Source organism: Monomorium pharaonis, chromosome 1, assembly GCF_013373865.1.
Source record: "Monomorium pharaonis isolate MP-MQ-018 chromosome 1, ASM1337386v2, whole genome shotgun sequence".
Lineage (NCBI taxonomy): Eukaryota > Metazoa > Arthropoda > Insecta > Hymenoptera > Formicidae > Monomorium > Monomorium pharaonis.
The window spans coordinates 4,525,741-4,814,098 of record NC_050467.1 but is presented as its reverse complement, the minus strand read 5'-3'; the positions used below and the strand labels follow the sequence as shown (position 1 = coordinate 4,814,098).

The 288,358-nt window shown below is 43.2% G+C and overlaps 1 protein-coding gene and 1 long non-coding RNA gene across 2 annotated transcripts; one reads left to right on the top strand and one right to left on the bottom strand.

Moving 5' to 3' along the window:
* Nucleotides 1-59,036: 59,036 nt before the first annotated feature.
* Nucleotides 59,037-285,524, top strand: LOC118647846. Its single transcript, XR_004964979.1, has 4 exons — nucleotides 59,037-60,761; nucleotides 61,385-61,446; nucleotides 214,790-214,835; nucleotides 284,954-285,524. It is a non-coding gene; the product is annotated as an uncharacterized LOC118647846 (long non-coding RNA).
* On the bottom strand, nucleotides 242,625-263,394 carry LOC105833434 (transcription factor Sox-11-B). Its single transcript, XM_012675170.3, has 2 exons — nucleotides 262,396-263,394; nucleotides 242,625-245,044 (listed from the first exon to the last, which is right to left on the bottom strand). Exons 1-2 carry the CDS (start codon nucleotides 262,489-262,491, stop codon nucleotides 243,779-243,781), a joined length of 1,362 nt encoding a protein of 453 aa, XP_012530624.1. The 5' UTR covers nucleotides 262,492-263,394; the 3' UTR covers nucleotides 242,625-243,778.
* Nucleotides 285,525-288,358: the final 2,834 nt, after the last annotated feature.

Below are 288,358 nucleotides of genomic sequence, written 5' to 3'. Positions count from 1 at the left end.
TATATATGATAACATTCTAAATTTATTAGATTCGGAAACATTTATATTAACTAATTCGCGAGGTGCACACCGTGTCTCATAATGACATTTAAAAAGATAGATTACTTGTAACGAGCTCATTAACATGATATAATTGAATTATTCAGGAACGCAATCGACAGTTTCTTCACGTTCCTTTACGTTCCTGAATAATTAAATTTAAAATCAAACAGGTCCATTTTGAAAAAGTCTGGATTATAATGTTAAATTATTATCTATCGGTATTGCGAACCATTTTATTTCAGCAACATTTATTTCAGCAAACAGAAAACAGAAAATATAAATAGAAATAGGTAGTAAATATAAAATTTCCGCACGAACCAAACAAGTCCAGAAGTTTTTAATTTTTCTCTTCTATATGGATCCTCAACGTATTAATCAAAGTCTACAACTTCGTTTTTATAGTTTATTTTACGTTCGAAGAAAAATTACCATATTTATACGAAGAGAAATATAAAAGAATATTTCCATTAAGAGGTTCTAATTTGTCAAATTTTGTAAATATAAAGTTAAAAAAAAATATTGCTTGCTATTTTAAGTAATATTTTTTCTTTATCTGCATTATTATTAATGTTACAAAAAAGATAAATGTGATGGGATAAATATAAAATTCTCGCAAGAATAAAACAAGGTTAGTGTTTTTTTTTCTTATAAACGGACTCTCAAAATATTAATCCAAGCTTACAACTTCGTTCTTATACCTATTATATGTGTGGAGAAAAATTACCATAAGCATTTACATAATAAATGATTTGAAGTTGAGAAGTTTTTTTACTTTCTAAAAAAATTTAACTTTTTGGACTCTTGTGTGGTTTTCGTAGGAAATCATCCAATTGTAATGCGATTGCATTTATGAAATTGTGACGTACGAATTATATTCCAATAAATTATTTTAACAACTGTTAGCCTTTGAAAAACATTAATAGCGTCAATACTGGAATAATTTTAATACATTACGTTTATTCCAAATTTTTTTATCTTTGGGAAACATTATTGTCGTTCTGAAATAAATATCTTTGTTTTAAGATCACGATTGTCAGTTGAGTTTAGGATAGCTTCAACGAGAGATCTAATTTAGTATAGTGACCGTACATTATTCTTCTCGACGGATATTCTTTAGATACGAATTTCGAGACCACTGACGAGACCACCCTCGAAATCACGTCGACCTTTCGTTTCAGTGCCGATACAATGACGAGGTCACGTGCATTAGAATCCCCTCGAGGGTCGCCACGTGGCGACGTCGGTGAGCACACGTGTCGCGTCAACCGACACCTTTCGTCCTTCATGGGAAACTCCGTTCGTGCCAAAGCGGCATCGTTAAGATCATTAAGTACGTTCTTCATTTTCTTATTATCACGACTTTCGAGGCTCGTTCACGCCCCCGCGATTATTCCCCGCAAAATGAGCCAAGGCTTAGGTGCAAACGACGAATGCAAAACTACTTATTTCTCAATTAGTTGGACGATTAATCAAGCTTCTCGCGGGTTCTCGGTTTGGATGAAGGGACGATCGTGTACAGCTCGTTTTAACGAAGATTAAGGGGTGGCCGAGAGCCTTCTCGAACTTGTCGATCCCTAACGCGGTACTCCTGCTTTTTTCGAACTCGAAGAAATATAATGCACGTGTCAAAGAGCACATGATGTTGTTAATGATCTCGCCTGAAGGCAGAAAAAATATATAATATCTACTAAGAACGAAAATAACGAGAGGGAATTGTTTTTTCCCTACTTCTTTTTTTCCCCTATTGATTTCCCTAAGAAAAAATGGCGAAAAATAATTCACATTTAGTTTGAGTACGAAAAACTTTGAGAAATTAATATTAATTATATTATTTATTAAAATTAATGCGATATTAAAATTGCATAGGCAGGTCACCAAACTGGCGTACTACTCTTATTATTTTACTGTTTTAATATTTTTTAAATAAAAGCTGAAAATAAAACTTTGAGAAAACATAAATGTTAACTAAAAAATATCTTCTATTAGACGGTAGCGCAGTTTTTGTTATACTGTCTTATATTTTGTAATAATTGTTTTCACATAATTGTTTTTTAGTAGTAATGTATAATACAGTATCATCTAATAAAATGATAATGAAACGAATTTGCTAGAATCTTAATGTTGATATTGTAAAGAAAGAATAGAAGTTCGTAAAGTCGTTAATTATTTCGAAGTTATTCCGGTAATGAGTTTTCAACTTACTTTCGACCGAAAATAGAGACTGTTACTTTTGCATTCGGATCGTGGATCTAAATTGTTGAGATAACCCTACTAGTATTTCATTATTCAACCAGCCAACCATCCCTCCCGTACACGGGGAGGAAAAATAACGCAGTCTTACCCGAAACGACACATTGCCACCAGGATTTATCTACCGGAAAAAAAAAAAACTTGTCCCCTAATAGATGTAGTGCGCGCCCGATTCCCCCGGGGTCCGCGGCGTGTTTGCCGATACTCTCTCCGTCTCTGGTGATGATGTTTGCGGATTCGTATGCATTGTACCAGGTTTCCCCCCCCCCCCGTCCCTCCTCCCTCCTCTCCGGAAGCCGACGGGTTCGTGCACAGGTTTATCACGGCGACGAAGACGGAGTGGCACACATAACGCGGCGAGAGAGGAAGACGCGGGCAGGAGTGTATCATCGTAATAAGGGAACAGCTGACAGTGGCACATACTACGCAGCTAAAAGCAATTATGAAGCTGCCATCTCCCGCGTGGAGTTCTACGGTCTCTTTCGTTCTCTCTCTCTCTCCTCTCTCCTCTCTCACTTTTCATCTCCGTCTTCCTTTGCTCCTTGCCCCCTTTCTCCGTTCCACTGGGCGTTCGCCCTCATCTTCGCTGGCTGACTAATATCCGTGCCCGTTTGCGCTCCACATGTGTACCCTGCTCACACGCACGTGCGCCCGCGTGCACACGCGCGCGCGACTCGTAACACGACGGTCAACAAAATGCTAATAATAATATGTTTCTTAGCGCGTGGCGTCCCGCGAAAGGTGCAATACCCGACGTCGAATGCATGAAAAATGATGATGCGCACCGTGTCCCAGAAATCACGCGCTTTCTCCTGAAATGAGAGCTCCCCGATGAAAAGCCCCCGTCGACTTTTCCTCAAGCCTCCTTGAAATTATTCGCGTCCGTTGGTCATCTTCTCGGGACGATTTCTCCCACGCAAGAATATAGGATACAAATTATATGAATAAATACTGCAAAACGATCTCTGGTACGGCCGTCAGAAGAGTACGGAGCGATCGCATGTTAAATGGGTATTTAAAAAAAAAAAAAAAAAAAAAAAAAAAAAACCGCGAGTGGCGTTGCGGCGTTTCTAACGGCGCGGCGTTTGGAAACGGAGGGGAGGAGGGGGAAATGGAAGAAATGTTCGTCTCCCGATGGGGACCATCCGCGCAATCGCTCCTCTCCAAGTGCCCACTTCTTCTCGGCAACACGGAAAAATTCGACTCACGGAACTCTCTGGAGGCCGTGCGTGCGCGGCGGGCGTCGAGTCGAGTCGTGTTCCAAAAACAACTCTCTCGCTTATGACGTACGCGCGGGTCGCCTAGTATGTAAGCTCTTCTAGAGTCTTGCGTCTCGACCACTTGCTGGCCAGATGACAGGGACTCATGTGTTTCCTCACTGACGCATGGCCCTTATCCCCGCGCGCGCGCGCGCGCGCGCGCGCGTGTGTGTGTGTGTGTGTGTGTGCGTGCGTGCGTGCTCCAACTGTGCGCTGGTGCTGGTGCAAGGGAGGCAGGAAAAGAGAAGAGAGACCGAAGGGGCGGATTGGCCACGTGTCTTGCCTTGTGTTGTTTCGAGAGAATTTCCCCTCCATCCCCCTTTCCCCGTCTTCTCTACCTCGTTCTCTCTTTCCCTTCCGCAGAATCCCCGCGCTTTCCGACGTTTTTCTTCTGCCTTTTTGCCTTTTTCTTCTCGCCCGACCTTACGTAGTTTCTCCCATTACCGTGATGAGCCAACGATGAAAATTACGCCCGTCGTCGTATATACACGCCGCCGTAAACCCATAACCGTACGTTCCCTAAGCTCGCTGTAGGACGCGCAAGTGTATGCAAGTGTATGCGTGCGTAAAACGCACGGGGTCGTTTTGCTTCTCTCTTGCGAGGCTAAATGCGCCACTCGAAAACGCGGCTTGCAACGACGTCATGGGTACGCCCCATTAGAAAGGTCTCAACGAATCGTGGAAAACATATTGCAGTTAATTAAACCAGCCTTCGCCGTCATTAACGATACTAATATACGATACGACACATCGATTACCTAACAGAATGTTTCGTGTAATATTTTGTACGTTTATTACTTTCAACATTGGAAAATGTCTCCTATTTAAGATAATATTCTATATCGCACACGTCGACGTTAATCCGAATCTCTTCTCTCGCATGTCACATTTATTCCGACGAGCTTTTCTGAAGTCTAGTTGGCGCCACTTTTAAAATAAACCTAGCTAGAAATAGCAAAGAGAGAGGGAGAGAGAGAGAGAGAGAGAGAGAAATGTCAAGCAGAAAAGTCGAGTGGAATGTGGGTTAGATTTTCCTCCACATGCCGAGCATGTGCTCAACTTTTCGAGATGGCGCGTTGTCGCGCATCGAAATTGGCAAGCGGACGAAATCATATCTCGGTTGACGAATCCTCGACGGGCCTGTCAGTCTCAGGCCTCTTACGCTTGATTTTTTTATTGCTCGCTCCCCCTCCCGCCTTTCGTCGCTCTCCTACTTGTACCCGCTCGTTTCTGCCGCGAGATCGGACGGCGCATTGAAACTCAAGACCCTTGAGATGGGCCATTCAAGGTACCTCTTCCTTTCTCTCTTTCTCTCCCTCTCTCTCTCTCTCTCTCTCTCTCTCTCTCTGCCCTTCTCTCTTCCTCTTTCTTCCTCCTTCTCTCTTCCCCTTTCTTTCCACGCTTAGTTCTCCGTAGGATGCCTCGGTGAAAAGAATCGAGAACCGAAAGAAAGAGCCCAGTCCTTCCGACGTAGGATGCCATTCAAGTTATTCATTCGGATCTCACGTTCGTGGGGGAGGGCCGTGACCGGTCGGTTCGAACGAATGCGGGATAAACCGGCTACGAGAAACGCAGAAAATCACGTCCCGAAACGCGCGAGGAAACCTCATTGTCGTGGCTCAACGAGCAGAGACCGTTCGTTTCCTCGAGAGATCCTCGATGATTTTTGATCTAGATCTCTCCAGAGTGATTCTCTACCTGTCGGCCCCCTTCTACAGTCTGGGAGAAACTACGCAGCTACTTTCGAGAAGTGCTGACAAATTTGTACACGTGACAAATTTGTATACCGCATAAGTAATCACGCAATTAACACACATTGTATCAACTATATCTCGTATTGTAGAAGTGTAAAAAATATTCCATTCCTGTGTGCGATTTAGTTTTGTATGTAGAAATAACTTTATGCTGCATAAAAAGATGAATTTAAACATGTAGTTTAACACGGTTTTGTTGTTACGCGGAAAACTAAATCGCGCTCATAAATGAAGCATATTTCTTACACACTTAAATTTGCAGTGCAGAGCAATATGTAATCGCGTTAAACTGAAATTATTTCACCTTGTAACTATCCGGCCTACGAACTGAGACGTGCGTGACGTAATAAAAACAGTCGTCGTCATTAATAAAAACGACTATGAGCTCGCCGATCATCTCGACGTGTAGATTCTATTTTACGCAATTATGTATTTTCTACGCGCTGCCATAAATTTGCTCCGACTACGCTTCTTATCACGTAATCGTTACGAGTCTTTAGCTCGGCAATTTCGAAACACGCGATGCGAGCCTCGTTAGGCTTTGCACGGCCGCAATGTATTTATTACCGCGTACTCGCCGAAGCCGCGAATTGCGCGTGATCATTCGACAACCGAGAATACGCGCGTGGCGCATAAAACCGGTGAGGTGGGGGGAGGAGGGGGATTTTGTCCAGCTGTTCGGATGACACAGAGATGGCGACGCGCAATTTGCTGCTGGCGAAACCGCGTCGGTTTGCTCTTGTTTTAGAAATTCCGCCTGACGAACCTACCGCGACGTCCTCTTCAAGATTAATGGGTTCGGCAGTTGAGGATAATTATTATGCGCGAGTCATTAAAGCGATTATATTAATGACCCGGCCGCTAATTAGGGACAATTAGGGAACCAGCCGCGCGAGCACTCTCGACAGCTCGGTCAACTGCAGGTCGGTCGATCGCGTTGAAAGAGTTGCTCGAATGATCGTCGGTTAACAGTATTCTTTCAAAACGAGAGAGCCTCGAAGTCGATTCCCGAAGGGTTGAACAACACGGTACGTAGGGGGCCTCCGAGTTGACGGGGGAATGGAGGGGGGGTAGGGGGAGATCGATCGGCAAAGTTTAAACGGGACTAACTTCACCATTCCTTGCACTTAATATACTCCTTCGACTTTTTCTCTTTTAATGTATTCCGACGCCGTTGTCCCATATCGACGGTATTATTTATGACGTCTCCCTCGCAAGCGAGCCTGTCGCCGCCGATTTCCATCTACGGATATCCGCGCCGTACGTTCGAATGGATAGGACTCGCGATCCAACTGGATATTTATTTACTTATTTATTTTTAAGGAAATCTGCGGCGACCTGTACGAGCTTTAAAATAGGAAACTAATTAAATATTTTTGCGACGCGAGTTAAAGACGCGTGTATTCAGGAACATAATACGGCGCCGTGCATTCAGCTGCTCGTATCGGCGAGAGAGTGAATTTTTTTTACCGAGGACGGGGAAAAAAAAGGATGCGCGCTCTCTAGCGCTATTTCATTCTGTTTAACGACCGTATTGTGAGCGGTACAGCGAGGAGAAAGACATTAGATGGACAGGGAAGATAATCGGGACCGATAGTCGAGGGCTTTTTCATTGCGCGCGCCTCTCGAGAACGCAGCGCGCCACGGCCGATTGTGCGCGCACAATGCCGCGTGCCGATTAAACCGTTCGAATGCACGCGCGAGAGATATGCGACCGACCTGCGCGTCTCTCTCTCTCTCTCTCCTATACGAGCGCGCGCGTTTCCCCGCTGTTCGTTTGCGCCGGCACTCGATTTTCGAGTGCCACGAGAAACGAATTTCAGCGAGAGACGGCGATTAAGCACGATCTCCCTACGTGTGTCGACGTCGATCGCGATGCTCGAGTCCCTTAACGAGAATTTCCAAACTGCCTCGTCGCTCTGCGCGTCTGTTTATCGGCGATCGGTCGGATGACAATCGAGGGGTCCCCGGCATTTAAATCAGAGAAACTCGAACAATAATCGTGATTTACGTGACTTCTCGAAATTCGCGCTCCGCGGCCACCGGTGGTCTTCCTACGGGTATAATACGGCAAGCGCCGTTCGTTAAGTTTTCGTAGACGCGCGATAGCTGCTTTGTGTCGATCTGGCTGCGTTCCATGTGACACATTTAGTGAATATTTTCAGTGGAGATATCCATCGGCCGTGTGTCCAGATCTCTCCCCGTGCCCGCATAGAAAACTCTTTGGAATGAAATTAAAATCCAGTCAGATTTCCTTTCAAAAATTGTGGACTCCAATCGAGAGATCTATGACATTATTTCAGATCAGAAATGTTTTGTAAACTCGAGCCTGACTGGGAAATCTGAACAAATCTTATTAGCTCTTCTCAATGTTCTTCTAAAATATTAATTTAAGAAATATAATTATCGAAAGTATTGATTAGATTTTCCTTTCGCATAAGAGATACTTTTTTTTTCTTATAAAAACGTCCGAGCTGTATTCGGAAGATCTCGGAGAATATCCGTGCGGCTAATTGGTACTAAAGAACTTTGTACAGATTGTGACAGTCTCGTCGACACTTGTCAGTCCAAACGTGTTCGAGGAAAACATTGTATATCTTTAAAAGAATAAACAAGAGAGAGAGAAAGAGAGATGAACTTTCCATAAAAAAAGATCTCACAACCGTTCGCGCATTCACTCCTCGTAAGAAAAATTCTGCCACCGCCCACGAGCTCGTATAATACCAATGGCATGGAAGGAAGGGAGCGGTTCGGAGGAACCGGCAGCATGTGTTTCGTGCCGTTTTTCAGCGGCTGAACATACGGCTTCTCTCTTCGCCGCCGCCGCCGCCGTCGTCGTCGTCGTCGTCGTCGTTGTCGCGAGACGACACTAAACCAAAACCGATGACCCGCGCGAGATTCCGGGTTACGAAAACACAGGCGTGATATGGGGCAGGGAAACATCGCCAAGTCTCGTGTCTCGGCGGCTGGCGCCTTCGCGCGTTCCTCGGTGGACGGCTGAAAAGAAATATGCTGGCTGCCGGCCGACGGCTGATTAATTTATCTTATTGCGCGCTCGCGTTTAACGGCAAACGTCTTTAACGTGTCCATGTAGTCGCCTTCCTGCTACCGAAAAGCTGGATTTACGCGCTTGATTATCGTTCGAAACGAGCTCGTTGGCTGAGAATTCTGTTACGTATACATATATGTTTAAGCAGAATTTCGTTCGAACTGTCCCGTGATTATTAAAAGTGAAATATTGTTAATCTTTAATACTATTCATTAAATAAACTAAAAATATAAAATTGCTATTATGTTGCTAAACGCTTAATTTTATGAAATATGTGTATATAATGTATTAACTGTTTTTATGTATTTTAACGATAGAAGTATATGAATTATATATAACTGTATCGTGCACTGTAAAAGATTTTTGTAAAATTACAACTATAATAGTTGTAAATTTATTTTTATCTATAATTTTGCAGTGTACAAGTAAAAAAAATTGAATTTGTCATAAATTTGTTTACAGTGTGTACACAAGTGTAAAAAACAAATTAAGAAATTATTGCAAAATTTATTATACAAAATTACATACACAAGAAAATTTACAACTACTAAAGTTGGTCTCAAAATTACCCACTATTATAGTTATAATTTTACAAAAATTTTTTACAGTGCAGTGTATTTAATACTTTATTTTTTCTACAAAAATCAAAACTTTATCTTAACATTTCAAGCCCCTATCCGTTTGAAAAGAGCATTTGATTCTAATCCGCCGAAATAGTCTGTTTGCGTCTTTTCCCGAGAATCTCTCGTTTACTTCCATTTTTTTACTCTAAAAGAGGATCTCTCTTTTAGCTCGTTGCGCGATATGAAGTGCACGAGATATATTTTCGCGTGAAAAAGTTGCACGAGAAGAAACGAGGTTGATGATGCTCGTGGCAATGGCGTTAGGAGCGAGCGAGCGAGCGAGCGAGCGTGCTTCCGAATTTGCCTCGCGCGTGAAAACCACTCTCTATTTATAACGAGGCGCGAGGGCTATGCGTCAAATCCTCTCTTACCCCCTGCGGAGAAACCACTGGCTCAGTCGCCTCGGTGACAAAGGCGACGCGCTGCTCTGGGGTTCAAAGTACCTAACGTACGCGTATATGCGCGGTAATTCCCCGGAGTGCGCGGAGGCTGCACCTGCACGCCGGCCGACGCGTGGACGCGTATACGTGTGTACCCGCGCGACTAACGATGCGAACCGGCCGCGTTCCAGCAGTCGCGAAACTGCGCAGTGGCCGTCGCTCGTCGTGGTCCTCTTCTCGTTGTCGTCGTCGTCGTCGTCGTCGTTTTGGTCTTGGTCTTCGCGATCTTCGTCGAAGGCGTCGGCGCGCAGAAGGGAACGCGTGACACACTGGGAAACTCTCGATGCCGTCCCTTGCCCCCGCGTACTCCTAAATGTTCTCGAGAAAGAGCGTGCCTTCTTCGAGAGAGGGGTCCGCACTCTCGCGGTATTAGAGAATTAGATAAATATAACTTCGCATGCGTGCGGCGTGCGAGCGAAATACACGTAACTGCACGGGGAATGTTGCGTGAACGCGATGCAATCGCAACAAACAGAGTCGAATCCACACTCTATTTGTGGGGATACTCGTGCACAAAGCGCGGTACTGGAAAAGGGATCTTTCTTCGAAAAGTTATAAATTTTCTAGAATAAGAAGAAAAGGCCTACGCGAAGTACACTGAGAAAAAAACGTTGTTAATTTGTACTGAATTTTCCAACCGAATTAAATTTTGTCTATTCAAGTATTTATATATTTCAATTAACTATATAAATACTTGAATTGAAATTTGTACATTCAAGTTAAATGCATAAATTCTTGAACTGACAAAATTTTAATTTCAATTGGAAAATTTTGTCAAATCAACAATATTTTTTTCTCAGTGTATTGTAACTTTTATACACTGAGGAGGAAGATACGTAAGAATTTATTTGTTAGATATAAATTCATTTTACTGAAAGAAATCTTTTGAATATGATGACATTTAAATACGATAAAATATTTTATTCCTAGTAAATAAACTAATTAATAAATTTCACAGAAATACATATTTCATTATCATAATCAAACTCTTATATAATATTAATTTTTTTAATAGACGTTTACAAAACACGAAATATTAATTACGGTACACAATTGCTATTCATCGGCGCAATTATCGTCTTACAGTAGATTAATTTCCCAATCGATCGTTCGATGTCGAAAGCGATAAAACGGTCACGGATCGGAGCCCCACCTTGATCTCGCGGACGCGTGTACGCGTTAAATTAGAGTGCCGTGCTCGCTGCTCGTGCTAAGTGCATCTACAAGGTACAACGAGGAGCCATTGCAACAGCGCGACATGCTCTTAAATTACTTGCGAGTCGTTGCTTCGGGAAGAGGAGAGGCAACCAGAGCTACGCACATCGAGCGGGTGCGTCCTCGGCCGCGTGGATCGTAACTCTTTCTCTCTCTCTTTCTCTCTCGTTCCTCGCCCCGCGCACCCCTCTCCCGCGCTCTTTCCTCACGCTCTCGCGGCGAGCCCAACAGCTGTTCGCGCTTTGACATGTCACTGGCCTTGCCCGCTCGCGCGGTCTCTCGTTTGCCTACTCGGCCATTTATCCGTGGCTCTTTCTCTCTCCGCACCTCGTTCTTCTCTCTTTCCTTTCCTCTTCTTCTTCTTCTTCTTTCTCTTCTTCCTCCCCTCGGCCATCGTCGAGTGATTCACGTGTGTATTCACGTGCGCTCACCGTCGTTTCTTCGCCGTCCACTGACATGTGTCTTATCTTCCTCGGGGAGCGTTTTAGTTGCGCGTTATATTCCATGGATCGGAGCATGGAAAAGAGTGATGGTCGAATTTCAGAAATATCGTAATTTACTAGAAAAAAAAAAATACTTCTACAAGGGGCTACAGACGCAACATTTCTGCCGCCGCGACGTCTACCTTGTGCGTTTTCTACTTTAGCTAAACCACGATCGAATTTTTTTTCTACTATTATTTCGCGCGTGATATGGCACAGTCGGAAAGAAAATATATATCCTCTTAACTGCTGTTCTTCAAACGAAATACGCAATTTCGCCTTTTTGATATTCGTCTTGCACAAGTATATCGCATCATCGGATTTTAGCCCGTCAGGTTTAGCTTCTCAGATCGGGGGGAGAGACATTAAAAATGGCTCCTCTTCCCCTCTCTCTCTCCCTCTCTCTCTCTCTCTCTCTCTCTCTCTCTCTCTCTCTCTCTCTCTCTCTCTCCTTTGCTCTTGCTCCCTTTTTCGACCCCGCGCTATCTTTCGACAAGACTTCCCTCTCGTTCCTCCGATTCCTCGTTGATTTCTGCGTCTCGCTTCCACAACGGTTCACCCTCGCGCCTATCGCGTACCTTCCTATCGAGAAGTACATAATCCTGAAGGCCTAATAACATATTCCTCTGGGGAGAGGGAGAGCAGGTACGGGGCAACACACAGGCTTATATCTCCCACGCCGCGTACGCCGAGCACGGGGAGGGGGGAGGGTGAGAGCATGTCCACCCTCTTCCACGAGCGGTTCTACCCCTCCGATCCAATTCCATCTATCCGTAGGGGTTGCCGACTACCGTGGCTAGAGGGGGATGGAAACCCGAGGGATGCCATGGCGCAGGCCACCCTCCTTGCCCGCCTACCTTCCTTTTCCCCTCGCTCCTTTCGGCCGCGCCATCTCGACGGGGATGGAAACGTCTATCGAAGGTCACACGAAATTGGGTAGTTCACGGGCTATTACCTTCGCCGATCGCCGCTAACGATAAATTTCGCGATGCGAAAGGAGCCGCGTGGACGAGTTTTGCCGCCGCAGCGGAATTTCTTGCAGCCGCCTGATCTGGAAACGCTCTTCCGGCATTTTATATACATGACGTTCTGCCATATAGAAAAAGAAAGAAGGGATTACGTTGCATGAAAAAAGAATATTAGGAAATAATCACACAAAATGATTTAAATTTATTTTTAACTCAAATCAGTTAACCAGGTAATTCTTTTTAGTGATTTTATTGGACGTATTGATCTTTTGTTTGATATAGTTAAACGCCATTGCTTAATTTAAATTAACAAATTGATCTCTGAAATAGAAAGGATTTTTCTGTTCGAATTTTTAACGCGAATGAGATATTTTAATCTCTTTAAGCCGTGATGCTAATATTTACTTTCTTTAAAACTGAAGCTAACACTCGAGAACTATTTCCAGCATCGATTGACACTGTCCAGGAACTAAGAGGGTCAATCTGTGATGAGTTAGTTATATGTCATACATTTATAATGTGCGGAATAACTCAATATTCGAGGATGCTGGCAACGGAGTGAGATCCGCCCGCCAGAGTTTAGGGACGCCGCTAATAAATCAGAGTATCGGCTAATTTGGTTATCTACCTCTCAGTTCCTACCCCTTCCGTTCCACTCCGCGCGCGACGGTCCTATTCCCTCTTGTCCCTGATACCCCCGGGAAAAGTCCCTTTCGATGGTCGAGGGCTACCGAGCAAAATTCGTTTCTCTCGTTCGCGCATTAGCATTTTAATGAATTTCGACTTCTAAAGTTGAACTTTCTGAAACGGCAACGCGGCGCCGTCGCGAGAGAAACGAGAGACGTTGAATTCGGATGCGAATGTGGGTCACCGTGATCTCTGGAGGACCAGCAACGATGTAAAGAGCGGAGTCCGATAATGTTTCGTCCGTCTTGTATCTGCTTTAAGGCGTTTATACGCGAGATTTAATCCCAAGTAGATTTAACTCTAAACCATAAATCAATTTGCAACATAAATATTCAATATTGTTTACGAATCGTCCTAAGCCCATTAGATGATTTGCAATCCAGATCGAAAATCAAAATATAAATTTAGTCGTCGCGTAACATAAAAAACATGTAAAGAATTAAAATATTTACGTACTTAAAATATATATTAAATTGTATATATGTATATATAAATCTATCGAGTTTCTCCTAAATTACATTACAAATTTTATTACAGTAAATGATATTAAAACTGAGGAATGATAACTATAAAACTAGTAATTGATATTACGAGTATAAATTTGAGCCAGTTTTACTTCGACGTCGTTACTCTTTAGTTATTAAATATTTGATCCTTTCCTCGATTAATTACTATACTAATACAATAAATAGTTAATGATTCCTTGTATTTTTAATTATTTTAATTCATAAATTTGAAGGCAATACGATTTAGGCGATTGTCTAAATCATACATTTTACATCGTATTGCTAAGAGGCTTATAATAAATTAATTTGTTATTATAGGAAAGTTAAACATTGTTGTAATAGGTACCTGAAATATCAAGCTATAATTTCCAACACACATATTATCATATAAAACAAAAAGTATAAAGTATACATATAAAGAATAATTTAAATGATATGCATTTGGCAATTTTCCCCTGTATATCAATATGCACGATGTATAAAATTATAAACAGAATTGTATTCTGAAATTCAACCCGAATTATTGAACATCTAAAGTTCGAAAGGTTAAAATCTAACCGCAAAGTAATTCCTTTCGGAATGTTTTTCTAAAAAAGAGACAAGAGGCACTTTTACACATTGTTGTAATTTACATTACTGAAGAAATGAATTAGATCAGTCAAACCTATATCAGCAAGTTTAAACTATATGCAAACGACATGTTACGAAAGCAGCGGAAATTCCAGTTATACCCATGAATATCGCGGCCGACAGCGGTGGCGCTTAATGTGTTAATCCGGACGAACGCTTTACCCTTATCAATTACCATTATCGTCTGTGCCGCCGCCGGTTAACGAGACAAATATTAGCTCGGCAAATATTAACGACGACTTTGCGTTAGAAACTTGCTAATTTGTACGCGATACGTGAACACGAAGGTGCGCGTGCGCGCTAAGAAAATGAATTTGACTTTAAAAGGTGCAGCGAGGGAGAGCTACAAAATTTAAAGCCAACCAATTTTTTAAGCCGAGCGTAAGTGACACGCAAACGATACGAAAGCTTTAAAGATGAGCCGTAAAAGCGCATTCTTTATGCATCATCGTATATCCATCATCGTAGGTTAAACATTCATGAGCGTTAATGCACCGTGCATTAGGACCGACTATTTCCTCACAGATTTTACAAAACTGAGTTGTTACGTAAAGTGAGAGTTAGAAAGTAACGGCGCACGACACGAGTGCTTTGATAGTCTGACAGAGATGTCGGGCGTCTAATTCCTTGCCGCTACAGTCACAGCCGAAAAACAGTCGTGACTTGTGAAAAAGTGCGACAGCTGGGATCCCGTCGCGTATACGACGGGTAATTCGCGCGGGCACGTAAAAAAAACGACGCGGAGGCACGTGTAAACCGTAATATACAGGGTGAGACGGTCGTAACGTGTCGCATATATACGCGTAGGTCGGGGGAGAAACGAGGTGATATTATGATACATTATTAAAGGCGACCCCTTGCAAACGCACACACGCACGGATCGCAGTCACTCGGCGTGGCGCACCCACCCTCCATCCGTTTCGTCATTTTATCCTTCGCGCTTCCATATTTTTCATCTTGCATATTTAAAAGTTGCCGGGAAAAGATGCGATCAATTTTTCACATAATTATATCTCGCTAGATTCCACTCTGCTGGCTTAAACGTGGAATTAGCAGCGTAATAACATCAGTTATTTATATTAGCACGATTTTCTACGCGACTCTAATTCAAGTTGTAGGCACTGTTGCAAGTTCGCGAATGAAGCGGCCGACGGTATAATTTTGCGGCTTGGGGGCCTGGAGAATGCACGTACGTGTGAAATCTACATACGTCTGGGGCTGATTGCGTGACTATATTTAACTGGTACATTTCTCGGGGTTAATGCGTATAACTGTTTACGAGGAAATTACGAAAATTACAAATGTTGATTTCTCAGCGGATGATGTATTTCGACGCTTCACTCGGGATGGTTGCCGCTCATAATCACTTAAGAAATGTCAGCCGTGCGCGGATTTAGTGTCAGTGATTACTCACTTTCATCGTTGAGTACGTATATGCGCTCGGTGGTTATCGACGGTAACATTAATCAACCCTGCTTGAATATTCATGTGTTTTAAGCGATTTCTTGTTAACTCTTTCGTTACTCGCGTCGCCGATTGTGGACCTACTTTTTCTTTTCGTTGTAATATGCATGCATGTACAGAATGCATAGTTGTATATAGAATTCCTCAACACTGTCCCAGTTATATTCCGAGTTTATAACTAAGTTAGAACTAAATTGTTCCTGCGTTTCATGGAATTAACTGTATTTCCAGACTGTATAATGAATAGAGAACAGAGATATATTTAGGAATACTTTGTTCCGCGCACAAAATATTAACATATTATACACGACATTTTCTTTAGCTCGCTTGTTTGAAATATTTCTGTTGCTTTTAATAATACGAAAAAATATCAAAGAGAAAAGTTGTTCGTTTCGAAGGAGCGAATGTAATGCTAAACAGTTTTTTTTTTTACGTACAATTAGAAACTTTATATCAAAATTAAAACATATTGCATGATTTAATTTTTGTGTTAATTTAACTCGAGAAGAATATATTCACGGAAACATAAATTATTATCTACAAAAAATTAACACAAAAAGTATAACACTTTGATGCAGTTTGAAAACAAAAATTATAAAAGCATATTTCTTTAGTAAAATTTATAATGTTGACTCGTACATTTTATTCATTTCTCTTAGAAAATTAATATTTTAAACTTACATATTTTTATATTTTATTGTTCATGTACTCGTAAATTATTTTGACATTAAGAAATGTTGAATATATATTAATTTAACACAAAATATTTAAATAACGTAATTATATTATATTAAATATTAATATTTGTATAGTTTAAAGATTCAACATTATATGGTTGAATTTGATTTTTCGTTAATTAAAAAAAAAACATTTGATAATCTCTCAATGATCGCATTACAAGAAACGCTCTCAGTAATAACAATATTTTTTTTCCAGTCAAAATACATTTTTCACACATACATATATATCACTATAATCCAGAAAATTGCCCATTTTCTGAGATACTTTATTTTCCTCGCGGCGCACTTTATCTTTATTTTAATACAAGCCGGGTTTCGTGAGATAAACACAATAAATTAAAGGGGATCGCCGTTCTATATTTACACGGGGCATCGTACGCTCCTTTCCTTGAGTATCCCCTTTATGCGAGAGAGGCTAGACTAAAAACCACCAATCCGCGGGCGGCTTTATCGACTAATTGTCCGCGTGCTAGGTATTAGCTCAGGGTGCTATCGATATGGACGTCGTAACACCCTCCTTGGTGATTTTCTCCCGCGATATCCAACGCCGCCGTTATCTGAAATGGTGCGGATTTTATCTCGGCCCGGTCACGCGGAAGCGTTTACTGTTAGGCTCTGATTGCGACGGTCTCCCGAGAGACTAGATAGCACTGCCCGCAAACGGCAGTAAAAAGCTCGTTAATCAACACATTCTAACAGGATCTCCAGTTGATGCACCGTTTTATCGTATCGCACGTACTCGTTAATGCTACGTCAATACGTATCAAAAGGTAAAGAATATAAACCGGCGTGTCCCTTCGCGCGGTCGTAAAACGTAAAATCAAGACGACGAATCCGAGAGAGATATTTTCCCTCGCGATTCCTAAAACAGATTGCCGATTATCGTCGACCGAACGGCCCGCGAACAAGCGCCGCGATTCGCCCGGAGATTCTTCCTCGCCGCGGAAACCGTCGTTCTCCATCTAGCGTGATTTTCCGTCTGAGCGGCGGGTTGCGTTCGCTCTCTCGAACGGAAGGTTGACGCGTTATCGTGCATCGTCTGGCGGGCGCGCCGCACGGCTTTTCACGGTAATGAGAACATTTGCCGGTCCGCTGGAAGATTACGCCGCGCGCGAAGTCACAGGAGGAGAAGAAGAACAGACGAGGTGGCGGCGGCGGCGGTAGAAGATAAATTACGGACGTAGCGGGCGTCACGGAAGGTTCCTTCGCGCGCGGGCTTCTCTGCGGCCCTTTTCCTCGTGCCGCGGTGTTTTCCCCTTACACCTCCCCTCCCCTCCCCCCTCCCCGCTCGTCCGAACACATTTCCCGGGCCGTAAAGTCGAAGGGACCGACGATGCCGACGAACAGCCATGCGTGGCCATTAAAAATGTATGTAATTTCTCGGGCATATAATCTTTCCGAGAAGAAGAGAGAGAGAAAGGGAGAGAGAGAGAGAGCTTCTGCACGCCCGGGGTACGGATGAGGAAGGGTCCGCGTGGGTGGCTGATGCTTATTAGGTGCCGCCGTTGTCGCCGTCGTCGTCGTTGCTCGAGGGTGGATCCCGCCCGGGTCGCAGCCGGATTTCGGTCGGAATGCTCGTGTACATGGAATTTCTCTTCCGCAATTGGCCAAAGTTCCTCTCACGCGCGAATAAGTCGTGTAATTTTAATCACAACTCCGTTTAGCGTTTCAGTTATAACTTTTCCCTTAGTTTATGCCCATAAATGTATATTACCAAAGAATACATAGGCTATTTCTTACGAATTATTCTTTTCTTGGGTTTTATTTCGCTATATATATTTATAACGATTACATTTGTATTTTATTATATTTTACCTACCTATATATTTATATTCAATGTCTATCGGACTCTTTAATAATTGTTTATTAATATTTTATTTACGCTTTCTTCCTCGCTGGCGACTTTAGGAGACTTGTCCTAAGATAGAAATAAACGGTTCTTTCCTCTCTGTGCGTCTTCAACAGTAGCCATACCTGTATCTTTGCGAAAATAATTGCCGGTAATAAAGTCGTCGCCCTGCTCTACGAAACTTTCCCCCTCGAAACGCTACCCACCTTAGTCGTGGAGCTTTGCCGGATTCGAGAATTCCCCGCGTTCCTTAATAGGGCCTGCTTGGCTTCGCGACTCCTTATAATTTCCACCAGGACGATATGACCCGACGAATAATTGAGAGTTGGCCATGTTTCCGTAAGCGTTGGCTGCTTCTATCCCACTTCCGCGGACATAAATATCAACGGGCCCGTAACGATCACTCTCTCTCTCTCTCTATCTCTCTCTCTCTTTTCCTCCTTCACTCGCTGTAATTACCTGTTAGCTCAGAGCCAAGGAGTCTCTTAGCCGAGAGATTAGGGAGAATTCTAAGGGAACCTTTATGGAACGCTCGCCGAGCAGATAGGGCGAGAGGGGAGCGCGGAAGATCGTGAGTAATTAAAGGATTATGCTCGCGTGTAAGGTTCGTCCGTTGTGGATTTGAGCGTTGCTTCGAAAAGGCGGAATCTTGTATCTGCACGTAAAAATCTTTCAGGGACATCGACGAGGTAAAGGAAGCAAATACGTCTCTAAGCATCGTCATCTTTTTAATCGGTCGTTGTCGTTTTAATGGATTTTAACGAGTTTTGCACAAGCTACGCTAATAATGTCAAAATTCTTACAAATTATATATTAATAATGGTCTCTCGAGGGTAGGATTAAAATAGCATTAAGATATGCGTGTGAGCAACCTTTTTGGACGAGCAGAATCTCGAAGCAGATATGTCGCTTTCAGAAAACTGTCACAGCTCGATTTTTCTTGCGTACCCGCATGCTGCACGCAGGTGACAGAAGGACTGCCCCTTTAAAACACTCCCTCGTCTTTTTCCTCGACAGAATAGCGATGTCTCGACGAAAACCGTTTGCTCTGGCTTTTTCCTCGTATCTGTCGTCTATTCCTTTTCCTCTTCTCGCGAAAGAAACAGCGAGGGCCGGAGTTTCATTCGAAGAAGGAACGAAATGCGCTCGTGATTGTGCGCCTCGTTTTTTTTCCCTTTTTTGGTTGGAAGGTTTATTCCTAACCGGGACCCTCGGCGATTATCTAATGGAAGTGGAACACGCCGGGATGTCAGGGATCGGAGAAAGCCACGGTGGGTGGCGCAGGATTGGGAGGACGATTGCGGGGAATGGAGAGGAGGCGGACGGACGGACGGACGGACGGACGGGTCGACGAAGAAGAAGAGGGTCTCGACGTTCCTGAATCGCCGTCGGCCGGGCCTCCTTCGGTAACGTGGCGATTTCTCGAGGGACAATTAAATATTTATCCGTCTTTAGTGGATTTATCGTCCGACCCGGGTCGTACACGGGAATGTAGTTCATAGAAAATCGAACGGTCTTTTAATTGGAAAAAGCAACCGGATATTTCGATGCAGCCATCTCTCATTCTATACGGATTTGACACCGTTATGGGTTCCCGTTTTTTTTAGATACGAAGAAAGTACGATCTTTCGCCATAGGATTGTAAGAGATTATTGGTAACGGTTTCCTACATTAAGCGTGACTAATATTTTCTAAACGCTTTGCATAGAAACAAGTAAAATGGTTCTAAGAAGACGTGAAATAATTTTTCCTTCGAATATTATACAAAAACATAATGGTTTTTATTATTAAAAGTATGTTAGACTCTAAAGTGATACTTGAGTTTTTCCGTTAATATTATTCTGGATAAAAATTTGCTGCTTATACGTAAAATAGACAAAAGCTTATTTTTACACTTCTAAGAATTTTTTATATATATTTTTCACTTTATTGGTTACAAAGAGTGTTAGAACTAACTAAACAACACGATTTTTATAAAAAAAAATCTTATTCAATATTATTTCGAACTATAAAAATTTTAATGAAACGAAAATTGTGCTAAACTTAAATTAGCATGGATTGGATGAAAATTCACCTGCACTCTAGGATTAATGATAAGGTGTCTAATTTACGCATTTACAGTTTTCGTAGATAAATTACCTACGTATTTTTTATTGATTACATTACAGACCCGAACGATTATATTGCGCGTATATTACGTCCCAGCATCCATAAATCACCGCGAAAATTTATTGCAATTGCGAAACCGCGTTATTGGAAGATTACGTGAAGTGAGGTCGTGCATAACGAGGAAGGATACTTAAAATGGGAGAGTCGATTCGACGATTAACGCACGAACGCCGACGTGTATTTCACGGGACACGCACCTGGCGTCATTTATGCCGCGCAGGTAATGCACGATAAAGTAAACAGTAAAGAGTGTTCTTCATCCCGCAGTCGTTCTTTCGCCGTTTATTTCGAGCAGATAGTTTATTTTATTTTACACTCGCTCTCTCAGGTAGAAACGGAAAAACAGACGCGCGCGAACGCAAGAGAGAGAGAGAGAGAGAGAGAGAGAGAGAGAGAGAGAGAGATCGACTGGAATTTTTTAAACGTCAGGGATTCACTTAACGACTCATAATAGTTAACGAACTGCGCAAGAAGCCCGGGAACCGATTAGATCCGCAGAGGTTCTCGCGCGGCGCAATTACGGGCTCCTCCGCACCCGGGGAACGTTTAAAACGTAAAACGCGAGGAACGGATTTATCGTCCGTGACGATTCCGCGATATCCATCGGGGACGGCGGTACGAAAGCGAGGGAGGTGGAGGAGGAGGAGGAGGGAGGGGGAAGGAAAGGCGGAGAGTGCCCCGTGTTTCCTCGCGTTCGCGGAGGTCAAACCTCCGACGGGGAGAGATCCCCCTGGTGCTCGTCGAGGATGCGGAATGGACGAACGCGGGAAAATGCAAAACGAGGATAGGCCGTTGACCGTTCGGCGCTCCTGGCTGAACGCCCTATTAACGAGCGTATGGACTCCGTACGCTCGTCGACGTATTTGTTCTTTTTTCCTTCGCCTAGCCTCGCGCGCTCGGTTCCCGAGGGGACTCCCTTCTTTTTTCTGTTTTTTTTTTTTTTACGCGGGAAGATCGGTCACTCCCGTGGGAGTTGTCGTGGCATGCACTACAAGAGCGGATAGGGTCGAAGAGCGGAACTAAAACGACACGAAGCAGATCTACCGGAAATTATGCGTCACATAAATAATTCACGTGAAGTCATCAGGTTGTTAGAGCGTTTAGTGTAAGAACTAGATTTTGGATCCATGCTGATCAATTTTTTAAGATTTTCCTCTTATTCCTCTTTTCCACCGGAAAAGTCTTCAGGTCAGTTTGAAACTCAATTTTTGATTATATAAATTTACAAATCTTCATTAAATAAGAATCGACCCTTCTTAAAAATGATAATTAGCAAAGAGAGACAAAATTTCAAATAATCGGATTCTGCATTATAAAGCGAGAATTAACTCTTTTTTTTTTTCATTCTGATAATTGCTAATACTTTTAATTCTATTAGGTGTTAAAGCTAAAATAATAATCAGAAGTAGGCAAAATTTCATATAATTGCATTCTGTATTATAACCAAAAGTGATCTTCTATTCCAATAATTGCTAATGCTCAGAGATTATCTGTAGTTTGAATTTTAAGGACTGAAAAGAATTTTGACTATACAATAGCAATAAAAAAATTACTTAAATTTAACTGCAGTCTTTCCAAAATTTATTCTTTTTCTTCTATAATGAATAATAAAAAAAACTGTTTAAAGTGAACGTTCAAAATTTTAGTCCTGAAACCAAAAAATTATCAACGAATAATTGAACTAATAAGCCATATTTTTGTGCAGTTTTAGATAAATAGCTTTTAAACGAGCAAGTGAATCTAGATAAACTTTTACACAATTAGAATTTTATTAGCTTTATTATGTAAAAATTTAACTTGATTTAATGCTACTTCCTCATCAAATTTGCAAATAACTATAAAACGCGATTTTACGTAAAAGTCAAGAACAAACGGAACATTAATTTTTAAAACAATAGAATTGTGTTCAAATTTTACATAGATCAAACGTAACGATAAAACAACGTATGAAATTTTAAAATTTTTGGCAACGCTTTGAGACGTGACGACACGCGTTCTTAATCCCATTTCCGGCGTTTTTTTTGTCTTGCACTCTAAATTTGAGCGTAACATCGGGTCTTCCTCATTAACAAACCCGCAACTGTGCGGACCGCGTTTCATCGGAGCGTCACGCCACCGCCATCCTACGATCATCCCGTTGCCGAGGAAAACGGAGTGCCGGGGTGGGGGGGGGGGGAGATAATGACGGGCGTTTACCCGTTGCTGAAGGGGATTTGCGGAAAAACAAGCCCGCGTGTGCGCGCGTGCCCCCGTCGCGTTATCTCGCGCTGCATAAATCGGCTGAAAATGGAACTTCGGGTTTCCGCGCAATTTAATAACGCTCACTTCCTCTCTTTCCGCCCTCTGTCGTTCCGCCGCTCACCGCGCTTCCTCCCGTCGGTTTTTCTTTCTCCTTCCGTGATCCCCCTTTCCCCCCGTCCGTCGCCGAGCCGGATGGCTTTCTTTTCGCGTCCCGCCCGAATCCCCTTGGGATTCCCCGGCCACGATCAGGATGCGCTACATCATAAAATACTTTTGTGTTCGGGCGGCCGGCGATAATCGCGGTTCGTAAAGCTCGGCTAAATGTTACGTGCAGAAACGACGCGGTACACGACGCACGGGGGAGGAAACGTTACTTTTCGCGAGAGGGGGCGAAGATGGATCGCCCCGCTGCCGCGCACGAGTGATAATGCGGTCGCGCTGCTGGAATCAAATTGAAGACGTCTCACGTCGGCTCGGTATTACGTGAGGAAAAAAGAAACGAAAGAAACGAAAATTGATAAGAACGAAAATTGCCACCACGTGGGTAACAAATAAATATTCAAAATGGCACTTTTGAATGCAGACGAAGCATCCGTGAGTTATGTTGTAAGGATGATAACAAGCGACGTCTAACATTAAAGCGTTTTAAACGTCTCTCGCTGTCGCGAGACGCGACGCGTGTGTATTTGAAAGCAGTTAGCGAATTGAACTGTTAATCATTACCCGGCTTATTATCCAGCCGGATTATCGTTAATCATCTCGAAGTGTTTACTAACCTCGTCGGGGATCACCGAGATCACATTAGTCCCCTGACGAGATAATAGCCAGCGCGTGAGCGCGAGGCTCGTACATTTTCGTCAGCATGACATTCCGATTGTTCGATAAAGCGCATTCCACGGCGGCGATGCGTTTCTACGTGTATACTTTAAGCGCATACAAAGGTCGGTGCCGTAGCCGGAGAATATATACGATACCATCGCCGCCGGTCCGCGCGGCGTGTGTGTGCGTGCGCGCGCGCTAAACGAATTATTTGTGCTCTCGGAATATTAAATCGTGAGAAACTGGTCGATTAGTCGGCCCCGCAACAATCGCCTCTCTTCACTCGGGGCTCGTTTCGTCGTCGTCGTCGCCGTCGTCGTCGTGCGCCGCGCCAACGTTTAAATGTCCCGGCGCAGCTGTCATCCGGGCGTACAATGGGTACCCCTGTTTCGTCACCCCGAAGGTTTTTAACAACCACCGCGCCGCGTCGTCGACACACGTTTCGTCGGGGGGGCGCGTGTGTGGTGGTAGCGCGCGATCGTAAAATGCCACGTGTTCCCCGAAGTAGGTCAGCCAGTTGGAAGAAAAAGAGAGGCGAGAGAGCCGAGAGAGCGCGGCCCGGTCCTCTCGCGCAAGATGAATGCCGCCCGGACTGCGCCGCCGCGCTCCGATGAACCTTCTTAAGGTCTCCCATGTGGTTCCCGCAGTTTCTAGAATTGTCGCTATTTATTCTCGCGGCTCAGGTAAATTCGGCGTCCCGATCCAGGGGTTCTCAATCCGCTGCTCGCAGTTTTTCGGAACGGCCACTGCTGACGGTTAGGACGGGCGCGTGATTTTTCGACGAGCAAAATTGACGAGTTGCGCCAGCAGTGCCAACGGTAAAAGTGACAAAATTCTAACTCGCATCTCCATCGGCTTATTTGCGATGCTTGATATCTTCGTGATATTTTCGTGGTACATTTGAAGCCTCCGGCATATAGACCCGCGATGTCGCGCCTCGATGTCGTGTTCGGCGAATTTTGGACCCCCCGCCGAGGGGTGAATGAGCCAACGCAAGCACCCTTCGGATTTATACCCCTCCCGTCATGCGGCGTCCGGCCGCACCCCCGCTGGTGGCGCCCGACGTGGCCCGAGAAAATTATTAGCAGTTATTACGCGTGGAATGGCAGACGCTGCGCTGAAAGCCTTGTCGAGGGGGAACGAAGAAATGGGAGCGGAAGGATGGAGGGAGGTTGCGAAACTCCGGGCGAGACGAGACGCGGGGGCCACCATCCAAGAGCTCCCTTGGTATCTGCGCGGCATTAAGGACCCACCAATAGTGCCGTTTTTAATGAGCTCGAGCCCCCCGACACTGCCGTTCATTGCTCTAGCTCTAATTACGTCGGATTACGCTTTTTAGGTTCGAGCTTGGAATCACGAAATTAAAAGCGCTTTTGGTATTTGCGTCGCAATATTTATGTTGATGGGAAATGAAATTGCACGCATCGAACGTCAGTTAGTTGGTAACTTAATGACGGAACAAGTAGGATATCAAACTAAGAATCACGAATTTTCAACACAGACGGAGAGAATGAAAAGTGAATAACTCGAATTGAAACTTTCTGTTTCAAATCAAACCAAGTCAAATGTCAAATAAAACTTCCAAGAGGAGTTTCGGAGGAGATTCTAATTTTGAGGTCAACGAGTCTGGTCTTGCGGAAGCAATGCATTCATTGGAATGAGTACTCAGCTAACAACTCTGAACAATCGCGTTCGGTGTAGACGAAAAGACCTTGGAGTTTGTCGTGTAAAAATAAATTTCTATTGCATCGTTGATTCTTCGCACGTTGCGCGCAACAACTTCCGTATTACGAGCTAGATCGGGGAGTATCAATGGATGGCACGTTGCCAGCGAACGAGCGTCTTCATGATCCACGATAAACGGGGGACACGTTGTTTGACAATACATTCTGCACACAACGAACATATTGATCAAATTAATAACAATGATGCGATCCGTGTACTAAATATTCATTGTCTTATTTGCATTAAGAAAAACTAATGGTTGTCTCGCAGGGTATTCGAATTGACATTTTTTTTCCTACTTTAAACCCTAGTTTTAGAATATATCGTAGCTTCTAGAGGATTTTAATAAGTTATGATTGCATTGAGTTCCTGCTTTGTGTCTCGAAATGGTGGTTATTGGAAAAATTTTCACTTCAAGTTAATTAAAAGCGCTCTTCAGCAAAACCTCTTAAAACTCCATAGACCGCATTATAATCAATAAATATTAAATAGTAAGAAAAAACGCAATAGAAGTTGCAGGTAGAAATAAAATTTGGACTCGGGCGTACGGTCAACTTGCGTACCATATTTTTCAAGATCTGAAATCGTTGTTGGCCGACATTTCCGCTTATCTCGAATTTTTCGAGAGCCCACAGATGAGCCCGCGGATAAGGATCGACGGCACGAGCGACATCCTCGAAGAAATGTCGCCGCCACCTTGACCCCATGCGGGCTACCGCTATAAAGCGATGGTTCCTAAGGAACTAGGATCTTACATCGTGATATTCCTGATCCATTGGTACGGTAGGGGCCGAGACCGGCGTTCGCGCTGACAGTTTTAGCACGTGGAATCGATAGATAGTGCTATCGGGAGGATCCCCCGCGATGGTACAACAACCGCAATGTACCGGCCGATATCGTGCAATATCCCAGGAGAATTTACGCGTGTTTATCCGAAGACAGTTTTCTTCCCTACCCAGCAGCAAACATAGTTCCCGGAAACCGATTATGATACACTACACCCCGTTATGAAATTACAGGCGTGCGTCCTGTAGCTTTGATGGACAATGTACGTAGCGCGTTCGACGATACATGCGACTTTTTCACAGAAACCAATTCTGCTTCCTTGTATTAGCTGCCTGTACTTAAGAGCGTTTATTTCTTCGCGACTTGGAATTAATTTCACGAATGTTCGATAAATTATAACTTCACGAGTGGAACAGAGTTGCCAGAGAGAAAGAGGAATATTACTTCTTTTTTTAATTTTAGACGGATAAAAGTTTAATATATGAGGTTTTACTGCCAAGAGATATTTAACGACAGATATTTAATGACCGTTCTTATTTGGCGATCCCATTACTAGAGAGTTCACAGTTGCCCGGCTGGCGATTTTACGTAAACGCTCGCGTAGCATTTCGATCCTTTCGGAATGGCCGGGACCCGCGTTTATCGTTTCGGGCATTCCTACGGGCCACTATATTTTACGAGGACCCGGGGACATACGTCGCGCCCGCCTCCCCTTTTCGTAGAGGTTTAGAGGTTGACCTATGGAGTAGCTTATATTGGTTTTCGCCCTAGCCAACGGGGTTCTTACCGGGCCACTTCCTCCCGAGCTATTCTTCATTCGGACTCTACGTACGGTTCTCTGCGACAGCGTTACGCGACCGGAAAGACGACTTTTATTGGCACAGTGTTTCACTCGACTCGTCGCCGTCCAACCGGTGAGCCGCCTCGATCGCCATACCCAGGAAATCGCGCGTCATCCTTTACGATCGCGCCGCTAATTTATCTGTCCTCATTCGTAATTCTATCGTGCAGGAAATGAATCCTACCCCCATCTCTCTCTCTCTCCCTTCTCACATCGTCCCTCTCCTTTCCAGTCATGTTTAACGTAATCGTGTTTCATTTCTTTTTATTGCGTTTATTTAATACTATCCGTTCTCAGTAGAATTGTGTCCTGGCAAACAGCTTTCTTTCTTTCACTCCCTTCCGCATTTTTATCTTTGAACTTTTTAAACTTGGAGTAGTATTATGTCAATTTTTTTTAACACAAAAACTTTTCTTTTATCATGTTTTTTAAGGATTCTGCATTATAAGTGTATAAATTATATTTCGCAATTTCCGATTTCTCATTCATCAGGGCTTGTTGCATGTATCCGCATTTCCTAATTAATATCGTAATTATTTTTGCCTCGAGTACCCCGCGTAAGAAGAACTCTATCTGGCTTCCATTTTCTTGGCGAGGGTATTAAATTCGGGGGAACTTAATGCTATCGAGTCCGCCGGGAAGGACCGAAACTCTACACGGCGGGGAACGTTCGTAATCACGCGAATCAACTTCGACGCCGGTGAATTCGACGACTTAGGTGCCGCTCGTTAATCACGCCGATTAGAGGCGCGCCCGTAACTTCGATCGACGAGAAACTCTCTTTGATGTCGTATCCGGTGAGCTTGAGAGTCCCGCCATATGGCTGATCGAAGCCGTACAGCATTAACGGGGCTTGGCTTCCACCAAAGAGATCATTCGAGCGGCGGGGTATAGATTCGCCACGGGATAATACTCATTCGCGCAAATCAGTGATAAGTAACGATGGATAGGCAATCTCTCGGTGTTATCGCGAATCGATGATTCTTCTGGTCCATCGATACTCTCCGAGTGTGAGATCTCAGGCGTAGATAAAGGATGTAGCGCGTGTTAAACACAGAAGGCAGGACGCGGTGCGCAGCTTTCAATACGTCGAGTCTGAAATCGAACTTGAAGGTTTTACAATGAGCCGTAATTGCAAGCGAGGCGGCCATTGTACGCGCGAGACATAATAAATTTCATATAAATCATACGTGAAGCCAATCGCCGCGCCGGAGCCTCCTCTCAGTTTCCGTAGGAATCGAGAACGCCGTGTCCGAGGGAAAATCCGCGGAGGGTTTTCTTCCCTTTTGAAGAACTTCCCCGGGACTCTTCTGAAAGTAGAAGATGAGTCCTTCGGATTTGGGGAATGTCCGGCCGCGGGGACGGAAAGGGAGGAGGGGGAGTAATAAGAGGGAAAGGGGACGGGAGCGATGAGATTATTGTCCGCTGTCGGAGCCGCGGAAACGCGAGAGGCGCCAGGCTCGTCACAAGGCGCAAAGGAATAAGGCACGGCCCGGCTGATTAACAGGGTCTTATCGTCTTCCAACTGGCAAAGTTCCAATAATCACCTCGAAGCCCCACCAGTTAATCCTGAACTAATTCTCGGTGTGACAGTACCGCCACTCCTACCATCCCGCAAAGTTCCTAGCAGCCCTTCTCGCCTCCTCCAGGAGAGAGTTTCGCATTCTTCCGCGTTTCTCGCTTTCCCTCCTCGCTCTCCGTTGCTTTTCCTCCCGCCCCTTCCCCCCCTCCCCCCGTCCACCTTCCGACTGAGATATTTAATTCCTCGCCCTCGTTTGCATTTGATTTGAATTTTTTCAATCGCTCGCTAAAAACCGGGACAACATTCCGATTCGCCCCTCGTTTCGGAATCCAAACTGCCGCGGCTGTCTCGCGCGATACACTTGGCAAAAGGGAACATTAATGTATTTGCGTTGCAGATGGCTCCAGGCCCGTAACTCGTCCTTAAGAAGGTGGGACGGGGCGGGAGCGCAGAAGGTGATATTAACTTGAAAATTCGCCGGTGGGACGTGTCCGCGACTTATTTCGGGATCGTTAATTTTTTACAGTTTACAAAAAGTTATAGTCCCGATTACGAGATTAACGATCCGATACTGCGCAATACAGCGGCAAATAAATAATAATGTAATGAAGGAAAAAATAGCATCCTGCATCGTATCGTATCTTAATGATGGCACGTAACCATAACCGTGGGATCATGTAACGACCGTTATTTGTCCTCACATAATACGGCGATATAATCCAGAGAGCAGAGCCCTTCGTGATCGCGATTAGATGGACGTATATATACGCTACGCGAGTAGCGCGTCGCGGGGGAGTAACGCGTCGTGTGCGTCACCGCGTTTGTGGGTGAAGAAGGAGGAGAAGAAGAAGAAGAAGAAGAAGAGGAACGCGACATCTCGGGGTCTCGGGGAATCGGCAGCTTCCACTGGGGTGGTCGGCGTACCCGAGAAACAAATGACAGTTGGGAAAAGTTTCTTCCGTTTCCTCGTTCGCCGCGACGCGGCGTCGGCCGCGTTCCAGTCTCTGATTTCCTCATTAATTTCACGGGGATCAATACTAATGTCTTTATTTTTTGCGTCCCGCGCGTCCCCGAGAAAAACGGTCACGACAACGACGTCGTTTCACTCGGTCGCTTCGTTCCTTCCAGCGCGCGTCGCGGCCGATCCCGGCTTTTTAGACGGGACGAATTAGTTTCTTACTCCGCCGTAATGTTTCACCCGGAGACAAAAAGCTCGCAAGCGTTCTAGCGAGGTTCTAGGATTTATTTCGGATACGGGTTATCGATATCTGATACTTTCGAACAAGTACAGCGGCGTTCAAAAGTATCGCTGCCAAGTAGACTACGGGAAATCACGTTAAGAGTATTTCTACTTTGTTGGATCCGATAAAAGATCTGTTTTCAATTTTTTTTTTTTTATTGAAAAGTTTCGAAGCACTTGAGATAAAATTTTTGTAGAAGTATCTGTTGATTTTTATAGATTATGAAGATAAATTTAATTATCATAAACTATTTAATAGTATATAGATGGTATTAATTTACGACTGTAGATTCCTTCTGATTCATTTAAAAAATAACAACAAAGATTTTTTTTATTTATACGGGGTTTGCCGACTAAACTGGAATCAATGTTAAAAGTTGAAAATTAACAAAGTGGTAACAAAACTTTTTAAAAAGTATTTTTAATCTTTTATTATTATTACAATCTTTGAAAAGCCATTGGTTTTATTAATTTTCAATTTTTAATATGTATTTTAGTGTAATGGTTTTATATAAATAAAGAAGATATTTTGCTCTTATGTTTTATATCAATCGGTGGCTCTTAATTATAAATTAAAATTGTTAGCTGCGTGATTGTCGATTTTTTTTATGGTAAGAGTTTAAGACCATCGAGACTTTTAATTTAAACAGGGCAAGTATCGATACTCGTATTTAAAATATTTCCAAGTTTTTAGGCATTTGATATTTTGAAGTTTCTTAAAATTTGATTAAAACGTGGCAATTTCTGTCGCCCATTGACAATCACAGCTTACTTCCTACATTTTGCACGGGTTTATCATGCACGATAAAACTGTCCCTGTTCCCGTAATAACACGAAGGCTAACATCTCGGTATCTAACTCCATAGTTTTATCATATAAGAGGCAGCACACGATCTTTTTATCTCTACGGTGATCTTCCACGAATGGAATACAAGGGGGGAGCCGCATTGTATCATGAACATTTCAATCTGCCTATCTGCCTTCGATCTATCCCATGAAATCCCTCACGGGTTAGTAAGATTGTTCCCTGCGATACATTCCACGCGATTGGCTGAACGACGAGAGTCGTAGCGTCGCGGCGCCTGGCATCGCGGCAGCGTGTCACGTCACATCGCGTCACACCACGTCACGTCACATCAATCGCGTCGGACTGGTCGCGTGTCGTTGAATGACTTCACGGGTGGCGGCGCGTAACGCCATGCATTGGCGGGTATGAAGACGGATTCGTTTCAATGGATCATCTGCCAGCGGCAGATTCCTACCCCGGAATAAAGTGAGAGGCAGCGGTGGCGGCGGCGGCGGCGGCGGCGGGGAAGCAGGTCGCCTTCCGAACGAGTGCACCGAACCAGCAGCAAGAAATTCTACTTTTGTCGCCGGCAGAATGGCGCTTCTCGTCCCCGGCGACGCTCGTCCTCGTCGCGCGCACCGGAGGGCATCTCGAGGGAAAGAAAGCCGGGAGAGAAAAAAAACTTGGGGACAGACGGGGAGCGAAGAAAAGTGCGCCCTGCGTGGAGAATGCGTCACAAACAGATACAGAAAGTGAGACGAGCAGCCCGTCCCTCCGAGTCCCTCCGTCGACGTTGCACGAGATCTCGCAAAGACAACGGTTTTCCGCGTCCGGGGGTGGGTGACACCTCGTCGATATCTCGTCGGTATCCCGACGACAACAATTCCGCGATTCTAAATATCGTGGACGAGAGAAGAAAGTAAGAAACGTTACCCGCGGGAAGAAAAAAATTTCCCTTTTTCACTGCCGAGTCCTCTGCAAAATAATACCTACGGTATTCAGCGATATTTATCGTCGCATTTAGGTTTCATTCATTTTGGGGCGAGTATAATTTTTTTGCACGCCGCGAAAGGTCGGGCACTAACTAGCAGTCATTTCGCGTTGATATTTCGAAGGGGGGTGGCGAAGCGTAAAAGAACTTTGGCCATTCGTTCGCGGTCGTGAAAATTAAGCGCGCGCCTTTAAACGACGAGCCGTGTGCATCCAGCCTGGGGGATGTCTCGAGGGAGGGGAGGGGGGGGAGAAAGGCAAGGAAGTCGCGCGCGGGAGAGGGAGCGGTCTCGAATAAAGGAACGGAAAAAGCGCGAGTCGCTTGAGTTATGGTTTCTTTATGCCCGTGGCCCGAGTCAGGGGGTGGCTGTGCACGGGGGGGGGGAATGGCGGGGATGTACGACTGGGAGTCCGAGAGGTAACAATTACATTCTGCGGGTGTCAGCGCCGTGATTTAAGCTCTGACGCGAGATCGCGGAGAGGCAAGGTGACGGAGAGGGGGACGAAAACTCTAAAGAGGCAGAGGGGGGGGGGGAGAGGAAGGAGAAGAAAAGGAGGCGATTAATTTCGTTTAGGAATTGTTGGCATAATAAGCGCGCGATGCTCGTCTCTCCGTTGCTCTCTCCTATCCTCTCTCGCACGTTCCGCGCCGGAACTTAATATAATCTCGCGTCTCTCATTGATGAATCTCGCGTGATTTATTCGTTTAATTAAAATGCTCGCGGCCATTGAGCTTGAGCTCGCGCTCCGCGTTAATTCGCCTTGTTTCCGACGGTTGCGCCGCTCGTGGCCAGGAGTTCGGCATTGTTTCGCGCGCGCAACATCCGCCTTCCTTCCAATCCGCCGAATTCTATCGTTCTCCACGAGTTGGATCGCAGAGCGCCGACGAGAGTGGAAGATTTAGTTTTATATCCCCGTGTATTACCTCAATATTTTCGTCGCACGACTTCCAAGAGCTCTCGATTGCGAGCGATTTATTATCAGATTCTGTTAAAACGGGCTTTATTAAGCGTGAAGGGATCTCATAAATTCGAGACAGAGAGACAGGAGCAGACGCCTCGTAGCTGTAAATCAAGCTTTTTGTCAGCTCGCGCGAGGAGGCCGCTTGCCTGCCACTTTTCTCACCCGTGCGTTCTAGTATTCGTTACAGCAGGGGTGAGTTAGGCTAGCGCAAGATTCGCCGAACCGGTAGGCTGGAAGCGCCAAGGGTGGTGTAGTGTACTTGGCAGCATGCCCGACGGAGATCTATGATTCAAGCGCGGAGAAAGTTTCCGCGTCGTCATATAAACTCGTAACTCCGTGGCCTACAAATCGATTTGCCAGAATCGCATGCGCGCCAATTTATCGCAAAAAGTGAAAGCGGCAATTTATCGTATATATATATATATATATATATATATTTTTTTTTACAAATTTACAAACTGCATTGCAACTAATATTTTAATTAGTTATTAAGCGGATGTTCTAGAATGTAAAAAAGTTTATCTTTGAGAATTTTTTAAAAGAAAATTACTTTATATATTTTTCTACATCTTTTATACGTGCATTTGTGTATATTTAGCAAATATCTACAAATTTTGGAATGGCAAAATTGATTACTTTTTAAATTAATTTTTATATTTTATATATATAAACACATTTTGAATCGGTTGACACAACTTCTCCAAAACTATTAAATAGAGTTATTGATTTTATCTATAGCATACATGTAAATAATATAACTTTAAGATAACATTAATTTAAAATATTTAAATATTGCAGAAAATATTTCTGTAATCTAAATCTCAATTATTTCAAAGTGCTAGAGAAATTTTACTTGTAGCATTGTTTTCAGCTTTTAAAACCAATGTAAAAATATTTGTGATATGTTATTTTTAAACTTATGTCAGGTTATTGTACAACAGCTTTAACGTACATCAGTGGGCACTGCAGTCCAATTGAATTTACTATAAGAAACACCTTATCTGGTTCAAAAAAATTTTTAAACAAGTTTTTTTTCGTTAACTAGAGTAATTTACTTTCGATAAAATTTCTCTTTTTTTGGCAACTTTAGCCAGTACAGTTGCAAAATATATTTCTGACCGTTAGTGTTTGCAGCGATATATAATCTCAGCACACACAAATTCGTCACGCTCAGTCAGTCGGTTAACACGACGTTAACTTCATTATGTTTGGTGCAACCCTCACCCACGCCAAAGGGATTTAAAAAGCGTAGACGGTCCTCGGGTAGGTTTGCCTAGGATTTAAATCGTACACGACCCTTCTGCCGCAACCCGGGTCATCCCCCGAGTTGGTCTCTCGTCGTACCATCTGCCTCAACCTAAATCCACTCTCTTCGTCTCCCTCTCTCTCTCTCTCGCCGATACATAATACATATTACGCGGTAAATGGAAGTGAGCGAGTAGCGACGGCCTCGAGTGACGATCGTCAAATGTAATTCTAATGAAATCCGGGAAATGAGAGGACGAGGTATAATTTCGACGGGTTCATTTTTCGATGTTGTTAACACGAGAAAGCGATCTCCCCGCCGATCTGGCTTATTCGCGTAAACAAAATTCACGTAAACACGCCAGGTCTACCTCTCCGGCGCTTTATATGTTCTTTACAATCTTATTTCTCCAAGTCCCGAGAGTCGCCCTCGCAAATCAGCGCTACGGACAATTCGATAAGACGAAGTGGGAAAAGATATACACGTCGGGCTTGAATAGCGCAGCTGCGACACCGTTCGCGGCGTAAATAGCAGTTACCGCGATGCATATCGCGCGCGACGACGTTGCCATAAACGTTCCCGTTCATTATTCGCTTGCGAGAGATCGCAAGCCGTTACCCTAACGCCCGCGTGATACGTCGGCTGCTGCGTCCGTAATATCGCGCCGTCATTATTTGCTAACAAGGCGATGCAGCTTTTTCAACCATCGAAAGTAGTTTACAGCCCATATGGTGTCTCAATGGACCGACTGCGCCGCGCATTTGCCGGACCCGCGTATGCAACGGCGCTTTGGCGCGTGCAATTTTAACGGGTTACACGTTTCTCAACATACTTCCCTTTGCGCGCGCGATGCTTTTTTTTTTTAATAGCCCCGCACACGTAGAGCCGCCCCATCGTAATCCTGTAATTCTCTTTGTGGATACGAGAGATCATAATCACCATCCATGAGTTTATCACAAAGTACTTTCTGCGCTGTTATGTTGCTCACCGAGGTTAAAACATGCGAAAAGAATAGTTCGATTTTGTCGGAAATTTGCACGTTTGTAGGATTAATGGAGGATTTTATTGAATTCCTTTTGTACTGTGAAATGTAATTTTTGGAAATTGGATATTGTATTTTTTATATTGCAGGGTCGTGTTTTCTGTATTCTTATCGAATGTAAGTTTTGTAATTGAAAATGTAATTGAATTTTTTGACCGGTTTTTATTTATTTTATTATCAATATCACTTTATTAATTATTGAATAAAAGCTTTTGCGAAATTCCTCTTAATGCAATAAAGAGAAATAAATAATATTTATACATGCATTTTTAGTTAAAGTAAGATATTTATTTTAATTGTGAACAAATGAGTTTTTCCTATTTTCTTTTGTTTATTTATTATTTCCTTTTTTAAAAGAGAGAGTATAAAATAAAAATAAATTATAGCAAATCTCATGTATATTTCTAGATATCACTTTAGTTTTTATAAACATGTTTTAAAATAAATTCACTTATTATTGATTACTTAATTACTTAGTAAGGAAATTGGATTACAACTGTATGTCTATGAGATATGTGATATTTTTAAATCTTACTATTTTTTAAACATTTTTTTGTAAACAAGATGTATGTGAAGAGTTGTTTGTACTACCAACGAGGTACATTTCTATTCTTTGCTTTTCTTATACAGAATAAACCTTGTTCCAAAACAAGAGAAAATAAATATAAAAACTAATTTTTTGTTCTGCTATACCCTATATATTGCATAAATATTAATATGCGTACATTCTGACCATACTTTTTTGTTTATTTCTCTTGTAAGCTTCAAAATTATAAACTCATTATCTTACATTATTTAAATATGTGAATAAATATTTTTAACTTTCAATATGAATTACATATTTAGAATCACATATTCTATATCACACAAAGTAATAATCTAACCTTAATCTTAGTCGTAACACGAAACTTAATTCAAAAACATCTTTTGATTTTTTATATTTGTGAAGGATTCTTTATTCTGTACAGTGCAATCAAATTCTTCAGGTGTAAGAATCACAGTCAATCTTAGTTAATCAGACGCTTCCATCGATCTAGTGAGTTGCCTAATTGCCTGTTCCAAAAAGGGACTCAATTAATGAACAGCACTATATGAGGAAAGCAAAATGAATAGAAAAGTACGTGTGTGTTCAATTGGTAATACAGACTCTAGATCGCATGGTGAATAAACTATTCGCTTGCGTGCGTATGGAGCCGCTCTCGACAGGATGAAGAAAAAGTTCGGGGATCGCGCGCGGGAATGGCGCGTTTGAAGCGATGCATTATGAAGACGACTCCGGAGCTCGCTCTTTTTCGTCCCTTCTTTACTCGCGAGAGCGAGTCTTTTGTAAGCTCCTCCGCGACACGAGGATTAGTTACTTTGTGCAAGTACCCTTCCCTTATCTCTTATTCACCAAGTTGAAAAAGGAGGGTGACTTTTGCTCATTTCATTACGACGGACGCGCCAGATACGTCCCCTGCCGAATCACCACAATATTTGCGAGGGCCTGATTATTAGGCTTTAATCTTCTACACGTGTGAACTACGCTTCGATCGATGAGACACAAGTTAAACGAGCGAGGTAAATAAAATCTTCAAAATTAATTTTTTTTTTTTTAATTAATTGAGTAACAAGGTGTGTATCCCCGAGATCAAATTTCGCTCGGCTTTTGCATCCAATCGCTTCCTATCGATGACAATTATTTATAAACCAATGAGTCTCGTGCATGTAATTTAATAAAAATTAATTTCTTCCCCATACAGAGAAATGTATGATCCTTTCCTTTTTAATTCCGCGTCAGGCCGGTCAAGGTTAACTCCGGGTCAAGGTTGACTGGTTGGTTAGTTGGTCCATGTTAAATTCAGGTTTGTTCAAATTGGCGCTGCTACCCTCCGCTTTAGCCGTATTTACAATACGGCCGGCGGCGCGCCGGTATTCAAGAATTATCTTCTCTTCGCCCGTGGCGAATATAATCGCTCACGCAATTTCATTTGTCTTCATTACCTTCTTAAGATGCGCGAGTGCTCATTTAAACGCAATGAATACTGATCGCACGTATGCTACTTGAATTCGGGGCACCGTGATTTATGACGCTCGTAGATTAAATACGCGTTTCTGTCTTTCGAGAACTTCTTGATAGATATATCGTATATCCATCCGTCTATCAATCTTTCGCCTTTTCCTCTCCCCTTCACCCCCTTCACCCGCGCGCTCGCGATACTTATACGCCGTCGCGATGCGAGACCTACAGTCGGTCGGGATCGATTCAGCTCTCCTCCCCCCCTCCCGCCCCGACCGTCCTTTTCCACGTCTCTTCTTCATCCCCCTGGCTCGTTTCGTCCTCCCCCGTCGTATTTCCCTTCTCACCCTCGTATCTTTAACCCTCGGCATTCTTCCCCTGCCCCTCTCGCGCATGTACACGCGCGCCCAACTCGCTTCTTCTTCCTCTCGAGGAGACTCAAGCGCGTATAGAATCTCCCCTTGTTTATGGGGTGTTTGCCGCGAGCGCTACCCTCTCCACGAGAGCGGACGAGCCGAGCAATATTGAATCCGGAGATGTAATTGAATTTGCTCTTGTTTCCATGCGCGCTGATCGAAGACCGGCGTTAAAAGGAGGCGCGCCATCCTGCCATCATTCCCTTAGCCGATCGTCGAGCGATCCCCTTTCTGCACTTTTTTCGCATTGATTTTTAGTTTCAACATATACCCGATTTCACGTTCCGATTTCGCCGGCCAGCTGATTTTTCCTCTTCCTCCTCGTGCGACAAATCGGACGAGTCTCCGGATTGGTTTGCACCTAAGTCAATGGCGAGAATATCGAGTTTATTTTCTCTTTGGTGTTCCTGAAAGAGAGATAAGCAAGTACGTCGTTTGCTCGTACCATGTCCCTATTGATTTCCTGTAAATTCGCCATTAACCGCAGAAACTGGGAGTCGGCGTAAAAACTGTTGCAAAGGAATCGTTGCCGCGGCTCGTTGATTTATAAGTAACTGTCATTGGAGGAAAGCACGTGCTGAAAGAAATTTGATCTCGTGGATATCGTCCTTATCTCCTTCACTGCTACGCGGCTCGGCGTGGGTTTATCGGAGAATTGTAACACGGGGAATGTGTATAGCGTCGATGATGTATGGGATTTTGGGGCGAGAGGATTATCATTTATAGCTTCGATAGAATGCGCGTGCAGATATCACAGCGATCGCGCGATGCGAATACTTTCGTTCCAACTGGGATTATAATACAAATTCGGAGGATTATCGGGCGGTCATGCTCCAAACTAATCGTGCGTAAACATCCCATAAATATGCTGCTGCTTCTTTGTTTTTTAGCGCACACACTAAAAAGTTATATTTTTTTTTGATAATTTTCCTTCTATTTTTCTGATAGAAATTCTCTAAAAGGATATAGATTAGTAGGTATTCTTTATTTTTTTTAAAGATTTATAAGTAAGATAAGATTTTATAAGATAGCTCTAGGATTGATTTTCCATAAATGTGAAAGAAAATGTAATTTGAAAATACTGAACCTTGTTAGGACACGCACTGTTTCCCGTTAACTTAATAAGAATTATGAATTCTAATTTTTAAAACATACATATTATCTTGAGCTTTTTATTACTGTTTCATTTGTTATTTATATATCATGTTTAAGACTTTGATCAAACATTTTTGTATTGTGTATAAATTATAATTGTTGTGCAAACACTACATGAAATATTTTGTATAAAACGTCATTCCAGAAATTTGTTAACAATATTCTTAGTTTCAAACGATTTTCTAGGCAAGAGGAACACTAAAAAAGCTTGCAAGTATACAGTATTTTTCTTTCAAGAATACAGTTTTCTTTCGATGTAGAATCATCCTACGTGCATTTTTTACAGTTACATTGTCAGTCGCATTTCAATTACCCAGCTTTTCGCACATACGCTCCTATCTCGTGGCTTCATTCACTTTCTTCGTAAATCTGTCTCTCATTGTTACTTCCGTAATCCATCTCTCGTCTCGTTTTCACCAGGTTTTCGCGTCTCTCTCTCTCTCTCTCTCTCCTCCTTTACATTATAGTGATCGTGGCGCAATGAAGAAGGCTGGTTTCATCTACGGATCGAGTAACGGGTGGTAACAGAAATCCCAGGGGGGGCTCTCCTCGTTCTGTAATTAACGAACATGCTCCCGAGAGTCTCGAATCTCTCCCGGTCTGCTGTCGTCGTTTCGACTTTCATGATGACGGATCTCGCCGGGCGATCCCGAGAATCAGGTTAAAATTTCGCGGAAAAGTATACGGTGCGCCCGGACGGACGGCGCTTGAGGAGCAGCTGGCAAGGGGGCGGTCTCTCGTCCCCGGGATATTACCGCAAATTACATTTTTGCTCGCATTCTAATAACTAACAAATCGTACGCTCGTGTGGCCGTTATGAGTGCCCTAAGTGCCCGTCACGTTGAGTCGTAAATTTACAAATCTCCTCGAACGGCGCGCGGCTCGTTCGAGCGAGAAACTTTTAAAACCTGTGATTTTCATCATCGCCGTGCCGCGCACCGTTTCGCCACTCAAACGCAGATGCCTCTCCCGTTTACGACACGTCAGCCGCCCGCTTGCTTTGTAATTCCCGCGCGAGCGCGTGTAACGAGCCTCGAAAATTCACGAGACATTACGTTCGATTATTGAGCGCGGACGTATCCGGTTGGGTATCGTAAATTTCTAAACGAACGATCGCACCTCCAGTCAAGCCCAGCGGCGTTAATATTACCACGATGAACGAAGCTGAAAGGCAATTAATTATTCGACACGGCACGGTATTATCCACACGCGAGCGCACGGAAAAAGTGCGCCGAGCGCTTTGCGTTTTGCGACAAACATCCTCTGTCGTTCGACGGTTAGAGAGGATGAAGATGCGCGATAAATAAATAATTTAATGAAATGACAAAGCCGCGGGTACAAAGTAATAAGCGGTGGAAAAGAAAAATTAAAAAGAAGATTGCGCTTTGTTAACGGCTCGAAAAAAAATATACGCGTGCAAGGCGCGGAGAGGAAAAAAAGGTTTACCGTTGTCGGTGCCGGGTTGGAAAAAATTAATGTCGAATGCCTCGTTACCGGAGAAATAATCGTTCTTTTCACCGCGTTATTTTTACGCCTGTCACTGTCCCAAAGAAAGCATCTTCCCGACTTATTTTTCATCCGGTTGCATTCACGCGTGTTACATTGGGCGGTCTTAGAGTCACCGCTCTTCGATCATTACGCCGATCACCGTAATTTGCTCGCTCGTTATCCTCACGGCGGATAAAAACTCGTGTGTTTCGCCGCGCGGCTCTATTCGTGATGAGAATCATAAGGAGAGAGAGAGGAGGAGGAGGAGGAGGAGGAGAATGCAGAGAGGAAACGAAAGGAAAAAGGGCGCGTGGCTTGGATGCAGAGGGGCTGGGAGTCCGCCTCCCGCAGGATTAATCGAGAACCGGCAGGATCTCGGGGCCGGTTCTCGATTCCCTGATTGCCGGGCCTGAGGGAGCTGACCAAGAGGTACTACGGTGCTTACGCAATTCCCAAATCGTTCCTCATGTTTATGTCGATGGATTCTCCGATTGTTCACACGTCATTTAGTTCACATTCGGTCGGGATTTCGGGTAAGTTTGGAAAGTTCGTAGGCAACTTTCTTGCCGGCGACCGAGCTGTCGCTGTTAGTTCGATTCTTTTGCTCTATCAAAATTCGATTCACAGACGCATACGTTTTGCAAATTATCTCGATTCGAAAATAATAATGTACGGAAGATGGCGCGGTACAAGATGTGAGAGCGATGAAATAAATTACGGAACGGGAGAAATGCCGATTGGGCATTAAAACGTCGTTACAATCGCCGAGTTTCGTGCGAGTTTTTAATAGAAACTCCCGGACGTCCTTATCCTTTTGATTAACAAACGCGCAAAGGGGAGTCCGGGGCTGCGTTCGCTTTAATAATTACGCCTTCATCTTGCTGAACAAACTCCAAGAACCTGATTTTGTGAGGCGAAGTTTCGAATTTCTTTGCGGACAATACCGTCGAAAACGGGCTCTCTTTACAATCTCGCAACAATAGCCCCGTCTCCCTTTTCAACGACCGGGACTACATTCTTTCGTAAAGAAAAACTGTATCTTACCGGAGACGGAAAACACGGTGGAATTAACAACGGTATCATCACGGAAAATACACACTCGCGCAGATAGTACTGCCAGTTAATGACAATACAACCGGCTACGTTTTCGTTGCCAAATGTGTAATATTACAAGTTATTATCTTCTCATTTGATACCGATTTAGCAGAGTTAGGTAATGGCTAATTGAAAATTTTTAAGTCAAATAATAAAACTAACAAGTTACTAACTTTTAACTTAACTTGATTAATCTTAAATTATTCAACTTTAACTATAACTAGTTATTTTTTCAATACCAACACGCATAAACATAATTGTAAATATGTATGCATGTGAAATATTTTATAATATATTTTTATGTAATTCTTATTTCTTATTTAGTTTATATTTCTGTCGCTAACAATAAGTAAAAATATAAAATATTGATATGAAAAGTACCGATATGCATTTACAATTGATATTAATTTAGATAGATTTGAACAAAAATTGTTAAACGATGAAAATTTATTCAACTTGACGATTCGAGTGGCGTTTCTGAAATACCATTATGAAATCGTCGTGCTGCCTTTCCTATTTGCCCAGAGAAAGTTGGAATATACGATGATGTCGCTGATACATCAAGATTTCTACGAATCACGACAGAAGGAACGTGCAGGCCGATCTATGTTAAAATGAACGACGTGCCTTCAAATCGCGGATAGTACGTTTCGCAATTCGCGATTCCGGAGGGCGAGGGCGCGAATCGGAATGAGGATCGAAAGGGAGATGTTTCGAGCCGTGACAAGACACGCGAGAGCATCCGGCGTAGTACGGCCGCGTATTTCGCGAGGGAATTCCTCGAGAATCTTAACGACGACAACACTTTCGCAACCCGGGGGCTGCTTTGAAGGGCGTTTCAGAAGGGTAGCCGGTGTACGAGGATGGGATAGGCAACCGGGGAAAACCCGACCCCTCTACCCGGATTTCCATCTACTCCCCCACGAACGACGAGGAGCCGCATGGTAATGTAGGTCGTTCTGTCGAGAGGGCTAAAGCAGTATCTCGATATAGTTAACGTTTGATGACTCGCGCGTGGTCCGAATGTGCCAATTACCGCTGGCGAATGACCGAAATCGATTAATTAGAATGTTTCTCCGCGCTGGGGCAATTTGCATTTACATATACTGTTACATTTATAGCGTTGAATTATATATTAAGAAAGGATAAATTTGACTTGAATTTACTTTATTATTTATTATACTAGGTGCATACGTGCCAATATGAACATTGCTTATTTTTTATCTAGGCAATTTAATCACAGAAATAGTTTGATTAGATAAAATTGTTTCTTTAACCACAGGTCTCGTGTTAAAATAATTAATTCTGATATATATTTCAAGTGAAGTTAAAATTAACAAAATGTCACTTATTCAAGTATGATTCCTTATTATTTAACAATGTAATAAAGTTCTACAGTTTCTCGAATTCATGAAGCCAGACGAGACCATTCTATTTTCAGACTTGTTTTGTTATTCTCAAAGTTTTATTTTAGATTTACGTGCGTTAAAACGTAAAACCATTCCATGAATTGTTTAATAAAGAGAGGGCAATATTGATTTCAGATTATAAATTAGAGAATGGAGATATATGCGATTAGTTATAGAGGCGTCTTGAAATATTCATAGCGGGTGAGTTACGAGGTGTAAAAGTATGCAAAATCGTTTCGTGCCAGTCGGAAGACGTGCCCCGAGTTTGTGCGATCGCCGTGATGTCGTGCGCTTTAGCAGTACCGGACGATAATTGCCGGGATAGTACGTCCTCTTTAATTATAACGCGCGCACCCACCTCGAACACGGGCGTTACATCACTATTAAGAGTCTTCAATTTAACGCAGCGTATAAAGAGCAAGTTCCTTGAGGCACTTGGGAGTAATTTACGGCTCTATAATCGTTTCTATGGGAATCACGTTGAACAGAATAGACTCGATCCCGCGCGATCTCTTACTTCACCATTTTTATGACGGGGAGTATGAAAATCCATCTTCATCTTATTCCGTTTACTGCTCGGCGCGCATTGATTATCACTAAATCGCAACGAAGTGGTTCGTCAGGTAAAAAGTTATTCTTAGAAAGAAAGAAGAGCACTAAATTTTCTCAGACATTACTGACAATTTTTGTCAAGTATTGTTGAAAATCAAAATACTGCAGTACGTTTTACAGATAGCAACCAATACTTTTTTTAGCGGGAGAAATCGATAAAGTCTCTGCTGTAGATGGAGCGGAGTGTTTATCCTTCCATTCATACCTTTAAAACGGAGCTTTGCCTTTTCACGAGACAATTGCTGGGAGATTCTCCGCAAAGGACGTTTCCGTAAGAAGACTGCGATCGATCGACGACTTTATCGCGATTCTCGTTTCCTCGATTTACGATTTATAGAAGCGTTTTCCCCGATTCTGAATCCAAACGCCAAACGCGGCGCATCGAACGACTTTCTGGCGAATCGTAAAACGAGATCGTACGATCAGGGGAAAGTAATTGAATTAACGAGGCAAGTCGTACGTGAAGAGGGAATAAAAAAGCTTTCGACCCCGTAAATCTTCGAGGCATAAGATAGAAGGTAAATATTTCTAGAAGTCACGATGCTCTCCGACGTACCAAAGGAAAGACTAAAGAAAACTAGAGTGGGATCGTTATTTCTTGAGTTGGGATAAGTAATGTTACTCTCTATTCTTACATTTTTATCTTAGATCTTTAATTTGTAGACTCTTATCAACGTAAAAATTCAAGCGTTAAAAGTGAACAATAAACTCTGCTTGAAACATCTGATAGAATTAGAATAAAAAATCTTACCATATTCTTGATTTATAAACGTCTGATTCGTTTTTTTTTTTTATTATTATTTAACATATAACTTAGTAATCATCTTTAATCAATGTTTATTTAACCGTGTTTTCCCGAAATTATTCTATGTTTTCAATTTATGTCTGATACATTATGTAATACTTCTATTATGGATTTTTATTTTTCACATATAAACGATTAATATTTTTGAAACATGTCTTTAATGTATACACGAAAGGAACAATTTTTAATAGAAAGCAAATCTTTTTTTTTTCAGATTTGATTAGATAACTCGACAAAGTTGTAGAAAAACATATACATTCCAATTAGTATTTGTCGTTTAAGTTTTATTAAAAAGCGATGAAAATATACTTCTCTAAGTTAAAACATGGGTCCAATTGAAATCATAACTTTATCATAAAATTAGATATATAAACTTTCAATAAAGCTTAAATCTGTTTCTGTCTTGCTCTATCGGTTTAACAAGTGTAGCTTGTTTGCTTTCACGGTTCTTGAATGCCGCTGGAGCTTTTGTACAAATAGCTATTGTAGTAGCGAGTGATGTATAATAAAATTGGAAAACGTTTATCGAAAAGCAGTACTGCTGAATTGAGATACCATATCTAAAATGGTTTCGACCCACGAAATGATCATATTCAGTACTCCAATACCACGTATATATCAATGATCGTTTCGATTCGATGACGATTGGAGAGACTATTCACTCCTGTTACTTCGTCCTTCCATTTCCTACGTCATATTGCGAATCGAAATGCGAATAGGAACGCCAGCGGAATATGTGCACGTGTGCGTGCACGAGTATGCTAGCGGTGAAGTTGATGCGCCAATTAATTGCTCCTTAAACGCTCCCGCGCTCCTTGAACGCAACGTCGCTTGACTTCCGCGCTAATTTATTCGTTGAGGTACGCGCACTATACGGCCTTTGTACAACTTTGGACGAGCTATTCGCCCCACAGCTGCTGTCGCTGGCATTTGCCAATGGATATCGATTAGCTGGTGAAAACCCCTTTAGTCGGTGCCGTTGTTCTGTATTCAGTGTCGATTTTTTTGAAAGGCAGAGATTTTTTTGTGCAGTGCGCTTTGCATATTGAATGTTTATACGTTTCATTTTCATTTGCCACTTAAAACACGAGTCCCTTTTTTCATTATCCTGTAGTGCCAAAACACATATGCTACATGATGCAACGTACAATAATACGATGTAATTAGTTTTGAATTATGTTTTAAAAAGTTGAATAAAAAACTGTACTTTTGAATTGCTACAAAGTTTGATTAAATCTGCAGGTATACGTAAACCAAAATGTTGTATATTTAACCGAATAATCTTCGCTAAACAAAACATTCGAATTTTTAAATACATAATAATAATTTGTAATATAATAATACACGCAATAATAATTTTTTTCTCAAATATTTGACATTTAAATATTTTCAGAGTAATTTAACGTGAAAATTTCATGTTGCGACACCACGACACGAGAACGAGAGTCGCCTTTAAGGTCGAATATTCAGCGAGAGTAGCTTTCGAGACTGCTTTTATGGGGTGTTTAACGTGTATGTATGTGCGTGTGCGTGTTGGAGGGGGTTGCGTCATTTTGCGTGTATTAGACTGACAAGCGCGAACGAGGGGCGCGTGTTCGCGATTCCGCATTCGTCGATCAATACCCCCGAAGCATCGCACGGCATTTCGGAGTTACAATATTAACGTAATATAACGTCGCGACGGTGGCGAGTTTTACGACTGCGCTTCATCTCACGCTCGCTAACCCTTCTCGACCCATGGCTCTCTTTTCTATTGAGTCTAGCGGCGCGTGCACAGTGGCCTGCTAACCCTCTTAACAATCTCCGTGCCAATCAAGGGCACGCCCTTAAATGCTCCCGGGGTTCGCCTGCTCTCATGAAATCTACGGGAAGAGAGAGAGAGAGCGATTGTAATTTCAAACTTCCCTACACACGCCTAACGTTCGCGAAGCCATGGCGTGGATTAGAAGATAGAGACAATCTATGAGAACGTTTAAAGCCATAACGGACCTAACTCGGTTTATGCGTCAGTTGATGGATTAACTTCGAACATGAAGATCTGGTTTCTCTCCTTCTCTCTATCTCTCTCTTGAGAATAACACGAGATAGGTCGCAAGATTTAATTTCACTGCTTATATTAAATAACTCTTGGGCGTAGACTTTTTTTTTTTTAATATCAAGTACTCTTTGACACCTGTGCATGCACAATAAACCAGTATGTATATTAGTTGCGGGGTTTTCCATTTCACGCGAAGTTGAAGCGAAATTATCGATCGTAAAGTTTACATAAATAAATGAAGACGTGACGTATACGTACGTACCATGAGGCACATAGGCGAGTGGCTTGTGTGCGAGCGCCACAGTCCCCATAAATTGCACACACGTTGCATATAGCAAACTATTAAGTACGTACGGTGAAGATCTGTATTATACTTCCGACTTATTTCTGCGTATCATCAACTTAAAACGTCATACTGTGCGATACAGAAGTTATCGATTCGAGCGCAAGAATTTCTGTGAGCACGCGAAGGTCATGGTTCTCTTTTTTACTGCAATGTACGAGTGTGGATAGCTCAATGTGAATGTCTCGATTGAATGTACCCTCCATGTTGTATGCAATCCCGTTAAACGCATACAAGAGATCCCGCGGTGCCACTCTTCGTACTTCTATACTTCGTCGACCTACAACGTCGCTCACAATCAGTGAACTTCACTTGATGTTATTAACGTAATCGAAAAAAAAAACTCTTATGAATGCGTGAAAAGTATGTTAATAATATTTATGAAAAGTGTTTGTTTGATTTTTGTATCTCGTCAATCTATAGTGAATTTATTTGCACCATTCGTTCATTTATTTGACTTCCTTCGAAATTATCGGTACAATTGCCGAAATACAGAAAGAAATCTGTTAGAAAAATTTGTGTTATATTTAACACATAGTGTGTATTTTAAACGATCCATTTAAATTTTGGTTCAATTTAACAGAGATAAATACATTAGAAAGTAATATAAATAATATAAATATTATGTAAAAAATGTAATGCTTCGATACAATTTGAAAGCAGATCGTGAGAACATATTTCTTCAGTAAAATTAATTAACATTATAATATAATTTATAATATAATGACATTTTAATTACTTATCTTACTATTTATATTTTTAAAAAATTACATTGTCCATTGTTATTTTTCATATTTACACAACATACTTAAATAACACAATTACATTATAAATTAGCATTCAAATCTGTTAAAAATTAAATATAAAAAATTTCAACATAACATAAATGTGGACGAATATACCTACCTTATTTTCGCAGCCTGACGATTGTTATAAACGTTCGCTCTAAGAAACGTCAGTCGGAGTTATCGACTCGATCGCGACGGTTCGCGAGTGTGTATGGTCCTCTCTCGTTCTTCTTTCACTCTCGCGGCGCGACGACGCACGTGGACGAGTGGAGTGCCTTCGTTTGTGAGCGTCACGGTTGAACGTACCCTCCGCGCGCGACACGCGTAAAGCGGGGGACCCCCACGTATGTATCATACACTCCGCGCGACATGCATAACCGCGGGTGTACCGCGCGGCGATTCTAGAAATAGCGCTGTGTGTTTTCCGTCCGGAGGGGATCGAACTCGCGACCTTAGAAGTTACACACCGGCAGTGTCCCGTTATATTTTTAGTGCGCGGGCGCACTGAAAAATGCACGACCAAGCGATCATCCCCCTTTCCCCCTCACCGTCGTTCCCCTCGTCTCTGGCCCGGTCTCTTCCAGGCCTGCTCTCGCCTCGTTAGAATTCATCGTGTTGCGCGCTTCGTGGCCGTTCGCAAGGTAAACCGGTGGTTCCACTTGACGCTTTTTATAAGCGGCCGCGCGATGATTTATGCGGGGTTAGTCCCAGAATTATCGCGCCTGATCTCGCCCCGGAGAAACGGCGATTTTCTCGCGAATAGCTCACGAGTTACGGGCGGATAAAAATGGAAAAGCTTCCAGAAATTAATGTTTGCTGGAAATGTTATTATCGGGAGAGGTTAGCCCTCCACGTCCCAACACTTTTTATACCTTTTTATTTATTTAACGATTTAACTGGCGACACGCCAGTTTTATTTTGAAGAACTTTGATAAGTAATAATTCCTCGACAACTTTTCCACTATTGCTGAAAAAAATGTTTATAAAGGATGATTGGTAAAATGGACCAGTTATTGTCTCAGACGGTGATGAGTAAAAATAGTTTTGAGCTACTGAATCTGATTCTCTGATCTCTAATAATTTTAATTTGTTGGGAAAGTATTAAAAAATCTGCGAAAAAGTTATTAAATGTTTAAGCTATTATAAAAAAAATATGTTACTGAAAGTATAAAACTGTAGTAAAATAGACAACATTAAGTAAAAATCGACTGATATATAAATAATACAAATTAATAAGTGAAGAGGGCTTTGTTCTAATTTAAAAAAAACAAACATATTTTTACTTATTTTTACTTCAAGAAGAGATAATTGTGGTCGTTTTATACATCATCCTTTAAAGGAAAATTTATATGCCGAGAGACAAGTTGAAAAAAGTATTATATATAATTTTGAGTTAATCATGGTATGATTTATAATTTTTTCTTAACGTTAATGACATGTATATTCGTTAATTTGACGAGGTCAGCAATTACGAATTCGCGCCTGTTGCTGAGTGAGTTGCAGTCATGGGGGTTACTTAATTCGACCCGTTGGTACGGAAGAGGCAGAAATCGAGAAGGGAAAAAGAAAACGCTCGAGAGATTCGCGAGTCTGCTTTATCTCGCTCAGCGGGATACACGACGTCACTCGAAAGTCTTTCGTTCGCCACCTCTCGCGTCGAGGATTCGGAAAAGGAAGGAGCTCCCGTTGCATTTTAATATGCACTCTCACGGACTCATTTCCGATTCTGATTTATAAACAAATCACGCCTTTATTCAAATTTCTTCACGGGAACCCGCTCCGCCGGAATTTCTGTAGATTTCGCGGCCTATCTCTCATCCCGGGCGTCTCTCCCTGTTAAATTTTTCGTACCTCGCGCCGCCGTGCCTCTCTGCCCTACAAAATCTCCTCTTGTAATCCTCTCTCTTAAAACCATCTCCTCCCTACCGCGTTTCCAACTCCGCCTTCGCTCTCAATGCTCTTTAGTCATCTCCACGATTCCCTCGCGCGGGTTCGCGCGCGCGCACGCCTGTAACCTCTTACTCCGATGGCGTCGGGTACCCTCTATAACCGCCCGGGATCCACCCTCGCCATCCTTGCGCCTTGCTCCCAATCTGGCACGAATTTGCATGGAACCCTTTCCCGGCGGCTGACGCCTGTTAGGGCCGAAAAGCTCCACGGCGACGTCCCTCGCCTTCTCACTCACTCTCTCTCTCTCTCTCTCTCTTTCTCTTTCCCTCTCTCCTCTCATCCCCAAGCCTCCGACGAGCTCGGATGAAATATTCATTTAATTATGACTGATTAAAATATAGATAGCCACGTTACGTGCTGCATTACGCTCGCACTAGCACGAGCATCCGAACGAGCATTTTCCGCGCTCGTTCGTCTCGGTCCTTTCAGGGCACGTCGGGGAATAAAGAGCCCGCGGGGCGCGACGGCTAATTGTCCGTAAGGAGGCACCGCGGGCTTCCGCGCAAATTACCACGTCGGCTTGAGTTTATCGCGAGACGGCCTCGCAGTTGCCATCATAAATATTTCAGGAAGACAACAGGCTTGCACCGGCCGCGGTGCGCGCCTAGTCGCGATACATCACGTCGCGCGGGATCTAAAAGTCGATCCCGAGATAATCTGCGTGGAATGCGTCCCGTCGTGTAGCACCAGCGCTACACAACGCGTACCGGATATCGCTAAAGGAGAAGCGAAGCGAAATGCGGAAGAAAGCAGCGGTCAGCGATGGGATTGAGTGTCTTACGCGCAGGTTCGAATCTGTTTTCAGCTCTTTAGGTTATTGTCTCGAAAAATAAAAGCAGTTGTTTTGAGTCGACTCGAAACTGAAGGAAATGGATTCGAACTCTCGAGAGCTTCGAGGAACAAAGCTGCTATTTAAATTCGAAAGCTTGAATCTACACGGAGAAAATTTTACATAGAAAATTTCGGATCGAGAAAGGCATCACACAAATTTTTTTTATATTTTTCATATAAAATTGTCTTTAATATTAAAGACAATTTTATTAAATTAAAATAATACTTAAACTGTTTATAGTATAATTCTTTGAAATTTCTTCTCCGTGGCTACTATCGCACATTGTAATTTTTTATATAAAATTTTGTTTTCCGTATAGATTAAATAATCTTCATGTGTCACATTAAATTTCCTTTAATTTTTAATATTAAGAGTTCTTATGCCGGCTTTAGGTTCTAATATGTTTAAATTCTTAAATATTTTACTTAATAAAAAGAAATTAATTTATTAATAATTTCTTAAGATTTGCGTTTTTACTATTCTTCTATCTTCTAAACGTATCGAAATTGAACTCATCCCTAGGATTACCGGAATTCTGAATTTAATTGTAATCAAGTATAAAGTTTGAATCTTGAAAAATGTCACATTATGGCTTTACAAACTCATTCTTTCATTTTAATTATTTAATAATTCTTCTTTTTAAAGCTGAAAATATTAATTTTATCAAATCAACGTTAGTGTCGCATCTACACGAAAATCTCAATGTGCCACTTTCTTCCAGTTACATACAAATTAAAGTAATTAATTAACGATTAATATCATAGTCGTTAATGGGAAGATAACAGCGTTGCGTGTCACGGGGGAGTTTTCTTTTTTTACGAGTAATTGAAATTTGTAGAATACGCGCGGCCCGGCCGATTGCGGCGGGCACACGTGTCGGCGCCGACGACGGTGGCGATAATATGCAAATGCAGCTGTTACGGCATGAACGCACTCAATTACCAGGTGCGAACGGCCGAGCCGCGCCGGTGTATCAGGCGGGTACTTAACATCGATTACTTTAACGAGAGACAACTCCCGAATTCCCGTACGACGGTAATAAAGAGCGATCAAATAAGAGCGATCGATCGATCGGCTCGATATGTGCGTCGGGTCCTAAAGGCGCGAGGAGGGGGGGGGGGGCGAGCAGCGTTCAAAATTAACAGCCATACTAATTCTGGCTTCGTTACACGGCCCCCTGATTAATTCCGTGCAAGTATGTTACAGCGACGGGACGCTGATAATTAATGACGTCGACGTGGTGGAAATTTCGAGGTGGATCCAAGTCGGTGGTCGCACTGGAATTAGGTGACAAACGATTTGCCTCTGTACAGAGCTGCGGCGTAAAGAATGCCGAGGGAACTATCGTTCCTTCGTTAACGTCTACGTTAATAACTACCTCGTCTCGTTAAAATACTCCCGCGCTAATTACGAGTTGACGATCGCGTTGTAGCGCCGCGGTGGGGGGGAAAAAACCCAGAAAAAAAACTAACGCGTTGCGTTAACATCGAATTTTACCGTTGTTGACTTCTGGTTGTATAAAACAGTGAACTTTGTTACGCGAGCAGCCTTATTAAACTCCCGCCGGGGATACTAATACCGTTTAGCGCGCTATAGCTTAATACTTAATGCTCACTTATTTTACATAATAATATGTACTATTTATACGCGTTTTGTGTAATGCGAGAGCTTTTTCTTAATTATTTTCCTCCTGAAAAACTTTCAATATGATATAAAGCGTCATAAAGAATACACGTGAAAAAAAGAAAAAAAGAGAAAGGGAGTTTGTCAAGAAGTATTCCGTCTAAACCAATGGATTACTGTACATCAGCTTGCGCTACACATTACTGTCAGCTTGTAGCCAGTGGAAGCCCCGTAATGTAGCGCAGCAAAATATTCTGAACAAACGGCGAAGTTTACTAAAAGAAGAGGCCGTAAAGAGCTCCGGCGGGGCGCGCGAATCCTTATTTATCCTCGATTACGAGGCCGTCCTCGCCGACGAGTTCTTTCGGTTGATTAAAAAAGAGTGGAGAGGCGTGTGGAGAACAACACTCCATAAAGCTGCACTCGTTTCATTTTGCGTCCTTCATCAGGCCGTCGGCCGCCTGATGTACGCGCGTAAAGAGAAGTAGCTCAGCAGCCGGGAAAGATGTACGCGCGGCGGCCCGGCCTCGCCGGCTGATCCCGCGGTCCTCGCGAGAGCGGGCGCGGCGCGGCGCGGCGCGGGGGTTTACTTCCCTAAAATAAGAAACGCGGAGAGAAAATAACCGGGCGAAAACGCACGTAGGCGCCCCGCTAATGCCACCGAGCGAAATTTCACCCTCGGGGCGCGCCGAGGTTTAAAAATGACGGGGCTGCCGCATCATGCGATAGATCCTCGTGTGTTTGCGTACGCTCAAAGGCCCCTGCCCATATTACGTCGAAGTGCGCGCGCTTTAAAATTCACATCTCCGCGATAGAGCAGTGGACCCGCGGAGGCATTCAAAGGAGGACGCGTCAAAGGACCCCCCCCTTTACAGCCGTGAGGCTTCGGAGATCAACCCAAGTTGGCTGACGTTGGAAGAAACTTGGTGTGCAACGTTGAAATAATACATGAAGATTTATTGTATATAAGAGAGAGAGATGCACTTTTTGCGTCAGAGTTTTCAACTTTTACTGTCTCCACTCGGACGTTAGGAGAAGACACTATATACATATAATTTAAGTTTAGCCTCAAGGCTTTCCAGCGCACTTCAGCGGCCGAATGACGTGGGCGTGAAAATGATATTTTAATCATGGTGCCCCGATCTTTTCCTTGTTCCCATGCATCGCGTATAATCTGAGGGACAAGAAGCCACGGCTATTAATTTCCAAGGAGAAGTCTCTATTAATGCCCGCGCTAATATTCGCCGCGAGAGCTTTACTTTCGAGAGCAACCCTTTCGCATAATGGCGTTGAATTAGCGCCAGCGTTTTCCCCCTAGCGACGACCCCCGGGGCATATCAACGTTGGCCTCCCGTTCCCTCCGCCGCCGCCGTCGCCACGGCGTCCCGTCTCCAATTTTTGTCCAGGACCTTTAAATTACTCGGGATTAGGCTGCGTGCATTTTACGAGCGGGCGAACGACAGAACTTTTTTAATAGCACGATAGCGGTAGTACGGTCTTAAAGCCCTTTTTTGCATTTTCAGTGCTCGCAGTTTAAAACGTCACGGTCCGAAATTTATCATTATCCTACCCCTCCCGTGTGGCCTGGTTTATATTTGCGCAGCGATACGCGGACTTATCATGACGTAGCGCTTATTAAATTTCACCGGATTAGGCGAAGAGAGTTCGATGATTCTTCCAATTTTTATTTATTGAATCGTATCTGATTTATTTATATCTACATGTCTAAAGAAGATATTTGGCGAGATGTCTTATTAACGCGCAAAAATCAATACTATATTTGCAATTATGAGTGTATCTTTTTAATTTTTGTTTGATATATTTGTTTAAAGATATAAGATGACGGTCCAATTATGAGCAATTTAAATGGTTAAAATGATTTATATTAATGTAAATTTAATGATTAAACATTTTTTAAAGTTGTTAATGTTAATGTAAACAGTAGATATTGTAATTTCAAAGAAAAACCATGTGTGTGTGTGTGTGTGTGTGTGTGTGTGTGTGTGTGTGTGTGTGTGTGTGTGTGTGTGTGTGTGTGTGCGCGCGCGCGCGCGCGCGCGTGCGTGTGTATGTATATTTAAAAAACCGCGATTGTAAATTTTGGAAAAATATTTAAAAATTTATGTTCAATTTCTAATTATGAAGTTGCATAATTATATATTAATGAGCGTTTTTAGTTTTCTGTTTTTTTTTCTAAATATTGTGATAGAGAAAATAATTTTACTTACATTAAAACAATTACAAAATTTTTCTATATTTATTTAAAATACATGTATGTCTGTAAAACATACTTTTGCAAATTAGACTCATCTCAAGTACTGTATCCCTCAAATCGTAATAAAATTCTAATTCTCATTAATTCGAGGCAAAATCTCGGTGGCACCGATCACGGGGATGAATGAAACGAGTCACGTGAGATTTTCTTCGACCGGGAAATTAATGCGAACGATCGCGAGGATCATGGCCATCTGCACAGAGATAGAGCCAAAGGATTTTCTTTTAACGAACAGCGCCACGTCGCCTTGTTTCTCGGGAATGGATTAAAGGCGGGCGTGTTTAATTTGGGTAATCCGCGCGGTTACAGCCGTAGAATGTAGTTGCTAGAGGGGTTGCTACGTTACGAGTAAGTTCTTGTCCCTTGCAAGGTGATAACTCTGTACGCAGGTGGCCTCCTCTCCTTCGTGCCGTCCTGCGGTAAACCGCTCGACGGTCCCTTTAATTTTTACCGAAGACGGCGCTTTTCCGAATGAATTACTACTTACCGGCCATCCCCCGGCCCTTCCATCCACCTCTCGCGTGCAAGTCGTTCGCTGTTCTGTTAAAATCACCCGGATTTGTCGTCTGTAATTTACGGGCGACGTGCCGGAAAAGGATGAGGAAAAAAAAAGGAAGAAATAGATGGACATAATAACCACGTAACAGCAGCGCCGTTTTTAAATTCCGGGCGAGATCCCTCGCTGGAAATCCCCGCACGATATCAAACCGATTTTAATGGGATTACAAGGATATTTCTCTTTTTTTTTGGCCCATTCTACTACTACTGTTCATTCATTGACGTGTGTGTGTCAGAGGATTTGAAAACGTCGGGCTGATTGGCATTCGGCGAGGGAACACCTGAGATATTAGCTCTCATTTATTTCTGACATCCGTCCGTTCTATGTTTTAGTTCCTGTGACGATTCGCATAAGACATGCATAGACAATTAATGGAATCACGCCGTCGTAATTAGAGAATATTTTCACTGAAAAATTATATTCTTAAAATAAGAGGACTTTATACCTTACGAGCCCACTTAATACATATTTCTAATGGCTAAGAATATTTCTTTTTCTAGAATATTCCTTTGAAAGGATAGATTTTTTTTCTAACAAACTTAACAATAACATTGCATGCAGATTATATTTCATTTGTAACAATTATGTCTCGTTATAATTTAACATAGCCTATCCAAGTGTAACGTTTGATTCAAAAAGCATCTTAAACATCGTGATATTTAAATGATAGATGAGACTGTAATGACAAATGACTCGAAAAATTAACTTAGACAATTGTCTCGGACAGCACATGTTATTTAAAGATCAGTATTTATAACTTATATTAGTTTGTTTTTACATTTAATTCATGATTGACGGAAAACCGTGTGTGCTTCAATAAAGTTCTGAAGTTAAGATTCTCTTGGCCCTATTTTAGAAGAGACTATTACAAAATGAAAGAAAAGTTGGCGTCACAACTAAAAATGAAAAAAATCACCGCTGTCACTGAATTCTTTTCGTCTGCCGCATATGAGCTGTTACATTTCGGGCGGGAGACGCTTCCTCGAATTCCGCATGTGCGAATGCATTAAGCGTAACAAAGAACGCGGTACTCCGAGCATTCGCTCGACCGAGATTTTTCAAAAGTCGCCCGTTAATGGCGGCATAAATATCCGCCTGACCCGAGAAGGAAGGGTTGGCGTCGTCGGCCGATCGTAATTAGCCCCGCGGTACCGTGGAATTCTACGGTGGAAATCGCGCATTACTTGAGAAATTGTATTCGGCCTTTATATTTAGTGGCCGCGCGTGAAGGAAGACGCCGAGAAAGAATGCGCGTGCACACATAACTGACGTTAATATCTCACCGACGTGGAGATAAAACTCGCGCGGGCGACGCGAGTTTTTAAAGAAATCGCGCGCGAACGTCTGCGTGGCCCATTCAAAAGATTCCTTGGCCCGATGTGGCGAGGAGTAAAACGCACCCATAATTTACGATACCGTTTTCACGATCGCGTGAGACAGGAAGCGACGGCGAGAGATAGGGAAGGAAAAAAAAAGGTACGTTTGCTCCCGTTAAGAGCCGGGTGTCGCGCGAATTGCGGATTCAGCTCGCTCTCGTGACGAGCTCTCTCTCTCTCTCTCTTTCTCTCTCTTTCTTTCTCGCGGATTCCATTGATCGTTCCCCGTGTCCGGGGGTGAGCAGGCAGGAATTTTAGCAGTCGGTTTTGCGCACGACCATCGCATTTTAATAATAAACGCGTTCCTGTTGCGTCGCTATGGAGAGGCGTATCGGCAGGGTGAAATTTAAGGGGATATGGTCGTTTGAAAAAGCGAAAATAATATCGCGCACTTTTGGAGCCCCGTAAAATACTCATAAATTTCCTATAAAGCGAAAATTGTATGCGTCTTTTATTTACATACTGAATAATTTACAATAAAATATCAGTTTCGTGCTAAGAAGAAGGATTATTCAATTTTTAGTTTTTCTTCTTTCAAGTAATCGTTACGAATATTTTCTTAATAATAATGTTGAAATACATTTACTCAAGCAAGTAATTTTTATTTGAAATAAACTTCTACATACACGCAGAAAATTACATACTATAAACAATTTTAAATTTTAAATTGTTTTGTATTAAATTACTTGTATTTCATCATAAGCATCATATTTATTCAAAATATATGAATTCCAGTAATTTAATATTTCAATCAAGAGTATTAATTAAAAAATAAAAATTTTGTTTGCTCATATTATTCTGGTTTTTCTTCTGAAAGAGTATAATTTTTTTTTATTACATGATAATAAGTTTTTTTTTAAATTTGTGATAAGAGAGTACATTTTGAGATAGTTATGAAAAAGATACTTTTTGTTACAGATAACTGTTACTTAATTAAAAGAAAAAACTAAATTGAGTATTTCACTTTTCTCAGCAGTAGAATCGTTATTTTTTTGTAAGGATGATTCTCCCTTAACAAAAATCTTATTAAATTTTGATTAAATAATATTAGGCGTTACATCTCGTTATTTTTAATATTAAATATTAAATGTCTTTAAATTTATAATATAAATTTGGAAAAAATTTTAGTTTTGCAACTTCAATTCCGTATCGCTTTTTAATCTCGAAATTCGCGAAGCGAAGCTATAAAGAAGTATCGCGGGTTATGGAGAAGTTTCCGATAACTATGAAGCTCACGTTCTCGGGGGGTTGAGGGAAAAATTTTTCCCGCGGATTCTTAAACTCGCGGGAGACGAGATATTACCGCGCCTCGTAGGCGGAGCTGCCGGAATTGCTGGCAAAAAGGAGCGAAAGCTAGCAGCGAAGCGAAGACTAATTTTAATTAGTTACTCCCTCGGCACGCTTCGAACGCCTATCTCCCGTCCTCCCTTTCTCTTTCCCGTAGCCCTTTCGTCATATTATTTTCTCCTTCTCCGACCCCCCTATCTTCTCTTCTTCGATGTTATCTTTCCATGGTACGTTAAGAAATTGCGGCGAGTCAAAGGGAAGTCCGCTCGCCCGGGCCGTTGCCGCTCGCTTCAGATCCCATCGAGGCCGTTCCTTCCTTTCTTTCCAGCAAATTGAAGAGTATGATACCGAGAAATGCGTTCAGCCCATTTTCGGCAGTTGTTTACGTGGTACTTGTGGATGTATATCGTAGATGATTCGGGTTGGGTATCTATCGATTTGTAACTTTTCAGACCCGCTTCCCTATCTCTCCTCGGGGACTTCACCATTTTTTCCCCGGTAAATTGAAGAATATGGTCCTAACACCTCGTTCGACTTACCCTCGGCAACGTTTTATGTCGATTTTATGTCGATAATGCACGTGAGAGCGCGATTGGATTAAGAAAAATATTCAATATCTTTGATTAGGAAAATGTGATTGAACTGCGATATTTGAAAATTAAATGAAAGTATAAGAACCAGAGTGATCCTGAATTGATGAATTCTCTCGGGGACAAATGATTTTCTTTCGACCAAGGTGATATCGCGTTTCCGAAAATTTACGATCGTTCGATCGCGTCGGACGGTTTACATCCATAACCGCCCTCGTAAACGGTCCCGACTCGTGTAGGGTTTCTAGAATCGGACCCTCGAGGCATATTTAATTAGGGAAAATTTCGCCTTGAGAGGATCGAGGATCTACCGCGCTCCCAAGAGTGCATTTTTTTAAGGAAGCGCGAACGCGACGATCGCGGATGCTTGTAATTAGAATAGGAAATTTTCTTCCTTTATTCAAATTCTCTCACAAGTATACATATGAAAACTTATTTATTTCTGCGGGTAGACAGTTTGTTGAATTTAAAGTTAACTCTCTTTCTCTGACAAAGATTTTTTTAAACAAATATGTGAATTTCTCACAACCGTTCAAATTTTTTCACATGTTCCATCATTAATATACAAATTGGATTTCTGCTGGTCTGACTGCTCGCAATTTATTTCTGTGACAGTCACTATGGTTATGAAAAAATTATAAGCACGAAGGCATTAACAAAAAAGCCTCCTTTTTATGCTATTCACACTCTCTCTGACATTATTCATACAGAGGGAAAGTTACAAGGGCACCCCGTAAAGAGTTAAAAATTCGATATCGTGCGCACACACAGAGAATCCCCTGACATTATCTACCCCTGTTTCCGATGTGAAAGCCACGAGGACGAGATACACCGCACGAACGAAACGAGAATCATGACGGAGGCAGAAAAAGAGAGAGGTGGAGAAAGAGAGAATTTTGAGACCACTGTCGCGGTCCAGGGAGGGTGACGGCGTCTGTGACAGCATCTTCCGACACTGATTAATGACGCGCGGAGTCAACGGCTAATGCCGTGGGGTGCGCGTCTCTCGTTCTCTCCGTCTCTCGTTCTTTTCCCCCCTTGACATTTTTCAATCGGTCTGCACCGTCCACGACAGTGTGGTTTCGCCAGAGCATGCCCTAAAATTCGGGACACAACCCACAGCAGCCGTCAATCCGGGCCGCTTTATTAAAATCCGCATGCGAGAGTTGTTAGGCCGTCATTAGGACGTAATCATCGAACAAGGCATTAATCATCAAGAATTTATGAAAGATTCAATAAACGTTGCATGTGCTACACGATCAAAATTAATAACTCAATGTGAAATATGATATATTTACATCAGGAAATATTCAGAGTAATCAGCTTTCCAGCAAAGAGCAAAAACAGAAAGATCTAAAAGATACTTTATATTATATTTACATTATTTTTTATTATTTATTTAATACTTTTTGTATTAGAAGCTGTACGATGTTTGATAAGTAGATATATATATATATTGTTAAAATTGAATTATAAAGTTAATTATTGAAAATATTAATTTATTCTTCCAGTTCATGATTTATTAATTTTTATTTACTCATTTATTCATTTTGCTTAAGTAATTTTTATTCTGATTTGTTTTGTAAAGATACTAATGGTTTAAAACGATAATAAAAATAATAATTAGTTAATTAATTATTAACGATAAATTATAGCTTTAATGTATAAAATATATTTTTAATTCTCTTTTTTAATAAAAGATTAGTTGTTCATTGTTTCATAAAAGTATCAAATCGAGTTTATTAAGAGATTTTATTTTGATTGAAAAAATTTATGATAAAATTTGTATATCTAATATTACACATTTTTCAATTTTTTATTTCGAAAAACATAAAATTGAGTGATATCAATTAATAATAAAAAAATATTAGATCACGTTCTCTGTTTCTCGATTTAATCTCTTTTTTATTTTTATTACAATCATAAAGCGTAAAATTTGTAAAGAAATAATTATATTTTCGCAAATACTTTTTCAATTAAAAAATTATAACAAATTTTACTCTAAATAAATATCAAATTGAATATGCTCTTCTCTCTAAAAAAAAAAAACAGACTATTTATTTGATCACAAATTTTCATTAAAACAGGATTGAATTAATTTGCATATAACAGTTAAACTTTTAATAGACACATATCAATTATATTAGAATATATTTTTGTTAAATTACGATTCAAATAACGCATATTTTCGTATTCGATATGCATACTCGAGAAATGTACGAAATTAATAAATTATCCTCACACAATGTTTAACAAGTTTCACAAAATAAGTCGCGAGGCCACAACACAACGGGCTCGATAATAATTCATCTAAAGTGATTTGGGATACGTACCTGTTCACAAAATGCCCATCGCACATTTATTTCGATACGTTAAATATTTCATATCGCGCGCGCGCGTGTGTGTGTGTAGGGGGGAAGGGGGCACGCGGTGCCCGGCTCGCCCATTGTTTACGCCAACACAAGAGCGCCCCCTCGTCATTCCGTCGGTGAGACGCGAGCCGCGAGCCAGCGAACGGCAGCCGATCCGCACGTATATCGCAATATCATCCCTTTAAGCACAATCGTTCCCCGCAATCGACGATCTATTATCGGTTTATTGTACCAACGGCGTACCAGCTCTACCGACTTGTTTCGAGGCGACGACGGCGCAGCAGACGCGACGAGTTTATGCGAGCAGGTACATCGCCCGAAATAGGAATCCATCTGATTGAAATAAGAAACTTGGGATAAAGAACGTTGCTACTTCGTACTTGTAAGCAATAATTATTTCGTCAACGGCGTCGTACGCAATGCTCGCGGCGTATAACCTAACCTATATCGCGGGGGGGAGAGGGATCACCTTCTTTACACTCGCGTACGCGTCTCGAGCCGGCACGGCAGGCAGACGTCCGAAATCACGATTACTGAAATGACGATTCGGATTTTCTATCGATCGACAGCCCACTCGTCAACAATGCACACGTGTGTGCTATGTAAGATCACACTCGAAAAACACGGTACGCCACGTGAACTACGTACTCAAACATTAATTCGGTAACTGCGCGATTGTCGCGCGGCACCGGGCTGAAGTTGCCGACAGTACCTTCCGAGTACTTCGTCCAGTAACGGGAATGTCGCGGATCGCGTTTGCGTCGGTTAGTGTCGCGACGCGTTTAATTAGTGAGTACAGCCGCGACCGCTCCGATAATTGAAGTCCTGTTAACACTGGCGTTCGTTTGTAACGTAAATTCGACGCTCCTTGATTCGAGGAAACGTTTAACGTCTACGCCGAGAACCGTTTGATTCGATCCGTCCCAAAGGTCGTATTTCCGATTGTTGCATTCTGCAGTTAATCTTCTTAATTCTGCAGTTCGTCTTCACTCTTGGCACGTTCATCCTTGACTGTTTATCGTAATGCTATTACATATACAATCCAAGATTGCACTTGCCCTAAATAGCGAGCGTTGTGTTATTTATTACTTGCAGCGTGAAAAGTGCGGTTAGGAGCAACAGGTACACGGCGGCGGCGCGGCGAATGACGGAGTGAAATTGGCCGCATGACTTTTGGAATTCTCTCCACCGGTCGAAGGATTCGTCGATTTACGTTAATTCGCGAACGAGTCACTCTCACGCGACGATAAATGCGTATCGCGTACAGTTAATATCGGGAGTGCCGTGTCCAAAGTATGTATCGCGCGACGATGAATTTTGTGCTCGCGAGTGCATTTGTGTGAGTGCAACGTACGGAGGAAGTCTGGGAGGAGGAGGAGGCGGCCTGGGAGGCACCGGGCGACGGCGGAGCAACCAGGAGGTAAACATAACCTAATTCGTTTGTTGTTTGCGATGTTAATCGTTTATTTTCTCGTCTATTTGAATGGGGTCGTGCCGTACATCTCAAGATTACGTCTGCACGAATTATTTACGTGTTGTTTACGTTGTGTTTACACGAATCTCTCTCGCGTAGATAATACAATGTAAATCGTTATAAGTTGGGTTACACAGAAAAGAAGCAACTTAGTCATAAGAATGTTAATATATCTGACTAGTGTGATAATAAAAAATAAAAAACAATATAATTTTTAATACTTCTTGAATCTTCTATGGTTCATGAATTATTGTTTCCATAAATGACATGTAAAATATAGTTAACGTTATATGTATGTAATGTAGAGTATTTATTATACACGTAAACACCCCGATTTGAATATGCTTGTATTCAAATAATTTAAAAATAAGAATTTTTATTTACGAAAATTTTAAAGATGTATTTGAAAATACGATTATTCCTAACAAATGTTTGTTTCATTAAATATCTTTTAAGACAAGTTTAAATAAAATTTAAAGTACGCGGACATATAACAATTATTTTTTAAGAATATTAATAATTTCGAACGATGTAATAATTATTTGGATATACTTATTTGTATGTTACAGTTCAACATGGATTATACAGTTCAACATGGATATAAAGTACTCCGCTGTTGCGCATCTTATTGGTGAGTTGAATAATTTTTAATCTGGAATAATGGATTTATGAAGTATGTATAAGCATTAGAAGTTATTTGAGACAAACGTAATGGTTCCTAGATTTATTGTCTTAAAACGGTTAGACGGGATAATCTTATCTTTTACTTTATTTTCAGATATCAATTTTAGATAACAAGGTGTTTACTTCTAAAAATGGAAAAACACGAAATTCTGAGATTTTATTTGTTTTTATTCTTAAAAATCGTGAATTTTATTGTGGTGCTCAGAAACATTTTTGAGAAACTTTAGTTTTAAATTTAAATTCTATTTTTCTTTTTCTGACAAAATTGTTTCTTTGATTCTCGACGCAATGCAAAGTCGTTAATAATAAATATGGCATACATATATCTACATTCTATTGTGTTTGGCGAGTTTTTATAAAAAAATTAATGGCAATTAAACACTACATTGTTTTAAATTGGTATTGTTTCAGTTTTTAAATTTTTAACTTTAAATGAATCCCCGTGAATTAAATCCATGTATTATAAGCAGATGGTTATGTGCCATATTTTAGAGAGTTTATAATTTTTTTTTCCCAAAATTAATATTCATACTTTAGTAGTTTTTCTTTATGAGAGGGATTAATTAAAAGGTAAGATAAATTTATTTCAAAGCTACATTTAAAAATTATCTAATCCTGAAATTTAAGTAAACACCTTGGCTAAATATTTGGTTGCGAAATAAAAGAAAATCGATGCAAATGAAGCAAATATGATCAATTCTAATTACGTCTTTAGGATCATAGCTTCTATTTGTTAATTAATTTTGCTAATTAATAATTAATTGTTGAAAAGGAATCTATTTACGCGAAATTTAGCAGGATTCAACTAATAATAATAATAATAATAATTAGCAGGCATGAATGTAATCATCTTTCGGTCGTTATCCTAAACTGCTAATTAGACTCTTTTGTCATGTAAGAACGTTGCGAACAATATCGCCTTTCTTATCTTATAATTATAAACTCCAATCGATGCGAGATACTCGTGTCGATTAGTCAATATCATTCGATTTATACATCTTGCGAAAGAGTTTGTCGGATAATCCATCCGTTCTTCGTTACTCCGTAATTCCATCAAGCTCCCCCAATTAATCCGTCCGATGCGTATAGCATGAAATGCAAATTGGCGGGCTTGGGCGCGCTTTCGGACTTAATTGTCGTCGCCGGAAATGCCCGCTTAAGCGAATCTGGTATTTATATTGCCGATAAACGGGGAATGCATATTAAAACATGCAAATCGACTAGATAAAAATTCGGGTCGCTCCCCCACGCTGTTAAACGGCCGGAATGCTGAGCCACGGAGATTTCAGGGATTTCGGACAGAAGGGTGCTCACGGCCGGAGTTTTGAACGATCGCGGGTCCGTGCTTTACCGGCTGTTTCGAAGAAAGGGGATATATGCCGCGTCGCCGCTGCTGATGCAAACGATTCGACATGAAATTCCGACATGGTAACACGCCACGTGCATTCCTGTCACGCGTGTCGGCTTCCCTAACAAAGTGAGGGGTTGCGGCCGAGCATATGGGGGGGTAAATCAAAATTTCGCATCTACGCGATCGGATCTGCGGTTGGTATCGTTTTGCATTACTTGTACTACCATTATTCCCCTTTCGAATCGAGCTGCAACGCTACGCGACGAATAATCAGAAGTCCGGAAAAAGTAAAAATTAGTTATACATTTGAACTTAATTTTATTCCAAAGCTATGCCGACGAGCATCTGATTTATCGTAATGTAACCGGGATGATATTTTACAATACGCTTTTTCGCTTTTCTTCCGCCCTCGTCGTTCTTACGATTCCGAGAAGTCGCGTCTGAAATTCCGAGATACACTCTGTATATCATGAGCAGCATGTTATTAATGCCGCTCGGAGATACAAGGAATACAAATAATACAAGCGCAGCGGGTGCATACCGCGTCGCTCTTCCCCGTCGCGGGAATTTTTCAGGATCTTGATTGAGGCATTAGCGCGCGGCGACGGAGCCGTCGTTTTTCCAATACCGCGTCGCATCAGGAATTATAGCAATTTCGAGATAAACAGCCCTCGCGGCAGAAATTGCCCCGACGACGACGTCGCAAATCGCGCTACGTCTTCATAATTCCACGTCGCGTCGATCATCCGCGCGATCTGTCATCGCTGATATTATCGTCGTTCTTCCCTCCACCCCCCCCCTCTCCTCTCTCTCTCTCTCTCCTTCTCCTGTCGCCGTCATTTTTTTTATCCGCGAATGGATTTCTCCGTCGAATCACGTTCGTATTGTCCCGCGACGGACAACCGCGTTGTCAGAAATTTTCCGATGGTCGAACAATGGAGCTTTCGCAATTTGCTCGCTCGCGCCGAGTATCCAGATGGCCGGAGAATCCGAAGTTTCCAGATGGCCTTCGATCATCGATAGCCAGACGAATAAGCCTATTCATCTCGTTGATCCTCTCGTCGAGCCCGAGTAAACTGCGTTTTTTGATTTCTACCGATGATATTGACTCGACGAGATTGAACAATTAAAACTCTTTTGCAATTGAATGGCGTAAGACACTCTCTAAGCGTCACTGAATATAAAGTCATTAATTATTAGGTATATACCGAGCCGTTATCGAAGACTCGCGAGGACTGTTGCATGAAAGGGCGAGGTTCTGAATAAAGAGAGACCTCTCACCCCTGGGATCTTATGCAAATAATATTTTCTTCTCCGATCCGCGGCAATTCGATCGTTTAGCATATCAAAAGATGGCTCATGTAGATTGCTTTTCGCGAAAACTCGACGCTTTCACTTTTCGTTTTCGCACCACGATCACCTCGTACACGCTTCGAAGCGAAAGTGTTAATTCTTTATGAGTAACCCCCCATACCATTCATAATGCATAATTAATGACCGCGGCACTGTGTATGCGCAGTATCGCATTATATATGTTTTTGCCGTTGCTCAAATAGGACCTGGGGCCCGGAGGATAATGCGTATTGTATTGTTATTATTATCGTTATTATTATGCCGGTGGATTTTTTTTACGCCGCCCGCCGCCAGGGCAATCGCAACCTAGTCGCAATAGAGTAGAACTCCCGGCGAACGCGTAGGTGTTCGAACGCAACGAAATAATGATGATTGATCCCTGGAAAGGTTTCACCGTTATAGTACGGACCGGTTCGTTCGACACGTACAGACTTCCATCGCGGTGTTATTTAGACTAATGCCTCCTCGGTCGCTCGGCGTGCCTATTCGTCCTACTAGATTAGGATTATTAATGGGAAAACGCGTCATCAAAAACTGATCGAGCTACTTTCTCAATACGATTCCTAAAATCCGCCGATATGTTCTGTGATTCTTTTTTTTTTTTCAAGTTAAATTTAGTTTTTAACGTATAACAGGACAGGATTTTTGCGAGGCAGCGAACATCCATTTATTTGCTCGTGCAGCACGTACAACGTATCTGACGCTCAGTTTGATGGATTGACAACCGGGGCGCGTCATTAAGGGAACGAAAGAAGACGTCGAGATGCTGCGTACCCAGCCTGCGTCTGTTCGGAAACGAGCACACTTGTATTCGAACAATGTACTGTTAGCGATATCGTTTGGGCCGTGGGTAAAGGCGTGTAAAATGAACTTGAATTTTGAGGTCTATCTACATATTTAATGTAAGAGCTTACAGCATTTATATGAATATTATTTTATTATTATATAATTACTATATTCAAAGAAACAAGAACTGAGCATTGTTAGCTAAAACTTAGAGAAAGATTTCTCTTTTCTCAGCATCTCATCTTCTTCGGAATAATCTTTGAGAGCTTCGATGATTTTTCGGCCCCCAATTAAAGGATTTAGGCAACGGATAATTATTTTGATAAACAAGTTAGTGTTCAAAGATGTGTTACACTTATTTTTTTAATAATGAAAGAATTATGAAACAATTATTAAAAAGTAATATAAAAAATTTGGTTGCGTTCTATATGAATAAACAATTATTTTATTTAGAAGCGAAATGACAAGAAATAATGACAAAAAACTTATTTTTATATAAGTACTTTAAAAACACAAGAAATAATTAATATAAAATTTCTTTGCAGACATTAGATATTTTAGAAATATAAAATTTACTTATATTTATAATATTTACTTACACAAAACAAATTAATGTAAGAATAGTAATAAAATTTTATTACAACACAAGAAATGATAACAAATGAAGTTAATAATCTATAAGAACATATTGTTTAATAAAAATAGAAAAATTCCAAAGTTTTATATATACATAGTTTATTTAAGTTTTAAATCACGTGTAATACATCTTTTTGGTAATCGAAAGAGGAAAGTATGTTTTATTTTACTCTTCTAGACATTAGCGTCTATACGAGTATATTTCAAGTTATCTAAATTCCATTAGTTCATGGATGTCGCTGGGAAGTCGTCAAGTTAAAAATGGTCGTCGTTTTTCATTTTTTTTTTTTTTTGGTCACAGTCTTTCTCCATTACTCCCATCGAGCCTCTGTGCTCGGGAAATGATGCCTGACGTTCCGCTCGAATCAAAACGCTCGAAACGCCTTTATTTACGATCATCCACGCGCCTCCGCCATTCAGCGGAGTTCAAAGAAGAGCTCAAAGAGACGCGCGAAGTGGCTTCTAATGCCCGGCTTAATGTTCCTCGCGATTATAGGAGCTGCGGCGGCAGCGCCCGTTAGATTCTCATCATCGGCACCACGTCTCGTCCGCCGCGACGAACGAGCCGAGCGTTCCCGCGTCCGTCGTCGTGAGAAGAGCTTAACGGTATTACAAGCAGCGCTGGATTTATATATAAGGTTGTACAAAGGCCCTCATGCTTATGCGAAGTCGAGTTTTCCTGAAACACGCGACAGGTCCGCACAATCGCTAAATGACACTTGATTTACTCGGAAATGAATGAAGAGGATTTTCTAAAATTGTTCACGCTGATATGTTTAATATTGATATACTAATGTGTTATCATTCCCAACACGATTACATAAGACTGTTACTATACCAGAATTATAAGATATTCAATTCTGATAATAGTTAGATAATAAACTACTAAACAATAAGAAACTAAACCCAGCCCATCTCAACCCAATAAAATTCTAATAATATTAGGTCTCATAATTATTAATACTATGGAGAAAACAAATATTACCACCAAATAGGTAAATCGCCTCATAAACTTATCTCCCACCATATAAACCATCATATATAAAATAATAAAAAGAAGAAATTAAAAATCCACGAGATCAAAGTGTTGGTCATTTTTTTTTCTGCACTCGGGCTTCCTAATACGATATAATGTAAACACGTGTATCACTGCCGATTAATCTCGTGCGAGTGTTTCACTTAAATGCGGCCCTGTAACGTGCGCCACGAAGACGCACTCTAATTGGAACGCTGGCGCCACGGCGCTCGGACTTGCGTCTCGACGCGGAAGAACTCCCGACGACGGACGGATCTCTTCGACGAAATCCGCCGGAGCGGCGTTTTTCCGCCCGCCGCGTTTCTCTTCCGCCGACACCGATCTTTCAAGAAGGAGGACCGCGCTCTCCCGTGGATTATTTACAAGGCCCTCGTCGCCACCCTCGCGTGTATATTTTTAATCTCCCCCTCTCCCCCTGCGCCCGCCCGACCGAGTAATATGGCGTAATAGATAACTGTCACGATAGCTCATCTCGGAATTTTTCGTGTTATTAGAACGGCGCCGCTAATCGCCCGTGACTTCTCGTGTTTTATCAGTGCGAGCGGCGACCGCCTCATCTCTTTCATTTTGTAAAACCGTAATATTTCTCCTCTATTTCCGTCGTACATCCAAGCCGCGGGTCTCTCCCTATATTTTGTCCGTGGCGACGCGAACGAGGTATACCGAGCACGCGGTTTAATTTGCGTGGACGGTAATCGTGTCAGCTGACATTAGGAAGACTACGATTCCTTGTTTTTTTTTTTTTTCTAATATTCTAGGTAAATCGAAACAAGTCTCCGAGCGTTCCGCGACGCGATTGATTCGTATCGCGAAGCTGGCTCGGTCGCGAAGGAGTAGCCTCCCCAATTTCTCGAGGGGTCTCCGGTCACTCGTCGAGCGACGGGAGCAACACGACGTACGTGCGCATCGGCGAGGATAAGCGGAACCGGAGAAGATATCTCGGGCGGGAATCGGGAGCACGGTCGTGTATCAGTGGAAACGGTCCTCGTTGGTGGAGCAGCGCGCGGCGGACCGAGCTGCAGCTCGGGGAGCCGCAGCGGATTCGTGCGCGCGGTTCGCGCGCGTTCGGTGAAGAAGTTTGCATTCGGAGTAGGCAGGTATAACTCCCGGGAGCGGAGCCTATTTTGTATAACCAGTTCCGCCGAGGCAGAGATTTACGATCGTAGCCATCTTTCCTGCCGAGACCTCCGCACAAGCCCCGGCTCTCCTCTCCGGTTCATCGGAATCGGCTCGCTCGCTCGCCCGCCCGTCCGTCCGTCCGTCCGTCCGTCTGTCCGTCGCCGATGAAACTAGCCGAGAATCGCGAACGACTTATCGTCGCATGAAACTCGCGCTGAGATTTTTTTTTACCGCACGACTGTTCGAATTGTTAATGTTAAGGAATGTGCAACCGTGCCATAAAACGACTTCGTTGAATTATCTAAAAATTCACTTACAAATCTGAAAGTATTTTTGTTAAACTGTAAAAATGATTATGACGTTTAAGCAAATGGTGAGCAAAAAGTTTTGACATTCTAGTGAGCAGCTTGAGTGTTCGACATAATTATTTTTTATATCCAGTTAAGTTTTTAGATTCTTTAGCAAAACTTTCTTTTCGTGTAAAAGTCTAAGAACATCAATTTTCATCCTGACAGAAAATATGTGATATTTGCGACTATAATTGCGTAATAAAATATAATTACAGCCATATAATTTTTATAGTAACGATTACAATAATATTAATAATAATAATAACCTTATACTTGTCAACTATGAAAAAATTGTACTATAAATTACAGCTTGAAAATATAGAATGTGATTAGTATTACTACTAATATTAGAGTAATAATTAATGTAAAAATGATATTCCTGACTATATAATTATTTTACTACGCAATTATAGTTACAAATATAATGTTTCTCTCAGTGCGCGTTCTAATTTCGAATATACAATCTTCCTATATTTATCATCAGCGTAATTATCTTCATAATTATCGCAAAGGATTTTTGTTAAACGATATATTATACAGTGTGATTAATTTACGAAAAATCATATTCTAAAATTAAATATAACTGGTTGGAGGCTTGGGATACGCGCCCGAGGGCTGCATTCTGCAGCGGCGCGTCGGGCGTTGGAGCTACGCATCACGCGGAACAGATGCACAGATGCGCGGTATGCAATTTATTATCTCGCGCTAAGTTATTTCGAAAATTGCCATTGCTGTCGGGGGCAACAACTATTTCGCCAACGCAACGTGATTTATCACCATCTGACGTACTCGATAAAAGCGTATTCTATATGTATCGTTTCACTGTGTATCTCCCTCAGCGTGGCGGAGGAGAAATATTATAAAACTACAACAAAGTCCGAACGGAGAACGACCCGTCGACGAATAAACGATCGCTTTAATTTACGAGTGTAAAACGATTAAAACTGATCGCTCATTATATTTGCATTTCTGAATAAAAAAAAACGTATAGTATTGCTTCGCGTAATCGCAGAGATAAACGTAGATTCCACGGTCATTCACTGATGAGTCTCTATTCGAGTGATGCACCTTGCGCTGCGGTAAAATCGCTATACGGCAATCGAGCCGTTTCCTTCGAGAAGATGAAGAGGAGAACGCACCAGTCGGGATCGGTCGGCGCGCGGAAATAATTACTAGCCTAATCGGTAATCGGTGATCATCGGGAATGAAGCAGGGACGGGGCGGTGGAGGAACGGCAGGACAGTGAAGGAGGAGGGGGAGGAGGAGGAGGAGACCGCCATTGCGATAGACTTTGTCGTTAAAGTTTAACCGCAATAATTGCCAATATTATTTATCGATCGAATAAACGCCGGCCCCTTTGACGAAGGAAGTCGAGCGCGTTATGAATCATTTACCCGCGCGCCGTCTTTTTTTTTTACGACTCTCCTTTCCCCGATACTTTCTAAAACCGGGTCGGCCACGAGAGCGGGAGAAATTACCTAAGGGAATTCGTTGTAATGACTAGTTACAAGGCGCTGCCTCCCAGGTTTACGAATGTCGGATGTCGTTTGATCGCCGCGCGAGCGATTCCACACCTCGCTGTATCGCAGAAATCGAGATCGGAGCAATTCTTCGCTTAGGACGGATCTTGCAATGTTTCACCTTTTCCTTTAGACCCCTTCCCCCTCTTCCGTTCAGCTGGGGAAAATTCATAAGACGGCTTGATTGACGTAATTAATTTTTTTAATAACTCCGACGAAGCCGTAAACGGAGGTTTAATGAAGTATATAATGCAGCGTGTTAAATTGTTTTTCGAACAATACTTCAATGGAAATAGTGAGTGGCAATACCTCGCGCAGAGACATGAAACGGAGAGTTTTATACATACACTATAACATTTTTGCTACAGTGTATGTCATTTTGCCTTCTGCGCGTTATTTCTCCGGCAATAATCCACTCGGCGATAAATTGCGGCTCTCCCCTTATCTTTCGTACATTTGACGTCGAATTTGCGACGGGATCCTGCGGACTCTGGGGATTCCGACCGTTGGATACAGTCTCGGATTACTATTGCTAAACGGCATCGCGTGTCCGTCTCCTTTTGTAATTCCGTTCAATTGAACTACCTTCCGACAGTTAACACAACGAGTCCGAATGCGTTTCGCGTACTTTAAGGTCAGGAGTGACGCGGGGGGGTTGCGTGGCTCGCAAACGGCAAACGGCCATGTGCATGGTCACATCCACGGTAGACGTCGTAACGTAATACACTTCGCAAGGGTCCTCTGCTCAGTGTCTCCCAATTTCGTTTTCATTGCCCGAGTACGGCAGTTCGCGTGCCGCTATAAAGAAACTAATCTTGCGAACAGCTCTCCGTTATTCCGAAATTTAGCACGTTTGTCTTGAAATTTTGTCAAATATTTGGGATACGAGAATCCTTGTTTTTCTGTGAAAAGAAAAAAGTTCGGCGAATAGAGAGATGAAACATCATTTTTTTTTTCCAAATATTTCGTACGAACAGTCGGGATGCACGTGTAGATGCAAATTTTTGAAGACAGTCGGTGAGCCCGGCGATTTAATAGGCGGCTGTTCGCCTTTACAGCATCCGAAATTTGCCTCTCTCCCGACGTAGACCGCAGAAGGAACCACAAAGCCGTAAAGTGTCGCGCGTCCAGGACTCTCGCGCGCCGCATCCTGTCCAATTTCGTAACTCACCTTACTCCCCGCAAAACGTTCCGAGGACAGAGCGACGCGCGGCTTTCGTGCGGCTCGTTCTTCGTAATTTCGCCCAGCTTGAGAACCACCGCTGGTATGCCGCGGGCAGTAGCTACGGGTCCAGCGCGGGGCAGTAAAGGGCAGTAAAGCATAAATCCCCCTCCCCCCTCCCTCCTTTTTTACCGCGACCGCCACCGAAAGCAGGGGAGAGGTGGGGAGGAGGCTTTAATTTTACTCCGGCGTTTTAGTGTGCGCGCGCGAGTCGTTCGATCGGTGAACCGTCGTTCCCCTCTGATCCCCGTTGATTGTCTAATTATCGTAGACCGTAGATACCCACGCGCGCGCGCGCGAGACCATGCGGACGATTAACATGAAGAGCCGGCGAAACGAAACTGGACGTGAGGCCGAGTGGTGAACGAGTGGAATCATGGGTCCAAGATTCTATAGGGCGGGTTAAAGGCGACGGCTCATGTTAGATTTTGCATTTGCTTTGCGCCCGAAAGCGGAACGTGCCCGGGCACGAAGCGGATCGGACAGTGTACGCGTGTATTTCCCACGCTCAAAACTAGCAGGAAGTTCTTGATCAGCTTAATCGCAGGCTCGGGACTGTCTGCTCTCTTCGTATTATGTTATTTCTTAAGAATCTCTGAGTCTGTATGAGCAGAAGGCACTGCAGAAGGAAAGAGACTTTGCTGAAGGATCTAAATGTATATTCAGCTACAGCTACGCAGATCTGAAAATAGTTTTGTTGAACCGTCGAAATAAATTGCGAAGGGTGCTCAGGCATGATGAGCAAAAAGTTTTGACACTTTAGCAACGAACTTGAGCATAATTATTTTGATGGCTTAACGAAATTGTTTCCATAGATCTTCCAGCTTAATTCTTAAATAATTTGGTAAAATCGTTCTTTCCCTGTACATTTTTAGCAAAGATAATTTTACAAAAATTGACAAGTCTACAAAATTAAATTATCATCTTCGTGAGACCGAACATGATGATATTGATTCGGCACATTAGAAATGTTTTCCATGCTGACGCGCTTGTCTTTGCGAAAAATGTCGATTCCCTTAAATAATATCTCATTATCTGAAAGTAGAAAGAATTATGGCTTCGCGAATAATAATAGTTAGCGAAGCCCCGCGTTGCTACCTCACTTGGGAGACGCGCGGTAATTCCATACCGTTCGCGAAGAAGACGATCGATGTTTGAATTTAAACGATATTACGGCAAGTCGACCGAGAGCCGTTCGCCATAATTGCCGCGCCGATGTTATGCACGGCTAATGGCCGCGATAGACGCGCAGCGGCACGCCATTTCGCGAAATTAAGTTACATTATTATTCCTAATAATGTTTTATCAAGACGGCGCGCAAGGATAAACATAGCCCGGGTGGACACGCACGCTTATCCGGGCCTCGATCGTCCCCGATCATTATCGGCGATCTTAAGTGCAAGAGCCGCAATTAACCGACCGATGCCGGGCACGTTCCAAAATAATGTTTACCGTCCAGTCCAAGATAGGAACTAGGAGAAAATTCTCGCTAGTGTCGTTATTACCCGACAAATTACCAGGTTTCTTTGCCTATTTTGTCGGCGACATTTGCAGACAATTGTGGAGACAAAAAGAAATGTCCGATAAAAATTGCAAGGGTTTATTTGAAAAAAAATAGCGGAATATTAATTAGAAAATAAGCGAAAACGTTTGATAATTCTTCTACGAGAGATAGCCAGGTAGAGAAAGGCGGCAGATAGGTATTATTAATTTCCAAGCGAGGCCAGAGGAGGGAGGGGGGGAAAGCACGGGATGTATTCCTAGTTTCGTCGTTTCTTGGTAAAGCATTGCTCGACAGCCGTTCTTAATTACCGCCGGTATCCCGAGGGACAGGAGGTAGCCGGGCAGTAAATAACAGGGATGCTGCCGTTGCTCCGCTTGTACGATCCCACGGTCGCACGTGCGACAAACCGGCCTATCTCACGACCGGGGGTCTACCCACTTGCTACACGCGTACGTAGATGAGCGGCCTGCATGCTCGCCCAGTTAGGTTATCCGCGATACATCGTAGTTAACACTCCGGTTCTCTCTATCCGGGATATAACTCCGGCCGCCGGAGCCAATAAAATCGTCGTTTATTTAATCGCGCGTCGATCCTCCGCACGGCCGTGCTCGCTCCGCCACCCATGTAACCCTTCTAAGTCCTTTTTGAATTGTTTCGGCCAAAATTGTCTTTTACTCGATATCGTTCGGGAGGAGAAAAATTAACGCTGCAGAGATATTCCGTAGCTAATTTAATAATTCATTTATTAATTTTAAGAAATTTTCCCGTAAAACTTAGAAAGAGGGTAATCGGGATATGAATCCCGCGAATTTTGGAAAGTTTCACGTTAAGATATAAAATTTGTTATCGTAAAGGTAATATGTAACAGTCAGATGGATCAAAGGATTGGAGTTGCAAGGTTTTTTCTTTTTGCTTTACGAACTGATGATATTTCTTTTTTCCTCAATATTAATTTTTTCTTGTTATTTTGTTTTATGCATAAAAAACATTTAAAAAAATTTAATTAAAGAAATAAAAGTAAAATAAAATAAATTATTCGACAAGATCAAAATGTTAAATTATGTCTTAAATGTATACTGTTTAATGAAAACTGCGATCTCGAGGAAGTTAGCATTTTCAAAGTTAGCATTTGTTTTTCATTAACACCCGAAACGTTTACATATTACTTTTATGACGTCAAACTTTATTATTGAAATTCTCAAAATTCGCGAGAGATACATACTACCTGGATCTTGTTGGTCGCTCAATCAAATTAATAATCGAGTTGATATTTCGAACTCGCGTGCTTAATTTCGCGATAATTGGGGAGTGCCGTGCTTATCCGTCGCTCGCAAGGAAAACAGCGGGATGAGCGGGTACATATTCTCGTTACCCTACGTACGTGTCAGAAGCATAACTTTTCTCCGGTCGGCGCGAGTCCCAGCGTGAAAGTTAGTCGAGATACGATGTAGGATGCGTTCATATGTGAGGAGCGTGCAGAATGCTCGTGCAATGTCGACCCGGTCTGACCCAGCGAGAGAAAGAGGAAAGGAGAGAGAGAAAGAGAGAGAGAGAGAGAAGCCTCCGTGTTGGGTTTTCAACATCCTGCTCGGCCCGACGCAATGCATCTGCCGCAATGCCGTCGGATGCCGTTTCGCGGATCGGTCACTGCCGCGAGCGAAGATCCTATGCATTTTTCTGCTAAGCCTTTCGAGTTAACGAAGACAAAGTGAGGCATATCCCGTACACTTTTGCCGGACTACAGCGGAAACGGCGGAATTACTGCGGACCATATTAAGCGAGGATCCTCGTGATTCTTCTCTTACTCCCGTGACCAGCGTCCCTGAACGCGCGGCACTTACAGATTTATCAAATTACGAGATATTTATGAAAATAGACAATTCTCAGCATTTTTTTTTTAAACATGAAAATTACATGGAAAATCGACGCGTTAGCTGTTCCGCCGTACCTGATAGATTCTAGGCATCCACGATGTCAAACCTAGACGTACGTACGTGCAGAGAATTGCGCGTGATTTTAACGAGAGATGCTCGATCGCGCGCCGGATCGCCTCGTAGGAAAAGCGTTGATCATCGGTGTCAAGGTGGTGGGCGTCTTATGAAGGTATACATAAAATCGGTGTACCGTCGACCGGCGCTAATCGACAATCGTTTGAAAGGATGTATCGCGCAGTCGCCGCCGAGGAGTAGAATCTTTCACTTTCACCGCGGCTGCTCCGAACTCGAGAGCGCCTCGCCCATCAAACAGTTGTGCAACTATCCCCCGCGACCTGGTTCCCATAACTGTTCCAAGTACAACCTGGAGGAGCATCCAGAAGCGAGGGTTGCGCGCGGAATACGTGTGGAATACGTGGCCTATTAAAATCCATCGCACGCGACTCCTCGGCGCGGAGGGGGAAAAGTCACAGCCGCCCTGCGGCCTGAAGATACTTTGATCACGAATAAATTGGCCAAGTTTTAAAGGAGAGTTACCACTGCGCTACGCGCGCGCTCCCGAAAGTTTTTTTTTCTTCCCTTCCACACTCGGGACGGAAACATCTGGTTGCGAGGGAAAACGGCCGGAGTGAACACGATACTCCGGATGCTGCGCGCGTTAATTCGTATGCATAGTGTGCGCTAATCGCGAACGGACAACTTGCATAACGGGTCCTTCTTACGTGCCGGGTACTTAAACCGCTAACCAGCGTGAAGTGTGCACCGCGCGGGTCTCTGGGAACTTTATTGCATCTTTCCGCGAACGACGATTCGAATGTCTATCTCGGCCGACGTCGGTCGGAGGGGCTATCCCGCGCTCCTCGCTGTAAAATTATACTAATGTCGAGTAAGGAAACCGCTCGTGGAAACCCTCCGCGTTTGTTGTACAATACGTGACTTCATTATCTTTCCGCGCTCGCGCGCTTTCACTGGTGCGAAAGCAAGGTGTTGCGCAACTTTACTTTAGGCCCGTTTCAAGATCATAACATAAGCCCGATGCGGCGATTGAAAAGTGAATTACCTCGCTACTAGGCTCCGCTACTGCCTCAAATAAAAGCCGAATGTCCCGTAATAACGCGCGGAGGCGAATGTGGCATGCCGTTTGATAATTTTGGTTCTTATTGCACTCCTAATCGCCTTGGAAATACGCGCGGCACGCCGGCGGGCTTTATGTTCGCGTGAGTACTCAATTAGAATTATAGAGCCACGGGCAACCGTATGTGTGTGGTAGCGTGCTTTCGACATTTCAAAATTTCTCCCATTTGCCCATTACAGAAATTTCCCATGAATTACGAGAGACGCGCTGCATTAAGGATGTGTATAATTTCAAAGAAAGCAACTTATTATTGAGAGCATGATTTTTGAAATTCTAGCATGTATTTGTGAATTCTACGAGATTGATTTTAATTGCGTGAAATTAAATTAATGAAATGTTTCTGATAATCATTAATAAGATTTTATATACTGCTTACACATATTCTTAGTTTTGTCGTTAAAAATTATGGATTTTTATGGAATTTTATTAGAACCGAGGGATATTTTTGGAATTTTATTTTTAAATTGAAATTCTATCTCTCTCTTTCTCTGACAAAATCATTTTCTTTCTTTGCCATTTTAAACAATTTTTGACAATACAAAATGTTGATGATTGATTAGCGATAAATAAGACATGTATATTTATAATATGTCCATTCACATACATTTTTTGTGGGACTAGCAAGTGTTTATAAAAAAAGTTAAAAAAATAAATTACATTATTCTAAATTTGTATGTTTAATCATATTTCTGTACTTTTAGAGAGTTATATTATTAGAGAAGTTATATGCTGTGTTTAGTTCACATTATTTCTTTTAGTACTTCTGAATTTATTCAAAACTCGAGTAACTTTTCTTTGCATAAGGAGAAAGACAACATCAAGGAATATAACAAAATAATTTATTTTAAAGAGCTGCGTAAAAAATTCTCTAAATTGATTTGGAATAAAATTCTTGGAAAAATCTCAGAGAATTCTCAGAATTTTATATACATTCTGTTATAAGCATTCTTTTATTAGAATTTTACTTTTATAAAAAATACACGGCGAATACACTGAGAAAAAGAAACTTAAAATCTATTTGTGGAATATAAATTTATTTTGCTGAAACAAATCTTTATTTAAGTATGAGATGAAATAACATTTTATTCATAGTAAATAAATTAATAAAGGAATGAAATAGATTTCACACAAATACAGATTTCGTTATCACAAAGTTTTTATTAATATCGAAGAAAACGTCACAAATATTTGCTTGCCAATATTTTTATTTTTTCGTTCAATCTGGAGTGAAATTTTTGCAAGGACATACGAGAAGTTTGCTGTAACTGTTCATATAATTTTTATGTATGTCAAACAATTTTAAAAAGTAACGTAACGTGATATATCAATTGTTCGACGCATTTGTCATGAGATGCCATGTATTATAAAACTCGAACTCTTAAACTTTTATTTTCTTAGAAACTACACCGTCAATCAGTTTGAAACTTTAATACGAGTATATAGTATTAGTTTCGCTATAAGCAATATGCTATTCAATTTTTGAACAGGTTAAAGCATTTTAATTTCTCGCGATCGTATCTTTTTAAGCAAACCCCCGGCCTTTACGTTTTTTCTTCATTAGCCGGCCGCGACTTTTATTCTCTTTTACTGCGACGGTCGCAGCATAACCGTCGAGGGCACACAAGAAACTCAATGCCGCTGATAGCTACTTGTTGCAGAACAGTCGTGATTTGCACCTACCACGCGAGGGTGAAATTGCAATTATTCGAACGGCCGCATTCGGTCCGATCGACCGAGCAAAATCGACGGCCGGCGTGTAGTTTTGTGCGTTTTGCATCGGGCGAGTGCCCGCGCTGTGGATGGGGGCGAGAGGGGACATGCACCGTGTAATTCCGGCGGCATAAAACGCGAAACTCTGCTCTCATTAAAACAGGGCGCGGAAATTTCAACCGCCGCCGCGCCACGACGACAACGACAACGACGGATCGATCGGTATCGGTGCCGCCGCCCGCGCACCCCTCCCCGTCCCATCGAGAGAGAACATTCGCTCGCTGGTAATTGGGCCGTAAGTCTTGCGCAAGTATCAGCCGGGATATTGTAGTTACGACGACGGCGGAGGGGAACCTCCGGACACCTTAAACCGATCTGTCGCAAACGCGGGAGATAAGGTCGGCAAAAAGCAGAGTTGCAGTTTTGCGCTACGATACTTTACGATCCGACGCACGCAGAGTTTCTCAACCCGTTTTCTCGCGGCGGGGAAGGATCGCAATGGGAAGTGGATTTTTTTTCTCCGGGTGAAACGCGGGGTAATTCCGTTGAAAAGCGGAGCAACTCCGGGCGGTGTACGGTGTTGTAAAAACATCGCCGCATCGCAACGCAATCCGCGGGGAGAGCAACGCAATTTTGCCGCGCGTAGCATCGCGCCCGTTGGCTACCGCCAAACATTGTTCCGCATGAAAACAACATTTACATCTCAAATTAATCGAATGTAACCGCGTTAGAGGAATCGCCGGAGTGTGTAACGAGTTTTTTCAGTACCCTGTTAAAATCGTCGCGATCCCCCCTCCCCCTCCCCCTCCCCTTCCCCTCGTCGTGACGTGCACGCACGCGTGCGACGAGATGTTATTACGAAAATAACGAGCCCTTTTAACCGCCGTCGTCCCGTCCAATTTCAGCTACAAGACCGCGTGGGTCGTTTGGCACAATACCGACATTTCGACTCGTAATAACGTACGTAATTCCCGCTGCACCTCTCTTCCGGAGAGGAAAGTTTCACTTTGCCTTGCCTCACCACTCTTTTTTTCAGCGGATCCTTATCCCCGTGCTCTCCCACGCGCAATAAATAACCGTCCGCAAAATCGTTTTGTCGAGAGCGTGCGTTATTCCGCGCAATTATGCTAGCGTTATCGCTACCATTACTGTTGCGGGAGTTTGCCCATACACGATGGAATCGGGATAAAAAATTCGGCAACGAGTCACTTTTGTTTATCGCTGACTGCGGGTTTTCGAATTTTAGCCTCGCTGCGATACAACGGTGCAACCTTTACTTAATTTCTATTTCTATCTTAATAACGCTCACCCTTTATTTAAGTATTATAATAAAAAAGTAATCATAGTTTTTAAAACAAAAAAAGGTTGCGTTATTTAATAACAATGTTGTACGGCGTTACACCCGTAGAGAATTTAAATCTATGTAGATGAAGATCAGGTAAATATGATTTAATTAGATGATTTGAAAAAGGTAACTTTTTATTTAATAAAAATAGAATAAATACAATGCAGTTTAATAATCTAGATAAAGATGAGTTACAGCTATAAATAAATTAATAACATTTATAACAGTGCCACATTGTTGCCTTTTCGCCGATCTATTCGATCACTTAGTTCTTACCCTTTCCATTATTTTTACAAAAATAACTCCCGCTAAGAAACTAAAGCGACATTTTCCTATTAGAGATGCGACGTGGGCTAACGATTTTCCGAAGTTTGCGAAGGAGACGACATTGAACGGTCTCCCACCTCGTAGCTCATCCGCTCGCGTAGGGTCAGAGGGTCGCACTCGGGGCGCGTCCAAAACTCCGGCAGTTACCGAGACCGCTGTCGACATAAATTGCGCCGGCCTTCGCCGCGAACGGCGAGAGAATTTTAGGCTATGGCATCGGGTATACTCGATGCGCGCGGTATACTTGGTTAATCGTCATACGCGGCAGTTACATTATCCAATATACGCTTAATTGACCGCTTATTAACACTGAGGCACGATGTATACCGCTGTTAAATTATCTCGGCTCTCATATCTAGAACCCAGTTGTGCCTTTACGAGAAACGTGGTACGAAAGTAACGAAGGGAAACAGGGATGAATAGCAACAAAGGACAACTGTAACTTTCGAGATAACCCGAGCACTTAATTGCCGTGTTACGGGATAAGATTAAAGTTACGTGTTATATACGGTAACATGACGGACAGTTAAAGTACACGGTACACGTCGATGTTGAAAAGAGAAACGTCTGGGTTGGAAGCTTTTTTACTTCTTTATCCTAGAGATAAGTATTTCAACTTTGATGGTGGTTTCGATCGCTGGGCGAGTTGCTCTCGTTGAAGCGACCTCGGCGGTTCGATCGTTAAGATCGGGAAAGCAACAATGTTGCTTCGAGAACGCGAAGACCGATTAGATTTATGGTTTGGCAGTGGCAATTCGCCAAGACGTTTTCACAGCGCGTGTCGGCCGATGGTTGTAGGGTAAAAGGAAGATACCGAGAGAAAGACCGGTCTTTCGTGGGGAATACCTCCGATGAATCCTGAGAAAATGGAAGATACCGAGCTCTCGTCTGACGAACAATTAAAGTTAGAACGATGTTAATTGTTTGATTTGAAGTCATTGAGATTGAATTTATAAGAGCTTAAGCTCTGAAATGCTACATTTTCTTAAAGAGAATTGGAGGACCAGCTTGCCTGGAAATCGTATTTCCCTTTGGACAATTTTCTATGACGATTTGAATAAATGAATGAAAGTAAAATATCTTGAAGGATGTAAAAAAACGTAAACTAGAAATTAATTTTTTTAATTATAATAGCTGCCATTTTGTTAATTTTTAATGCCAGTTGAGTCGGTCTTTAACTATCTATTTTTCGTTAATTTTTAATCGATGTAGTTTGTAGCGGGTTATTATCTGATAACGGTAAGGCTTCTGAAGATTTCTTACTGTAATAGAAAAAAAATATTTTTCTATTTTTAATATTTTGTTGTATAATTATCCCTTGAAATTTTAATTTATTTAATTTATCATAAAAAATTGGCCCAACATTTTCAGCAATTTGACCTTCCAGTCCTCTCAAGTGTTCAAATACATTCGTAGATAATTTATTAAAAAATTAATAAAATAATGTAAACAAATATTATCTATAAAAAATGTTCAGATGTATTCGTAACTTTAGGTTTATACACGTACACTAGACAACAAATGTATTGTACGAACGACGAAAGAATCGTTGAGCTGTTTGTGCGCAGCAGTTCAAACGATTTCAAAACTCTTGCTCGAGCTATAATTTTCGCCGTCGTGCAGCAGTTTCTGGATATTCTTCGAAAGTTGCGCAGCGTATATCATCACAGGTAGAAATAACGTCACTACCGCGGTGGAAAACCATGGGCGATGTTTGACTCGTTATTCGGGCGCCGGTATTTTCCGTGCTACCGCAAACATTTATTTACGCGCTCGAGGCAACTGCGTAAATTAGAGGCTGTTGCTGCTGTTGCTGGCTGTGCGACCATATTTGAAGTTGGTAATCATAATTATGTTTAGCGCGGGGAAAGTTTACCACGGCGAATAATTTTGCGTGCTTCGGCCACACGTAAAATATTCCGCGCTAAACTCCCCTCGCGGTACATCCTGCCCGCATAACCGAGACCAGCGCGCCAATTATTCCGCTCGTACCAAATTTTCGGGCAAATTGAAAAATAACGACAGAACACCAGAGAGAAGGGGGCGGGGGAGGGATGCCGAATTATTAAAATAAACATGTCTGCGGAAATAAGCGGCGAATGTGAACGCAGAGAGAATAAATACTTTTATTATACTCCCGCATACATTGCGCACGTAACAAAAATTAGCCGGAGTGCCTTTTATTGACTTATCTTAAACAAGAATCTTGACGATGTGCATTATTATCCGTCTATCGCGGCGTTTTATAGATACCGGATTTTTGCGTCGTTACCCTGAAATCAAATATCCGCGGAAGGTAAAGCGAAAGGAGAGCTCGCGAAGGCCGCGGCAAAATGAACAAGACGTCGCGGTACCTCCTACTTCGCCGTTGAGAAGAAGAAGAAGTCTTCGTGGCGAGCCCGGAGATCCGAGTCGCCGGGCCGAAACTTCACGGCCGATCGTTAAATCTGAAGGATCCTCGACCGCGTTCCGTTAAGCCGTGAAAGGTCAGCGAGATCAGCGACGGCGGCGGCAACAGCAGTAGCAGCAGCAGCAACAGCAGCATCGAAAAGAAATTCTCCTCTGAGATAAATCCTGCGGGCGTGGATAACGATCCTCACATTCCGAGAAAGAAACTGTGACCGATTGTCGAGACTTTCGCGCGCGTGATTTTCGAGCGCGTCGTAAAAGCGCGCGGCTGATTCACTGCGGACGTCCGATTCCGCGAACGTGCGCATAATTCCCTGCGTGCGATCTTCCTCTCTCGCCCTGTCTCTTCACGCGCGGCGCGATCCCGAACACGGTGTGTGTACCGTGCATCCGTGACCGGCGAGCCGGGGGGATTTGCGAGGGCCAAATCTGAAGAAATGCGACGCGAACGGACTTTATTGCCCGGCGATGTCGCGCGCGAGACTTTAGGGGACCTTAAGATACGCGTATTTCACGCCCACGAGATTTCCACCGGCCGCGCGCGCGCGAGAGTTGGGGGATAGTAAAAGAGGAGGCCGCGTCTTTGGAGTCCTCGTTAACGCGGGGAGAATCCGAGTCGTTAATTCCTTCCCGATGACGCGATCGATGAGCGACATTCCCCGCGCACGAAAATACGACATAAATCGTTGGCGGAATACTTAGGGGAGATTAATAATTAATGTTTAAGAAATTCAAAATTATTAAACTAATTAAATGTAATTTAAACATACGTACTGATGAATTATAAATATGTATATATATACGACACATGTAAAATATTCTGTGATATAAATCTTCTTTTATGAAAATACAAGAATGCAGTATATAAAATTGCACGATTACCGGGTAAATAAATTTATTAAAAAAATTAACATTATACTTAATATCTTAAATTGTTATTGGCACGCACAAAATGAGATAAAATCTGTCAAATTTTTGTCTCTATATTACTACATTTCTTATTTACTTAATATTTTTCTCGCTAAATGTGGTTTATCTTGAAATTAAAATGCAAAATGTTGATCAGATACGATTTAAGAGACCGCTACATATTCAACAACTTTTCCGTATGTACCAATTCTACGTTTACCTGGGAATCAATAATTTCCACTGATGTAAACACACTCGTATTATTACTCGCGGCAATTTTTTTAACGTTAATATATTAAAATATTCTTGCACTATGTATACGAAAGCGTATACAGCGCCGTGTGTTTATTAAAATCTTTAACAAACTAGCGCTTAACTCGTTGCACCGTCAGTGTGGTATGCAAGTCCACCGTGCGACTATCCGCGCATCGTAGTTGGTAAGAAAAAAAAAAAGAAAAAAAAATTAGCGAACGATCCCGTTGCGAGCTACCATGTTGCAAGCTCGTATGTCGTACGCGTAGCTAATGACGATTCTAGGAGTACGCTGCTCTCTGAAAATTTGCATTGCACTTTGCATAATTTCCCGAGGCGAGGGAATAAACAGCCCAGCGTTAAGACGGCCGCTGGGATCCCCCGGGCGACGTGCGAGAAAGAAACGAGCGATCTAAGAGCGTGGCTCGTCTTCTCTGAATACGAGGCGTCTCTCGCTCCCGGATCCGGTCGCGATCTATCGGCGATCGATACATTCGATCTGATGCCTCCTCTTTCCAATTCATTGCACCTTGAGAATGATACGCGCAGGCTCCGTCCTCAATTTAATCTACCTGAACTTGGAATATCCGCGTGTAACACACTATTTCTTTAAATATGTTTCCTTTCAATGTCGTTATTCCTTCGCACGCATTTTGTTTAATTATTTCCGTGGAGATAAGTGCCTCCAATAACTGTTGTTATATTGTATTTAATCTTTATTTTACTAACGAGATCGAAACGCAACACTAAGGAGGGCTGTGCTCCTCGAGAGGTGCCATCACGATTGCTCGCACTGAACTCGACTGAGTCCAAGTATAACTTTTAACGGGCAGAGCGCGAGAAGCAATAAAGAGAACGTGGCTGAGGCCTTTTTTTCCAAGAGAAATAAAAGGGCGTAATGTATCGGCGCATATCGGAAAGCCGCAGGCTACCGCCAGCCCGCGAACGTAAAGCTCGAAGACACGTGTGCGACGAGTAAAAAGTAGATTATACGCGCCTCGTGGTGATAAAAGTTCAAAGCGAGGCAACAGAACTCGTATGGGCAACTGGCCGTTCTTTTGCCGAATCTATCGATTTCTTGTCTATTTATGAAGCATACTCGATTTCAAGAGAAAAACAAGTTTGAGTTTGAAATATTGTCAATTATATTTACGTCGTAGTTATTTCTTTAAATTAAATAGGTTTTATTTTATTTATTTGCCTTTTATTACATCGAAGGAACAAGTGTTACAGTACTCATACATAATAGTATGGATAGATTTAATATACACGTTAATTAATAATTCATAAATAAATTCTACATATAGCGTTTCTTCAAACTGATCATTTAGAATATTATTTTTAGCATAAAAGTATAAAGAAATATTAAAGGGAAAAGTTTTGAAGAAGCAAATATTATGACAACCAGCATTTTTTCTCGTGCCTATTATCTTACGAAATTGTGAGATTATTTAAATATTTTACGTTTAAGGCTTCGTAAAAGCAATACATCCTATGTGGTTGAATTTGTTTGTGTTTATGAATTACTATACAAATAATTCATTAACAAAATCTTGATCTCTAGTTAATCGAGTTATAGTTTTCGATGCGAATTTAGAGGAATTCGTAAGAGAGAGGAATCTTCGGAGTTGGATAGAAGGCAGAACGGAATCGAATAAAGAACCGAAGATTCTTTGATCGGGCGGTCTTCAAAGAGCAGCGAGATAAAAGACGTCCTCGTAACTGTCGCGTCTGTGTCGTATCAACGGCGATGGCACCGTAGCTCGCGAGTCGTCTTCTGTAACGTGCTCCCTCGTCGCCATCCACCGCCGTTCTGCTTCCAACCGTGGCCTGAAATATTTTGAAGCGTCTCCAGCATATAAACTCCAGCGCGAGGTGTCAGTCCGCGTGAAAAATTAACGCCGCTCGCGACTGCGCGTAAAAGTTAACGAGATTACGTTTCCTGCGCGGAAGCGGCTAAAACGATTTATTCGCGTACGCCAGCGGTTTGCGAGCGGTCCTTTACTTTTACGACGATGACGCGTGAGGGAGCTAAAACGTGGCGACACGCACGGATATTACATTACGCGCGGTATTACCCGAAAAATTTTAATATTTTACTCGCGCGCGCGCGCGAGAATAAAAGCGCGAGCTTTCGCGTTCGTGTAGAGACAGGACAGGTAAAAGGATGAGGAATGATAGATGAATAATTTTGACATATTTCCGAATATTCTTCGTTGAGTTTAAAGGTTACTTAAAAAAATTCAAGCAGGTATTCTGAAATGAGGAATTTGTATTAATATAATATTAATAATGTACACGGAGAGAATTTTTTCTTGAAATTTACCCTCAAAATCTGGTAATTGTGGGATAATATGTGATCTCGAGAAATTTTATTATGCTATTTAGGAAAATTTACTATAAATATAGTAAAATTTCTCGAGCTCATACATTATCTCACATTTATAAAATTTGGAAGATAAATTTTAAGAGAAAATTCTCTCCGTGTATTACAGACGTATGAAATTTACACGAAACGTGATTTGAGAATGTGTTTCTCAGCGGAAGCTTTCGCGACTGTTGGACTGACAATTTTTGTCCTTCGAACATGGCAGAAAGGAGGGTTTTTTTTTATCGCCGGAGTATTTTTCCGTGACGAACCTTCCTGAAAACTACGCGGCAGCGTTCCCGGGAAAACTCGCTCTCCCTTTCTTTTGTAGAATCGCGAGCTCATAACCGACCGATCCCATTGCAACGCCCTTAAACAGGGTCGCCCTTTATCTGTATTTTATAGCTGAAACGAAGGGCGGGGGCGTCAGAATACTAACTCTAGGGTAAAGTTTTCCCCTGGACCACCTCGCCCTTCCGCCTTTTAGCCCCCTTTCTCTCAAGGCGTCGCGCTTGCACAGCTTTAGTCCTTTACCCAGTTTTCAATGTGCCGAATCTTGCACGTGCTCGACCCACGGGCTCGATGATGTATTTTTTAACTGCCGACGACACGAATAGTCTAATCTACAACGCTATTACCGCGGCTTTTATAGCGCATAAATCAGATCGACCAAAGTGACGTCGCGGCCTGTGTCTAATCTGCTCCCTCAGTCTCCGTTTCGTCTCTTGCCCTTCGATTCGTCGTTACTTTACGCGGCCATTCAACAAAATTCGTGCACGGACGGCACGAAGATGAAGACCCCCGGAGCTACAATAAAAAATGCGTTAAGATTCACTGTATTCTCAAAACGAAATTAAGATATAGATTTTACTTTACAAATTTAATAATTCGTTATTTAGTTTGAGAGTAATGTTTAATATTTTTTTCGAAATTATTATATCAAACGGGAAATTAATAATGGAATATTTTATTTGAACGTAATGTAAATGCGGCAAACAGCACTGTTCGTCTTAAATTGTTTGCTCAAAAGTACATCCTCTTCACGTCCTACGTGAAATGAGCGTAGACTGCGGGACGTTGCCCTTTCCCTTCTCGCGAGTGGGTTTCGCAGACTCGAGGACCTTCTTGCTCGTCGTGCTCGAGATCCTCGGGACCACGTTTCTACGTTGATTGATCGCGTTTGCTCATCGCGCCGCTTTTCTGCCCGAGTCTAATGCTCTTTTTAATACCTGTTTACAACTAGCTGCGTGCTCTTCTCGTGTTTTCTGCTTGGCACCATATTTGGAATTGAAACGATATGAACAATGCGGAAGATGTATGCATAATATGTGAGAATCATTAGGTTAAAAGTGTAAGACATTAAGAAACTCCATATTCTTTGAAAGGTAAAGGAGAAAATTTATGAATATGCTTAATTCGACATTTTTTTACAATTCTAGACTCCGTGAGAAAAATTATAGCGATTAAAGTCTTAATTTAAATTTATTTATGGACTGGGTCCGGGTGATAAAAGTCTTATATTTTTTTGAAAATCTGCCGTGTTACACGTGCGAAAGACTTTAACTGTGACCGTTTATTTCAGTGTGAATCTGTTAGTCCGATTATATTATTTTGCACTACTCGTTCGATAATTTACAAGAGTGAATCTCAAGATACTAAACCACCCACTTTGATACGTCTTCTTAATTATCCTATCCTCTTTATATCTTGTCGTTCACGGATTTATTGCAAAGACCTTAGACTGCCTCGCGAGTTTCAAATTAAATTTCGCTATTGGAACAGCAGACATCGTATCGCGAAGGGTGAACGTATATAACATATACCACTAAACCAACAGGCTCTTCCAGTTCTTTGCCGAACCATAATAAAACACCTATCTATCCGTTTAACGTTTTACGAGCGTGTCCCTCGCGCGTCACGCAATTCCAGACGACGGAGAGTCCTTAAAATCGCAGTTCGAAACTGGTAGACCGCGTGCACATTGGCAAACGAGAAACTCTGAGCTACGAAACACCGCGGTAACAAGGAAATCGCTTTTTAAATGAAGCTAAAATATACCAATGTAATAAAATGCTGTTTATACAATTTAAATCATACTGAAATAATTAATGTCTCAAAAAGATATGTTTATCTTCTATTTCTAAATCAATCGCTCGTAAAATCAATTATACGCGCCATTACACGGATAAAACTTTAGCTTCGCTAAAGTATTTAAAAAGTTAGTTGTACGCACACAGATTTGATTATATAGATACAGATTTGAAAATAATTGTTGTTATATTTAAAATAATTATCTCGAACTAGTTTGTTAGAATGTCAAAATTTTTGCAACATTGCTCATTACGCTTATGTGGTCCGCATCATTATTTTGATGGTCTAAACTCTAACAAAATTATTTTCCGATGTATATCATAAATTTTTAGATGTTTTATAAATTTATTTTTTCGTTAATATTTGAATAGATTCTAAAAAATGCTGAAATTAATAGCACTATAACAAAGTGTATAAAATTATGTAAATATTATATATGTAAAAAGTATATGTATCTTATAGATAAAAAATTATATTTGCACAATTAGAGATAAAAGTATTAAAAAATTTTATATGTTTCTTCTATATAAAATGTATATAAATTAACATAATTTTTTAACATCAGTAATATTTTATATCCCAAGTGAGTTTCGGGATAGCAGATTCACACCGAAATAACGGTCACAGTTAAAGTCTTCCGCACGTGTAACACGGCAGATTTCCAAAAAGATATAAGGCTTTTATCACCCGGACCGTAGTTAAATCTATAAATAAATTTAAATCGAGACTTTAACCGCTATAATTTTTCTCACAAAGTTTAGAATTGTAAAAAAAAAAACGTCGAATTAAGTATGTTCACAGCGCGCTTTACTGGGCAAAGCTGGTCGCTCGCCGATGTGCACGTGGCCTGCGCCTTCCGGCGTTAGAACGCCGCGACGCGACGCGACGGTCCATGCGCCGGTGTCGGTAAATCTTTTCTGGCCGCGCGGGCCGCGACACGAAACGGCGTGTCAAATGCGGGAAAAGAGCTCGCCGGGGCCATAAATGCGAGGAAAGAGATCCTTTTTGTGCGGTCGAGATACACGCACGCATATATACCGCGCCGCAGTCCCGACGACGAGGCCGCTCGCTCGCGCCCGGTCGTTGCGGCCTATCCGGGACGACCGCAAGCGGAACACCGCAGAGTTCCTGGTACCCCGGGCGAATGCACCGCGCCGTCGTCGGCGCGCCGTTGTTCGAAGGGGACTTCGAGACAGGCGTCACTGACCGAAAAAACTCATTCTTTCTCGCAGCAAAGGAGCAGAAAGCAGAAAGCCGTGGCGGCGCGGCGCGGCGCGGTGTACCGCGGTCCGCTCGTAAAAATATTATTTACGTCCGTCACGATGGCCGCCCGATCACGCGCGCTGCTTTGCGCCACGGCCCCGCTCTCCTCGTCCTGATTCTTTTTCGCGCTCCGATATAATGCACGCCGCCGACCGACGACGGTGCTCTTAATTCGCCACGATAGCTGAGGAGAGCGTCTGCGTCTGCGCTCTTCGTTCCGAGCGAATCGTAAAGGAGAAAAAAAGAAAATAAATTGCGCACTTTATGCCCCTTTGCAAATACATTAAAATTTACGCGAGACATGTGATTTTAGATTTTAGGTTGATATTGTTTTGAGATGATTTAAATTATATAAATATACCGTTGGACTACATAAAACATTCATCATATAAAATGTACAATTTAAAAAAAAAAACGAATAATCAGCCTATTTTTGTGATTGAATTGCTCAATTTTAAAGGGAGTAGCATCCATGTGTATGTGTACATCTAGTAAATAATAAGGAGAAGAACGAAATTGTTTTAGTTCGATTAACATATCGAGTGGACTTATCAAAACAATTAAAAAGGAATCAATTGAAACGGGATAATTCGACACTGACAGCGCGTTCTTGCGGTCTCTGACTATATTCCCAAGGCCGTGAGAGTCTCGGTGCATTCGTGAATTCATCTCGAAACATCGAACCGAAAACCTGGGACATCCCCACCTTGTCGGGGTATTTCTAAACCGCCGAATAGCGGCCGCGCATTCAAAGGGCGTTCACTTCGAGTTCCCGTTCGTGAAGATAAGCGAAGGAAGGAGAAGCGATAGTAGCCCGGGGAGGCAGGCACAGAAGTGAGAGACCGACAGTGAACGACCGAACGAGGAGAAAGAGTGCAACGACACGGTACGGTAGTAGCGAGGAAAGCAGGCAACGACGACAACGACGACAACGTGGATGGCGAGGAGAACGAGAAGAGGTGGAGGAACCGCCGACGGAGCCGAGGAACGAGCTCGGCCGCGCCCGGGGGAGATTATGATAATGCCGGCAGACGTTTCGGGGCCGTAAAAATAATATGATGGTGTCTCGGCACGGCTACCGGGTACTTTGGCCGCTCGCGTGCACGATGATTCATTCCGGCGCGATAAAAAGCGACGTGACTCAAACTTCAACCGAAGAGAGGTACGTGGGCATACACGCGCACCTCTCTCTTCCGCTTTCTCTCTTTCGTCTTCCATCTCGCCCACCCTCCCTGCCCTCCCCTCCTCCGCCTTTATGTTTTTCTCTTTCTTCTTCTTCTTCTTCTTTTTCTCCTTCCCTTTTGCGCGAAGCCCCCTTTTCGCGGATGCGCGTCCGCGTTCGGGCCGAAACTGCCCGCAAGAAGAAACTACCGTCCGACCTTCTCGAGAGAGTTTTCGACGGTCGCGAAATTGCGGCTTATTTCGAGCCCGGGATTAAAGCCGGCACCAATTTCGATAAGCCCGCAATCGATGAGATTTTCAATTTCCGCGAGCATTAGTCGAAAACGTAAGAAGGAACACTTTGGATTTGCATCTCGTACCCCAATAAGCGGTGCTCCCTGAAACGATTAGGAAAAATTTTGTTTATCGTCCAAGTGAAAGACGTAAATGCGGTTTTGATTTCCAACTTTGTCGGGATTAAGTTTTAGAATGTTAAGTCGAAACGGAAAGATATATTTTATTGTGACATCGACGTATTTTATGTAAATACATAATCCAATAATGTCGTACTTTGCGTCAGTATACCAGTCGGATTATGTCAACGTAATGCACTCGTAAACATAAAGAATCAAAATACTGCGAGATGGAGGGAGAGGTAAGCGAGGGGAAACTCGGTGAGGGAGGAAAGGGGGAAAATCATTAAATCATCTGTGACTCGTATTTTAATCCCGCGGACGTTTTATTTTTATATATTTACATACAGATCGCAGATTGGCCAGCGGTTATATCCCTCGCGTCGGATATTTTTGCGCGGATAAAACGCTTTTTCTCTCCCGCGAGAGAGGAGCACTCCGCGGGAAAGGGACGGATCTCCATTATGCTAAGGACACCACTCGATAATCGTATACGGCCGTAAATGTCGTTTATTTTCAATAACCGACTCCGTCGATAAAGGTCGGGCGCAGTCGCCGTCGTCGTTACGGCATTCTGCGGGGCCCGTTCCGTGTATTTACTCACTCCGCGCCGTGACAATTCCACGGTCTTAGCGTCTTTCCGAACGAGCGGCGGATTTTTATGACGCGTATTCTCGCCTCTCTCTCCTCTCCTCACCCCGCCGCGAGGCAGGAACGATCGCGCCGACGTTGATTGCTCGATAAAAGTGACGTCGGTCGTACACGGCGCGCGGTAGTAAGTGTCTCGCGCGATCGCGATACGGCGCGAAAATACGAGGCAAGGCGATCCCCCGATCACCGAAGAAGGCGCGAAAAAGTTGATGCGCGAAAAGGCGCGCGATCGGGGAATAATGGCGGTCGAATCGGATTTCACTTATAAGGGAAACGCGGAGAAAATCGCGCGTGTCCGTGCCGCAGCGGAATGATCCTTGTTAACCTCCTCGGCCACGCTGTTGCACGGCCGCGAGTATCGAGAAATGCATACATAAATTAAGAAATTACGATTACGGAAATCCTTACGACGTTGCCTCGCGCCGAGAAGGTTGCCTTCTCCACGAAAGTGCTGCGCGGATTGAATCGCTTATGTACGAGAAGTGGATCGACAAGACGATCTGAAAACTTGATACAATTGATAGAATTTGATCGCCGAGTACAGACAGAAAACATATCAACGTTCTTTTTAAATTTTGAACAGTTTTATCTGAAATACTTTACGGCATGAGGGAAAAGGGGTCTGATAATTTTCAAAGCGTTCTGTGTTTCTCGAGGTTGCAGAGAGGTAGATCGCGGTGAACGGCGCCAGGTTTGACAGATTAAACTCGCAGTGGACGCGCTGTTCTCGTACGTACATCGATTACCAGTACGAGCCGCAAGGCGCTGTTACACGGACGAAACTGGACCCGTAATTACGGGTTGGTTCACTTACACGTGGTACCGCTATTTTTGCCGTACGTCGGATAAGTGCTCCCACCGCGACCTGCCCCAAACTAGCCCCGATGGACATCTCGGGCTTTAATCTTGTACAGAAAAAGAATTCGTATCGACATATTGCGTCGTATACATAAGCAAAAATATTTAAAAATTTAATAATGGACAAACATTTTTTTTATTACAATAGTCATGTAGGAGCATAATTGTTTTAATAATAACAGTATTAAACGATTTTTATTTTTTGTTTGAAGATAATCGTTGTTTTTTTATTTAATATTTTTCCCTCTCAATTCAATAAAGAATTGTTAATTCAATAATGAGAATACATTTTTGTTGAACTATACAAAATTCTTTATGCAAGTTATGTTTTTAAGATTAACAAATATTTTAAAGATGTTATATTTTTGTTTATATATGAAACGTGCTTGTGAATTGTAAATTTGAAACTAATTTTTTTTCTACGTAAGGTGCTTCTCATATTTTTTTGACGTTAATGCTACTTTGCGAAAATTCACATACATAATTAATTTGTTCTGTTTTACATATAAAATCGTAAAATGTTAGAATAACTACTCCGAAAAACCCATGCTTTTAAAATTTATTTGCAACACTTCTGTATAAAAAAATTGTAATGGGAATTTAATATCCTTTACCAGCTACTCCCTCGAATAAGATTATTTCTTTAAATCTTCATCAATTGACACATGTTATTAGAACAATTATTACTAGAATTATATACGGAACGTGTAAATTAAACGTGTATAAAAAATCTCGTAGGGCGATATAAAGTTCAATCACACCCAGATTGATTTTTGCCAGCTTTATTTCGAGCATATACGTTCTCGGGCGATGCGGCGAACAATTTTAAAACGTCGAATTCGCAAGGGGGGTAACGGTAGATACTTCTCGCAGCACGCCCAGTGAGTTTACGAGAGGAAACACGGCCGCGGTTATTTGTCGACGACTTCGGCATTTATTTTTCTTGCGCCCGGCGGGTATTTCCTCCGTTGTGCCAACCGTCCCCCGGTTGTATTTCTGCCGTTGCTTTTCCGCGGTGCGTCTGCGCGGTGCGATGAAAATTCACGGATGCACTCGGCTGCCGGATGCAGTTTGCATAATGCGGTAGTAACTTATCGCGCCTGCATATCGTTGCCGGGACGCGACTTGACCGCGAACGCTGCGGGACATCGTCCGATTTTTTCGCGCGATAGTTCCATAAATGGTAACATGGTGATTAGCTGCTTACGACCCGCCGGCTATACAGGGCGTTCTAAAATTACATGCAAAAATACCACGGCAAATATTGGCCCTTATATTCCTCAATTAATCTCAAGTCTTACTTAAAAAATAATCTAAAAATAATCTATTAAAAGGCCTGCGCATCTAATGTCGAGAATTATGAAAGATGTAAAAAAAGAAATGAGAAATATATATTTCATGAGATCCTCATTAAAATTACCCACCCTCTCTCTTTCGCATATTAGACCCGCAAGAATTTATCAACTAAATTCATCAATGTTATTCGGAATATATCTCTCCGATCGGAGGGATATGCATCGTTTATGCATGCTAGGAGTCCTACATCTTCGCGTGCACCATGGCGCGCGCGACGTCACGAATAACCTCGTTCATTCCCGGCGATGGAGATCGATTTTAATGGCATTATATACGTTACCCTTGACGATCTGCCACACGGAATTTCAAGTACGAGAGAGCCGCGCGCGCGAGAATGTCGCGAATTATCCTTCTCCACGTGTACGTCCTTAACAATCGCGCGCTACGTACGTATGTACAATCTCGCTCTCCCGTGAGAAGAGCCATATTACTCGGTAACGGCCTCGAGACACATCGTGCGAATACCGTGACTGCGATACGGGACGGAACTAAATCGTTTCCCGTAATGGCGGTAATTATGCGAGGCATTCTTCCATTAGAAGTTTTTCAATTACGGCATTCCGCGGGGGCTTCCGTTTATAAAGAGGGACCTCCGCGTCTCGCGCGCGCGCGACGGGCGAATTTTTCTGACGGACAATCATCTCCAGCGGGAGATTGCGTTTGACTAATCGTCAGCGATATACACGCGCGCGACGTTCCCGCGTATAAACATTGATACGTTATTACGGCTGATTTTACGACCGCGTAAAGCGCATGTATACGACGTATCTTGCGCGGCTTAGCCACGGGAAGACACGCGAATCGCTTGTAAATTCTACGACCGCGCCGCGCTATTATAGTAGCTCGTTGTTTAATTAATCCGACCACCGGAATAAACATGGATTCGGCTAATTGTCTACCGCATAAATGGATAATGCCCCATGGGGAATGCAATTTAATAACGTGACATTTCGGCTTCTTTAAAATTCACGAGCTTGGTTTTAACATGCTCGTCAATTTTAAAGAATCCGAAATGTCACGTTACTCAAATTGCCTTCCCGTGTCTTCAAAAACATTTGGACATATTTTAAAATACATTCGGAAATTAAGTTTGTATAAAGATGCAACGGTACGTTTAGTACAGGTATGCACGCTATTAATACTATTGTTAATTAATTATTAAAATTGTGAGGTAGACAATAATTGTAACAGCAGAACCTTGTGTGATTATACGTTTACTACGTTGTTTCGAAACGCAGTTTTTAAATTGAATCGAAAAAAAAAAAATATTACACTAATAAATTGATAAATAATTCTGATGTGCGCGCGCTAACAAGCATCTATAAACTTTCTTCTCCGAAATGCTGTGAAAAATTTGTTGCGAAAAATATTACCTCAGCCAGGATTTAAAAAAACTAGAATATGTATATAAAATCACACAAGAAATTAAGATCCCGCGATAACCGTCATTAATCTTTTAATTATTATTAATTATGTATTATTTAGCGGATGTAGTCAGATGTACAATTCAATTTTATATTTTATTAATTTCCAGAAATGGTGTGACACAGACTCTCACGTATTAATTTTTTTACTCACACACATATTACGTTACTTTCAACACTGCAATAATTAATTCTCGACGAACACGATGGCTCTATTTATTTTATTTATTAACAATCCTCGTACGAATTCTCCGATTCGATCGTTTACTTTTAGCCGCGAGCTTTATTTCAGCGGCACAAGAAGATTAACTTTTTCTCCCCTAATACGCAATCTCCCAGTTCTCGCGAGTATCCCTCGCGTCGCGGCTTTCCGATGTTCGTGCACCCTCTCCGCGTCTGCTGCACCCACTTTCGTTTTCGCTGTCGATTGTGGATTTGGCAAGCCCAAGTGGTGTCGCTCCCACGCGACAGGACACCAGAGGGACACCCGGGGATTCGATGGATGAATTATTTACTCGATTATGTTGCAGCGCAAAGGTCCCCCACCCTGTACGACTCCAAGGCCGTGCTGCATTATTAACGCGCATTACGACGAGACGAAAGCGTCGCCTTACCTGAAACCGGCAAAGCGGGTGCTTTTTACAGGGGGCTCCTTTGATGGATTATTGCCCGACGGTATCCGAAAGCGGATAATTCCTCGGCGACTATCTAGCATCCATTTTACAGTCCCATTTACCGTGTTTGTGCGACGGTATTACGGTAGTGCCGTCATAAATCCCGACACTCTCGAATGCGCAAGGTCCTTTTGGATTTTTTTTTTGTTTCAAACAACCTTTCTTGTAAAAATCTTAAAAGTACTTTATTGCAGCAATAGTCAGAGAGGTATACGCGCCAAGGTATTTTCCAAATATTTACTTTCTACATTTTTCTTCCCTGTGAATTTGTCATGTGTTTAAAAAAAAAGAACGCGGCCGATAGCCTGACCGAAGGTTAGTAGATAATTCCTCCTGAGGATTATCTATTATCTCTGCTTTCTCTCGGTAGTTTCTATCGGGATTACATATAAACCTCTTTGCTACCGCTTGTCCCTTCTCGCCCCTCCACATCTTCAGCCACCCCTCGCAGGGGGACGTTCTCGCGGGATTTTCGATAAGGTCTTAACCTTTCTTCTTTCCTTCCTTCCGTACCTTTCGACGAATAAGCCGTTCTTCTTCATTCCGTTTATCGGACAAGCCTCTCGCTCGTAATTCGTACCATCGATTCCAATAGCGTAACTCGCAAAGTGCGGTTTCCGTTTTACATCCCCGGCAATACCGCTCAATTATTTTGCAATCGATCGCGTCGCAGTGGAAAAGAAAGGGTCTCTCCGTTTTTTCAAATCAAGTTAGAGTAATTTCGCGTTTATATCCGGTAAAGCGACACGCTGATAAGGGAGGTTTATTCAAAATCTCGTCTCTTCGACCGTGGTCTCCTTTCTCGCTATAAATTGTATGACGCATGGCACGACAGGGCAGGCTTGGAAAATGGCGCGCCTTATTACCATCATTCGTTTTCGTTAACGCAAACGCGACGGTGGAGGAGATTTTCACGCTTGACTTTCGGGGTTTTCGTTACGGGTGATTTGTTTTCGCACGAGGTACAATCTTGCATTTCGCATCATGCTGAATAAACATAGAGCCCCGGGAAGGTTTTTTGGATGATCCATGATCGCGATGTCAAAGCATTTAAATCCGCAAATAAATAAATTAGCAATATCAGAAACTTGTCTTTTATCACGTAACAAATATTTTACGTGGAGCTTTTCTATCCAAGAGATAAGAGTAAGATCTATTACATTCAGTATTGCGCTTAAATAACTTAGAATTTCGCTTTGTATATTCGTTAATTAAAAATTAAAAATATTGAAGGAATGTAAAAATCATATTATATGTATAATGACTAACAAAGTTTTATGTGAAAGTTTTTAAATCATTTGTAGTTTTTCCCATTTTATTACACTGTTTTCTGATTATGTAACTCCGTTGCTATTACTTAAAAATTTTTTCTGGATTTTAATGATAAATAGGTATTACCAAGAAAATTAAAGTTAAAAATTTAGTACACATTAACTTACATAATTTTAAACAGATGACAATATTTTAATACTACTAATTACCAAAAAATCTAGATGAAGATAAGAAGAATAAAAATAACTAGAAAATTATTTAGATAACTTTATGTAGACAACGCAAACACTCATCACTCTTTAAATTACAATCTATGAAAAATCCGTGAAATAAATACGCTGATCTTTCAGAGATTATATATTAATTCTGCAGTGAAAAATCACTAGAAGACAGCGAATACTCACCAATTATCACAGCAATAAGTATACCCCTGCAAATCAGTGATAATACACTGATTGCAATTTAAAGGGTTCGATGTACCTGGCTGAATAAAGAGATCGTTTCCCGCGACGAAGACGAGAGGCAAATTAACGCGCGCGCAGTGACTGTGCGGAATATACACGCGCGCGCGCGCGCGCGCGCGAGTTTAGGCGAGACTTTAGCCGAATCGTTTCCGGTAAATTTCCCTCCGACCGATAGGCCGCCGGTATGCTCCGGCAGATCGTAGCCGGCCCGATATCGGAACTCGCGCTTCGGAGCACACGCGACTTAACCGTCCGGAAAATTTTTAAAATATCGAGCATCGTCGAGCGGCGCGCGTCCACTCGGCGAACGATCCCGAATTCGCGCGCGCACGCGAGCGAGTGAATATGAATTTACACGGTTCACACCGGGCGATGACGCCGGATGAGTCATGCAAAGAGAGACAGAGATAGAGAAAAGGAGAGAGGGAGGGAGGGGGGGGGGAGAAAAGGGTAGAGAAAGAGTCCATTTTGAATCGACCATCTTTTTTATTCAGATGTATACAAAACGTGCACAAATCATCTTTGGTCAAACGCGGCAAATCATCCACGGCAAATTGGATAACGACCTCTTCTTCTGTCATCGTTCAATGCGAATAATCGCTCTCTATTATTCACCCTATCCGCTGTTTCTTTTTTTTTTTTCTCCTTGCTCCTGTGCGATTCGTAAAAGCGACGCGTTCGTCAAAAGCGAGCTGCGAGAGCAAATTTGCCTTAAACGGCGAAAGCGAGAGCCGCGCACTATTCATACGACGAGAATGTCGCATAGTTGCCCGATTACCAGTCATCATCCCGAGTTTGAGAGAAGAGAGACGCGGCAAGTTTGCTCGTAAAACTCCTTCGACCGACTACTTTTATGCGCCCTGTGTCGTTTCCCTCCCCGCGCCTCCCGCTCCGTTCCCTCCTTTCACAAACGCCATCGACTTGCACGGAGAGAGAAGGCTTACGTGGAGTTGCAGTTCCGTAATTACCGGCTGCAGTTTCGCAAAATCAAAAGTAACGAGCAGCAATTCCCTCCTCTCCCTTTGCCCCTGCCACTTTAGGGCAGCAATTAAACTCTTTTCGGTAGCCGGGCGTCTATAGGCGCGATTCCGCGCGAATGTATATACGTCGCGCTTGCACGAGGGTCCGTTTCTAAAAATACTCTGCCCGTCAAAGGTTGCGCATGCGTTATCCTTTGATTCTCTCTCGTTTACCTTCGTCCCTTTGCTTTTTTTTTTTCGCGAAATTTCGGTGTGCGACTGTTACCGGCTGCACAAGTCGCTCGCCCCCTCCATATTTTTTTTTTTTTAACGCGGCTCTCAAAAGCCGTCTGGTAATTATTAACCGCCTGCAACGAGCACGGCTTAATATGTAAGCGCTGCCTCCCGCGTACTAATTAATCCCTTCGTTCTTAACATAGCCATACGGCTACGTATTAAAAAGTATTTCGACGGAATGACTGACGCCGTGCGTGCAGAAACGGGCGAATTCGGTTTCGAGTAATGAGCACATTATTAATTCTCAAGTAGCACCTAATTAAAGACGTTTTCATGTACTTGTTTTCAACTTGCGCTCTGTTAATTTTATCTGATAATGAAATAAAGTTAAAATGCGTTATGCACTGAGTTGTATTAAAGAGAAGTATTGCCATTCGTGTTACGAAAATTAACTTTGTGAAATTAAAGAAAGAGAACATTTAATTATTGTATATATTCCATGGTTATTTCAATAATGAACATAGTAGTTATGCAGGAGAGAGTTGCCACATGTGAACTAGTTACGTTGTTTTTTAAATTATATTTCCCATTTAGTTCTGATTTGTATACGGATGAAGGTTGCAAATTGCTTGATATTTCATGTACCTATATTACTGCAAGGTTTAATATTTTATTAATAACAAATTAATTTATTGTAAGTCTTTTAGTAGCATGCTGCAGAAGTACGATTTTGACAACCTAAATTGCTTGGGTCTTTTAGTTGATATTGCCTTCGAAAGTGAATTTATGAAATAAAATGGAATTTATCAATTTAAAAAATTAAAAAACATAAGGAATTATTAATTAATATTTATTTTACTAATAATTTATTGAAAAAGAATCAAATATTTAATAATTAATGAATAAAAATAACAGAAAGATAAGGACATTAAAATAAAACTGTCTTGAATTTATTTTTACGTTTCAGTCTTACATTTAGTATAAAATTTGTGATGGTACAATTTAAGGAAACTGATAGATTTTATAATATCGATTTAATTTTTATAATAATTTCAAATCTGTATGTATAATGAATGTAAAATATTATATTATACTACATAAACATTTTTTTGTGAAAATATAACATTTAGTATGAAATAGATGGTTTTCTTATCAATTATATAAATTGATGAAAAATTAGTTGTATATATCTAATTTCTTAAAATATTGTTGGTACACACAAAACAAAATCTGTTAAATTTTTATCTACTCATTTCTCATTTATTTCATACTTTTGTCATTGAGTGCTGCTTATATATTAATTAAAAGTATAAAATATTGACAATATGAGTCGTATTATTATATTGGTAATATGACTCTTTTAATTTAAGAAAAAAATAAATTACAAATTCTCTCACAAAATTCAAGTAACTCCATATTTTTACATAATATTAAATGCTACACACGATCAAAAATATTGCTCTAGGAAATATTTTCTTTCGCTTAATCATTTTATTTTAAATAATCTCAAAGTTCTTTTCAAAGTTTAGCTGAAATCCCGATATAGAAGCAAGCGAATAACTTGGCCGACAATGATTAAACTCTAAAAGGTGACTAGTCAAGCGGGAGATTAAAATCGTCCGAGTGTGTGCTCGATTATACTCCCTTGTCCCCTATGAATGCACGCGAGTGATGCACCGGATGCTACCCCTCGCGCCAGAACCAACCAGAAATACCCAACACGGCGGGCCGCGTATGTGAGCATATGCGCGTATCTGGGTCTAAGAAATCGGCTATATTCGTCCGTTTCTCTCGTACTACTCGTCGCACGCGTACGTGACCTTACCACGGGGACGGTAATATTAGAAACTCCGGCTGTGTCCGCAGATATACTGACGCTCGAACGAGCACCGGCGACAACTTGCGGTCGCTCAGATGTCCACCGTGCATACCGATGGTTAGCAAACAAGCTCTTTATCCAAAATTAATTGCCCTCGCGTTGACCGATCAGTTGGAGCTAAATTGTCATTTTGCTTTATTTTCCATTTGTGACAAATTGCTTTTAGATTCTTCTGCTTTCTCTCTCGGAGGAGTTCCGAAGGAGCAATAAGAATTAATGTGCAAAATGAAAGATGTAGTTGTTTCTTTTTCGGGTGGCACGAAGTGGTACGAATTGTATATTTTCAAGTGTAATCGATTACGGATCAGATTTATTGGATTGAAATTACAGGAGCTCGGCAGCGAGCGATAAAAAAAAGTTCTCATTTGCATTCTTTCAATTTAGCGTAACTTATTGCGAACTCAAAAAATCGAGTTCCACCGAGTGTTTCCTTTCCCCCCCTGTGCGATTATAATTTCATATCAATTTCGACTTTATTAAGTTTGCTCACGCCAACCTTACACGGCCGATCAGATCGACGCACACATTTAATAGTTAATAATGGTGGATAAAAACCATAAGTTTTACGCCAGACATTACGCATCCCAGCTTTTAATTATTACGCATATTTACGTGCCCGTTCCCGTGAATGTTAATTGCAACTCGCGCTCGTATCAAGAACAACATTTCCTTCTGACCGACTGTATACACGGCCGCGCTTTTTAATTATCACGTACACGACGCTATGGGATACACATGCAACGCCGGAATAATTAACGAACTCGCGAAAACGTCCCGTTCGTCTCGCCCGATAGTCGCCTGCGTTGCGATCTCGCGGAATATTCAGGATAATTAGCGGGAGCCAAATTATTGGCGCACCGGGTTTACACGACAATCAGAAACGCCTCGTTTCGTGCTCGACGGCAGTCGTCAATAATTCACAGACTAATAAGTTCGAGACAAAACACACCGGCGCGGCGTCTAGGAATGAAGTCGTTCCTGCGGGCGGTCATAATTAAGTACAAATTGTCCCCGGGCGGTTGAGTAATCGTCGAATTGGCGGGGATGGGGAGGGGATTAATTTCAGGTTAATGCTCGCTCGTTAATTTTAATAGCCAAGCGCGAGCTACGATCGTACGGGCGCGTTCTACATGCGCGATAACGAACAAGACGGAACTGAGACGGCGAGAAAAGAGACCATAAGAGGGAAAGTTTAAACGTAAAATAACAGCGTACTAGTTAAAACCCGATATGCGCGGGATCGCATGTCCGATAAGGAAACTCGCTGTCGTGCACGGGGACCGTACGTATTAAGCGCCAAAGTATTCCCTAAAATGCCGTCGGCGCGATCTGATAGGGGCTGAGACACGTGCTGGAGGAACACCGATTTCCTCTAGCCACGGCGGCGATAAGCCACGTGAATCGCTTTACCTCGTACTGCAATCTTCGAGATCGCTATTCCCGAAGAATCGTTGTCCATTGGCAGGTAACTGGATTCAGCACGGTATCGTCTTTGGACGACGTCTACAAACGTTGCAGCTCCTAACAGGATATCCGGGGAGCGCAATTAATGAAAGTCGAATTATCGGCACGAGAGACAGACACAGAGAAAGAGAGAGAGAGAGAGAGGGAGAGAGAGAGCCACGCGGCAGCTCGAATTATCGTCCCGCAGCATTCAACTCGGACTATTAACAATTTGCCCGTTAATGAGACGCGGAGCCGAGCTATAGGTGTGCACCGGAGGCTACGGAGTCGCTCTAAACTACCGGATTTACGGTCAGCCGTCTGCTAAACGCTCCGCGTAAACACGCCGTTAGCAGTGGCGTGGCGAGATCCCCGTTTCCGTTTTTTCACCTCCCAAATCTTCCCCTTTCGTTCTCAGCTGTCAACCTTTACCCAATTGTATCTTTGAGAGAATTTTATTAATCTTTAAAAAGCAATAAGTAGACGATTTCGTTGCAATATAGACATGTGTATTACACATAGAGAAAGAATCAGACAACGAAGCTAAAACATAACAATGGCAACTAACAGTAAGATGTGATAAGATGTCCTTAAGGTAGAGATAATTAATGTTGGTCTTAAATTTAGTTAATTATTAAAATGCAGCGGATAAGCGTGTACGTAAAAAATATCTGCTGCTAAAACCAAATATACACGACAGCGTTCTAAAAATAATTGCACTAGCTATTGTTTAGCTGTTGAAATACGCTTTTGATTTTAGGTAATAAAATTATTTCTTGCAACAAATGTATTTTATCTTTAATAGCTAACTTCGAGCGATGACGAAAAAGTTCAAACTAGTTACTGGAATTTAGCTGATATGATAAAATGAAATTTATCACAGAGAAAAGCGAGTACAAGAACTGCAATATGTTTATCATTGATTAAGGGTTTTTATTTTAAATAGTTTTTAAGTTATTTCTTATAAATTATCCTTAATAATTATTGTTTAATTCACTCAAAATGGAGAGTATTTCTTCAACTCTTCTAACTTTACTTTCGCTTCTTTCATATCTACGCCACTGCATTCGGCAGACATATGCGGAACTTCACACACGGCAAGCAGCCTTAACGTTCTCCTCGCAAACAGTTGTATGATCAGCGGCTGATCAACTAATTGCCGGCAATATCGTATGACGGAATCACGAGTCGCATATTTCGCCAACGTGCACCGTGTTTACTCGCACGGGCGAAAGGATGGGGCGGCCAGGGGAGGAGATGGGCACCGGGGACGGTGGGTGGTTCTCCCGAATCGAGATTACGAAATTATGACCATGCATATATCACTCGCCGTTTGCACGCTCGTTTTCCTCGCGCCCGAAAGTTCGGGGAGTCACGCGAAACGCGTATTTGAGCGCACGATTTATGCGCCGACATCTCGCGGATGCGATTCTTTTCGACACTCGAGATTTTTCAGGCGATCCCCCTAATCTGGCTCGTTTTTTGCCGGCGCTTTAATGCCTTAGCGAGCGGGTGCACCGACTTCGATCAATCCTCATTACAATCGGCACACGGTTTTCTTTCTCCGCTTGGAACGTGCTTTAATAAATCTTTACACAGAAAGAACGATTTTTTGCTGAACTATCTACAAAATTTAACTAGAAACAGATCTGAAAATAATTTTGCTGCAATAATTTTTGTTTAAACATTCTGACTTGAGCATTCTACATAATTATTATGATGAATTTTAACGAAACTAATTTTTTAGATCTCTGTTTATTATACATAGCTAAATTTTTAGATAGTTCAACAAAACCATTCTTTCTGTGTGTTAAATGACAAACCAGACATCAATAATGTAATTTAAAAATTTCAAAAATAATTTACAACTATTTTTGCGACAACTGATGTGATAATATAATTCCCCATGTTCGTCCCGTACAAGTGGTATACTCGGGTGAGGCTGAGAGAAACAAAATATAGAAAACGCAATTCGGACCTATCATCGAAAATTGAGCTCACGATTATATACCGGTTCCGCGATCCCTGGCATAAACGTGCCACTGATGATTGGCATAAACGCGGCTCCCGGTCGAAAATTCGGCGCGCCGCGCCGTCCCGAAAGTTCCGCCGACACGCTCGATCGCGCCGGGACACACTCGCGCCGCTCGAGACAACCGGTTCCCGGTCGGGATTACGGCCGACCGGCAATTCCCGTTTAAATCAGACTCGCCGATTACAGTCGATTGGTAACTGCGATTAGACGGAAATCGCGAAATATCGGATTACGGATACGTAACCGGGCGTCCCTCGTGCCGCCAATAAGCGTCACGAGGAGACGCACATCGCGGCGCCGCCGTCGTTTCGAGCGCCCTGTTCTCGTACGACGTCGGCCGAGCGAGCAATTATTAGCGCGACCGATCCCGAATCGTTGTCGTTTATCGAGAGAATTTATGAAATAAATTTTTCTTCGAGACCGATCGGATGCAAATTAACCGGCGCCTTACGCGCCTTCCTGTGGGTGAATAATACGCTTTGGACACCGCGGTATATTTTACAGCGCGTTGCGTGCCCTCGTCACATTCGTTTTGCAAGTGCTATTAGAATATAGGATTGGGCGTGCCGATCGAATGAATCTCGATTCGAATCGGTGCCACTCCGCTCTCGCCCGACGCCCTGCAGTATGATTTAACCATATCATTTTCGTCGCGATGATCGATTGCGATACGTTCGGCTTATCGATCGCGATATGATTAACTCCCTCGTTCCCGATGGAGACGTATGGGAGCTAAGTGCTAGGAGTATTTACGGCATCACTTTTCCTGAAGGAAATATGAATAACAGAATTGCGTGTGCGTGTGTAGAGCGCATATAGATGTATCATATTTATTCTTTTATATAGTTCTTTAATTAATCAAATCGTTAAAGTGACAGTTCCAATTATGGGTTATTTAAAGTAAAATAATTTTTATTGATTCGTCCAAATTTAATTGAGTCAAATAATGTTTAATCTCTAAGATGTTTGTTAAATTAAACGTTTTTAAAAAATTGTTAATGTTAATTATTATTTCAAAGAAAAGTGATTTTAATAAAGAAAAACTTAAATTAACTTTGGAAACTATTTCAAACTGTTTGTGTACAATTCCTAATTAATCATGGCTCGTGGTGTAATTAAACGTGTATTAACGTACATTTTTAATGTGTAGTGTATGTTTAATGCTGCACTAAATATGTACAGCGGCTAACAGCACTAACAGCCAGGAATTATTAAAGAGATGTTTAAAGAGCTGATTAGAGAGGTTACTAAAAATAACTTTTCGCTTTTTTTTCCTAAATATCAACTAAATGCCAACAAAATGATTCAGAAAGTGATTTCATTTACAATATTACAATATAACAAAAAAGTTGAAGGATGTAAAGAAAAATCTTTAATTTTTGTTAATACATGATTGTAAAACATTTCAGTTAAGATTTGACCAGCAATTAGGACTCGATCCATAACTGGGACCGTCATATAAAATCCGAAAATTAAACGTTTTATGTTGCCATTTTAAAAGAACTTGTACCAACGCTTAAACGCGCAACACGATGATAAAATCAAAATGTTCGCTTTTATCGAGCAATTAAGCTACTCTTCGATAACGAATTTGAAAGTTTCCCGCACCATTGGATTTCGCTCGATCCCATTATTCCGTTATCTTTCCGACGGTGTACGGAGGAGAAGAGGGAGGGGGGGGGGCAGGTTTAGTGTTTTCCGCGCGCAAAGCTAACAAATTGTCAGCAGCACTTAACGTGTCAAGCCGAGGGATATCCAGCCGAGATGTAACCGCGTTGTCGCCGTTCGTAATGTAAAGTAGCCTAAGGTCGAAGTAATCGAGAAACCGGTCCGCGGCTAAATTTCCGTAGCTGTTTCACGGGGATCAGGCAACCAGCGGCAGAGCAGCAACACCCCCCCGTCGCTCCGCTCGCCGCCGCTCCTCGTCCACCCTCGAAAGCGAGCAAAACTTATCGATCGCGTGTGTCGCCGCGCGTAACCCTTCTTCCGCCCTCCCTCTCAGCGGCCTGCCGCTGATATCCTCTCGTTCGTCATATACGATCCTCTTGACTCTCACTGCTTGCCGTACACACCATTTTACACCCGATAAAGCCTCTTTACGTGTTCTCGAGACGAACGATAGAAGAAAGAGAGGAAAGGTAACGACAAAAGGAAGAGAGGGACAGGCGTCAACTCTCCCTATCGCGCGACGCATTAATAAGCCGCGCGAGAACCTCGAGATCTCTCCCTTAGGAGGTGGCGGCCGAGATGGCCCGTACAACGTCGTGAAAGCACTCCTCTCTCGGCACAATCGGTCGAAATATTTTCGAGAGAAGCCTCGTAAAAATTCGAGATATCACTTATGAGTGTCTTCGGCCGCTCTTGCGGCTCCTCCGTCCGTCCGACCATCCGGGAGCATCGCAACGCTCGAGTGCCCTCGTTGGACCCCACAAAAGGTCCATTCCGGGCGTTCCGGGCTTTACGACTGGTTGAAAACGAGGGGAACCGGAGAGTCGGCTCTCCTCTCCTACCTCGATCGCTCATGCCGGCGAGACGAAAGTATAGCCGGGAGTCGCTGATGCCGGCACTCATCGGTCGCGGTCGTATTAAAACATATTCTGAATAACGCCGCGTCGTAGAGATTACGCCCTTGCGCGGACGGACGGGAGTACGGTAAGCGAGTATACTAATGGAGAGCGGCGAAAGTCATACTCGCCGCGCGAATGGACCATTTCTGGCCGCGGGACGACCGCAATAATTACGCCGCGACGCATACATACTACTTTATGTACAGCTTTACATAGTGCGATTCGTCGCAATCGTAAAACGGTATGTACATTGTAGCAAAGTTACAAGCTTATATACGTATATATGAGATATCCTCGAAATATCACACCATTAAATGCTCACGAAGTTAGGCACTGTTTTTCGAAAAAGTTTGAATCTCGAATCCTTCAAGATTAAACTCGCTTAAAAAGCTGTCCCATAATTTCGAGTTTTAAGGTGAGGACATATACTTAGAGAAGTAAAAAAAGGGTATCTATTTTTACGAATTTCTCTTGCGAAAAGTATACATTTTACTCGAACAGGATTTTAACCAATATCTTACGTGTATATTAGTGCGTGTTAAAATAAAATAAAATGTTCAACAAGAAATATTAAAAGGTAACTCCGGCACAAACTGTTGGCACCAAGCTTTTTCTTTAGGTAACCATCGTAGCTTTCATACGGTTTATCTCTGATGTAAAAAAAACCCAACAAAATTCTTGAATTATATCAACGTGTCTAGTCGTAGGAATTTTTTCAGCGCCATTTAGGTAAATTATTTTTAAAAATATTTTTAGTTAAACATCTTTCTAAACGTACGTTCCCTCTGAACGCTTGGGTACTTTTGACGAAGTACGCGTATTATAGATTAAGACATCATTCTTATTAAATCATACGTCAGCCCCTTTCGAAGAAACAGCAAACGCACCTCGTAATTCTCTCTCGTGATCCTCCCATTAAATTTCCATTAGCATAAAACACCCTTTTCCGCGATTCATTGCTCATACAGCTGATCTCATAACTCTCGATGCTGTCATTGTCGACGCACACGTGTCGCCTCGGAAATGACTGGCGGTCATCCGCCGATGACAGCCTCCGGTCGCCGAATCGACGTCGATCCGAGATGCGCGAGCTCGGTAATTCTTACTAATCGGAGAGCAGAAGATAAAGAAACACGCCAATGATGATGATAATGATGATGACGATGATGCACCGACGATGGGTGCGCGATCGCTCGCGCGAGCTCGTACAGAGACGGCGGGATTCCGCGAAGAGCCGCTCTGCCTCACCCGTGCATGTCGAGGCCTACGATTCCGTGACGGCACCCGATCGTCGTCGTTGCTCGCGATCGCACGATGCCGCGCGCCACGAACAATAAAGGATTCGACTCATAAACGCTCAGGGTCGGCGGCATCTCTCACTCTTACGCGGCGCGGAGGGTGTGCAAGGTCGCGCGCGCATATGTACGCCGCGCATAGTATACGCGCCGCAGCCGCAATCCCGGCCGATATATTTCTCGCAAGGTGATCACTCGATTACCGGCGATCCCTCGGAATTGCGAATTACGCGCGTACGTGTGCGTACGTACACGCGCGCGCGCGCTACGGCTTCTGCGTACGTAATGACGGCCATTACGTGTACCGCATCCGCATTATGGAACGCACCGCGGTTCGAAACGCATTCGATTACGTTTCGCCAAGGACGCCTGTGTACGGCGCACACGGTGGCCGATCGATGTGTTACACCTTGGTCGAGCGCGAGGTGCAAAATAGAGGCTTGCTCTTTTTCGTAGAAATTAATGTGAGACTCGAGACGCGCCGTGACGGATCTTTATTAGTAATTGTATCGACGTTTATTACACTTCGACCGATAGACGAGAGATAGACGGCCGTCGACCATGTTTCCCTCAGCTCGGGTATCCTTGCATGCGACTCCCCGAGACTCCTCCCCCGCACCGGGGATATCGGGCTGCCTACATACGCGCGCGATGCAATGACGCTGGCTCGCCTTTAAAAGGATTGCGTGCCGGTAAATGGTACGTCGGCCGGTCCGCTATGATCTATATTACGATGAGGATATTAGATATCCTAGAAGGAGTCAGTAACCTGGCGGCTCTTCGCACCGCGCGAAGTATCGACGGGCCGATAGTGAGAGAGGAGGACGAGATCTTTCAGCGGGAACACCGTTCGGCGAAATATTAAAGCCGCCGCTAACCCCCGCCGTGATCTTCGCCCGAAGGATCGCTTCATATAGAGAGATATTGGACATCTCCGGTGGTCCAGAAGAAATGTGACCCGATGCAATGTACCACGATGATGGCAACGAGCGCTTGAGTGAGATACTCGTATCGATAAAACCCTCTGTGCCTTTTCGCTTCCTCTCCCTTCTGTCGCTACCCTTATCTTCTCCCCCTCCCCCCTCCCCGCCCCGTGTACGGCGTACAGCACCCCTCGTTCGAGAAAGATAAAATTATCGGTCAGACGGATAATTGAAGTGTCATTATGGTTTTCAAAGCCACCGTAAATAGAGATAAATAAGCAGGCGGAGAGAAATAAGAGTTTTAATTTTCTTCTGCGGATCCGCATCAGAAGTCAAGGGATAAAAGCGCGTTATGGTGAAGCGTTAATAATTACGCGGTTGTGTGACGGTAGTAATAAAAAGGTATGTTGGATATAACAAAAAAAATGTCTTTCATCAAATCTATATTGAGAAAACGGTGGTAAAGAATATTGAATCAAGAGAAAGCCGCACACTTTTGCAATATCTTATATAACTTCTTCGGGGGAACTTGTTCAAGTTTGAAATGGCCGTACAATATTAATATATCTTTCTCGACAATATATGTACTGGAAAAAAAGTTTGATAATAGCTATGAAATAATACCAATTAAACATTCGGCAATATTTAGAAGAGTACATTATATTTTGCTACATTATCCGTATATTTAATTGACATTCTTTCTTTCGACTTTGATAACTATTCTTTTTTTTTCAATGTGCTCTTTGTTCTTCGATGTTGGTCTATATTCCGTTTAATCCCGGTCATCATATTATCCCGGCCAATTTTGTGACGCTGTTAGTGTGAAAGTAGGCTCCGTAAGATTAATCAAAGGGTAAACACGTGTACACTGTACATACGAATTACGCTTGCAGCACTGGACGTGTACGCTTTTGCGGTGAGAAGAGGGTAAGATAGATTCGCCCGTACAAATATCGCGTTGGAATACTCGGGGACAACCGGCGGCAAGAGGGTGCAAATATTGAGCGGACATCGGCGCGCTCGCTCGCTTGCTCGCTCGCTTCTCCGTTCGCTTCCAGTGATGCATGACGCGATGTTACTGACCCTATACGCCCACCGAAACAACCCTATTTTCCCCGATTCCGCCTCCGCCACCTCCGCCTCGTCGTTCCTCCGTACCACCCTCGAGAACTTCGCCCCGCGCTCTCTCGCTCTCGCCGACCCGCCCTCGGTTATTTATTTCCATTTATTTCGACCATCGGATCCCGCACTTATATCCTTCGGCCTCGTCGCGCCCTGTTACGGCGAACGGACCTCGCAGTATATTTTATTACCGCTCGAAATGATTTCGCGTCGCCGCCGAGTGAGTGCGAGCTCCTCGGCTTTGTCGTTGTATAACGGCGACTCGATACACACAATCGTATAATCGAAAAATAATTCGAGCCTCAAGTGATTAGTGTCGCGTCATTTGGATTCACGAGCCGTAATGTCAAATGATGTAAGTCATACTTTTTCTTTTTGATAAGAGGAAATTTATTAGCGTTATCACAACAATATGAAGAATTGAATATACATGTAGGCGAGAGTTGCTGAATGCTGATTATCCAAACATATTTTTACTTAATACTTATACATAATTTTTAACGAGCAAAATGTTTTTATTACAAATTTTATTATAAGAAATAACATTAATGTAACACTGATAATAATGAAACTAATAATAATCGATATCAATAAAAACATGTCAATTGTAAAAATAAGTTCAAGTCAGCTAATTTATGAATTTTCAAAAGCGATACAATATAGTTAATTTGAAACGTCAAACATACAATTTTGAACGTTTGTTGCGTACAAATCAGTGAGAAATATAATAAAGAATAAGTTAAAGTGACGTGCATTTGACAACTTTACTATATTTGCAATATTTTAAACGTAATATAAGCTACATTTACAAAACTGGTTCTCATTTAAAAAAATTCATAAATTACACCAAAATGATTAAAAGCGTGTTAATACTTAGCATTTTTGTTTCAGTACGGATATAAAAAATTGATTATCTGCATTAATTTTTAATGGAAATGAGGATTAACCGATACGTTAGGTGTCAAGATAAATTGTCGCTCTCACCGTTATTATCCCCAACATAATTTATGATTAATAGATCGTTTCAGCTAAACAGCAAGCTCGCGCTTCTGACGCGGAATTTTCGCTAACGAAATAATCCAGCGTCGGCGGAAGGCGGAGAAAGCCCTCATACATCTTAATTGGCGTTCACGTTCAATGATGTTTTCGCAGTTACCGAACCCTTCCGCGCCGCGGATCTAATTAACGAATTGCATTAGTGCATCTGATGGGGAAACGGAAGCAAGTCAAACATTATATTCCGTATGGAGCCGGGGTACGCGCGCGTCCGCGCGAATGGAAAGTGTAAGCAGCTAGCCTCCCGAAGGGTGGAAAAGCGACGGAGATGCGTGCGGAGGCTCCGCGCTCGGTCGAGGTTCAGGTTAAGGCTCGACATTATTTATTTAGGCTCGCAATCCGCCCCGGCTTCGCTCGTAATTTCCTCGCTCGTCCGGTTGTGTGTGCCGAGCGCGAAGACGAGAACCGCGCGCCCCGTTGTGCGTTGCCCGAAAAGAAGAAAAAAAAAATCCCTCCCGGCTGTGTTTTTTCAGCTCCCGTGTTGCAGTCGCGCGCAACACCGCCTGGGAAACCGCGGCATTCCTACCGTGCGTGTGGCTGATCGGAGAAAATAATCTCTCCATTGGCCGCTGTTTGCAAAAGAACGCGGCACAGATGTACGTACACGCGGCCGAGTACGAAAGTTTCCGAAACACTCGGTTCAAGAGAAGTCCGACGAACCGGGACGTTTCAACGTTTGTGTCCACACGTCTACACCTATGCCTGCACGTTCCGTCGGCGGTTATCTCAAAGAGCAGGCTCGATTCGTGAGCGAGCGTAAGTGCCTCGGCGCAATGCCGGAGCCAAATGGCATCAGAAGTACTCCGGTGGCTGCGTAGATCGATCGGGATAGGGTCGGCGGAGAGTGTGCCCTAGATTTTCCCTTGTTTTGAACGCGCGCGCGCGCGCGGTGCCGCTGGGATAGCGATCGTAACTTAGGGGCGCCTTGTATAACTACCCGCTATACGCCTCCGTCGTTACGCATAAAATATTTCGACGCTTTAATGGCTAATAGCTTTTAATGGAACCTCTCCCGAGCATGTATTTCGTGACTGCGGAAGCCCCGATAGGGACCCCGAGAGAAGACGTGCGCGACCAAGGGAACCGTATCATCCTGGTTCTTTACGGCTCATGAAAGTTCCTTCGTCGATTGAGGGATCGTGAAGTTGTAACACTGTTCGACAAGCTGATAGTGAAATTTTAAGCTTTTTCAGCTTTGATTTGTTTAACTGAGGATATCAACAAGAATCAATTGAAGAGTATTCCCAAAAATCACAAAACCAAATAATTTTATTTCTTTAATATATAGGTCAACATATTAATTAGAGTCTACTTTTATTGTTGTACCTAGTATATATCGAGAGAAAAATTATATATGCTTATACAACGGATTAAAGATGAGATTTTTTGTTTTTTGAAAATATAATTTTTTGGACTTGTTTGATTCTTGATGGAGTTTTTTATTTATTATCTCACGATATTTTATAATTCACCTTTTTAACGCATTAATGACAAAAATTAAAAAAGAAATATTATTTAAAATATATAAAATAACTTTTTTATTTATAGAATTTTAAAAGTTTTAATAAAAACATTTTTACATATATATGGTATAATATGGTATATTCTGCATAATATGGTAATTTTTCTTTAGATATAATAAATATACGAATAAAGATTTAGATTTTGAGGGCTTAATATTTTGAGGAATTAATTTTAAAAAATTAAAGTGTCTTCTGGACTTGTTTGGTTCTTGACCAAAGGTTTATATTTTCTGTATATATTTATATTTCCGGATTTTTGTTTGATTTTTTTTTTTGAAAAAAGTTGTTCGCGATGTGATTCTACGATGTGATCTATAGGAAATAATTTTGTGCCTAAATTTTGAGAAAAAAATACTTTGTTTTTTTATAAAAGATCTTCAATTGATCATAATTTTATAATTAACAAATTTCATTATTAACAACCGCGTTCTGGTAAATTTAATGTATTAACATAAAACATTTGTTTTAGTAACTTTGAATTAGAATGAATTTAAAAAGTTGTTTTCCTTTAGAGAGATGATAATCTTTTTTCATTTCATCATATCATCATATCATCACGTTATCATCATATATGTATGTAAATAAAATTCAGGAAACTGTTAATTTAGTTTAAATTTAAGTCACAAGGATGCAACTGTAGTTCTTGATGTTACGTTCAAGAATTACTCAAATAGCTGCTAACCAAAGTAAACCACGCACAGAACTACCGTTGCAACTGCACCTAAATGTTAACGCAGGAGGAAGGAACGCCTCGTGGGAAACGCACGAGATCGCAGGTTTCGTTCGACTTGTGGCGGCTAACCGCAGAGGCTTTTCAGGCCATAACACGCGAGATATCTATAAAGCCGATTTATCTCCGTCTTGCGTTACGCGACCTGCCGATCACCGACGATGAGTAATTGAATATGCAGGCGAATCCGACGTTTAATGCATTCCTCAGTTTTGCGAGCGCGCCGGTCGCCGATGGGGGGAAAAAAATTGAAAGTGGGTCTTCCGTATCGAATCGCCGGATTAAATCGCTGAATTAGCATTTCTTAATTAAGACCGACGGTTTACGGCTCGGTCGTAACGAGCGGCACCTAACGAGGGTCGCTCCTCCACTCACCGATGCGATGCATTCACGAATCTGCAAGCGCCTGCTTCGTAAAAACGCAGCCGTGAGGTCACGTATCGCCGAATACGATTTCCGGAAAGAAACGAAATAATCCTCTCGTGTGGACGATCATCGGCGAATTAATTCTTTGCCAATTATATAACGACGACATAATGATGGGGTTACTGTTGTCGTGTCGCGACGATTCGTAATGTATGTCGCAATTTCGTGTTTGCTTCCTCGGGTCTCTGCCCCGCTGAAAGAAAAAAACGCCCACACGGAGAGAATTTTCTCTTAAAAATTACCCTGAAATTCGTGGTAATTGTGAGACAACGTAAACCTTAAAGAATTTTACCATACTTTTGACAAAATTTTGTCAAAAGTATAGTAAAATTCTTCAAATGTTTACGTTGTCCCACAATTACCACGATTTTCAGGGTAATTTTTAAGAGAAAATTCTTTCCGTGCACGCGAAGAATTTTTCAACAATAATGTTAATAATATACGTCGGTCGATAACTACTACGTTTTGATTCTACCGACGCGCGGTAGATTATTTTGTAAATAATGAGAAAATGTTGCCAATAAACGAAATAAGCGGAATAAGCGAAAATACGCGTAGCATCCCCGTAATTTCTAACGTGCTGGATTTTTCGAGATGATCTGAGTCAGACAATCATGAAATATTGTTACGACAGGAATTTGTCTTGGCGCTGAGCTCGGGCGAGCCGGCGGAGTCGGGGACAAATCACCGGCAATAACTGTCGATGGCCACCAACCGCATTATTTTAGTATTTTCTGATTCGGGCCGTGGAAGAAGGGTGTTGTCAGTCCCCCTTTGCCGACGGCAGCAAAATCATATAACAATCAATATGAAATTCCGGCCGAATACGCGTCACTTCTTCGCGATTCGCCCTCTCTATATCTTTCTTCATCTAATAAATTAATTCGCTCGATCGGTCATTCGGCCCCATCACGTCACTTCCCGTATTGAGGAATATCAAACGGAACCCGAAGCCGAAACCGATGTTAATCCACATTGCATTTAGATATAAATTTAAGATACTTGATAAACTTAGATACTAGAAACATGTGTGAAAATTATTTACAAATTATAATGCAGTTTGTTATATCAATATCGAAGGTTGAGATATTAAGTTATGCCAGTTTCAATTTATAAAAGGAATTCTCCTTCTAGGCTCGCAACCGTCAAATTATGAGAAATACGGAAGGGTCTGAAAGAGCTGTAACTGTCGGAGATTTTCTGGGAAATTCCGTTGGCATACCGGAGGTGCCGGGTTTTTGGTATCCGGGAATATTTGGCGCATCCTGAGGATTAGAAGCGAGCAAGTATGTTTACTTATGTTGCCCCCCTTGGGTCTCGCGTGAACACATGTGTGTCATTCCGACGTACACATTGTATGTACAAAGAGGTTGGCACGTAATGTCAATATTAAACTAGGACCTCGATCTTACCCGCGATACGGTCAGTACCTTTAATCTTTCGTCGAATCCCTCGGCACATGTGCGACGCAGCGTAAATCTTGAAATCTTTTGCACCGCCATAAATTAATTTTAACAACCTGTAATAATCGGTTTAAACTTGTTTATTTGTAATCCGTGTATTATTTGCCGAGAATGCTGCGAAAAATCCTTTTGATCAGAGGATTTCCAAAGTGTAACTTTGGTGTAACAAAGTACACTTTTAGAAAGAGAGAATATAATTTATAAAATTATATTCAATAAAAAAATAAAAGATAGAAGAAGCCTTCCTTCACAGAGAGAATGATTTTTTTAGATTTAATAAACAGTTTTGTTCGACTATTCGAAAGCATATTTCTTTGGTTTTAATAAACTTTATAAATAAAATTTATTAGAAACAAAGAAATATATGCTTCGGAATGGTCGAACAAAACGGTTTATTAAATTTAAAGAAATCTTTCTCTTTGTATTTCTTTCCTTTTTTATTACGGAGGGAGGGAGGGGTTAAATTAATTGTTTATTTACATCAATAAATAGATAAATCGTGGATGTTTGCCGTTAAAGAAAAAAGATTCACAAGCTTAGGAAATTCTGCTTTGGGTATTTTCCTCCTGATGAATCACGCGCATTTAACAAATCGACTTATTTGGGTAACCGCAGAACCGATATCTTCGTAATCGTTATCCCTAATCGTAATCGATGACCCGAACGGCCGTTTGCGATAGGCGATCGCGGATTGACTGGGACGCGAAACCGAACGCATGATCGGCCCTTAACTCACGCGGATCAGACAGTTTTCGCCGAGCTTATCGCGAAATCGCGGCACGTGCCGGCGCGATAATTTCGGCGGCACGCCGCAGCTTTGGCGAACGGAACAGAACAGCGATTTCGTCGAGGCGCTTTCGCCCATCGGCGACGGCGGCGGGACGGGAGACCCCGTGCTCGATCGAAGCCGCGCGCGGAGAGCAGTCGCTACGTGAACGGCGTGCGAAAACGGGGCTTACCGGAGCGGTATTTGCGGACGACGAGATTATTGAATTTATGGGAAAGACGGCGGAAGAAGAGAGAGAGAGAGAGAGAGAGAGCAGAAAATTTCGAGGCGCGCGCGTATCCACTACGTAGAACGAATCACGCGCGGCGAGGAAGCGCGCGACTTATGCGTTATACGCCCCGCGGCCGCATTGTGTGTATATATCCGGCCGTATCTCTCAGCCGTGGTGTTTGCCGGAGATTTACCGTAAGCATCTGCAATCCCATAAATCCTGCCCTCCTACGACACCATTGTCGCGACCGCGACTCGCCGCGATCATCGCGATTTACCGTGACGATTGCGGGGCGCAGCGATACGTCGATCGGCGAGGGTCGCGCGGCGAATTTCGAAGGACCGATAGCGCGGGGATGATGATTGGTTACCCGGATTTACTCTCTTGCGTTCCGTCCCCTCGAAATGACGGGCGACTTAGAGGCAATTGTGTACCGGGCGCTGTTATCGCTGTTCCTTGCGACTGGATGTAAGACCGAATTAAAAGATCAAGATTACTGTGATTAATAACTGCATGTAACGTTGAAGAACGAAGAGAATTCCCTCCCTTTTTTTTTTTATTTAACTGAAACATGGAAGAATATAATTACGGTTATCTTTATTCCCCACGACTAGATGCAATTGAAAAGATCTTATATTATTTCAGCTAATAATTTTATATGATATATATTATATATAAAAGCGCAACACTTCTTTTTGTATAAAACTGAAAAATATCTGTTCAAAGAGATATTTTGTATAAAAATTCCTTTCGTTACATTTTTCAGTATTTCAGTGTCTAATAAAGCAGTAATTTGTACAACTTTTAATGATAGAATAATAATAACAATAATATATTTACGGAAGGATATATAATTTAAATATTAGAAACGTAACGTGAATGTCCGCGCAGTCAAGTCAATTAGCATGATAGATCTTTTAAGCGCTCTCTCCCAAGGGAAGCAGTAATGACGGAGAGGCATTCTCCGTGCAATATACTTCGATAAAAATAATTTCTATTTCGCTAAACTTGATCGCACGGCTTCCTAACGACAGGAAGGCGATACACGCCGCGGCCCGAAGTACACACGTGTGTCACGTACGCTATTACAGCGACGTATCTCGAACAGGGAAGGAGGGTCGGTTACCGACCTTGCCTTATCGCGCAGCTTTGTGACTCGAGACTATCGAGAAAGCAGTAAAACTTTATCGCAACGTCAATTTCAACCCGCGGACGTGGACGTATGTACATTGTGCGTCGCGCTTACCAATCGCCGTGGAATGCACCCGCACTTACGCGCGACACGAGTCCCCTTTAGGCCCCAACGACCTCAATTTCCATCGGTTTGACTAAGAATCTTTTAGAGTAGAGTTTCTCAGGATTTATTGGTAACCGCTGGAAGAATAATTGTCATTGCTTTATTAACTCCAAGATAATCGCGCCTGTAAAACGCGAAATACGAGCTTAATTTTCGGTCTAAAATTAATTTCATTTGATGCGAATTAAAAATTTAAAAAAGATAAAGATAAAGAATTTTGTTCCATCTGTTTTTCTCTTCAATCAGTAGATTTTATAATTCTAAAATAATGTCTAAATAATTTAATGTCTAAATATTTTTAATAGGCGTACTTTAGATTATCTACTCCTTCTACTAGCGTATGCAAATAATCGAAAATAAAGTGCCGACAGCTTCACGGTCTTCACTTACAATTAGTATGAAAAATACTTACAACAATTTCAGTAATTTTAAATAACTGTGACAATGAAGCTCTGCCAGAATATAACTTTAAATAAAATAATTCAATAAATAATTATTATACGTTATTTAAATAATAATTACATTGATTTATTCTGATAAAATGAAAGAAATTATTTATAAGTTGAATATTTGATAGTAAAGAAGACAGAAGTTGCTTACTTTTTTCACATTGACTCTCAACATGTATATTTTTTCTCAGACATCGATTACATTTTTGGAAAGAACAACTTTTTTTACTTTTAAATACCAATTGCAAATTTAACAATTTTAATTAGGGTTCGAGTTATAGGGCAAGCCTACCCTTCTATAATAAAATGAGCATAAAGAAGTGAACATTAAAAAATTGTTAATTATGTAAGTGAATTTTTATTCAGAATAGTACATTAACGTCGGAAAAATATAGAAAATTATAGCATTAAGAAATTAATGTTTAAAAATACTATATTGAAAAATAAATTTATTTATTCAAAAATTAATTTTACACAGGTACAGTGTTAAAATTTGAGTGATTTACGCCAGGAGGTTTGCATTTATTAAAAAAACATATTTGCTCTCATTCGTAACATTTTATTTAAGATGGAGAGAGGAAGAAAGAGAGAAAGAGAGAGGGGGGGGGGGAGAGGGAGAGATTTGAAGATTTATTCGTTTTGGAATCGAGTTGGTTGTTCTGAACACGGCTATGTATAAGTGTGAACGCGATTATCGGCCATAAGATTTGATTTACGTAACAACGAAGGTGTCGAATGTACTTTCAGCGTCTATTGTTGAGGCACCGTAGGACGTATCGCCGTCGATCGTATCTTGTAAGTGCGGTTAAGCAATGACCTATCACGATAAAGGTATTCTCAAAGATCACGCGAAACTAAAGGAAAAAAAAATTGAGAAAATCGTACGCACGGTTCTTCCTCGTAAATGGAATGGCTGTGCGATCCATTTCTAGTCGCACTTATGAATGTAGCTTATAAATCGCTGAATTTTCCATCGTAAGGAATCTGTGTTAAAAAATTTAAGAAAAAATTAGCGAGTTTAATGTTATTGTATTATTCTCGATTTTTCGAATAACGCAAGAAGTTAGATTTTTAAAAATATGCAAGTAGTTTTTAGAAACTGCTTATATTCAGATATTTAGGAATTTCGTCACTTCAGACGGCCATTAGATTTCTTTTTGTTACAAAGTGATATCTTAATAATAGCGCCTTTTAGTTTCGTCGAGCTCCCCGAGGCGCGGTTGATACGCATGACGGTACAATTTAAATAACAGCGGGAAACAGGCGTTGCTGCTTATAGTTTTACGCTAATCTTAACACGAACTTGGTACCGCTACGGGGCCGTTTCTTCGCGGTAAGCAACGCGTTAACCTTCGCAATAAACGTCTCTATCTGACCGCGGTTTCTCGCGGCGCATCGTCCACGCGCGTCTCCTATGCGTCAAAACGCGATCGAGCGTGTATACATACGCGCGCGAGGAGGCTGCAAAACCCGTCTTTAAGGACCGTATCGGCGCGTGAAACGCGCTAGAGGTTCTAACCGCATTTACGACTATCGGTAGTATATCGGGTGAGTAACGTTGCATAAAATATGATTTAGAGACCTTTGAACCCTCCCACCTGCCCTCACGTAATATAGCGACGGCTCGGGGAATCGGCTTCGCGAGAGCGCGAAGGTGCGTGTACGCACGCGTGTCGATTCGCGTATTCGCACCTGCGATAAAGCACCGGAGCGACCTGAGAAGCGTGTACGCGCGTGCGCGCGTGTAGGTTACGTGCGTGTGGACGACGTGTGTACACGCGGGGCCGACCGGGCCTGCCTATCGATCTTCCTACGCGTTTCCTCGACGGCTGTTCCACGTACACAACTCTTCTCCTCCACGTCCTTTTCCCCTCCCGACTCGGAACCGCCGGCGCTGTGTAATGCATTCGAAGATACATTGATGTTCCCTTGCATCGATACATGAAACTTCTGACATTCCCTCGATAAAATCTATAGTCCTAAATACATATCGTGTGCTACGCCACCTCTCATTGCTCTTTTCCGCATGACTTCTTCCCTATAAATTTATAAACTCAGATAGCTCTCGATGATTTTGAATGGACATTAGTGTGTGGTTAACTTTAGTGAAATTTTTTTCATTTATTTTAAGAGTGTCTAAAATTTTTTAATAAACTCCTTGTACACGTGAAAATAATTTGCTTCGAGACGACATCAAAAATATTATTAATAGAAATAAAAAATAAGCATATTTTTCAAACTTTTACCTTTTATATTTTGAAAAAATCTGTTAATTCTTATGAGTCGCCATTGCGTCCACTCAATATTTAATTAATTTGACTAAAACGATGACATATAATTAATGACATATTGAATAAGAGCTACAAATATGGAGTATGTATCTAACTCAATATATTATATCATTGGTTTATCTAATGTAAGCTCCATGTTTTTTAGTTATGGTTAAGAGCAGTGACGATCTATGGAGTAAGTAAAAATGATTCATATTGAGTGTGATTTGACACTACGAGTTTTTAATAATAAAATCTAGATTTATAAAATTAAATTTAACATTTAAAAAATAAGAGGAATATAGTGGGATAAATAAATAATCAATTCCTTTGCATATGAGATGTTTGCTGTTTTAAAAAGTGATCCCGATTTATATATCCTCCCCTCCCAAGTTTAGGAAACTTTGCCTTACAGTGCTAATCGAGATGAATTTTTACCTAATTCAAATTTAATACAGTTTTTGTTATTAAAATATATTTTTTAATAGTTGAAAATAATATTTAATAAGATTTTGAAATTCAAATAATAGATCAATTAATTATGTGATCAAATTTTCACTCGGAGTAGTATTGACGGTAGAAATATATGCGTAGCATTACATAAGGTGAAAACTCGTGGAGCGACGATTGGAAGAAATGTATATAGCGGATAGAGAATAGGCTTTGCTCCTATTAGTCAACTAACTACGTCGACCATTCGTAACAACGGGTGCGTGCGTAAAAAATCACCGTGAATTGCGGCACGGGTGCCGCACATCAAGTTTAATCGCTGACCTAGTTTCTTAGCGTTAACAAGATAGGCGCGGCTCGATATCTCGCGAAGATTTCGCATTGCGAGACGCCCAAGCCATTCACACGTCCAGAATTGAATTCTTATTCATATTTTTGTGAGAATCGACATACGATACCAATTAATTAGAGGATAAATGGACTTCGCAACACTACTATGTTTAATTCAATTCAATCTTTCGATGTTCTCAATTTAATATCCCTGGACGGAAATTTCCAGGCGGATTTTTCAGGTCTGGAGAGAAGGACTGCCAGAGTGACAGGCACTTGACAAGCAGACGCGAAGGAAAGGTGGCAGGGGGTTTTGGCTTTCGGGGTCTCTCGTTAAGATTCCACGATTTGCTTGCAGTCGAGAGTGAAAACGACGGCATTAACATACAATCCCCGAGGTTTTCCCATTAGCAATAATTGTTAGTCATACGTACGCTTTCTTTCTTTTTCGAGCTTCTTTCACGGCTTTCAGTATCGCTCAAGGACCTTGCTTTACGGCCACCGTAATACTCATCCCGCCGTACCGAGAGAGTCGCCGGCCTTGGTCGGTCGTTTGTACTTCGCATCCTCGAATGCACCTTCGTGCGCCGCATCCGCACGACGAATCGATGGGAGAAAGAGGCACTTTAAAGCGTGACCGACACCCACGGTTTCGCGATAGCGCCGCGAGTAACGAACGCCAACAATCCGTTTGCAAATTCCGCCCGGCCGTTTCTCGGTAATGAAGATTGGGTTTACTTTAGACTAAGTATTGAACAGATAACGCTTTCTCTCTCTCGGCTATGCGGACGTGTAGGGTACTTTGTCGATCGGCGCACAAACGCGAGACAAGTAACATCAAGGTAAACGCGGCGCGCGATAAGTCGCGGTTGATCTCGAGAAGGCAGGGTATCTCAGATCAATAAAGCTTCATCCCGCTGATGAAACGGTTCGAGTTAATAGAGCGTGAATACTTAAACGGGCGACGTCGATTTAAATTGTGCGTGCCTTCGAGTAAGAGAACCCGCGAGGTATACGGGGAACGTAACATCCAATATTTAATATCAATGTGAAGTTATGTAAAGCGGGAAAAAAAGAAGGTGCGCGTTGTATCGTCAAGAAACACGCCTTATCTTTTATTCAGAGAAAATGTAAAACAAGTCGCCAGTATCTCTCTCTATTTTAGATTTACATGATGACGATCGCTACATATAATTTAACGATATTTTAATAAAATATACCTATACAAAATTATCTCCCGGAGAAAAACCACGTAATAATACGACAGTTCATATATTAATAATCCTTGCGTCGATTCGATAGTCCACAGGCAGTTTATAGTTGACGTTATAATTTTTATTCCGAGGAGAGAGTCTCGGATATTGACTCCCCCGCGAGGGAGAGCCTTCTAAGCCTATAAAGGGTTTCTTACGCTGAAATTGTCTAAGATTTAGCAGCGGGATTAACAGGCACAACGAAGCCATTCGTGGGCAGCGCGGAAGGTGCAACGTAAGACCTCGCACGTTGATCGCAGCATCGATTACACGGATCGTAAAACCTTACGAACCGTGGGCATGCGCCCCGTGGAGGAGGCTACCGGCGTCGCCGTGCCCGTTCCTTTCTTGATGGACTTCTCTATTTTCCCCCCCTCTAAAATCTCTTGAGACCTAATAAACGCGGTTCGCGACCGACCGATGATTAGCGGAGTTGCCGGTTACGCTGCGAAGCCTTCCCCGTGACCCTCGAGCTTATCTCTTAACACGCGTGTTAGCGGTCACGCGAAACCGCGCAATCATAAGTTTCAATCGGATTTTCCGATTAAGTTTTTTTTTTTTTTTATTATTATTATTAACGCGACGCTCACGACGAACCTCACCGCGTTCGTTCTCGTTTCAATCGCGATCCGCTTCCCCCCCCGCGGAGATTTCGCGTGATTATGAAAACAAGCGCGAGGGCACTCCCTGAAGCAAATATCAATTTGTCAGTGCGATTATGACGCGCGAGTATGCGAGGTATTGAGGGTCTGCAAACCATTTGTCAAAATGAGAATTTTGCAATCCCTCGTCCCTCCTCCGGTACGGCGTAGACTCTCCGCTGGCACAGAATGTGAAAGCGGCCGGGACGCTCTCGGTGACGCAACCGACCCGGCGTACGAAAGTCGAAATCGAAAATCTCCGCGGATGATTCGCAGTGGCGATTCGCACGGGCACCGGTGCGTTCGCATGCATAGATGCACACGCGGCCGCGTGGTATTGTTTAGAGGAACGACCGGGGTCGGTACACATGGTCTGCCAACCAGATCGCGGGTCTCTGACCTTACCAGGCGTGTAATCGATGCTGCGATCTCTCTCGCCGCGGAGGTCTTTATGCCGCCGCTGCATCTCGCGTCTCCCCCCCCCCCCTCCGAAATGGCCGACCTCGTTGCGTGTCCGATGACGCCGTCGTCGGGATTAATCCCGTGAGTTCCGCGGATGCGCCTTTAGTAGCAGGTTTGCTTCGAAAAAGGAAAACGAGGGGACAAAAGCGCGTATCGTGAAACTGTTTGGTTTTCAGATCGGAATTGTTGTTCCTCTTATTACATTTGATATACGCTGAAAATACGAGTAGACCAACACATTGCGATCCTTCCCTGCGCCCCCAAATCCTTGAGTTTAATTCTCGTTCACCGGAAACCTAAATTGTGTGAATTTTCAGCGCTTCATTTCTATTGTGTTTTCCAGGGAAAACGAATTAATTTCGATTAGAATCTATTTCCGAGCGGCCACTCATAAATACGTCCAGATCTCGATCGGACAGAAACACGGCCGAGTCGCGTAGCGTTCGTCGCAACGCGGAAAGATGTTATTAATCATTAACCAGATTTTAGAAAAAAATAAAAACCAACGTGTTGAGAACATCGACTATTCCTCGAAGTGCGTCCGGGATCTCGTCTTTCTCTTTCTCAGGCAACGCGCTTATAGAACATTAAACCTTCTTTTTCTTAATTAACTGAATCATCGTAGCCGCAAGAGAAATCGGCAATAACCTCGAACTATTAATGCAAATGAAGGATTCAGTTTATATTTCCATCATCGTTATAATCCTTTTTATTATCTTTTACCATATCTGAATAATTTAAAACGTGATTTAATATTGAAACTACCTTTGTACAGCCTGTAGAAATGATGAATCTTCAACAATTTATTGATATGAATCGATTGTCTATTCACGTTTGATAATGGCGATTATCCGCTGACGAAATAAAAGCTTCACAACATGTAGGCAACATTATATTGTATTTAAATCCGCGATTTGAATTCAAAGCTTCCTGACATCGAGTTTCATCGCGAGGTGCGGCGAGGTTTCTCCGCGGGATTCGATCAAAGCGGAAGCTATCTTTAGCGTATCATTCAACGTGTTTCCGACTCACGCGGGGTCATTACGCCGCACGATCGAACTGGCATTATGAATTCCGTCGTGGAAATCGTAGATTCACAAATAGCCTTACGCGATACCGCCGGGGGATCGGCCGTCGTTCTGTTCCCACGGACCCGGCGTGCAATTACGGTGTCGTTAAGCAGGGTAATTTTAAACGTCCAAGTTCAACAAGCGATACAGTACCAAGTAAATCGAGCTTTTCCTCTGCCCTTCGACTCCGCCCTGCGGAACTCCGTTGGCCACGTACGCACCCAGTTACGACGCGACGGTCCCGAAACCCTCGAATTACACACTCCTAAATTAAGCCTTTTACACTTTACTCTTTATTACAGCCGGTTAAGTCTACCGACGACGCGTTGTGCTTACTACCTCGGCTGGCTGCTCTTCATGCGCGTTTATTCTCTCGTGAGGTCCCGCTAAAATACATTTTAAGATTTTCTTATTGGGCAACGCGCGCGCCACGAGATTGCAACTTCCAATTTAAGTACAAAATTTATTTATTCGACATGATTTCGCGAAAGGACGAAAGTACAATTATTTTTAATGATTAAGGGAATCATTAAAAGTAAAATTAAATCGGTTCTATATAACTTACAAAAAATGTAATTTTTTTCCTTGCCTCTCCGCCCCGCCCCTCGATCTTTCAGAGTATACTTCGAATCGGCGATATCGGCGTTCAAGCAAATACCGCGTGTGGTGACTGATGTCGCTCATAAAGTCATTACCGCGATCGAGACCCCAGGCCCTTGACACGAGTCAAGAGCCGGCTCTCTCCGTCCGTGCATGTTGTTAAATACCGGAGTTGACATCGTTTAACCCGTCTTTCCGCTGCCCCCACTCGCTACTGCTGCGGTCGACGAGATGAACGATGGACCGACGCATTCAGATCCGTTCGTGTTTCTCGATCGATAGGATTTTTTTTTTTTTTATAATAAGATCTTACGCAAGCCGGTATTGCATTATATAACGTTCACCCACCAACTACAGACGCTAAAAAAATGAAGTAAAAAGAATCTACAGCCGCTTTAATGTCGAAAGACTGGAGTTATATAATAGTTAAATCTGAAAAATGTTTACAAGCCGAATTGTAGTAATGAAATTTAGCGGCGCCGTGGTATCGAGAAGTACAGGACAGTGTCTCGTGAAGGCAAAAGCTTAAAATTAATTTGAAAACATGAACCTTCATTTTATTGCGATTTAAAAAAAAGTTACGATATACAATTACATTATATCGCGTTAACTTTTCGCAACGGTTCTGAGATCATCCGAGAATCGAGACGATCGAAAGTGCACCTACCAGGTAGAACATCTTACGCAGAAACGAAGACAGGTTTAACCTTTCATAAATTTTATCAGCTTTAATTCCCTTACGCCTACTCCCGGTCCTACTCCGATCCCGGAATAATTTTTGTTACTTTGAATCTTCGAACTTAATTATCGGATCGTCAGATCTTCACGCCCACGGATTCTCGGTTTCGAGTCGAGTCAAGCCATTCTCAAGTGCTTTTACACCGGGCAAAGGCGTTTAGTCCAATTACTGTCTTTCGGTGCTCGCGCGCCGTCCGTCTCTCACGCGCTTCGCTTCGCGTTAACTCGACCGCTTCTCCTCCACGGGTCAACGAACACACCCAAGGGAGACGAGCGACGGCATAAATGCATGGTATTCGAGTAATAAACTCGAGGACGAAAACCATCTTTAAGAGGCCTTGACGGCGGGAAACCACGGTCCGAGGTAACTTCGTCCGCACAGTCCAGCGACGAAGGTCTGACCGGAGGCCAATGTTGGCGGACCGCACCTGTCGCGACCGGCGATCAACAATTTTCCCTATTAGCCGAGCAACCTCTACAAGACCGAGACGGCCAAACACGGCGGCTTTCAAAAATTATAAACAACAGCTGCGTACACGCGCTTCCCGTTCTTCTTCTATCTTCGTCGATGAACGAACGTGAAAGTAGAGTCACGTTTGTAGATTACTGAAACACCTTTTGCGAGATGTTATCGTTTACTTTAGTTTTAATAAGTGCACCGTTTATACTTGCACGAAAGCAGAAGTTAATCTTGCAAAGTAAAATTTGACCACTGAAAAAAATTGCATTATTGAAATGAAAGGACGGTATGCTTAAGTTTTTTTTTAAAATATATTTAATAAATGAGAATATGTTCTTCATTTCTAATTTAAAGTATAATTGGAAATCAATATTATCTTTCTGATAACTTTCTGGATAATGACGTTCTGTGCAAATCAGGTTTTATTTGATATTTACAATAATATCGTTATGTAATTTAACATTGCCAGTGCGATGTTTGCTCAAAGCTTAAATATCATGATATTTAAATTATGGATGAGAAGAAGGTGCTCGAAGAGTTAACCTAATAATATCAGACAACGTGCATGTTTTAAAGATCGGTCTTGTAATTTTTATTAGCTCACTTTTATTTAATTTTCATGATTAATATTACATTTTCTTCCATATTTATGGAAATAAATGTGGTCTTAGGGTAAATTTTATTTTAAAAATCTCATGTTATTATAAATCCTTATAAAAGTAAAGAATATTTATTAATCTATTCTTTCAAAGAATTTGTTTCTGAAATTAAGCAAATTATTTTGATGTTAATTATTTTTTAAAAGAAAACGCTACAAAAGTACCAAAAAAGAAAATTCTCAAATAGGAAATACAATTTTCTCGATGTCGTAAGATAGAAATTAGTGATCCTGGTTCTCATTTTCCATGAATTCACTCATTTAACCTGTGCATATTATTTCTGGCTCCACTTTTTTACACCTTTCATATTTGAAGCGACACGAGTACGTCGATTAGCGGACAAGGCGGAGGCACAGATCCCAAAACGCAGTAACGGAGTCGCAGTCGGTCGGTCGGTCGACAGACGAGTAAGCAGGCAAGCAGGAAGGTCTTGTTTTCAGACGGGCACACCGAAGCTGCCCCCTGAACCGGATCGCGGCATTAACCTCCAGCGGCGTTGTGTATCGCTCCTCGTCTCCACCTCCCCGTCTCCAATGCTACCATCACGCCGCCGCCACCTCCACCGCCGACGACCGTGCTCCCTCGCTTCGGCCTGCGAGAACAACATCGTCTGCTGCCGTCTTCGCCATGGTGCCGTCTACTCACGGCAGAACGCTCCCAACCATACCCGGCGTTTTCCCACAGATTTATTAGACCCGCGGCAGCAACGAGGCGGTTATGTTCAATGCTCGTGACATCACGAAATTTGGGACGCGCATCGGTGCCGCGCTCTTTCAAGACAATAGAAGCAAGTTGACGTAGAGTCGTTTGTCACTTTCAGTTGGTTCGGGCTATTTAGTAGAAACATTGTTATATGGTCGCGTTCATTAGGAGGCAAATGCGAGGACTTGAAATAACAGGGTTCCATAAAATTACCACAGAACGCCACGCTGTCCTTTGAATTGCAGAAAGTTAAAGCACGATAATGCCAACTCGCAAAATTGAATTGTAAAAAGCAAATTAAAAAATCAAAGGAATTATTTCTTATTTTGCTACGTCAAATCTAAATTGATAATGAATGTAGGACGACGGTTTCTTTGAATTATTGAAATAACACGTTAAGACCTTTCTCTTGGATTCTTAACCATCTCGAAGAGATTCGAACAGTTTCAGTCATTTTTGCAGCGTTTCCTTCTCAACTATCAGACAACGTCTCGCAATTGCCGAGTTCAGCTTAACTTTAAGCATAGCGAATATAACCAGTCAATTTTCCCAGGATAATTTATGTTAAGTGAGTACTCTCTCGTAGAGTGCTTCTAGTCTTACGCGATTTCGCTCGAGGGCCGGAACGGGAGCATCGCGATTTGAATTCGATGATCGGGGGACGATCGAGGGGAGGAAAAAGGGGGGGGGGGGACAGAGCGATCTCCCATCCGTGTTTCGCGAAAAGCGTATCGCTGCTGGCCGACCGTGTAGCATGTCGCTTGCTCGCACGCGGGCAAATTACTGCCGGCCGGCTACTAACAAGATTGTACGAGGTGGGACGATACGCTTAAAACGTTATTACGCTCGCGACACGAAAGTACGCTATAGATTACGAGATTTCGTGGAAATAGCCTCGCGCCACTAGACCGTATTAATTAAACGCTCCTACGACGAGAGATACGGGCAAGAATTATAGTTTAGTTAGGAGCGTGCGTGCGAGAGAGAGAGAGAGAGAGAGAGAGAGAGAGAGAGAGAGAGAGAGAGAGAGAGAGAGAGAGAGAGAGAGCGGTCGCGGGCAAGTTACATACAAGAGCGGAGCAGCGAGCGGAAGGCGGGGGCCGACCAGTTAACCATGCATTAATCTGGAAAACAAATCTAACCTGCCGCGCGCGGCTGTTTACTTAGGAGAGATTTGGCAAGGACCCACCTACCCCCCTCGTGTGTGTGTGTGTGTGTGTGAGTGTTACGCAAGTACGTGTGTGCGTCTCGCCCCGACTCTGTGTGGAAGTTTGAACGCCATGCGGTCTCGACCCCTCGCTCGGTCTTTCATGTTTCGGGACACCCGCAAATCATTCGGATCTTGGAGTTCGGGCGGCATCGACCCGGACGGCGGCGGCGTCGAGTTTCTCCCCTTTCGTTTTCTCTCGATGCCGCTCTCACAATTATCGATATTTGCACGTAATCAACGGGAGTGGCGAGGAACGATCCGTCTTACTTACCAATGAGAACGAGCTTCCTTCTCCCGCTCGTAAGAGAGAGAGAGAGAGAGAGAGAGAGCATTAACACCTTGTCGTAGTGTGCATTGATACGAAAATTATGCGATCATCAGCATTAATGAACCATCGGGAAATCTACAGTAATGAACTTTCCATTACAACTTACGTTAGCTGTCAAAGATGGATGTATCTGCTGTTACAGATGTAAGTCTACCTTGAATATATTATTTGCTCCCGTTTCTTTTTTTAATCGTTTGATTGCAAGTTGCAATGAACGTTGCGTAGTCTTAGGAGTAAATATTTTTTAAAGACGTCTGTAAGATCTATCTAGACTCTATTAAATCAAACATGTTCACTTTATCGCACTTCTCGTTCTTCGTAATCTGACAATAATCAATAATACTTCAGTACCAACAAATACTGACAATAGTATTGATCGTGTAATTAATATTTATAATGAATTCATATTGAATGTAGACGATTTTCTTGATTCTCTAATATCAGTATTGCGTGTACTGTGTGGGAGGCATATTAACGCATCAGTATTACTAATTCAGTATTTACCGATCAGCTACTGGTGCTTGTCCCTATTGGAAATTAGAGCACGCGCGACAGAAACGTGAAACACGCGAGGGGCTCTAACGGTCGCTCCGGAAGTATTTCCGCGTTATCTTTTCACTTCTGTTAATCGCGAAACTGTTAATTGCGTTAGTTGACAGTATGCGCGACGCCGGTTTATCGACACGTGCGTAAAGTCACGCGTGAACGTGTGTGCCCACATACATGCCGTGCGGGTTATTAGTCACCCTTCTGCCCAAGCAATTACGGCACTTGGTCATAATCCCGTAACGCTCCGGACTAGGACTGGGTCGGCCATTAATTAGACGTTTTCTTTCTCTGCTTGTCCCCCTCTTCGAGAGCAAGCGAGAGAGAGAGAGAGAGAGAGAGAGAGAGAGAGAGAGAGAGAGAGAGAGGGAGTACACATAGCACGCACTCACGAGAATTCGACGCGAACAAACATTAGAGACGCGCGCGTTAAACTACTGCCACGCCGACGGGTCTGCTAATCGAATCCCTGCTAATTACCGAACGCGCTTGTAAAGGTGCCGCTTCAAATCCCCCCTCCGCCTCCCCCACGACATTGAAACCCGCTCTACGACGGACAAAACGCGCCGCGGAGTTTGTCCGTCCCGCCGGTCCGACAGAATGGCTTGTGATTCGTGATAATTCTTTCACGAGGGTGGGGGGGGGGGGAGCCGCGACCGAATTTACGACATCCTAGACTCGTTTTATTGTAGTTTCCGTGTACCGTTACCTGGCACGCCGGCACCTGAGGCTGAGACGTCCACCAAACGCGCAAACACGAAGCTCGGGAAAACTAGCTCGTTCTCGTCTTTCATGCCCATTCGGCGTCAGACTACTCGACGTTTGTTGATAAAACGTGACGCCCGCGGAACGACGTGCCTCATTTCACCGGGCGGCCTCGCAGCTTTTCACTTTGGCGTTTTACAGTCCGCTTTTTACGGCTTCGCCGCTTGCACTCGCTTGCAAATGGAAAGCGTAGAATGCAAATTGGAAGAGTACACACGGAAGGGAACCAACTGATTGTGAGACTCGTATACGAAGAAATACCTTGATCTCGGATATTTAGGTGTACACTTGGGTATTTTCTAATTTCGCCAAATTATCCGATGTCAGAAGTAAACACTCAAACAAAATTAATTAAAATCTACTCATTAGGAATTCTAATCGATAAAGACCGTGTAAGAAGAAAGATACGGCGCTCTAATTAAATGTTTTTTTTTATTATTATTATTAATAATAATCGCGCGTATAAATCCGAAAGCATGGTATCAATCAAGGTGAAGCAGACACGCGGGACGTGCTCCTCCGACATCGTAATTAAATTAATTGGCGACGGGGTAAACCGCGTGCGATGTTTTCGCGATCGCGGCGAACGCGTTCGAAGACCGTTTGCCGAAGACGCTTATCTCGTGGAAGACGCGTCCTTACGATCTCGATTCCCGTCGGGAGAAAGACGCTGCTGCAAAGAGAGAATCGTGAGAGAAACGCACCGTGTGGCGGCTACTGCACGCGGCCGTAATAGCCATTACGGAATGGATGGTAGGGCGCAAGAAGTAGAAATAAGGAAACGAGTAAATTGAGCAATTCCAGGGGGTACTCCGCCGGGCGCGCGTATGCGCGGCGCGCGTGATTGGTCAATATTCATATTTTTATCCCTTTTTTTACTACTTATTTCCTCCTGTCCCGTAATAGAGCGTAACAGCTTAATGCGCTATAAACGAAAGCGGCCAGCCGCGCGTCGATCGTCGATCACCGGCGCGGCGCGGCGCGGCGCTTGACCGGCTTAAGTCCGCGCTCGTCGCTCGCACGCAGGCCCGCGGGCTCGCTCGCTCGCTCGCTCTCGCCCGCTCGCTTGACGAGTCACGCCGCGGCCGATAAGCCGATTTTAGCGGGACGCACGTGTACACGCGTGCGTGCGACCGGATACGCAACCCGTGGCGCGGCCGTGCCGGACCCCGGAGCCTGACTTTACGTACCGCGTTGCGTTGCGTTGCGTAAGAGTCCCGCGCACAACAGTTTTCTAGGATGACGAATGCACAATGCGGACGATACACATTCGTGGAGGCCCTCGTTTGCTTTCATTGTGTACGTTAAATTAGGTTAAATTAAAAATAAGATAAACGGCCTAGTAAATTGATTCAAAGCCAAGATTAAGTTTGCATGTGATGTAAGAATTTATGATGCAAATAATTTAATAATATAATTAACTGAAATATAAAATATAAGAACGTTATTATTAACATGTAAAAATACGATAAATCTTTTAATTATTCCGTACATAATTACCTAAAACTTGTAAAGCGCAGTTGAATAAACTTGTATCCAAAAATGTTTTCACTTTTTTTGAGATTTAAGATTTTTGTCTCTAATATTTGTAATGTTTATACGTATTGTTTGTAAAATAAATGCAAGAAGTATCGTATAGTAATAAATACAATAATGTTTTTGAAAAAATTTTACGTGTATGGTTAAAATACTATCTTTAACTTTTACTTTAATAACAAATTATTTTCTTATGTCAATTTTTATATTCAAACTAACCGTCTCTATAAATATCTTAAGATATTTTATAGATTCCAAAATTAAATTTTAATATTATAAGTAAAACACGTTTAATATTAATGATAACAAGTTTCCGTAAGTGTAAAGTTAAGGATATTTTCAGTCACTAGAACTTATTTTACTGAATTTCTAAACAGCGACAAGATTAACCCTTTCGAATGTATACGTAATATAATACGATTGAGGAATGGAATATGCACGAGCAGAGTCTAATTGAAAATTCACGATTCTCAAGCGGCTGGTGAATGTATATTCCCTCGCCCTTGTCCACCGCAAATTGATCGGCGAAACCTGCGTCTGCGGGAGATTTACGCGAGTTGTCGCTCTCAATCGCGTCAGGATGTATACGATGGATAATGCGATGCAGACGGAAGGTATAGACACTTACCGAGAATTACGAACTCCTATGGAGACAGCGCGGGACAGCGCGAGGGGTAATTAAATGGATACGCCGATCGGGGCTCCATTAACGGGAGAGCGTTAATTAACCGCCGCTAGTGGCCGAAGTTTCTTGCCGTCAACGGAGCGGAGCGGAGTTACGCGCGGTCGTCATGATATTCGTAACTGGAGTTAAACGGTCTGGCGCAAGACGGGAATAAGCCCGAAGTTCGTTAAACTTTTTGACGCGAGTAACATACACGAGATTGCTCGAGAAGAAATTTCTCGAAGGCAGAGCCTTTCACGGACGCACGGGGGAAACAGTTTATTTTTTATTTCCCTTTTTATATATTATAACAGAAGTGATTATCCCTCAAGGTTATGTTCGAAGACAAGTTTAGAACATTTCTGATGTATTTTTTAAGAAGTAAGAAGAAAGAAACCTCATTCCTCGAAATGAGTTTTCGCAAGGTTCGTTTTCCATTTTATGCACCAATCGCTCACCACGCTCAGGTGCACGTGATGTATTCCTCCTTACGGATACGGGAGATCCCTTTCCGTGTCATTTTCGATTTATCCCTTATTGCGCCGGGGCCCCCGCCGCCAGACTTCAGACCTCTCCTCCGGTTTGGGTTCATCGTTCAGCTCGGCATTGCTGTAGCTCGACGTGAGCGAACCGGAGGTCGATCGAGGGGACGGACTCGCGTCGTCGTCGTCGTCGTCCGTCGTCGGAGGCGTGGGAGAGAAGGGGGCAGCGATCGGATGCTCGTGATCGTTCGTTGAGAAAAGGACGGCGATACTACCGTCCGCAGGATGGAAAGAGAGAGGTGGATCTCGCAGGATAAATTCGCACCTCGCGTCACCGTCTGACCTCGTGCCGCGGGGCAAACGTCTGCGCGTTCGGTGCAATGCCACGTCGTCGCCGCCGTCGACCAGCCAGGAGCGCAAATAATACGCAATTGTATCGGGAACGCAGCAGACGTTGACGTCGCTTTTGCGTCAGGGACGAGAGGTCTCGGGCGGCGCAACATTCGAAAAATTCGCACGCGTTGCGTAACTCCCTGTCGTCGCCGCGTTTGGGAAGAGACACTAAATTTTTTTCATAGGAATTTTAACAGGAAAATTTAATCCAAGATCCAACGGCAAGCATAACTTTTCGAGGAAATGTAAATAATAGATCGTGGAAATTGAAATTAGAAGGAGCGTATTTTTTTTTTTTAATTATATCTTATTATATTTAGTAAATATAAATAATTCTGAGAAATGTAAAATGCCACCGAGAGCGCAGTCTATGCGTCAGCTGGCTCATTAAGCACACATTTGGAATTTTTCTCTTGAAAAGTAAAAGACTCAATGCTGAAAGGGTTAAAGACACTTCTTTGTATATTCAGAAGGAAACTGGCGTCGCGCGAGATAAGAAACTTCCAAAGAAAACATACAGTTTTAACTTTCGCACGAGATCGTGACAACGCCTTCCCCGCCAAGTTCACCGACCGCATTGAACGTTATTTATCCGATTAATCACGCGCAACGGTGTCACCCGTTTTTCCTCTTTGTTCCCAAACCGCGGATTCGCGTCACTGATTAAACAAGAAAATCGTCGGAGGCACCGACGATTACTCACGGGTGGTCGCGACACCTCGGCCGGCGAAGGAGGACGCGTAGTAGTAATCCGCGCACAGTTTAAATCGGGGTCGAGATGAGACGAATCGTAAAGCAAGATACCGAAGATAACGAATAAAGAAATAAAGAATAAAGCGTCACACGAGATGCAATAAAAGTTAATAACCAACTTTAACGAATTGTCCAACTATATTAAGATACAACGCCAGTCTGTAATAAATTAACGACTACCAGAAGCCTCGTGTTTCACGGTTAACGAGATTTTAATAATATGAATAAGGAAATAAATTATATGGTAAATGATACAATATATAAAGGTGAGCTGAACCGCGCGCAAGTGTCACCAATATCAAACATTTCTATATTTTTTTGACCTCAGGATCGAAAGCATTTAAGATCTCTTAAAATTTTTATCCTTTTATATTTTATTCGATACATTTCCGCCTTGTCCTCTATATTTTATTATGTCTCGTCTGCAGCCGACATTTTTAACGCGGCGTAGCGATTCACGTAGCCTGGAGGTGCGCTTGCCGGTCACCTCGGCCAGCTGATCCGATCTGAAATTGAGGATCGGAGCGCCTGGCGCGTTGTCATTAACGTCGAGATAGCGACGTTTGTAATCAGCTCTCGCGCTGGTAGATGATAAACCCTACTTTGAAGACGCTAGGAAGCGTTCGTTCCCGCAGGGATGACTGTTCCGCACAGTCATTTAAGCTTAGCAAACTCACGGTCCCGAGTTCAACACATCGAGGACGTACACGTGTAACTCACACATCGTACACTCTCGTACGATAGAAAGAACAGTTTTTTTTTCTCAGGTGTTTAAAAATTTTAGTCAGATATAGATCTGCGAACAATTTCCTGAAATCATGAAGATAATTATGTGGAACGTTAAAGTAGGTTTTATCAATTTTTTTTTTTTCCAAGTCGTGGAATAATTAACTTTTGAGGAAAATTGGAAACCAGATACAAATCTAATTTTAGGAATAAAAATAGAGGAGCTAGACTTCGCAGTGATGGAGCAGGACGGAGAAAGCCAAAGATGATTCCTCGCTCCTTTATTTTGCGAGTGGTAACGCTTGTACATCAGCGTAACGTGTTCCAGAATGCAAATTTCTCGGGTCTATAATAACATCTTACGATCAAACGGGCGCATCGAGTGCATTTAGCGGTGACGCGATACCACTCGCAACGAGATCGCAAACAGTTCCACCTTGCGCATCGCGACGCAGGGTAAATAATATGGCCGTGGGCACCGGACAGTTATGGGCACACTTGAAGAAATATTGCAGGAAAAAAACTCGACTTCACTTCAGTGAAGATCAAATTTGCATCGCGCCACATCTCAAACGGCCAAGGCTAAATTAGCCGGCTATTGGTATAATTTTGCGTGCGTTCTCGGGTGATTTTTAGGAATTTATTAGTTGGGCTAATTAAATTTTATTTTGGCTCTTGGCGGATTGATCACGCGATAGTCTCGGGACGGCATGTATATATATATATATGTATATATATACGAACGAAACTCGAGATATTAATATTAATCGGCGAGAATCTCCTCTGTCGGCGCGTTTGTGCAAATATTTTCCAAATATCGGCGTAGTTATTCTTGAGAGAGGCAGAAATTAGCAGTCGACTGCGCGTCGCGCGTGCGCGCACATAATAAAATTACTCGATTATCGCACCGATAATCGTGTCGCGATTTCTTCGGCGACGCATTCGCGCCGTCGTCGCCGTCGCGGCCGACTTATGCTGATTTTATGCGGGCGACCTCGCGTACGATCCTTCCGTACCAATTTGAATGAAAGTAAGCGACGAGGTGAGGAGGAGAATATTCAACGACGGGACGATAATAGCGCGGGCGAGAGAGAGAGAGAGAGACAGAGAGAGAGAGTGTCGCGGCGTAAATGCGCCGCGTATGTTCGGTCGTGGAACTCGGCCGTGCCTTCGCTCGTCGTGACTCATATTCCCGGTCGAACGCGCGTTCGGCCGACGACCGCTGCGCGAGCGGCTGCGAATTTGTCAACAAGGCCGGAGCTGTTTTACGGCGCCCGATGCGCGACGTCTCGCGTAAGAGAGCCCGCGTTCCTCGCCGAGGGACAATCGTGTATCGCCGGAGAGGGCAAGGTTTTTTTTTCCCCATCCCATCGAGACCGTTTCATTAGCGCAATTGAGGATTATTACCTAAATTACAATTGTTTCCACGGAGTCGTAACTTCTTTGATAATTCGATAAAAGCTTGTGTAAATTATATCTCTGTCTTATCAATTAATGACGAGTGCGACCGTACTCGTGTTTGCCTTTATTACTCGATAACCGCCAGAAAATTAGTATGTTATTAATTACCGAGACGGTTTAATTTATTATAAATTGTGTTTAATAATTGGTTGCGACTTGATGCCGTTAGAGATTCCTCTTGCTCTAATTATTTATTTTAACGGGGGAATCCCGCTGGATAATTTACTCGCGCGATACGTCGCGTGTGCGTCGGACTGCACCTTTAAATTGCGGGTGAACGAATTACGAGCGAACGATAACAAAGTTTATCGACCCGCGGGCGCGGGGCCACGGCGACGGCGACGACGACGGCGACGAACGGAGGCGTCGCGGCCGCCGGAGGCGCACCGACGCCGATCGAAAGTACAGAGAGGCAGCAGCCTGCGGCAGGCAGAGATGACTCACACGGAGCCAGCGTCGAGGCTGTTTGTACAAACGGCAGACCTGCTAACTATCGATGCGACGACGACCTCCGTTTTCACCGCCGTCGCCGTCGTCGATGCGACGAGACTGATGCGCGGAACTCTCGCAGACGGGGGATATCAGGACCCGACGCGGCCTGTAACGAGTACGACCACCGCGTCGACCGCGCCGACACGAAGAAATCGCGCTGGAAGGATCTCGAAGTTCGAGCGGGATCGAGCGTGTATACCCGGCGCGCGAGCCGATAGGCGAAGCGGGTTTCGGACGCCGCGATCTTCGCGAAGTAGAGACCCGGGCTTTGGGATCTTCAGATCCCCTGCAAGTTCCCCGAGTCCTTGAGACTCCGGAACGCTTTGATCCGCGAGGAGGGGTTGATCTGCTGAGCCGCGGATTCTGAAACTTCCTTAAAAACGTCAGGAAACTGTGTGATGCAGGGACACGGGTGTATCTTGAATTTATTTGTTCGACGGGCGTCCGATATTTAAAGTCCGCTCGTAAATCTTTGGAAATGTAAAATATCTACATTCTTTCGGAGCTCATGATACTTAAAAACCTTGTAGATTCGAGAATGCTCATAATCCCTGGGACTACGGAAATTAAAAAAAAAAAATATCGAATCGCTCGATCCAACGAATTTTTAATACGTCAGCCCTTTAAACTGCAAGATTATAAAATTTTCCGAGACTTCGGATATAAATGAGCTGTTCATCTGGAAACTCTATAATCATCCAGGATACCGTTATTATACCTACATAAGCCCCAAGGCAGGTTAGTTAACGCTCAAGCGCTAGAGAATCCCTGGACTTAATAATTTCCAGGCGCTGGAATCCTAAAGATGTTCAACGCCAGAGCTTCCAGAGCCACGAATTTCCGGATTCCCCTCGGGCCGCCTCAGTGCAATAATCGAGAATGGCCTCTTATCTGCCGAGGAACCCATGCACGGCATGGAAGTTAATGCGTATCGGGTGTATCGCTCGATGCGCACCATGCGCGGAGTTAGACCGCTCATGAACTCTAGCCTTGTGTCCGAAGGGCAAGGCCACCTCCTCCCCAGGCTCCTCTCTCGAGAGCGCCTTCGCTCCATCTCGCTCCATCCGCGATCCCTGCTGCGGTGCCGACCTACTGCAGTTGGTTCGTTACCGCCCAGAAAAACCTGCACCGACCAGTTCTTGTCGATTTGTGGGCAAACACTGAAACGCTAAGGTCGTGCGAACCTACCTCGCCGGCCAGCCGGCGATCCGCTCCTCGTGCCTCGCGTCGACCGGTCGGCGCTCCGTTCTTCTCCTCCTCGTGTGCCCGCGCGCGTCTGCCACCATCGGCCGGGATCCCTCTTGAAACCCGGGCATCTGTCGGCGACTCTTTAAAATCCGCGGTACGAGGAAAAAAGGGAACGAGAAACTGGGAAGAAACCAGCGTGCGGCCAATGTTCCGTAACTTTGCCGGTCGGTCGCTATTAATATATCGCACATATGTAGCCGTTTCTAATAAAATATTTGTCGAAATGGAAGGAAGCAGCGCTACTTACATCAAGACACTTTGGTCTCCGTATAAGTAACTTTTCTTACGTAATAATATCCGCGTCTTCGACAAACGTCTTTGTTTGTAATAGCAACAGCTAACTACGACAATAACTTTCGCGCAACTCTGGTTTATACATTTACTACACTTTACCAGTAGAGAATGTCAACAGCGAGCGTCAGGTACTCCCGTGGAAAAAAAGTCGAGTACCACACGCCACCGATTGTATTAACATTTACCGAGGCGACGAAACTGCAGCTCGTCGCGACTCGGACCCGCCGGCGCAACATTAATTAGCGCTAAATCGTTTTGTCGTCCGTCTACTTAATGGGACGGTGTCAATGGACCTTCCGAGAAACGCGACATCAGTCACCCCGTGCCGTTAAAGTCACTCGCGCTCGCGCTTAACATGAAAAGCTTATTTTACTATTAAGACAGGCCCGTCGTAACAAGCGTCACGACATGTACAATAACGCGAGGTCCCGCACGAAATATACGCGTTATTTGTCGCCCTGTCGCAAACCGGGCAATTAAAAGAACAACAACAAACCTAAAACTTCTCGGAAAGCAGCGAGGAATCCGAGAATCCGACAGAGAGAGAGAGAGAGAAATATAAAAATTTCGCGGAGTCTGTCACGTATGATTGATAACGTTCTATAATATTCGTTTGCTTTCATCACGCTATTTTAATTTACATTTCTCTCCGTAAATTTGCATATAAATAGGTTTTCGAAAGAAACCGGAGAGGAGAGGCGAGAATACGTATTGCGAGTTTGATCTCCGAGAGATCATTGTCCGTATTCGTATGATATAGGTGAGAGCGGGACCCATGGATCTATGAATCAATTGATTTATAGACCTGGGCAATCCGCTGTAAACGCTGTAGATCTGACAATCTACGGATCTAACGATCCGCAAATATATGGATCTGTAGATCCAGCGAGATACGAGGCTCGTACAGGACGAGCTATTAATACACAATCGCACGAAGCAATCTGCGTCCTCGTTCTTACCTTTCTGAACGATGGAATCGCGAACGCCGAGGAAGAAATCTCCCGGTGTACGATACACGTCGTACGCGGGCAGTGTCTCAGAAATCTATTATGTACTCTCTTCCCCCGTACGTCGGACACGAGTGAGTTTCGTCGGCGAGGTGGCCGGATGAACCGATCAAGCTAAAGCGCCTATTACACGCCGGTGATTTCTCTATCGTCGAACGCGTATTCTCTCGCCGTATAAATTTACATGTGCCACGGTGCGCGCGTCTAAGCGGCGAGGAAGGCGTCTCCTTCCTCACGCCGCCGTTGTCGGCCCCCGGCGACGGCGACGGCCCGAAAATTCCCGGTACGAGCTCGACCATAAATCCGGCCTGTATCGCCCCGGAGTTCTCCGGGGAATTAGTAGCGGCGCGTTTCCGCGGCGCGCTCGTTTCGAGTAGACGTTCCAAGTTGGCTGCCGCGTACAATCGCGGCGAGAGAGAGAGAGCGAGCGAGCGAACGCGCGATGACATACGGTGCGCACACGATCCCCGCTCGTATGAGCGCGCGCGATACGCCGTTGATTAATCGTAGGTACGATCATTAGCGGCCCATTGGGGGATACCTGGGACGATGGCCTTACACGATGGTCGCAACGGTTCTACGGTTCTCCTCGTCCTCCTTCACCTCCCCCCTCCTCTTCCTTCTCCTTCCCGTCCTTCCCTCCCTTTTCAACCTCCCACTAGTGACCGACCCGGATTAATTACGGGATATCATAAATCAGGTTCACTTCGTGTGGCACCGATCGGATTCCGGTACCGATCGAAATTATTCGATTAGCCAAACCTACGCGATAGACGCGTCGTCATAGTCGCGTTAACGATATCCAATCTCCTCCTCCCCCCCCCCCTCCCCCGCCCCACGCGTGGTCGTCGACGTGTTGGTTTGACCGCTTACACACTCGACGTTGATTAACGTTAAGCGTTATAAATCATGCTATCGCGGAGAGCGTAATCTAAAAGACGATTTAGAATTCGGAATTAGGTGACTCTACATAAGTAACAGAAATATCTGGATGACATTAAATCGCCATCGTTAATCTTTCACGGCTTATCGCGAAGCAGGAGCGGCCGTACGCGAAATATATTTCTGTGTATAAAGCGACGTACTTCTCCGACGCGCTTTTCGAAATGCGATATTTATACGACGAGTGACGTAAAATCAATTTTATTTTGAAACGGGCGTTAAAGTTTAGGGAAGAGTTGCTAAATGCGGTCGCCTGATCATATTTTATATTTTTATCTAATATAAGCAATATTTCGTAACGAAAATATAAAATAAATGAGTAATTTAAAAAGATAAAACAGATTACAGCTTTGTGTCTACTAACAATATTTAAAAATTTAGGTTTAACTGTTATTAATTTTTGATCAATTATGTAGCTAACGATAATGTAGTTATGTAATTTTATACTTTACATTTTTTTATAAAACAATATTTAATTATTGTAAACTATTTTTCATTTATTGTATACACATATTTGCAATTATTATAAAGATTAAATCGATATTTTATAAAATCTATCAAGTTAGAAACTTGATTGATTTTAATGATGAGGAGAGGATATTAATGTATGATTGATGATAGAAAACTAATAATGGATGTGAATAAAAATATTTTAATTACAAAAAATAAATTTAAGTTTTGTTTTATTATATTATCTTTTTTTATTATTACTTATTGATTATTAAATATTTAACTCTTTTTGTCGAATTATTATTAATAAAATAAAAATTGATAATTCCTTACATTTTTAATTATTTTAAGATGATACAATAAATTAATTTGTTACTAGTTGGCAGGCTGGTTAAAAATTGTAACAAAAGGTATCTAAAATATAAATTTTTTATTTCTATCGTTTATTCGCATACAAATCAAATGAAAATATCAATATAATAGGAAAATATTAAAAAAAAATCTAAAGTGGTACGCATTTGGCAATTTTTCTCTTTATAAGTATTATTCGCCGCAATTGTAGTTCCGTAGCTTTCAATCGCACCGTCGCGAGCTGTTTCGAATACAAAACAACGACTCCGGAACAGCGTCCTCACGGTGTTCTCGTGGAAGGATGACTCGAACGCCATTAGAGAGCTCTTAAGAGACTCGCCCGGTCTTATCTCGTTTCGAAGACATCGTTGTTGCAGCTCCCGTTGTGGAAGAGGGACGCGTGTTACATACGCGTATGAAGTATGTAAGATGCACACAATACATACATGCACGTTCGCTTATCGACGCGAATGCGTGGTCCAAGTCGGCCCCCGCGGCTGACGACAGACACACGTACAAAAAGCACGGACGCACTTTACGCTTATCGACGAAAATCAATGACGTGACACCGCTTATGTCCGCGTGCGAGCGTACGTCGCCGGGGGTCTCGCGTTCTTGCGTCAGCGGCGATCGAGTTCCTGAACTGGGTCGCGTAAAAGTAAAGCGTTGGCGGACACCTAGAGCGGTCGCTTCCTCTTTCGCTGGATTTTCATAATTTATCGGTTCGGTACCATTCGGCGCGCACGCGGGGGGTGCGACTCGCCTATCGATTTTGCGTGTCGTAATTCATTAAGAAAATTTGTTCGCTCGCATGTACAAATATATATATATATATCTTGGTTGACGTGTCGCGACGGAGCGCGCGTTTTAGAAATCGTTTCTCCGATCGTAATTTATCCGAATGGCAACATTAAAGTCTCGGTCGATGGACCGAGAGTCAGTTTTTTGATTCCCCCCGATTTTATCAATTTTATAATGAGTGCTTTTTGATGGAGTTAACTCAACGGCTTCGGTTCTCTCGTAAAAATCAATATATCTTTCGAGGCGCTTCCGCGAGCCGGAGTCAGAACCGGCGAGTGGGAAAGAATGAGAGAGAGAGAGAGAGAGGCCATAAATTCGTCCGTATAGAGCGGCTGCCGCGCACGCGAGCGGGCGCCGCGAGTACGGGAGGAAAGCGAGCGCGTAGACGGAAACTCCTCACGCTGGATCGGACGACGCGGCCGGCGCGTCGTCGTGACGGCAGCGCTCGGCACCCCGTTGAAACGGGGCACTTAAATCGTCATAACTCGCCGGGTTCCCAGAAGGAGCGTTTATTTTCTTGGCCCGGAGGTCTATAAATATTTTCCGGATATCTCCTTCTCGAGTAGGTTACCCTCGGTGTGGTTTTACGCCGAAGGCCCAGCCAATAAATATACATTTGCCCAAATGCAAAGGCATCCATCAGCGCGTCCACGTGCGCCGCTCTTATCTCGCCTCTTATCGAGAGCGCGCGTCCCGTCGTTTACAGTGAGGTTACTCCTTCGCGTTGCTATCGGACCTTGGAAATGTGCTCCACGAAATCGCTAATCTTAATTTTGAAAAGCTCTCGTTTCATCCGGCTGTAACCGAGGCACGTTTCAAACGAGCCCCGGTTTAACTCGTCGTTAACTCTGCAGCGGGGCGGAAAAGGTGCACGCGAATGAAATCGCTATATACGGAATGCCATTTAATAGATGTAACGTCCGGTTCGAACGTCGGCGGGGGATGCTGCACGTTTAAATTTCAGAAATAGAGCGTTATTTGCGAAACGCGCTGTCAGACGCTCGGATGTGACTATGAATGCAATCCAGGCTGTTGAAATAGGTTGAAATAGGTGCCGCGTAGTATGTGGATGGAGTACGTCAGTTCTTATCCGGCCGTCATACAAAATAGAGAGCCGGCGCATATGGCATCTCTCTCTCTCTCTCTCTCTCTCTCTTCCTCTCGCGATTTTTCGACTCGGCTCGAAGCTCGAAGCGTCACGCGATTCCCCGACAACAATGTGTCCCTTATATTCGAGCGGCTCGTATCTCGGTTTACCGGAGACTCGTGTATCCACCGGGGTCACTGGCATAGGCCAATATTTGAAGGATTTTACGCGAGTGTGAGAACCCCGTTCTAAATGGGAACAGAGAACGCCTCTGTTTTCACGTGCGGCCGTCCTGATCCGGCCGGCATCGATCTCGCGTTCGACGAAAATTACGAAATACGGTCGGCGGTGCCGTGAGATAGATGTATAAAAGGACAAACGGTTGGGGGGGAGAGGAGGGAAACAGTCCGGCGATTCTTCCGAGTGGAAAAAAATTCGAGAGACAAGAACAAATCGCGCGATCTCGGAAGAATAACCTGCGCCACTTGTTGATGACGTCTGCGAATTCGTCGTTAAGATATTTTTAATATCTGCCTCTTCCGAGAATTGTGTCACTTCTTGATAGGAAGATTATGTAGTTAAAGAGACACCTTAGACGTCTTTAAAGCATTTGAATAATTTACAATCTGGACCATCTCCCTGGTTATTGGTGTAATTTATTCATATTTCCCGAATCGAAAATTACTCGAAGACCACGAGCTTTCATCAGAAATAGCCGTGGACCGTCAGACGGGGATACACATTCGCGAAACTATAATTATCCGTCGAACAATAATCAACCAACGTCAATCAGTGGCGGCCTTGTTTCCCAATCGATACTCGCGCCAAATGAAGAAAGAGATCCGCACGCGCATCCTACACGCATCCTACACGCTTTGCGGTGCAATAAAAGCCGGGAACGAGTTTATTTTCAAAACGCGATCGATCGCGCACCCGCGCGCCCCCGACGAGCGAGCGGGATGATTCCCTTTGAAGTGCCGGGAGTGTGAGAGAGCGGCCCCGTTCTAATTATCTAAACACGGACGATCCGGCGCGGTAGAGGCCTGCGTTTAATCAGAGATTACACGTCGTAAACCGCGTTCCATCGTGCTCATTCCGTCCGTCATATTCGCCTCGCATGGTTATTCTTCCTCGAACAGGAGCGAATCAGTGATACGATCGTTCTATGCCCCGTCGACTTGATCGGCCGATTTCCAAAGTGCAAAGTTCAAAGCGCAACTTTGCTCTACGTCGAAGTAACGATTGCTCTACTTTTAAGGAAGTGCGATCGAAATATTAAAACGTTTTGTTGGGTTTAAAAATTATATATAGCATGTTATTAAAGAATGTATATATTTCTTTCACATTTCAAAACATTACCAAAAATATAAAAATTTCAGAAATTGCTCTATTATATTTGAATGTAGAATTTGAACACAATTTTCTTACTAATTTAAAAGTTATATTATTTTTTTATTTACTCTTGATTGTTATATATGTAAAATTGTGTTTCGTAGTTTTATTTAAAAAATGTTTCTTCAATTTTTTTTCATTTTTTTCAAAATTTGTTCTTTGTAATTAATTTCAGAGCTAAAATATGGATATTTATGACTAAAATGTTTTATCATTGATTAGAAAAAAACTTACAAAGCCTGTAGCTTTTAAAATTCAACAGTTTTTAGCTAGATTATATAGTCAAAACGTGAAACTATAAACTTAAAACTATATTATAATAAAATTACGAACCGATTGACCAAGGAGTTTCGAAGAAAATAAAAGTTAGAGTTTTATACGTGACATACATTTTGCGATAAATGCATCGAATGACTAATCACACTATGTTAATTTTTAAAACACTTTGATGGACATAAAGATTACATGAATAGTTAGAGCAAATTTTGTATGTCCTTGCAAAAATTCATTTACCATGCTTACATAGCTTTTTTCTATACAAGTAAAAAGATAAAAGTATGCTAATAAACTGAAGATAATCTTTGATAAACCTAAATAATATAATGGAAAATTTGGCAACATTGTTAAAAATTAATTTGTAAAAATTTACAAAAAAGTATTAATTAAAAACTGAGTTGTTGTAAAATTCCACGTGTGCAGATAAGCATTGCCGATTAGCTGTCTAATTATATAGTCACATTCGACGTTTTTAACTTAAGAGAATATGCATAAATGTAAAATCATGTTAAATTAACGGTTATCAGAAACACTTTATTAATTTAATTTTATGCAGTTAAAATTAGTCATAATTTCATGAAATTCAAATACATGTTAAAATTTCAAACATCATGCTCTCAATAATTACATAAGTCACTGTTTGTTGAGATTAATATCAATCATGCAGCCTTTAAAAAATCCATGACGGAAAAGATTTATACGGTTCACGATACGCACGCCAACGAATCGAGAGAAATGAGATTAAACAAATACTCCTTTTCATCCGCGCTTTCGTAAGACCGGGGTTTCCTTGTGAAAGTCAGTGCTTTAACTTTGACGACGGTAATTGCGGTGTACACCGCGAGTGTAGCTGTTTTTCTGTTTATTCTACAAAATATCAAGATTGCACGTAAGTAAAGAGTCAACTTAAATAAGAGCAAAGAGCATTTACTCCGCATTATTCACACAGACCTGTCTCTTGTTTTTTTTTTTTTTTTTTCTTTCCCCCACGTCTCGCAACCCCACGTCTAGCACCTCGACGGTTACGGAAATAGTTGCGAAGTCGATATATCAGCTTTTAGCTCTTCCCGTCTATAGACCGGTCTATATATATAATATTATAAAACGGCGTTACGGCGACGTGGCAACTAAATCGAGCGTTATCGCTCGCACAAAAGCGCTCGCAATTTTCGACAAACTGACCGGCCGGTCCACCATCGCGGCGTCTGGGGGCTTTTTGTTTGTGTGCCTCATCTCTCGAATAATGCCTATTATTAATTATCTGCCAGCGAGTGCCCTTCCGCCGAGTGGTACGCCCGCGTCACGGCGGCTCTCCTCGTATTTACCTTAGTCCTCGCGTCCGTCGCTGGTATAGTCACGTTGGATTTCTCGACGCGACTAGCGTCCCGCTCATACTCGTTAATTAATTCCTGGATCGCAATCAAAGCGCCCCCGAGCTCTCGTCATCTCCCACGGTCTCCCAGCAGCCATCCCGACTTCCGCCAGTCAACCCTTATCCATCAGTGACGTGCGACAACGGACCGGGGAGGGACCACGGGATCTGTCGTTTTCCTTCCCTTTCAAATGGCGCGGCAACAACAAGCGAAACGCGTGTCGAAATTATTTGCCAAATATTTGCTATTGAAACATCGATTCAGCCGCCGCGCCGTGTAGGCCACTTTGCGCGTGGTATATGCCCTGTATTATATGTTTATTATAACTTGCGTATCTCGTAGCACACACGCGTACACACAATCTTAATACATATTTCATGATTTGACAAATCGCCGCGCGCCGCTTTGAATACGAATAAGTTCCTGTCCGCTTTCGCTGGCATTGTACATTCGTCCTTACCACGGGTAAACAATATTTTACCATAATCTGCGATAATGACTGTCCTCTGCGCGACTGTCTGGTCCCTTTATCCGCACTCGGATCACGCGATGCGCACAAAATTACGCCGCTACTCAATGCATGGAATGACGACTTAATGACTCCAGAGAGGATAATAGCTCTGTTATTTTTCTCGCTAGCGCGACACCGCAATGAAAATACGTATCATATGCCCACGCGAAACACGTGTCGGAATCAATTCGCTTCGCGCGATTCGTTATATACCGCGGACAGACAACACGGGGGGGAGGAAAAGAGAAAAAAAAAGAAGTATCGGAGAGGGGTGCGTTTGATTACGGCCCTGGCGCAGAACCGCCCTCACTCGAGGCGATGTACCGTGGGTCGAGTCGAACCCTTTTACATCATCCTCATCATAGACCATGCATTCGCCCCGACTCATGCGTGCGCCATTCACTTAGGGTAGAATTCACCGACGCACGGCGTCCTGTTTCCCTCCCTCCCCGCCCACCCTTCCCCGTTTCCTACCGCCTGCCAAGAATGCGATGTGTATCAGAGAGGACGCGCTTCTTCCCTCTCACGCGTGAAGGTATTCAACATCTCGAGTGCCACTGCTGGTACGGCGTATCCGTATTTGTCCGTAAAATTAAGCCGTCGACGAAATTTCAGTTATAGAGATTTCCAGCTGTCGATTTATGACATCGGTCAGAGGGCACCCGAGGGATTTCTCGGGTGTCGCTCGTGTTTTTCATCCGCGCGAGATCCCCCTTCGGACAATTTAAGGTAGATCTTTCCCTAATAAATATATACGAGGGACGCGTCACTTTTTTTTTTTGTAGGTTTCAAGTTGAAAGTCGTATGCGATTGAAAGTCGAGACGTCGCGTCGTCACGGAATCGAGACAAACGATTCGGACGTAATTCCTCGGCGAATGACGATTCCTATCCAGACCTATTCGGACACAAAGTACACACTGGCTCGCGAGAGTGGACTCAAAGAGGAAGTCCCTCCTTGGAGTTCTCTTCCGAACCGAAACGCATTAAAGTTTCGCAACGGGCGATAAATCAGGCCGCGATGGACGCGTTCCATTTTGGGACGAACAAATAAACAACTGACCTCGTTCACCATAGTAACACCCCTGCGCCGCCGGTGTCCCCCGCGGCCAGCGGGAACAAGGTAGGGAGAAAGGGATGAAAGGAAGGAGAACGAAGATGGAATTAAAATGGGGCTTAAATCAATCGATCGGTCGACGCTGTGAGTGCAGGACGGCGTGTATTTTGTAATAACATTTTTGTAACCTACGAAATCGTGGGAGCGTCGGAGTGATTTTGACGAGGAGCTTGGAGAAAGATTCAACTGCAGAATTAGATTTGTAGATTAGATTTTGTTACATTTCTGACTTTCAAACACGTCATCTTTGATTGACGTGTTTAACGTGTAGAAACGCCACCTTTTTTTGTGCGCTGCGTACATTCGATATTAGAGAATTAACATTTGAATCGCAAAATCGCACAATAGAAATTCAATGGCGCGCTCGCAGAAGCCAGTGCGTAGAATGGAGAGCTTTAATTCTGACCCTTTCATCTCGCGTCCTTTAGAGGGGGTCACTGGGCTATTTTCGCGACCCTCGCTCGCCCAATCTCGCCTATTCATAATCAAAAGGGTCGCGAATCCTTGGGGCTTTTAGCTTAGGTTAGAGAAACAATCGCGACAAATTATCCCTTCCGACGATTTGCCTTAACCTTCTCGAAACCCTTTAAAGGAGGATCGCAAGTAGACCTTCCTTTATCTATATAATAGAATCGCTTACTCTTCGAAAAGGTCACGGGAGAGCCTCGAGAAGTTAATTTCACGGCAGACGCGAAAAAAACCGCCACAACATGTTTTTATTCTCAGTCCGAAAACTTCAACAAGATTATCCATCAAGGCTCTTATAATTCATAACGCGATATATATCGTTGAATCAATTAGCATAAATTTCCCCTTCGCTCGAAAATTGCTCAATTTCTCTTAAAAAAGACAACTACATTTCGTTAAAAAAATGAATCTCCTTCTCAAATAAATCGTTTCGCGACTTAACTTATTTATCCACGGCATTTTTTTCTTAAGGGGAAATTCAATTATATTATAATCTCTCTACATTCCTAAATCTTGCAAATGACTCAGTGACGCACGAACTACGAAAATCGTTGCATATCGGATCGAGGAAATGCGTTTTCTCGGAGACGGGACTCGAGATCACGTGGGTGTAAGGTGCTTGCGTGCAACAAAGTCTTGAATTTCTGCGAAAGGCATTACGATTGACCGACTAACAGTATCCACATCCTCTTCTCCTCCGTCTCGCATTATGCCCGATGTGTCGGAGTTAAGAGCTCGCTCATTGTCGGTAGTACCTGGTAACATCATCGGCTGTCCGATCAGTAACATCGCGCATAAATATCAAGAGCCATCGACATGAACAACCTCGCCTGTTTCTCTGCCGGCGCGTAACTGATAACGTCTAGATTCATTGCCGATCGTCACGGATTCGCGACCGCGTTCAAGTTACGATTTATTGCGATCGCCGGCGCGCGGAATTCATTTTTTACATATCCCCCTCCCTCCTCTTTAAAATATATTAGTCCCCCGCAAATAAGAATTTGAATTTTTATTCCGGCGAGCGTACCTCTGCGAAGTTAATTTCCGTGATTCGCGGCCGAATGAACAATTTCCCGCGTGGCCGCCTTTACACGAAAAATTAATTACCGAGCGTTACGTATACATATTTCAAAGTGACGCGCGATCGTACCGTCGTTTTCGCCTGATTAACGATCGGCGGCACGACGGTAAATGAAATTGGTCAGAGAAATCCATAGCCACGGGAAGCTCCTTAATATATTTAATAACGCCGCCACCCAATCTCGCGTCTCAGCGGCGGCAGCGATTTAGGGGCAAACCCTTCGTAAATTTACTACGCGTATACAGCAAGCGGGGCGTATACACGAAAACGTGGAATGTACTTCGGCGGAAGGAAGAGAGAGGGATAGGGAAGGCGAAGCAGCGGGGAAGAGTGAGAGAGGGAGAGAGAGAGAGAGAGAGAGAGAGAGAAAGAGAGAGATTGCGTCCCGACGATACGCACACGAGATCGGCCAATAATAGACGTGCCTTATCGTTGTATGGCGCCCGGTATTACAAGCACCAAAACGGTCCCCAGCCGTATATCAGCCGGCACTTCCCCTCGACGTCCTCCTTCTCCCTTCCTGTCGAACCTCCTCCCCGCCCTCCCTTCCCTTGCGCGCCCGCGTTTTCCCTACCGATCGCCAGCAATAACCCCTTTGGTCAGCTCCGGACTTTTCTCGCCTTTTCATTGCGGGGAAAGCCGTTTCGCGGCAAAACATCCATAAAACCTGGTCCCTTTAGAGCGATACGAGGCCCCCGTCGTTTTCGAGGTTGCTTTGGTCGCAACCTCCCGTTTCCATTCCCCTCGTTCATCTCGTTTTTTTCCCCCCCATAGTAAACCGAGAGCGCCAGTTGGTCCGCGCGTTTGCGCGCGATTTTAAAATACAAAGAAAAAAATTATATGTACAGGTCGCCGCCTTGGGAGCGATCGAGCTGGCCCTGTTCGCATCCCGGCTTGTATTCCGGGTACATTCGGTATGCTATGTGCAACGAGCCTCTGCGTGAAATCCAAGCTGTAACTGGCGACGAAACTCATCTGGCGGGATAGTTTCGTTAACTTTTAATTGAAGAAATTAATCTTTAAAACGCGAACGCACGTGCTGTTCGTTTGGAGATTAAAATGTTATTATATTGTAATTATTTATATATATATAAATTTCCTGTATTTGTGCATACAGGTGAAGAACGATTTTGCTGAAAATAATTTTATTGGATCATCAAAATAATTATGAAGGCCATTCATCCACGACGATCAGAAAGTGACGTTCAATTACGAACAACTTGTGCGCCCTACATGATTACTTTGATGATCCAAACAAGATTATTCTCAGATCTGCGTCCGCGCATGCAGAGCTAAACTTTTAGATACTTAAACTTACGTTCTTTCCTTGTACGTAATCATTTATATCTCACATCTTTCTTTTCCATAAAAATAAAGAAGGGCCGTATAAAGGAAAAGCGCTCGTATAGTTTAATCCTCATTGTCAACATATATAGAAGTAGTTCCCTTCACATAAAAATCATGTAAACGTCGGGCGGTAAAATCCAACCTGCCAGCCACGCAGACCACCGTCGATCGCGTCAATGGCCGGCGGAATCCTCGGCTCCTGGATGGATCTCACCACGGTTTTACGGACAGCTTTTACGCGCTGAGAGTTTTTCCGGCAACCCCAGGTGTGTCTGGTCTGGCCCAGTGGAGCGTGTTCCCGCTGTGGCGTAACCCACAGAGAGAACATTCGACGAGTAATTATTGTCCGTCGCAGCCGACGGCTTCGGTCACCGCGCGATCGAGCCGGCGGATCGGCCGGCTCGCCGAGGGCTCGCGGCGACCTGATAACGTAACGCGAAATCGCTCGGTGCGCTTCCACGGTCGATAGCCCGACGTCTGGGCTCACGTTGTTCTCGAGGTCGCGCGGCCTCCTCGCTCGGCGCGCGGCGACAAAAATTTACCCGGGGCTGACCTCCATTTCCCCGCGCACGGTGATATCACACTTCACGATCGGCTTGGCAATATGGTGTAAGCCGTTGCCATCGCGCGCGCTCCGCGCTCGTCCACCCGCGCTGTATCACGGCGCAACTATTTTGCGGTCGCACGATCACCGTGACGACCGTGACTACCAATGTGACCCGCGCGGACACGGACGCCTGTCGCGAGGTGTTCGTCGGAGAAGCGTCGGAAGTGACGGCTTGTTGCCCGACATTCTATTTTTCGCGCGTTGCTGAAAGGAGAAGAAAAACACGAGGGAACGAGGAGTAATAAACAGGGGTCTTGATAATTCTGTCAGACTTTTCGTATACTTTTATTTTAACCGTTATAAAAAGCTCATGTAAATAAAAATTTCTCTTTATACTTTTTTTTTATGCTTACTTCGTGGGATTGCAAGGTGTTAAAGCAATTGAACTGATCCTATTTTAATGTTAAATAAAGGAATTTTAATGTTTAACAATTTAAATGTTAGTGTAATTCTAAGAGATTTCTATTTTTTATCTTTGTAACTCAGATCCTAATCAAAATTATTAGATTACAATTGTTATCTAACAATAAAAAGAATTGCTTTTTCAGAAAATCAACAATGTATAAAAAAAGATACAAACGTTACAAGTGGAGGTAAAAGAAATAGGCGACCTCTGTTTTTTTATCATCAAGTATATTCAACTTATAAATGATTTTATTTATTTGTTTATTAGAATAAATCGATACAATTTATTATTTAAATAATGTATAATAGATCCTTATTTTTACTGTCATAGTCAGAAAAATTATTGCAAAGTTTACTTGAAATTGCTTAGACAACTTTCTGTAAATATTTTTCCATATTAAATATCGTTTATTAATTTGTAAGACAAACTCGCAAACAAAATATAACGTACATTATAAGTAGATATACTAAAAGGGAGAATAAGTGAAACCACAAGCCGTTATTTAATACACACACACACACACACACACACACACACACACAAATTAGCCCCTGGATGGAAATTTTTCACACAGTAGCAGTCAGTAAAATTAAAATCATTTGTTACAATTGCCATTTATTTGTTTCAGAATTATTATATTATTTCATGGTTAACAGTTTATTTTATCTCAGCTGTTTCCGTGAAATAAAACACCCATTCAATAAAAATACGTACTCGATCATATTTATCGCGCGTTTTCATTGCATTCCTCATTGCTTACCGATACATATCAATGATGACGCCGCGAACGCGCATGGTAATAATAAGCTAACAAATATTGACACTCTCTTCGTTATCGTGGAATTTGCGCGCGGAAGAATCGAGTCCTTCTGCGACACACAAACCGAGATATTACGGTTAATAATATACCGAGAGCGATACGGTGCGTGTTGCGACACGCGCGTCGAGATAATCGACGGAGGGAGAAACAAATTGGAGAGGACGGAATTAAAATGTGCGCGATAACGGCGACGTCGCAGAGCATTGAGGATGACCGATGACTTTAATATCGCTCGCATGACTAAGAAGCCAAACCGCTAAGCAGAGAGAAAGAGACGGAGATGAAAAGAGAGAGGGCACGCGGAATTGTGTGACCGCAGAATAATTAAATTTCTAAACTTTTACGACAATTGAAGCGCATTCCGGCGGACTAACCGTCCTACCCGCTGCGGTCTGTCGTTCCAATTTGCCCCGAGAATTTCAGCAATTAAAGGGCCCTTTCTCTAAGCTCACTATCCGTTTTTCGCCGTACGGCACCGTTTTGTCCGCAAGCAAGCGGTCCGCGTCCCTCGTCGCGGTAATTCTGCGCAATCCCGCATTTATTGCGCGGCCACGCGGTACCTTTCCGCAGTAGTTTCGGCCCTTCCGTATATTTCGCTCCGATCCCGTCCCGCTTCTGCCCTTTCTCTCTCTCCCTCCCTCCTTACCTCCCTGCCCCTCTGGCCGACCGGCCGAAATTACATGCGCTCTCACATATGATCGGGCCATAAGAATCACTGACCGAAGTTCCTTCTTGTAAATTAAAGTAAATTATTTCCGACCTCTTGGAGTCCATCGACGGGAGTGCACATGTTGCACTCGCTCGAAATGTATACACGAGAGGGGGAGGGGGGAATTAATTGTCCTACGTTATAATTGAAATTTTCCCGAAGACATTGCGTGTCTTAGAATTTCGAAAACCCCTTGGAAGAGGTATCCGAATCTCAACCGCGGTAGAAACGAGCGTTCCACGCGGCTTAGCGTGTTATTAGCCCTTAAACACACACTATATAATCTTCGCGCGTTCATTTCCAAAACACACTATGTAATTTTCGCGCGCCCCCGAACATTTCCTGCCGGACGAAATATACACATCAGGCCCGTATAATAGTTGCGTGTGTCCCGAAACAAAAAGATTTCGGCGCTATCGCCTCTAAGATCGGCGGCGCGTATTAATCCGGAGCGCACCGTTACCGTCCGAAATGCAATTGTACCGAGGCTCCCGGAGATGTCTTATCGGCTTCCGGCACTCTGAGTCAGAGCCACGTCCACGACTGTGTAAATGGAAATGAGAACAGGCGCGACTTCCGCGATAAAACATGCGAGCTGCCGAACCGCTGACCGTGCATTCCGGCGACTAAACTCGAGTAAGCTCGCGGCGCGTCCATGCGGGCGGCTGTGTTTCGCATGCCTGATTTTCTTCCGAAGTCCTCGCGTGCGACTTACGTTTTCTGCGAAATGTTTAAATACGACCGGACAAACATCACCTAGAAGCAAGAAGTAGCGACCGCAAGAATGCGTGTTTTCACTTGACTGTGCGTCCAGCTACGAATGCGTGTCCTACATGTTTCTGTTAAAAAAAAAATCAAACTTAGAGTGCTTTTGTATATTTTCCTATTTTTCTGATATTAGTGCTATTCTGATTAAAAATTTATCCATATAATTAACATTCTGTATCCATGATTCAATTTTGTCTTGCAAACATTTTTCTTTGAAAAATTAAAAGCATTGTATTAGTTATTACTTTTCAAATGAATAACCATATAAACTATATTTTTTAGAGATGTTAAAGTATGTAAGACTTAATTACTGAATAATTTTTTTACTTGGAAAGGTAATGAAAATTAATTAATTCAGAAATATTGTTTCTCAATATATATAAAGAAATTGTAAAAAAAACGTGTGTAAAAAGTGTTAAAAATTCTTTAGATTTCTGTTTTATTGATTGCGAGATATTAGAATAGCTGGCACTATTTTAATGTAAAAACTCTAGCGTTATTTTAAATCATTAAACTTTAGCAATAAAAAATGTACTAAACATGAATTAGCACTTGGTTGAAGATTCATCCACGCTGGGATTCAATTAAAGAAAATAATTCACTAAACTTTCATTGGGCCGAATATTACTTACGAGAGAAAGTCAGAAAACAAGGTTTCCATTATCTACTTGCAATCTCGACGTTTAATTTGATAAAATCCATTTCATTTTCGACGTTGAATAGCTCCATAACTATCGAGAGTTATCTCGCTGTTAAAGCGAGGCCGCTATTTCTCTCGGTTTCTCCTCTAATATCTGTGGCTCTGGGTCAGTCCCTTGCACAGGATTCTCGGAAGCAGTTCCAACGCTTACTACGAACCATTCGACGAGGGAGGAAGGGAAAGAGAGAGAGGGAGAGAGAGAACCGAAAACCGCGCGCGCGGCCATAGAACGCCGCCCCAAAATGCCCGGAATAGCGAGGGGCTGATTCGGCATGCCTCCCATAATGCCTCGGTCGCTCGGTCGGAGCCTCCGTATATATCGTATAATTACAGCGGCGACATAATTTATTAAAGACTCGGAGTTATAACGCGCTTTCGACGCCGGCGCGACGTCTCCCTCGTTACCGCGTACCTCACTTTCTTCCCGCGGAAGCGGCGAACGAAGTTTGCGCCGCCACGGCGCACTGTGCAGCCGCCGACACCAAACGATGATCGAGTTCGCCTGCCATTTAATCGAGGCGTTGTTGCAGCGAGGTCGCGGCGACCGGTGTAAACGCGCGGATGCGCTTCGCCGATGCGTAAAACGCAAACAAAAATACTCCGGATCCATCGAGGCGCGCGTGCAATCGAGTTTGAGTGCGGATCCGAAGCGCTGTATCACAAATGGAGATATTTACGATACTTTAATGGCATTGATAATATATCGATAACTTCGTTATTGTCGATAATGTTGTTTTATCAGTATTTCAGAGCGAGTAAAATATCGGGCGAAAATACTATTAGGCAGAATATGCAATAAAAATAATATTTTTTATAACACATGCGAGTGCACTAAAATAATGAATAATAAAAATGCATGGAAAATAAATAAATATATATATATATATACATATATAATAAAACTACGCGAAACTGCATTATTATTGCTTTGAACTTTCGTATTTATAAATAAGTTTTGTGCACACGTGTACTTTGTCCGTATGCAAACATATTTATCGTTATTTATTATTCATGAATACAACATTGGGCGACGATATTAAAATTTGAAAAAGATGTGAGTAGTCAGATGTGAATGTTCTGGGAACAAAAATCCTAAATTTTTTAACTATTTTAAATTTATATTTTCTTACTTACTGTCTCATTTATATAATATCGCTACCTTCAATCAATATTATATTGATATCTCAATGCTCTATGATATTGAGATAGGATGATTCCAGTACGATAACAGTTAATTATCGAACATTACAGTTTTAACATTTCAGCAGAATCGACATTCTTTCCCCCTTGAGGATATAAATTAACTGCGGTATCTCAGTACACTTTTTTTTAAATTAATATAAACGCAAGGTATCGACATTTTGGTCGATATAGAAATTCTACTAGCGAGTTGAGAGGAGAGGGTCGACTTGCTCGAGCAAGAGTGACCGAGGTTCCGATCGGTCGACGAGGATGAAAGAGGGGTTGGGGGGGGGGCAGGAAGGGGGCGCGTAAAACAATAAGAGAGGTTTCGGTGGGACGGAGAGAGAGGCTGATGCACACGATGATCGTAACCACGAGCGAGAAAGGGAGGGAGAGAGAAAAGGAGAGAGAACATGGCTACAATAGCCGCAGAGAGGACGTAAATGAGAGACAGAGGAGAGTGGAAAAGTAAGAGCGAGAGTGACGAACGGATGGACGGAGAAACATCGACGGGAGATCCAAGAGGAGCGAGAGAGAAAGAGAAAGAGAGAGAACGAACGGGAGGTTCGGCAAGTTGAACGTAGGGAGGGAAAGAGAGAGAGAGAGAGAGAGAGAGAGAAAGAAGGAGAGTGATGAGAAGGGGGAGTGAGACGAAAGGACTCGTAGAGTCCTGACCAAACTCACCGGAGCAGATCTCCGCCGCAACCTGACTAACTCCGGGTTGAATCCACCCACCCGTGCAGTCGACCTGTCCTGTTTGCCGGTTAACTTGGCCGCCGTATTAGCTGCATGAGCTCGAAGTTATCTTTTTTCTTTTTCTCTCCTCTCTCTCTCTCTCTCTCTCTCTCTCGTTCTCTTTCTATTTCCCTTTGCACAGTGCGCCGCGTTCTCGCTTCTGGTTCATCCGATTGCGTTTAACTCGGCGCGGATGCGAAACATCGTCGACGTGCAGCGATGACGTTCCGTTTCCCACCACTCGCGTTGGAATTTCATGAGCGGCTGTTTGTGAGGCACCCAGTTTCTTTCGTATCTTAATTTGCGGTCGGGTTAGAGATAATTTATGAAATACACACATACACACGCAACACGCATACAGCGTTGAAGCGATTCTATAATTAATTCTACGGTTTACTAAATAAGAGTGGGGCATGAATCATTTTTGCATCACTAAACAAATGTCTGTGTTTAGCATGAATATTAAAACGGTACTAACTCCTACTTTTTGTAGCCCAAGTTGTCCTAATCTAAAAATATAAATTCACATTGGGATCACTTGAGACATGGCTGATATTCTGTTTGAAGGGAAGAACGACTATTAAATTGGTCACCAGAGCAATACGTTCTTTTGTGCAATCGAACATAAGAACGTTCTATCCTACGGTTGATCGGGCAAAAATCAATCCCCCGCCTGATCAATCCCGCCGTATGTCTCCGAAATGCCCGACTTTTGTGGACTTTCGCCACATATCGCGGGATATAAAAACGGACTTAATGGTTACTTCTTGTCGACCCAGTTCAATAAGCACGCTATAAGGTACGCCGCGAAAGGGACATTTCCGTCCGTTTGGTCCGGGAATAACGAAGCGGTTCATGAAAACCCGAAGGGCCGGGAGGGAGAGAGAAAGAGAGCGGTATCGGCGCCGCGGCACCGATTTCCCCTCCGCTTGATCCGTCGCAAACACGATTATCAACGGCGCGCAAACATTTGTCAACCAAGCAAACACTCCCGGGGACAAATATTTATCCCGTAGATCGTCCCCGTAGATGAAGCAAAACGATAGAGATAGACGGCGCGGCGTGGCGACCGATCGTACGCGAGCCGTGTCCACCAGGCGACATCGGGATCACGCGGATGGCTGGACACAACCGCCGCCGTCACCGTCGCCGTCGCCGTCGCCGGCATTGATTCTCGCAGCATGATTCCGGTTACCGCGTTACCTAGTCGTGCACTCGTGAAGATCGGTGGTTTAAGGGTTATCTCTCTGTGGCGCGCGGGCCAGTTTTACGAGCCTGGAGTTGCACTTCGTTATGGAACTCCCGGGGTAGCAATCTCCCATCCATGAGACTCGGTTTCTCTCCTTCTTCGTTGCGTTAGGTCCACACTCGAGCAACTCGCGTTCTTTACTTCTCCCTTGCCCTCCTTCTACTCTTTCTCTCTCTCTCTCTTTTTCTCTCTTTCTGCTAGCCTTCTTTAAGAATTTTCTACGTCTTCGAGGTCCTTCGTATGCATCGTGTTTCTACTCTCGTTGTTCCCCCGGCCTTCGTCCTCTCTTACTCGAGCTCCTTCTCTTTCTTTCTCTATCTTCCTTTCTTTCTCCTTCGCTCTCTCACGTTCGACTCGCATTTACCTCGGTCTTTCCCTCCCACTCTCGGAGATCTCGGAGATCCGATCTGTCGGTCGTTCTGACCGCCGATCGTGATCGCCAGGCTTGTAATTACATCGTAATTTATGCGTGTTACGGTGCGCAGCCAGCCTGGCCAGTGGGCCTCCAACGGGCCCCGCCGCACCCCGCGCCGCCCCGACGTGTCTCTCCCTCTCTCGCTCTCTCGAGGATGTGGATTTAAATGCCGCGCTGCGTTTCGTCGACGATTGATTCTCTGACCGTGCCGACAATTGTAGATAGGTGCGTTTCACCATGCGGAACCACCTTTTTTTCTCCCCTTCTTCCTCTCGCACGAGAGATGTTGTATCTCACCTCACCCAGATTGAACTCTCGGTGCAACTCGAAATACTTTAGATTCGAGAAATCCATATATTACCGCGGTACCGCTCAATACATCGCTCAAATAAGTTGGCTTTAGCTTTATTTGAAGCTTGACCTAAATCGAGAAGAGAAAAGTTATGATATGTGTGATGATATTCTAAATACTATTTTATATATATACATGTACATAGAGAAAGATTTCTTTAAATTTAATAAACCGTTTTATTCGACTATTCCAAAGCATATATTTCTTTGTTTCTAATAAATTTTATTAATTCTAAAGAAATTTATTTGAAATTTATTAAAACCAAAGAAATATATGCTTTCGAATAGTCGAACAAAACTGTCTATTGAATCTAAAGAAATCTTTCCCTCTGTGTATTAAAGTTTTTATTTGAATTAATGATGAAACTATGATGATAATATTACATAAACATTCTATTTGGAAAGCTGCAAAATTGCCACTGTGTGGTTAAAGCGGCGGTGATTGGCGGCATAGTTAGCCTATTGGCAAACTCAAATGCGTCGAAATATCGTTAACGGTAGCCTCGATATACACCCAGTATATCCTCGAAGCCATTTACGTGCTGACGTGCCGACAACCGAGACGTCCACTTCAGGCGGAAAGTTTTATGCAAATTTAAGCGAAGGAATGCCGCAAAAAAAGGGCGGCCCCCCCAGTATCCCAAAGCGGCGGTGGCGGCGGCTTCTGCCCATCTACTCGCCCACGCGGTTTACTTGTCCGCCTTTCTACGAGAAAAGTTCCTTTCGATATCGCGCTTTCGAAAAAACATCGTTACCGCGAGCAGCGGACCGAGTGGATTTCGCTTGGGGAGTAATTCTGGCCCTCTTTGAGTTTTATTCCAGACCCTATCCGCGCGCTCTGCAGGTAAATCGACTGGTTTTACGCAACAAGAATCCGCCGCGAAATCGCTTAACTAATGTCCATCGGGACACCGCGACTGTACGAGAAAAAAATTCAGAGAGTTAAAACGAGTCCGCCAGAAACCAGTAACGATATTCCGCGAGGACAAATAAAGTTGTCAACTTTGTTGCGCATTGTTCCTCGTTTTAGAAAGCATCAGATGATAATCATCTTCGTAGGTGAAAATAGATATTTTTATTACACAATGCGTAGTTGAAAAATGAAATAATCTAATACGTTAATATCTTTCTCTACCACCTATCCTTACAATTTATATCTGTTTGAAAAGCCAACATAATATACGATCTCTCGCGTCGTCATCCCGCGTCATCCTTTTCGTTTTCCGCGAAGCTTCGTCGAAGGGCGTACCCGTGAGTTTATTCTGTGATTAAAAAGCCGACTCCGGGTTGTTTTCGCGAAGCGACCGTAGGGTAAAGAGGACAAGAACGTCGATGAAGGAAAAGCCGTCGAGGGATGAGAGAGCGAGGGAGGAGCGGGGGGAGAGAGATGAAGGTAGACGTGATGCGAGGGAGAAAGAAGGTAAGAAGGGGGTGGTACACACGGTGAGAGAGAGGAAGGCGGAGGAGGGTTGGGACCGGGTTGATGGGAAGCGGAGCGAAAGAGGGAGAGAGAGAGAGAGAGAGAGAGAGACAGAGAGAGAGAGGCGGCAAGCTGGGATTATTGTGTATTCGGTGGGTATTACAATGGCGGGCCCCAGGCACCAAATATATTAGTTAAAGGGGATGCACGACTGAAAAACAGATCCTAGGATAGACCGAGAGACCGCCGCTGCGAGTTGTTTGCAGTGTTAAGCGGCGCGTAAGACGGGAAGAGAGAGAGAGACGCCTCGGTGTTTCGGCGACTAGAAAATACACAACGCGCGATTCTAATGATTTCACTCGGGAGGTCCGAGGCAACAAAGGTCTTTGGGATTTACCTTGAGGAACTAGTCGAGCGTTTCTCAAATAAACCGACAAGTTTATAAAATTCCTCGCGCACAGGAGGGATTTCTTAATCCGCGAATAATAGCATTTTCTAAAGATAAACGATCGGCCGCAGTGATTTTTACAAATTATTGTTATTAACTATATTGATTGTTCTATAATTTATTAATGTCGAAGAACGTAAGATACATTTAATCAATATTTCCTGAAAATGCTAAGGAGAGAGCAAGGAAATATTAAACAAACGCAAGAAGCATATTAAATACTTTATTAAGATATTTCTATAAAAATGAAGAAGTTTGTCAATAAAATATTTTCATTTGCTTTATTCAAGTTTCTATTATTATTTTATGAATTCATAATATAAACTCTTACTGTATCTGATTGATTTTATAACGTAAAGTCGTAAATAATCCATCTGGGGTGTGATTTCTACATCCCAACAAATTAGTACTACGATTATACAAGTAACAACTTATTACGATTTGGGTCTCGAGTGAAAGGTAGATGTAGATTTATCCGAGTAGGCGTAAAAATCCGAGGTAATAAAAAAAACACTTGAGGTGGCTATACTAGAGTTAAAAAAACTACGACGTATATAACTTTCCCACCTCTTTTTTTTCTTCTTAATAGATATACGTCTAATGCGAAACGCATACGTGATAAATTAATCAGCGTACGCCCGTCGAATCGGGCATAAATTATTCATTTCTCGCGGTCCGCACTTATCTGTAATTTGCTTTAAATGGCTAAAGCGAATCCGCTGCCTGGTAAATTGACACAAGCAGAGATTACTCTTGTTAGGAGGCACCAGGAGTAATCAGGCAAGATACTACGGTTGCGCACTACGGGAGTAGCCGCAAACCGTATCGCAGCCGCGCCGCAAGGTGGATGGGATAGAACGCGCGCCGGCGAGACGCACATTCTCACGGAGCGAGATTATTCCGGAAGAGATGGCTCGAGCGGCAGTCTCTTCTCCTCGAGGAGATCCATTTAACATCGAGCGGCGCTCTATGCATAGCGCGAACGACGTTGATCGTCCCCGTGAAGCGGTGATTAGAGAGGCTCTCGTCGCCGCGCTGCGCCGCTCACTCCGTGGGGCCCCCGTGGGCCGCGTCTTGTGTGCCCAGCGGCTCAGCTCCCAGCGGCCTGACTTCATGCAAATGAGCGGCGTGCGATCTCCAGCGCGAATTGGAATATCGAGGGAACCCAGGGGGAGAAATGGCCTCCTCTACTGCGTCACGGCGGTTATTACTCGCGTAAACTTGTGCGCGATTAATGGACATCGCGTAGCAGCGCACCGTTATGCATCAGCCGGTAACATTTTCATAAGACAAGAGCTTGACGGGCAAACGCGTACGCGGTCTTCGCCTAAAAGGACTACGGCAGTATTCCCGCGCTGGGTTTGCAGCTAACTGATTATTGTACGAGCGTTGGTTTTTTTTATTTTTTATTTTCCATCAGCGGCAATAAACGTTAGTCAGTACGTTTAATTGGATTCCGTCTGTTAGTCCTGTCTCCTCGTAATCGTAATGATAATCGCCGGTACAATCCCGGGCTCACGACCGAGGCAATATCTCGTTGCAACAAAGTGTTACCCTTCGCTACAACTGCAGCGTTAAAAGAAACGACCTCCATTCGAGCGTAAACCCGAGTCGGTCCACGGTCGCGATTCGAATTCGCCTCTGCCTTCCTCACTCGCCGCGACGGGTCTCATCCCCTAGCTGCTGCTTATTTTTCCTTCGTCAATGTGTCTCGTCTAGATCGACTCTCCCGACAGACCGCGCGCAGCTCGTATTTCTGATTCCTTTGATTTCCCGAATCCTCGGGGGGAATTCGGGCGGCGCGAGCGTGTTCGCGCGCGCGCGCGCGCGCGCGTGCGAGAGAGACGGGGGTGCCACTGAGATTGAAACTTTTCTCGGAATTGGATGTCAGATCGAGAGCGGAGGCACGTCAACTCCTTATCGTTCTACTCGCAGGCGCGTGTGTCGAATGTTTAACGACGGTCGAGGACGGTTTCGAGTTTCCGAAACTGGTCCGCCGAATCCTCGCCGGCTCACGGCCTCGCCGCTCGCCGTCCCGAAACTATACGCCCGTCGCGTATAGTTTTCTCTCGCTCGTGCAATCACCACCCTTGCGCATTAAGACGCGGAGCTCCGTGATTTATATTCGTACGCCCGCGGAGACGCGGCACGCGAGAATTGGTACAGTTCGATCGTTCGTTTCACTCGGATGTCGGAAATGAAGATTTGTCACGTTAGGAAACGCGTCTTGATATTTCGTGAAATTCTTATTTAGCTGAAACCGACATGAAATATGGATACGCAGGGAGTCTAGTGTTTTCTTTCTCCCTCTCCTGAGAGAAAGAGGGAAAAGTTTTTCAGCGCAACCTCTCTAGATCTCTTCATTATTTTATAGCCCGGCACGCAGCACCGTTATACATCCTCTTTCACTTCCGCGAATATTTAAGATTATTTCGCTGCATTATGTTGTCGAAACGCATCATTGCCGGCAATTTGTTGCCGTGGACGACGCACAATTATCCGCCTTCGCTGAGGTTCGATGGGAGAAAAAAAATGGCCGAATGGTTTCTCGGTAGTCTCGCCCGATCTCCAATCGAGCGTGTTGGACAAATTCTGATACTCCTACCTGGCCGTCGACTACCAATAGGCCATTGCATCTCGATGATGCCGCGAGATAAAATCGATCCCGACGACGCCGAGGAGCCGGACGGAATGATCATCGTTCGGTATTTACGACATTTACGATCGTGTCAATCGCGGGCGCGACTACGAAATCCACGTCACGTACATTCCCGTCGTTTATCGTACAATCTAACGACGGTGTTTCACCGCTATTACGATCCCTTTTCGTGCTGTTGAAAGTACGCTGCAAACGAAACTATTGTTCTCATTCAGAACTTGACTTACTTAAAAGTTTTGTAAGTAACAAGCTTCTAGTATTAATTTACATTTATATACAACGTATGTTTCTTTTTCTTCTCTTTTTTTCATGCAAATTCTTTACGTAATTAATATGCGAACTATTCCAACACTCATAATCATATATATATATATTAACAATCTTGTAAAACTACATTTTATTTCAACGATTGGATTCGATAAAATGATCGATTCGGTTTGATTCAATTTCGGTGTCAAAAAAATTTAATTTTCTAATATCTATATATATTGCATGTTACAGACTGAGAAGTCAAATTAATTATAATATTTCCATAGATGTTCTTGATTAAAATACCTCTGTGTCATTAGTTATTCTACGAAATTCTCGCGCTTAGAATGATGATCTAGGCTCGTCCGGGGGTCCTGTTAGCCCTGCTCGACCCTGTCATCGGAACTTTATCGTTCCTCGCCCCGTGTAATTACGTAAATCACGTAGACGGCGGCGTTAATCGTCGCAGCATTTCGCGGGAGATCCCAGACGGGCGTACGGCGCGACAGACTTGCGCGATTTCAGCTGTCTTTAATGACAGGTCTTCTCTTCCATCTCGATAATTGTATTACACACAGAGATGGAGAGGAGCAGCGGGCCCCGTCGTCGTCGTCGTCGCAGGAGTATCCGAACGGTATCCGCACGGCGACGGTGAGTTTTTGCCGCGACAGCATAATCGGGTTCTAGCTCCTCTCGAAGGCAGCTCCTTCACGGCTCGGTGTCGCCCGCGGGACGGCGAAGAAATATAAAAATGAGATATAAGGAGCGAGGAATAAATATAAAACCCGATCAGGTAGTTGCCGGTAGAGCGAGGAAGAATAGAAGTCACGCATATAAAATCTAGTTCTTTTTTTTTTTTTCCTCGTGAAACAGAAAGAAAGAGCAAGGAGGCATAAGTGCCAGGAAGAATTTTTAATTAAAAGAGGAATTTTTTAATTAGAAAACATAATTTTTTTTCTTGTTTGAATATTAATTTAATTTTAAGAAACTTAATATAAACAAATATGGTAGAGGTGCCATAGAGGTGTAATTGTGCTTCCTTTAATGTACGTTGCCGTTTGTAAAAATTCTTGCGGCTCTAATTTTATTTGGCGTAGCGCAAAATGTATGTTGCAAACGTTAACGCATATTCACAGGGATATTAGTATAATGATATACGTTTGTAAAAATACAGATAATATTGGCGCACACCACGCACCGCTCCGATGACTAATGGCAACGTGAAGGTTTCGATAGGAAATAAAATGAAATTACACGAGAGAGGGAGAGAGAGAAAAAAAGATACTCTCAGGAGCGGTGAATTGCACGCTCACCCAGTTGTGAACGCGAATGCGCCTATCGCCGATAATGATATCGACCTGAAAGTTTGCACCGGCAAAAAGTTTAACGCAGCAGCGGCGAACGACGATTGCGACGATTTCACGGCGGTGTTTCGACATTCGGCGAAAGCCCCGGCGAAGGCTCCTCGCCTCGGCGGGCGTCGTCGTCGTCGTCGCGAACGAGGGCGAGCGACACAATCGCCGGGCGAAGGTGGGGCCCCCGGGCGTCGTTTTCGACCGAAAATCGTTGAATTTACGATACGGGAGAAAAAAGGCTACGGTCCCCCCAAAGGGGAACTACGAACGGGAAATTTACGAGCTTCCCGGAATATTTGCGAACGCGCGTCTACCTGAGAACTTCCGCGTTCGCGAGCGCGATTCCCGACGTCGTCGCGCGGCCACACGCTGTATACGCTCTGCGCTATACGCTACGTTCGTTCGCATAAACGGCCGCGGGCAAGCCCCTCGAGGGCGAGCAAACGCCCGTCGAGTGATCGCCAAGTGATCGTCGGCGTCAAGTACACACACACAAGCTCCTCTTCCCCGCTCCCAATGACAAGACGTGGTCTCGGCAGGGCAACCTGCCCGCGACCGTGAAACCGACAATTTCTTTTTTGTTTTTCTTCTTTCCCGAGGGCGAAGAGAGCCCAGAAAAACTCGTACCCTTCCTTTGCAGAATTGATTTCTGTGCGCAGGAACCTTCTCGATTCATCTATCTTTCTCAAGGACACCGGCATGCCTAAATCGGCCATCGCACCTCGCACGTGCGATGACCGGCGGCGGCGGCGGCGCGACGAATCCCGGGGTGGATGCGCCAGACGGGACACGCAAGCCGCGCGCGCATAGGACGGGTGGGAGGGAGGGAGGGATACCTGGCCTCTCGTCTCGTTGCTCCCAGCTCGCCTCGGATCCGCCACCTACACGCTCCGCCGTGGTACACGATCCTGCACTTGGCAGCAATCGAGATAAACGTTTCGCACGCACTCGATTCGATATGCCCGCCCCTCGTTTCCTAGACACGGCCGAGAAAACAGGATACAAAGTTAATCTCCGCGCCGCGCGCCGTTCCGTTGCGTAAGGGACTTGCGCGATATTTAGGAGAGGTCTTCCCACGCTCGCGAGGTACCGGTTACATCGCGAGGTTTATAGCGGGGCATCGGGAACGTCGATCTCGCGAGATTACACCGGACGCGGACGAACGCCCAGATTATCTCGACCGCCGCGCCGGTTGGTCGCCGTCCTCGGGGAGAAAGAGAGAAGTGGCTTATTCTTACCGAAAAATTTCGCTTTTTACTTTTATTTTTAGCAATCGGTCGTTACACTCTCGAACAGGTTTATGTCATTCTCACGTTATTGATGTCGAAACACCGAAAAAATCTTAATCTCAAACCTACAATCGTGATTTCATATATAAGTTAAGAATATAAAATCATTTTCTTTTTATTTGAACAGACATAAATTGCTCTCTCACATAAAGAAATGTTGTGTAGTCGAGAATGATATATTTAAAAATAATTCTTATAAGTGGACAGAAAAACATATCGGACGAAGAATAACAAGATTTTTAAACCAAGAAATAAAATTTCAATCATGCATATGTATAGCACTTTTTAAATGGCTGTAATAATAATAAAATAAAAATGTAATATTTTGTTAAAATTTGAGATTGGGAATTTGTTAATGTTTCTGGCTTTGATTTGACAAAATTTTAAAAAAATAAAAGAGGCGCCGAGTGTAAATGCCCTTCAACAAAAAAATTATTGTATCGAGAGGACTCAAGTAATAATATCTTTAATTCTTTCCCCCAAAACGATATTAATATCACGAAGTTGTGTTATTCAACTTAACCAAAAAATCTATTTTAGTTATATACCCCGTCCGTATCTAATCAAGTTCTAAAGAGAGATTAGACCACTAAAAATTAACTGCCGTTCGCGATAACGAGCGAAAATAAGACAAATAAAATCTTGATTAAACCATGAATCACTATCTATTTACGACGCTTCAAAATTCGAAGTCGATAAACGGAAGATGTTTTCTCGGGCTGCTGCCCGAACATCGATTCAGGTTGTAGGTACATCTCGCTATCGTCAGGGTCCAGAAACACGACGACGGGCTGTTTGTTCCTCGCTCCGCGAGACGAAGCGGGCAGACGAGCGATGTCGTCGTCGGCGGAGGTAGAAAGATATAGAAAATTTCGTGAGGGAGCCTCATCGGGACCAACGCTCGCGGCTATCGTCGGGAGAATCGAGCGGACGCGGTCGACGTTTACGATAAGGACCGACGTTTATGCGCGCGGGGAGTTCCCCTGTCAAGCGGGGGCGGAGAGCACCCGGGTTCCCAAGCGAGGACTCCAGCCGACCGACGCAACGGAGCCAGAAATACGTTGAATTTTTTGCTCCGACCGGCGGGAAAAAAAAGCGGTATCTATACACCACGGCCGATTCCACGGAATATATCTCGATAGGCCGGGGCCTTCCGAGAAGACCTCGGGGCGACCGGAGTTAATTATTACAGACGCGTGCACACACGCCGCGACTCGTGTATTTGTCACTGGGGGCCACGCGGGGACGCGCGGCCGGCCACGTTCGGGGATATCGGCAGCCTTTTTTTCGGGGATCCGGGGGACCTAGCGATGATTAAAGGGACCCGCCCGGGCGAAACTAATAGTACAAATTTATTCATTTGCCGCGCGTATCGGCTGTCGCGGTTAATTGCCCGGCCATTAAGCCCGACGGTCCCCGTCGTCCGTCGACGCGGGCGTCGCGCGGTTTGTCGGTCGAGCGACCGGCCCGATTGCGCCATCGATTTAATGACGATCGATCCGATACTTTTTTAATGCGCGGCTAATAAACGGTCGTTAAAGAATCACTCGCCGGGACGGGCGGCGCGGAAGGGGGAGGAGGGAAATAGGATCGCGTAACCGCGCGCGAGCGGGCTCGTCGATTATGCAAATCGCGCGCGCGGCAATTGTGATTCAATGAACTACTGCGTTTCGTTGCGCGGGGGTTACGTTACGCGAAGGAGAGGGAATAATGTCCCGTGTACACCCACCATCACCGATATTTACCGTCGGCGTTCATTACGCGCGTATGCACGCGCGCACGCACGCCGCGCTTTAAATGATCGAAATTACGAGGTGCGCGCGGCCACGGCGGTATTAGCCGTAAGTATTAATTTCGATTATAACGAGTCACGCGTTACAAAACGCGCGCGCTTTCGGCGGTACGTAAAACGGGCATTAAAGGAGAGAGAATAGCCTGGAAGGGGGAGGGAGAGGAGAGGGCCGGACGTGTGTGCTATTTTGAGGAAACCGCGCGTTCCCTCGCCGCGCGCTCTTATCCGAGCGTGCATCGCCTTCACCGCGCGCGCGCGCGCTCGCGCTGCAGCAGCTGCTGCTGCGGCTTGGAGAAGAAGCGGTGCTCGAGAGGCGCATTTAACGGGGGCATTGGGCCACGGTCGCTTTGACGCTGGGGCAAAAATGACTGATAAACGTCGCCGAGCGGCTGTAGATCGTATGCAGCTGGGAAATTATGCCGTGCGCGGTGCGAGAACCGTTCGCAAATCCCGCGCGCAGAACGCGCGGGGCTTGCGAAATGTCAAGGATCCCCGAGCGGTTCTTGGAAGACGCAATGAATAATCGTTTGGAGCGCGACGTTTCCCACCGTAGGCACAACGACATTTTACAGATTAAACCGGGGACAGGTGGGGGGGGGAAGGGAGAAAGAGAGAGGGAGAGATGCCGCTCCAATATTAATTAAACGCGGCGAAACGCTAATTTATGTCGGTATCGCGTAACACGGTGTAATTACACCTCAGGCCAATTTGAAAAGCGACGAGGGTTCGCCCGCGTGTTCCGCGACGTTTCCGCGCTCTCTTTCGAGATCTCTTCTTCTTATTCCACCGCCGTGCGCGCGGAGCGACGCGACGGTGCGTTCGGAATATGGAAGCAGGGCGTTGCTTCCCGTTGGCGAACGAGAAATCCCGCAAAGTTCTCTGCTCGCGGAAGAATCCGTTGGGGACCCCGGCGAGAGAGACAGAGAGAGAGAGAGAGAGAGAGACGTGAACTGTACCTGAACAATTTTGGCAGGTCTCCCTTCCCACACGACGGGGCCCACCGTGCGCGAGAAACTCGAAACCGCGGGCCTGTTTCTCTTTTTTTTTTTTCCATCGATGGTCCCCTACCGTTCCTCCCCCACCCCTCTCTCTTTCTTTCTCGATCGACCATTCTACCAGACTGCTGCCTGCTCCCCATGAATTCCCCGTACACGTCGTCGGTCTCAGGCTCCGGTAGGTCTATTGTCGTCTCATAATCGATGTTAAATACACTTGGAGAACAGCGGAGGACGGAAGGTACGAGAGATGAGAAAAGGAGACAGAGACGCGTTGGGAAGAAGCGGACGGAAAAAAGCGGAGGACAGAGCGAAGATGAGGAGGACACGAAATCGGGGTCCCGTGTAAATCGAGCCCCGGCAAGGAGGTGGCGAGAGGGTGGCCAGGTGAACCGAGACGTATCGACGGAAGAACGAAGCGAGAGGAAAATGGAGTGAGCACAAAGAAAGGACGGAGAGACAGAAGGGAAGGCGGGAGAGAACGAGGGGAGAGGGGGGGGGACACCCTATAGACATCCGATACCGTTCGGGCTGTATTGCTTTCTCGTGTGGCCGGACGGACCGCGTCAATCTGCACACAGACACACGTACACACGCGCACCGTATGGTTTTATTTGTGGTTACCGAAATTACAGGTTTGCGGCCCGGAGGGTCCGCGACGATGTAACACACCGCGCGCGCGGGAGAATAACAGCTCGGATCGATACCGACGACAGTCCGAGGTACGGACTGTGATGAGAGACACGACGATTTTCTTGTTCGCCTCTCTCGCTCGCTCCAGGGGAGAAGACTAGAACCACCGGGGAAACGATTCGGTGCGCTACTGACGAGGCGTCTCGGTGCAGGATGAGTAGTTCGGGGATGATAGGCGAGATTTGCTCGGTGAGCTTCTCGTGAGGCTTCCGCGTTGCACTCGATGCGAACAAAATCGCGAAGCCGTTGGCTATCTGCCGTGATTAGCGTTCACGTGTGGCCTCGGTGGGATTAAATTTTAATGCCGCGTGTCGAGCACACAGGTCGATCAGCCGCATCGAAAATAATTCCGTACCGCTTTCCTTATGAATTTCTAACGCAAATTCGGACAGTGACGCGTTATCTGGGCGCGCTATATTTAAAATGACTTTTTCTTCTTCATTGCGAAAACATTAATTATTACAAGTTATGAAATAGTTACAAAAACTACATCCGATAGAAGACTTTTTACATTTACATTGGTAATCTTCCTTTATTTAAAAACTACAAAGTTAGCAACTCTCAACTGCCCCTTTCTGTTTAAAGCGACTGTGTTAAACTGGCCCCGTTTATAATATTTAAAATGTTTCAAGGTTTATTTTTTAAAACCTTAACTTTTTATAGATTCTAATATTTTGGCTTGAAAAAAAAGACTTGTAGAAAATAAAATAACTGAAGAAAAGGAAAACGGATCTTAATGTACGAGTGCAGAAAGAATCCATCAGTACGGTACCGTGCTCATCGTGAACGCGAGAATCATACATGGCATTTTAAAGGCGGTTGCGGCGAGTCGCGCGAGAACATCTCCTTATGCAGCACGGCGGAAGGTGCGAAGGAATACCTCTTCGCTCGATTCGACGCCCGAAGAACCGCCGGTAACTTATACTTCGGCCGATCGTTGCAAATTGAGCGATTACGAGAACCAGATAAATCTAGACGAAGGCTCGCGGTTTCCGCATCGTGGCGGATCGATACCGTTCCCCGCGAAATTGTGATCCTATCCCGACGAGAGATCTTGTTAGAATATGTTTGTTGTGTTTTTCATATATTCTAAATCCCTCTTGACGGGTTTCAGTATTTTTAGTATTCGTAGAAAGCTAAAAATACCGAACGCGCGCGTGTAATGGACGCGTAAATATAAACGTTCTGAGAATTATCCTCAGTTTATAAGTCATCCTCTTTCGCTCTAGATCGTAACCTATCGTATCTGCGGAAAAATATAATCAATCAAGCGACGTCAAGTGAAAAAGACGCGCGAGCGAGAGACCGATCTGCTGATCTGACGTTCGGGGCTTTATTAATAAAGATAATTATGATATACTCCGCTCTCTGAGTAGAGCGGAACGGGCAGCAACCACGATAGTAACCTACGTTGCGAAAAAAAAAAATGGATACAAGCAAAAATATATCGTGTAGCGATAAGAGCCGCGGGCAGGCAGAGAAAGGCGCGCGGGGGTAATCGAAACCTCCGGCTCCGATCTGCGATAACCGCGTTCCTTTGTATTCGCCACTGTCACGAGTGCGTAATCACTTTTTCGCGCGATAAACTACTTGAACTGCGTAGAGACGAAACCGCGACAAATTGGCACGCGGCCATGCCGCGTCGAACGGCGACGATAACGCGATTACCGGGGGAAAAAAATTTCCATCCCACCCTACGGTGCGATTTTCATCGTCATCGTAGGCGGGGAAACCGGATCGCGGTCCGTCATCGTAAAAATCACTTTTACGTTACGCAATATTGCGCCGCCCGGTCGTCCGGTCACCGTCGTCGTCGTCGTCGTCGTCGACAAGAGTATTAACGCGGCACAAAGAAAACCGCTATCTGCATAAAACGCAACACGCATAAGACGAGCGATAATGCCCCGTTCCTACGCTAATCGCCTGGTGCGCAGCTTTGTGCGGGCCTCCATCCTATTATCGGTCACGACCGAATCGATAAATCAATTAATTCCGCTTCGCTGGTCGATGCTCGAGACACGCAAATTGATACGCGTCGGCTGCTTATTATCACATACTACACGCTGATATACCGAAGAACTGATGCGCGTATATGCGGCGCGTTATCGTCGAGTGTAAATTCGTTCACAAAAATACAAAGATTAATCGCCTGGGGATTTGCAATAAAGTTTTAATCTGCCGCATTGCGAAATAACTCCTTAGAAAATGTGCGACGATATTAAAATATCTATATATAAATCCCCGCGTCACGTCAACGTTTCCACGTCAACGTAAGACGACCCGGTCTCGCCCGATATTATATTCTTGCGTCTCTCGTCGCGTGAACGCGTTTCCCTCTTAAAGATATGCATTTTTCAAAAATGTTGCCGCAAAATATCCCCGGCGTCAGATATGACGCGCCCGCGGACGGATATCCTCGCAGCGTCTTTGTTTTCGGAGAGAATATCCTCCCGCGCGGCGATCTCGTTCCCGACGAATCCTCCCCCGGGGATATTTTCACGGTGCACATAAGGAAGCACACGTACGTATCGAGATATACGTTTGCGGCGCGGCAAAATCGATTCGGCTCGCAGCCGGATATGCGCGATACATACCTATACGTTTTTCGATCGTGCCGAGAGCGTGATACGCGAACGGGGATAACGCGCGGCGCGCGAACTGCCGACGTCGTCGTCTACGAGGAGGAGGACATGGACCTCGGGGAGCCTCGTTAAATCGCTGTCCCCGCGATCGGAAGCTCGATTCCTTTTTTACGCGTCTCGTAAAACACCGAGAGACGCGGAGAGTCAGCGCGGCCTGCTCCCGTCTTGATGTGAGAGAGAGAGAGAGAGAGAAAGAGAGAGAAAAGAGAGAAAACCGCACGGAGGCGGCGCGTTATCGGCTTCTCGGCAAGATAACCGCAAACGATTTCCCCGTAGCGATCGGTGTCTATCGTTCCACGAAGGTTCCCCGCGCCTCGCGCATCCCCTGTGCCGTATTTCCACCGGCAGCGCGCAAACCGCCGCGGTTCCCGCGGCCTCCTTTAATCACCCCGTTCGTCTTTCTCCGGCGGTAAACGACGCCAGATGCTCGAACGTTATCTTCCACCGCGTCCGAAGAGCTTTCCAGGCGTTGATGACGCGTCACCTTCGCAGGGGGAAAAATAAATAACGCCTGCGCGTGGAATGGATGCCTCTGTGTACCTTTAATCATATTTGCATGTTTCGAGAAAAATCTCGATTGGAAGCGATACGTCATCGTCGTTATAATTGAAAATTTGACGCGCACGTTACTAAAGACATTCTTCATGCTATTAAGATCTAATAGTATCACAGAATGGAAGCATAGATCACCAAAGATATAAGATGCTGGTCGTAATTGTGGATTATTTAAGAGTTTTATTATTTTGTATAATGATTAAACTTTTAAAAAAGTTATTAATGTCAATGTAAGCAGTAAATATCATAATTAAAAAGTATTGTTGTATATTTAATGTACTGATTGTTAATTTTTAACAAATATTTAAAAATGTTCATTAATAAATTACAATTGGCGATGGACATAATTAATTATACATTAATGTAAGTTGATATACATTAATATATGGTTTTAACGTATATTATTGTACGTTTAGTGTACTAAATGCAATTTACAAAGATATATAATCATAATTTCAATATATATCAATTTCAAGAAATAATTAAAACATGTACTTTAAAATATTATTAGATCAGAAGTTATTGAAGATAATATTTCGTTTTTTTTTATATCAACAATGATTAAGAAAATCATATAGAATTTCATAGTCACAATAATTACAAAAAAAGTTAAAAGATACAAAAATGCTTGATCATAATTTAGACCTTATGTTTTTCAATCGATTCGCAGATTTTTAAAGATCGAAATTTTAGTAGCAAAAGTTAAAGTATTTTCAAAATTGAAAATTGTAAACCACAATGATAAGATTAACGATACTTTATTTATCGGTCAAGTCGGAGTAGACTTTAATTTAAGGCTGTCGATTACCAAGATTATCGTATCGGGGATTAAAAATTGATGAGCTAAAAATGGATGTATCTTATCATGAGAGATCAATTTTCATGATTTGCTTTAGTCCATTTAGGGGATAAATTGCCCATTCTAGCGGGTGATACAAATTAGAATCGAGTATCGGAATAAATCAGGGATGAATCCCGGACGACAGCGGTCTTCCGACATAGTCTGGATTCCGTGATCGTTCGATCGATCGGGCAGATAATCTCCGGGAAGAATATTTTAATGGAGAGGTTCCCACACAAGAATAAGAAAGGAGAAATCTCGCTGGTATTTACGATGGCACAAAGAGAAGGAAAAACGTTCGGAAACGTGACGCCCGTCTTTCATTACGTCTGGTATTCGTCTGCCGAGCATAATGTCAAATGCTCAAATCTGTGTCATTTTCGTGTTCGGGAACCGGTGACGAAACGCGCGGTGAAATCGAAGGTGCAGCTACGATCGAGCTTTTTGATCATTTCTTTTGGCATTTATTCGTATATCCTATTCGATCTCTTTCGAATGGCCTCTATCCCGTTTATGTGAGACATTCGGTGCATGGATTCCAGACGAATGATTCAATGCCCGGCTCCGGAAATACGTGTGGTGCTCACCGCGATGTGATTAATGTTAACGAAAAGACGCGCCTTGGCTAGTCATCTGACGTAAGGCCCGAGGCGATTCGTCCACGAGCAAAATTAAAAACGGAGCAACCGCCGAGGCACGTGTTTTATTACATTTAATATTAGGATGATTCGCGGAAACGTCACACGCGCCGGCGGGATTTCAGTTCGGCTGGTTAATATTACCCGGACTTCTCATTATGCCGAGTAATTTTTGTAATTTATTCACGATCGAAATGACCGCAGCCGCTTAGAAGGATTATCGCTTCAGAGGAATACACGTGGAGCTGACAGGTTTTACGTCTGTCGGAGTTCACGCATAATTCACAAAGGACATAAATTCACACCTGACATCCGCGGAATTAACTCACGTTAAAATAATAATTATAAAGATCTTGAAAAACGCTCTTAAACCGCACATGCTCGTGCTGTCGCGTCCTCTCTAACGTCTCTCAACTAAATCCTTCAATATTGCGCAGTAAAGTTTAATCCCGAAAGCTTTTTTGCGCGCGAACAGTCACACGCGTTTGTAATTCTTACACCCCGGTTTAAATATCATTGTCATTATAAACCACGTCTTGTATTTTATTGTTTTTACAATTTATTAATATCTAAAGACTTGTACATGTGTATGTCTCCACTTGGAGATTCGTTGCGATCAAACCTGGAGACTATTGCGGGGGGGGAAAAAGGATGTCCGGCCCTTAAGGGGTGAACATCCTCTCGACGCGCGATGCGCGTGTTTCTCACGATCGCGTTACGTTCCGCGTCTGGATGAAAGATTTATGTCGGTCCCGCGAGGGGAGAGCAGCTTTCGCCTCTCGCACAAGGCGCAAGGCTGTGCACACGCGGACGAGAGCAGAGCCGCGTTCTCTCCGCCGCGCGCGTTTTCGTGCGAGGCGGGAGCGCGTTGGAGATGGGTCTGGTCTCCTGTAACACGAGGCTGCTCGGGGGCCGCGCCGCTCGCTCCCGGCGGCGATTCGAGTTTATCACACTCACCTTGACTCCGAGGACGGTGTGGATGGCCTCTTCGACGCGCGCGAAGTTTCCCTTGCCGAGGGGCCCCAGCATCTGATACTTGCCGACGCGGATCAAGGTCTTCTTCGCGGGCCCAACGACGACGATGCCGCCGCCGCCTCCGCTGTTCACCGCCGTCGCGTTCGTACGCGTCATGCTGTCACAACACGGGAGAATCGTCGTCGTAACGATTCCGTCACCTCGTTAAAGGCTCACCTACGGGACTCTCTCGATTTCGCGTGCGAGCAAAACAGACGGGGGGGGGGGGTACACACGCGCGGCCTTATTGCCGCGAGAATCCGGCGAAACGATACGAAACGATGCGGACGATACACGGCTCGCGTGACTCGGACATTTTCACGGCTGTATACAATTGCGAGATCTCGATTGCTGCGAGGGGAAAGCTGTCCTTTTCGTTCTCCTACTCTTTCTCTCTCTCTCTCTCTCTCTCTCTCTCTCTCTCTTTCTCTTTATCGATCCCCGCCGACTCGTGAAACACTCGAATGTGCGGTCCCAGTACGTTGATTGGATCTTGTAACTAACAAATCGAAAGTTTTTAATGTCAGAGCCAAAAAATCGCAGATATTTGTCTGTGATGTCACAAAGTGAGAAATGTTTGTTAAAATTGGAAGAAAAACCATGTAACGTAAATGATAATTAAGAAATTAGCTGTGTAATCACGTGCATTCGGTATTCAATTCAATTTCCGGAGGTAAAGTTAGGTATTTATTTCCTTTTGCCTTCTGTATCGCGAAACGCATGATGACGCGCAGCGAAATTAATCGTACGCTTCTGATGCTAACGCGCGATTTAAATTCTGCCCTCATTAGCGAACGCGAATTGACAGGCGCTTTGCATTTACATGCGCCATAAACATATTCGGGCGTACATCGTGCGGAAGCGCTGTCCCACTAATATTTGTACTTTCGTCGGTCACAATTTGCGTCGGGCAATTAATTTCGTGCATTTCAATGCGGTTAATATTCCCGCATAATGACGAGCGGCGGCAATGAAACCTTGTGCCATCTCGAAATAATTACCGGCTCGGCGCGAGCCGCGCGTTTAAACTTCACCAGGCCGTTTCCCCGCTATTCAGGCCAATCCGCTATTTTACTGAACTTGAAATGCCCGACGTGATTTTCCATTAATTCCAATCGAATCTCTCCTACCCGTCCGCAAGACGAGCCCGATGATGATGCAGTCCGGGGGATCATGTAGTTCACGTATTTCCGCCGCGGTATATACGCTCCGCATACGGATGCCTTCGGCGGCGGAGATATGATAATTATACGCAAAATCGAAATCGCTCGCGTCGCGGTCGCCTAGCTATCGCCGGGAGACGCTAATTGCACATGCTGGTGCAGCGAGGTCAGCAGGAAGTCGCTATCTAAGGCAGGACTCGGATATCTCCCGCGCTCTTTATGACAAACAGCTGTTCTGGCTGAGTCAGAACCGCGGCCTTGGCGGGAACCGTACTGAAAGATTAGCCGTTCGCGAGTTCCGCCATTAGCGCGCGAAACGTACCTACGCGGTTAAGAGATTCCGAATATCTCGAAATCTACCGCGTTTTCCCACACGCAATTCCCCCTCCCCTTTCCTCCCAACGCTCGACGTCTGCGACGTGTCCGCGCGGCCTGTTTACGTGACGCCTAATCGCCTTAATCATCGCGAGCCAAGCGCATTCGACATCCGCTCGGATTTTGCAATCGGATGCACCAATTGATAAAGTTAATTGCGCTGTAAGCGAAATTCCGATAGGAGAGAGGGACGTGGAGGCGCGCGGAAGAAAAGGGGAGAGAGAAAGACTTAAATAAATTTTTTTTTTTTTAGGCCACCTTTTTGATTACACCTTCCTATATATTTTTTTTTTGTACGTGAAATTGGAACACAGCCAAATTTTACACAAAGGATCATTTCATATAATGGAATTTATTAATTAACAATAAATAATAGAATTTTAAAATAAAAAGGCAATTGAAGAACTCTATTTGCAAGATACATTATATAAATAGTATATCCAGTAAAAAATATAAAAATTGTACAAATAATTGACAGCAGATTATATCTGGTATTATTTCACGTATACCAGAATACCCAAGAATAAGCTGGCTCTAACAAAATATTATAGAATCTTGAAGGAGAAAGAGCAAGATAAATAAAACGAGAGCCTTCCGAGCGAAATAATCTCGATCGTTATTTGATCGACGTTTATGCGACTCGATGCAACACGATCCGAGTCTGGCCCGCCCGCATATATTCGCAGTGTCACACGACCACGGCTGACCCACTCACCCGTCTTGGAAAGCGATCGATAATACACGAACCGAGATATGTTTTGACAGGTTGCGATAATAATTTCCGATACAGACCGGACAATGCTAGGTTAGTGCTGACGACGTGAACGCTATCGCAAATGTTAAACTATATATACATATATATATATGTGTGTGTGTGTGTGTGTGTGTGTGTGTGTGTATGTGTGTGTGTGTGTGTGTGTGTGTATGTATAAGAGCGCGGAGAGCTTTATCGATTCGAAAACAAATTGTTTTCTTAATCCGCGAACTTTCCGATAAGTATCAATTATGGAATGGTATATACTGGTAATAGAATGTGATAGAACTCGTTTCGCTCTCGGTGCTTCTTCGGCGCGAGCGATCTTGTTAAAAGTTCGGTGAAAAGTTTCCTTAGATATAGCGTAACTTCAGTTTATATGCCGCACCTATCAAAAACTTAATTTATCAAGCTATTTGCTACTTTAAATAAACTATACTAATAGAAACTTTATATTATCTACTATTATAAAGAAAATTTTTTAATAAAATATTTATTTTCTTAAATTTTGAAAAAAACTTTTTGAAACCTTTACATTTTGGTTTATATTAAAAGTCATAAATGGGACGATAAAGCTGAACAAAGAACAGCTAAGCTGACTTGTATTTTAGTATACTCCATCCTTTATTGTTATATTCTACGCTTAAATATCATAATCACTAATTATAAGTTTTTTACGCTTTCTGCAGGAAAAGTAATCATTTTACGTAAATTGAGATACATTTCTACGCTATTTACATTGACAGTTTAATTCAGCTTACGATGATTTTGTTAGTAATAAAAAATGAATATAACATACATTGAGAGAAAAATATCGAAGTATTGAGAACCAAATATTTCTTACGATGTTTTTTGTTATAATTAGAAAAATAATGTATTTGTGAAAACAAAATATATACTTCTGTTAAATACATTTCATTTTTCTTATTAGTTTATTTCTTAGAAATAAAATATTTGGAGTAAAATATACGCTATTTCCCATTAAAAAATTTTAAGTATCTTTCTCTAATAAATGGTTATTTAAATACGGCGAATTAAATGTTTTATTTCTAGCGAATAAATTATTTATTTTTTCGCATACTGAATGTTATCTCTTTAAATAAGGTATATTTTACAGAAATATATTTTAGAAGTATATTTCATAGAATATTTTACAGAAATATATATTTCGTTTTCACAATAAATTTTTTTATAACAAATAACTATCGAAGAAAACGTCACAAGAAACATTTGGTTCTAAGTATTTCTCAGTATTTTTCTCTCAGTGTACTAATACAATATAAAGGCTTATAAATTGGTGGTTGCGAGTAAAAATTACCTTTACTCTTTCTATTTTTTGTTACTTTTGCAGCGTAAATACTGGAGTTGTTCTAAATGTTATTTCAAACCGTAAGTTTTTGAGATGTAACTACGCTCAAAGCCAATTAGTCAGAGATTACATTTAGACGGTCACCTGTTATGCGATAATATTACCGCACGCGCGGCTTACGAACATGCGACTTTCTAAACATGATTTGATCAACTTTAAAATTTTATTTAATTTCTTAAGAACTTTTTTGTTATAGTATTTTAGCTCACAAATTTCAGTATATAAACATAGTATATAAAAGAAAATTTATGTATTGTATTATATATTTAAAAATATTACATGTTACATATTATTTATGTAATAGAGAAATATCAAATATAAATTAAAATTTGCACTTAAATATGTGAAATTATAAGAAATGTATCTCTATGACAGAATGACAGTTACACTGTTGCAATGATAAATATTAAATATTTAAAACAACACTAAAAGTAATACACATACTTTGAACGAGGTATTAATAATTTTAATAAGCGTTACAATACCAACAAGTTAATATTTTAGCACTGAATTAAATTTAACTCGAGCTTGAATCTATTCTTACTTTTTTCACTGCTTTATCAAAACGCTATTTCTTCAAACGCAACATCCAAGTACAAGTGCAACCACTCGAGAGTTTCTTATCGATATCAAGTAGCATGTGCACGCGTCGTATATCGCAAAGAAAATATAGCGGTAAGAAACGTAGAATCGGCAGGAAAAGACGCTGAGAGTGGGACCTGAAAACCTCGATAGCGTGCGTAACGTCGTAAGACAATAACGATCGAGATGATTCACGGAGCGCGATAAAGACAACGTTGCGTACCGTAATTGCGTCTTGCACTTTGGCCCTGCTCGCTACTCAGCACGTGCATGACGCGTTGCAATTTTCTCCGTTTTCGTTAAACATGCTCTCAATATAATTTTGACGAATTTACGTATTGTAGAAATATGAAAAAGGTATATCGAGAGATCTGTCTCTTATTCTCAAAGCTTAAAAGTAAGAAACAATAAACAGTATTAATTTAAAAAGTGAAATGATTGTAAATTAATTAAAAGTAATAAATAACTTAAGCAAATTTATATGAATAATGTTTTATGCGATTATTCCGAAAACACATTTCTATAAAAGAATCAATTACTTTTACGTAAAAAGTCGAATGATTAATATAATTCGTATTCATACATTCTTTTTTTCCGCTGCATCATTTATATTCCTTCTTTTTTTGTCGAAACCGCAAAAACCGCCTACGAAGAAGGGATTCGCCGCTCGCTATGATTGCGATGAGGCAGCCAGCAAGCCGTCGGAGACGCGAAAAAAAATACGTGCACCAGTGGATAGATATCTCGGCGGTCTTATGCTAATGCATCTTATTGCGTAACGACAAGCGGCGATCGATAAGTGGCGATTTATTAGCCGCGGGACATGCCCGGCGACACGCAGATGTTCGCCACGCTGATTCCGCTCTATCTCTTGTTTTTCGTCGCTCCTTCTCTCTCGTTCTCCTTTCTCCCTCTTCCTCTTTCTCCCCGGTCTTCTCTATCCTTATCTGTGCACTATCCTTGTCCGTTCCCGGATCTTTTCCCTGCAGCTTCCCTCGCGTGTCCATCGCGCACGAAAGATTAGGCGTAGTGCGTGCCACTTGCGCACGCATATCCCAAGACGTATACCATGTGCACCGCGCAACACTATCGTGGCACGTGCTCGCGCGATTATCTATTACCAACGTTGATATTCCCGCTGATAAGGCGGCTGAATTTTCGCTGAGAAATCGTCGCGGGGTTCGAGGAAAACGTTTTACCTTGGCAGCCGCTGCGGCAGACGTGACTCACCTGCGCGATAATGCTCGGAATAGTCAAATACGCGTAATCGGATACGTCTGATAGCGACACACAATGCCACGGGAACCGAAATCCTGCCGCGAGGAGTTACGAAGTGGTACGATGAGCGAGAAACTTAATTCTGGCATTGGGAGACTCTCGGTGAATCTTGCAGATTAGGACGTTAATCCGTTTGTTCGTTATCGGATTAAAATTAGAATAATATAATATTTATACTGCCGATTATACCAGTAATATAATACTTATATTATGCTTATTATTATTATCTATGCGATATGCCAATAAAGATACGAACATATGGAATTGTGAAGTCGAACGAGGCTTATAATATATATTATACCACAAATTACTTTTGCGATAAAAAATATTTTGTTGCATATATTCACTACTCAGCGAGAACATTTTTCTACTTCTTGATTTTGGCGCTTGATTGGGACGTTTGTCGTTATACACGTAGAAAAGTATCGTTCCCGTGTGCTAAAAAAAGCGATTCGCCAATTTTTATTTTCTTCGTTTAAATAACGGCTGTCTTTACAAAGAATGCTTTCTTGATGATGGTCTTAAAATACACTCGTCCTTCTCTTGGAAAACAAATAATATTGACTTAAAATAAACTTCTGTGTGACGCACAGAAAACACATACTTGAATTAAGTAAATATTTATTTAATTATTAAATATCTTATAAGTTTATTATAAGCGTGTCAATTTATTTTGAATATATTTCGAATCCCATTAATTTAATACTTCGATCAAGAACATAAAATTCTCACGAAAATCCGATTTACTTATTCTGACTTCAATAATTTTATAATATCCTTCGAAAGAGTATAAATTTTTCTTTCGCGTGCATGATGATGAGTTTTTTCTAAAATGTACGGTGAACCATATTTTAAGACAATTATTACATGGAAAAAAAATTACTCTCAAATTGAAACTTATGTATTCAAATTAACGCGATTCTTGTTTCATATAAGCAACAATATATAATCTTCTTAGAAGAATTTGAAATCTTGAATGTCAAGATATAGTGTTATTTCAATACTATAAGTATTATTTAAAAATATAATACAATTGTTTTGATAATTTTATTCTAAGAAAATTATAATCTTTAATTTAAACGTGTAGTATTTTCTATCCAATATTTTTTCTTTTCCATACAAGAAAATTATTCTTAAATCACAAGAATATTATTTTCTTGGTTAAAGTATATAAAATGTTGAAATAAATCTTCATTTGAGTAAATTTTTTTTATTTAACGCGATATAATCTCATTTCAAGATTTCCGTTTTGAAACTGTAGATATTGTCAAAACAAGAACATTCTTTTATTCTGTGTAAGATAAAGATTCTTTGTTAAAGATAACCGTTATTCACCAGAAGTGAAAAAAAAAAGCAAATTGAGTAATCGCTTTTCTTAGCGCGAGGATGATATATTTTTCTGTGTGCCAGAGTCCCCGAGTGAGGCGCACTAAACGTGTAATATTAAATCGCCAAGTGGCGAGCAGAGAGAGAGAGAGAAATTGATGCCGGGGCCGTTCTACGTATTGTAATGCACCGCGATGGATAAGGCGAGCGCGCGATTAGGTTGCAACCACCGTATACTGTACGCCAGGCCACGTGAAAAAGATAAAGGCCGGCTGAGATGTGACGGCGCAACGCCGCGACGGTTGCGCGTTATCGACGATGCGTCTTCGCCGCGGGATACGCGCGTCACGTAAAAATTTTCCGTCCCGCTACTATCGCCTGGAAGGAAAAAAAAAGAGAGGGGGAGGGAAGGGGGGAAACGAGAGAAAGCTACGCGACAGCGAAACGATCGCCGGTGCGAAGGTTTTAACGAACGCGGTTTTTTTTCTTTCGCGCGCTCGCGCATACGCGAAATTAATTTATCGCGGCGCGCGCTGATCCCCGAGAGCGTCGCATTATCGGCGTATCAGACGGCCGGCCGCGCAATCGATGGTAACAGCTTTTAATTGACCCCCCTCGCCGCGCCGCCCTGCAAAATGCAGGCACAACACGACGCGACGACGACGACGACGACGACGGTGGGCGCATCATATCGATTCGCATCGCCGTCATTAACTCCGCGGTTCTGTTTCCATCGAGGGTCTCTATAGCTACGCCACTACGTATCAACAATAACCTTCTTGTTTACGTCAAACTGATTATTTCGCGCGGGGATGCAGGGGATGAAGACGCAAGATCCACTCTCTAAAGTGAGACATTACTCTGAAAGAGTGAAAATCGAACGTATCTAAGTTCGAGTGATTTGTCACTCTAATTAGAGTAAAAATGCACTCTAATTAGAGTGACAAATCACTCGAACTTAGATATGTTCGATTTTCACTTTTTTAGAGTAATGTTTCACTTTAGGAAATTTAGAGAGCACCAACGGGTTTGAGACTCGACTCCCCAAAATCGTAAAAGTTAGACAACACTTTTTCCGTACATTTAATCTTTAAATCTTTTTAGAATAAAAAGCCTGAAAATTGAATCTGTGCAATTCTCGAGTGATTTTCCACTCTACGAGATTCAGAGTGTACAATCGAATCGGAGATCCATCTCCTTCGATCGCGATAAAGTGATACGTCGATTGCCGTTAAATTCGTAAATTTGCGAGAGATAGTAAATTCGCAAATTTATATATAGATTTATCTGCGTTTGCACGTGCCGCGTTCGCGCACGTCTTGTCGAGATTATTAATTATCAGCGTGCCGCGTTATATTTATCGTGCGTGCAACGTCCACTTAAATACTGATTAACTAATTTCGCGACGTTGCGCGACACGACGACGCGCGAGTGCTAAAGGTAAACGAACGGCCGTAAAAACGTTCGCTCGCTCGCTCGCTCGCTCGCTCGCTCGCGATTTGCCAATCGCGCTCCGCGCGCAGAATTATCAGCCAGTTCCCGTTTTAATTGAACCTAGTCCAGGTATTATCGTAGTCCTCTGCTCTCGGTAATTGCTTCATTCCCTGTCGAAATTACAACAGTTGTGCATTTAACCTATTTGCGATGTCATTAGTCTATCAATTACGGAGAGAATATTGTTGGGCAACTACCCGTGTACATCGCCGTCTGCTGTGTATCGAGAGCTTTATGCGAGAGAACGTGTAACTCTTCTCGCGCGTTGGGTACCATCTTTTCCATTGCGCCGCGCCCGTTACCATCATCTCGACGCGTCCCATCGATTTCATGATAAATTGTACGTCGGACGATATTAATTTCCGTATTATTCTGAATTATTTGAGAATGGGATGTTTTTTTTTTTTTTACATTTCAGTGTCGAAAAGATGAAGCTCACAGCAAATATTTTTACTGATCCGAAATCCATATCTGCCATTCATTCGGAGATTCTGAGACTCAATTTGTGCAATAGAAAGTTATGACGCATAATACTGATCTGTTGAAATTAATCAGAATATAAAAATTATTCTAGATGTATATTTATGTCGATCGATCAAGTACGGTAAGAGTTTATATTACAAGTTCGAAATAATTATATGAATTTGAATAAGGGTTGAGTTAAAAAGTACAAGAAACTATTAACTTTTTACACTTTATACAACATAAAAAGTTTTATCCCATTTCTATAAATTTTTATTCTTATTTTTAATAAAAAATACTCTAAATAATGATATATATTGTATTTATATAATATAATAAACGTATACAATATAAATAATTTTACATAATTAGTCTTATTTTAAATTGCTGTAAAATGAATATTATATAATATATGTCGTTTTTCTTTAATAATTGTTCTTTACGAATTTTTAAATATTTAACGAAAACTTACAATATAAAAGCGTGTTGTTAATTAATTCCTTCACTTATTGTAAATAATGTCAGCTGCTTAAGCGAGTTCCGCTGCTAAATCAAAATAAACAGATTTTCATTAAACTTTGTAGAGAAGTTCAAATTAGTGATACAAATTGACTGTCAAAATTTCAGAAAGCTGAACTAGCTAATTATTTAGATATTAAATATTTTATTAACATGGGCTCTTACGGGAATCGATGAATTTTTAGGATTTTTCAGTTTTTATTGTTGTATTAAACATAGAAGTAATGAACAGATGTTAGTGAAACTTTACAATAATACATCTTAGCTGTCCAGAAAAGTACTGTTAAATTTTTGAAACGATGCACTTACTCGTTTGAGTGAAATAATTGATAAGATAAAAAATGTTTACAATAATCGAAGTAATACAGCACGTAAGTGTGGTAAATGTGTGCTAGTGATATAACATGAATTTCAAAAAAGAAGGCAACAAAATAGTCATTTGAATACTTTTTTTTACTTGAACCCCTGTGTTACTTGTTGTGCCGGGCCTGAGCAGAGGAACTCCCTTAATATGCTTCTTACTTTTGTTTCATATTTTCTTGCTTTTTCCTTACTTTTTTAAAGAAAATATAGATTAATGATTATCATATTGATTACATACATAATATCCTTAGATATTAATATAATAAGTTATGGAACAATCAATAACATACAATATACAATCAATAACAATGATTTTAACTGAGATATAAAAATTATCTCAGTATACTTAAATACAATTAAAAAAAAATAAAATTTAGAGTTGAAGAATTATATTTTTTTAATTGAACTTATAGTGGAGTTCTAATGAATTTGATTTTTATTAAACGTTCAAAAAAATTACGAAGAATAACAGGTTTGTTTACACACAAATAGAAAATTTAATTTTTAATTTCCGCACGTACCATTACAATCATATCGCATTAATTCTTATCTAAACAAAATAGTAACACACGATGCATCTCCGCACAGGAGAGAAGTAGACGTGCCTTATCGTTCTATCGAATGCGCATTATCGATATTCCCTTATCCGCAAATCGGGTTATGACGATTACCCAATCGGCGTATCATCTTAATAAGGCTGACAGCTTAGAGAATCGTGATTCACTACTGACTCACTGTGACACACGCGAGTCGGTGCAAAGTGCCAAGTGTACTTTGTCAAGTGCTAAAATCGACAGCGCCGCCGCACGTGCCGTCGGTCGCATGTCGCACGCGGCACCCGCCGTTGATCAATTAAATCGCTGGGATAATTAATCCGCACGCGGTCTCACGTGGGAAAATAGCGTCGCATCTCTGAGCGCATCGGATCGCAGCGCGTCGCTGATGATTAATTTGGATTATTCCATTCAAAATCGCACCGCATCAAAAACAGTTTCCGACAGAAAAGTGGAATTAATCAACGCTCGGGTATCTCGAACACGACTACAAATCCCGACCGCTTGAAAACATTAATCATGTTATTTTTGAATCAGAACACCACATGTTGACGAAGAGTTTTTATGGACCCTAGAATGCTATTAACTTTTTTTTTTTACTTTTAATACTACTTTGAATGAAAATTCTCTGACATTAAGAATTTCTTTTAGATTTTTTTCTGTCTTATAAATTATAAAATATTAGAATAAGTGAAATGATGTTATTTTAGTGTAAATATCAAATATTAATTTAAACTATCGAAGTTTAACGATAAAAAGTTCAGGTATCAAACTTGAATTAGTATCTGGATGAAAATTTACTCACAATCGCCCTTTCGGATTAATGATCATCGTCTATACACTGTATGTTTAATGATCGTCGCAAAGATGTATAATAGTTTCAACGCGAACTGAAATAATCTCGTTACATGCAATTTTGATTTTTGTTCATTCGAACGCTTACATTTCTTACGTCGGAGCGTTTTATTTTGATATTTCCGAGACGATATTGATTCTCGATTGTGCAGCAGGTCACAAGTCATTTCGAGGAAAAAAGACAGTGTACAATGTAATTTGAGCGCCACGCGAACAACTGCACGAGAGAGAGAGAGAGAGAGAGAGAGAGAGAGAGAGAGAGAGAGAGAGAGAGAGAGAGAGCGACAGCCTACTACCTTCCCCGGGGAACTAATGCGCGCGCGGCCGATGATGTACTCGACAATCATAATTTACTGCACGGCCCGCAGCATGGATAATGGGTAACATACGTCCGTTTCTTGCGGCTAACAAAACGAAGGCTGGCGCTTCCGTTCTCCACGTCGCGGCCGAGCCCCGCGCGCGAGCTCCTCGACATCTCCCGGCGCACTCTCCTTCAGCTTCTGCGAAGAGCGAACAGCGGTACTCCAGCGCCGTCCTGTTCCTCATAAAATCGCCGATACAACTAGCGGAATGAAGAGACAGAGAGGCGCAAGTAAGAGGAAGAGAATGACGAAGGGAGGGAAAAGGAAGGAGTCGATTGAAACGGAAATAACGATCGCCGAATCTCCGCCTCTTTGTCGTTAAGACTTCCTCCGATCGTCTGTTTAACCCTTAACGGTAAAGGCCTGTTTTTCGTATAAAATTGCGTTTCTCGCGACCGATCGAACCACTCCATTCTCTCCTCTCTCTCTCTTTCTCTCTCTCTCTCTCTGTCGCGGATGCGCAATTGAATTACGTTGACTCGCGCGACACGTTTGCCCCGCGTCACAGCTTAATGCTTTGCAAGCGAAAAAATTGACAGCGAATTGCAACTGTTCCATAGTCTCGCTCTTCACACTTATCTTGTCCGACGTTCGTGACTAATGCTGATAATCTTCTTTTTTTTTTTTGCAATTCAATAGTCCTCGCAAACAACGGGACGAAGCGTACGTGTTACGTGTCTTAAGCTGTAGCGATAAACGCGCGCAATTAAAAAAAATATCGGCTCGGTATTGAAATTGTCTATATTTACTTTTGCTAATCTCTTAAAACGATACTAATAACACGTTTCGCTACTACGCATCGCACACGTGCAGTATTCAGGTTCGGACTCGCATGAGAAATTCACGTGATGCACGCGTGACGGGGCGATAAGTTTTCCGCAATTAAGTTTTCAGCGTGGAAAATGTACGTTGCGCCCGGGAAAAAAGAAAACTGTTTAATAATTGCGCCACGTGACGTACGATTCGTGCCGGGCGATCATCATTAAGACCTATCCTAATATTATTAATCGGCGAACGATTGTTTTCCGAAAGAGTGTTCAGAAAGCCCGTCTCGGCGGCGGGATAATACGCGTCGTTCATATAATTCCGAGGCATAGATGCGTCGAAAGAAAAACTCGATCGAAAATTACAAGTGTCGCGCCGCCGTCTCCGGGAAGTAGAGCCCCGAGGCTAAAGTTATACAGAACTTCAATCAGAGCGAATAATAACCGTCTTCCCGGGAACCCACGGTGCAATTTGAATTAAACATCGCAAATGCACAAATAAGTGTGTCGTAGTTTCGCCGAGTTACATCGCCGTATTGTCGCGATGGTCGCCCGCTCTATACCTGGTATGAATCTTTTAAAAGATGCATCAGTCGTCATTGTGAAAAGAAGCTCGCATGATCACGCCACGTGGCTGCACCGCCTGCACTCTTTGGCAACGCGTCCGAAAAAGGAAAAAAAGAAACACGAAAGGTAACGAGAGCGTAATCGATTGCGACGCGTCAATTGGAATACGTCGACGTGTCGTCACCGAAGTCAACTGTGGCAGCGAACATTGTCACGCGGTTTTTTTTCCCTTACGGTGTGCCGCGTCTATTAATACTTCGGAAGTACCGATTTCTCGTTAATCTCTTTTTAGACGAAAATAATTTGGTTTTCTGTACTGAAACTCAGCTTGACTCTAATTAGTTAATTTTTGTATTATTTTTAGATAATTTAAAATAACTTTTGGTGAGAGAAGAATATGTTTAAAACTTAATTTTTAGGTATATAAGTATCTGTACGTAATTATTCAGTTTATTAATATTTATATTAAGCCCATAGGGTATCGGATTACGTGGTCATTTAATATTTTCTGTCGTGTTCTTTTTCTCCTGCAGTATATTAATACCTCAAAGAACCGTATTCTTTTTAATCTTTTCAATAAAAATAATCATCTTTTTTATACAAACTCTCCGTCGGACAAGAAACAATATTAACAATAGTTAATTTAGTTTTATAATTAGACAGTTTGAAATTACTTGATAAAATGTTTATAAATTTATTTATTTTTAACACTGATATTATATAAAATTTTATTTATTAATATTTTTATTAAGACGTTAAATTATCAGATTATTTTACGCAATAATTTTATTTGGAAATTGTTTCTACTGCTCGGATGCTCATCCATCCATTTACTCAATGAACATCTTGTGCACTTTATTTCCTATTGCCGTTCCCTATTTTCTCAGACGTTCCCTGAGGAAAAATCCATGAGAAGCTTCGCCGCATCCAGTATGTACTACAAATCTGGCTGTGCACAGTCTCCTCAAGAAACGATACCGTTCGTCTCACTCAATTTAACGCGCATTCATTCATATTTCCTGTCGCAACTTTTGCCAGCATTGCACCAGCACGCCGATTCCTTATCATGCAACCTGTATTTACGCAGCGGATCTGCGAGAAACATTATTTTCAGCTCTTTAAAAATCGCTTAGCAAGAAAATATTTTCGTATATATAATCGATTTAGCTACTGAACATGCGTATTTTAATCGCAATAATTCCACTTTATTCAAAATTGACATTAGATTACGGGCGAACTTATCATTAACCAAACAATCAAACCGAACATTTTGTCAGCGGCGAAACGTATGGTCTTATCGCAAAAAAAATGAAACTCCCCTATTTACCGTATATCAAGATAGTACTTGATCGATAAGCGATTGGCAAGAAATTATCCGGGTGTCAAGGTATCAAGCGAGAAGCGTGCCGAGGTGCGGGGGCTATCCGTGCGAAAGTATTGGTACTTCGATAGCATCATAATATCGTCAGCATCTCTAGGCGCGTGAGATTGAAAGAGGTTTACACCGGTAGACGTACGCGCACAATAAGGAAAAGGGGAAGGGAAGGGGGGGAAACTTCGGTCGAGCAGAGTAGCCCGGCACCGAGTGGAAGTCGAGTGGAGGCGAGGCGAGATGGACGGACGAGAGGGAGAAGAAGAGAGAAAGATAGAGAGAAGATCACGAGAGAAGCGAGTAGTATCGTAAGCGAGAGAGCGCGACGCGGGTGTACGAGCGAGAGAGGGGGGAGGGGGGGGGAGAACGAAGGAGAGAGACGGACAGACAGACGGATAGAGGAGAGGAGCGAGAGAGAGCGGGAATGACACGGTGAGAGACCGCGAGAGGACATCGTGAGAGGAAGAGAGAAGCCGCGGGGGGAGGGGAGGGAGAGGGAGAGGGGTAATTACTCTGGCGACATTGACCCGGCGGCGACCCGACAGCCGCTCTCGCTCGACTCGCTCGGCTCGGCTCCGACTCACCTACACGCCTACACTCGGTTTACCTCTTCACCCCTCTCTCTCTCTCTCTCTCTCTCACCCCCCGTTCCCTCTACTCCTTACCGCCTCTCTCTCTCTCCTCCCCTCCCCTCCCTTCCGTCGCACCACCCCGGCGAGCTCCTCTTCGACCTCCTGCCTCTCTTCCTTTTCTTCGTCTTCCTTTCCTGCTCGTGGTACCCGTCTCTTCCTCCGCGCGTCTTCCACGCCGTGCGCGGCGCGGTTCATCCGAGTTCACTCCTCGATCGCCGAACCCGAAAGAACCAACACCGAAGAGAGACCGAACGTTGTAAGCCTCCGCGAGAGCCTTACCTACACCTACGTCGTCGGAGGGAGATTTCCGACGCGATGCGGCTCCGCCGATTTAAGTCGCTGCGGCCCCTCAATGAACCCTCTCCCCCGCGTACGTCGACCGCAAAGTTCACAGTTCGCGCTCGTCTATGCACTTGTCGACGGAGGAGGCTCGGTTTCCTGACGCGTGCGATCCTCCGGGTGCGCGCGTTTACTTTGCACCGGCGCGGCTTTTCGAGACACCGGACAGAGTGTAATTGTCACGGTCACCGCCAATATTGTCTCTCTATTCACCGTTCACGTGTTCGCTTATGATATTATTAATTAGTTTAAGAGCGAAAGGTCTTTAATACGCAACGCTCTCATGCTTCTTATTTCAGTGCGACGATGAAAGCGGCAGTAGTTGGGACAATTACTCCAGATAGAACTGTTAATAAGTCAGTCTAAACCAGTCTTGGACCAGGGGGGGATTAAAGCCATAATTTTAAATCCAAATACTTTAAATAATTTAATGGGGACTTCCGCGATTGGGAATTACAATTTAAACGTAACGGCCCGAGGCTTCGAATTACTTTACATTGTTAAAGAAACGGTAATCTTTCTTTCGTCCTACGTGTATGCGTTCCGCGTACGTGTCGACGTACTAGCGAAACGTACGATCGTGAATCAAACGGCTAGAGGCTATTTTTTCAACCATTCAACGACCTCCCGCGCGGCACGATGAACCGGAGGGGTCTCGTTTGCGAGGTCAATCGGTGCGTGGCCGTCGGTTTAACCGCCGGGACAGGCTGTACAGGAAAATATAATTGACCACACGGTAGCAGCGTATTCATTTTGCATATACAGCGGGTACGGGCCTCTCGTGCTCGCGTCCAAAAAATTGTAAAACGCTACCTAGAGGCCACCGATGGCGGGCTTGAACACTCGAGCGAAACGAACGCGAGTTTCTATGGTGGCTCTCCTCAAAAGAATGCCAGACAATTCGCAAGTGCTCGAGGAATAGCAAAAGCGCCTGCTGGCCGACGCGTTGCGAAAAGCAACCTGCCTCTCCGGAGAACTCGTATTTTTTTCGGAAACACAGCGCGAAACACGGTGAGCGAGATTTCGAGCGTGGAGAGCCCGGGATTAGAGGGTTCGCTGCGAGAGATCGAGAGGCTGCGTCAGAGAGAGAGAGAGAGAGAGAGAGAGAGAGAGAGAGAGAGAGGCTGGACCGGGTTAACGGAGCAGGTACGCCAATACAACGCTAAACGAGCAACACGAGAAGGTTAGAAGACGAGGGTTACACTCGGCCGCGCAGCATCCGAGTCCGTGGTATCCTGGCGTATCCTTATGGACGTGTGTAAGTGTTTGCGCGCGACGTATGTGTGCGTCCAAGAGGCAGATGCGACGTGGCACACACAGCCACGAAGAACCCTCGGCACGGCCGGAGTGAGCGAGATCGCTGTGCAGCCTCCCGCGGCGCTGGCAACCTGTTTTCTCTCTCCCAGAGCCGAGTTTATTTTGATTTATTGTGTCGCCGCTAAAGAGATGTATTGTTATGACGTATCCCCGCCGATCCCGCACGTCTTCGTGAACGAAGGCTCCTCCAGGTGGATGAGACGGTGATAGAGAAGAACGAGAGAAAATCGAAAACATTTTCGACGGCTCTGCGATGAAATCAGGTAAAGACAGAATAATATGAGTATTATCCAAAAATTTGAAGTTATAGAAATACGTATATGTCAACAGTTATTATTACTCTCTGAATCTCGAAATATATACCAACAATTATTATTATTCTAATTCAAAGAAAAGTAAAAAAGTAATGATACTCATAATTTTTTATGTATTTAGATATTTATTCTGTAAATTATTGTGTACTGCTTTATTTTATTTTATTATTATATAATTATTTTAGCAATTAAAGTTTTATATAAGATAATGGTCTCATTTATGAGTCAAGTCTACAAAATAAAATGTTTTACAGATTTATATTTATATTAATAAAATTATAAACAGTTTTTCTTGAATTGTTTAATTTTATTGTAATTGTTGTGATATTAAATCACTTCAATCAATCTCAATCACTGTTGTTATTGATAAAAAAAAGACAAAACGTTATACATGCGTATATCTTTAATAACAACATATAAATCTTTAATAACTTCTAAAAAATTATGAAATTACACTCTTACAAATTATATTTAGTACACTAAACATACAACATATATTAACGTATATTAACATATATGTAATTATACCAACTTGTATAATTAGGATCTTATCATTTTACTCTAAATGTCGTTTTGCGTTCTGAAAATTAGTTAGTTTCTTTAAAATTTTTACATTAGCGACGGTTCTACTCACCTCCGGTGACTTCGTGGTTGTGTTTCCTCGCCGTTGTGTTTCCTCCCGGAGTACTGTATTCCATTAAGAATAACTGCCATATTAATTATACTCTTTCCCCACGGTCCGGAGGCAAAACGCGCGCGAATCGATACAAACGCCGACTACCCACCGCGATCCTCCTCGCGGGGTCGCCGGTACAACGCGGAGGATCTTAAAATAGGTGATTTCTATGCGAGGCGAAGTAAGTACGTAAGCAGGTAGTCGAAGGTAACGCGATAACGTTCGAGATCAGTTAACCCCGAAGACGCATGGTCCCGCTGAGGCGAGAAACCGTTTTCTCAGGAGAGGGTCTCGAGTCTCCTCGTGCTATTCGTCGGATGCGGAAGAATAACATTTTACTGGTTTGCTAGCCCGACCTCCTTGTAGGGATGACAGCTTTATCGCGGTGAAGGAGAGAGGCGTTTTAGGTAAATGAAAAGAATCCACGATCGATCGCACTCTCTTTACGTACTAAATATGTATGTCGCTCGTTCGAGACGCAAAATAGATGCAAAAAAATGATGAAAAAAAAAACACTGCAATATATTAAACAGATTGAATATGATATGATATCTATATGTGTTTTATCAATAAATTATTCGGTATTATTCGATACGTCGAACGTTTATTCGCAGATATAACGATAAGTTCTTAATAAGATCACTTACATAGTAATTTCGACAAGGTTCTGTACAAATTAGACAACTATAATTAGACAACTGCCAGATATCAATATTTTTTCATTGTAAATTTTTTATTATTTACATTATTACAAGTTAATTTTTTCTCATTGATTTTGTGTTAACACTGTCAGAATCTTTTATTGTCATACATGTTTATTATAGAACATATTTACATTTATTTGCGTAATCATGTAATTTGACGATTTCGTTCAAATAACATACTTTACTATATACTGAGAAATTATTAACTGATTTTTCTTAACAATGGAGAGTTGTTTTTTTTTTTTCAATATGCGTTTTTATTTTTTCGATAATGTTATGTGATACTTAATATATCTCTTAGAAATTTTGCTTTTAATTTGTTTATTCCACATTTGCAGTCTTTTACACCACTCTTACTTATAAAAAAGACTGTTTTGACACTATTCAATTTATTTTTCTAAAATTGATAAGGACCGTATAATCGAATTACGTTTGAACGTATGTATTCAATGTTTCAATTCAGAACAAATTGAATTTATTTGGATAAATTTTTATGTTCGTCGTTTGGCCGATTACTCCTTCCTTAAGCTCATTTAATTTTCTGAGAATTCTTTGCTTATCCGTTCTTTTATCAGAGACGTAATGAAACCTTCGCTGATGAAACCTTCCTGTTACGCCGAAACATAAACATATAGCTTAATCGGTTATCGTGCCACTTTATCCACGGAAAAAATTTCTCCCACGGTTCGGCAGAATTTCGATTTGATATCGTGCAAATCTGTGCCATGGATCTGAGGAGCGCCTCGGCGATGCGTGTATTATGCAAAACGCCTCGAGGGGGATGAAGCAAGGCCGCGTGGGCCACCCTCGTCACGTACCGGCCATTACTGGCGTGAGGGGGGAGGAGGGAGAGGGAGACCTACGCCAGAATCGGTGGTTCGGCCCGGATGAAGCCGGGATCGTTTGGATATTGACTTTCCCCGATGCGTCACGGATGACAAAAGATCTGGTGGGTCTATATTCGTTTACGACACTGGCAGATGCCGATAGGAACCGGAGCCAGACGAATCGGCTCGTTTACGCCGGTAATGCCGATCACGGAAAGGCGCGACGGAGATTGAATGTTAGCGCCCGAGCTCGTTAAGGGCACACGCCTCTCTATCTCTGTCCGTACGATTCAGCTCCAATTTTCTAAAGCTCTCTTCAAATTTTGATGATATATGTACGAGGGTGAGTCAACGCGTAAAGAGCCAAAAGTTATCGAGATCGATGACGGATATTAGTTGGAACGCGCTTCTAAGCATGTTATTAAAATAAAGAAAGGAATGCGCGTGCCTTCCTGTTGGATGATGGAGTATGCTAGAACACCTCCGTTTGAGTGAAAAAATACAAGATGAATAGCGCGATATTGAACATGAAGATTAGTGACATGTAAACATAATTGCAGAGTTCAAGATTCAAGAGTAACAAAAAGTTTTTCATTTTTATTAATTTTGTATAATAACAGACGAAATAAAGTCAGATGTTTATTAGTACATTTTATTATCTTATACTTGTATTAGATGAATACTATTCTGCTAATTACATCACTTATTCAAAGTTTCACGAATAACTAGCTACGTTTTATGATCCCAATAGCATGTTTGCCAAGAGATGGACTTTTTGAAACAATAGTGCAATTAGGAAAACAGAATAAAATTTGCTTGCTAATAAATGTTTGACATTTTTCAAAGTGTAGATTGGAATGTAGCAAAACTTATTCGATAAGAGCGATAAAAGGACGACCGATAAGGTTTACAAACGGTTCATATTCTAAGCTGTAGACGATCGCAATCTGTAAAAAGAAGTCAAATTACTGGTAATGCGTAAATTAATCTTCGTCGGGCGAGAGATTTTGGGGAAACCGCTTGTTGCAACAAACGACGCAATCGTTACTTCCTTACCGCGCACGATTTCGTCATTCTCTCGGGAGATAACGGAGGCGCGACGTTGCAACGATGCCGATTAAAACAGAAATCCGATTAATCCGGCAAGAGATTAGAATTATCCCGATCGCGCGCAATTTCCGGTATATTTTTCGTATCTTTCGTCAGAACGGAATTTTCAGGAAAGTCCAGTTGCGAAAGTCGCACACAACCGTCATTCCCTTTCCCCGGGATATTATCCGGCGTTATCTCGCAAGATAGTGCGAAGGTGCGCGGTGTTCCTCGTTGGTGATATTAGCGCGCTTCTAGGGAAGCGTTATCGGAACCCCGGCACCAGCACCTTCTTCGCCACTACACGTGACGATCGGCGAAGGACACCGGTTGCGAGACGCAGTGCCCCTAGTGGCCCCTCGGGCTACCTCGAAACCTCCGTACCTCGAAACACAGCAGCGACGAAAGCGATATCGCTGCGATATCACCTCGCGCCGTACGCGCTCGTGGTTGATACCACGGCGGATCAAAATATCGCGCTCTGGCCAGCGGCGCGGCCAGCGAGGAGCAACGTGCCGCGAACGAAGTTACCCGAGTGTCCCCTTACACATGGAATATTCTCGCATCCCGGAGATAAGGCGGCGCGCGGTGTTGGAGGCCTTAGATTCGAAAGTAAACAGACGCAAGACGAAAAACTCGGCTTTTCGAGATTTTAACAAACGTGATGTGTCTTATATTTCCTACGCGAAGAAATAACAAGCATTACAACCAGTTTGAAATGTAAAATCTTTATTATGTCCGCTAATTGACTTATTTTATTCGAGACGAGCGCGGAATGAAAAGTTAATTATATCGAGGACGAGACCGTGGCAACTTAGCGCGCAACGATGTAGATGCGCGCTAAGAGGCACGCAGGCAAAAAAGTCTCTCCGTACAGGAAATGCGCTCTTTCATTCGCCCACACGCGGCCGGCGTATACCACACTACGATGTATATAGCTCGCTCGCTCGAATGTTAAATCTAAGAAAGACGTCAAATAAAGCTCTCCGTCTTCGCGCCCCAGTCTAACGGGTTCTGAAAAATTACCTGACACGTCATGAGGCCATTTGTTTGCGGCGGGCGTGATACGGAGGCACGTGTTCAAGAAGCTAGAAAGCCGGCCATCCTGGATCCCTTTTTCTTCTCTTCTCCTCTTCTCTTCCCCCTCCTCCCGCCTCTTCTCTACGCCGAGCGGATAACTCGCTCCATTTTGTCGCGGGATACTTTTCGGGGTAGGAAGCGCTTTTCGTCGCGGCGCGGCGAACGTGACCCGAGTAAGAGCCCGCGAGATAAGCCGAGCGGGTAATAGCTTTCGGTCGTGACACTTGCGTCATGTTCGGGGTCCCGGATGAGATTCCGGAAGCTGGACCGCAGCCACGTTACTGGTGCGACACCGCGTCCCGTCTGGTACCGTTTCCCTTTTTCTCCGGTTTTTTTTTTTTTTTTTTCCGCGCTTTCGATGAGAGAAGTCGTTTCGGGCCAATGACATACATGCAGTATCGACGATCGCGGTCTACACATCAGAATTTACCGCCAGTACGATATTTCAAAAGCCAACCCACCCTCGTGCGTTTCGCGTCAACTAATACGATTACGCTCTTTTTCACTTGTTAACTATTAAAGAGAGAAATTTAAATCCATTCCTCGAGTTGGACATAAATTTTGTTATTTTTAGTTATGCAGCAGTTAAAATCTATAAGATGATTAATTTGGATATAATTCGACGCTTGATATACAATCTTTCCCAAATTTAAATTCATTAAGTATTTAGCTATCGCGAATGAAATTGTTCCGTATTATTTTTTAGTTTTAGCTTAAAGGATTTTTGATTATGCGTTTTCATGTATTATTTAGAAGTTGTAACAATTAAATTTATTAAATTGAAAAATTGATATTTACATGTTTTGAAAATAATATACATAGATGAGTGAAACTCATCTTTGGCACTGTATATAATTACATAGAACGATTTTGTGAAGAGAAAAAGAGTGAGAAATACAGATCTGAAAATAATTATATTGGATGGTTAAGTTGAATTGCTAGAATGTCGAAACATTTTACAGCATTATCGTCATGCTTGAGCTCCTTTATGATTCCAACGTCACGTTTTCTGATCTGTACGTCGTTAAATTTCCAGATCCTGCAGTTGTTCTTCCCACGTGTGAGAAGAGATTCCTATTTTCCAATTTCTACTGCACTCTTTTTTGCATATCGATTAGCTAATTATCCGGCATAATGCACGATACAGTTATATTAATGACCGTTCGACGCTTACGAATGGCTTTATCGACCACGTCCAGTCGCCCACGCATTAATCCCGAACGGGGGGGGACTCATCCGTTAGGAAAATCTCGCGAAGATTGGACGTCAGCTGGTGCTCTCGGAGTGCGCTTTACTCGCTCTCTTCCCAAGCCTCGCGCGAGCTGACGGCTAATGCGACCTTATCATGCGTATGTAATGAAACCATTAGGAGGCTTACGTCAGTCCACGCGTTCCTCTACGTTGAATTAGGAATTCACCGCTTCTTGCGCGCCGTTGTACGCCTACCACGCTCGCCCCCTCGGGGGAGGGAGGGGGGGGGACTGACTGAGGGAGGACGGGTAGACCAGGGGGCGAGAGGATACGTCGTGCCTACGTCGATAATGCACTTATAAGCGCTGGCTCTCCCGGCAATCTTTCGCACATAAGCTCATTACACTCCGGCTTCGGCTTTTTTTTTAACGTCACCTGCCTGATATCCTCAGAATTTCTAACAAATGTTACTGCGCCTATCTGCGCTCGCCGAGAGAGGGAGAGGAAGGGGCGATAGCTTTCCCATAATCGCGGTTGTACGCGGTTCGCTCGAGCGAAGTACCGTAAACGCGCGGGCTTCTAGAAATTCCGTGATTCTCGTAAGATCTATTTGTAAGGAGCCTCGTCGACAGGCGGCGGCGAGTGAAAGTCGAATCTTTCCGACGTAAGGACGTTAAATCCCCGACGAAAAAGAAATTGGCGCGTCCGAGACGATTAATCGGCCGAGCGCGAGCGCGCGTTAATCGATCGTACGTGGCATGCGCGATCGATCGGTCGTGCCACGTACGATCGATTAACGCGCTCGCGCGCGGAGTCTGTTTAGAAACAGCGGTGACGACGACGACGGCTCGGCCCGTATTCGCGTGCGAGATTACAGCCGGTTTTCGCCGGGGATCGTGACGCAAAAACTCGTTGATTGGAATCTCGGTGGACGTCGTCTCCTTGCAGGACACACGGCCGCGCGACTACCTGGAGAGAACCCGTCGTGGAAGCGGTTTTCTTTGAGGTTTCCTGCGCGCCGCCCCGCCGCGCTGACAACACCCGAAACGCTTTGATTCCGCCCGAACGGAGGAGAGCCGCGTCGCGCGGCCTTGCCAATAAATTATGGAATATTTATTGGCCGGCGATTCCCCTATATGATCGGGATCGCCGCGCCGGTCGTCTCGTCGCGGCCGCATTGCGCCACCGGCCGTGATTTCCGATCGCCGCTTGCCCCCCCGATAACGTCAACAGAAAGTCCTCGAATTCTTTACCGAGGGAGAAACCGGGAAATCAAAAATCCAATGATAAAATTGCGCAAATCGAATCCTCTGAAACTGAATCTCTTCTCAGTAACTGTTTCCCGTTTCTCTCTCTATCTATCTCTCTATCTTCTGTCTAAATTCCATCTCTCCCCGTCTCTCCCGGTCTCTCCCGTCTCTCTCGGTCTCTCCCCGTCTCTCCCGGTCTCTCCCCGTCTCTCCCCATCTCTTCCCGTCTCTCCCCGTCTCTCCCCGTCTCTCCCCGTCTCTCCCCGTCTCTCCTGGTCTCTCTTCGTCTCTCCCCGTCTCTCCCCGTCTCTCCCCGTCTCTCCCCGTCTCTCTCCGTCTCTCCCGGTCTCTCCCCGTCTCTCCTCGTCTCTCCCGGTCTCTCCTCGTCTCTCCGGTCTCTCCTCGTCTCTCCTCGTCTCTCCGGTCTCTCCCCGTCTCTCCCCGTCTCTCCCGGTCTCTCCTCGTCTCTCCCGGTCTCTCCCGGTCTCTCCCCGTCTCTCCTCGTCTCTCCCGGTCTCTCCTCGTCTCTCCGGTCTCTCCTCGTCTCTCCTCGTCTCTCCGGTCTCTCCCCGTCTTTCCCGGTCTCTCCCCGTCTTTCCCGGTCTCTTCCCGTCTCTCCCGATCTCTCCTGGTCTCTGCTGGTAGATATGGGAGAAACGCAATTGAATAAATTGCAAATATCACAGAATCGGGCTATGCGAGTAATATTACCATGTAATAGATACACCAAAATAGAACATATGTTACAAGCGTTGCAATTTATGTCTATAAAACAGAGACTACACTATAATGTATCTATATTTATATTTAAGATTTTACATAACTTGGCGCCAAATTACTTAAGGGATAGACTAGAAGTTATTAGTGATGAAAATGGAAGAAAAACAAGACAGGAAGGGACCATTGCAATAAAATTCGTTAGAACTAAAAGTGCGCAAAAAAGCGTGTGTTACGAGGGCGTAAAATTATACAATACCTTGCCAGCAGAAATTAGAAGTTGTGAAAGAATTGATGTATTTAAGCGGATGTTAAAGAAGCATGTATGTAAATCTATGTAAAACATAATAGCTGAGACAGCTAAATAAACTTCAATCAATCAATATCTCTTTTGATTCGATCGCGATTGGAATATTTTCTCTGCTCTCAGCGATGTTGCTCTTCAATATCGCTATTCTCTGTATGAATTGTAAACGTTAATGATCAAACACCGTCCTCGCCTTAATAATCGAAATTTCAAGTGGTTTCCTTTAGCCATTAATTTTTCACGCTCGAGGCTCCGCATATATCAAATCCATCATGCCACCGCGCTTTCCTTCTTCTGCTGGGAAACGGAGGAATGAACTTGTAGGGCCCCTCGCGCTTCCCATAATCCTGGCTACATAATAGCTACGCCCGTGACATAAACGCAGCAGCAGCGGTTGAGGCGTACAACAGGCACGCGTTTCGCACTTTATACTCGTACTTTCCGTCTCTTCCATATCATTTAAGAATCTGCGCTGGCGGCGCATAAAATTACGAGCGGGGATATGCTTATATTCGAGGCACGACCGCGTACCTACGAGATGGTGAACGGGAGAGGAAGAGAGGGTGAGAGAGAGAGAGAGAGAGAGAGAGAGAGAGAGAGAGAGAGAGAGAGAAGGAGAGAGGAAATCGTTGAATTGAAAGGCGCGGAAAGGCGGGGGGAGGGAGGGGGAGGCAAACGCGGAGGGCGGAAGCGGCGGTACTTCGAACGAGGCGGAATGAAGAGGCTCGGGGTAGGGAGAGAGAAGAAAAAATGTGATTTAAAATAATTATAAACGCATTACTCGGCCGGTCGGTCTGCCGAACGCGGCCGGGTAGACGAGATTGTAATCTCCATGATTTGTTATGCCATTGTTGACGCCTAATGAGGCAGGTAGGGTGCGTATATGTATATATATATATATATATATATATATATATATATATATATATATATATATATATACGTATCCGCGGACATCTTCCATTGCTCCAAGTCGGCCGTGCGCTTTGGAGCAAGGTTTATCGGACCGTGCAGTCCAGTGGCGGATTTACAGTCTCGGAGAAACGAAAGAATGTTCAGGGGGCCCCCTGTGTAATAGCGGAGCATAATAATTTTACAGCAGTCAGACTTGTCACGTAATAAAACTAATAGATAGAAACGTTAAGAAGGAAGGACGATACGTATGGATCGCCGTTTTCAATCTGATGGACTGATTTTAATAATAATTACTATGTGAAAATTGTGCACGTTACACAGACCTCCTACATATCCTTACTTTGAAATGCAAGTTGCACTGTGATGCAAAAACATTTTTGCTTTTTATTTTTTTATCTCGTTATAAGGTAATAGATATCTTGTTATTCTTTTTTATATTTGCTCTTGCAGATTATTAAAAAAGTGTATTTTTATTATATTTGTTTATTGTATTACATTGAAAAAAAAAACTAGATTGAAATAAATATTTTATTATTTATTTTTTACCAAACTTCTGCTTGGTACTATTTAAAAAAATATTTATTTCAATCTAGTAATTTTTTTCAGTGTCTAATAATATATAAGCATATAAATATTATATTATTGTTTAAAGTATTTTACAATAAAAATAAACGGAGATATTTATAGGAACGATATAAACTTTCATATTATATAAACATAAAAGTATTAACAGCTTTCTAACTTAAAACTTATTCAAAAAAAGAACTCACGTTATATTATTTCGAATTAATATAAACTCTTGCCACGCTTGGTTGATTTTATAAACATAAACGATTACCTCGAGTACGGTTATCTCAAGTATTTTCTACATCTCAGCTAATTTCAACAGATTCTATGGTCGGTACTATGAATATATGAGTCATAACTTGTTCCTATATAAATTGGGTCTCGGAATTTTTTAGTAAGAAAGATAGACATGGACTTTGGATTGGTAAAAGAATTTGTTGTGACGTGCGCTTTATTTCTCCAATACTGAGACGCGTTCTGACTACTCTCAGATTTAAAAAATATATTCATAGAAAAACATCAGTCTTTAATCATTGCCTCATAAGCAAGAATAAAAAATCTTCTTTAAACAATTGATCTTGGACAGACATAACTAGCTTGCATAATCCATTTTGTACAGTTTTTATCAAGAAAAATATATATATCATTATTTAATAATTTTTATTGAATTGAAAGGAAAAACTATAGGAGAAAAAATAACATTATCTTCAGAGAATTAGAATCTTCTAATATTATTAAAACAATTATATGATATATTGTGTTTTTTAAACTATTGTAATATTGGAATACAAATATAACGCTGAAATTATCAAAATCTTTAAAGAAGATTTTATATATTCTTACTTATACGTAAGATAATAATTGTGGAATTGGTACCAATTTTTTCTGTATGTACAACAGAGTAATAATGAATAATGAAGACCGCGGCAACGATCTTGAGAGTTGGAAAACACAATTGAGGTTTAAATAGGAGCTCGTTGGTACCGCGGCATTGGGGCTAAACGTCGCTACGTCGGGCGAACGACGACGACGACGACGACGACGACGACGACGCGCTTATCGAAAGAAAGGAGCGACGCTCGCTCTTGGACTAAATACGTCCGCGCAAAACGAGATATTCGATTTTCCGCGGGAGTGCCCGCGGCGCAGGCAGATGCGAGCGAGTCGCGTGCCAAAAATGTGCCACCGCGCGCGCGAGAGAGATACGTAAGTACCGTTTTAAACTCGCGCTTCGAGAGAACGAGCTTTCCCCGGTTAATCCGTCCGGCGCGGCGCACCGAATATCCGTCGTCGGGTCGGTGCGAGGAGGACTCGTCGAGAATAACGACGCGGTTACTAATACGCGAATGCACACGCTCAGATGCTGTTCGAAGCGGAATCACGAAGACGCACGACATATTCCACGAGTCCGATCAATCCTCGAAGAGATCCCCGTTAAGCGCAGCCCTCAAAACATCAATCGGTCATTCCCAGTCTCTTCCAGAATTCTTTCTTCGTCCCCGCGCAAACAGAGAGAGAGAGAGAGAGAGAGAGAGAGAGAGAGAGCAGTTTAAAACGGTAGACTAACGTTTAGATCGTTTATCTGATTGGAAGGTTGATTGCTGGATGCCGTTTGCCGCAATCCTGTATAATTCCAAGATAAATAAATAATACTTTCGTTGCGTCTCTTTCCCATCGGCGGAGGTGCGATACGGTCACCATAAAGTGGTACATCGTCTCGTTTCCACGTTCTCGTTGCGAGTTGCGCATTTGTGGATACGTACGCTCACTGACCCAACGCAATCTTACGAGCGGCCGTAATTATCAACCGTGTTCCGAAGTGTGGGATACCTTCCGAGAAATATTATTGCTCTCCGGTCTTGCGGGAGAGTTTTCGTAATCGCCATTTGAGACACGCGTATGCAACCGATCGGGGCCTCGCTACCATTGCGGAATTAATGTCCGCGGCGGTGTTTCCCAATTTCGCTTTTTGATTTATGGAATTTCTCGGAAATCCGTCAAAAAATACTCGCAAAGTCGCTAATTACAGGGCGGAGATGAAAAGGTAGATCAGAAACGAAACGGAGAAAAGTATAGTAATAATAAATATAATGGAATAATTAACGCCTTAATCGTATAATTAAGTAAGCTACTAGATAAACTCGCGCGCGCACACACGCACACAGAAGATAAATCATATCTAAGAAAACACTGCAGCTGTTTCGTGCATTATTATTATTATTATTATCGGCATCGCGAACTTTACGGTTAATTTTCCATTTCGCGTCGGGTTCGAGTTTCAAGATTAAATTAATCCGCGAGCCAAGACGCGCGACGACGCAATCGACCCTTATCGGCGTTTGCGATCTGCGCAAAAGTGTCCGCGAAAAGGAAAATGCCCAGCGAGCGCGCAAATCAGATGCGAGATTGAGCGGCGAGGAGGGATACGCACGTCTCGGTCCGAATTGAAGCGGATCGCCGGGGAGATTTATGCGCGCCCCCGATAGAATTCAAGCGGGCAAGGAGGTTTTCGGTGCAGCCACGTTTACGAGCACCGAAACCAGTTCTCAGAAGAGGCAGGCAAAGGCGGACGTCGTCGTCGTCGTCGTCGCGTAGTTATACCTATGGTTCTGGATCCCGGGAGCGGAACAAGGGCCCGTGGATCTAAGAGAAGTAATCCCGCCGCGGGCACTTTCTAGAAGAGAGAGAGAGAGAGAGAGAGAGAGAGAGAGAGAGAGCCCACAGAATCCCCATCTACGATCCGATGAAATGATAAGCTGCCGCTTGCATCGTAAAACCATCGATGCGCCGTTTTCCCTCCACGCAGGTCTTGTGTATCGCCACCTTAACTCTAAATTGCGCCTCCGTGTCGTCTTGAAACTCGTTAATTGCTGATAGTTTGTAGATTAAGTGATTTAAGAGAGGGAGAGAGAGTTTATCTTAAATTCCCCCTCGGTGTCTTGCGGTTAATATTATTTCTCGCAGCGTTCCGGTTAATTATTAGATGGAATATATAAACCGATTAGATTGAATTAGACGGCGTGGGCAATATAATTCGAAAAAAATTGGAATTAATTGCCGCTGACTCTTCTTTTACGACTGGCTTCAAAAAATCAATTAACCGTCGAGTAATTAATTTTACTGAGTTGTATATTGAAGTTAGATTACTAGTTAGAATGTTGTTTCTAAAGAGAGAGAGAGAGAAAGAGAAGAGTTACCAAAGTCCATTAAAAAATTCTTATCTGCAATGTGTTTGGCGTGAGAGAGACTTGTACTTGTCTATCTAAAAGTGCGTACGCCGCAGGCGGCACGTTCTGGAATTGCAATGGAGCATCGTGATTCAGAGCTTTCGAAAGAATATTAGAAACGGCACGAAACGCGAAGCCTTCCTTCCTCGGTGCGTATGTGTGTGTGTGTGCGTGTGTGTCCGTCCGCGTGTCCTTCTCTTCGTACGGCTCGATCCGGAATTTATCGCGCGGATGTACATACGCGAAAACTATTACGCTCCGTGTCGGCGGAACGAGCGAGTCTTCGTCGATTTTATTGGCCACGATCGCCTCCTTATCGAGACGATAGTCGACTCTCTTTGTAGGTCTGTCTCTCTCTCTTTCTCTCTCTTTCTCTCTCGCTTGCGCGCGCGCGCGTATGGCGACATACACACACACGCACATCGCGCGGCCGCGCATAAATGCGCCGTTGCATAAATTATCCTCGATCGGCAGCGAACGGCCGCGGTTACTATAAATTAACGTTATCGGGGTGTTTACATTACTTTCTTGTTGCACGATTAGTAATCGCGCAATAAGAGCACGGCGAACAAATCAGCCGTGCGAGGGGCGAGGCGGTGTCCCGCGATACCAGAGCGGCAAATGCGTATTTATTGCCCGAGGAGAGCACGATAGAAACGTAGGGAGTTGACGGAGAAAGAGGTCGGAACAATGAACTTGCCTTTTACAATAATCTCGCCCGCGCGCCGAGAGAGCCGCGCGCTGATCCGTGCGCGCGTTAGTGGGAAAAGTGCATCCACTTAACCAGATACCAGCGAGCTGTCGTACGGATTCCTTTTTGTTTACTCCTCCGTCTGTCTCTTATTACATTCGATTCCTTTCTTTTATTGAGTATCAGCGGTACATAGTGACAGGCGCGATGGGTATACATAATTAAAGAAGATTTATAGTCGGTGAAGTAACTGGCAAACAGAAAACGATAAGATTACGTTAAAATATAAGTAACGATAGAGGAAAAAGTGGGATAGATCATGGGTGAAGTAATGGACTTGGCTCGGGTACTTAAAAAACTGCGCAGTTTTCGTTGAATGATTACGCGAGACATTTTCCTTGGCGTTTCTAGGAACGCCCCTCTCTCTCTCTCTCTCTCTCTCTATGGAAGCTCTTTTCACAGGAAGAGAGTAGAATCTATGCTAATGAGCGCGTGCGTGTCCATATCAAGATTAATTTCGGTCTAGTTTATGATGAAATTATAAATTAAACACTCAGATAATTTTCTGTGCTGTGGACAGCGATGAGAGCCTCGAGAAATAAAACAAAAGAACAAAAAACAGAGATTTTGAAACTTCGTGGAAATTTCTACTATCTTGATCCAAATGAATAATGCGTCTTGGTTGGTGTCCAAAAACGGTTTTAGTAAATGAAACTGCTCCAAGAGATGTGTATAAATCATTTTTCTTGTTTCCTCCAGTGCTCTGTCAAAGATTTTGAACAGGATGTAGTGTCTTATAATTTAACGAACGTGCAATTTTTCTAAATCCCTCCTACACGAGAAATCCCTGACATTTTAACGACCGTGTACGATTTTAGAAATTTAATTAAATCTGAAAATAATTTTGTTACAACCATCAAAATAATTATGTTTAAACGTTCAGACTGATTGTTAGAACGTTAAAGTTTTTTGCAGCATTGTTTACACAATTATTTTAATGATCCAATAAAATTATTTTCAAATCTGTATTCACACACACACACACACACACACACACACACACACACACACACACAGAGAGCTAAATCTTCGGATATTTTAACAAAACCAGTTTTTCCGTATAATAATCGTCGGCGAGGATTCTAAAAAAAAAAATAAAAACAGAATTACATGTATTTATTTATTTATATACGTGCAGATACGCAAATACATGTATATGCCTGTCGAAGGTACTTCAGTCTGCGGGTAAGTGGGTCGCACACGCAAAGCCCCGGACTTGGGCTCGCTCATGCAGGACGCCGCACGAGCCGGTGTCGCAAGCTGTGACTAAGAGACGCAATTTTTCCCCGCGAAACTAGTTGGGCCAGCATAGACATAACTATGGAGGCAATACCGTTGCGACACCCTACACCCACACTCCCGATCGGATATAGCGCGGAGTTCCAGCGCGAGCGCGAACGCACCGTCTCGTCCTGCTCGCCAGTCTCTTCCCGTTTCTCTTCCTTCGCCGTCCTTATCTTCTAAATCTACTCGCGAGAGACCTCGCGAGAAAAACCGATTGTACATCAACGGATTTTACGCCACGGCGCATTTTTCGCCCACAGTAACAAATTTTGCCGCTGTCCCGTTTACGATCTTCCCTCCGCGCGGTGCGACTTCTTTCGCAATATTCCCCTCTTGCAATATGTAATTTTAAAAGGAAAGCTCGTAAGTTTCGAAATATATATATATCCACCAAGGTTAAAACACTTACTAAAGCGCGCAATATATTCAATAAGGCTGAACGCGGCAATAACTTCAATTGATTACCGCGATATTTCACTGCTCAATCATATCGCTTATAGCTGAAGAAATCATAACTGATAATCATCTCTCCCCGTGATTACCTGTCTGGAATCGCTCTAATCTTCTGTGCTGCAGTTATATTTTGCGAGTATTTTTTTCTTACGGGGAAACAGAGATAAATATCATTGATTGTGGAAGTGCTGCTTCAAAACGCGCGCTTGGTTATTTATAACGGTATCTAAGACCGGTGTCTATGTAATATTGAAACGATCGACTCGAGGCGAACCGCTCAAGGATAAAACGGCGTAACGACTTTGGCAGCCGGCGACGCCGGCATTTCCATGGAGAGGCACCCGGATTGATCGAGGGGGAGATCGCGAACCTTCTGCCAGGCGGACGCTATTTCAGCGTGTTCCTTCGATGTGGAGTAGCGTCGTGCCCGACGGCCGAACGACACAATGAGCGGCACGATTCGACCTATTGCGCCAACTAATTAATAACGAACGATCCGCTCTTCTTCGCGTTCGCGTTCACCTTGCGCGGTTTCTCCGGTGTCTCTCCTCCCTCCACCCCTTCGAAATCCTCGTCACCTTTAGGCGGCCGTTCGACGGCGAAGTTGAGCGTCGGCTCAATATTAATCCTCGACCCACGATTCACTCGATCCGGCGCTCTCGATGCTCCGGTTATCTGCTTATGAAATCGCGCGCGCGCGCGCGCGCGCGATATGCAGCCGCGAAACGCATCGCGGGAGAAACAACGACCCGGCTCATGCTGCCTCCCACGCGCGGCTTCGCATTTCGCTATCGCCGCCTTTACGGGCCTCTGACAGAAGTGACTGTTCGAAAACGTGATGCCTGTTGGGACTTGGGGAGCCTTTGGAGCCAACAATTGTTAGCGATTCGTTCGAGGAAAGTTCCGAGTCCGTTCGTTGAATTGTTGCTGCAGCTTATGCAGTCGCGAAACTAATTGTATACGGACACGTAAGATATTGAGAGTTTATTTTATGCTGAATGTACAAAAAAAAATCACAAGTACACTTTTAATGGAAATGCAGGGATTTTTACTTCTGTAATAATGTGTGTGTTTTCTCTTAAAAATGATTATTAACATTTGAATTGGTATAATGAACTTTTCTGTGTCCGAACAATTAGTTTTATAACTGATCTTCATTTGCATAGACAATCATGATGTTTTGTTCTTTTATCTAATGCTTTGTTATCTCACGACTGTTCCATTCATAGACGATGAGAAAAATTTGATATTTCACAAATTTTATTTGCACTTCAATGATCTACACCGAGGAAAAAAGTTGTTCATTTGGCAAAATGTTTTCAAATATTTTATGTATTTGTATGAGTTAAATGTTTAAACGCTTGAACTTTTTTCTCAGCGTATAAACAAAATTTTAGATAAGTATTTTATCGCGATGTCTGACTGATTTTTTATGAAAATCAAAACTTGACCAAAGTTGCATCGTTCTTTCCGGACAGAGATACAAAGGCCGGAGCGGCCATTTTTCCACGCCATTAAGGAACCACCTCGCGTTTCTTTGCTGGCTAACGTCCACCGCGTCTGCCACGTGCAAGGCGAATCGTTCACCGGAAGTGGAATTTCATTCCCCGCGAGAAAGTCGACGGAAATGGCGCGACGGACCCGCGGACAGCAACCGAGAGGAGGATGCATCCCCGCGTATTTTTAGGGGGCTTCGGGACATTCACTTTTGGTTTTTGGCGCAACGACAAAGTTTCGTCGCGGCGCGCGACCTCGCGTGCACGGACGCGACGTCGTGTGTGTACAAGGGAATCTTAAAAATATACTGCGAGGTGCGCGAGAGATGCGCGCTTTGATAAATCTCCCTCGACTCTCTCTCTCTCTCTCTCTCTGTCTCGCGCGCCGGAACAACCTCGCCCGAGGAGGATGGCGCGAGAGGAAGGAGCGCGCCCGTACGTCGTCGCTAATTTCCAACGACGGCGAAAATAAATTAGCCGCGTCCCGTGTACACCGGCGGCGAGCGACTCCGCGGTGTGTGCCACGGTGTAATTACTCGAAAAAAAACCGACCCTGTCAAATATATACAGAGCGTAACCACTTGGAGAGAGAGAAAGAGAGAGAGAGAGAGAATGTCCCTCCAGTCGTATACCCCCCTCCCCCCCGTGATAAATTCGGGCCCGATTTCTCTTCGGCGGGACTCCTCCGCGAGGGAGGCCTCATCCCTCATCTCTCCTGACTGCGCTTAACCTTCGGCATTTAAGTATCGTGACAAATGAAGGGATAAATAAAAAGTTTCGGTTCGGGTAAATGGCAGGTTTTAAAATTAATTGAAAAGTAAGCGAATATTTATTCGTACATCGTCACCGGTTTTGGCTCGAGGGCCCGAGACCTTTTGTAATTGCAAATGCTAAATAGCCGTGTAATTATTGCAATCCCGACTCGGGAAGCGGCTACCATCCCTCCCCGGTTGGAGATCCTCAATATCAGCCGGTTAAAAGGGCGCCGGTTCCCGTAGAGGCCTCGCCGTATATTCTAACGGACGATCGAATAATCAATATCGACGGCTCTTCACGGCGCGGCGGTCGCCGCGATGACGTCGAGATCATAGATTATCAATGATAAAATCGCTCGTCCTGAAACGTCAAGAGAGCTCCGACAGCTCACGATGCATTCAGCCAATATACCCGCACGTCCGGCCATCGTGGAATTTCGTCATCTTGACGTCGATCGTGACGTCAGGATCGTGTATTATCGATGATGCGGCTTTTCGCGCGGACATATCACGGGATTCCGGCGATTTTGACATATTTCGTAACGTGCGTCAAAAAAAAAAAAAAAAAAGAAGAAGCGAAATATATATATATCCGTGCCGTCTCGCGTCTCGATTTCTCGCGGTGACGTCAGCACGGGCGCGGGCTATCTATCGGTCGGGACGAGCGTCTCGATGAGCGAGCACGTCGATGACTTGCGATCCGAGCGTGCATCGACGTTAATTCGCCGTCGGCGATTTAACGTCGTGCAGCATTTGGCACGTTCTCAAAAGATTGGAAATTTCCATCGTTGCGACGCGCGCGCGCGCGCGCGCGCGCTAAGGTTGTAGATTAACCGCGCGAGTATAACATCGCTACGTGATCGTCGCGAAGTTAATGTAAATTACACTGTGACTTCCGCGTCTCGCGGGCTCAAATCGATATGATTGTAGCCTACATAATAAGCATTAATGACACACGACCGCCGTGTGTATCCTAGAAGCTACGGCTAGGAAGCGAGATGAAGTCGCCGCCGTAAAGCAGCTTCTCCGCCGCATAAAAGGCCCGGAGGAAAAATAGTCCTTTGCCAACGACGCGAATGAACGCGGCTCCATAGAGAGATGATTCATCGCGAATGACTAGATAATCGTCCGGACGGATGCATGCAGTCGGGTTTGCACCCCGATCCGGAGATCTTTAAGATTCACCTCGTCGCTGGCATTAACAAGAGAAGAAACAGAATAATAATTAAGATCGAAAGAGAGAAAGCTCCAAGATTCTCAGGTAGTCTACAGGCCTATACGACGTACCAAACGCGGGTCATGATCGGTCCCTCGAACAATGGTGCAATTAGGCGACTTTGTACTCGGCATCATACTGCCATCCATCTGCATGCATTGTAGAATTAACAAAAAATTAATTAATATTGATTAAACTTAATAGGTAAGTTTTCAAAAGGTCACATAGATATATGAGGAGAGAATGCGTACCACTTGAATTATTTTTTGTTTTATTTCCTACTGATTTAATATGCAAATGAATATTGGAAATTGTAACTTAATGATTCAGATACCTATTACTACGGTGTTAACATTTCGCCGATAACAAATTATTTTCATTATAAGCCATTTGCAAGCACGCCGCAAAAGATACGATTTGGGTGACTAATCGCCTTTGTGAATTGAAATAATTAAAAGTATAAAATATTTTTAACTGTATAATATAAATGTTACTTATATTAAACACAGACATAAAATAAGGTACAACTTAGAGTACACGTTTAGCAACTTTTCTCCATGCACTCAAAAAAATGATCTTGCTACTTCAACAAAAATTATATGTGTGTAAAAATTAGCTGAAATAGATAAATAATTACATAGAAAAAAAGCAAGTATAAAATTAACTCTTATATATTCATATGAATGTTTCATATATACGCAACAATATATAATCTTCTTATAGAAGAATTTGAAAATCTTGAATTTCGAGATATTATAGTCTTATTTCAATACTATAAATATTATTTTAAAAATATAATATAATTGTTTGGATAATTTTATTCTAAGAAAATTATAATCTTCGATTTAAACATATAGTATTTTCTATCCAATATTTTTTCTTTTCCATTCAAGAAAATTATTCTTAAATGACAAGAATATTATTTTCTTGGTTAAACTACATAAAATTTTGAAATAAATCTTTATATTCAAGTAAATCTTTTTGATTTAACGCGATATAATCTCATTTCAAGATTTCCGTTTTGAAACTAGAGATATTGGCAAAACAAGAATATTCTTTTTTTCTGTGTACGCGACAGCCAGAATTTTAGCAGATACAAAAATTAGCGATACATTTTGATTGTGATATCAAGAAATCTGTCTATATCAGCAAAACATTTTTTTGAGTGATATACAACTTAACTCTTTCTTCCGTTTACAAAATTTGATACGAGCATATTGCCACTAATATTACGCTGTTTCGATTAAGTGAAAAAAATAGATAACTGACAATTGACTTGTACTGCCTCTCTGAAAATGTATCCCTCGAAAGATCTGTGCCGTTACGACGCGGCAAGAAGATACCACGCGTCCAGGAAGATATCACGAGCAGGTGAGCCGAAGATGAGCCGAGACAAATGCGAGAGCTTCCGCGTGACACTAGAAACGGATCTCGCGTGGCGTGTAATGAGGAAATGTATGAAATATTAACAGGTTCGCGTGCCGATGCATTACGCGCGCCGATTTGCGGGCACGCGTGCTATCGTGCACGCACACCGTTCCACACGCTCCTCCGTCATTCCTCATCCAGCGGCGGCGGCGGCGGCGGCGGCGGCGCAGGAGCATCCGCCGCAGTATCAGGGGCCCGCGGGACGCGTCGACCGCGCGACGATCGTTAAACGCGGCGCGGTCCCAACGTCATTAGGCAAATTGTACCTCGTAAAGCGCGCGGAGTAAGAGTTTCTACTTTTCGGTCACGCGATCGTCCCGCGCGTCGAATTCGGCGCGGTCCGTACGGGGAGAATAATATCAGCCGCATAATAACGGAGCTGTCTCTCTCCCTGTCCCTCTCTCGTCCGAGAGGGCCCGTGCGCGGACGGGCCCGGAGTCTGCTCAGGGAGCGGCCCCACGAGTTGACCCTTTCTCTTCATCCCTCTTCTTCCATCGGTTCTATCTGTCTCACTGCGTTAGGAGAAGGAAAGGGAAAGAGAGAGAGAGAGAGAAGAAGAGGAGGGTGGGAGGAAAGGGAGAAGTCGGAGGGACCGTAGGGAGAGCATAGGGCTCGCCGACCGTATGGTGGGCGGACGCCAGCCTGCAGCAAAGCAGAAGAGATCGCTGCCTCCCGTCAAGGACAATCGCGCTCTTCCTCCCTCCTCACCTCTACGCTGCAACATCGAAGATGTTGCTCCAGCCGGATGATTGTAATTTCGGGCAGTGTGTTTCTGCAGTTAATTGTACCCGGCGAGAGGGGGATTACTCTGTCATTGAGAAAAATTAATTTCAACTCGTGTAATTGATTGATTTTTGCAACTCAATTGGTGGCTAACTGATATTTTTACTGTTCTGCTCGTTTCTTCGACACTGAAAAAAGGTTTGATAATAGATATTAAATATTGAGCAGAATATACCAATTAAATTCTTGGTTAATATAACTAGGAACGATTTTACTCTTGTAAATATTTGATAACTATCACCAAGCTCTTTTTCTTTTTCATTTGGATTTTAATTTCTTACACATTACATATTACATCATTCCAAAATTAAACAATATTGACTACTAAATTAAGAAAATCTTAATTGTGTTGATTATCTGATTCTTTAATAAAAATTTGAATAATTAAAATTTTATTCAAAGTAGTTCATTTAATTGAAGTAAAATTTGCTTTTTGGTCGAAAAATAGGAAGCGACTCATTATACCTAATATCCTTTTCAAAATGTTTTGCGCACGCCATGCATATGAAAGAAATACAATTATATAATTTCAAAGAAGCAAAGGAAACAAGTAGCTTAACTTTTTGCAAAATTTTCCATCTAATAGAATCATACATTTGGAATCCTCTTGGAAAAATTTAATTAAAAAATAGTTAATTCATATTCTAATTATTTTCACCGCAACGAAACTGCTTCTCCTTTTAAAAATAAATGTTAGATTTAGCATACAACAATATCCCTTTCATCAAAATTAATTAGCAAGTCAAGCAACAGAATATTCAGCATATAATTATTTTATTTCGCACGTTAAACATTTTCTGGACGAAAATTGGTTAGCGGGAATATTTTATTAGAGGCACGTACAATACTTATTGTTATACGCACGGCGATATTCAAGCGAATAAACGTTCCGTGGGAACATTACATCTCGAAACACACCATCGTTCCATGCAATTATTACCGTTAACGTTTAACGGTGGAGAATTCCAACAATTAATTAATGTCAATTATATTGTTAGATTTGAAAGTGCTGAGTGTGACGCAAATCGCCAGAATAATGAATCAATAAATAGTTGAATTTGCATAACGAAGAGCCGTACGATATGGCGAGCGCGCTCGTCGATGACTAACTTGAGAGGAACGGGAGTATTTTGTGTACATGTGTTTTATAGTACGTTAGACATTTCGCAGTGGCGACGAACTGTTTGGTACGCGACGCTCGCGGCGTTTGTTTATTTTAACGGCGTGCACCGTTCTGCGTGTTGTTGCGTACGTCGACGCCGCCGCGCGGAGCCGGTCATTCGCGCAAAACGAGCAGCGCAGCGACACGAGACGCTCGGTGTGTCGTCTCCCCACTTTATTATTATTATTAAACGAAACGCGATTAATACCCCATAAACAATTAGCTGACGATCGGATTACTCGATTCATTAGCTCTCGCGATTAATGGCTTCTCATATTATATTATATTATCTTATTTCCATTTCCATCGGTGTATTATAGATTAGCTTTGATATCAGTTTGACTTACACTTTATCTTTTTTCTTAGAACTAGAAAAAGATAAAGAGTAAGTTATAAACCGAAGTCAAGGTTAGTCTACATCGGTGGAAATGGATATTGGTAATTTAAGCTCGAAGCGATATTAAATAAGAGTCTATAAATGTCTTATCATATTGATATTTATGAAAAATAATCATCTCTGCAATGACGCCTGCATTCGGATATATTTCCGTGACTTTGTATTTTTCACATACCAATTTTAATACTGACACATCGATTGGCGTTCCATCCGTTTTAAAACGATAACGATGAAGTAATACGCCGAATCGAGTCAATTAAGCGATGAGAAGCCATGACGTATCAATCGTGTACCGATAATTAATATTAATATATAAAATCAAACAGAAATTGAATATTCGACATAAATGGACTCTGAAATACATTGAAAATATTTAATATTACAATACTAGCTAAAAATTATGGAAATTTTAAAACTGCAGACGTTTTATTATTTTTTTTTTATTTCAAATCAACGACAAAAAATTGTGATTATGAATATCCGAATTTTGGTTCTAAAATTAACTGTAAAAAAAATAATAAAAAATATTTTTTATAAATATAATGAAATGCACTGAAAATGATCCCATTTTGTTTTACTGAACTTTTGTAGGAAAATGATTATTAGAGTTTTATTATTTAATACACAAAATTTGATATAATAATTCGCAATGTTGCTTTCTCATCATTTTATATTTAAATAAGTATGACTATAACACGCGATTTTACATAGAATCAAGCGTGAATAAAAACGATTAAATAACTTTTAAATTTATTATAAGACTTATGTTTAATTTTAGACAGAGATTTAAACGTAATAAAAGAGTCTATAAAAATTTTTTACATTTTTGCTAATACTTTGAAATGTAACACATGCATTCTTAAATTCGTAGACTTGGCACATGGCGCTTGTTTCTTGTTTATAACACGCAGTCACGAGTCACGGCGTCTCATCTCGTTGTTATTCGCACGGCGATACCGGCGCAGACTGGCAGCGACGTAAGATACGCAGTCTATTAAATTCTTTGCATTAGTTTTCGCAACAGCATCATTTCAGATGATTACACGATTATTTTCTGAATGATAGACAACTTTAGCGATAGATAAGCCACGCGATTAATTAACCTTCGTAATGAACGATCGTATAAGCTTATCGAGACGACATTTACGTAAGACGCTGTTTGCTGAGGCAAATATATCGCGCGAAGCAGTCGGCGTAACAGAACGTTTGATCTTCGATCGTAGAATTAGTGTAAATGCGACGGATCGTAATCGGTTTGAAGTTTGAGAATTTACCGCTCAAAGTGTCGCGCGTGTCTGATAATTAGTTTGCCTGCGCGGTTATAATTAGCAGCATTTTCGCGAATATTACATCGAAATATGGGGAACATAATGACGATTCTAATCTGATAATTCTAGAGGAGTAACTTAGACAATTAATTTACAACGGAGCAATTTTAGCGTATGATATGTATATAATTTTCACCTATATTAATTATCTTTGGTCGGGTGTTTATTTAAATCATTAATTTGAAATATTTAGAAAAGAATTAGAGAAAGAGTTTTATAGTAAAGTTATATAAAAGCTTCTATTTGAGAAGAAGAAAATTCTTTTCAAACGAATACAGAATTCCACGCTGTACATATAATTATTTCTTGAAACATGATTATTTAAGGCGCTAATAGTATTAATTTTTTATTTTTATGAATTACAGATGAATAGTCAACGTAATCTACAAGTTCGCTATTGTGCATCGACTGGTGAGTAAAAGAAACTTTTATTTTATGTTAAGACAATAGATCTTAGACAATAGATTTAAAAAAATAATATTGATCATAAATTTGTCTCAATATACAAATGCATCCAGTTAATAACTATATAATAATAGATATGTGGAAATTCACTTCATAGGTTCGTTGTCTTTAAATGAATGAATTAGAATGAATGAGAATGAATATATATTTAATCCTGAATGTAGCATCATTTACTAATTTATTAGGTAGAAAAATAAAGAAAACGTTAAAGAAGTAAAAGCTATAAAAAATAAATTGCTGATGCATTTTTATGTAAAACTTACATTGAAATTTTCTCATGCTCATGCTTTCATGAATGCTGAAGATTATTATACATATATTCAGTACAAGCTATTTATATTCCAATTTTATTCGAAATAAAGATAAATGCATAAAGTAAAAATAATTGAATCGAATAAATAAATGATTAAAATATGAAAAATTAATTAAACTCACATTTGTAAAACAGGAAGAAGTTGTTGAAGTATGTTGTTTTACTTTTCCATACGTCTATCCTCTTTCCACACAAATGTTTCCAGTATTAAATATCACACAGATACTTCCATCGATATAAAAATTTATAAAGGCATACATTATTGCCGGCGCGAATATGAAAAATGTATATTGACCACAGTAATGATTGTACAAAAAGTTCATCGCTTCTTTTGGCTCTTACATCATTTTCATATCTCTATTATCTAATATGATACGCTTTCGAGATAAGATTCAAGTCTTATAAACACGGGATTTGAATTCTCAGCAGCATGCATTGCATTTCCATTTCTTCTGAATGATTATTTCTCTAACAATCGCGTATAATCAAAGCTCTTTTGAGAACAGGATTGACAGGATAGAGAGAAGAAAATTCTTTTTTCAAGCTTGTGTATATATCTATATAAGTTTGGGTCATGGGGGTTAATCGCGCGAATCACAAAGAGACTCGATTATTTGATTAATACGTTAATGAACACCGTGCGTCTTTCGTGCGACATAATTGACGCGCGGCAAGAGTGATGTTATCTGCCGGACGTGTTAATTAACGCATCTCCTTCCTATCGATCTCCAACTGAGGATGCGTTTAGAGCACGTAGAGAATCCACGCGAGGTAGATGTGCCTATTGTTAGAGTGCAACTTCGCGTATCCGCGCCGATCGCACGTGATCGGAGACGAATCGGACACGGACGTTGGCGATGCGCTCGAAAATTTAATCACGACTTACGTACACCTCTCGGGTACTCCGGGTGATCGCGGGTCAGCGATTCTGAATTAAACTTTACGCGGAGCCCACGTCACAGGTATCACTGCCTGTCCGCGTGGATGCGCGTCGTAACTATGTTACCCCGTGTACTTGGCAGCAACCCTGTACGATTGACGTAAGTGCGTTTGCGTAAGTGGATTATTTTAAAGCGCCAGATATAAAAATTTGCACGAAGGAACGTGCAAGGTGGAACCACGTGCGACCGACGTACAAACGCGCGCGTGAGGACGAGCGATATACGACTTTCCCCGCGCGGGAAGTTTTGCACGGGGCGAAAATACGGCGAGTAGCTGTAAGGCTATTTCGTTATCGTAATCTCGCGACGATATCGCCGTATTGCTCGGCACAACTCGTCGCAAACGCGCGCTTTGCGCCGACATTGCTTTAAGTTACGTCGTTTGCGAGTCGGACACGTTTGCGCCCTTATCGGCAATAACGTTATCGATTTATCGTGGCTTCGTCGCCCTCGGGACGCGAGCCCAAAAGGGTTTATAAAGACTTCTGTGATAGGCGCGCACGTAGGACCGCAGCTGCAGCATCCCGATCGTTCCATTCCGATTGCATCTCGCGTTTATTTATCTTCTTCGGTATGTATAAGAGTTTACTGCGAGAGCAGTAAAATATTTTGATAATGCGAAAATATCATGATCGTGAAAACTGTTTTGTTATTGAATAGTTTAATACGTAAAAAAGTACAAGAACTACTTTTGCAGAAATTTAAACATAAAAAAGATGCGCATATAAAATGATCGTATAAGAAAATTTATAGCGCTTTAATGAAAATGCCTTCAAAAGAGGTTTTAATGTTTAAGAGTTATATAACCTTAGTGAATTTAAAAATAAACTTTTGAGTATCATAAAACGTTTATTTAAAGAGATGCAAAATTATATGAAATATGAAGTACATAAATAAATGCACGTATCTCCATGATTTAGCCTTAAGTTATGTAAATTAAAAAATAAGCACTTTTTTCTGTATTCTTGTTATTTTCGGATTACAAAGAAAATTTTTTCGCGAACTGCACATGTGTGAATTTAAAAACTGCATTTTTTCGAAAAATACTTTTCTTCTGTAGAACTTCGGTTATAACTTCAGAAAAAAAAAAATAAAAATCAGAAAGAGCTTCCATGATCCAATACCGAATTAATGTTATTAAAAATTAAAAATTTCCAAGTTAATCGGATGCAATTTGGATGTTTAAGTTGTTGTAAAAACCACTTTGAGAAATAATGTTTTAAGGAAATACGTTCAAAGTTTAATAATACTATTTCTCAACGTAATTTTAAATCTCTTATTTTTTTAACAAATATATTTTAAAAATAGAAACACATTATATATCTGTCTCTTTAAATAAAAGTTTCACGTGATGAAAAATACTCTATTTTTTTGATTCACTGAGAGATTCTATAAATATCTTTTATATGTATTTAATATTACGATTGCCATTATATTATTTAGATTAAAAATAAAATAAAAAATGCATTTACTATTTACTCGAAGTAGCAATGATTTATCGATTTTTTAAAATAAATAACATTATAATTTCTACGTGGATGCAACACGAATCGGTCTCTACGCTGATAGCTATGCAGTGTCTTACTCACGGGTCAGAACGGAACAACTTTACCGTGTCTGATTTAAAACCGCTCGCGTGATTCACGACTCTCTTTCTCTCTCCCTCTCCCTCTTCCCCCTCTATCCTCCCGCATCGCATCGCGTCGTATCACATCGGCCGGACCGGTTTTGGCAGCGGCACCCTGAAACACGTGTTTCCAATAAGCTTTTATTGGTAGATAAATCAGGCGCGATCTTATTGTGGGATTATGATGTTTGCACGCACCGAGTCGTTTCATCGGACACGCGTGCATCACGATGTTCGTAATTCGTGCGTTACGACGTCTCCCGTCTCTCGCTCCTCCCTCCCTGCCTCATTCCAATGCCCTGTCGTTTTTTTTATCCCGCGCGAATCTCGTCGGTTTTTGCAACGTGCACAGATTTATGCGCTCGCGCGAGCCTACAGTTCGCAATTGCACAGACAGGTTGCGAAATATCGCGAAACGACGCCGGAGATGGTTGATTAACGATCAGAGCAGATATCCACAATAAAAAAAAATTCTCGTCGCAGATGAGTGATTCACGCAATCTTAGCGAAACTCAAGCTCAACACAATGCCGACTATTGCTCACGTACGCACTTTCGTGAGCAATAGCGCAATGAACATTCGTGGAAAAGTGGAAACGAAATACAACCTTGGGAATCAGCTGCACGCGTGTCCGATAGAACAAAACGGAGTAGAGGAAACTTAAAGTTTATTTTTTATTTATATCCTCCGCAAAAAAAAAGTAGTATTTTCCGTTGTTGATCTTAAAATTGTTTTTCCTGAAAAGCATCTTGCTTAAATTTATGGACTGCAATTAACGCGAATGACATCATTTAGCTATAAATTATTCACGTAGCGTAATTGTATTTTTTAACGTGAAGAGGGAGAAGAGACATTTTTTACTCTCCCGCATGAAATTTAAATCCCCACAGATTATCAAGCAGCCGAGTCACAAAAGATGCGACTCGGTCCCGCATATCCGGTCGCGCGATGTCCAAGGCGATGGGCGGGAAACGTTTCCCGGATTTTCGCGGCGAAGGACCGAAATCCGCGGGAGCGGTGCCCGACTATTCCAGGAACGGGAGGCTGCCTACGTCGGCACAGGAAACGACGACGACGACGACGACGACGATGACGGCAACGACGACGCTGCGGCGCTGCCGCGTCGAACTTGAGTTCGAACCGGAGGCCTTGGACCAACCATTGACCTCGATCGCCACGTCCACCTCCACGTTCCGCCGAGTGCAGCCGCGCGGCCGTCGTTCTATCCGATCCGCCTGACTCGGCTGACGTTTTTCTTTGCGCCTTTTTTTTTTCTCCTTTAAATCCCACGACATTGTCGCCGCTCGTGGCACGACGATCGCGATAATTACGGCAGCTTTGTAAGCCGTAAAATGGTAATGAACGTTAATTGGCTTCATAACGCACGGATAAACGCGAGTTCTATGAAACTGAGAGGAGCGCAGGAGGAGGAGGAATTGATAGAGCGATTTATCTCGTGAAATTTTTAATCTCTCCTTCAGTTTTCGATTGTCGTTGTCCGCTTTTGACGTTCCGCCGCGTCTCTCTTCTTTGCGTCCCTCCGTGTTGGCCGTCATTGTGAAATCACTGTCGAAAGTGGAAGGGAAAAAAAAGTTGCGCTAAAAAATCTGATTAATAAGGATTATGATTTTTCTTTTCTTACAGCCGAACGCTTTCGTCGAACTTAACGACGCGGTCCGTAACGACGCTTGACGGTTCACTGTACCAGTAATACTTTAATGTAATTTAGCGAGATCGGGGAGGGGGGGAGGGGATTCGCTCTCTCGGTCGCCGGTCACTTTGCACCTCCGGTCCGTGTCGATTTCGCGACCGAGGCGAAGGCCGAGCGAGATGTCAAGCGCGCTCGGGAGAGCTGCCAACTATTCTAAGAACGGAGGCTGCGCTTTGTGGGAGGAAGCGCGCGCGCGCGCGCGGCAGCGCTTCTCGCGCTGAACCCGAGTGCTCGAACCCCGAGACCTTGGAACAACCGTTGCCCCCGATCGCGCTATATGTAAGTATCCTCCGGTAAGAGGAATCGCGAGTCCCACACCTCCGATCTCTCCCCGCGTCTCTTCCTCGCGTCTCTACTCAATTTTCGCACGCCGCGACAAATTTACGCCTGCGCCGCATGTGCGAAAACGCGCATTTTCCGTGCTCGGTGCATCCAAAAACTGCGCGGATAGCTCTTCCGAAGAGAGCCCAGTTTTTTTTATATTAAACTGAATTAAATGACAAATATATAATTATATTTTGTGGTACTTCTTTGAATTAATTGTTCGCTTGTATTTAAATAATTTTATTGGATCAAAGTAATTATGTAAAACGTTTAAGCATGTTGAGCAATGCTGCAAAAGAATTTTGACATTCTGGCTATCAGTCCGAGCGTTTGACATGATTATTTTGATGATCCAAAGTTATTTTCTGTTTAAATTGGTCGGCAAAAGCGTTCTTTCCGTACTACACTGAAAAAAAAATTTACTACGTTGACATAAATATTTTTTCAAATAGTATCAAGCAGAAGTTTTGTAAAAAATAAATAATAATTATTTCAAATAAGGTAATATTTTTTATAATTTAAAAAATGTATATTTTCTAGATTGATAGAAAATGTATAATGCATCTAAATTATAGAAAATATTATCTTATTTGAAATATTATTTATTTTTTACAAAACTTCTGCTTGGTACTATTTAAAAAAATATTTATTTCAATCTAGTACATTTTTTTTCAGTGTATTTCATAATGGATAAGTTTTATTTTAAACATAAGGAATTGATCTTTGATTCTTATAGCAATTTCTCGTACATAATACGTTTTCTCTATATAGATGTAGCAAGTCTACCTCTATTTTTCTTCTCAAAAAGATTTTTCTTCTCATCGAGATAGGATCTTTTGAGATACTCCGAGCCCGCTGTGGCGATTTAACGTGAAATCGTTTAACATATTGAAAAGTTCGAAAAGCATCAAAGACGCCAGCGTGAAAGGAAAAACCTTCGGCGCGGACTTCCTCCCCTTTCGGTGATGCATTGTCGAACCAAACAGAAAGATGGACGAACGCTCGCTGACCTTGCGAAAAGATCTATTACCGTAAAAGTTCTCCACGCCGTTTCCTAGTGCGAAACGGTAAATTCGCTCAGGGTCGAGTCGAACGAGCGCTCTGGGAACCGAACAAACGACTCGAATTACAAGCGAAATCGCCTCTCGCCGATCCTGACGCGCGATCCGCCAAAACGGATTATAATCTCGCGAAAGCGTGCGAATCGCTCGTATAATTTTGAAACAATAATGAAAATCCTTCCCCACGATGTTAATTTACAATTACCATTATTTAACGTTAAAATCGTTCGCGAGACATTTAAATATGTAATTACATCATATAATTTTCTGCTCTGTATTATCCGATTGCGAATACTTAAAAATTTGTTCCAAGGACTTCTGCACGTTATTTCATTTTTTCTTCTTTTTTGTAGAGGAGAAATTATTTCTTCCACAGGCACAAAAAATTTATTCTGCAATACCATTGATGTGTATTTTTATTTCCTTTAATAATTATATCTAAATATTAATATTAAATATTAATGTTATAGAGGTACAAATAAATGATCCATTATTTTTTATAAAACAAGTAATTATTCCACCTTACTGGCCAGATTTATTAATTAGTTAGATATCACTACGTATTTTTTATAAAATTCAATATTTATTAGCAAAATACTGTATGTTCGATATAGTTTATAATCATGACATCTCCATTAGCTACCTTTCAGCCGAGTTATGGATTCCGACTCTCGATAGAAAGATAGAAATATTGTGTCTGCAACTGGCGATGACAGGAAAAGATTGTCGCCCAATGAAATTGCTGACAATATTCGATTTCGTGTGACGAGATTGGTCGAAGATACACCAGTGCAACTTGCCGGGATGTTTTGCCAGCATACTCGCCAGATAGACCTTCAAATTTTTATTTGTTCCGTTCGATGCAACATAATTTGCTCGATAAAATATTTAGAAACATCAAAGAAATAAAAAAAAAGAATTTAACGCGAACCTAATAAATTTATCGCAAGAAAGACTAATTTTTCTATCTATAAAAAAACTGGAGATTACACTCGATATGTTTCGATGAATAAATTGAATTTTAATTAAAAAAAAAAATAGCTAGTGGATGATTTATTTGTACACTTGATATATGAAGAACACTATGAAGAATAATTGCAGCATAAAAATTGGAGAATGCGGTATCTCAGCAAATGTAATTATACCCATCACGGTAGATGACGATGATGGACCGTTCATCACAGGTACGTCGTACATATCAGCCGTTTCATAATGAGGAGTATCGCGATTACCGCGATCGCTATTCGGCTGCGCACGAATCGCGATGTTAACGAAGCCACGTCATCCGATGTCAATCGGCTCCTCCGCCGCGACGGAGGTCTCCGACATTTATCTCACGCTTTGGATCTCTCTCTCTCTCTCTCTCTCTCTCTCTCTTTCTCTCTCTCTCTCTCTCTCTCTCTCTCTCTCTCTCTCTCTCTCTCTCTCTCTCTCTCTTCTTTCACTCTATGCACGCTGTGCGCCTCTGACGTTATCGTTCGCCATTCAGGGACGACGGTTTGATGAGAGAGCAAGAAAGAGAGAGAGATAGAGAGGAGAGAAAGAGATCGAACGGCCTTCATTGGTGTACGATTCCGGTAACGACGAATCATCGCCGGCCTCGAAATCCGTACCGATCGTTTCGACCCGCGTGGTGCTCGCTAAAGGAAAATGCCATTACCATATGTTCAGCACTGCCTTGCGGTAGGTAGACTCGCGCCAAGGATACTCTACGAAATACCTCTCTCGCCTTCTTCACTCACTCTCTCTCTCTCTCTCTCTCTCTCTCTTCCTCCCCCCCTCCCTGATTCATCTCGCTCCCTTCGATCCATGCATTCTCGGTGTCGGAACAAAGCGAAAGAATGCGTCGGGAAAAGCGCGAATTAAAGGTACGGCTTTCGAAACACGAGTAATTGCGCGGATTAAAATCGCGAGCGACTTTTACGCCTAGGGGGTGATTCATTATTATCTCGATAGTAGTTGATTTTCTAACCCAACGCGCGAATTATACTTCTGGATACGTTCGACAATTTGATAAACAAATTTAATTTGCGATTAAATAATTTAACAGCGAGGAGCCTGTCGAACGCGCGTGAGCGCGCGATGTTTATTGGATGACATTTACGTGCCGTTATCTCTATCTCAGGAAAGGGAACGAACGGGTATATGTTTGAACCGGTCGCTCTTATCCAGATTCCATTGTCGGCTGAAACGGAACGTTTGCCGAAACGCTTTGCACCTGCATCGCGGCTTAAACGCGCGGCGGCGGCGGCGTCGCAGACGCGAGCGAGCGAGCGAGCGAGCGGACGGGCGCCGCATCCATTACCGCCGTGTCGCCGCCGCGCATTCGCCTTACCCTCAAGTGTAAGCAAACACTAAATATTTATTCGGGCATGCCGCCGAACATGTGTCCGCATACGACACGTACGACCGTGGTTTCGTGAAGGACCGCCGAAGATCGCGAACCGCCCGCGCCGCCGCCGCCCCACGTGTTCGAGTGCGCGCTTTCCAGGAACGGCACCGGCGAGGACCATACCTTTCGCGATTGTCCCATCCATTCAAGGAAGAGAGAGAGAGAGAGAGAGAGAGAGAGAGAGAGAGAGAGAGAGGATGAGATCGAAGGGAATCCGTTGCGAATTGTAATCACTGCGCCGCTCGGCGGATCGGAGCGCGCGAAGGAGATAACGAGATTTCCAGAAGTCGTTCCATCTATCTCCCCTTGAAAAATAGCGGTTATACGCTGGTTCACGCTCCCCGTGGCTCGCACGTACGCGATCGCCCACGGGCGACGTCCCGTAAAAACCAAGTCGAAGACACGAAGAAAGCGCGCGGCTGTAAAAAAAAAAAGAAGCCATGGAGGAAGAGAGGTCGGCGGCATCTTCTTCTCTTCGTTTCCTCCTCTTCGTCGCGGTCGACGTGGGCGATGGAGAACCGGCGGGAGGGAGGGAGGGAGGGAGGGAGATCGACCTCGCAATAACGCGGCCGGTGAGAAAAGTGGAAACGTCGATAAAAATAAAATTATCGTCGGACGGGATGGTTTTTGCTCGACCATCCTTTTGGTCGTTGCCTCTTTTTCCCCCCTCGGCTCGCGCGAGATATCCGTAGAAGTAACTGAAAATCACTCCCCGGGAGGAAAACGCGGACGTAACGAGTTCGCATTAGCGAAATGGGACCTATCCCGCATTTCTGATCCTCTATGACGGTGTATTATGATACAAACTTCTTGAACTTCGGCAGCAATCGTCGCATCTCTCTTTTATTTCTCGCGGGGAAATATTTACCAAGACGAATCTTCGGGTCGGGATACCTCTGATATTTTTATTAAAATCTTAGAACATTTATTTTGTTCACGGACATTAAAAAGTTTGATAGCGATCTTTCATGATGAAAATTTTTATCATGTGAAGCAGCGATTGTTGCAATTTTTTTTTCTTTTCTTTCGTATCAAGAAAATATTTGCAAAGGCAAGTTAAAATCTTGAGATTTTTTAACTACATATGCGTTAAACATTTTTACTAACGACATATCCAATTATACATATAAAGTAAAGCACTAAATATTGCTCCCTTTATTTCGTATTAAAAAAATATTGGATTGGTTAAATTTTTATAAAAGTTTAGAATACTTCCGAGATCTTTATTAAAATCTTCAACTCTTCATCTATCAGATATATATATGTGTGTGTGTGTGTGTGTGTGTGTTAAAATTTTTAATATCAAATATACATCACTGAACATTCGTAATCGCGAGAGAAGTAACATTGAGCGAAATTTTGACGATGGCGATGCTGGAAAAAGCCGAGGACACCCTATAGATAGATGCAAATGCAGACGGTAAGTAAAGTACGTGGAAGAGCGAACGGGAGAGTTCGAGCAGTAAATACGGAAGAGAAAAGGAAAAGTACGATCGCGGTAGTAGCCGTGGATGCCCGGGATCTCGCGGATTTCCATGATGCGCGTCGCAAACTCATCCCGAACCGCGACGACGGCGGCGGAGCGTGGGAGTATACAGCAGAATGTACGAGAGAGAGAGAGAGAGAGAAAAAGAGAGAGGAATATCGGCGAGGCGCCCCTATAAAAAGCTATCGTTCCTGACCTCTCGCAACGAGAGACTTTTCGCGGCCGAGCGTAACGCGCGCGATTCCCGTGCTCTATTCGCGCGAATTCATCGCGCTCGGGCTCGGATCGAATGGGATATGCCCGGGGAAAGACGGTTAACGGACGACCGTGTCTTTCACGAGAGCGAATCACGCGTGGTAGTATCCGCTGCTACTTATCCACGTCAGTGTCAGTCTCAATTTCGCTAACAGGAAATAATCGTAGAATATCAAATCGAGAAAGGAGCGGATGCATCTTGAGTTTGCGCGCGCGCGCGCGTGCGCGTACTCGTTTGCAGGCTGCGAATTGGAATTGTCGCCGGAAGGAAGGCTTCGAAGTCGCTGGGAGGGACGTGCGGGGAAGTCGTAACGAATTTGAAACGGTACGTCGAATCTCGAGATTTTCGCGAGCAGCCACGATGATGCGCGCGGATGCAACGATCCTCGCTCGCTCTCTCTCTCTCTCTCTTCGAGATGCAGCGCGAGGCTGGCTGCACGGGACGGGTGGGAAGAGAGAAACGAAGATGAATTGACAGACGGACGATGAGAAGGAGAAAGAGAGAGAAGGAGAGAATGAGGATTCACGGCAACGGGCGGCGAGGGAGAAGGAGAACAGGGAGAGAAAGCACATGAGAGCACGCGAGAGCGGAACGAGAGAGAAGGAGAGCGAGAGCCTTGAACCTCGATGCGGGACGAAGGACGAAACACTAAAAATATCCGCGCAAAAATCACCTCGACACGGTGCAACGGGTTTAATGGCGGGTTCGGCGTGCAAAATCTTTCGGTGGCGGACTCTCCGTTCCCCGTCGACTCGTGTTCAACGGCGCTTAGAGCCGGAAGTTGGGCCGCATCTATCGTAAACTTGTTTTCCTCGTATTATTTCTCGTATCGTTTCAGAAAAAAAATATCCCTGCTCGTTCTACGTTTTTTTCTTCGTCTTAATTAATTAATTTTTTAATTACATATTTCTTTAATGAATTTTATTTTAGTAATAATGCAATGAGATTATGGGATTTTCAGACAATAAATTTTTGTAAATATTACGGATTTAACTGTGATTTTCAAGAATTTGAGACGCGATGCGTTTCGTGAATTTCGTGACATGGTGCATCCAGTGGTGCATCACAACGTCAACCTTTAAATGCAACGCGCGCGCTGCGTGACCGCTACCGAAGTGTGTAAATCGCGCCGGTTATATTTAGTGATACCAATGCGACTATCTCGCGTAGTTTCACCCCACGCGAGCATTGGCGAGCATCAACCGCGTCTAACGCGACGTTGGTTAGCATCCAGAAATTCAAGCGACATCCAAATCTCTGAACGCAATCTTGTTAGAACATTTTATTGCAGCGTTACTTGTATAAAATAATTTTCTGAATATTTCAAAATCTTTTTATTAAAGTGAATGTCACAGGACCGGTTTTTCCAACTTCTTGATAAACTTACCTATCAAGTGAATATGTGTTCGTTTTCATTTATTAAAAAAAAAAATGAATATAGATACATGCTTACCTGATAAGTACAATAAATTTAACAAGAAGTTGGAACAACAGTCTCTAGTGACGATGCTTTTTGTTTTATATTTTATCACATTAAAGTTTATTATAATCTTTAAATAATTGAGAGATCACAATTGTCTGTTATGAAATTTAGATAGTTGTGAAATTTTTTAACTAAATAGTATCTACTAATACTACTATGTTAGGCTCTCAACGCCGAGTGCATACCAATCAAGCTGCCATTCCTATCGTTCTCTAACGCCGTTTACACATGTCATGTATCTGCATCTTAGAGCAATGCAAAATAATGTTTACGCGCCTGTCTTCGGAATCTTGCCAATAGAAAGCTTTCCATATCCATAACTTGGAAAAGGCATGTCATTTCCAAGTCATATATCTTCTTAATTTTTTGTGCGGATTCTATTCAGTTGGAATTATGGCAGTTTCCAGAGTAGTAGTTTCCACCTTTAACCTGTATGAGTCATGTATATTTAATCCTAAAACAACACATTAGGTATGGTATACTCAGATTTTTTTTTCGAAGGTTGACATTTCTATAATTTTTAAAAGTCAGTTAACCTACCTGGCAAATTTGAACATCAGGACGTCTTTCTTTCTTAGTGTTATGGTAGTGTCACTCAAGTTTATTTTTACCAACGTAAATTAACTTTAATCTTGATTAGCTTTAGTCAGTGAATAATTAAACAATAATTAAAACAAAAGTTCGTAGATATGTCATATCTAAATGTATCGTTTATTTTTGAAAATTTTGATGCTAAATGTATTGGTAATACTATGGCATACTCTTTTTATTGAAATTTAAATTTTCTAGTTTTTGATGTACTATTGAACTATAAAAAATCTTTTATTTTAATTTTGAACAAAAATTTCTGTTCCTCTTTTTATTATAATTTTATTGATTAAATTATATACATACATACATTTGTTATAACGTTGTATCCCTTAACATTTGGCGTTTTGATTAAACATTTTTTTTAACATATATACATTTTTACGGCATGTTCCGGCAAAACGGATAGTATGTCAATCTATACGGCATATTTTACTACTGGATTTAAAATTTTAGTTAAATATAGATCATAAAATAATTCTTTATCAAATCCATCAAAATAAACGTATAGGACTATCAGGCATGATAACATTTCCGCAAAAAAATCTTGGCCTAGCAACAGCTTAAACATTCAAATAATTTTGTTTAAACAGACCATTATTTTTAGATCTATATTTCAACAAAATCGTTCTTTCTACACACAGAATAATATTCATCGCTACGAATAAATAGTATTGAAAAGTGAAATTTTAATTACAGAGTATAAATAAATAGAGAAAAATCTTCGAGAAACTCATTAAAGATATCATCTCAGAGATCGGCCAAAAAAATCAATTTTGTAATCGTACTTTCTTTGTATTTATTTCGTATTGCACGATACTTTGCCGTGTTTCTAGTCGCCCGGACGCGCGTCTGATCGACCAAAAACTCAGCCGAAATATTTCGCCATTTCGTCGCGTCAACGGTGGCAGCTGCGCGGCAGTGATTTCCTCTATCGAACTACCGGATAGACGTCGATATATACACGCGCTCGACCATCTGTCTGCTCCGCTCGGCTCGCTCCTGATCTGGTACCTGCCTGACTGCGCCCGTACCTGCAATCCCGTACGTCTGCCGGACTACCTACCTGCCTGCCCTCCTTGTCCGCTTGCTTGTCTGCCTATCTATTTGTCTTTCCGTCTACCTACCTACGCGTACAGTCAGGCGTATCAGTGATGCCCGGTGAGTCTTTATTCCGCGCCAATCTTCTTGTAACTCTCTGCAAGAGCATCTTTTCACTTAAATCATTTCATAGTCCGACTGACTCATACTCGTACCGAGCAGAGGAGATCGGTAAAGGATTCCTGAGAGGTGTGGATAAACACAGTGACATTAATGCATCCGATTGTACACCTACCTGCTGGCCGTTTCTTCGCTTGCTCACGAAGCCTACCTAACCGACGACGGCGTACCTGCTCGGTTAGAATAACGCAGATACGCATCTTCGTATCGCCCCGCGGTGCCTGCGAAGAATCGTTTTCGTGAGTTTCGCCCATAAATCCAAAGCCGAGCGAGTGAGCTGTGTGAAATTGCCTCTCTCCTTCCGCAACTATTGAAATATATCGAGTTACAATCATTCGTTTGATGTTTCGTAATCCATTCCCGGCAGCTGCGGTCGGAAAAATTGGACTTTTGAAATACAATTTTGTAAAGCAGATACTAACTTTGACATGCATTTTTTTTTCATATTTGAATCGGTTACCTGATACACGAGTGAAAAAATTTGATTTTTGGAAAATTGAAAAAACTTTCTGATTTAAATACAACAAAAATAATTCGTGATATGCGTCTTATATATATTAGGTAAAACATATCACTTTTTTACAAAAATTAAATTTTTTAAAGAGTTAATAAAAATTTTTTTTTTTAGTTTTTCAATGAAATTTTATACATATAAAATATAGTTTTCCAATTACAAAATTCTGTAAATGTGATGACAGATTCTACTACGGATATTATAAAATAGCAACTTATATCCTGAGCAAGATAGTTTATTGTTGCAAAATACACAATTTTTTAAATGCAAACCCGTAACATACGGTATGCTAAAGCAAACCTGTGACTTCCAGTTGTGCTAAAGTCGATTCATCATTGAGTGTATTTTTACAGAATATAAGGTAAGGAAAACACAGTTATATTGACTTATGATATTTCTCATGTAAATGACAGTTTCGTAGACTTTGGTATCTGGGAAACGAATGCTGAACTAACATGATTAGTGAAGGAAATTGTATATCTATCTCCCCGGTGATTCTGAATCCCTTAATGTCTCAATTTCGGAATTGACTTATGGAGTTTCTCAAATAACCGATTCCATCACAGTTTTGACTATCAATCGTCGGGAATGGATTACCAAACACCGCCGAACGGATGGTAAAGGTTGTAACTGAGTTTTCAGAATTAAAGATCAAATTCACGTAGCAGAGCGCGCTTAGGGACGCGCTCCGCCAATAAAATTGTTCGACGCACCGGGAATCCCCCCTCGCGGTCTTGCGAAATTCTGATAATAACGCGCGCGGAGATTGACTTTTTCGAGCGACAAAAAGAATAAAATCGATAAGGCTGCAGGAAGCAGCTAAATCCGACCTTGTGCGTGCCTCGGAGTAGCGTTAAGACGCAGTAACGATTATCTCATAGGCCGATCGCTAATCCTCTTTATAATACGATCATATTGAAAAATCCCAGCCGTTGTTTGTTTCACGTAGCCGCGCGGCTACACCTGCGCAGCTAGATTGCCATAATTTTATTACGAAAAAGAAGAAAAATTACCGAGGACGGGGCATTTCGTAAATCACGCCGGGTATTGCGGACGTTAAAAATAACGCGAGTTAAAATTAAAAATTATTAGATTCGCGGAGAGTGCCACGGAGGTAAGTGGGAGCGTAAAAAGTTTTTCCACGCGCGGCTCTCCATGAGAATTACACTACCGACGGCGGGAGGGAGGGAGTGACGTCACGTTGCGATAATGATCGTTAGTAGTTGACATAAATCATGAAAACTGCGTTCGCTCCGCGAGGTACACGCGCCGGGCGAGGTAAGCACTGCTCCGCCGCGACGGTTAAGCAACACGCACGAGCGTAAATTACCGCAGCGTGTCTGTTTTAGCGAGATTTTCAAAACTGTCGAGGTTGCGTCACCCTTGCGCGCAGTAAAAACGGATTACACACGATCGCGATATAGATAAACGGAAGGTTACACCGCGTGCTTCTCTCTCTCGCCGAGTAACACCCGCCCGTATACGTTTCTTCTAATGTTGCACATCGGCCCGCGAATAACCTAGGCCCTGTAGGCACCTCAACCGTGAAGAGTCCTTGATACGCGAGCGTGCACACCGACGACATATATATATGTAGGCCAAGCATTCGTGTGTTTCGTCAACGCATGTATGTATGCACATAGACCGAGTGTATGCGCACGTACTTCACGTCGACTCGACATTCAGGCTAAACATTCCGTTGATAGAGAAAGACATATTTATTTTATCTTGGAATACATAATTCTTTCTTTTGATTTACGGTAATTAATTGCAGATTTTTCATGCGCTGTCTACGTGGGAAACTTCACCGAGTGTTACATGATGAATTTCACAAAATTAATATTGATATTTTTGGTCGGATGAAATCTTGTAATAATTTTTGTGATCTTTTTATGCATTTCGCCTTTGCGCTTTTAAACCATATTTCAATTACTCTTCCGTCTTGAAATGCAATTTCATATAAAAATTGAAAAGATAATATTACGTTATTAAATTCATCAATTTAATATTATTGACGCTAAAGATTTTATAAACTTACAAGAAATTATATCGTAGCAATCGATTGATGATTTTCTATTTTACACACGTTCACTATTTGTTTTAAAATAATTACTTGGATAAAAAACGATGTGACCGAATATTTTATCGAAGTCTAATTATGTGTAATTAACATGAAGATAAGAAAATTAGAAATATAAAAAAACATTCTGTAGGAGTTGAGGCATCCGGAAGAAAACTAAATTCAGTTATTTCTTGCCTTTATTATTAACTTTTTTGAGAAAACCAATTTTTGTCCGTATTATTATTTAGGGAATTTTGCAAAATTACGAGGGAAATCCCCGATGCATCGAATAGTTACAGCGATTCCGTGCATCTCTTCGCACCTAACTTGGAAGTTGGTTTCACCTTTTCTACCTCTACTGAAAATCCCTGCGCTTTTGTGTTTTTTCTATACGCCGGAACTGTGCAAACATAAGGCCTTTTTTCTTTTTACATTGGAGAGAAGAAGAAAAAAGATAAACCGTGCAAGAAGTTTTGGGATATGAAAAAATAACAAATGGCACGTGAAACAGTCGGAACGGAAAGAAAACTAAAGAAAGAGTTTGGATATCAAGATCATCACGTTTTTAGGTCGACGAAAACCGTTTCGCTGAGGTTTATTCCAAATATAAATGCTCCAATTTATTTTAAATAAAAGAACACCGGCTGTATTGTGTTCCGACGGGTCGGAGAAGGAGAAACGGGAAACTTCTATTGGACGAGAGCGGCCAATAGTATTGCCGTGTAAACAATTAACAATCATGGTCGGAACGGTTGAGATTTTCTTGGAAAAATTTCTCATGTTTGAAAATCCCGTCTCAACCAAGCTGTCCCTCATTCGTTAGTCTCAAAGGACACGTAAGTGAAAAGATCTCTGAACCTCCTCTTCTTCAATCGCACCCTGGCTCGTAACGCGACACAGTTGAGTGAACAAAGTTAGTGCATTAGGAAACAGATTAATGCGAAGTGAAACTGATAGTGATAGGCATGTGGTAGCGAGGGGATAAGAATGATGATTCTTGTTTATCATCAGGTAAGCCTCATTTAATTTCGAGATGTTTGCATGTGGGAGAGTTTAATCTTGATCGATTGCGATTTAAGCTGGGGACGCTGCGCGATATACATCCAGTATTATACGAGTCCGCATAAATCCAGTCGAAAAAAAAAAAAACATATCGTGTTCCAAGCTTACGACGGCCTCACTTCGATTCCGCTTTGAGCGAGACGCGATCTGAGGATGTTCACAGTTCGACCTTCTTCCGTTGATAGATTGCAAAAGGGGAGTAGGAAGTAGTTGCGAAAGCGACTACTATTTCTGAGTTTAATCGTCATTAAAATAGATGATCAAACGCCGTTACACGTGCCGAGATGATTGCTCGATGCCCGTCGCAACACGTGCCTCTCATCTGCGCCAACATAGTAGAACGTTGAATTAGGCCCGCGTGGGTATGCACGTACGTGTGTGTCTCTACGCGTGTCGCAACCGTCTATATCGTCTATTCGACACCCGGATGAATCTCCACCCGCTGTACGCGTTGTCGCGGAAGCGCTCGATTTACGATCCCGAAGTCGAGGCCTTTAATGAGCCGCGCCGAAAGATTTAGTGTTCCCGGGTTTACAATTCTTTGGCTCGCGGCGAGCAAGTCGCCGTTGTCCGCATTCTCTCCTAAGCTACTACGCGCGCGTTTTCCCCCCTTGTTTTTCGCCGAAACCCTGCCCCATCCCCCCTCGATCATCTGCATCGTCGTCGTAACACGTGTCCATCGTCAGCTAAGAAACGCGCCACCTCGAATCGGCGCGCGTGTCGTATAAATGCGCGGCGTTATACTTCGTCGCGGCGACCGCGACGCAACCGAGTTGCATACGCATATAAATGCAGTCGGTCGCGCGTGCGTTTCGTTCGGGAGGAATGGAGAGCGGACGGAATATACCGGGGGGGGAGGCGGGTGGGATGAGGGAGAGAAAGAGAGAGGGACCGAGTGCTCTCTCAACGATGCAGCCGGCGCGTGTATACGCGATGTAAACAGTGCGGTTGCTGCCAGCAGCCCTGACCGGCCGGCCGGGTGCAACGCCACCGCGGACCTTGAGCGATTATTTTACTGTGAACTCCCGGCTCGCGCGAACGCGGGCTGCCGCACCGGCAGCCTCGGCTTTCGCGCGCCGCATTTTTGGGTCCCGGCTTTTTTCAAGGGAGACAACAAAATAATCCATGGGCGGCGGGATGTCTCTCGCGCGGAAGACGGGATAAGACCGCGAGGGTATAAGGAAGATAAACAAAGTAATGTAAACAACCGCGAAACGTACTAATTTGTTCTAATAAAAGATCGTTTCTACACGGAGAGAATTTTCTCTTAAAATTTACCCTCAAAATCTGATAATTGTGAGATAATATGTAACCTCGAGGAATTTTACTATACTTTTTAGTATTGTAAAATTTATTAAAAGTATAGTGAAATTTACTATGTTTTTAGTACAATTTACTGAAAGTATAGTAAAATTCCTCGAACTCGCACAGCTACCAGATTTTGAGGGTAAATTTTAAGAGAGAAATTCTCTCCGTGTACCGTTTGTATTTTTAACGTTGATTTTATGCTTGATTAATGTTGATTCAATGCTCGTATAGCCATCGGTGCCAATAATGTTGCATTTGTCTTCTAGCAGAATCTTTCAAGAGGTATTAAAGGAGAAAATATCTGCTTCTCACTTCATAATTACTCAATTTAAAGCAGGCAGTTACGTTGCGTGAACATAAGTTCTGGAGAAGTTCTGAGGGGACAATTTTGGAAGATAAAAAAAGTTTTTCCTCCTTCAAAATCGCTTTGAGAAATCAACAGCGATAATATTATAATTTGGACAGTTACTCGAACCGCCTGTAACATGGCTCGACGTTCGTTCATTTCCTGTCGATAGATCGCGTCTGTGGAATGGGAGACGCGACGCGAGAATATCATTGCGCTTCGAGATCGCGTCGGTGCATCTCTCGCACGCGAGGGGGAAGAAAATAGAAAAAAAAAAGCGGGGAAAGCCCGCAGTCGCATAGGCCACTTACACGTCAGGCCCCGCGTATGCTCGATCAATATTTTCGTAGCGCACGCTATGGAACGTGCACGAGCGAAAAATACATTCCGGCTCGCGCGCGTCGCGCGCGCACAAGTTCAAGGCACGATCAGCGACGACGGCAATCTTGGCGTTAATCCTGGCTGATTCCACGCGTCATCGGCACCACTTGGCGCGACGTTTTTACGCTCGCCCGTCGTCCCGTCCCGCCTCGTGTGTTTTTACGCGCTCTTTGAAAAAACATTCGCGGACCGTTTAGAGCGACACGCGCTGCCCCCGGCCGTGGAATTTTTATTAGCGCGAAACGACGATAATTATTAATAACAATCGTCGCTAATGGTCAATTCGGATTACGAGTCGACCTCTCCGTCCGCGGGCGAGAGTTTTCGGCTTGCATCTCGTGCCGCTTGCCGGCAGCGGATACCAAAAATACGCGGCGGCGGTGACGTATCGGCTAAACGAAGGAAAACACAGCCGCGGGAGTGTTATTTCAATCATCGCGCCACGAGAAAGAAATCGCACTCGGAAAATATTTATCTTGTGTACGCGCGGTAAACGACGAGCCCAATCGTGGAAACCCGGTGTATCGTCCGTAGTCCGTTTGATCTGACGGCAACCGCCGCCGCCGCCGCCGCCGCCGCGTGGTACCCATCAATCGGTCAATGCTCGATCTCCAATCGCCGATTCCAACGCTTCCTACTTGCGGGAAAGAAAAACGGAAGGAATACGAGAGGAACGCAAATCGCGCGGTTTCGCAACGTAATTCGCGCGATCGAGGGATCGCGCGAGGCGGAGGTGATCCCCGACGCTGGCCTTAAGATTAAGAGCAACCTGCGAAATAGCCCCGGCCCGGCCGGCTATCGCGCGCTTCGTGCCCGAGCCGCGCTTCGGCAATCGGCGATCGCACGATGGCCGGGCCTCGGCGGAGGAAAGGGCGAGACACACGACTTGCGCATACTGCACGGGCCGCGATAGGATGAAATCGAAAGCGAAGCGGCACGTTTCCACGCGCGATCGCGAGGCATCGCGCGCTATTAATAGCGTTTACTGCGCGTTATTATCAACGTCGATGAGCCGAGAAGAGCGAGGGACAATTCCAGAGTGGAAACCCCAAGGAGAGAGAACGAACGCGCGCGCGAAGAACGTCCAATCGTTCTTCTTTCTTTTTTTTTTTTCCCCTCTTGTTTGCCCCCCTCCACCCCGTTTCCTCCCCCTGGAGAATCTCCCTCCCTTTCCTCCGCGCTGTTATCGATTACTTACCTCGCGGAGAATGTGTCGTCGAAACCGCGATGGGACGTGCCTTCGGCAAATTGAATTTTCGATTGCTCCGCGAATTCAACGAACGGCCGGAGAAACGAACGCAATCTACAATCGAGCTACTTTGTAAGTCACGGGCAAGTTTGTCTTGATAAAAAAAAAAAAGGAATGCCACGCTAACACAAGCGAACCACAAGTCCGTGATGACACGGCCATTCTTCTCTTGCATCAATCTCCTCAATCCTTTCTAGGAGACGTCTCTACGCATCTTTCTCGCCGGCTGTTTATGCGATAGGCAAAGTCGCGCGCAATAGACTAACAATAAACTGCCTGAGAAGAAAAAAAAAACAAAAGAATTACAACAGCTGTTACATTTAGATCGCCTGTTTTCTTCCACGGAGCGAGATGCCAAGTAATTGGGTGCGTTCCACGTCTCGGCGCCGCCGCCGCCGCCGCCGCTCGAAGGTTAATTAATGCTGAAAACGGTGACGGAACGGTGATGATGTGAAAGGATCGGTCGGATGGAATGCGATTGTTTCGCAGATTAACAAGACCACACTCGGCTATTTTTAAGTTATTTTTTAATAATTTCGATAAAAAATGATACAAATCGGATACTTAATAACAATATAATAATGTTATAATGTATTATAAACAAGATTACTAAATACAAATGTACAGTTGGTATTTAAAGTTAGTTCATTATCGTCTGCTTCCTTCTTATTATATATATATTTATATATATATATATATATGCTGCAACTTAAAAGCTATGATATATAACTTAGAAGCGCATGAATATAAATTCTTTTTGCCGTACAAAAACGACGGAGCTGCACAGTGCTCCGGCAAAGAAACGCGTACAGAGACAATGTATAAACAAGAAGGTAAGCGAAAATCGACAAACTTTGACGGTAAATGAATTTTCTTTTCTTTTTTCTTCTCACCTCGCATAACTTATCCTGAGGGTAAAAAGAAACGACCAAGCGACGCAACAAAATGGCGGCAATTTAAAAAAAAAAAGAAGAGACGAGAGAAACGAAAGAGTTTCCTTCTCTCTTTCGATCGTGAGAAAGTTGAGAATCGATCGGTTATCGGCGAGATACAGATTCGTGTAAAAATATCGTGTGAAAAATTTACGGCATCTTTTTCATCGAAAAAGTGTTGCTTCTTTCTTTTCCTCGCTTTCACAATATATCTCTACGGCCATGAAAAATAGACGTGTCGGCTGAGATCAGGTTTTTTTCAGCGCTTTACGTATCTCGATAAAGGTGATTTCTATTTCAGAGCTAAACCGTTTGCCTTTGCGGATTATTGCACTTTTGTGTACTTCCTTTCCTTTCTCTCTCTCTCTCTCTTTCTCTCGCGCGAAAGGCTGCACTTTTGCATTCATTCCTTTTTTTTCCGTTCCTCCCTTTTTTTTTCCTTGTCGGAACAACGATAACGTAGGCATCGAGGAAGTGATCTGTACCGGTCTTTACGGAAGAAAGAGAACCTGCGAAAAACCCCGCCCGCATCCTCGATACATATCGATACAAGCGATTACACGTCACGCGACAAACGCCTAAGGTACACGAATGCATTATCCGATCAATATAGATATTACACGTTAACCGTAAACAATAAACCTTATCACGTACACCAAATGTAACTTGTAGCCCATCGAAGCGCAATCTCGAAATATATCAAAAAACCTCTTCTCGTCTCGCGACGCTCTCAATTGGACATATATACACGCTAAGAATTTGTTAGAAACTACTACACATCTATTTGTCGAGTCGTTCCATACACATATTATTTATATGTATAATATATATACGAGTACATTCGTGCGCACTGGCCGGCATCCGAATCGTCAGTGTCAATAATCGCTGCGTCAATAAAAGATTATCCTTACATGACTGCCTTCAGCCTTACTTCAACTTTCCTGGTAGCTTTGAAATTAAGGCTGAAGTCAATATTTGTACAAGTTGAGCCTTAAACAGATTGAACGGAGCCGCCGCGCCGGTTCGCGTTAAATCGAGACGATGGAAATGTAATGCGTTTAACAACGATCGGATTATGAAAATCGATCGAGATTGCGGAATTCGACAAGACGATTCGAGTGGCCGCGAGTGCGCGCGCGCACCTAAGTTTACGTGTGTGTTACTCGATGAAGTTTTGTAAAAATTGAAAAACCCTAATCGCAATATATGTGTATGTGTATTTGTGTGTGTGTGTGTGTGTGTGTGTGTATAGAGATGGTGTGTCGTCGGTGCGACTACGAATCCGCCGAGGTGTCCGCGCACGTGTGTGTCTCTCTCGCGGCTTATTACGATTTACTTGAGCAGCAATTTGTAATCGGTCGGAACGGTCCGTTTCTCGCGGCGTTCCTCTAACATCTACACGCGGAACGCGATATTTGGTACATATTACAATTATGATTATTACAGAGATCAGACGGTAAGAAAGCCCGCGGCCTCCCCGAGTCGTACCGACGACACTTCTCGTCACGGTATAGAAGGCGGTTGCGACGCGAAGAAAGCAAGTAAATCCGAACGCAACTCGTTGCAGTTTCGCGTGCTCCCGTAGAAAAAGAAGTGTTTTAAGATGCGTCTCGTTTCCATTTGTAAGAAGAAGGTTTTAGTTTCAAAGTGGGGCGTTTAAGAAACGTTTGAAGCGATGCTTTTATTAGCGATTTCAGTTTCAAACGTTTCTAATCTAAACTTTGAATCTAAACACCGTTTTAAAACCGAAACGTTTTGGAGTTTCGAAAAATTGGGAACGGAAGAAAACAAAAAGACCCTTAACATCTTGAAATTAAACCCTTCTTCCTCGAGTGAACACGCGCCACTTGCGATCGCTGCTTCTCTTTTCCTCTTTTCCCTTCAACTTTAACGTGTAACAAAATAATCCTGTACAACTACCTTGGAATTGGAAATAAACGATAGGAATAACATCTCGCGAGAGAAGTCGATTATCCTTTACAAAAGCACCACTGCGTAGCGAAGCGAACGTGTGTGTGTGTGTGTGTGTGTGTAACGCAACCTGCGTTCGAAGAGGGAAATTAAGAGAAACCTCAGAGCGATTGAGTGTTCGGTGGAAGCACTGTGAATCCGAGAGTTTTCCCACGTTCTCCCTGGCTCTCGCGCCGCGTGCGCCTTCGGCGCGAGACGGGAATACGCGAGAAAGAGAGACCCTCCGATAACATTCCGATAAATCTACGTGAAAGCAAAACGCAAGTCGGCATCGTCTCGCTTTCTTCGCCGGCGCCGCGAACTCTTTTTCTCCTTTACAACACACACACACGCACGCACGCACACACACACATACACACACGACTATACCCCCCCCCCCCCAATCCCGTCCCATATACTTTGTAACTCGTCCGTTAACTTCCTCTCTTTTTTTTTCCTTTTTTTTTTGTTTTGTTTGGTCGCTTCTGCAATATATGTATATACCCATCGACTCTGGGTATCTCTCTGGCTGGTTGTACCCGCTCGCATACGAAATTCCCGCTCCAGCGTCCGCGTCCGAGCGGATCGCGCTTCCCCTGCCTCCTCAACCGAGCGCGCGCGAGATGCACAAAATTACGATCGTGAACGAATGCGTGTTTGGACGAGAGAGGAGTTTTATCGGCGGCGAATAATCTAAATAGCGCCGGCCGTTAATTCGCGAGCGGCCGTAAAAGCTTGACAAAACTTCGGACACGGGCAGAAACGATCGAGCACGCGAGCCGGTTCTTCATACGTGCCAGGCAATTTTTTTTTCTGCAGAAACGCGCGCGGGGAATATCAATGTAATATCGATTCGCGTCCGGAGGAAAAATCCTCGCGACGAACGCGATGCGCCGCGCGCGCCCGCGTCGCTTTTTTCCCCTCCCTTCCTCCCTCCCTCCCGAACCGTGCCTCTGTAAATCGGTCGATAATTCGCTTTTCATTTCCAAGCGCGATAATGAACCGCGGTTTATTTATGCGAATCATTATCGGGTTATTTATGCGAAATCATTATCGGGTTTTTCTATCAAGGTCGCGCTCGGAACTCCCGCTCGCGCGCGTCACGCTCCGATGTGAGCTCGCGAGAAGCGGCTCTCCGTCCGAACGCGCACCCGTTGCACCCGAAAGAGAAAGAGAGGTCGGGCCTCTCACGCGTGCGAACTGTGACCCAGCTGACGTACGTGGCGATGCGCGTTGCGTACTTATCGCGCGTCGATCTCGATATCCGCGCGAACAATGGCTTTCACGAAGCTGCCAGAGCGAGAGCCGCGCGAGGGCGGAGGATTAAAAGCGCGCTCCGAATCCCGAAGCTCGTTCCCGTGCTCTTTCGCTCATCATCGCCCTCTGTTTGCACGAGTGCCCTTCGTCGTCGTCGTCGTCGTCGTCGTCGTCGTGCGCACTCGGCGGCTGAAAATTGCTCGAGTAATTTATGTGATATCCGAACTCATATTCCCCTCCCCGCCTGCCCGCCAGCCCTAATCATCCGGCGCCGCTTTCGGACGCGAGTCTAATAAAGCCCTAAAAGCGCCTAAAGAAGGTCGAGGGTCCGTTGCTACTTTTGGAACAGCCTCGCGTAATAGTTTCAACAATTGAGAATTGAGAGATGATCTGCGCGGTATTGCGATTCATCGTTGCCGCGGCATCGATTAAAAATCCCACCCCCCTCCCCCCCCCCAAGCGCTACGATTCGATGTGCGGTACGATGGAACAAAATTCATTTATCTATTTATCCCTTTAATTACCGAGACGCGGGTATATTACTGGCAGTTCCCTTTTGCTATGTGTGTCTGGCTACGAGCGGTGAACGAGCGTGGCGTTTTTTTCTTTTTCTCTCTTTTTTTTTTGTTTTTATTACGCGGCTTGATATGTAGTGCTGTCCGCGAAGAAGCGTTTAACAACTTTAGAATCGACACAGCCTGTTTTACTCGTGAAATAGATTATTCGCTCCTAGAGCTACGACGGCTCCACCCTTTCGTTTCCTTCACCGTGATCTCCTGCCCGATTTCGATATTATCTCCGTCTTCCGTTTCGCGAGGACCGTGTCCCCCCCGATCGCCCGAGGCTTTCCTGAGACGTGCCTTAGTAAAGGAGACGAGAATTTCGGAGCAATTGTAATAATTCTTATTGCGCTTTTCGTGTAAATAAGCTATCAACACTAACATTATACTTTGTTCCTCTTGGCCCTGTATATGATTTTTGTACGAGAGTTTCCAAACCGGAGTGATAGGCACTGTGTTTCCTTTGTATTTTGTTTCTCCTTTTCTCGGTTTTACATCTGGTTCTTTTTAGTTCCCTCCCCCCTTCCCTTCCTTTCCTTTTCCGAGCACACTGTTCGCACCCTTCGCCGAAAACGCGTCGAGTCTTTCGCCCTCGATCGTTTCTCGACAGAGAAAAAAAAAAGAACTCGAAAAGAAGGAAAAAAAATGGAAAAGCGCTGTTTGCGACGCGTATTAATTGGCGCGGCGTCGCGACGCTCGCCCTCGCGTTGATGAGTGAAAAAAAAAAGAAAGGAAAAAGAAGGAAGCAGATAAACAGAATTTGCGATCGCGATAATTCACACGGAGCAGCTCGTTTGCTCGTCGATCAAAAATCAACTCCCCCCCTCCTCCTCCCCCATTCTTTTTTTCCCCATAAGTTTCAAGTTTATCGATCGTACTCCGCACGCGTCGCGTCGGAGCCGCTCGCTCATCCTTTTCGTACTGATCAACAAAGCTGTACGCCGAATCTTTTCCCTCTTTTGCAATTGGCGGTAGCAAGTATAAAACAATGTCGTCAGCGATAATAGCGATAATAGTTATCAATAATGATAATAATAATAAAAATAATAATTACGACGATAATTACAATAAAAGTAATAAAAATATTAATAATAAGAATTATAGATATCTATATAACAATGTTAATACGAATAGTAATAATAATAATTGTAAGATCTCCCACGTGTCGCAAAGCGCAGCTTACGTGAATCTTATGGAGAGAAATGAAAAAAAAAAAAAAAAAAAAGAAAGGGCTGGTAGTGAATTCGCTGGTACATCGATACGACTATCGATAATAATCACCGTTTACGAACAATCGTCGAAAATTAACCGCTACGCAAACGCAAATGTAATACGGAGAGACTATGAGATCAAGTGTTTGATATATCGATATAGCCGCGCGGGCAGCTCGCTCCGATCCTCCCCCTTCTACCCCTACGCCCGCCCCGATGCCGACGCTGGATCTTAACCGCTGGATCTAGCGTCGGTCGTGCGCGGCACGATCGAACGGAGAAAAGCGCTCGCGCTGTGTTATCATCCTCCCCCTGTGGTGTGCTCGTTCCCGTTCCCGATCGAAGCGACGCGCCCTGCCTCTACACCCGACCACAATTTTTCCACCCCAAACTTGCGAACGTAACCCTTCGCGAATGCCAATTTCTCTTCTCTACACCATTTTTCCCCCTCCCCCCCTCCCTCATCCCCGAGAACACATACTTCGGGGGAAAGCAATGAAACCTTCGAGGATATCTCGGCGATAATCCTGACAATAATTATCTGAGCAAATTCGCTAAAAGTACAATCTCGTCGCTTCGCGTGTCACGTCGATCTACGCAACATCCATTCAACGTTCAGCTCGGCGAAACGGCAAAGTCGATTGGGCGTTACAAATCGTCGTACTTTCGCATTTTTGTTTATCTCAAAACCGACCACGTGGGCTCATTATTTTGTACGAGGGAGTACTCGATGACCGATTCTTGCCGATCGCTTCGCCGTTCCTCGCGGGAGGACGCAACGACTATCGTCGACGTAGCGATTTCTCACGCATTGTTCACTCTGCAACATCCACATCATTTTGTCTATACATACATATATATATGTATATATATATATATATATATATCCATTGAAGCAATGGACGCACGTCATAGAAATCGGTGTTCTTCTCACGTTCGTTTTATATCACGGTTGAAACACGGTTTCTTAGATCCTTAGATATCCCAGGATCGTTTAAAGTAATCGACTAGCACGCCGTGTTTGTTTCCATTCCTGATCTATCAGCGGAAACAACTTTAAGTTCTCTTTAAACTAACGTAGAATCCTTTCTGCACTTCCTCCTGCATCTTCCTTTGATCGTTTCCGTTCTCTGCATAAATATTAGAACACGTACAAATAAAAAGGATAAAGTGGAACTTTCGATTTCTGTTTTAATATCGTCTTAATTTAATAAAATGTCAAGAAACATTTGCGTTGAGCATAATAATAAAAAAGAAACACGAATAAGCACAAATCTCCCAAAAGATGAAATAGACTCTATCTTGATCTAAATTCAATGCGATATATTTTTCACATATAAATTAAAAACTTTAATTAAATTTATTAAATTAACTTAAATATTTTACATATTATGAAAACTATACATTTTAATTTAACTTTAGTATATTAAATATTATTCGTATTTTTTCAAAAATTTTTACAATATCGAAGAAAGACTTTTAATTTTAATTTTTAAATTCTTGAGATAATTTTACGAATGTAATTTTATAACAGAGATAAAGGAAAGAGCACCGATGTCATACAAAAATACGTGCGTTGTTTGATCCACTGCTGAAGATTTCGGGCTTACTCATAGCTTGAGTGTACATTACATTCTACTAAATACAACTTCACTATATGTATACAACAAAAAGCGGACGGCTAGGTCGCGTAGGGATAAGAAAATCTATTTGTTCCTCGTATTATCATCGAATCATATGGATTTACCTTCAAACCACGCGGACCCAACCGCCCGCCTACGCTTACCTAACTTCATACAAAAGTATACAGTACATATACAAAAAAGAAAAATCTCCTGAAACCGTCGCGCATCGTGGCTATCGATCGTTTTTTTTTCTCATTGATCGATGTTGATTAATTAATTATCTCCGCCGCGCGGAGATAATTCGCCAGATGTTCGTTAAGTTAAGATTTTGCTAATCTTTTATCATGATATTCGAATAAAGAACATCTGATTACGCTTGAAATCTTAAAAATTTTGAAACTGACTAACTAGCTCTCATAAGGAAAAAGACTGGCAAAGGTATTAAGTTTGTATCGCGCCAATTGTATTCGGGTTCTATTAAATTAAAATAGATAGGCGCTGATTGAATCTCTTGAATCTATCTTAATAGCTTAGATATTCTAATTATTGAAAATTCTCTCTGATTTGATGATTAATCGGTCGCAGATTCGGTTTGCATGAAACCCAAAACGCAATACGGAAAGCCACGACGCGCGCTGGTCGAAGAAAACGCTTTGTACATTCGAAGAGCTGCATTTACTCTAGCGACAAGTACAAAAGACGAAGACGCGCGATAGCGGACGATGATTCGTTCAGTCGAACTCGAGCATGCGATCCGTGTGAAAGAGAATCGATAGCGCGATAACATATTATATATCTTCGCGCATCACGTCGGCACGTTCGGCCGAGATGTTCAAATCAACCGGTTCACCCGCGGTCCAAACGATAGATGAATTCTTCCCTGCCGATGTCCTCGCGCGACGAGGACGATTATTTGTAATGCGATTAACGATATCTTTCTCTGCGTAAAAAGAAAACGCTGTATACAAACCGACGCACATTCTGTTTATCCTTCCTTCCTTCCTCCTCTTCATCTTCTTGTTGGACTTTTCAATAGCCTTCGTCAGATGGATTATAATTTGAACATAATTTGAATATGGCCATGATTTCTTCGGGACTGCGAGAAAACGAGAATTCCTCCGTGAAATCCTCTTCCTTCCATAAATCCAGGTCGTTTAAAGGTTGGTTAGGGTCTTCATAAATCGTGAGGTCCTTGAAGGTCTCCTCATCATTGTCAAGGAAGTTCTCGTCGAAAAGCGTGCCTATCGGCGTCGTTGTAGGAACGGTCGACACGACGGACGATTGCAGTTGCATCATCTGAGCGACGGAGTTCATAGATTCCAACGGCTCCCGCTTCACGTTGAAATTCGTCTGCCGGACAGCGGAAGTCAAATTCGTTTGACAGTAACCGCGATTGTCCGTTCGCATCATCGCTGGCAAGTCTATATCCAGACATATGTCCTTCGAGGCGAAATTGGTCTGGTCCAATTCCATCGACTCCAACGGCTCCAACTTCGGTTCCAACTTTGGTTCCTGCTTCATCGTGATAGGAGCCATGTTGCAGAGCGACGTATTGTTGGGCGTGACATTCTCGGGATTGTAGCTCTCACCGAGGTGGGCAGACTCGGGCGAGTTAGGGGTACCGCAGGGGCTGGTGGGCACCTTGGCAGCGACTGTTGCCGGGGTTGAGGTGTAATCCGCATCAGTGGGCAGCATATACTGTGGCGTCTCCATCTCCATTTTTACAGTATTCAAAGTTAACTTGGAGATCAACTTAGACTGTTTAACATTCGATTGAGTCTGGAGCCTTTTCGTTGGTTTCTTCGACATTTGCTGTTGGACGTTGTTATTATTATCGTTTCTGGTCCTGGCAACGTGACTAGCAGCAGGCGCCGCGGAGATCGGCGACAGCGGTGACAAGGACGAACTGGCCAGCATCGAAGTCGGGCTGTTCGAGGGCGTCGATATCGATGCCGACGGCGATGTGGACGGTGACGACGGGCACTCCGTTTTTCGCGATCTCTTCCTCTCCTTTGCCTTCGAAACGAGCCCGTCGGATTTCGAGGTCTTCTTCCTGGGCCGGTACTTGTAAGTTGGATACTCTTTCTGATGCAACAGCCTAAGTGTCTCGGCCTCCCGTACGAACGGAGACTTTTCTTCATCCGTCAACTCCTTCCATCTCTTCCCTAATGTTTTACTGATTTCGGCGTTATGCATATCAGGCTGCACCTCGCAGATCTTCCTACGCTCCATTTGCGACCAGACCATGAACGCATTCATGGGTCTCTTGATGCGATTAGGACTGTTCTTCTTCGTCTGCAACAGAGAAAACAGAAACGGACATTCGTTTATTTTCTATCCATCAATCTTACTCAATCGATTATTTTACAAAATCCTTATATTTAATTCTTATTAATTCCTTGAAGAAAATTGCACGGTGACGTATATGTTACATTTTAGCCAGTCGAATAATTATAAGGGACGGATGTGGTTGAAGTAAAGTATAAATTCAATTATTTTGTATTCTATACGTTTTCTCTCTTTACAATAATCGATAATCTCGTAAGATAACTTTTACAGCATTCGACTTGCCGCGCTAAATGTCGATGTAAAAATTGTATATCTTACTAGATCACATTTGTCAGAGCTCTTCCGAAAATATTACTACGTCGAGAAAGAGAGAATCCCAATGAGTCATATATCGATACCCTTATATTTAACACGACATCTGACCATGCGTGATTCTCAGCCTATGATACATCGAATTAACCGCGATCTTCGCATTAGACAAACACGACCCGGAATCGAACGTTCGATCACGTTGTGAATGTGGGATGCGACGAATGCGGGTCGGTGTATCTTCTTTCTTCCTCTCCCCCCCCCCCTCTCTCACTCTCTTTTTGCTCCATCGGTTCACCATCGATCGCGAACGCCGAGGAGAGCGCTCATGTACGCGGGGGAAAAAAGATGAATGTGCAGAACGAAGGTAAAACGAACCGGGGGACACGATACCCGTAATAAAGCGAACGGCTGCTCCCGTTTCGGCATAATTTCCGACATTACGCTACAAAGAAACGGGCGCGACACGGAAAGGCTCCTCGCCGCTCCTTGTCACGGAATCGAGGCCCCGACGTTCGGTGCGTGCGTGCGTGCGTGCGTGCACATGCACATGCGTGCGTGCCTGCGTATATCGACACGTTATTCACAATTAGCCCGCAGCTGACGGAAGCGGGTGACCAAGGCCGAGAGACACACTCGCATCTCAACTCGCTACACGGTGTGGTGGCCTTCGCGAGAACTTGACGGAGAGCCGAGCGAGCGAACCGAGATCGCGTGCGTGTGCACCGCTTCGGGCTATATGCGCGTTGCCGTAAGTACGCACACGCACACGCACAAACACACACACACACACACGTATGCGTAAGCAAGCAAGACACGCATACGAGCTCGACACTACTGCGTGACAAACCGCGTAAAGACCGTATCACGCTAATCGCTCGCCGAATGTTCTCCGCGAATGTGCGCCACGTGCACAGATTGGAGCTTTCGCGAAGCTGCGTTGACGTCCCCTACAATGGGAGACCCAAGACGGGAAAGTGGCTATGTTAATATTGGTCTACTCGTTAAAATTGGTTGGATTCACAGGTAAAAACCAATCACCAAGTTCAGCTTGAACTCACCCACTGACTTCATCTATGTACACAGAATAGCGTAAGTTTCCGACACATAGCTGCGATAGGATCTTAAGGTGGACGTTCTCTCGTTGAGATTCTCTCGTTCATAAAAATATATTGCGAGAGAGAAGCATCGAGCCAATGTAGTTCTTATTCTCGACACTATCAGCGCGTAATAATAACAATAAACGTAATGTTAGTTTATGGACAGTGCGGTTAAATGTCCAGAAATAGGATGGCATTAAATGTTAATTTCATTTCATTAACTAGAATAAAATAGAGCAGGAAGGCGGAGACAAGAAGCAATTATGTTAATATTTTTCAACTGTTTAAACCTCCATTCTTAGATATAATTAGATAATTCCATACCCATCACCGCTAGATTAGTTGAACTAGCAATTAGATTAATTGGAATGTTGAGGTAATTAGAATAACGGGAACGCGTTTCATCTTTTTCTGTCTCTCCTCTCCTTTGCGAGACGCTCGAGAGGATCGACTTGCGCGCGCGACGCCGTCGTTACAGGTCGATTGAAAAACACCGACAGGGAACGCGATCAACATACGAAATGACATACGGCGTCCCTCTTCCGCGATCGTGATCGCCGCCGCCAACGACGGCGGAGATAAGGATCCATAGATCAAGCGCGCGGCTCGCCGCGTTATCGCTGGGAAAGGAAGAGGAAGAGGAAAAGCCGCGCCGTATTGTCCTTTTCGGTCGCGCGCCTCGCGAATCGCAATTCGCGGGAAAGGAAAGGAGCAGCGAGCTCTCGTCGCCAAGGGGGGGGGGGGGGACCCCCGGTCGTGTGCGTAATGGGACACAGAGGCTCGGCGACCAGAGCGGAGGGCCTCGAACTCAAGGATCGCTCGGCGCTGACGCGCAAACAACGAACAATCGCCGCGCTCTTGTAAATCACCTCGTTGCTTCCTAGTCGCGTGGCCGTGAAACACGGAATCGTCATTTGTGCCGCGAAACGTGAGAAAGTTTTCAAATGGATATCGGGCCGCGAATATATACGCCGCCGGTTGGTTTCACGGCCGACCCCACCGGGGACAAGTTCCCCGTTCCCGGCGCGGCGCTTCCCCGGATATGCAGGCTTCGCTCGCTAACGATAATAGGCGCGTCAGGTACGCACGACGACACTTTCCGGCGGAGATTCGTCGGTAGGACTTTCTAGAAAGGCCGGGGAATGAATGTAAGTCTCGAGATATGCAAAAGAATGAATTGCAGATAGTTACGACATCTAAAAACTTTATTGCTCACTTAAAGATTTTATATGGGTATTGGAGGCTGCTCGTTGTAAGATATCCAATATGTAATATTTTTAATTTACTGTGTAGGCGTATCTGAGAAGTTTATAAATAAAGTCATATAACTGTGAAGGTTTATAAATAATTATTGAAAAAAAAAAAAAACATATGGATCGATATGTGAAAGCACAGCTAATTAACTCGAGAATAGTCATCTAGTTCTTTCGCGTAAAACGACTACCTGTTCTATAATTTATTTGAGACTTGTCGTCGATTAAGATTCATTACGCACGTAAACTATTCAATATTTTTTTTTTTAAGCAAAGAGAAATAAAAAAAAACTAGATTATGGATTCTCAATCAATAACAAAGTCTGCTTAGTTAATATTGCAATATTGCTGGTATTAATAATACTAATTTATCGTGGTAATATTATTGTAATTAATGTAAATTTCATTCAACTTAGAATTGTGTATCAAGATCGGAAATTTATTCGGCGGGCAATTTGATAAACTTGAAATTTATATAAAATCACACGAGAAAACATCAGCACTATCAAAAGATCCGGCTAAGACCGTACGAGGAGGCTCATCTTTAATTAGTTACGAAGTTGCACGATACTCCTCGATCAGTACGGTGATGTAACGCGGCTATATCCGAACGATAAAAATAATATTCATCGCGATGCTTCGTTTACCTCGCTATCGCAATTATCCCAATTGAGCGTATAAATATCTAGATGGTAATCTCTAATTGGTTAAATGGCCGATAACTATACGGCTGAACGGGCCCGATCGTCCCGATCGTCAAGGCTGATTATTTCGGCCCCGATGAATTACACGTCGTCATTCGCCGAAATTCGGCCGCGCGCTTCTCGCGCGCTCGCGCGGATCCGATTTATGTAACGTCCCTGGCAGGCGGACGGAACCTGCGGCACGTCTCGCGGGGTATCTGGCACACAACACGTCGTATATACATCGGGGCTGCCCGATCGTTTTGACGAGCTACACGCTGCAAAAATGAGAGAGAGATATCGCCGACCCGGGCGGCGCGCGCGATCGGCGTAATGGATTCTCTACTCTCCTCTCTCGATCCCGGCCCGAAGGCCCGGGCCTTAATAAAACAAAAAAAGGAGAGCCCCCGGTGCCGCCGAGTTGGAGGTGAAGTCGTTGCGCTGCCCCCCCGGGGGCTCTCACACCATCACCGTTATCACCACCACCACCACCACCACCACCACCATCGGCGCGGAGCCCCGATAAATCATTATCCTCGCCGACCGGCTTTTACCTGCGACCCGTGAAAATCGCACGAACACGAAACCGCCAAATCGAGCGTGACCGCCGCTCGCGAGAGGAGATCAGTGTCGAAAGTATGGTTACGAGGGATGCGATGAGGTGGGTGGGGCTCCCCCTGTGTATATTCGGACATGGAGACGCTTATATGCAGCCCCGCCATATGTTCCGCTTGCGCGCTACAAAAGCGGTGCCATTAGAGCACGGATATCTGGCCGCCTAGCCGGTATATCTCGGATAGATCGGAGAAAATAGTTTATGGACGGTTTTTTACTAGCCCGGGCTTATTGGCCCGTTGCCTGCGCGCCTCGTAGCCTAAAGGGCCCGGCGGCGACCCTTGGAAATACAATAAAGGCATTATATGATCGTTTATAAAGCGTTGAAAAATAATTTCCGCGCCCGACACGAACCTTTTTCTCCGAGTGACATGTGTAATACGTGCGATTACGTCTTGAAAAGTGGTAAACGAAACGAACATAGGGACCCAGAACGTATTCTTACGATTTATTTTCTTTTTTTTTTTTTAAAGACTGACCGATCGTAAGGCTGCACACGTGTGTTGTATTCTCGAAGCGAAACTCCGAGGCGTCGTCTTGCGAAATTCTAGCGAGGGTCCCGCGCGGGCGATTTAACGCGATATCATAACGATATCGGAGGATAAATATATACCGGTTCTCTTGCGAAAGAGAAGCGTGTGTTGCTCGCTCGCTCGCTCGCTCCCTCCACCTCGCATCAGCTAATTTCCCAGGCCGTCTCGCTCCGCGGCTTTCCACGAAAGAGTAGACCTTGACGCGTCGGTTGATGCGCGCAGGGGGGTGGGGGGAGAGGAGAGCGCCGTTACAGAACGCGTAATTATCGAAACGCGAGCGAGAGAGGAGGAGGGGGTCCATCCGAGGGGGAGGGGGGTCTCTCGCGTCCGAAGAAATCGCGCGCGCGCGCAAGGGCAACGCATTTCGATCTGTTCGCGCGATTTGCTTTGCTTATTAGTATCGGCGGTGTATGTTAATGCCGGCTAATGCCGTTGCGTGTATTATACTTTCAGATGTCGACGGTCGACGTACCGTCGGGATTTGCGCGGCGGAGATCGCGAGGCGAGAGAATGTAGGTTACGAAGTTGGAGAGCCACGCGTCACCTTGCGCGCCTCGGAGAGCTCTCTCGCGATCTGATTCGCGATTTATATATTCAGCAGATTAGATCTATACCGTTAGACCGTGTAAATTGGGAGAATCGGTCGGACGACTTTTTTAGCGTGCAAAAGAATTCGAGACCCGTTGCGACCCGGGGACTCTCTCTCTCTCTCGTCGAGAGCTTTTTGGAAATTCCTTTCGCAGGCGTCTCTTGATTATCATCGTCTTGATTACCGTCTAGTCGCGTGAAAGCAACGTTTTTCTTACGTCTAATGGTGCAACGTGGTATAATTATAGTGTAGCCGCATAGACATTAGATGTGGGCGAGGGGAAAAAACACCGGTTCGCGCTAGAACAGTTAAAGCGTGTAATAAACGATCGCATGCAAAAGGCTTCGGAGTTCCGTTTCCGACTGAATCAACAAAGCAAGGTGTAAGATATTTAGGAAGAAGGTATCAGAAAGGACCTGTGGCTCAGTGGTAAACGTGCTAAGATGAGATCACCTGAAAAGGGAAAGGTCTAGGCGGTTCGAATCCTGGCAATGCCGTAAGACTTTTTTTCGTATATGTAAAAATAGGTGATGAATACAGTAGAAAGCATATGTAGATATAAAAGTAGGGCTTTATTACAATATAATTATAATATAACAGCATATATTTTTATAACATGTTTATACTTTTAATACATCTTTTCAATTGGAGATATAAAGCGTGTCATTATTACCAAGCAATCGAAGAATTTCCGTAAGCTTCTCGTCAAGGTTTGCAATTTTTTAAAAGCAACACGTTTTCCCACAATTTTCTCAAAAGTTTAAGCGCACGTCGGACAAACACGCCACGATGTTTTCGTTTGGCCAGAGAAAAAAAAAAAGGCAAGCTTCATTTCGTAATAATCCCTTAACCGATCACGGCACGAACAGTTCCACGGCTGCATCCACACAACGTTTACATAACATTTCAAATTAATGTCTGAGGCAGCCAATTAACAGAAACCATAGACGCGAGAAATTTCCGACGACGTAAGATTTCAGCGGCGGGAAAGACCGATTGCCGGTGTACACGAAACCGGTGTGTGCATGTACGTCGGATACGTACGTACGTCGGATGGAAAGATCGAGAATCAAACGCGGTAATGCGAGGGAAGGAGAGGAGGCGACGGCGTGTGCCCCGAAAGTAATTTCGTGACGCCCGGTCGTTATTTACGAGCGCTTCTCGCGCGCGCGCGCGCTCGCTCGCTCGCCTCTCGGCGGTGCATAATTTCGTGGCGTGCAACAAAGTGGCCGGCTGCTGTTTCTGCGGTAAAACAACCGGCTCGCTTCCGTTGCTGCTGGAGCCCACACTCCTCCCGTGTGCCCTCTCTCAGCTTGTTGCTGCCCGAGAACCGATTCGATCGGCGCGCTCGATGCACGATGGCCGCGTTTTCTCGGCGCAGCTGGCCTTGGCCAACCCGCTCTGTTCCAGCCGCCGATCTCGTAACCCTCCTCGCGCTTATATATCGATTCCCGCCTGCATTTGGAGCCCCTGGAAAAATCGCTCTCCCTCCACCCCATCTCTCCCCCCCCATTTCCATCCTTTCCGCGCGGTGTAGCTCCGCACCTGCGTGCACACGCACTCTTGTTTGAAAACCGCCGTTGTACCGTTGTATACAAACAGCGCTCTCTCGTAAATCGTGAGCTTCCAGCGGGAGGATGCTGCGGGAGGATCTCTCGTCGATATATCGCCGAGGTCGATTTCTCGCCAGGTTGGCTCCTAGCCGCGGCAGGTTGCTCTCTAAAATCTCGTAGAGTGAAAAGTCACGCGGAAATCGCTAGTGCCGTGTGAATCCTGACGACTATTATTAGAGCAGCAAATCATTCAAAAAATTTCACCGGCTCGATTTTCACTCTCTCAGAATGAGTCACTCGGAATGTTTCTACAGTGGTTTCACTTAGCGAGATTTGAAGAGAGTACTTTCAGGCATTTTTTTCGTGTCCAGTTCTAACAGGATAGATTGGAACTTTAATCTCGGTTCCACGTAAGCTGAACATTTTTTTTCTAGCTTTAAGAATTAGAAAAACAACTACAACGATAATTTTTAAGAGCATGTTCTATACATAGACGTATAAGATAAATATATCGCATGCTATTTATTTCCTAGCACTATTAATGGGTTTGATGGAAGCGTAACACGAAATAAAAAAGAAGTAACAGAATTAAATTAAACCGAAATTAAAGTGAATCTACATTGAAAAAAATGGGCATTAGTCATCATTTCAGCGGCACGTGTACGTTAATGTTCGACGTAGCTAAACGAAAAAAGCTCATGGAAAAGAAGTTATACCAAGAATAATTCTCTTGTAAAATTATAATTTGCAACACGTCGATATTTATCCTTACAAGTTCGTAAGGAAACAATCTGTAAAAAAAAAATATATACAGCGCGAATTTACAATTGAAATTGATGCCACGTAACGCCGAAACGTTCAACGACCTAGTGTTCCGCGATCAGATGCGTCACATCCGCATACGGAACGGATCGGATGTTAACCGGCTGGTAATGTCCGCGGAAAGAATCACGGCGGCGGCGAGTGATTCGGTAAAACCTGATAACGGAATTCCGAGTCTCTTTCCGTTTTATCTGTCTCTCCTTTCCTTCTGCTCCGTCGCCGCGACGTGTCGTGTCCCCGTAACAGTGATTCATCCAGCTCGATCGGTGGCACTTATATAAAATACACGACGTTGTCCGTGCCCGCCGCCAGATCCCTTTTAAGCACCTTTTTTTTCGGCACGTCGGGCTCTCTAAACGCAATCACCGTAGCGGAAACCACCGCGCTAATTTCCACAAGAAGTCGAAATTCTTTTACATTATATGCATCAAAACAGTACAAGATTATATTTGAATAAGTAATAAGCTGACCTAGCTTCTGAAGCGAGGCAAAATTGGCAAAATGCAAAACAGCGTTAGTCCATTAGCGCCGTACTTTCGAGATGATAAAAGGTTCTTCCGCATAAATTTGATTTTATTAATGGCGTTACACGGTGGATTCCCCTCTACACGTAGATAATGTAATATCTTTGATATACGTGGGCCGGAGACACGCGTGCGATTTCGAGCTCCCGTTTCTATTAATACCCCCGCGACCTCGTCAATGGAAATTCACTAGGCGGGTTCACTCGTCCTCTCTCGCGCGAAATACACGCGATTTCGACGCGCGGACGGGAGGGAAAGAAAAAAAAAAGAGAGAACTACTGACCTCCAGGGAGTTAAAATCAATTCTCCTCCACCGGACACATTTGATCCGAGCAAACCGTTCGTCTCGGGCGAAGGCGAGCGATCGTACTTTCGTTTGACCTTCGCCAGCACAATTTACCGCTATGAATCTGTCAACGCGACCTTGCAATAGACATTAATCTCGCCCGATCGACCGTAGAGAGGCCCGGAGAAACGTTAAAAGCATATATTTTTTATTCCTTCCTCGTTCCCCCGGCGACAACGCGAATCGCTTTTTTTTTTTTCTTTCACGCCGCAGAATATATCCCTCCGTCGTAGCTTAAGAGGCTCACGTGGAACGTGATTTCCGGGTCGGGGAATCAATCGCGCGGTTGTTTTGCCCCGTTCGCTTTTTACACCGATACCGATAGAGACGACATTGTGCACCCGATACGGCAATGTCATTGAGATTAGATCGATAGATAAAAAGAATAACGATAGGCAAATAACCGATAACGCCGAAGACGTCACTTTATCACGTGCGCCACGGACTTATTCCGCTCGCTATTATCATATAAGCCCTCGTAAACAAATATATATATTATAGGGAAAAAAAAAAAAAACTTTGAGGAAAATATCTTATCGTGCGAGCGTATCGTTACTTCGTAGCGATATACAGCGAAAATTTATCTAAAGTTATATTCTTTAAAAATAAGTGAAATTCAACGCTCTCCTAAATTTACATCACCCGGCAATGCCTTTCGCAGGAGATTCGACAAGTATGGAGCGGTTGTTATCGACGATTTTTATTTTTTAAATTATTATTCCATGTCTTTAAAAAGAATTTTACAATTTTTTTTTCATTAAACCTCTCCTTTACCCCGACGAAAATACTCAATTTTTCGTCACTTTCCTTATTTTTCAGTGATTTATTCGCCCAGTCTTAGTGAGTAAGAAATATCGGTACCTCTGGTGTTAATAAACCCATTGCATCTAGTACGCGCCGTTGAGCTAAAGAAGATCGCAAGGTGATCCCCCGTACAATGTACGGCTCTGTCCAGCGTCGCGCGAGGCAGAAAAAAAATGCGCGATTATATTTATAGCCGGTCTCTCTCTCTTAAGCGGGCCGATCTCGTTGCGAGATAGTCCCGCTTTATATTCTCATAACCGTAACAATAACTCGCACCACCCAAGTAGAGAAATCCCAGTTTCTTATCGGGATCTCTTACGGGCCTCCGCCCGTAACTCCAATCTTTACGGCCGATTTTATGCATACCCGACAAAAGACAAACTATTTCTCCCGTTCGCCGACCGGCGCGGCGACGACTACTTTTTCCACTTTCTTCCGTACACGCCTCTCCTTCCGCGGAATCCGAGCGAACTTACGCGATCCCCGGGGACGGTGAGGGAGGGCAGGGAGGAGGGGCCGACAGGGGGGACTATCGTTCTATTCGTAATTCGCATAAGTGAGCGCGAAGTAATTACAACGTGACGTGCTGCTCGCGGTTCGTACGCGCTCGCGTAACTTTCAAGGAGCGAAACCGGCGTTCTCATCCCGCCATTTCACTGTCGCTTTTGTAATACCGTTACACCGGTTAGCACGGCATTACGGCATCGCCGATGGTTTCACCGTCGCGGCTAATAACGCCTAGGTAATCCGACGATTAGCGTAATTAACCCTGGCATTCGTGATCTTTCCCTTTTCTTTTTCATTTATGTAGATCTGGAAATCTGTGTGTGTGTGTGTGTGTGTGTGTGTGTGGTGGAGAAGAATTTTGAAAAATAATTTCCCTTTGAGTTTCTCTCTCTAGAAAATACAATTTTTTTATTTATAACCGTATTATAAGAAACAGGAATACATAAACTTTATCCGTAAGTAACTTATACTATGAAGTTTGTAGTTGAAGTTTTCTTCCAGTTGAATTTAGATTTCTACAATGCCAACCAGGAAATCAGATTTTTTCTACGTATAAGTTAAATACACATAATAGTAGGTCCTTATGTTCCTTTCGAGAATAAATCTTTTACGTGTATTGATTTTTCTATCTTTAATTAATTTAACATATACCTATATCAAATTAACTTGGACTCTTAATACACACCACGGATATTTGTGCCCGTTATTAACTTTCATCACTTTTACAGTCATATAAAAATTATAAGGATTCTTATATATACACGAAGAAAAATTTATATCAAAGGTTATTATGTATGATAGTAGCCACGAATCATAAAAAAATTTCAGAGAATTATATTATAAGTAACGTATAAATATATGCTGTGGCAGTTCAATGAAAAGCATAATAAAAATGTCTGCAATTCCTCTCTTGGTCCGCGCTTACCGCTTACCATACTAATTTTTGCTATAAAATTTTCTCCGTGTACTTTAACATATTCATGCGCAGGATGAAATGTACCAAGATAAGTGTTAATAAGCGATAAGTGTTAATAAGCGTTAAGTGTTAGTAAGCGAACATAAAATTTGCTACACAAATACAAGCTTAAGAACGTATGGCCCCGAAAAGTAACTTTTTTATTCACGTCTCCTCAGAATATTGCAATCTCTCCTCATCAGTTTCTCTTCATCAAACTGTTTCTAAAAAATAAAAAATAAAAATAAAAATAATTGAATCCTCCGAAGCTGACGCCAGAATCTGTGACACGGTTACTGAGGCTGAATCTACAAGATGTATTTATTTAACAGTTTTTATATTAACTAAAAGGCACAAACTAATTTTAAAGGAATAACGTAACTTGTATTAAACAAAATAAACACTAAGTTTAATTACAACATTCGGCATTTACAATTGGCAATATGTCTAATAAACCGTTAGCTTCGGAGGACAATAAAGATTCTAAAAAATTAAAATATAAAATAAATAAAAATAATAGATTTGCATGCAAAATATATTAAAGGGACAAAATTTTTACGCTGCTGATACATGAATATTTCGTGTGCAAGACAATAACCAACAGAATATTTTGTGTCTATAGGATAGCATCTCAATTTTGTCTAGCATGCAATCGCCCAGATTCAAACGATGCATTTTAACTGCCGCTTCGCACGGTTTTACAACGTAATTTAGCACCTAATAAAACGTATGTATATATATTTTTGGCTTTTAATTGCAAGAAAATCGCGTCCAATATTCCGACGTGACGCGAGGATCGGTGAGACACGATTGACGCTAAACGTGACACGGGCGCTCCGTTCCCAATAATCATTTTCGTAAATAGAATAATCGTGCGAGCGCGAAATGTCACGTTCACGCGTACGCGTGCGGGGAAAGTGGTCGGCGATTACGCTTACGCACCAATGCGCGCGAGTATAATGCGCCCGACAGTCGCGCTCGCCTGCCTGCCTGCTTGCCTGCTGTCCATCGTACGTTACTGTATAAACGTAATTGTGCATCGTTCACGATGAAAACGCGGGGACCTTTTTTTCCAGCCGCGCTACCGGATGCGCTTCCCAGAAACATCCGACTTACGTTCCCCCCGCGTCGCGCGAGGAGGCGCGTTATCACGCGAGCTTTCCGCGAATCCGCTCGCTCGCTGCTTTTTGCTCTTTGATAGCGCGGGGGCATCCCCTCCCTCCCGCGTGAGAGATCGATGGAGTCTACCGTGTCCCCTCGATTAAAATTCTGCGCTACGCCTGTTCGTTCGCAGCGTCGTCGGAGCGTCGGAGAGCGCGGCCCTAAAGAAACGCGTTATCTTCGCGCGCGCCCCGTTCCCCGTGTGATTACTTTCAATCGCTCGCAGGCTCTGCAATATCTTTTTAGATGAGCCAGTAGAGATACGGATGTAGCGCAAAATAAGCGCACAAGTACCAAAGTTCAATGTAACTCGTCGTCGATGCACAAGATCGATATTTTTCGAGAACCACCGAGACTATCCGCCGCCGGGAATTACACGTTCAATGTTGTCGCTGGAAAAAAAAAGAGAGGGAGAGAGGGAGAGGCTGGCCATGTATTTAATGGTAATAAACGCGCGGCGTGAATCTAACGAAACTCACGTTACGCGAATGCCGGCAGCGCACGCGTTTGACTTCGAAATCGTCGTTAACGTCGGTGCGCGCGCTTGCCTCTATTAGAAAGGCTCGCGTATACCGTCAAGGCTACAGGTAATCGGGATAATTTGATGGGATTGTACCTATCAGGAAAGGAGGAGGCGGACGGGGCGACGACGGGGCGCAGGGAAGGAGGGGGGAGGGGGGGGGACGAGTGAGAGAAGGTGGGAGACGGAGGAGGCCAGAGCAGAGGCCGAGAGCAGTCAAAGAGAAGTTCAGAGGGCCAATTTACCGGACGAGATTAAGCCCGCGAGAAAAAGAAATTGGAATCGAGACGAAAATTACGGATCCCACGTTCCCCGACGTGAGTCCCTTTTTTCGTCCCTCCCGCGCGCGCCGCCGCGCCTTCCCCAACGCACGCACGCACGCACACGCACGCACGCGAGCGGTTTATTTCCGAAGCGACGTAAATCAAACGTCGAAAAATGCGTACCGTAATATTGCGGTCCGTCGAACGTGTGTTAGGCGAATGAAATTCATAGAACGGAGGGGGGACCGATGCTCCATACTGGAATAATCTTGCAAACGAAAACGAGTTAATTTCACTTAACTCGCGTGACGTGTTGCTTAGTGTCCCAATTTTAATTTTTAATCGTCAACGTTTCGGAACATCGTACGATGCTCCCCCCCCTCCCTCCCATTTCAACTCCCATTCCCTCTTGTTCCAGACGAGTACGTTCATGACGCACTTGTTGCGGTTTCACGCTAGTATCGCAAGGCGGATGCAATGAAGATTTGATAACGCGCAGTGCGACGTTACGGCATTGTCGGGGGAGATTAAAAATGGCTAACGCAATTACGTGCAATACGACCGAATACGCGGAAAGAAGTTTTGCCAATCTAAAATTTTCGGGCAAAAATAATTTTCGTTGGACTATCAGAAGAATTATGTAGAGCGCTGGAGCGTGACGAGCAATGCTGCAAAAAGTTTTGACATTCTGGCGACCAGCTTTGAGCGCCTTACGTAATTATTTTAATGTTCCAACAAAACATTATTTTCAGATCTCTATCCAGCTAAACTTCAGAGACTTTGGTCGAGTTTTTTTTTGTCCTGTAAAGTTATCAGATGGAAAAGAGGAAATCCTACGCGTATTTTTTTTTCGCAGACAAAACAGCGATTATGTATCTCGAATCGTATTCTCGTATCTTTTTATATTATTAAAAGCCCAAACGTTACAATCTCTCCACTTATGTTAAACGGAAATTAGGCAACGATACGAATCTTCCAAATCCACAACACTTCAATATCGCCTTCAAAATGCGTGCAACGTTAATGATAATTACACGTGGGGAGGGGAGATGCGATTTAAATCCGCATCTTTCAGCGTACAGAGGAGAGGAGGGGAAGGGGGAGAAAGGTTAAGTAACAGGGCCTTCAACGATCCGCGAAGCTACGGATGCCGAGCGGAACGCACGTATTCCCGATTCGTGTCTACAGAGTTCGTTCGATCGATCGATCGATCGGTCGGTCGGCCGGCCGGCCGATCGAAATGGACGACCGTGGTGCAACCGTCGAATTACAGCCTCTCGAACGATCGCGGCGCGGCGCGGCGCGGCAGCCGGAGTCGTGCGTGCGAAATCAAAAATCACGACGATGACGCGATCGATCGATTATTCCGCGCCGCGAACCGATACTCCTCGTATATACCGCGCGTATACCGAGGAATGTTATTTCCCCGGAGCGATACAAAATACATAACCGCGCGCGGAGGACTACCTGGGACTACGGGGCCGAGCTCTAGAATTAGAGAGACCTGAGTCATTAAAGTCCCGAAGGATAATTGACCGGTCTCGGAGAAGGAGAGAGAGAGAGAGAGAGAGAGAGAGAGAGATTCGAGACCGGGGGAGACCTACTGAGAAAAATGTCGGTGTATCGGAGCCCAGAGCCTCCAAGTAATTACGCGTACGAGGGAGGAATATCCGGTCCCCATATATATAGTATATCGGGGAGCTCGGGAAGCGGCGCGGCACCACCGAGGGTCTGGAAATACCTACGAATTTTCACGCGAGCCATATGGCACCCTGCTCGTCGCCCACGAAGCGGCGGCGGCGGCGGCGCACGCATACACGCATACCGGAAACGCATGGGTTTAAAAGGATGACGTTTTTACCGCTGCTGCGGCAGGCCTACACCCGAAATCGGGACCGATTGTTTTTTCTCTTCTTCTTCCTCCTCAAAGTCGTCCGGGAACGATCTTTCTTTCGAGAAAAACTTCCCCTTCACTCCCCGTCCCGAAGAGAATTGAGCCAATTTAATTAACATTTTCAACGAAACAAAATTGACAGCCATTTTCCGATTTCAAATCGTGTCTGTCCTCCTGGTATTTATACTTTTTTTCCCCGGCGCCTGATAATGAATTCTCGAGAGTATTTTTGATATTCCACGTTAAACGACGGCCCTTTCCTTCAGGAGGATAAATACGCTTCTATATTTAGAGGACGAGCGATTCCTTTCGGTCAAAGACACTGCCCGCGAAAAAGACTTCGTTCCGATCGATACGTAAGCAGCGTGGGGAAAAAAGGCGCTGTTTATGACATCTCGAGGAGACGACGGGTCTCCTCGAGATGTCATAAACAAACACCGGGCCGGGCAATATTTTGCGTTACGTCCAACGAGTTTATATCTCGTAATGTAGTATCCCATTCCGCCGAGGAGGTCTTCGACGGGTTCGAATATCCGCGTCGACTCATTAGGCGGTAGATCGAGCTGATCGGCGGGACTTGGTTGCTTTACGGTTGTTCCACTTTAAAATTAACGTCTCTCTACCTCTCGTTTCTCCGCGCAGCCGAGCGTTTCTGTCGTCATCCCCGATACAGATTGCGGACATCGAGGCGCTCTCGGACGAGTATAATTTCCGCGTCTTATTATTACTCTGCGTAGATCGGCGAAATTAATCGGCGATGACGCGACCCTGACGCGAGCGAACTTTCGTCGCTGCTAGAATAGAAATCACGCTTTCAATTACACGAAGAGAGACAGAGAGAGAGAGAGAGAGACAGAGAGAGAAAGAAGAAAACGGGCGAGCGATTTACGTTGCGCGTGTAGTTTCCAACTGTGTAACTAACGCGATCGTCCGCGTCGTAAATTCATAAAAGTCGCATCGATGAATACGAATGAGAATACGCCGTGAAGCAATAAATTTCGTTAATACCCGAGATTTATGTACTTCGCCACGTGCGCCGATAAAAATGTAGTTTACGGCCCACTTTGAGGAACGCGCGCGCTCCGCGGCTCCTTCGACGTTATTATTAACGATATCGCGGAGCGTCGTTTTGCACTATTTTGCGCCGCCGACTCCTCGCGCTCGCCTCGGCTTCGGCTTCGGCGCGCGCGGGGGAAAGCGGCCTCTTCTGGGACATTAATCCGGCTTAAGGAAGAGACCTCCGGATGCATCATCATCCGCGCGGTACGTGTGTGCAGCAATATTTGGCAGTAAATCTGTGACACACGGGACTCTAAAACGGCGCTTTCGAAATTTTTACCTGCGCACCGCCGCGCCGCCGCCGCTTTCAAAATAAACAGCTTGACCCTCGTCACGTGGAAGCCTCCGGACCCCGGATACCCCGCTGAATGCATGCAATCTCTTCTTTTTTTTTCTCTTCCCTTTTGATTACCGCGTATTATTAAAAGGTTTCTTTTGGGGAAAGAAAGGAAATCGCGCGCAGGTAAGGTAGGACCGTGGGCTCAAAAGCCGAGGAAAAACTCTTATTCCGCCGCGAGGCGAAGTTCTATTGTACGGGGGGTTTTTGAGCGGACCCCCGAGAGGATCGATCTAATAAGCGGCTCGTAGCGCACGCTACGTCGCGCTCGAATGCAAAACGAATCTCGTCTGGTAACGCGACCTTAAAAAAAAAAAAAATCCCGTCCCCGGGCGACTTTGACAGCTCGAGATTTATAACCGACGTCCGTTTGAGAGGAAAAACCATTTCGTCGAAATGCGGAATCGTAAAAGTGAAGGATTCCCGTTGCAAACAAAGAGTTAATCTTTGCATTTTTTTTCCCTTCCCCAATGAAGTGAAACGAAAACGTAGATGTCTGCTCGAACGTCGGCTTTCCGAGAGACACATTTTACAGATGTCGAGGGGAAGTTAATTCCGAGGTTCCCCGAAAGCCGATTCTTAGCATGCTGCCTCAAATTCTTAGACAAATGTAAAATTCTCGGAGAAGTGACCTTCTTTCTAGCATTCCCTCTAAAAAAAAAAAGAAGTTAAGAAAAAGTTCAAGATTTCCCCCGAATCGATCTTTTCCGGCATGCTCTTTCCAAAACTTTCCAGGCAGGTTTGAAATTTTATGGGAAAAAAATACCGACTTTTTTCCAGCATGCTCCCTGAAATTTTCAGAAGAAGTTCAAGTTCTCCCGGGAATCAACTCTCTCTTTCGGCATGCTCTCTCCGAATTTTCCAGGCGAGGTTTTAAAGATTTCTCGAGACAATTACACTTTTCTCAGCACACTCCCTCCCTCCCCCTGTCAAACTTTCAAGATTTCCGTAAGAGCCCTGACTCTTCTAGCACGATCTCTCAAAGATTTCCCCCACATAAATTCCAGTTCCTCGAGGTTTTTTCAATGACAGGCTTTTTTTGTGACGTCTCCGCGAAACCTTTAATTTTTCTCTCGCTACGATAATGAGAGGTTGCGGACCGTGCGTGGCTCCGTGTGAAAACGGTCCACTTTCATAATCTATAATCAACGAGTTCCAAGTATATAAGTACGCGATCCCGAAGCCCCACATACATTTCAGGGTTACACTACGTCTACGGACGTAAAGAGGAGAGAAAAAAAAGAGATCGAGCTCATAGAGCTCGTAAAAATAAAACCCCGATGTACAATACACTGTTGAAGGTATTTTCCCGAAAATTCAATTCAAGGTCGGTTTATTCAACAATCCGATCTTATATCCAAAATTCCTAAGTACGATCAGTGAGGAGCAGTCTCGAGACTTCCCTTCAATCGACCGTACGTGTCACGAAGATCGTACACTCGGGAGGATCCTGAATGTAAAATCCAAGTATATTTAAATCTTTCCCCTCCCGTTCACGCCCCCGTGCAATAAAAATCTCTCGGTACTCACCTGCGTGGCATCTGAATAAGGCGTAAGCGAATCCTTGCTGACGAACTGCGACCCGAAGATCGGTTTGCTCTTCGGTTCGCTTTGCAACGGCAGCATTTTCGGGCCGCTTCCGAAAGGAAAACACCACGGACACACTTCACCTTTAAAGTGACGTCAAGTCGGCGTCTCGCATCACAAATCCCCGCGCGCTTCGGCGAAGGGGACTCGGGGATTATTTACTTTTTTTTCCTCCTCTCTCTCTCTCTCTCTCTCTCTCTCCCCTGAGTCGATCACTCGTCGCGAACGATCCTGCGGCACTTCGAAGGGCGGCTCTCCCCCACCAAACTCGATGCACCTTCGCGAGACGACGGGGATCCGAATGAGTCTCGCGGGACGTTTCCGAGAAATCACAAATCCGAGGGAGGGAAGAACAAAAAAACAGAGTACTCGCTTCCGCGGGGACGAAACTCGAGAAACGGGCGAAAAAAAAATCCTTGCGGAGAGGGGAAGGTAAACACGCAAGTCTCCTCTCTCTCTCTCTCTCCCGTGGAGGACGCGCGACGACTCGACTGTGGATGATGATGTGTGGACCCCGCGTCGACGTCCCTTCTTTCCGATCGGCACTACGTGCAACACCCTCCTGTGGCCAACCTCGCTTGTTCGTGCGGGACTATTCCTTAAGATCGCCGCACGTATCTCGCGATCCGCGTCCACACGTGCTCGCCGAGCAGCGAGAACAGCGCGCAGTTTAATCCGTCGCTTTGAGTGCGCGACTCTCTCTCTGTGTGTGTGTCTCTCTCTCTCTCTTCTCACTCTTTCGCCCTCTTGATATCCGGAGATCGACAACGTGCACGCGCGTCCGAAGAGACGTTGTTAAACTCGTTAATAGACTCCTCTCACAGTCGCTCGTCGATTACGAACTGACATCCTCGCCCGCTCCGAAGGTAAAACGTACTCGCTCCACGAGCGCTCATGTGCTACTGACCAGCACCCGTGCGAACGGCTGACTCTATAGCTCAGCGCTCAGCTGTGAGGACCGCTCTCCCCCACCCTCGCCGCCGTCCCGACCAATCCGCGCCCGTCATTTTCCCCGCCTGCGCTTTCACGACACCACCGCCGCCGCCGCCGCATCCGCTGTTCAGCGCTCACTCCGCCGCGTTACGCCGACCTGTGTACACGTACGTATGCACGGGTGCATCGCATGCCTATCTGTCTATCCGTCCTGCTGTTATGTCTTCAGACTCGATTGACTATCAGTGTCAAACACGGTCGCGCGAACCCCCGAGACTCTTCAGCTAGTTCGCGACAAGCGCAATGCGATAATAAACAATTGCGATAACGTCGCAACGCGAATAAAAATTGAGTCGTAAAACCCTCCTTCGGGTTAAACCCCCCCCCCTCCCCCTCCCACCCGAAGGGCGTTTCAAGTGTTTTGTATCGGCGGCGGCGAGTCCGAAGGCCGCGGCGAATAAAATCCAGACCCTCTTCGGTTCAGTTTAAAGCTCACAAACGTTAGATAAGATAAGGCAGGAATTCTCGGGGGAGGGCATCACGAGGCGCGGACTACAGCGAGCGACCCGATACAGTCGATGTCCTTGCAGCAGCTTGCACCGCGAGATTAGTTTGATCCTGGAGAGAGAGAGAGAGAGAGAGAGAGAGAGAGAGAGAGCCCACGTGAAGGCGCGAATATCGGCGTATCATATACCGGTTTGGATGATGCTCGGACGCCGGCCGCCGTTGCCTTGCGGGGGCGTAAAAACATGCGAAATTAAGAGATTACGATCAGCGCGGCGCGCACTTTCTCACGTGACGGGCTTTTGAATGCGTCCTTACGTACGCCAAGATAATATATCTCTTGGAGGGGGAGAGGAGGGGTGGGAGGGGGAAGGCGTGTGCGTATGGCCGCGCGGGAGAAGTTTGAATCATAAACCGTTAATTTAACCTCCGCGCGCTTTAAGACGGTCTCCGAACAATAACGTCTTCGACGACGCGTTCGCATTTTAATCAATTTCTTTGTTTTTTTTTCTCCTCCTCCCCTCTCCCTCCTCGAAACTCTCCTACATTGCTGCGTAGGCTCGTGAACCGATCTCCGCGAAGGGGGGGAGGGGGTAAGAATACAAGTATGTTGAACGTAGGATTTTTCAAGTAAAACCCGGGCGCAAGGTAATCGAGTTTGACGATTTCACGGTTCTCGGGATCTCGCGCGCGAATAAAACCGTACAAATGTGGGCAAAGTAATTTAAAATCCCTTTTCTCTTTTTTTTTTTAACGCGGAGAAATTACGCGCCTCCTCTTCCCTCAAGACGAGAGAGAGAGAGAGAGAGAGAGCAATTCGGCTCACGGCGTCGAGATATATTTATTAAACGAGCCCGTGTCCGTGTACTCTGGCCATCGCACGGATTCCTTATCGCTGTTTACGCACATTGTTTACTTTTACGTAGCGCGCTCGCGACCGATGTGATCGTGGGGCCCGTAAAAATGATTTCTTCCTGCTACGCGTCGCGTATTAAAGTGCACGGATACGGCGGCGGTCGTAAAGGGGGAAAAAAATGAGCGGAGAGCGCGGTGGACTTTAACGCGTAAACAGGTTTAGTGCCAGTCGCAGCCCCGGGTATACTCTTGTTTCCACGAACATAATGTTCGACGCGCCGCGCCGTGCCTAGGGGAGTTGCATAATAGCGCGCCGCGAATCACACATTTTCCATTCTCATAGAAATTCTCCGGGGCCGCATTAGCCCGGCCGGGCGCATTCTACTGCGCCGCTACTCGACTCCAGCCGGCCCGGGAACATTTTTTTCCAGTAATTACTTTATACGCGGAAACCGGGCCGCGTTTCGTCGATCATCATTTGTCCGCACTGATCAAAACGCAACAATGATACGTTGAATCATTTGACTGTGCGTCGTTACGCGTGTTCCACTTCTATACAGAACGGAACAGCTCTCATCCGTGATTTCCCAACAGAAGAAAGGATCGAGCTACGTCGCAACTCTGAATGCCTGTAGGCCTCTCGGGGGGGGAGAAAATAAGTCAAAATTCTCAACGGCAGGTAGATTAAATTTTTTCGCGGTGATATCGGACTTTCGCGGAATTTATAAAGATTCTTGAGAGTATATTTATCGGTTCTCCCGTCGCGCTCTCGCCCCAAGCTCCGGGGAGAACGTTCGCGAATGTTCCGCGCGTCTATCGTAAATAAAATAGTACGATACGTTATTCAAAACGGCAGCAGCGATCGCGTACCCGCAATGTAAATTTGCGCTCTAATTTCGCGAGAATCGGAATTATTGAGGGCCTCTCCCGAGAGAAACTCGATCGATTCTGCGATTTACATCGGGCCGCCCTTCATAGAAGCCGAGATTCCTCTTTTTTTTCCTCACCCCCCGTAAATGCCCTGATCTATAAATGCAGTGTATGCGCGGCAGAAGCCGCGGGGGCAGGAAGGGGTGTGTGTGTGTGTGCGCTCGTCCGTCGTTTCGCCTACGATATATTTTTAGGAGCCACGCCAACACGGCGACGAGACAGGACGGGACGGCTCTTTCTCGTACACGCGAGCCGTCCAAATTCTTTATTTTGCGCAAACACGTCAGGAGAGGCGCGCGCTGAAAGTCATACAAATATAAACCATATATATTGCGGGCCTAACGAAACTCTTTCGGCGAACGAGAGCGGCGCGGCGTCTGCCCGCTTGGCTGGCGTCTTTCACGCTTGCGAGTCGGGAACCGCTTTCGACGACGACGACGACGACAACGACGACGAGGAGGAGGAAGCCTTGCGCAACGTGATCGGCCCGTGAACCGGAGTTCTCATGCTATCAAATAAAACCGCATCCTTCGACGCGACGTCTCAGAAATGACGATTCCCTCCCGTTCGTCTCCCCCGCCCCTCCCTTCTCCTCCGCTCTTTCTCACGACGCGTTCCTTTTTTTTTTTTTTTTTTTTACGGTTCGGAATACATAGGCCGGATCTCTTAATTTTTGGCAGAGCGACAAGACGCCGTTTACGTCGTTCTCACCTGGCTAGAGCCCCCCGGCGCTCCTTCTTTTCCTTTTATCTTACGTCACTGCCAAGGTTAACCCTTGAATATAGGTCATTTCAGCGAAATAGAACGCTTCTGCGAAACGAGCGTTATTATTTTCACGACTAAATCGTCGAGCTTCAGGGAACGCTTCTTTTCCAGAAATCGACTGGTCTACACCTAGTCCCTACGTGCTCGAAAATAAGATCCTCCATATATCTAGCTGAACGAAACAAATCGATCTACGTTATCAGCTTCGCGGAAAATCCGTCCCTTCTATCTCGTCGCGAGAGACAGACAAGTTTTCCGGGCGAGAGAGACGCCGTGTGTGCGAGACGCCTATACGTATTACCTGCGTCAAATAGAAGACAGTCCGTACAGAGGATCAATAGGGGGATCAATAGTCTCTCCGCGCTTCGGTTTCCCGGAATCGCACGGTTTACCGGCGGACAGGTAAAGAGACCCCGATCGGGATCTCGCCGATCGAAGGAGATCGGAGGAGAATGGCGAGAGACGTCTAGGATTCGGCGGTAGCGTTCGTATTTCAAGAGCCAACATAAAAGCGATATAGGTCGGCGACGGCGGCGGCGGCAGTTCGATCCACCCAAGGTCCCAAAAACTTTAGGTCCCCGCCGAATCGAGGCGAAGCAAAAAGGAAACGGTCTCACCGCGCTCTCTCTCTCTCTCTCCACCTCTCCCTCCTCGAAACGGAAAAAAGTATCGTCCGGCCCGATGGGTGCGGTCTCGTCGCCGCTTTAACCGGATGCTAACTGCAACTTGAGAATACTAAACGCCGATGTTGGACGGCGCGCCGATGTGTTTACGAGAAGTGCACCGCGATACTGCAGTTCAGCGTCGCCTTCTCGCACCGCGATAACCGTCCGCTAGAAAAATATCTCATTACCGGACCGGCATCGGTTACCGATCTGGCACCATGCGCGCGATTCTCCTAGCCTTTCGCGAGGATTCCTCAAAGGATGGACGATTGGGAGGAATTCAGGATGCTGTCAAGACGAGTATAACAGAGACGCGTACACATCGGAGATTTATCTCTCGAACTCTGACAACTTTGTTTAGTTTGAAAGCGCGGCGAAAGAAACGCGATAAATGTTGCCGGAAGCAACTTGCCCGACTTTTAATTGATAATCTCAAAACAAGTGGATATAAACTAACTTCGCGAGATACGCTCAAGTTGTGGAAATGTCAAGAAACTTACACTTTCTCAGATCGCCGTGTTGAAACGCCCGCTTGTTGAGCTTTGCGAGCGTACCAGTTCCATCACTCTGGGCTTTCAGATTAGAAACCGCTTGAGCGGTATAAAAATATATGCGTCTTCACTTCGGATCGTCTCTCAAAGCTCTTGTGTAATTTCTCACTCCGCGGTATATACATCAGGAAACATAATTCACTCCCGAGAGAGAGAGAGAGAGAGAGAGAGAGAGAGAGAGAGATAATACGCAGGCATCGCGATCGCGATTTTTCGTTGACCCTGTTTAGCGCAATCCTAATCGCTCGTGTAAACGCGTAATAGATTTTCCACTCCGCACGCGCGCATTAAAAACATTATAAATAGCCGGAGCAGAGAAGATAACGCGTAATTCTTTCCGATCGCGCCACGCCGGGACGCGCGCGTGTGTTGAAATCAATCAATGTTAAGCAGGGTCAATAGTCATGCGGTGGTGCGCGCGATAAGGCTCAAGATCGGGAATTATCTGAGCTCGGTAAATACATTTAATCCCGATAGCCCGCGCGATGCATCGTCTCCTCCGCCCGATGCAACTCCCCACACGCGGCTTGACGCTCTCGAGCGTCGTCGTCGTCGTCGCGCGTTACACAATGTAAGAGCCGGAGCTTACGCATGTCGCGCGCGCGGTGCGTACACGCGCATTGTCATAAATTATATTTAATCGCGAGGTTTAATGCAAATCGTACTTATAACGTAATTACAGAGTTGCGACAGAATCGGCAATTATGTTCCCATTGCTTAATTCATACGGTGACGGTATTTTCTGTTTCGTGATTTATATAATTGTCACTTGGCTTTCCTCGAGCACATTTGTACGACGTAAAAAGAAAATCTTTGTCATTTTTATCCGTGCGTTTAATAGAATTTCAAGTCGAAATGGGGCAAAAAATAGCCGATCGTTAGATGTGAGAAAAATTTATTTCTTCGGCTGCTTTTGATTTGACTTTTAACTAATTTAGCGAGGTTTGGCTACAGAACTCGACGTAATGTTAGTTGAGAAATAATATCGACAAACGTTGAGTTAATTTATTTCAATAAATTGGATTCGTTTAAATTTGGACGATGGATAAAATTACAGCACGTATGCCGATACCCAAGACGAAAATTGCACGTTTAGATCTTGCACGCCCTATCAGATTAAGGCAGGATTTAATTGGGCTTCAGGAAATCTATCATTGAAATTGATATCAATAATACCGGGACATCCTGTGTATGAGGCAATTGTCGGTGAAGTATAGCGAAACCGCAGAACGTGACGAATGCGGAGGTTAAAAACCTCCGGACAGTGTCCATGAAACGGATAGAAAAGGCGATGCGTCTCGTTATTTCGACAACGCGAATGACGCAGCTGATTTCGTATTCGCACGCGAAAGTACATGCACCTCGATTTTCCACGAAAGCGATTTGGCGCGGGTTATCGTCATTTCGACATCGACGAATGTCTGACTTTGATTAATCCGTTAGGATTCGCGACAGAACCCGGTGTCGCGATAACGCTCGTCGATAATGCCATCGTTCGATCGGGCATTTGCATCGTATCTTTATGTATCATGTCATATATCATGAAATGCGCAAAATGGAAAGATTGGATTATTGGCTGGTTGAAAAAGAGTCGAACATATAAATTGAAGTCGAGAGGGAGGCCGAGAAAATGACCGTAACGATAAAAAAACCTAGCCTATCTGATTTGTTTAGTTCAAATTATCAAGTTTTAATAGGAAATACAGCGTAAAATATATAAAATAGTTATTGCGTGTGTGTCGATGCGTCTGTGAAGAATACACTGAGAAAAAAGTATTAATTTGACAAAATTTTTCAACTAAATTAAAATTTTGTCAGTTCAAAAATTTATGCATTTAACTTAAATGTATAAATTTCAATTCAAGTATTTCTATAGTTAATTAAAATATATAAATACTTGAATGGACAAAATTTAATTCAGTTGGAACATTTATTCAAATTAACAACATTTTTTTCTCAGTGTAGTTACGTGAAGAAATAATCATAATAATCTTGTATAACGGTGATAAACGAGTTTTGTTAATTCGCTATTTTTTTGCTCATATTGCTCTCCTCGCAAAAACGAGATATGATATCACGTTTAAAAAATGTAACGTTGACGCGGATACAACAATATAAAGGAATTGCGTATCACTCACTATTTTAAAATTATATTTCCCATTGTTAGCGATTTGTATGCAAATAAACGTTGGAAATTGTAATTTGATGTTTCGAGTATTGCATTACTGCAATATTTGACCTATCTCATCAATGACAAATTAATTTATTATAAATCTTTTTGCAACATGCTGCAAAAGATTTAGACAAGCGATCGTCGCGTACCTGTCAGTCTCGTAAATCGTATCGCCTTTCAATTGGATTTATGAATTTAAATAATTATAAATATAAGGAATTATTAAATAATACTTATTATATTAACAATTTATAGTAGTAATAATTATTAGCATGCGCAAATCAAGATGTAATCTGTTAAATTTTTGTACATTTACCTTTGTACTACTCGTTTTGCACTTATTTCACATTCTTGTCACAAAATGTTACATTAAGTAAAAATATAAAATATTAATGAGATACAATTTAGGCGATCGGCGAAGCATTCAACAATTCGTCTCTTGTTACACATCGTCCAAACCTATCTGCATTTAAACGGTCCGTTAAAATATTATTCAAACCAGCAATTCGGGATTTGAGAGAGACATATGGTCCACAGCAGCTACCAAACTTAAGAAGATTCTAGCAGGTAAAGTTTCCCTGTTCTCGTCACCTGTCGCCCTCTCCCATTCTATTCTATTGAAAAGCCAAGGGAAAACCGAGCAGTGTTCGACAATTTTGTCTTCGAAAGACGCTGAGAGTCCCAAGGAAAATTCCACGCCTTATTATAGAAGCAGCATACACTAGACGGTGGTATCGACCACTGCGAAATACTACCTGCGGGTGTCCTACCATTTTTCAACCTCTTTTTCTAACCAATGGGATCTCGACCTCCGAGATTCAGTCAGAAGATTTCAAATTTATAATAATGCAGCGAAGCCTTACTACACATCGCAGGTACGCGTTGTAGCAGGCGAACAATACAACGTAATGCAGTTTGGGTCGGGAAAATTTTTCAATTCACAAAACTGTTGGTAAGATACGACCCATGTGCCAAAGTATTCTTCTCAAAATGGCGCAAAGTTGCTTGCATTTCGTATATTGAAAACGATACTCGATGTTCACTGTACTGCTTAGTGAATTTTCCTTTTTACATTGAGTCACCCGATATTATTTTTTGCTATTAAATAATGCAGACCTATATTATCTATAGCTTTATCCGAGGAAAAAATTTAGTTAGCCTTCAGCATAAACCTGTATAATTAAAGCATTTTTTTTATAACAAGCAAATGTTTCATTTTATGCAATAAATTTAGTTACTTCTGCGAAATACATGTAAATAACAAAAGATATTTATACTAACTAATAATTCTTTTTTTTTACATTTTAAAATTTTAATTTATGGAACAAAACATTTTTTTTTTTTTTTAGTATAGTATCTGTAATATTGTATCGAAAAAAATTTTATCTAAAAATTTGCATTTTGTCTGAATTATGTACGAAAGTATTTAATTAAGAATTTAAAAAACTTAATATATATAATTTACATATAATATAATATAATAAAATAGAATACATACATAAATATAAAATAAAATGTATCAAATATAATATATACGTAATTTTGGGATTGAAATTATTTTAATAGCTACGTCCGCTTATTTCTTGTCACATCTTTTAAAAATCTAAAAAAAAAAAGAACAAAGATATTCTTCTCCACGTGCGATAGAATTGTGCATGGAACTGTGTCAATCGAGTAAGTGTTCCATCGCTTCCGTGGCGGTCCCGACGGCTCCGAGTTAATTTTCAAGAAGACACGCTTGACGACCCAGCTAGAGAGGCGGTCGGACCGGCACCGACATAGGTCACCAACGAAAACGTAAGGGGCCAAATGCTAATTCGGCGCGGGCTGATTGCGAGACGAAGCTGGGTTGCCATGCGAAGCGAGCCATTAACATGTAATTGCTTTCCACGAATCCACCTACTCGCGTCCAGTTGCTTTTGATAAAGCTAATTGCGGGTTTGCCCACGCTAATGCCTATTCACGAATATCCTACGAAGTAGGTAGGTAATGATACCCGCCGGCAGGAATAATGCAGGTACTTCTCTCGCGGTGGGGGAGGGGGAGGGGGAAGATGTGGAAAAAGATGACGAATCCTGTTAGAGCGCGGATGAAGAAAACGAGAGATTTTCGCGAGGAACAACGCGAATCTCGACAAGATGTGAACGCGACGTTAAAAGTACCTTGACATAATTACACACGAAAAGTAGATTGCCGCAAACTTTACAAAGAAGATTTAATACGTCTCGAGGCTGCTTTCGAAATTAAAGAAAAAAAGCCGCGTTATATACTTATATCGAGAAACGCTGCGCTTTCCTTCGAGGTTTCAATCTGCGGTTATTAAATTTTATCTCAAATTGCCGGTTTACTATACGTAATGTTGTAGGATTACAATTTTCATTTTGTACGAAACAAACTTTCGCGTGCATGTGAAATTCTATTCCGTTTGCAACGACGACCCAACTTCCCGCGATGCCCAAGACACATCGACGTCATTCTCACGTTGCAGGCGCGATTTATCATCGAGATTCCCGCGCGCGACGCAAGAAGTTTCCCACTGTGTTTCTTCTAGCAAATTAATAAATCGCATCTAATCATACCGCTTGGGCGCAGTTATCGCCGATGTCTCGCGCGGCTACCACTACGACAGCGGCCGGGAGAAGGAGGCGGTGGTGGAGGAGGAGGAGGAGCGCCGATTCTGAGAATTAATGCCCGGCTAAAGAAACGCTTGAGATACAGCGTTAATTAAGATAACGGTACTCCGATACGAGCGAATAGTAGAGAAAAGAAGGCTCGCGGGCGAATATGTATCTGACCCTTACCGCGCGCCGGGAATCGAGTGTTGCGCGCGGTGCCACTAATTAGACATGGGTATAAGCGATTTTTACGCGACCCCTGCCGTCACTTGTACGCGCAGTGTATCGGATTACCCTCGCCGAGGGCTGCTGAAGCAGTGCCATTTGTACCCGAGGACTTGACGCTCGTTCTCCCCTCTCCCCCCGCCTTCCTCGGGCTTTAACTAAGTTCCCTCGGCTCGGTAAGACGGGCAGTATTTCTTGCCCCGCTGACAAAAACGACAGATACGTTTATTGTCTGTTTGACGGAGAGAGGAAACGCGGAATCGTCACGTTTGCGAGAGTAACGTTTATCATAATGCGGAGACATGTTCCTTGGTAGGTGTATATACCAGTAACGTATTACGCGATAAAATGTAATGATAAGTATTTTTCCTCGCATCGATAATGTGATGCAACATTGCGCCGGGTTACGACGGAGAAAAGGCGAGACGGAGAGAGGTATCTGTTGATTAGCCCTTGATTTCCGTACGCATTGACGCAGAGGGTGCGGGTACGGTCAAAAGCGCGCGTTTGATTGATGGAACAATCGTTTCAATGCGCGTGTGCACGCACGTGGAAACCGCAGGTCGCGAGAGAGTGTGCCGGCTGAGTCGAACGCGATCGAAATCGAAATTGTCGAATCATCGTTGCGGTGCAATGGGTAAGATAAGGACACAATTGTATCACTTCTCCCCTCCCCCTCCACCCCGTTCTCTCCTCCCTCACCTCGTCCGGACATTCCCCCCCCCCCCCCGGCGAATAGTCAATCGCGTAAGCGTATCTATACTCCATATCGATCAGCTGTCGGAGACAAGCGATTGCACTTTTTCTGACTTGCGGAGAGCCAATCCGATATATACGCGCGTATATAGGAAAAGAAAGAAAAATGAAGTTAATACCACGCGATTATCTCGCGGCGCAATTATCTCCCTCTCCCTTCTCGTAAACGGCAGGGGCACGCGCGAGTGGCCGAAGTCCACTTGGAAAACCATATTGCGAAACGATCGCCCTACCGATCGTTGGTCCGCCGGCCGTTGCTATACGTACGGGACACCCGCGCCGCATTTCAGCGCTCTGAGTCAGGCCGGCTATCGAATCTTGCGCAACTCTCGCGCATAGTTATATCTACCGCTTAACGGACGCCGCTTTGCTTGCCCCCGCCGCCGCCGCCGCGTCGTTAACCGTCGTTTACTTGCTTCCCGCGATACGATACGAGACGAGTCGCGTAATGCGGAGCGGCATGGCAATCCCCGATGTAATCCCGGCCGATGAATCCTTACGCCCCGCCTCGCGAGATCACAGCTTGAGAAATAAAGCGTCGCGAAGAAAGTAAAAGGAAGATACGAAGATATTTCTTTTTGCTACGAAATCAATAAATGTTATAATCTTTTAGTGAAGGGTCTTCACTTCCAATCAAATCTTTCCCGCATTGCATATATTAATACACAATTACTCTTCCACATCCTTAGTTTCGTAACTGTACGCTGTAAAAAAAAGTACAATTACATAAATAATACATATATGTAAAACTTATACAATTGATAATAAAATATATAAAACTTTTCAAATATTTTTATTTCATTGTACACAAATATATCCTTATATTAAACGAAAAATTATATTTGTACAATTAGAAATGAAAATACTAACAAATTTTATTTTACATACTTCCGCTATAAATTATAATTCATACAAATATTTATGTAATTTTAAATAATCTCTTTACGGTGTGGATGCAAGAATGCGGATGCAGGTTCGAAGAGCCGCGTGGCGTGCGCGGGAAACAAAGATTAGAATGCAAAATCCGAAGGATGCCAAAATATCGCGACAGAAATTAGGAAGACGTGCGGCAAGCGAGATAAAAATGACAAGCTGCTGAAGGATTCGACAAAATTTACGGGGTTAAAGTTAATTACAACGATAGCTATATACGCGCATACGGGTGAAATCATTCTAGAGGCAATTATCCGCAGCTGTCGTGGCGGAAGTCACAAGAGCGCCTCTCGTCGGAATGGCAAACGGCTGTGCGCGTTGTATTCCTCTCCGATATACACGTCGAGAGAGAGAGAGAGAGAGCCGACGTATCCTACGTGATTCGCCGGCGGCAATCGCGCGCGCGGCTCGCGAGCGCGTAAGTCCGCCCGATGCCTAAGCGAATTGCGTCACACACGCACTGCTGCGGCAAAGCCGAGCCGAACGGAGCAGACTAGACGACGCCGGTCTCGCACGAGTGATCGCTGCCGCTAACGTACATGTATACGCCGTATATACGCCGAGTAATCGCGATAAGCCGGCTTGCCGCGTCGCGATCTCGATTATCGGCGATGTATCGGCGTTGACGTGATGATGTGTGAGAATCGCGCGCGCCGATGGGATTAGGTCTCCTCGGCACTCTCGTGATCTCTCTCTCTCTCTCTCTCTCTCTTTCTCTCTCTCTCTGTTTCTCTTTCTCTCGTCGGGGTCTCTTCCGTTACCCGCGAGGGGGGGGGGGAGGAGAGGGGGAACGGGGAGGACAGTAATGTAAAAGACCCTCGTAAAACTCCTACCATTACCTTCGATGCGTTTATAGGCGGCAGGATATTTATAGGCGGCAGCAAAAAGACTGTGTATTACTTTAAATCCATGGGTATATACCCGAACACTCCAAATTACCGTAAGTACGCACGCGAGATATTTCGAGGACTCTGCCCGCGCCCGTTTTGTAACGATTTTCAGAGAGAAAAATAAAGGAGGGAATTTTCTGAAGGCCCCTTCGGAGGCTGCCACGGTATTACCGGCGGGTACTATACACGTCGTAGTTACTTTTATTTTAGGAATTTAATTTAAGGAAAGGAAAGAGAAATAAAAGGACGAAGGGCTATAAAAGGCAAAAGTGAAAGATCGCGCGGATATTCGTATCCGCGCAGCGTGGCTCTTTTATACTTTAATCCCTTTTTTACAGATTTCTTTTACAACTTTTTCTTTTACTTTATATTAGATGTCGTTTCAGGCAAAAAGGCAGGTTAAAAGAAGTTTCCAAAAATTCTCCCCACCGTCCAAAATGACCAGTCCACGATACATATATATATACGTTCTACGTTTGCTACCACGGGCGATATGTGCGTGTGGGACAACGACCTCATGCGAAATCTTCTGTCACCGTAATCTTCAGTGGCGTCGCCCCTCTTGAAAATAACGCTCGTTTAACTGCCAAATTAAATTAATAGGCGAGACAGGGCGCGGGTCGGTCGGTCGGTCGGTCGGATGGACAACGGTTATCATTAGTCGGCGTGCTCGAGATAATTCTAGTTTTCTTTAGACGACGCCGCGCAGACTATCGACAGATAATTGCATAATGCGAGATACGTATCCGTCGCTCTCTCTCTCTCTCTCTCTCTCTCTCTCTCTCTCTCTCTCTCTCTCTCTCTCTTTTACTTCGTACTGTCGTACGTAAGTATTATGTATGTGCGGGAACCGCGTCGCCGTCGCCGTCGTATTCTCGAGTGTGTTGTGGGTGGGCATGGGTGTCCTTGGCCTTGAGCATATCGGCCCTCATGTGACTGGGACGCCCGTCGACGTCGAGTGGCAACGACGACGACGACGACGACGACGACGACGAGTAGCAACTGGCACCGAGAAAATGCGGGTCGCACCGCACCGGTCGTCCGTGACGCGCGTTCGCCGATCTTTCCCTCCCCTCTCGCCCTTCTACCGTCGCCTTCTTCGTACTCGAAACCCTCCCCCCTCCACTCCCCTTCGATGCCTACAACCGGCATCGTATTCCATTTCTTACAGCCGCTCATCCCTACCCTCCCCCTCCCCCTCTACCCCTCCGCGCGTCTAATCTTTTCCTTTTGAACTGGCCGCATTTTGCGCTTCTGTCGGGTAGCGCCAGAACGCCTGGGTTTTTCCTTCCCTTAAAAGCCTTCTTACGGTATCAGCGACGCCGTGTCGTTTTTTGTAAAGGCCTTATTACCGCTCGTCGCGGCGCTGCAGGCGACATTGCAAACAGTATCGGTTTCTTTCGAGTCTTATAACAACGCGAAAGGTCTTATTGTAACGTTTATGATATGAAACGGCAGCCGCAGTTCCTATATTAAGAAAAAAAAAAAACTGCTTGAATGAACAAAAACTCTCCGCTGATAACCTCCGCTCCGAATCAAGCGTATTGAACAAATTATATATTTACGTAACAGTGAATTTCTCAAATACGCTTGCGCATGCACGCAACACAAATACCGAATCGACAAAATATTTATCGCATTAATTATCGCGCTAAGTAATTTGTCGAATGAGTGTTTCAACATGTTCTGCTCCGTCAAAGCGGACGGATTTATTCATCCAAATAATTTTCGCCCTGTAATCGTGAAACTCGCAAGGTTTAAAAAAAAAAATTCGTCGACTTTATTTCAGGCAATCATGAAACCTGATTTATTAATTACGTTATAAAAACAGTTCTTTTTTTCGGAATATGAAATATGTGCTATGGTTGACCATTCGCGTGATTATCTAGAAAATAATAATGGAAGATATAATAATTCTGGATCTCTGGGATGTTAAACTGAATTATCGCCGGGGCCCTTCGTATATAGAAAAACGCGCAGGTATGCCGATGGAAGTGGGCGTTCGCGTCGGTCCGAGCATCTGCCGAGAAATATGCGAAAACATCAGCTGTTCGAGCTGTACGATGTCTGGTTTCGGTCGACCGGGCGGATTGGCGCCCTGCGGAAGGCAGGATCGACCCTTGCGGACCGAAGAAAAGGGCCGACCGGTTGTGCTGCGCATACACAGACACAGACACTCCAGTTGGCGCCCGACTTACTTAACGCGGCTCCCGAGCCCCCACTTCGTAGAACTTGTAATATTAGATGATGACTGCGCACGGAAAAATACGAATTCATGCTTCACGTGGATAGAAAATAATTTTAGATTTTAATTTTAGTCGCAACACACACACACAATTGTATCATAGGAAAACTTATGTAACGATATAAAATGGAGATTAATAATATTGCTAAAATCTTCAAAATTACTAGTCAAAGGTCAGAGAAAGAGAAAAAAAATATTGTGGCTTATATATTTGCCATATAAAGTATCTTATGTCATATATCAAAATAATTGAAACTTAACGCATTGAAACTTAAGGCAGAGATGGAAATTTCCCAACTTCTCTCAAGTTAAAAAATGCTTTTAAAAATTTACTTTAAAAAATCTTGTTTTTAAAGATTTATGATAAGTTTCTATATATTTTTTTTAATTATCAGAACGTTAGAACGTTAAAAATTGTACATAATTCACGCTAAAAAAAGAATTTGATAATAATAATCTTTGCTTAGAAGAAAGTTATTATCTATTAATTATCAATATTATAATTCTTAAGTATTACTGATGAATATTTAATTACATTAATAAAACGTTTAATTGAAATTATTTCGACAAATCTTGATTATTATTACTGAATCCTTTTTCTTCAGTACAGTTATATCTTACGATTCTATCGAGCTACTTTGTTAAGTCTTTGGGCAAGATATATTACGAAACGTAGTGACACATAATTAAACCGCTCCCGACAGCACAAACGCGCTCTTATCAAAACCAGGAATTTCGGTAGGAGGAAGATGTTGTTTTCTCGAACTGGGTCACCGATATAACACACGCCACCTCCAACGGGCGACCGTCCCTGCTTCGCTGATAGCGAATTGATTCTCTATCGTACGGGCGCGCGCGCGCGCGGTCATATTTAATCGCGACGAGTCTCTTCGCGGCACGTATGTGTCGGTGGCACCATTTAGCGCAACGCGCGATTAGATACGGCAATCGCATCTGACAGTGCGGCGCACCGAGAACGCGAATCGCGGCTCCGCGCGCGTCACTCGCTCTCTTCGTTATTCGGCAGAAAAAAAAAACAACCGTCGCTCCGGTTTATCGCCGGTGCAGCGATGACGGCAGCTGCGTTCCATTAAACGACGTCCCGCAACAAATAAATACGGACTTGACGATAAGCGGCTTCTACGTATCATCCGTTTCGTTCTTGCTTTCGTTATACGCCGTGTGACGATCGTCGATGCGTCGTCTCTCCTATGGTCGAGGCTTCGCTCCTTCGCGAGAGATAACGACACTCTGCTCTCTCTCTCGCGATGGACACGACTGGACGAGTCGGCCGGCCGTGTTCCGAGTCGTCCATCGGCAGGATGTGGGCTCGTACTTTAAAAGAACCCACTTCCTTCGAACAGCGACACACGAGACGGATTGGTTCCATACGTCTTCCTTCGTTTCTTCGTGCCGCCGCCGTCGCCGCCGCCACGTCGTCGTCGTCGTGCTCGGCCTCGGATAGCTCGAAGTTTCCACGCTTGTGAACAGCTACGTACGTTATCAACCTCGAGCGATCCAGAGTTATCTTAAAATTATGTCGAATCTCTCGTAAAAGTGAGATTTGAATCTCTCGTATCAAACCACGTTCGGGAAAAATGAAGATTATTTATTTAAATACGTGATTAATCTCGGCCTTACAAAGCGTGTGTCGGCTGTGTGACACGGAAAAAAGAAGACGGTATTCACGTTCTGTCTGCAATTGCCCTGCTTTAGCCCTACAAAGATTTAAATCTTAGTCACTCGTGTTTCTTGAACCCAAGGATTTCAGGGAAATGAGGATATCCGGAGCTTTGTAGCTTTTCACACGCTGAAAGAAAAATTTACTAGATTGAAATAAATATTTTTTCAAATAGCACCAAGCAGAAGTTTTGTAAAAATTAAGTAATATTTCTTTTAAATAAGATAATATTTTCTATAATTTAGAAAATGTATTATTATTTGTTTTTTACAAAACTTTTCTGCTTGGTGCTATTTGAAAAAATATTTATTTCAATCTAGTAAATTTTTCTTTCAATGCAGAAAATTTGCTGGAGCTCTTTCAGTCGGACTAATTAACCTCAGTCCAAACGGCGGAAGGTAGAGGAACTTTTAGATTCAAATGACGTTAGGGACTGTCCTAGTCTTATTCGCTTTTTTTTTACCTATATCTCTATCTAAATGCGTAATGGTATTTAAATTTTATTAAAATATTTTAAATATTTTATATATTTAAATATGATAAAATTTTATCTACACATGTATGTAAAACGGTCATTTTTAAAAAAGACAAAACCACGCGCGCATTCAAACCTGGTAAATTAATCAACTTTTTTTATTCTGCATATGTATAAAGTAATTAGTGAAATATTTCCGTGTGCCGGTACGCAATGTTTCTAATAAAATTACCGAGAGATACGGAGTATAATTTTCGGCTTGTGTTTACGAACCAAAGAGTCCCGTTACGATGTCCGACTAATTTCATAAACATGCGTGTGCACGATTTTATGAGTCAACGCTTTCGAGCGGCGGTTAATCGAAAGCGGAAGTCACAGGCACGATTGCATGTCGCTCGCTGGAGCAGTCAGAGCGTCAACATTGCTTTCTCGCTCGCTCTGTTTAACAGAGTATGAAATAATTATACGCCACGAAAATCCCGATCGTGATACGTCGTTCCTCCCGACGCTACGGTCACGTGCGATCGTAACGTTTTATAATATTTACAGCTACGCAATGTTGCTAATAACAGTTTTACTTTCACCCGAAGCAAAGACGAGACTCTTAGACGAACATTTATCCTTTGCCTGTAATAAAGCGTACAGATGAAGCGTAACCAGGAAGCTCACGCGATGAATTGGAAAGTGAATTTCGGGCGGATTAATAACGGACCGCGCAAAAGACACCCCCTTCCCCTCCCCATTAAAGGTTACGGAACGGCTCCTACATAATTTCGTGACAAGGCGAGCGTGACCGGCGATTCACTGTGCGTTCGATTTAAAGTTTAAAGCGCCTAGGGACACCGTACACGCAGCCTGCGCACACGGGCAGGAGTGAACTTTTTAACAAAAACCGTAGCCACCCCGGGGTCGCGCGAATGGGGCAGTCCTTTAAAGGGCCGGCAAGGTCGTCGCACCTGAGCTTCAGAAATTCTTCGTGTGAGAACGGTATGAAAGACGATCCAATATCGAGGGATGATGGGGAGGGGGGAGGGGAAACGAGCGCGAGGGGAGGCCCCTCGAAAGAGCGTGTGTATGTACGCGTCTAAAGGAGAGTTTACGCAACGCGTGTACACACATCGCATATACGTGCGTGGCGCACGAAAGCGCCTGGAAAAAAGGAAGGATGTGGTCAAGAAGACGACGGGCGAGAGAGCAGGTGACGCCGCTCGCTCGTCCAGCCATCGTCGATATTACACAAGGTACGATGGGAAATTAGCATTAACCGTTTCCGCCGTGTTGGAACTTTCGATTGGCGCCGCTCCGGCAGCCGTGGCATTCGAGAGCGCGGCGCGCGTCTCCTTTTCCCGTGAGAAATATGGAGCACCGAGTCGTCCTAAGGTAATCGTAATCGCAAAACAAACGAAATGCTTCCCTCCCCCCGATCTCCTTAATCAGCTTAAGAAATTCTAAAACTGCAAAATATTCCCCAAGACACGTTCGCAGAAGTCGCAGTATTTTCGGAGATAATCACCGGTCGTTTAAGTTTGTGAGTTCCTAGTTAAGATTTCCGTCTACCTGATATTAAAATGTTGAATATTATTTAAATAGGGAGCTCTCTCTCTCTCTCTCTCTCTCTCTCTCTCTCTCTCTCTCTCTCTCTCTCTCTCTCTCTCTCTCTCTCTCTCTCTCTCTCTCTCTCTCTCTTTCTTAATCCTCGAGACCCATTAAACAGAATCTTTGCGACTCTGTAGTCGTTTATTTTATGTTATTATCCCCTTAAAAAGAAAAACGGAGATAATCTCTCTTTTGTTATAATTTATAATTTCTACGATCCATTATTATAAAATGTGCATCAGCAATGCATTTAATAATTATGCATTTTACCAGCAGAAATTTAACATTGAATCAATATGTGTATAAAATATAAATGTATTAAAATAATATATGAAAGTACAAATAGTTATTTAAAATACATTTATATGGAATATTTATTTATTTTTAATTTATTTATTAAAATATATATTACTAAAAATGAGTAATGTGTAAAAGTCATCGAATAACATGTGAGAATATATAATAATAATGATGAAAGCAAAAATTTGACATGGAATCAATATGTAGTTATATAATGTATTATACTGTATACACAGGTATTAAAATATTAATATTTATTAAAATAAATATGATATTTAAAATAAATTGAAACGTAATATTAAACCATTTCACATGTTTGTAATGCTCTACAAAACTGTTTTATTGGTATTTTTTCTTTCTTACTTTTCTTATATAATGCGATTTAATTTAAATATAAAATCGGGATGCAGCGTAAATGCTTGACATACTTATCGACAAGAACGGACTGTAAGATAGAATGATATAGGAAAATTATACAGGATAGAATAAAAGGTATAATAACATTATGAAATGCGTTAAAATAGTGACCTAACTTAATTTTTATACATTATCGTGCTACATGTTTGCGGAACGGCATAAGGTATTTATATAAATCGACAAAAAACGTTTTACGAAGTGAAAGGTTTCTAAGAATTCTCACATATCTTATAAATATTTTATACATATGACTCACGTGGAGGAAAAAGAAAAGGCACTAATGTAGCATATAGTAATGTTGTATTAAAATAATACTATATTTAAAAAAAATATCGTATTAATACTATATTAAAGTGACGATGTAATATGAGGGAACCTAACAGTATTGTGAATGAAGGAATCGACGCACGGGGAAACGTGTCTCTTCGCTATCCTAATCACCGCGATGGAATATAATGATACGTTCATCGTCTTTCGCGCCTGCCCGGCGGAAAATTGGTCAGGAATATAGGTGCCGGCGAAAAGAGGAGAAAAAAAAGCACCGGGTAGTACGTCTGCGCGCAGGTGCATCATCGGCCCAACACCTGTCCGCTTCTGGAAGCTAACAGCGAGAAAAGAAAAAAAAAATATAGGCCCGCTGCCATACTACGCACTTTTTTTCCTATACAGAAGGCCAGCTTTACACGCGTCGACGACGACGACGCGCGTCGTCCGCATATAGAACGTTCGTAATGAGACGTTAATTCGCTTAACGATACTCGCGCACGGTTTAAGTAATCGAGCAAACGTCCGTCCGCCAATTTGCGGCGCTCGAATTAAATTCGGGCGGCGCGATGCGAATTGTCTCGCCACACGCATGGACGGCGGGTGTCGAAGAAACCTTTTATCGCCGTTTTACTCGTCATTAGTATCGGCGGCATCGATACTTGTCGATGCCGAAACAGAAGTGTCTTATAAAACGCCTTCGGCGGTTTCGGTTGGCAAGTAATTTTTTTTTTATGTGAGGTCTCTATTTATTTAATAACGAAATCTCTGTTTCTTTATTATAAGCGTCTTTAAATTTAAAATCGTATCATTGGTATCAACGGTAGAAGGAAGCGTTGTATATATTTAATTATGGTAACTATTATTAAATTAGAAGTATGAAAAATAATTAAACGTGTTTCGGTTCCTCTTTAAGCTAAAAGAGGCGAAAAGAATATAATATACCTAATATTAATTCTGACGGCACCGACGGTGTGAGCTTGTATATAAAATCAAGCTTGATACTTAATGGAATTTTTATAAACGAGAATATACACTTCGCAAATTTGATCGACGGACAGCTGGCACCGTCAGATGAAATTGTAGGCCCTATCCTTCGCAAATAAACTAATTCTCCGAAATTCTTAGAATGACGGGGTAGGCTCTCGGATGAGAGCGGTAAATAGTACGATATCCATTCAATCATCCGCGAATGCACCTGTCCGATAACCGGTTCGCGATTTTACCTGCTTTCTCCACTCTATAAATCTCTAAATAGGTTTTTTGCAACTTGTCTAGAGATTCTTTTAAAAATGAAACTGTCAAGGGAGACAACGGATATTTATAATTAAGTTACAATTAAGGGAAACTTGTAACAAAAATTCTCATATACAATACTCAATAACACGGTTTTAACATCACATATACTAACACACGAAATTTGAATTGAAATTCAGCATAGTTACAATAATATTAATATTACAGTAACATTTTTATCGACTTTATCAGATCAGATTAGAGCGTGTGCTTTCATTTTTCAAATATAAGATAAAATGAAGATATATTGCTAGACTAATTTAACATCTCAGAATCCCGAAATGGCTCGCGAAACTCGCGGGATCATACTTATCTCGTGCCGAATCCCTTAAAAGCTTTCTCAGTCACCTCGAGACACGTCGCGCTGGATCGACTTGAGAATTGATGGAGCGTTATGTAAAACTGGTTAAAGTGTGTCTTACCGGCTGAATAAGGTAGATAGATTAGTCGGTACACCCGTCGAAAATCGCGCCGCGCGAAGCGCGAGTCCGTAACGAGAAGAGGCTAATCCTGAGTTCGTGTGAAACGGCACGAGCGATCACAATTTAAGAAAGGGACGCACTCGCGATCGGTATCTGTCGTGAGCGGGCACGAACGAGGCTGTAAACTGGATCGTTACAGAAAAAGATTCAAGCAGTTGGCGCACATGCAAATCAAACACATATCTTGAAGATATATTGCGAATAAATCTTCATAAATCATCAAAATATTAAAAGACACATTTGGAAACTCTCTCCAATATTTATGTTCTTGAATATTCCTAATATGTTCTATACGAATTGTCGCGAATCCACGAATCCTTTAACGAAGTGTTTTAAATTATTCAAAGACTTTTATTTAATGGTAATTAAATTATTTGAAAAGTTTTAAACATATTAATATATAATGTTATATATATTAATAAATATTGAAAATAAAAATTGAAAATAAAACCATTATTATTTGTTGTTTTGTTTCTTAGCTCAAATATCATAGGCAAAATATTGTACTTGTATCAAATTTAAACATAAATTTTTTATCACTGCTTGATATTGATCGTTCTGTATCCGAAAATGGAAGTTTTGTTAAAAAAATATATAATTTATGCCACGACCTTTCATTAAAAATTATGCCAACTACATTATACATTTTTATACATAATGAAGAGCGAGGAGCATTTGGAAAAATTTGGGATAAACGCTTACGCTCACACTCAAAAACCGTATTATTATTTCACATAACTATTGGATTTTTTAAGTAAAGTCTTTTTTACTTGGTCTGAATTAAAATCTTTGATAAATATTTTACGCGAATGCGTGCAAAAATGCAATATTTATTTATGCATTAATTAATATTAAAGATTAGATAACAATTTATAACGTTACGTTTTAAATGTGTTAAATTAAATATATATTAAAGCTAAAAATCCTGATTTATTTGTATTTCTTTACAGATATAAATCAACCATTGGAAGCGATAGGCGGTATCGTATTAACCAACGAACAATTTGCATCCCGAAGAGAAAAACCTGCGGCCAAAGATATCTCCGGGGAGAGCCACAAATTCGAAGCTACACGGATCGAAGAGCGCGGGAGTCCACAAATCCACGCTTAATCTCATTCGATTGGGGACTGACGCAAGTATGTCTCGTACGCAGTAACGTGTATATCGATCGGTCGAAAATACTTATGACGACAGCGTGCACACGCGTTTACAATCTGGCGTCCCGCTTGCGCGATACCGGTATTCGTTTTTTGTGCGTTATACGCCGTCGGTTCGCCCGCCTCAGGTAGGCAGGGTCGCCGGTGCATTTTTGTTTCTGTAAATTGTGAGAGAGCCCCGGATCCCAGGTTTCACGTCGTAGCCGCGCGCGGGTATTGGGAAACGCCGATCGAAAAGTACGGCCCTTACGGGAGAGAGTCTCGACACACTAGTGGTAAATCTTGGGGACTTTTTAGCTCTCGGCCAACTATATAATGTACAATGAAGGGAGGAATTGTTAATTCGTTACTGGACATCGTGTTCGTGTTTCTCTCTCTCTCTCTCTCTCTCTCTCTCTCTCTCTCTCTCTCTCTCTCTCTCTCTCGCTCTCTTGAGAGAAAGAAGGAAGTAACTCACATGTTCGTTCAACTCTTGAAAAAAACGACCGAAGATACTTACATACGAAAAGAAAATTTACATTCGATTCCGCGACAATTTCGCGACATGGTAATAGCTCAGTTAATTATAAATCACGTCGGGTAACAGGATTTTTTTGTGCGTGTACTGTGAATTGGAATATTCGTGTCGTAATTTGTACGCAAAGAGGATTAACCGAATAGTTGACTGCGCACAAAATATGTATGCACTTCCATTAGTACGACATTAACAATTAATTAATTGTTAATTGGGATATGTCAGCCTAAATTGCTTTGCGTGCTTACTGCGAAAATTGAATATTCTATTTTCAGTCAACGTGATCATTTGAATTTGTAATTATGTAATAAAATGTCCCATATTATCGCATCCTATATTATCGCATATATTATGTTATGTATATACGATATATATAATGAGCCCATTATTACATCGTATGTATTACATTATTGCTATAATGTTGTGTTTGCTGGAAAAAAAATAGATATCAATTCAATCGCGATTCATTTGACGCAATAAAATAAAATAGTTGCGTTCAAATATAAATTAGAATTATATGCTTTCTTATTTTCTAATATTTATGTAAGTCTTGGCAACGGTTTACTGCACGGTGAAATTCAATTCCGATCGGACTGATAATCCCCGACGATACGAATCGATTCTCAGGCGAGTTTCTTACTCCGACAGATTGCGAAATCCATAGAAATAAGTGTGGAGCCGAGCGAAAATCGAACACGCGATTTCCTCGGTAAGCGTAGGCAAGTGTTTACTGTATGTACAGCACAATGAAGAGAAGGAATAGCGGGTACGTCCACGAATCGCGAACGTTCCAGTGAAACGTGCACGGTGACAAAAGGGATCGTCTCTCCGGTAAGAATCGGGGAAAAAAGGTACGAGACGAGAAGGGTACGACAAGGCCCGTAACGACGAACTGAAATTAATACAAGATCTCGCCGGACCGAGAGCGAGAGAGAGAGAGAGAGAGAGAGACTGCCAACGAGATTGTGAACTTTCTATGGCGCGCAGGAGAGAAAAGAGTGCCGCGACTCTTCGCTATGCTATCGATAATAATACCATGGTAAATCGTGTTCCCGTGAGTGGACCCGATGATCTAGCAGGTCGAATTCTCCGCTGCCGGTTCTTTAACATTCCCCGGCCGATCCTTCCGCCGCAGGCTCTCGTCGCCGTGAGGCCGAGCCTTCATCTACCTGTTTCCTCCTCTTTCAATATTCTTCTCTTTTTCAACGCGTCTGAACGGCCGCACAATCGGCATTCGATCGTATTAGGTACCGATCTCCGCAGACTCGGCTGTATCTGAATTCTCGCCGGCGATGAAAATTGAGATTTTGAGAGAATGTCTAGGCGTTTTGTTTTATTTTTAATTTTCTTTTGGCTGCGCTAAAAAAATCACAAGCCAAGTTTCGATGTTGCGCGAGATAAATGGATTATAGATATAGAGTTAATTAAATAAGCACTAGGATCACTTTCGCGCGGATTTCGGATCGGGAGCTCACTATAATTAAACTCACGGCTCCGATTCCAGTTCATATAACGATAACATAAGCCGCTCTTAGTATCTAAAATCTAAACCATCGCGTGATTTACGGGCGGGATGCCTCCGCATTATAGCGTTTTCTTTCAAAATACGGATAATAATTAATATATTTCCCATATGTTCTTCCTCCGGTCGAACCTCTTAATTTACAGCCCTGCTCGCAATTTTGACTTCCCCCGGCTGAAAGCAGCCCGGCTTGGTTACGATCGCGTTCTAAATGCGGCTCTCCGGCGGCGTGGCAGCGAGAGCCCGCGCTATCAATCTTATAGCATAAACAGAGATACGAGAGCGTTTATCGTGTGCGGTTGCACATCCTATAAACATAGATACGGGGGTAAATAGGTACTGGCGAGATATATATATGAATTGACAAACGTGTGCGCACGCGTTTGTACGTGTACAAATTGTTTGTACAACTGCACTCGGCGCTACTTTGCGCGCCAATCCCGCTGGGCCGCATCGGCTTTCCGCATCGGCGGACAAATGACAACGTGCTGTTCGGCCAGAAAACGTAGGTAGCACGTATCAAAAGCCCGGCCCGCCATTTGGATCCTATTATTCTTGGAAATTGCTCGTCCAGATTGCGCAGCGGGCGCCCAATCAAAGGAAAATGATCGCGATATTAATTTCCTCAAATTTAATCCCCCGGCGTGGCTGAAGTGAAAATATATGTAGCACTGAGGGATATTAAGCTCCAGCTAATTTTAAGCCGTAATAACATGTGACGTATTTTAAATTAGTTCAGTTCTTGTAATTCCGAAATATAACCGTCAAAGGTTATTCCATAAAATTGTTAAATTTTAAGTTATTTTAAAGTTTCTTTTTATTACACTGATAAACACAGCTGTCGTGAAAATAATATCATATGTTTGTCCATACCTCGGGTTTATTTGGTAATTTTAACTTATCCGATACCCCTCGGTTACATCAGATTATAAGATTTTCGTAAAATTTTTTGAAAAGTCAAATATCATCCCTGTTCAAGTTTTCAACGCGTGTTTTTTTTTTCGTATAAAGTAGGGAAAATACATAAGATGCCCATCCGAAAGAGTCACTGATTTTCAAAGAACAGAGTATCCGATATTCGAGAGGGACCGTTCATGGGAGCTTCGGTGACAGATTCTCGGAATTTAGCGACAATTCGACCTTTCCATTTTCCAAGCCCGA

Excerpts from the sequence above, each read along its gene's own strand:
- LOC105833434 (XM_012675170.3), bottom strand. The coding sequence starts at position 262,491 with ATGCTGCCGTTGCAAAGCGAACCGAAGAGCAAACCGATCTTCGGGTCG. Across the intron at positions 245,045-262,395 it reads CTTATTCAGATGCCACGCAG|ACGAAGAAGAACAGTCCTAA; the intron begins GTGAGTACCGAG and ends TCTCTGTTGCAG.